At 43.3% G+C, this 288358-nt stretch overlaps 3 protein-coding genes across 6 annotated transcripts; 1 reads left to right on the forward strand and 2 right to left on the reverse strand.

The window, feature by feature from the left end:
• Positions 1-3721: 3721 nt before the first annotated feature.
• Positions 3722-16245, reverse strand: PHAX (phosphorylated adaptor for RNA export). Of its 2 annotated transcripts, XM_035100133.2 has the most exons (5): positions 16075-16243; positions 9560-10185; positions 7411-7531; positions 7134-7217; positions 3722-5697 (listed from the first exon to the last, which is right to left on the reverse strand). In XM_035100133.2, the coding sequence occupies exons 1-5, from the start codon at positions 16162-16164 to the stop codon at positions 5428-5430; spliced, it is 1191 nt and encodes a 396-aa protein (XP_034956024.1). In that variant the 5' UTR covers positions 16165-16243; the 3' UTR covers positions 3722-5427. The 2 variants fall into 2 exon arrangements, with proteins under 2 accessions (XP_034956024.1, XP_060136112.1); XM_060280129.1 differs by lacking the exon at positions 7134-7217 and having other exon boundaries at positions 16075-16245.
• Positions 16246-21246: 5001 nt separating this feature from the next.
• Positions 21247-49851, forward strand: ALDH7A1 (aldehyde dehydrogenase 7 family member A1). The gene is made up of 18 exons (XM_035099986.2): positions 21247-21450; positions 24421-24474; positions 24945-25010; positions 26276-26356; positions 26767-26890; positions 28603-28735; positions 30320-30364; positions 30865-30942; positions 32614-32711; positions 33261-33302; positions 34933-35027; positions 38534-38618; positions 39661-39767; positions 42401-42517; positions 45000-45097; positions 45257-45330; positions 47024-47099; positions 48726-49851. Exons 1-18 carry the CDS (start codon positions 21250-21252, stop codon positions 48778-48780), a joined length of 1629 nt encoding a protein of 542 aa, XP_034955877.2. The 5' UTR covers positions 21247-21249; the 3' UTR covers positions 48781-49851.
• Positions 49852-63525: 13674 nt separating this feature from the next.
• On the reverse strand, positions 63526-127236 carry GRAMD2B (GRAM domain containing 2B). 3 transcript variants are annotated; one of them, XM_035099658.2, is made up of 14 exons: positions 105550-111481; positions 83940-84062; positions 82443-82530; positions 81623-81689; positions 81095-81198; positions 80120-80215; positions 79033-79104; positions 78864-78944; positions 77319-77430; positions 75841-75963; positions 74641-74731; positions 73632-73736; positions 73116-73209; positions 63526-71193 (listed from the first exon to the last, which is right to left on the reverse strand). In XM_035099658.2, exons 1-14 carry the CDS (start codon positions 105774-105776, stop codon positions 71152-71154), a joined length of 1425 nt encoding a protein of 474 aa, XP_034955549.1. In that variant the 5' UTR covers positions 105777-111481; the 3' UTR covers positions 63526-71151. The 3 variants fall into 3 exon arrangements, with proteins under 3 accessions (XP_034955549.1, XP_034955551.1, XP_034955550.1); XM_035099660.2 differs by lacking the exon at positions 105550-111481 and adding an exon at positions 105240-105475 and having other exon boundaries at positions 63527-71193; XM_035099659.2 differs by lacking the exon at positions 105550-111481 and adding an exon at positions 127000-127236 and having other exon boundaries at positions 63528-71193.
• Between the last annotated feature and the right edge of the window lie 161122 nt (positions 127237-288358).

Genomic DNA, 288358 nt, shown 5'->3' on the forward strand with positions numbered 1-288358 from the left:
GCTAGACCAACTGTGAAAGTGCATCTAGTTTTTATTCAGAGGAATGGTTTAAACGAAAGTAATCATGTTGGGGCAAAGCAGAGAATCAATCTTCTCCCCATCGGAGGCGCCAGCTTGAGAGGGTGATGGCAGGGGGCAACCACACACCCCGGAGGAGCTGAGAGCAGAGCCATGCTCAGCTCCAGGCTTTGCCTCTGCGCTTTGGGGACATTGGCGGGGGGGGGGGGGGGCGCTGCCCCTATCCCGAAAATATAGGGAGGGCAAAAGGGCTCGGCCCCCAGGAGCTCGCACTCCTGCTCCCCAGCATGAACAGACAATGCTTTCCCAGTCCTGTGTCATGTGATCAGGTTCCAGGTCCTGCAAGGAGTGGCTGCGATGTGCCGATATGCCCCAAAAGGTTCCAAGGTGGTTAATAAAAACCCCATGCAATACCACCTAAACAGCACCAAATCCAAGTGGAAGTTGCAAAGGAAGCTCCTCTGCCTTGGGTGCGGTTTGACCACGCCGCGGCCACGTCCCGGCAGATAGACTCAAGAATTCCTGCTTGCTGTTTCGCAACCCCTCTTCTTCAAAGCATGCTTTCCGTAAGCCGGGAAAGGGGCCTAGGTAAAGCTATGACAGTAAAGGAATGATCTTAAGGTTTATGTTTCTCACCCTCGACATCATGGCTGGTTCCCCACCCCTGCTGGATGTCAGGGCTGGGGTCCTCGACCAAGCAATTACTCACCCGAGGCCGGTGAAGTATGTGGGATGTGATCCATGAGAGGCAGTCAAGAACAACATTCCTTGTAATGCTAGAGAACACATGCAAGGGAATGTTTGGTCAAGCCAGTTGAAACTTCCTGTTCCTCCTGGCTTGAGCATCCTTCCTTTTGCATGTGATAGGTGGGCGTGACCTTACCTGTCCAGGTAATAACAGGATAAGTCACACAGCAAACCCCCCTCTTTTTTCACCTCTTTGTCTGACCAGCTTTTAGCTAGGACTGCTCTGCTAGCTCTCAGCTAGGAGCACTGGGATTATTCCCCCATATGGGGTAGATCCACATGTACGTATTTGTAACTAAGTCTGCTTTCAGGAATCCAGCTGTGAACTGATGTGAGTAAACTTCTTTTATCATCTTTGAATAAGACTGTGGAGTCTTTATTTTTTTGTGTGGAGTCTTAATTTTTTAAAAGAGGGATTCAAGGGGACTTACCACAAACGCACAATTCAATCTGGGACAATTCAGTGCTTGCTACACCCAGCATCTGAGACAGATTGAATTGTGTAATAGTGAGAGGCTCACACGAGCTTGCAACCAGTTATCTGCTGTGCGTGAGAAGGGGAATGTAAACTCTGCTAAGTACAGGAACTTGCTAGCACAAGTTAGGAAGGATATTAAGAAACAATATATCCTCTCCTGCCACCCTGAACATTTCCACAAAGTTAACTCTTCCTTCAAGCAAACCACAGCTCAGGCCTAGCGGCCTCAGCAACTCTTTCAAGGAGTGTCTTTGCACAGCCACCCTCTGCTCAGCCCGTTTCATTTCTCTGCGTGTTCCAGGAGACCAGCGGAGACGGGAGCTGGTCACAACAGAAGGGGGAGACTCCCTGGATTCTTCAGCAGCCTGCCTCCACTCTGCCTCTTGGGTCTCCCTCTGCTCCAGCCTCAGAGTCTGAACTGCTCTCTGCACAGCCTCTTCCTGCTCACTAAACCCCATTGCCTCTTCTGCTGCTGACACCTCTTCCCAGTCTGCTCCGACAGCTCACCGTCATCCCACCACCAATCCCCTGGCTCTGACCCTCTTCTTCCCTAGGGGTTTCCCCAGCTGGTTCCTTCTCTGCATCTAGTCTGTGACACTGGACTAGACAGACCTTTGGTCTGATCCAGCAGTGCTCGTTGCGAGTACCCGCATGCTCTTTTTCTACAATGCATTTGAATCATCAGATGCAAACCTATTCAAATGCATGGTCTGGTGCTGGTAAAGGAATCTGAGTTATCTGGGTAGCTGAGTTATGAAGAGAAAAACCTGGGCGATATAAGCTTGTTCCCCTCTGGTCCCTACACCATTTCCTGCATGAACTGGATGCAATGGTGATCGCATGAGTGACCCAAATACACTTGCTTTTTCTTTACTAAATATGTATGAGGAATTGTCCCCCCTGTGCTCCTGTGCTCCAGACCACGGCCAAGAGCTGCTCTTTGCTTAAGGAAAAAACACACAATGGCCAACCATGTGATTCAAGTCACATCTAGCTTGCCCTTAGAAGTCTGGCAAAGCTGCCAGTACAGGCTCCTTAGGTATTTTTATATCCGTAGCCTTAATCAACTGTATCTTCTGTAGCAGTGGCTAAAAATATGTTATTTTTATCCTGCTCACTGTATAAAATGCCATGAGACATTCTCGCCTGAAGGGCTCATGCTCCAGAAACTAAGTAGATAAAATGTGCGTGCTAAACTCGAGCAAATGACAAGACAATATTGATCTGTTCCACAGACAGAGGCCTCCAGCCATCACCTATTTTATCAACTTTTCTTCCCCCTTTTGATCCCCGCAGCAATAGCTTAAAGAAGGATTAAAAGAATTCCAAGGCAATATGGTTCCCTTTTAAGTGCAATGGGAGTTTGTATTGTTAGTTTCCCCGAGTACACCTGTCATGTCAAAAGGACTGCAAGGCAATAAAGGGAGACTACAGGAGTTTGGGAAAATACAATATTGCCAAAGGCAGTTAAGTGATCAAATACTTTTTGACACAACGGGGGAATGAAACGTGTGCTCAGTGCCATCTTCTCCTGCAATAACATTTCTTATAGTACAGTAATTCATTGTGCAGGTCTGAGCTAAGTAGCCAGGTACTCATAGAAGCCGCATTGGAAGTGAAGCATCCATACATTTGAGAATGAGCACACAATGCTGATTTTTCTTCACTCGATAACCCCAACGCTGTACTGTTTCACTTCCTAGACTGTTTTTTTAAGCCTCTTTCAACCTCTGGGGGTGGGGGGTGGTAGTGGTTAGAAATTAAACATTTGGTACACACCTAGTTTTATTTAAAAAATCAAACTCTCTTTTAATTCCTACAACTGAACATTAAACCATACATGAGAAACTCTGCTTTTGTCCTCTCAGTCTTTACAAATGAGATATCTGCATGCCTATCAAAATGGTTCAGGCAAATGTGTTGCTAGATTTTAACTGTTAAATCCCATTACCTTAAAGGAAATTATCTTAAACTGTGATGGAAAAATTGAGGATTTATAGGCAGCCCTTATGTTTGGTCTCAGTTAAATGTTAACATATTAAATAAAGCAAAAATAAAATGCTCTCGGCAACTGCAGATGGCAAAACAGTTTTACTCCAATTAAGTGGTCTTAATTAAGAAACAGGCTGTGGGGTGATTCTTTTAGACTTGCTACACCCATCATAAGGTTGCTAAGGATGCAGCCTATTAAGAGCCTTGGCAAAGAACCCTACTTTACCATCACTGTAATGCTGTTTAGAGCAGCATTTCAGATAGTTTTCTAGCTAACAGCCTGCTTTCAGAAGTTCCTAGAACAGCAGAGGATTGTAGTTCCTAGGATGTTTAAGGACTAGCGTTGCAGAATACTGATTAATCAATAAATGGAAAATTACCAAGACCACTGCAAAAAGGATGTCCAACTTGAAGTATACACAATTGTTATATTTTAAGTACAGTACAACCATCTTATAGGTGAAGTTTGAATTCTCTACAATACGGTTTGAGAGAGCAATCCTTTATTAGCTGGCATTAACATATCATTGTTTCCACATCCGGAACAGCAGTTTTAACTTAACATTTTTGGAATGAAAACACAAAAATAAATTGGGGTTCTTTCACATAATACTCTATATCAGGCATCCCCAAACTGCGGCCCTCCAGATGTTTTCGCCTACAACTCCCATAATCCCTAGCTAACAGGACCAGTGGTCAGGGATGATGGGAATTGTAGTCCAAAACATCTGGAGGGCTGAAGTTTGGGGATGCCTACTCTATATGCATCTTGGATACCAGATACTAAGGAAAGAACATTTCTATCCTAAGAAATTTAGTTACTATGGACATCTTTAGCCTTGTTGATCTTAAATTATCTACTGATAATTGGTATACTTGTTATTTGAGCAGCAAATCACAAAACAATTAAGTCAGTGTAGTCAAGATTTAAGACAATTTAGTGCCATGAATTTTCAGCATTAAGTGATACGCAGCAGACTGTTAGACCCTCTGAAGGCTATCAGGGGACCACAGCCGTAGCCTCAACAACCCTTTTGTGAAATTGTTGGGCATTAACACAAAAATACAGAGGCAAATGAGCCAAAAGGTCAGCCTGGAAAAGTTCAGATGGGCTTTTTTTCACCCGACAAACTGTACTGTGTACAACTGCCGTGTACAATTCAACACTTGTATGTAGCTAAAGTATGCAACTCAGATCTCCCCCCCCTCCCCCGAGATATTGAAGCAAACAAAAATATGCATTTAGAAAGAGAACTATAATCCTAAATGGTAACCAAGAATCTTGAGCCTGGACTATTGGGGCTGCAATTCTGTAACCAGTTACATTGTGTTCAACACCCAACAGATTTCAGTGGTACGGTACTTAAGTACATGTAATTTGACACAATATCACACCATTAGCACAAAACTCATCAGCATAACTAAAAGTGTGGTGCAGTAAGTCCATTTGTCCTACTGCACAATATTCAAAAGTGGGGTAAGAGTTCTGCAAATTTTTGCATCTACCGCTTCAGATAGAAGAGAGGGGAAAAAGCCCAGGTACTTTGTCATTAAAACAGAACATAAATCTGAACATTCCTTACAATCTTCTAGAGAAAACACTCTCGTGGATAGTAATGCACATTCAGACAAAGGACATCTAATCCCTCTGCACTGCATTCCTTCCTATTATTAATGCTGCATCTAAAGAGACATTTTCAGTAATTTGCAAGCATTTGGAATACCGTATTAGAAAATTGTTCCCAAACTCTGCAACCACGAACACCATGCTTATTATAAATGCTTCCATGGCAGAGTAAATGTCCAAGTGTGGCATGTCAGTTTGTTGCATGTTACCTTTAGTTAAATAATACAGAAAACATTTCTATGCAGTTAGCAGGTGCCAGACATGAGTCTTACTCTGGAATGAGAATATTCAGTTTTGCTCTTACCTAGAAACTATCCCAGATTTTTTTTGGGGGGGGGGCATAGCCTAACTAGGTGCTGAGTTACATACCAAAGGAGACAGCGGATCAAAGTCTTTTCATGATCTAAAGGAAAACGGAAAACTCAAGTATGTACATTAAGTTAGAAAACAAAGGCCCTCTTCTATATACAACTAATCGCCACTTGAAAACAAGACGTAGTCTTAATATAAAAACTGCAATTTAATATATCTCACAAAAAGTATGGTCTCTCAAGTACCCGATGCATTAAAAGAGGTCTACATCGTGAGTGTGATCAATTTCAATAGCATCTTCGGGATCCAGTTTCATTTCTCCATGTCCTTCCTGCAAGTCATCCAGTGAAGCCAATGCCTCATTTGTATCACTAGCAAAAGTCTCTCGAGAAGCATCATCATATTCTTGAAGGTTGAGCCCTTTAATAGCTTTCTTCATCTTTTTCCCCAGGACCTGAATTCTCCTCTTCTTTGCTGCTTTCTTGTTCTCATACTCCTTCTGGTTTTCAACATAGAAGATTTCCTTCAAAGAGAATGTTAACACTCCATGAAGTGCCAAGGAATAATAGGCAATGTCACCTTTCAGAAACCACCACTTTCCTTTGCTAACCTTTAAACTAGTGATGAAAGCTAACTGTATGACAAAAGAACAAAAATCTCTTTTCAAGAAAGCCATATCCTTTCAAATGCTGCTACATAATATTTGAAAATTAAGACTTCAGCTCCCTAAAGTGAGAGAGATGCTCTATTTTCAACAGCTGCAAGTCTGTCTGCCCAAAATACAGAAAGGGGTATTTCTGAAGCCCATCACCACTACAGTCATTTGTTACATATTTTGAAGTTAGAAGGAAGATTTCAATTTTATGATTTCACTGATTTACTAATAGATTAGAAAAAACACAGGGAAATATGATGACTTTTTGGATTATGAAAAATGTTAAGGGATTTTTTTTTTACTGTAATGTTCTTTGAAGAGCAACCCTTCAGAGATACAGGTGTAAGCTACAAATGCTGAGACTGCTAAAAAGCCCTGAGACCATCTTGTCCCGTTCCCTACCCTTGCAGATTTTTTTGTACCTAACCTGGGAAAGTGGGGCCCAGACTGCCTCCAGCTACAAAAGCTAAGGCTGCTGAACAGACTCTTGGGCTGGGGGGTTGTTTAAGAGGGGTGTTTTTCGGTGGGAGGGAATGGTTGTTACTCTTCTTGTATCTAAATAATGATGAAAATAATGATGATAATGATAACAACAAATTATTATTATTATTATTATTATTATTATTATTATTATCCCCCCAACCACTCTGGGCGGCTTCCAACACATATAAAAACAATATAACATCAAACATTAAAAACTTCCCCATACAAGTCTGCTTTCAGGTCTCTCCTAAATGTCAATTAGTTGTTTATTTTCTTGACATCTTGAAGGGAGGGCATTCCACAGGGCCAGTGCCACTACTGAGAAGGCCCTCTGCCTGGTTCCCTGTAACCTCACCTCTCGCAACGAGGGAACCAGCAGAAGACCCTTAGAGCTGGACCTCGGTATCCGGGATGAACAATGATGGTGGAGGCTGTTTAGGGCTTTAAAGGTCAGCACCAACACTTTGAACTGTGCTCAGAAAGCATACTTTTAATAAGAATATTAAAAATTGGATCTTTAAAGAACAGCTGGTTTAACAGGATGTCAATTTTCTACTTTAGATGATGTATAAATTGAAATCAGAAGTCAGCAAGAAGAGATATACTTTAAACCAGGCACCCCCAAACTTCAGCCCTCCAGATGTTTTGGACTACAATTCCCATCATCCCTGACCACTGGTCCATGGGAGTTGTAGGCCAAAACATCTGGAGGGCCGCAGTTTGGGGATGCCTGCTTTAAACATCCTCATTTAACATTTGCTTTTCAAAGTAATCTAAAAATGTGCTGTTTTTAAATGGTTTACATATATTATGTTATTTACCTTGATTTGTTCTCCAGTTACACTAGGTGTGTTTTTCAGCAAGTTTAAATAAACTCCTCCCGGTGTTCTCCTTCTAGTGCCATTCTGCATAATGGAAAAAGAAAACTTTTTAAAGCTTTCTATAGACATAACACCTGCAATCCTATACCCTGTTCAACTCAATAGAACTTGCTGCTATAAATATGCTGTTCCTCAAAAACTCAAAATATTTTTTTAACAGGGCTCTATATTTGTTAAAAGATTAAGTATGTAGGCTGAAAAAGCAATTATTTCCTACCACTATGAAAAGGCCTCCGTTTTGTTCCACTTCAGCCGTTTCCATCAGTAGTTCAATAGATTTTTTCTTCCCAATGATTTTCACAACCCGTACGATCAGATCCTTCTTTGGCTCACAAAGCCTAAAAGGAGAAAGGAAATTCTATGAAAACTGGAAACCCTTGCATTTTGTAACCTGCTTGAATGACAAAACATAATTATGAACAAATGTACCCACTGTTACAAGTTTAGCACTATCTGACACTCGCCTAGCATTGCTGTAGTGAAGGCTCACTGTGCTGAGTTTTGGGAGGAAGGGTGGAATATATCTGAATTGGTAATACTTTTAAAAACTGAATTGTCAGCTTGTACTTTCTACATTTAATTTCCCTTGACCTTACTGCTTACCATCACTTACTCCCCCAATTTTACACGCCCCCCCCTAAGGATAACCTTCCAGGAAGGTGGGACTGCAACCCAAAATTATCTTTAGTCCTTTGAATATGGTTTAAGAATGTTTTCAGTTATTGAGAATTACAGACAGACACCTATTTTAACTGAGTATTACCAGCTATCAAATTATGAGGGTAAAGAATGGTCCAAGGATATTTTTATATTGTCTAGTCTAGTGCATGGGTAGGCAAACTAAGGCCCAGGGCTGGATCCAGCCCAATCACCTTCTAAATCCAGCCTGCGGATGGTCCGGGAACCAGCGTGTTTTTACATGAGTAGAATGTGTCCTTTTATTTAAAATGCATATCTGGGTTATTTGTGGGGCATAGGAATTCATTCATTTTTTCCCTTCAAAATATAGTCCCCCCCCAAAAAAGTCTGAGGGACAGTGGACCGCCCCCCTGCTGAAAAAGTTTGTTGACCCCTGGTCTAGTGGAACTTTTTGCCTTAAAACTTTCATTTTATAAAGTCTCATTCTCTGGAGACTAAAAGCATAGGATGCACAATGGCTAATTTGCTCCAAATTCCACATGGGACAGCTGTGCCATCTGCAACAACTGCAAACCAGGCAAACAGAAAAACTGCATTGTCCATGTTGGCCTCATAAGTATCTTCTTCGGGGGGGGGGGGGCGGAAACCTTCATGTTCTCTTCCTGACAAAGTACAAAACCGCAAAATTTTACAACTGTATCATCCCAAGGCCACAGTGGGAAACCAGAAGCACACAGCTGATAAACCAGAATTAAAAGATAATGCCATGAAAATGTTTACACATGCACAGACCCAATAATCACGACTGTAATTCTGTTTGTTCACATTACTTTTGGTTCCTATTGATATAACTTCATGCTTTTCTCCAGTGAACCACCACCCTGGTAATTTCACAAACCCCACGCAATTGTCTAGGACACAGATTTGGTTTAAAGAGGAGAAAACAAGATAGTACCAAAATGGGTTCAACGTGCATTCCTAACTTCTCACAGTGATTTTTTTAGTTGAGTCTATGTAAATCAAAATATATTTCAAGCATATTCTATGGCTGTGCAGAGGACAGTGCCACACAATTCATGTGAATAGCACACATTCTCAGTCTAAACAGCTGAATTTTATCAGCGTCCCGAGGTTTCTGTATAGTGCAGTGGGGGTTGTACTGAGTAATTCTTGGATGGCTATATAAACCTGTAATATTTTGACTGGATATCTGGGCAACTAGGAGACTTCATGCAAATAAACATTATGAAATGGGGTTCTGGTTTGGGGAAGGGCTATAGAATCTGCTTCGTATGTAGAGGCTCCCAGGTTCAACTTTACTCACAAGATCAAATTATTCAGTCAGTTTTAAGTAGAAGCCAAAGCATTCGTCTGTCCAGTCTCCATGAATTGAAACAGAAGTCTCAGAACTCTGGTTTCATGCAATGACTAAAAACGCTGGCAGGTGGGAGCAGCCAGACTGGCTCAGTTCACAGAAACTGCTTCCAAGGGTACCTGCACATTTTGCTAAAGGCTTGGTTTCTTTTTAAACGGAATCTCAATAATCTGAGCCAATGAAAGCATGGCAGTGGCGGGTGCCAGGTTGGTGACCCCTGTAATAGCTTTTCTTTAGTACCGTTATTTAAAAAAGAAAAAATAAACACCCAATGTCCTGCAAGTTTTGTTTTTGTGTAAGGTGGCATTTATTGAAAATCTGATGAAGGAGTTTTAAAAGATCAAAATCTTACCGGTAGGCAATTTCATCTGCCACTTTTTCCTCAGGATCATCTTCAGTAATTTCATACCTCCCTTTGTAATTCATTTCTTGTCTTTCACCCAATCTGTCCTTAACAGGCCGTTTCCGTTTCAAGAGGCCTTGTCCAATTTCCTCCTCCTCTTCCTCCTTTGGCAATGTCTTTTTGTCATCCTGCATATATTCATCTAACTCTTTGTCTAACACTTCACCCACTTCTGGCTCAGATTCTTTCATCAGCTTTTTAGCCAACAGGTAATTGTAAGTCTCTGATGCCCGGCTTCTATCAATGCTTCCCTCCATCCCTAGAATCCCAAGTTCTGAGGCCACTGCATCTTGGTTCTGCTCCTGAAGCACTGCACCCCAGATGTTGTTGATCTTTTTACCCCCTACAGTAATCTGTTTCTGAGGGATCGGGCCAAAATTGAAAGGCTCTGGTTTAGCAGGAGGAAGATTGGAACATTTCTGTCGCTTTCGCTTCCACAGACAGCTGTCTTCGTCTGAATCCGAGAAGCTCTCATCACTGGAGTCCAAACTTTTGGTTGTGCGGTAAGGGACAGTTGGTGCACAGGGGGAAATGGCAGTTGGAAAAGATCTGGCTGAGCTGATATCATGCTCTTTCTGAAATGTAAAAAGAAAGCAAGAAAGGTGTTTGCTGTCATTGTTAAAAAGAAACATTTTATTGTGCACTAATTTGCCACCCTACTGGGGATTTTTTGTGTGCAAAACTTCCCAAGGCAAAATAGAGTGTACTTAGCCTCCTCCCTCATCATTTTACTTTTAACACTCACATGCTGCTCAATAGCATGTTTCTCTGGGAAGCTTACAATAAATTAAGTAAAATAAGTTCAAAACAAAACAAAAAGCTACATAAATGCAAACACAAAATGCACTGCACCCCCAAAATCAAAACAAAGATTTAATACCATATTATCCACAAGAAGAAGACAGGAACTAGAGTAGGAAAGGCTTCAGGTCCTCAAACAGGATACACACACAGTCTTTCACGAGAGTAAAAAAAGGGGAGAACACCCATCTGTCCAGGTCCCTACTGACATAGGATCTGAGCCCATCTCTCTCCTCTCAGTCTGACCACAGGCAAATCGGAAGCAGGGCGATGCCAAGATCCAATTTAGAGCCTCTGACACTCCGCTTCTTGCTCATTTTCTCCAAGCTCCTCATGTGTAACAGTATGCCAAATAAGAATGAATCGCTAGAAAATTGTGATCAAGACTCTAGGTAAAGCTCACTTCCAGTTCTCTCTCTCACACACAGCCCCTTTAACCTTTAAGCGACGGTACTCCAATTTGAACTGAACAGGTATTGAATTTCAAAGTGACTTACAGTATTGAATAGATAATCAGCTTTCACTCCCTCCTATCCAACTGGTCAGTTAAAGCGTTATAAACTTCTGAGTACCATTCCGAGTGCACAAGAACAATTCTGCTAGATCAGGCCAGTGGCCCATCTAATCCAGCCTCCTGTTCTCAGATAGAAGCTCGTGAGAAACTGGCAATCGGGACCTGGGCACAAGAGCACTCTACCGGACTGCAGTTTCCTGGTGTTCAGGCACAATACTACCTCCAACAGTAGAGCAAGAACACAACCATCCTGTTTAGTGGTCATTGCTAGTCTTCTCCTCCATGAATTTTGTCTTTTAAAACTTTCTAAGCTGATGGCTGGACGCGGGTGGCGCTGTGGGTTAAACCACTGAGCCTAGGGCTTGCCAATCTGAAGGTTGGCAGTTCAAATCCCCGCGACGGGGTGAGCTCCCGTTGCTCGGTCCCTGCTCCTGCCAACCTAGCAGTTCGGCAGGAAGGTAAACAGTGTTTCCGTGCGCTGCTCTGGTTTGCCAGAAGCAGCTTAGTCATGCTGGCCACATGACCCGGAAGCTGTATGCCTGCTCCCTCGGCCAGTAAAGCGAGATGAGCGCTGCAACCCCAGAGTTGTCTGCGACTGGACCTAATGGTCATGGGTCCCTTTACCTTTACCTTTAAGCTGATGGCACTGGAACCCCGTGGGAGCAATTTCCATAGCTCAAATATGCCCTGAAGAATTACTTTATTTCACCTGATTCTTCTTGCATTCAGCTACATTGGATGACCATGAGTTCTAATACTATGAAGGAGAGAAATGTTTATCCACTTTCTCAGTCCAGCAACATCTGAGGACCCAAGGCTCCCGCACACTGGGTTAGAACATTTTTGCTGCTGTCGCAAGAAATGAGTTTCAGCATTTTGCACAGTATCTAAACTACAGTACTAGTTTTCAACATGGAGATCATATCTCCACTCAGTGAAGACCATACTTCTAGGCACTTTTATTTGGAAGGAATCCTCCTCTGAATCACTAGAACTTTCATTCAAAGAAATATGTTCATGACTGCCCTGTAATTGGCTTTGGCAATCTAACCTTTTTCATGACATAGCTTTAAGGTTAAAATACCACACTGATTTGCACCATTCTCTTCGAAACTCAAATAAATTCGCCCACCACCAAGCTTCCAAGTACCTAAGGAGGCTGAAAACCACAGTGGATTGGTTTAAATCATCAAGGGGGAAATGGGCCAATTGAAAAAAAAATGATTTAAAATGGGAAATAAATGTATTTCCAGGGAAAGTGTGTATATCACGTGGTTGCTGCAATGATTAGAACAAATTGGCTGGAAACTATTTAGAGTCTTACAAAACCCAGAAGCATAATGCGAACCTTACCCTCTGCATGAATTGCAGGATCTTATGTGCTTAACGAGAAACAAATTTCCGTTTAGCTCTCTGACTACACATGCAAGGAAACAAAGTGTAATCACTTTCTTGAATGTTTAACTTTCTATTCCACAAACTATTATTTGCAACTAGGTTCAAATTAGTAAGACTTAACAAGAAGCCTGCTTGTGGCCAGATAAAAGGCACGACCCTAGCCATAGAATATGGCGCCGAAAGCATTATTCCTATGCTGTAGGCACACTTATCACCCAATCACATAGCATTGGTATGCACAGCTGCTTTCTTGAGAACTCTTATTTCTCTTTGTGACAGCTTGCACAAAAGTACAGGATTTGTGTAGCGCCACGGGGGGGGGGGGGAGAATACTGGGGTCAATGAGGTTCCTGACCCCTCTTACTGGCTTTGCCTCTGCCCAGTGCTGTTATGTGGGTCCCAGCTATTTTCCTCTTGGTGAAATGCTGCTCTCAACTTCTGTTTTTATTTTATCAAATTTCAAATGCTTAATAATTTCACTTTTATGTTAAAAAAACCACACTTGTTCTGATGCATCCTATTAAAAATTCACAGCCCAGATTCCTTAATGACAACACAGAGTTACATAAAGAATGTACGATTTGTTTCTTTTTGACACCTGGAGAAGCTTCAGAAACATAGCTATTGCCATGTATCATCTGGAAGATTTACATATAAACACAGCATATATATTTTTCCCCTATTAGATATATTATGAGAATTTAGACATACTGTATATTGCACATTTGCTATTTATTTGGTTCACTTCAGCAACAGAAGGCTGCTTTCAGACTATCTTGGTCACATAATGAAATATTTAACTATGTTGTGTTTGAAGGATATCTGATAGTGTTACCAGTACATTTCAGCAGAGCCTAAATTCTTGAGTTCTATTACTACTCAAGGCCTCAGTGTCACAGTCAGATTTTAGGGGAAATGTTGAAAGCTCAAACAAGAAAAGCAGCCCATTTTTGTCATCACAGAGCATTACCCTGTGTTGTTTTACAAAAACCTAGCATAGATACATGCATGGAGACTAAAGAGACAAATATAAAAAGCAAGCAAAGTGAGCACATATTAGTTTTAAACAATTAGGTGGGGAACCTGTGGCCCTCCAGATGTTGTCAGACTACAACTCCCATCAACCTGATCATTCACGGTAATAACTGGGGCTGATGGGAGTTGCAGTCCAACAATGTTACTGCGAGCTTTCTAACAAGGAGGAGTGCAGAATGAAAGACTAGGAGAGGTAGAATAATACACCACTGACTCCACTTTAGCCACCAGCCCCCAAACTATCAGTGTTATGATCAGCTTACAGCAAGTTGCCCTTGCAAAGTGTAAACATGCAAGTGGCTATTTGAAAGGCCCACACTGACCTGACTTTCTAAGCGGAACAATTTTTAGTTTAGCTACTGTAGTCAAGGTTTGCTTTGCATTAACAGTCCTCAGCAAGTCTAGCATCACATTTCCACTGGGCTAGCTCTGCCTACAGCAAAATTTTGGTGGGAGAAAGGAAAATTGCTAACACTCACAAAAAGTTCAAATAATAGGTCTTTCAAGTGCAGCCAATTGAGCTTTGATGGGCTTGGGCACAGCCCTCTAGGTCAGGCATCCCCAAACTTCGGCCCTCCAGATGTTTTAAACTACAATTCCCATCATCCCTGACCACCAGTCCTGTTAGCTAGGGATCATGGGAGTTGTAGGCCAAAACATCTGGAGGGCCATCATTCAACAAAGCCCAGCAGCAGGTGGTTTCCACAGATGGGTGTGGGAAGAAATGGCCATGGGTCCAAAAATTTCACAGCAATACATTGTCTAAATTTGAGTGCATAGATGTTCTAAGTCCTCCTCCAGTCCATCCCCAGTTACCACTTCCCATAGCCAGAAATGTAGAAATACTATGCTCAGACTTATAAGCACCATCTCCCACATGTGTGGCATAAAGGGTACATCCATAAGTAGACACGCCTACAATCCTTCCACCCCTTTCTGAGGCTGAAAACATGTAAAAACTGAGGACATGCCTACGGAATATCAAATGTATCTCACTGATTTCTACTGGATGCATAACATTTCTATGCTGAGCTTTGAAACAGCGTGGATCTTCACAAAAAATAACATTATCTTGTTAGTTTTGATACAGGTAATTTTATGTAAAATATGTAAAGAGTTCTACCACATTTTTTACTTAGCCATACCAGAAGTGAAGGTAATATAATGATGAATATCATTTGCTCTACAGAAACTAGCTGAAAAGTCCACAAGCTTGGAAAATGAATGATGCAGATTTGTATTTATTTTAGTTCCAAACACACGTAAGCTGACCAATTTGGCATAGGCTTAAAGCTTTGGTTGAATACCTTTCAGGAAAATGAGTCTCCTCTACTTCGTGACACCATTATGTATTCTCTTTTCCAATCTAATGATAAGACAAAAGCAGCACAGTCCTAAACATACAAGCCAAAATTTGATACAGGGGTAGTTTGAACACACCATTTGAAATCTCTTTTGGACTGTATTCAGCACCCCACATCTCTACTAGCACAAGGAGAATTTGGTGGCAATCTTGTTAAGAGCAGTTGATGCAGGCAAACACTAATTATAATAGTTTCTTTAAAGTTAGAAAGCCAAACATTATTTAGTTAGAAAGCCAGGTCAATGTGGCCCTCGAAACAGCTACACGCGGAGTTGCTCCTTTCAAGTACAAACTGCTGTAAGCAAATCAAGGAGGCTTGGTCGGGGGGGGGGGGGGGAGATTAAGACCATGTCTGCGTCCATACACTGTTAGAGAGCCATCACTATCTAGTGCCAAGTGTCCCCAAAACCGAAGTCCATACATGTGTCCCACAGGTTCCCCTGCTTCTGCTGAAGCTTGAAAGAAACATTATATTGTTGCCAACAGAATAGGATGCAGAGTGTCCTTGGTTGCAGGAGATTTGTGTGGCGGCAGCCCATGACAGTTTCTCTGATTTACAAATGTTCACGCAGGCCCCCAAAGTTTGGAGACTCCTGGTCTAGTAGAGACAACTAGATATGGATCAAGGAGAAATGAGCCCAAGGTGTCTGCCCGGCTTGGAGAGGGAGGCACGAGGCTCAGATGAATCCAAGATCCGTCCTGCCACCTTCCCAATGCCATCCGAGTATCCCATCGGAGCCCTGGCACCTCCTTCCCAAAGCCCAGGAAACTCCTGACCGGCTTAGGGATGGAGCCGTGAGGCTCACGCACACATCAGGATGTCACACGCATGATGTTGCCCCCCCCCCCACAACCTGGCGCCTCTGGCCCTCAACTGCTCCTCCACGAAAAAATTTCACCGCACACGTTGTTGCGCGCTCAGTTTAAGGTGCCGTTTGCCCCCCGCCCCCTAGCTCCCGTTTCTAGGCGTGGCTCATGCATGGGGAAACGAGCTGGACCCCAGGATCTCCCCAGCGGGCACCACCAGACAGGTGACGTTAGGCTCCATCCCGCCAGCGGCCCGGGGGGGGGGGCAAAATGCGCCTGGCGAATTTCGAAGGCAGCCAACGGGGCTCCGGCGAACGTTTGTGGAGAACAGCATCTCCTGTTCTTGGCGGCCGCCGCGAAGGCAAAAGCGAAACGCAGGGGGGGGGGAGGCCGCAAGCCGGGGCCGCCCCCTCGCTCGCTTCGCCGCGGCTTTTTCCTCAGGAAAGGGAGCGCGGAGCTGCTCTCGGCCTCCGCCGACCAGGCGGGCCCCCAGACGGGCCCGAGCCGCCGGGGAAAGAAGCGGTCGCCGCCGGGCAGCGGCCTCACCTGCGGGGGGCTCCTGGCGGAGGTGGGCATTTCGCAGTCGGAGCCCGAGATCTCCCCTTCCTCTTCCATCCCGCGAGCCTCCAGCGCCATCTTTCCCGGCTCCTCAGCCAGCGCGGGAGGAGCGCGCGGGAAAGGGCCCGGCCTTAGCCGAGCCAGGACTACGGCGCCCACAATCCTTTGCGCCCGGAGGGGCGGCGGACGGCGGGACCACCCTTCCGAGAGGCATGCCGGGACTTGTAGTCCGGGCTTGCCGCTTTTGTCGCTGTGGGAAAGGCTACGCCACCTGAGTGGCGGGGCGGGGGAGAGAGAGAAATGGAGACTATGCGCGTACTTTCTTAAAGCAAGGAAATGTTTAATAAAAATTATATTATTCAAAACAAAAACCAGGCACACACGAACGACGGTCTCAGCGTGACACGCTCCATATTTCATTCACAAAGATGTCAGGGCTAAATGCAGCTCTAGGCATCGATCCATCCAGGAACAAAGACAATGGAAGAAGAGAAATGCCTCCAGAGAGAGAGATGTTAAAAAAAGAATGTGTCCAGTTGGATCTAACTATACAGCATACCCTCCAACATTTCTCCGATGAAAATAGGGACGTCACCTATTCTATTATTATTGTTACTGTTAGTTTTTTTTTTAATCATTATAAAATAACCGTGGCTGGGTTGCCCCAGCCATTCTGGGAGGCTTCCAACATATATAAAAACATAATAAACATTTAAAAAACTTCCTTATCCAAGGCTGAGTTCAGATGTCTTCTAAAGGTTGTCTAGTTACTTATCTCCTTGGGTCAGGGGTCACATAACTTCACACCCTCCAATATTTCTCTGATAAAAATATGGACTCCCTATACAGTATTATTATTATTATTATTATTATTATTATTATTATTATTATTATTATTATTATATTCCGCACATCTGGCTGGGTTGCCCCAGCCACTCTGGGCAGCTTCCAACATATATAAAAACACAATAAAACGTTAAATGTTAAACTTCCCTATACTGTACAGGCTGCCTTCAGGTATCTTCTAAAGCAGGCACAGGCAACCTTGGCTCTTCAGATGTTTTGGAACTACAACTCCCATGATCCCTGACCACTGGCCCTGTTAGCTAGGGATCATGGGAGTTGTAGTTCCAAAACATCTGGAGCGCCAAGGTTGCCCCTATGCCTGTTCTAAAGGTTGTCTAGTTACCAGTACTTGTCTCCTTGGTTCGGGGGTTGCTGTTGCATAACTCCATAGCCTCCAACATTCCTCCCATAAAAACAGGGCTGTCCTATTCTGTTGTTGCTGTTGCTGTTGCTGTTGCTGTTGTTGTTGTTGTTACACTCTGCACATCTGACTGGCTTCCAACAATATAAAATATAATAAAACATCCAACATTTCCCCAATGAAAATAGAGACGCCCTATTCTATTGGGGAAAAAGGAGGAATTTGAGAAGGAACTGCTGAAAAGATTTTCAGCAGATCCAAGGAAACGTGCTTAAGATAAAAAGGCATGTTCTTTGTGATTTTGTAAAATATACCTGTTAACAGCATGAAAGGTACTGGTACTCCCTGGTGTTAATTTTTTATTTTCTGTAACTTCCTGGTTTTCAAATGACTGAAGGTTTTTACAGATTTTCCTGAGCGCTTGGGGTCAAAAGAAAGCAATTTTAAACAGCCGTTGTATTAAACGTATTGCCTAAAACAGTGGATTCAGAGATAGAAGGCTTGTCTAATATTGTAGTTTTGCTGGAGCACTGAGGCTTGTTCTCTTTTCCCAATCGGAAAAATGTAAGGACTTGATACATTTTTGGCATGTGACTATCACAGCTCAAGGCCTAGATAGAAGGAAGGTTGTGCATGCTTATGTAAATCGTCCGTGTACTTTTCATTTTCTCATTTATCTCTGTCTTTTCATTCATGTTATTGTTAGAAGCTTAACTGAGTAGGATTTCTTGCCCCACAGTTACATGGTGTAGAACAGTGGTTCCCAACAGGTGGTCCGGGGACCCCCAGGGGTCCGCGAGCTATGCCAGAGGGGTCCGCAAGATGCTATTAGAATAAAAAATATATTAAATATATTTCGTATGATAACAGATTTTTGTTTTGGCCGCTTCCTGCATGAGCAGAGTCTAGCGCAAGACTAGAATTAGATAGAGGCAGTAGTTCTGCTGTATGCCGTTAGGGGTGCTTTACAAACACTACTGTTTTGCAAAGAGGCAGCGCGCACATTCTACTAACGCTCACCTCCCCAAGATGCTTTGCGCGCATCGGCTTCATTTGTGCGCTACTGCGCAGGTACCCCGTCTTCTCCATTCCCCTCCCTCCTCCCCGGCGCGTGCTGCCTCTTTGCAAAACAGTAGTGTTTGTAAACAAAGCAAGCATTTTCTTCCATGGGTTTCATGAAAAACAAATATAGGAATCGGCTCGACATGCGGTCGGATTTCAGAGTGAAAGTTGCAAGTTTGGAACCTAATATTTCAGAAATAATGGACTCAAAGGACAGATTTAACTCATCTCATTAAGAACTGAAAATTAAAACTAACTGTATACTGATGGAGTACTCTGTTGTAACTGTAAAAAACGTATAAATATAAAATATAAAAAGACTCTTAATTTGGCTCACACTTTTTAATTTTAGGATTAGGAATTAATGGGGGTCCTTGTCACAATAGCGGCTTGATGAGGGGTCCTCAAGAAAATTTTGTTGGGAACCCCTGGTGTAGAAAAATTACTGATCAGTTCAATTTGTTGAATGATTTGCCTATGCAGTGATTTAAATCCCGGTCCATAAACAGCCTTAAAAATATACATGTCTATGAGCTCCAGAACATAGGCAGACCACATTTCCCAAATGAATGAGCAACCATTTCCGTGATTCCCCGCCCCCATTCCACCTGCATTACACGTCAAGATCAGGACCAAGGTATGTAGCACTGAGCAAAGGGGAAAGTGGCGTCTTTTTAGCTGAAAAACCAGATACCTCAGGGCACCTCTCAGACTTCATTGCCTCTTTGCCAGATGTCAGAGTCAGAACTTGTGAACAAAATCTCTGTGAAGTAGGGTCACCCGAGTTCATAATCTCTGCGAGGCTTCTAGTCAATTTCAAAGGCTTGTGCCTGGGCTGCTCGCCTTTCTAGGGGCTCATTGTGACAATGAATGGTATACCATGGCAGTTATGGTCACATAAAACCTTTTAATTAAGTGAAATTGGAAGCTGCTCTTTAAGTATATGTCCTTGCTTGATCTACCTCTGGAGCAGCTGAAGTTCCAACTGCATCAGAAACTGCGTAACTTACAGCCAGCTGGAGCCTACTGATGTTAGGAACTAAATTAACCTTTTAGGAATAAGACATGGTCTAAGGGTCACTAGAACTAAGTTCAAGAGATACAGTGCAGAATGAATATCTGAATGTAACAGATTTAAAATCTTTAAATTATTTAACATACAGGATAACAGGGTTGTTGGTTTTTTTAAATTTTGGCTAGCAGATTTCATGTCTATCCATTTTCAGAGCAGAGTAAGCCGTGGCTTATGGCTGTAGAAACTAGTTAGTGTGTGATTTCTCCAGTTTAGATATTGTTATGAGTTAGTGGGTGCCCTGATGCCCTTAAATTCCTGGGTGCCAGATCCTTCCCTAAATTCCTGGGTTTAGTGGGTGTTGGAGTTTGATCAATGTCTGGAGTATTAAAACCCAACCTGATGGACGGGGTACTATCATCATCATCATCATCATCATCATCATCATCATCATCATTAAAATGAGTTGCCAGATGCTGGATTTAGCAAAGTGTTAAAGCATATTGACTTTCTGCTATATTGCTTCAATTTATGACCACCAGAGACTTTCAGAGACTTAATAGATTTCTGCTTTATTGTTCATGTTTCGAAGAGAATCATCTAAGAGTTGGTTACATTGTTCATACATGTTAAGTTTTATGTTCTGTTTAGACATCATAAAGAGTTGATATTATACATTGCATGTTTGTATATGGTCGTGTGTTGCTTTGGTTTTGATTCACGCCCATTGGTTGGACAGCCATCTGCAAGGATGCTTTAGTTGAGATTCGTGCATTGCAGGGGGTTGGACTAGATGACTCTCAGGGGTCCCTTCCAACTTTACCACTCTATGCACAGAAAGCATTACATGTCGGTTTGTGCCAAGCAGCAGCAGCAACTAAACCACACAGAGCAAGGCTGCAGACATGCGCTTAGTAAGCGGGCATAGCTGCAGCTGACTTAGCCAGAGTCCCCATGGGACATATTTCAGTTGCCATATTTCAAACAATGAATATCTAGACAGATAAGCTAATTTTTGGCATAGTTGTTGAGCTTTTTTGCAAAATAAAAATAGAAAAAAGAGTTTTGCCATATGTCTGGATTTTTCTGGACATTTAAGCGATTTCCACCCAGATGCTGTTTGCTATGGCAGAATGCCCCCTATGCCCGGGAATTTCCGGATGTATATATGTCAACCCTAAGTAATGGGAACAGAACCGGATAAATTGCATGAAAATGACAGTAGTGGATTGGAAACAGGCAAAAAAGGAGGGTTTCCGTGTTTCAAAAATTAAAATTCCTGACTCAGATCTGTTTGAGCTTTTTTTTTAGGAAGCCCACAAAATTGTTGAGCGGTTTTTTATAATAGAAACCCACCAAAATGGTTGAGCTTTCTTTTGCGAACAATCCCAAATGGTTGGACTTTTCTAGAGGGGAGAACTTCCCTCCAAAATAGTGATCTTCCAATTGGGGAGCTGTTTCCGCCTCTTTCCCCATCGCGTTGCCATACCTCCTGTTTTCCCGGCCCAAAATCCTCCCCTGATCTTCAGAAAACAGGGATTTTCCTGAGTGACTCGTGGCAAGCCTGCTTTTGGAGTTCTTTCCCTGAGAAATCGGCTTGCCGCGCACCCGGATTTCCCTGGACCCCTGCCACTAGAGACAGCTGTGACAGTCCGGGACATCCCGGACGCGTGGCAACGGCCGGCGAGAGGGGCGTCGCTTTCCCCAGCGTCACCTGAGGGGGGGGGCGAGGAAAGCTCTGCGCTCGCCTCGCCGCCGATTGGACGCGCCTCCGCCTGGTCCGTGGGCGGGGTGCCCTGCCGCCCAATCCTCGCCGTCGGAATGGGTTTCGGGGGGCGTGGCGGAGCCTCTCCCCCTCCGCAGCCTCCTGGCAGGCGCGCATATGGCTCTGGGCGGCGCGATGCTGAGGTCGGCGCTCCGCCTTTGCGCTCTGTCGGGACGCGTTCGCTTGGCCTCCGCCGCTTCCACCGCCTCCATGTCGACGCTGCTGATCAGCCAAGGCCGCTACTCGTGGCTCCAGGAGCTGGGGCTTCGCGAGGAGAACGAGGGCGTCTACAATGGCTCCTGGGGAGGCCGAGGAGAGGTAGGCAGCCACGGGCAGGAGCAAGCCTGAAAGTCACCGCAGCCAAATTTGGAGCGAGCTACGAAGTCCAATCCGGATTTGGAAATCTGCATGTGCTCCTGAGCATAGACATCTGACTTTAGCAGAGTTTCCAGAAACAGCTTTATTACTATTATTACTACTATTTTCATTGTACTATATACATTGTAACCAGCGCCGGATTTACGTATAAGCTAAACAAGCTATAGCTTAGGGCCCCACTCTCTTGCCCCCCCCCAAAAAAATTAACGTTAATATTAATATAAGTAAAGGTACCCCTGACCATTAGGTCCAGTCGCAGACGACTCTGGGATTGTGGCGCTCATCTCGCTTTATTGGCCGAGGGAGCTGGCATACAGCTTCCGGGTCATGTGGCCAGCATGACTAAGCCGCTTCTGGTGAAACCAGAGCAGCGCACGTAAACACCATTTTCCTTCCTGCCAGAGCGGTACCTATTTATCTACTTGCACTTTGATGTGCTTTCGAACTGCTAGTTTGGCAGGAGCTGGGACTGAACAACGGGAGCTCACCCCATCGTGGGGATTCGAACCGCTGACCTCCTGATTGGCAAGCCCTAGGCTCTGTGGTTTAGACCACAGCGCCACCCTCGTCCCTCTAATATTAATATACTTCTTCTTAATTGCAATTCAGTTCCACAATTACTTTAATCCTCTCTTCTAGGACAGAATCTGCTTTTTTCTGGGGGGGGATGGGGATGCAGGGGTATGCATCCCCCTAAATAAATTTAAGGAACCCCAGAAAGGGGGGGAAGGAAGTCAAGTTTTGATATGTTAAAATGATTGTAAAATTATTGAAATGTATAAAATTGAAAATCATGAATTAAAAATCCTCTCTTTTCATATCTAATACATGTTTTCCAAACTGCACGCTTTTACGATGACCCTGCCAACGTCTTGATCTGTTTTCAGCTTATTATTTAAACTTTTTTATATTTTTCATTTGTATACATTGCAACAATTATTTAGCCATAATTGTAACATTTTTACTTTCAGCTCCCTTCCCCTTCTTCCTGCAGTCCCTTGCATTTATTTCCATCCTTTCCTGCATGCTCCAAATTGTCTTATTCTTTTAATGCTCTCTTCTCATATCTATCTTACATGTTTTCAAAGGTGCAAGTTTTTATGATAATCCTGCCAATGTCTTCCCACCATCCCTAACCTCTGGTCCTACTATCTTGGCATGATGGGAGTTGTAGTCCTCAAAAAGCAGCTGACTTTGGGAAACCCCCCACTTTAGAGGAAGGCTAAAAAGTCAGCAAAGATTATCTGAAAGCAAAATACAGTGATATATTGTGGTTAATTAACACCAAAGCGTTGGTAGCAAGTTAGCCCTTGCTGGGGCATGTCTAACACCCCCAAGTGGAGCGATTTTTATTTGAAAAAGCCATCTTCCCAAGCAGCACAAGGGTGGCACAATTGCATTTCCCGAGAAACTGCAATTTCTGAAGTTCTGCAATGGCCAAGTACAGCTACCGCCATGTTGCTTTCGGAAGTCGAAATGTCCTCAGGTTTATGATGTGAGATTTGTGCCCGTTCATATTCTTTTGCATGGAGAATGGCCGGTCCTAGATAAGGAAATGCCTTTCAGATGGTGCTTTGAAAAAGGAGCCTGCCTTTTAATGTGTAACCTTTCGGTGGTTTTGAAACACAATTGATTTTGTCTATCTTTTAACAAATATGTTGCCCTTTACCAGTTGCCACAGTCTGTTTCCTGGCCGGAATCAGCAGGAGAAAGGGACACATCAATCATTAATATTGTTGGGCTGATAAAATGTTTTTCCTTTGGCTATGCTCCTACGTTTGGACCTCTTTCCAGAGATGCTTGGATACCCTGCTTGGAGGGCTCCCAAAGGCGTCTAGCCGGCCACTGTAGGTGGATGCTGGTCGAGAGGGAGGGATTCCAGACCCAGTAGTAGTTATTTATCATGCATATGTATAGCCTGCTCTTTAATAAGATCAAAATACTGTAATATCCAGAATATCAAACCATAAGAATATGGAAACATGCTACTTATGGCTCTTGCAGTGCATGCCTCTGTATCTGCCTGGTCACTTTGGCAGAGAAGGAACTACTTCTGGATCACCAAGCAAGACAAAAATATATAATTGGCTGCTAACTCTTGTGTACACCAGAAGAATAATAATTATTTATACCCCGCCCATCTGGCTGGGTTTCCCCAGCCACTCTGGGCAGCTCCCAACAAAATACCAAAAATACAATAAAAAAATCAAACATTAAAAACTTCCCTAAACAGGGCTGCCTTCAGAAAGTGAGATAGTAGTTTATTTCCTTGACATCTGATGGGAAGGCATTCCACAGGGCGGGTGCCACTACCGAGAAGGCCCTCTGCCTGATTCCCTGTAACCTAACTTCTTGCAGTTAGGGAACCACCAGAAGATGCTCAGAGCTGGACCTCAGTGTCAGGGCTGAATGATGGGGATGGAGACGCTCCTTCAGGTATACTGGGCTGAGGTCAGGCTGCTATATGCGATGGGCAGAACAGCCCTATGCATATACTTAATAATCTGCTTAGAAGTGAATCCCATTGACTTCGGCCTTAAATGCACTCGGGAGAAGAAATATAATTGCCTCAATCCAGGGATGGGCAGCGGAAGCCTGCCTGTTTTGTGCGATGGTCCCATCTCTTCCCAGAGCAAGGCGGCTTCATAGGAATCCAAACTCAGAATCTGTGCATCATGTTATGGGTTTTCCCCATGACACTACTGCCCATTGTGCCCATGCATGTGGCCCAAGCCTGCTTTGGTGTGCAGATTGTGGTTCTCATTCGGGTGCAGATCAGTGTGAGTGTATTCAGACTGAGATATAGGACCATCCATACTATGTCCTTTCCCAATGTATAAGTGACTCTTGAACCTTAAGAAGCTATGTTCTTGTTATCTAAAGGGGCTTGGCACATCTTTCTCTCTTTAGGTCATGACGACATATTGCCCTGCAAACAATCAGCCAATTGCCAGAGTTCGTCAGGTAAGGTTCTGTCTTTCTTTCTTTGATCAAGTCTATAGATAAATGCTACACTGGAAAGTTTTGCAATACTCTTTGAATAGCCAAAGGCTAGGTTTGGAATGTCAATAAAGCTAATTGGGGAGGGGATGTGGAAAAGTAGCTGAGAGCAGTGGAAGATGGAAATTTTATGTTTGTACGCTCCCTCTGCTGGATTTAAATCACATGTGTTGAAATGGTGGTTGCGTCACAGAAATGGGTTCGTGGTATATTTCCTCTTTTATTCTACCACTTCAGGCAAACTATTTCCAAAGGTCCCAAAGCTTTTTTTATGTCCAAATAGCACCACCTTCTTCCATAAAATTAGGATTTGCTGGTTGGGTACATACTTTTTCCATTTGTTTTCTACATTCTTTGTACATTTGTTTTCTACAAGGGTCAAAAAATTACAAACGTTGTGACTGTTGTTTATTTAAAAAAATATATCCTTACAGGCTAGTATGGAAGACTATGAAGAAACACTAAAGAAAGCTAAAGAAGCCTGGAAAGTATGGGCAGAGGTAAGTTTGAATTCCTTAATATTTTTCTGAAATACAGGCAGCCTCCCGTTTACACAGGGATTCTGTTCAGAAGCACCTTTCAGGTCGGTGAAATTGCATGTAATTGAAAAAAGCATGCAAACTCCAACCCCCCGTTCTGCCCCTTTAGTGACATTTCAGTGTCATCTTAATAATAATAATGCTAATAATAATAATAATCATAATAAAATTTATACCCCGTCCACTTGGCTGGGTTTCCCCAGCCACTCTGGGGGGCTCCCAACAGAATATTAAAAACAGGATAAAACATCAAACATTAAACACTTCTCTAAGCAGGGCTGCCTTCAGATGTCTTCTAAAAGTCAGATAGTTGTTTATTTCCTTGACATCTGATGGGAGGGTGTTCCACAGGGCTGGTGCCACCACTGAGAAGGCCCTCTGCCTGGTTTCCTGGTGTTTCCAAGTCACTTCTGAGTTCGGCACAATGCGCTTACACAGAGTCGTGTGCGCATTGAATGCGCATAAACAGGGGACATGCTTTGATGAGCCACAGACTTGTTAAACTCATTTTTATTAAGCAATGCCATTAGATTCTGATCCTTTTTCCTTCATTTGTGTGAGTCCTCTTTCTGATGCTTTACGCCAGGCATCCCCAAACTTTGGCCCTCCAGATGTTTTGGACCACAATTCCCATAATCCCTGACCACTGGTCCTCTTAGCTAGGGATCATAGGAGTTGTAGGCCAAAACATCTGCTTTACGCCTTGTGCTACCACTGTAAACAGTTGCTATTAGAGTTGTGCTTTACAGATGACAGTTTGTATGGTAGATCTGTGACTTCGTTAGTACTAGAAGATTAAATGGCAACCCCAAGATTTCAAAGATGTGGGTCATAGAAAGGGAAGCCACAACTTTGGCACACTTGCATTTTTGAAAATCATCTGCATCTCTAGACAGATTTATTTCAAGCTGCTTGTCTTATGCATTCTCACAGATATATATTGCACACACAAACACAATGGGAAGTGTTCAGAAGCATCTGCATTTTTTGAAATACCAAATAAATTTTTCATCAGATTTCCCTGGAATTCAGACAAGTTGTGTCACTCAAGAAATCATCCATGGCATTTTATTTTTTTTACCTGATAGGATAAGTTACCTTGATACTTTAAATGATGTTAATAGAGATTGCCTCATCTGGATGCATGTTATTTAAGCGTACTGTTTGGGACAAAGTCCACAGTGTTTTGTAAGACTGGGCTTAAATGCGTTTCTCTCTTTGTCTAGGTTCCTGCACCCAAACGAGGAGAAATTGTGAGACAGATTGGTCATGCCCTGAGACAGAAAATCAACCTTTTGGGAAATCTGGTACGGTTTGCTGCTGCGACAGTAATCACTCTGGCTGAAAGTTTTGGAACCATGTCTAAAACACAGCCACGTCTGTAAAATAAGAAATGATACAGTTTCGCTTGTGTGAATACCATGGGGTTGCAAACCCCGACAATCGGCAACTGAGCAATAAGTGCTTGCAAAGTGCAGAGCTCTGCTTTGCCCTCGCAATTCGATTCCAAACTGCGTGGGCAAAAATGGACCACCGGTGCCATTTTGACAGCAGGCGATTGACTGCCAGCCTGTCAGACTTGACACATGGGAATGGGGGGGCGGGGATCCAGCCCACTGGTTGGTGCAATTCCTTGCCTCTGATTTATATAGTGCTTAGTAGAATATTTCCTATTCGGCGACTGAACAGGACCAACACATTTCCTTAATACCGCCAGGTTTCTTTGGAGATGGGGAAGATCTCCGCCGAGAGTGTTGGCGAAGTCCAAGAATATGTGGATGTCTGCGACTATGCCGTTGGCTTGTCCCGGATGATTGGTGGACCTGTCTTGCCTTCGGAAAGTAAGCATGTATCTTTCCCTTTTTCTCTCTGAATACATACTGGGTGCTATTAAGTAACCCAGGGCAGGAAAATCTCAGTGCTGTTAACTGTGTGGCTGCATTTCACAGCTGTTGTCTTGAGCATGTTGGCACAGTGAAGAAAATTTGTATTTTCCTCCAAGGAGCAGGTTGAGTGATGCCTTCATTGGTTCCAGCGGAATAAATTATCATCCCTGTGGATCACCTCGTATAACTCCTCAAAATGCACAAATAAATGGGATGCAACCCAGAGAGATTCTCCTTGCCAAACCTTGCTTCCCACTCAGAATTCAAAACTAGGATTGCAGCCTTGAGATAACAACAGATATAGCTTTCATTGTACGGAGCGCTCCAATTTTCAGTGAGCAGAGGTGGGAGGTTTAACCCTTCCCTTGCAGTGAGAGAATGAAGGATCGCACCTCCACTTCCCCATGTACTGTGATCCTAGTGAATATCCATGCACCTGGCATTATGATGTTTTCAGGCAGCACAGGTAAATAGGTTAAAATGGATGTATTGAATAGTATGTGTGAAATATGCGGCATTTAAGTGTAAATATGGAAACCATGGAAAGGAAGTCAACGGGTGAAGAAATTTATGGGGTTTTTGGTTTTGTGAAAAATCAATAAATAAGATTGACAAAAAATATGATTTTTTTTCAAGCAGGTAGCGGTATACAGTTAAAGTAGTTTTGTATCTTAAAAACGATATCTTGTTTCAGATTATATAAAAGCTGCCCGTGAGCACTTTTTGTCTCAAAAATTAATGAAACCGTACAGTAACTGGTGACCTGTTAGGTGTTGCACCGTTTGAGTATATTTCTTTTCTTTTTTTTTATAAATAATTTTTATTGGATTTTTATACAAACAAGACAAACAAGACATACAGTATATTTCTCTAATTAATTATGGCGTGTTTTCTAATCCAGTTCCAAATCTTATCCTTATAATATTGACTTAATCCTCCTCCTTCTTCATGCTGCCCCCCCACAAGTCCCCTCCTGCCACAAGAGGAACCTGCGAGGCGCAGCACTTCAAAGGTTCCATTTTTGTGTCTGGGCTTCCCTCCACCCCCCCCTCTCCTCCCCAGAGCACCCCCGTTTGAGTATATTTCATGGCTGTTGGAAAGCTTCACCATGCTTGTGAAGACCACTAAATTGGGAGCAACCATTGAATTAGGCTCCCGTCATGCTGGTTTGCACTCAGTACTGAAACCTGGTTTAATGCGCTCAAACCATGGTTTCTCGGGCTGGCTTGTTAAGCTAAGCAGAGTCTGTGTTGAACCGGCGCCTATGTTTTGAACACAGCAATAAGCTCAAGATTATTTTAAAAGCGGAACTTTACCGAGTCAAAGCCGTCCTCCCAAATTCTTGTGCCCCAAAGTATGCCGGAGGAAAGAGGGAGGGAGCCTGACTCTTTACTCAAGCTGGTTTTGGGCTTATCCGCTTGTAGAGCTCATCCTATGCAAACAGAGCCATTTTCTGCTTTGATGCGAAGGGCTCTGCCATTCGATTATTGACTAAAATAAGCTTGGTGCCTAAATATCACAATAAGCTTTACTACACAGTGTGCTTGTGGGGGTGGAATTTGGCTAATTCTTGTGTACACTGAGTTCCTTGGATAATGAGAAGGATAAATAGAATAAATCAAATTCTATGCTCATCAAACGTCTTCTACATGGCTTTTTATTTGCAGGGCCTGGGCATGCCTTAATAGAACAATGGAATCCTGTGGGATTAGTAGGAATAATCACAGCTTTCAACTTTCCTGTAGCAGTTTATGGCTGGAACAATGCAATTGCAATGGTCTGTGGCAACGTCTGCCTCTGGTAAGTTGATCTGTCCTACTTTATGGTGACGATTTTAACTGGTGGCCTCTAATTTAACAACGGGCACTGCACCGTTTGAGTATATTTCCTGGTTGTTGGAAAGCTGTGCACCACAGATGCAGAAACTGGACGTTGATGGATTCCAACTCCCATGAGCTCAGTTAGCACAGCCAAAGGTCGGGGATGATGGGAGTTGTAGTCTAGCAACATCTGAATGTCCACAGGTTCCCCGACCCTTCCATATCCTAAGTATTTATTTGTCTACGCAGCAGTTCTCTGGAATGTGCTTAAAGCAGCGACTGTTTCCATTTCTTTATTGAATCTCTGTTCAGCAGCCAAGATAGTTGCCTAGAACTGCCCAGTCATATTTTTACAATTGAAAGATTCTGATGCTTATTTGCTTAGGTACCCTGGCTATCGGCCACTTGTGACCAAGTGAAGATGCCGGACATCTCCACCCTCTGGAGGCGTATGCCTGGGGATCATTAGATCTGGACTGTTTTCACACACTAGCAACACATTCTGTAGAACTCTATCTGTTATATTTTATCAGCACAATCAGAATGAATTTCAGGAACCGAAATGCTTTTTCTGTGCAGTCTGAGTAGGAGCGGTGAATGAGATTATAGTTAGTTGTTGTATCTTATTTTAATTTATCCCACCCCCACTGCTGTGCTCACAGTTGGGAAAGAATTTTCTTGCCTTATGAATGGTCCCCGTCACCGCTAAGAAAGAGGTTGGAACAGGCCAATATATAGTTGGACTGCCTCTGGATCAAGTGACTTTTTTCTTTTAAGTACTCGAAGTTCTTAAACTAGCTGAAGGTTGACATCTGAACTAGTCAGATGCTTAACTGAGAATCACAGTCAGTCCATCTACTAGGGCCAGGGCCTTTTCAGTATTGGCCCCAACTTGGTGGAATGCTCTTTCACAGGAGACCAGGGCCCTGCGGGATTTGTCATCTTTCCGCAGGGCCTGCAAGACAGAGCTGTTCCGCCTGGCCTTTGGGTTGGACTTAGTCTGACCCCTGTGTTTTCCTACCTCATGGCTTGGATTTTTGGACTACTTAAAATGAGGCTGCATTTTAAATTTTAATATTGTATTTTAATCTGTATTTTAATTAATTGCTTTTTATGTTTGATTGTAATTTTATTGGTGTTAGCCGCCCTGAGCCCAGCTTTGACTGGGGAGGGTGGGGTATAAATAAAAATTATTATTATTATTATTAGAAAAATAAGACTTTAGAGTTGTCTTGCCCTGAAATGGCAACTAGACATTCCATTTTGGTGACTTGGTTTAAGGAGCCTTTTGGCACGTAGCTTATACATCTTTAGTTTCTAACACTGTACTCAAGCCTTAAGTCACCAAACATTGGTGGCCTGTTACTTCAAAGTTGCATGTGGTTCAGAGTTCTCTATGATTTTAGAACCAGGTTAAAATGAAAAGAAAAGATGAAAAGCTGGTGATCTACTTTAGGTAATTTTAGGTGTCCTAATGTAGCAGTTTCTTAAAATATCGCGCAGTGTTCATTTTAAAATAAGCAGTTGGGAAGAATAATCTTTCCTGGTTTGTTTCCTTCCAAAGGAAAGGTGCCCCTACAACATCCCTCGTTAGTGTCGCCGTTACAAAGTGAGTTTTCACTTACCTCTATCGCTAGAACCTCTGTGCTTCCTTTCTGTCTCTTGTTCATTCTTCTGCATTGTTTTAAGAAGCTGGCTGAGTGCCAATTCGCTACAATTTGCATCCCGGGCTTCTCTGGTAACGTCTGAAATGAGAGGTCTACGGCAACGTCCCTACTTTGGTTGCATTAGGGGGGGATGCTGGCACGGAAAGGTCATGTGTGAGCTGCCTCTTCTCCACATTGTTCCACACCTCAATTTTGGGGGTTTCTACAAACCCTCCAGAACAGATTTAGGGGGTGAATGTGGGAGAAGGAGGGGGACAGTCCTGTTGACCAAGCCGAAGTTGTTCTGTGCATGCTTCCACCTAGCTCTCAGTTGAATACGACCTTTTTGTGTGTGCGTTTGGCAAGGTGATGAAAAGAAAAGTCTCACTATGTCCTGCACGTGTAATCCTTTCGCCAAGGAACCATCAGGACATCTAATGAATCTTCTTTCTTTGTTTCCTAGAATACTTGCCCAGGTTCTGGAGGATAACAAACTGCCTGGTGCCATCTGCTCTCTGGTCTGCGGTGGGGCAGATATTGGGTAGGCGCAACGTTTGGTCTTTTTATGCACAGTTCGGGAATATAGTCTGGTGAATCTTGTTAAATTTCCGTTAACCTCTTAACGGTACTTTTAATCTACAGCTGCAAATGTTCCATACGCTATTGACTCGTTGCGTCAGAACAAGAAGAACGAGCTTTCACTTAAACTATGATCTCCTTACTAAAGGAAAACCCACCCCCTCAGTAGGCCTAGATTTGACATGACAACGCCGTCCCCTGCATATCTGCTCCGTTGGGTATGGCGGGGCTCTCTCCAGATAAAGGATTGCATTGTGCTCCCACTACCACAAATATGATGGCTAGAAATGTCAGCTTAACTAGGAGGTTGAATTTACAGTAAGAAAGCACACCTATCGCTGATAAGTCATTCTAACAGCCATTCTGAACCTTCCTCAAGGTTCAGTTTTGCACACTTAAAAGGAATAGCTGTCCTGTGGCAACTTTGGTGTGCTCTCCCTCCAAATACATAAACTTTCAAATATATATGCTCCGTAATCTCTGAGTGGCAGAGCGGAACGCTAAAGCGCTGGTTTTCAAATTTCCCCCCTTGGGCCACTTGAAAATCACTGGTGGTCTTGGTGGACCACTTAATGATCTTTCTTGGTGGACCACTTTATGATCTTTTCTGCAGTTGCGATAACTTTGGGCTAGATGCGGCATGAATTTTAATTGCGTTTTACGGCTGATATTTCTTTCGCTTTGTTGTTATTGCCGTTTGCATTCCGTAGACTTCCGATTGCGATGCAATCGAATGCAGTGTAGGAAACAAAAGAAGCAATGGATTTGGGGAAATGAATGCAAACATGGCATGAGATGGCAGAAGGAAGCTTGTTCAGGCTGTTAAAAATACTACTTGCCTTTAGACCAGTGGTTCCCAACAGGTGGTCCGTGGACCCCCAGGGGTCCGCGAGCTATGCCAGAGGGGTCCGCAAGATGCTATTAGAATAAAAAATATATTAAATATATTTCGTATGATAACAGATTTTTTGTTTTGGCCGCTTCCTGCATGAGCAGTCTAGCGCAAAACTAGAATTAGATAGAGGCAGTAGTTCTGCTGTATGCCGTTAGGTGGCGCTTTACAAACACTACTGTTTTGCAAAGAGGCAGCGCGCGCATTCTACTAACGCTCACCTCCCCAAGATGCTTTGCGCGCGTCGGCTTCATTTGTGCACTACTGCGCAGGTACCCTGTCTTCTCCATTCCCCTCCCTCCTCCCTGGAACCTAATATTTCAGAAATAATGGACTCAAAGGACAGATTTAACTCATCTCATTAAGAACTGAAAATTAAAACTAACTGTATACTGATGGAGTACTCTGTTGTAACTGTAAAAAACGTATAAATATAAAATATAAAAAGACTCTTAATTTGGCTCTCTCACTTTTTAATTTTAGGATTAGGAATTAATGGGGGTCCTTGTCACAATAGCGGCTCGATGAGGGGTCCTCGAGAAAATTTTGTTGGGAACCCCTGCTTTAGACAAATAGTGAAGTTGATGGCTGAGGAGTGTCGCAGGAATTAAATTTTTGATTGGCACAAATGCAATGTGTTTTGAGAGTGAAGGGCACTGCTCCACTTTCCTCCCACCCTAACATACTTTCTAATTCTACCTGTTTTGTCACTGACTAAGAATCTTCCTTTGACCTCTGTAGGAAAGCGATGGCAAAGGATGAAAGAGTGGATCTCTTGTCCTTCACTGGCAGCACAAATGTGGGCAAGCAAGTAGCGATGGTGGTTCAGGAGAGATTTGGTAAGTGGAGTATCGTGATCCAGTATCTCTTCTGAATTCAAGGAGTCTTACCATTTTCCATGTTGTCAACTGCCCCATGTTCTTCAGGTAAAGGGCAATACACAAATTCAATTAATAATAATAATTAACTGCAAGTGGAAAGAGTGCTGGCTTTGGTCCAGCAGAACTCCTTCCTATGTTCTTACAAGAAACATCATGCACAAGCCCTTTGCATGCACAGAGAGGAATCTTGAATTGTGATCTGAATCAAGGTTTTTCCCCCCAGCTTACAGAAGAAGCTGCTTCAAAAAAAAAAAAAACACCAAAAACTTTGACTCCCTTCTTTTGTGATCCTCTTTACTTACTTACTTTAGTCCATAAATTTTATACACTGTTTGGTTTATATATATATATATATATATATATATATATATATATATATATATATATATATATAAAACCCGCTCAAAGCGGCAAAGTCATTATGAGAACCGGGCATGAGGAGGGCATATTCCTAGCTAGGAATTGTGGGTAATGTTCACATGGCTTACTGCTTTTTTATTTCAATAGGACGGTCTCTGTTGGAGCTTGGTGGAAACAACGCTATTATCGGTAATTAATATTTTCTTTAAACTTTAAAGCTGATCTCTGGCTGAGTGAATGCGCTTGGACAATGGTTTTGCTGCATGTACTAAGGATTTTCCTGGAAATTTGAGTCCACGTGAATGGTTGACTGAAACCCAGGCCCTGCTTTCGTCATGAACTGCTGGTGTTTGCGTTTAAGAGGGTGCTCAAAATCTGTTGTGAAGCGGCGCTTAATATCCTTTCCTTTCAACTTCACTCCACCAAGGAAAGTCTTTTGCTTCATTTGGTCCTTGCCACATTCCTGCCCAAAATTCCGCAGAGTCCTCTTTGGCCTCCTAATGCCAGTGAATACGAATCCAGAGAAAAAACTGGGACACCCTTGTTTTTCTTGACCATAAAATCGGGGGCCAGGTGGCACCTCCATTTTGCTCTGCGGCGTTTGATACAGTTCCAGATCAACGGTGGTAGCAGATTAGTTGCAGAGCTGTTATGTGTGAATCAAAGTTGCAGCTCAGCAAAATCGAGAGGGCCAGAAGTTCCCTACAGAAGACGTTTCTGCTTTATCTTTTTTGTGCAGTGTGTGTTTTGCACTACCCAGTTATACTTCACTGTGTACCTGTCTCACCAGATCTGCGGGGAACTGGGCGATTCTCCTCGATTAAAAACAAAAGGGGATTTTCAGCTGTTACTCGGAGTAAAAAATAATAAGACTGTTGAAATCAGTGGATTGAATTTAGTTATGTTTGGTGATTTTAACTATTAATTTTTAATAGATTATTTTATTTCATTTTTCTGTTGGAAGCCGCCCAGATTGTCTGGGGAAACCCAGCCAGATGGGCGGGGTATTATTAATAATAATAATAATAATAATAACAATAACAATAAATTATTATTATTATTATTATTATTATTATTATTATTATTATTATTATTATTATATTACTACCCACAAGGTTTTTTTTAATATGTTTTGCTGTTGGTTGGCAATTTTGTACTCTGAGGCCTTTCCGGTTTTTTGCTGCTGCCTATAAAGGCCATTGAATGCTTTCCGAATCAAAACCTGCTTCTCTCTTCCCCAATGCGTCTTTAAAATAAAATAAAATATTGGTTTTACAAATACAGTGGTACCTCTAATTACGAACTTAATTCGTTTCGGAGGTCCATTCTTAACCTGAAACTGTTCTTAACGAGAGGCATGCTTTCATAATGGGGCCTCTTGCCAACACATGATTTCCATTCTCATCCTGGGGCAAAGTTCTCAACTCAAGGTAACTCTTCCAGGTTAGCGGAGTTTGTAACCTGAAGCGTTTGTAACCTGGGGCTTTTGTAACTCGAGGTACCACTGTACAAAGTTATAAAAATCCAAATATATATCCATATACAGAGATTCCTCAAATCTCGGGACTTCCCCCTACGCCCTCCATGGGGTCCCATTTTGAACATTTACAACTGCATATTCTTCCATACTCTAAATCCATATTGTCCATGGTATTTGTTACACTTCAAGTGAAATCAAAATCTTGCCAATGTTTCCATCTGCTTACAGTGGTCTCCTAAACAACTTAACATTTCCCCCCATTCTTTTATAAAGTTTTTGTCCTTTTGGGTTCTGAGTTTTCCAGTCAGTTTTGCCATCTCTCCTCTCAACCCCTTGCAGTCTTCGACGATGCCGACCTTCACCTGGTCATTCCGTCTGCCCTCTTTGCGGCTGTGGGGACAGCAGGCCAGAGATGCACAACTGCCAGGAGGCTGGTAAGAAGCGCTGGGATTTCCGTGTCTTCTCCAAACGCCTGTTTGGATGGTAGCCGGACGCCTGCAGTGGCGTTAGGAACAGTGCTGGCTTGGATAAATTTAGGTTTGATGAGGCCCTAAGCTACTGACGGTAATGGGGCCCTTTATATGTCTAGCTGTCCTTTGTCAACAACAAATTGTTGCTGTTTTTTGTGTTGAATATACAGTGGTGCCTCGCTAGATGAATTTAATTCATTTCACGGGTCTTTTCTTATAACGAAAAATTCGTCTAGCGAATCCCATAGGAATGTATTGAATTTTTTGCAATTTTTTTTTGCCCATAGGAACGCATTAATTGAATTTCAATGCATTCCTATGGGAAACCGTGATTCATTAGATGAATTTTTCGTAAAACGAATTCGTCTAGCGAGGCAATTTCGTAAAGCAGGGCATTCGTTAAGCGAGGCACCACTGTATGCTATATGGTAATTTATGGACCTAATAGGTATCTAAAGCCATTTGCACATAACAAAATACAGTGGTACCTCTGGTTACGAACTTAATTCGTTCCGGAGGTCTGTTCTTAACCTGAAACCATTCTTAACCAGAGGTACCACTTTAGCTAATGGGGCCTCCCGCTGCCGCCGCCGCACCACCACACGATTTCTGTTCTCATCCTGAGGTAAAGTCCTTAACCCAAGGTACTACTTCCGGGTTAGCGGAGTCTGTAACCCGAGGTGTTTGTAACCTGAGGTACCACTATATGTATTTTAATATTAGATAACAGGTACAACAGCTTGACCTACATTCAACTGTGCTAGTCTGCAGCTGCATGCCACATGTTGCCATGCAGCCAGTCCATGCAGATTGTAGACACCCTATATATAGAAATGAGCAAACCAGTGATATTTTAGGGAGCAGGCTAGCAGGCAGGGCCCATTACATATATCATAGGAGCCTACACAACACTGTTGCTGTATGTAGGTTTGATTTTATTTGTTATCTTATATTTTGGAAATTTACATCCAGGGTTTTTTTCCTTTAATTTTTTTGGGGCCCCCAAGAGAGTGGGGCCCTAAGCTATAGCTTGTTTAGCTTATATGTAAATATGGCACTGTTTGTGTCGGGGCTGGTAGGATGGCAGGCCATCGGCTTGGTGGAGCTAGACCCCAACGATAGACAGACCCAAGTAGTTATCGCTTTGACCCCATCTTGGCCGTCCTCCTTGCTGAAACTGTGCAAAGGGTGACACTGCCACTAAGGAAAAAGAAGCGAGTAAAATCTGGCGGAGGACGAACTGAGCTTGGTTTGTCCTAAGGCAGGCATAGGGGCAACCTTGGCGCTCCAGATGTTTTGGGACTACAACTCCCATCATCCCTAGCTAACAGGACCAGTGGTCAGGGATGATGGGAGTTGTAGTCCCAAAATTATGTGGAGGGCAGAGTTTGCCTTTGCCTATCCTAAGGGACTAGCCTCCACCGATTAGGAGCAGCTCTGACTGCCCATAGAAACTTTTCAACGAATCACTACATAACTATTAGGTATGTTCCTGTTGCATTATTACGTAATTTATGTGAAAATACTCCACATCATAATGATGGAATGCTCTGTTCGTTGTCGTTCGTGTATGCTAGGCATCCCCAAACTTCGGCCCTCCAGATGTTTTGGACTACAATTCCCATCTTCCCTGACCACTGGTCCTGTTAGCTAGGGATCATGGGAGCTGTAGGCCAATACATCTGGAGGGCCGCAGTTTGGGGATGCCTGGTGTATGCCTTCCATCATCATTAACATAATAATAATAACAATTTATTCATTTATATATACCCTGCCCACCTGGCTGGGTTTCCCCCGCCACTCTGGGCAGCTCCCAACAGAATATTAAAAACACGATAAAACATCAAACATTAAAAACTTCCCTAAACAGGGCTGTCTTCAGATGTCTTCTAAAAGTCAGATAGCTGTTTATTTCCTTGACATCTGATGGGAGGGCGTTCCACAGGGCTGGTGCCACTACCAAGAAGGCCTGTTAGCAAAGAATGGAAGCAGAAGAACTCTGGTTAATTCCGAAGTGATTACCTTTTTTAAAAAAATGTCTCCAGCACAGTTTGGATTGGTGTGGTTCTGTAAAAATGTTTTTTTTTCCAATCTTTCAAACATTGGATAAATTCTGTTTGCCAAATGAGCCATGCTTAGCCAACAGATCACAGGCTTCAAAGAAGCCTGGGAAAAATCCCAAATGATCTTTTAATATTCTTTTTTATTATTATTCCGAAACCATTCGTTCTAAACTCATAGGGGGATATCTAGTGAGGCATGCCTGATTGTAGAACAAGATTTCCCCTCCTTTCCCCCTGACCTGCCTTCCAAATCTCCTATGGAGGGTCCTCAAGCTTTTCAAGGCGTATTTTGGGATATTGGGGCTGCAGGAGGAGAAGGGAAAGACCCGCTGTGTTAATGGATGTCTGCTTGTGCGTGATGTTTGATGTCTCCCATTATTACTGCTTGCTTTTGAAATAAGGTTATTTAAATTCTGATCAGATCTCCCTAGTTCGCAATGAATAGGAAAATATAGTTATGAATTGCTGGCTTATGCAAATGAATAAAACCCAATAGGTGAAGAGGAAATGTTGGCAACATCTCATTTAAAACAGCAGTTACTTAAAACCTCATGGGTTTCAGAGAGATTTAGGAGAAGTACCTAGTTTTCTCCTGATTGTGCACAGTGAAATAATTCAATGTTTTTACTTTAAAGACCAAAATGTGCACTGTATTCTAAGTCTTTGATTAAATGTTTTAACTCAAAGTGCTATTATTTGGCATTAGGCAGACTGAAGATCTTCAAATTCTGTTTTATGGTTTGCCAGACCTATTGCTGTGCAAAAAAGGGCCCTTTGTATGCAAAAGTAACCGGGTTCTAGAGCCTTTTGCTGCTGCTGTTTGAATATGTTGGGCTTTGTTAATTTCCGCTTTAAACGTCTTGTCAATTTTACCCAGAGATGGTGGCAGCATTTGCCAGCTCTCAAAAATGCACTATATGCCATTTGGTTGAGAAATAGAATGTGCATTTCTCAGTACATACCTGGGGAGAAAGGGGAACTTGCCATAACTTAGTTTGATATCGAGGACAGCATAAAAATGGAAGTGCTTCACAGTCATATCTTGGTTTTCGAACAGCTTAGTTCTCTAACGTTTTGGCTCCCGAACACCACAAACCGAGAAGTGAGTGTTCTGGTTTGCAAACTTTTTTTTGGAAGCTGAACATCCGACAGAGCTTCCACGGCTTCTGATTGGCTGCAGAAGCTTCCTGCAGCCAATCAGAAGCCACACTTTGGTTTTTGAAATTTTTGGAAGTCAAACGGACTTCTGGAATGGATTCCGTTCGACTTTGAAGGTACGGCCATATTCGCATTTTCAACGTTCGGAACAAACTTTTAGCAGCCCCGCTGCTCTCTGCAGGACCTTAGAAGTTAGCACCGCTGTTGCCAATCTTAAACATATTTTTCTTCTTCTAATGTTCTGCTTAGTTTTTGCATGAAAGCATCCATGATGAAGTGGTGGAGAAACTTGTAAAGGCGTACGCACAAGTCCGTATTGGAGATCCTTGGGACGGTAAGAGCTCCTCTCTACTCTGGGAAGCATTGCATGGTGGTTCTTAGTTGGCATTGCAGTTTGGGAGAACTGAACAGTTGCCCACTTCCCAAGCTTCCATTTCATAGATCTGCCTCCACCTTATGGGATTACCCATGAGGTGTCTGAGAAGAAACTCTGCGCACACGTGTGGGGGTTTTGAACCACCCAAAGGCCTTGCCCAAACAGCTGCTTCTCTTGCTTAGGAAGGAAAAGCTGCATTTTGGTGCAAGAAAATTGTTTCAAGCAGCTCCAACTTGGGCCAAGCGTAGGTGTCCCAGCCTTTCACCGTAACCGCTGAACCGCATTGCAACAAATTTGGGCCCATCGGGGAGGGATCTAGCATAAAAAAACCACACCTTTCACACCTAAAATAATGATTACATGCAAAAAAGGTGGTGCGCAAATTAGACATCACCAGCAGAAGCTCTGAAGACTCCAGTAGCATCCTGCTTGCTTTTCTGTTTTATCATATCATTAGTGCATAGTATGTTATAGTCAAACACCTGGTATTATGAAAGGGGGGGGGGAATAACATAAACATAAGATTATTTAAATAATAGTACCATGACTATATATCTCTAATAATAGTAGCATATATTGTCCCTCCAATTTAATTCACTCTTATAAGCCTTAATTTTAACTCCCCTTCCACTCTTTCTCTGGTTTCCTATCTGTTGTCTTTTTGACTACATTTTCTTACTTTTCTAAATTATGTTCATTAGCTTTGTCACGTCTACGGCTGAGTATTTCTTTCTTCCGGTCTGTTACATTCATTTTCTTGTTATAATATTTCCCCCATATATTCTTTATATCACGTCCGGCCATCTTTTTAAATTCTAGATTGACTTTATTTCGAGAGAAGAAAGGCACCTTAGAATGCTGGAATATATAGAACTTGGCATGACAAGTAGATGAAGAAATGCTGTGTAGTTCTCAAGACGAGATAGTGGTAGGCATTGTGGTAAATGTTAGCTGTGGGCCCTGCTCAGATATACACTTTTTTCCCTTTTCTTTTTTGCAGCAAGCACCCTCTATGGCCCTCTGCACACCGAGCAAGCGGTGAAGTTGTATGTTGATGCCGTGGCACAGGCCAAACAGCAAGGTGGCTCTGTGGTCTATGGTGGGAAGGTGATTAATCTCATAAATACTCGTATATCTCTATATATTTTCCCTACGATTACAAAAAAAGTTGAAGCTGTCATCTTGAACGTGTTTCTCCCAACAATGGTGCACTTTTTTTTTCCCCTTGGAGGATAAAAGCTGCTTGCAGGATGGGTCATTGATTAGTTTTATTTCTGATCAGGGTTTTCTGGATGACGGATAATTTTAAAACAAAACCCCACCGTAAAGCCTAAAAGGTGAAATTCCTTGGTAGTTATACAGTTGTACCTCTACTTTACGTATCCCTCTGGATACGGAATCTTCGAGTTACGGCCACGGCAAACCCGGGTTTCGCTGTGCACGCATGCGCAGAAGCTCTCAATCGCACCGTGTGCATGCGCAGGAGCACACCTCTCTGTTATTTTCCCTCTGGATAAGGAATCTTCGAGTTACGGCCACGGCAAACCCGGAAGTGTATACTTCCGGGTTTCGCTGTGCATGCATGCGCAGAAGCTCTCAATCGCACTGTGTGCATGCGCAGGAGCACACCTCTCTGTTATTTTCGGGGGGCGCGAATGGACCCCCGGAATGAATTAAGTTTGTATCCAGAGGGTCCCCTGTACTCTGAATTCACCAACTAATATCCATGGGCATTTCAAAGTTGACGGGGAATCTGCTGTCTTTGTGAGGTTATGAGTTCTGCTGAAAGCAGGCCATTTTAGTGAAATTAGACATTTTAGTGAAAGTTCCGTCCTGTTCGGTTCTGCAGGTTGTTGGAAAGGTTTGGCTGTGTTATGACTGTTCTATTGTGCCTGTGATGGTGCATAAAACACAAGAAGGGTTCAAGTGCAAATGGAAGAGTTGATGTAAACCTAATGGTTGGTTGGTCGGCTGGCTTCAACGTTGACGTTAATTGGTTAGAGTAGGGGTCCCCAGACTACGGACCGCGGGCCAGATGCGGCCCAATTGGCCTCCCAATCCGGCCCGCGACGACCCCCGCTGCCTGCTCTTGCGGCGCGCTGCGCGGCGGCGCCATTCCAGATCTGAAAAAATTGCTGAAAATCATTTCTGTGCATGCGTATGGGCCTCTCCCGACCCAGAAGAGGTCATTTCCGGTGCACTTCCGGGTCGGGGGAGGTGCACTTCCGGGTCGGGGGAGGCCCATACGCATGTGCACAAACAATTTTCGGCGATTTTTTTCAGCCTGGAAGCGCGCCATCGCACCAGTAAATGGGTGTGCGCATGCGCACTGGCGCGCACTCCCCCGCCCTCCAGCCCGCCGCGCGATCGGCGCGGCGGGCACTGGCCCAAAGGCGGGTAAGTCTGGGGACCCCTGGGTTAGAGTGTGATGCTGGTGACGCCAAGGTTGCAGGCTCAATCCCCGTTAGGGACAGCTGCATAGTTAGACCAGAACAGGGACGTCCAACTCCCAAGAGACTGCGATCTACTCCCCCCCCCCAAAAAAATCTGGCAGTGATCTACCCATTTGGGAGGGGGGAGTTCAGAGTTATTTTTTGAGGGAGGGCAGGCCTTTTTTAAGGGGGGCAGTTGTTGTCCATTGACCTTATTTTAGGGGGGGGCTTCCCAGAGTTGTTAAGCATTTTTAGGGGGGCTTACCTAAGTTGTTGAGCTTTTTTCAAAGTAAGTGTACAGAATGGCAATAAATCGCTCACCAACAACTCAGCCGCTCACAGACGAACGCAGCACTACAGCAGACAACAAAGGAACGCCCACTAAACATGACACAGGGGAAGACCAAAGGGAGAGGGGACTTCTAAACAACATGAGTGATGAGGATAGAGTGATCGACCTGTCGGACACCCCTGGACTAGAAGATCCTGGGGCTTTCTTCCAACACTGATTCTTTTCACCAGCCAGATGTGGAAGACTTTGTCCGGCCTGCAAAGAAGCAAAGTGTGATCAAGAGTCAAATATTCTGCTAGAGCAGACCTGGCTGATGCCGTGCCCTCCAGGTGGGCTCCCATCAGCCCCGGCCAGCATGCCCGGTGGTCAGGAATGATGGGCATTTTAGTCCAGCGACACCAGGAGGGCCAACAGTTAGTCATCCATGGGTGGAAGGAAGCAACTTTTCCTCTAGACTAAAATTACTTATGCCGCTCAGAATGTGACTTAAAGCAGGGCATCTCTTGATAGGCCCGAATGTGTCTGCTTTGTTTGGCATAACGTATTTAAAAAACAGAAAGCTCTTCCTCACATCTATCTGCCCCACTGATTCCCCCCCTGGAAAACCTGCTGTTCAGCGCTGAATTGGAAGAAGCGTCAATCTGTCTTTCCGCAGACGGACATTTGTTCCAGTTCAGCGGTAAACAACTGGTTTTCCTGGGGAAAGCGGCCTGAGAAATGAAAAACTGCCTGGAAAGTGTGGACGAGCCCAAAATCCCCTCCTTGAGACCAAGAATAAACTAAAAAGATGACTCTTCAGGCCAGCCAGTTCACAAAAACATGTTTGTGGCATGATCGGTGACTTTCGAACACGTCTAGAGCTGCAATTTTTCAGCTTTCCCTGACCCTGCGTTCTGCGCCATGGACACACCAACCAGAGAGAGTTTTATGAAGTGATCAGCTTATTTTCTGACAGCTACCTCCTCGCAATTGGAGAAGCAATTATGCCCTTTTCTTCTTCACCTTTTCCATTCCAGGTTATGGATCGTCCCGGAAACTATGTCGAGCCGACCATTGTGACTGGCCTTCCACATAATGCGCCGATTGTGCAGACGGAGACGTTTGTCCCTATTTTGTACGTGATAAAATTTAAGGTAAGCAAACGGGTCTGGTTTGGGTGTTAAAGACTCCTTTTTTTTTTTACACGTTCAAAGGTGGTGGCATCATGAAGAAGGGAGGGGAAATTATTGGCCCATAAAAATGGTGCTGAATTGCACGAGTCAGCCTCCAGGTATTGGAAACCTTCAAGGATTCAACTTAAATTCCTTTCAAGTTTTGATTGACAGTTGGCAACAGAACATTGAGGTGCTGTATTTTTAAGATGACATTTATCCAGGGACATTTGTCACCAAATGGTGTTAATTATGTTGGCCATAGCATGGGTTGTGTCAGGCAATATATATATATATATATTGTAATAATTTTTATTAGATTTTCTGTTTTACAATTTCAGATAAACATTTTACAGACTGTAAAATATCCAATGACTTCCCTTCTCATCTTTTCATGGTTCATTTTACATATCATACATCCCTGCATATTTTACTATATCCATTCAAATTAGTTTTCCACTTCTACATCCATCAAAAATTATTTACTCTGTTGAATTTATCTTAATGCTGCCATATATGGAAGCATATATTTTCCATATATTCAATAAAGGTTTTCCAGTCTTCTTTAAACGTGTGTCCTTCTTGCTCTCTTCTTCTATATGCTAAATCAGCAAGTTCTGCATATTTTGTCACTTAAATTGCCAATCTTCTTTAGTTGGGACCTTACTTACTTTCCAATTTGGGGCTAACAAAACAAAGGCTGCAGTTTTCACATACATAAATAACCTTTTCTGACACCTGGGAATTTCAGTCTGGGTTATCCCCAACAAAAAGGACTCTGGGTTTTTTTTTTGGAAAGTACTTTCAAACATTTTTTTTCAATTCATTATGGATCATTTCCCAATACCCTTTCACCTTTTTACATGTCCACCACATGTGGAAGAATGTTCCCTCCACTTCTTTACACTTCCAACACTTACCTGATTCTGTTTTATAAACCTTAGCTTACCTGCTCAGAGTTAAGTACCACCTATGAATCCTTTTCAAATAATTCTCTTTCAATGAACAACTGCAGTAAATTTCAGGTCACTTTTCCAGAGTTTCTCCCAGAGGTTCAGATCTATATTGTGTCCTATATCTATTGCCCAGTGTGTCATAGAAGCTTTAACAAGCTCGTCTTTTGTTTCCCATTCTAGTCGAAAATTATACATTTTAGACAAAAGTTTATCCTTATTTTGCAGGAGTTTTTTTTTCTTCAAATTGTGAGCTTTGGTACAAAAAGCCTTTCTTTTTATCTAATTTAAACATATTGTGTAACTGGTGGTGTTGCAACCAATTTGTAACTTGGCTCCTTAGGTTTTTCCCTGGGTTGTATCAGGCAATTTTCCTCTCTGGAAAACCAGAGCTCGGGGAGAAAACTCCTGAGCTCCTACATACCAGCAAGAGGACTATGGAAAAGGAACAGCTGTGGGTTTTTTTTTTTGTGGAGGGTGGAGCAGGGAGGAATTGGAATGGTATTACTCTCGCAATAAAACACAACAGGAGCATTCAAAAAGGAATAAAATAAATGATAATTTGGAAAGGAAGGGTGGGCTTGAAAGAACAGGAAGCTGAGAAACAAGGGAAATGAAGAAAATACTTTGGTCCGTGTCAGGGGACCTTCCTACAGTGAACCTCCCCCCATCCTGTTGACCAGCTCTTCACCCAGTGAGAGCAGCAACAGTGGGTCAGGTGGGGGAAATGAGGAAGTTAGCGGTATGGAGGTGGAAAGGCTCAGTGATGTTGGAGAGCCTTTACGCCGCCTTGACCAAGAGGTGGTGGGGAACAGGCAGCTCCTTCCAGCGCCTGAATTAAGGCGTGCCACTAAACATAAGGTCGGGAGGAGGCGTTTCGGGGTGCCCAAACTCTTATGCTGGTCACGCAACAGGAAATGTCCACTCCCGGATTCTGCAAGTGACTAGGAGGTCATGTTTTCTGCTATCTCTGCACTGTAAATACTATGCGCAATAAAACCTTTAAAGACAAGCACAGACTTGGGCGTCCTTACTTGAGAGTAGCCACAACAACACCATTACAGTCCAGGAGAACCCTTAAATGTTCAGTCCTCCAAGTCAGAGACAGAATTTGAAAAACCGCAAAGAGGCACATGAGACAAGGCTATATTCCTCCCCCAAGGAAGAGGGCTTGGAGAGTCTGGAAAATCCTTCCCTTCCCTCATTTATATGGAGACGTTAGTTTCATCTCGAACAACTGCAGTGCCATGTGCATTTTTAATAATAATAATAATAATTTATACCCTGCCCATCTGGTTGGGTTTCCACTCTGGGCAGCTCCCAACAGAATATTGAAAAAGCGATGAAACATCAAACCTTAAAAACTTCCCTAATTCAGATGTCTTTTAAAAGTTGTTTCCTTGACATCTGATGTGAGGGTGTTCCACAGGGCAGGCGCCACCACCGAGAAGGCCCTCTGTCTGCTTCCCTGTAACCTCGACTCATTTAACAATGCACGCTTTTATTTCCAGACGGAAGAAGAAGCCTTTGCATGGAACAACGAAGTAAAACAAGGTCTCTCCAGCAGCATCTTTACCAAAGATTTGGGGAGGATATTCCGGTGGCTTGGGTAAGGCTCTCCCCTTTTCTGTAGACCGGGTATTTACATCTGCTTCAAACATTGCCTAGAAGATGAAATTTCCAACTCCAGCTTTGTTGTTGGAGATTGGTCCTTCTGGACAATTGATACTGACATCTGCTTTGGTAATCGATTTTCCTTTCTTTCCAGGCCAAAGGGATCAGACTGTGGCATTGTAAACGTCAATATTCCAACTAGTGGGGCTGAAATTGGAGGTGCCTTTGGTATGTATGCCCCCCCCCAAAAAAAAATTGTAGAATGCTATTGGACTTACAGAAAGTTTCTAAATTTCCATGCAGGCCCATAGATGGGGGTGGTCATAGTTCACAGATGACCTACACAATTGTGTCTGCTTTGGGACCATTCCAGTCTCCCAACTTTAGTCCAGGGTATTGGGTGTGTATTTTGATGCACGGATTGATCCTATCTGCCCCACCCCACGGTCGGGCTCTAATAAACTGGGCACCATCCAGAACAGTGATGGCCAAACTCGGCCCTCCAGCTGTTTTGGGACTACAACTCCCATCATCCCTAGCCAACAGGACCAGTGCTCAGGGATGATGGGAATTGTAGTCCCAAAACAGCTGGAGGGCCAAGTTTGGCCATCACTGGTCTAGAAGGAAGAGCTTCAGAGTTAGACATACATCAAACGCAAATGTTCCTATTTATTCAGGGCTAGTCAAGAAGATGCCTTATTCCAAGTTTTGCAGTAATTGTGTGTTGGAGTATTTGGAGTGCTTGAACAGCTTGGCTCCCGAACAAATTGGCTTCTGAATGGCGCAAACCAGGAAGTGAGTGTTCTGGTTTGCGAACGTTTTTCGGAAGCCGAACATCCAACGCAGCTTCCTATTGGCTGCAGGAAGCTCCTTCAGCCAATCGGAAGCCGCACCTTGGTTTTCAAGGCGTTTTGGGAGTCGAACGGACTCCAGGAACTGATTCAGTTTGAGAACCAAGCTACAGTGGTACCTTGGGTTACAGACGCTTCAGGTTACAGACTCTGCTAACCCAGAAATAGTACCTCGGGTTAAGAACTTTGCTTCAGGATGAGAACAGAAATCGTGCAGCGGCGGGGCAGCAAGAGCAGGAGGCCCCATTAGCTAAAGTGGTACCTCAGGTTAAGAACAGTTTCAGGTTAAGAACGGACCTCCGGAACGAATCAACTTCTTAACCTGAGGTACCACTACCACTGTACAGTGGAACCTCGGTTTTCGAGTGTCTCGGAAGCCAAACGCTGAAAACCCGGAAGTGACTGCTTCCATTTTCGGACACGCTTCAGAAGTCGAACGGCTTCTGAGGCATGCTTCTCCATTTTTCTCAGTGGAATTTGCTGACCGCCCATTGCACCTTGGTTGTTGAACGTGTCGGAAGTTGAACAGTCTTCCGAAACAGATTACGTTGGACAACCACTGTACAGTAATACCTCCGTGAACGTCCGCCTCGTCTAGCGTCTATTCTGGCGAACGGCCGCAGCAAGCTTGTGGAAGTACTGGAATGGGTTACTTCCGGGTTTGCCACCCGCGCATGCGCAGAAGCACAAACTAGCGGCCGGGGCTCCGGAACGGATCCCGGTTGCAAATCAAGGTACGACTGTATCTGTAGAAAAAATATGCAGCCTAGCCTCCTGCTCTTCAATGCAATTTCTGTATTAGGTTTTCGTTCTCTAGTTGGAAGAATGTACTGAATATTGCTGGGTTCACAATGGAATCCCTGCTATCATGAGAGCTGTGAATTTGAGACGACTTGGGCATTTTCAGGAAGATAGAGGATGCTGAGATTGTTTAGCCTTTAGTGAGGAGAGGAAAGAGGCCGAATGGTTCTATATATAGTCTGTCTAGATAAGAGCTTCTTTGAGAAGTGCAAAGCGGCATTCCTTGGTTTTTCAACCTGTAACATCTCTTGCCACCCCCTTCTCCCTAGGCGGTAATAAACACACAGGAGGCGGAAGAGAATCTGGCAGCGATTCGTGGAAGCAATATATGAGACGAGCCACTTGGTAAGAGCTCAGGGGTTATGGCCGTGTAAATATTATCTGAGTTGCCCTTTGGGGGAAAGCCAAATAAGCAAAGCAAACCACGATTTACCCTTAACCGTAAGTCTAAAGATGTTAAGGGGGAAAGAATGCGAAAACATAATTTAATTAACCGAGTCTAGATCCAAAATCAAATGTCAACGTTCACCACTGCCTTCCTCCCGGCAGCTGTTGTTTTAAAAATAACAAGCAAGGCATGCAAAACGCATGCAAAACTTGACCCTAATTTACCGAGAATTGGGTTATAATTTTGCGTCGTTTCATTTCTTTTCTTTAATGTTACATTCTTGGTTGAAAATAAAAAGTAGAAAATCACAAGTGCAAAGGTGAGGTAAGACACACACACACAAAAGGAGGACAAGCAGGAAATAGTTACCATAGAAAACCAAACAGAAAAAAAGATATTGCGTAAAACAAAAAGGGGGGAAATTCTTATTGTAGTTAACCAGGCCTTAATTTAAGAGTGTTCTTTCAATTAAGAAACCCCTATGCCTATATGCCAGAGTGTGGTTTGCGGTATGACTTGTTCCATTAGTGTGATAGCACAGCACTAGAGGGAGCTGTTAATGTATAGCTTAATGTATATGCATAACTGAATTAATTATATCTACATTATTCAGGCCAGGAGTAAGTCTTGTTTATTTCCATCTTATGTGTGTCCACATGTCCTTGTTATCCTGGCAACTTCAGAGCAAAGATGTTTATTGGCAGGAACTTTTCTGGCAGAAACTCTCAATGCTTCCCCCCCAAAACTGTGACATTAGTTTGAAGTTGCTTGAGGTTAATCCGCATTCTCCTTATCTCTGTGAGAGTGTTTTTAGATCCACTTGGCTGCTGTGGGGAACAGGATTGTGGGTAAATAAATAAAACAGTCGTACCCTGGTTTTCGAACAGCCTAGTTCTCGAACATTTTGGATCCCGAACAATCGAAACCCGGAAGTGACTGTTCTGGTTTGCGAACGTTCTTTTGGAATCAGAATGTCCGATGGGCTTCCGCAGCTTCTAATTGGCTACAGGAGCTTCCTGCAGCCAATCGGAAGCCACGCTTTAGTTTTCAAAGGCTTTGGAAGTCGAACGGACTTCCAGAACAGATTCTGTTCGACTTCCAAGGTACGACTGTAATAATAAAAATAAGTTGTTGTTGTTGTTGTTGTTGTTGTTGTTGTTGTTGTTGTTGCTGTTGTTGTTGTTAACAGAAGAACAGCAACTTGCATCCCATTCAATTCAGGGATTTGGGGAACTTGTGGCTTTCCAAATGTCGGGCCTCCCAATTCCCATCAGTCCCAGCCAGAATGACCAGTGGTCAGGGATGATGGGAACTGTAGTCCAACAAGATCTGGAGAGCTGCAGCTTCTCCATCACTGTGCCAAACAGATCCAGAGTGGTGTGCGAGATAATCCTGAAGCCATGTGATATGTTGAATAAAAATGCAAATACAGTAACTGGTTTCTAAACGCAATAATGGAATGCAGAATGGCAAAAGATGTTCTACATTAAAAATAGCAGTAGAAAAACTAATGTTATACATTTTATTTCTTATTTATTTATTTATTTCAGTGACCAAATCTGCTTTATCTGTTTATCTTTCAGCACCATCAATTACAGCAAGGATTTGCCTTTGGCTCAAGGAATCAAGTTTCAATAGCATCCTTGCAAATGTGCTACCCTGGCTGAACTTTGCATTGAAGAATCAGGTCCCTGTTGATTTGAAATGTTGGACGGAACTCCTAAAATCATGTGGCGTTGAGGAGACTTGACTGCTGCAGTGTCCCCGGAGACATACCGAGGGTCCCTCGCGGCCCCTGGGCCCAAATCCCTTTGCTGCAATAGCCGCATTAAAAAGGACTGCATTTTACGGAACCCAAGTACTCGTACGGTCTCGAGAGGAGGAAGGCTGAAAGAAGCTATCTTTGTGCTGCACTGTGAGGAGGACGGGAACATTCTCCTGTGTCTGATCTCTCAGTGCATTGCCACACAAATATACAGGCATACCTCGTTTTATTGCGCTTCAGTTCATGGCCCTTTGCATATATTTCTCCTGGCCACTTCCAGGGTAAAGAAGCCCCACCACCACCACAAATACTGCCCCTCTTTTGGCCACAGAAGTGGAGTTGAAGCTGTCCCCCCCCCTCCTGCCCCCGCAGTCAGGCGAGCCTGCTTAATAGGCTATAGTACTGTGCAAACATAACTTTTATACACACTGGGAAATCCCTAAAAACGGTGTGACTTGCTTTATCTTGCAAATTCGGCTCATCGCAATATCTCCAAGGTATGCCTGTACATCTTGCATTCGGTAATCGTCTGCCTTCATACTGCCTTGCCATTGTTCTTCCTGCTCAGCTCCCAATCTTACACAGATGACTGGAAACAGATTTTTTGGGGGGGGGGTGTTTTTTGCTTCCACCTTGGCTCCCCCCCCCCCCGGGCCAATTTTGTCAACCCCTAGGTATGTCCCTGAGAGTTCCTTTCCAGAAATCCCAGTTAGGCAGAATATTGCACACACATTCTAATAATGTATCCAGGACTCTGGCCCTGTACTTGAGTTCCAGCGAAGCGCCAGTACCTCTTTGAATCTTAGAACATGACCCACAAAATTCTCAAACGCCGCCTGTGCCTGCTGCATTGGTCGCGCACGACGAAACTGTGCCAAAGTGTATTGGAAAGGATTCCTATGTAGTCGGCTGCAATGCAGAAATAAAACTTCTACATCCCTTGCTATCCTGATCGACCTGCTTATTTATTTACTTCGGATCTCCAGTGTGCTGAAAAGTAATAATAATAATAAATACTCTGGGATTAGGCAGAATTTTTGTGCTCATAGTGTACTGCTTGCGGTGAGATGAAATTCCTTTTTCTTAAACAAAAAAAAGTAAAAATGGCTATTGAAGGCCTGTGATATTTCTATGCAGTGCTTCTTTTCTAGAAAAAGAGGTGCTGGAACTCATCATGAACAGAGAGGGACCAGAATTGAGTTAAAGTGTCAATGTAAAAGTCTATGTAAAAGAGTTCTATGTAAAAGTGTCTTCTTTGGCAATCACTTGCAGCCAAGTAAGATTGTCTTCCATGAACACGGTCTTAACAGTGAGTCCATAAGTGACTGGAGGCCAATTCTGGATCCACACGGCCTTCCACAGTGGGGACATAGGTTTCCGGGCAGGAGCTGGTCACGGTGAAGGTTTGTCAAGTGTGCCTTCCGCTTAGCATGTTTCTCCCTTGCGTCCTGAGTTCGAGTGTCTTCAAAGCTCATGACACTTTTGGTCAAGGCTGTTCTCCAATTGGAGCACTCGCAGGCCAGTGTTTCCCAGTTGTCGGTGTTTATACTACATTTTGTACAAAGCAGGGGTCAGCAAACTTTTTCAGCAGGGGGCCAGTCCACTGTCCCTCAGACCTTGGGGGGGCAGACTATATTTTTTTGGGGGGGGGGGATGAACGAATTCCTATGCCCCACAAATAACCCAGAGATGCATTTTAAATAAAAGCACACATTTCTACTCGTGTAAAAACACGCTGGTTCCCGGACCGTCCATAGGCCAGATTTAGAAGGTGATTGGGATGGATCCGGTCCCCGGGCCTTAGTTTGCCTACCCATGCATAAGACCAATGACTGTTCACAGCAGTAGTAACCTCTTCCCAGTTTTTAATACCCCAGAGGAAAATAAATCCTTGGGTAACATACAGCTAAAGATCCATTTAGAGATGGAGATTATTATTGAACATGCGGTTGGGAGCAGGGCAGAGGAAGGAGATGCTTTGCCCCCTCCCAACCACATGTTTAATCAGGAACAAAACATCAGATCGGGTGGTGAGAGGGGCAAGGATGTGTTGCTGCTGCTTCCTCAACCCATTCCCAGCACAGACCCTGCAGAAACTGCCTGCTTCTTTCCTCTCCCTGCTCCCTGACCACCCTGGGTCTCTCCAGGTGGGCTTCCTCAACCTGCTCCGTCCCAAGCCTGGAGCTAAACCCAATTTGGTTGGGAATGTGGGCTTCAATCAGATCAGATGCACAGCTCTAGGAAGGGGCAGTCTTGCATACCCTCCAAGTGTCCCTCTTTTTCAGGGATGGTCCTGGATTTACAGAAGCTGTTCCAGATTCTTAATTGACCCCAGAATGTCTCGCTTTTCCTTAAGGTAAAGGTAAAGGTGCCCCTGACCATCAGGTCCAGTCATGTCCGACTCTGGGGTTGCGGCGCTCATCTCACTCTATAGGCCAAGGGAGCTGGCGTTTGTCCGCAGACAGCTTCCGGGTCATGTGGCCAGCATGACAACGTTGTTTCTGGCGAACCAGATCAGTGCACGGAAACGCCGTTTACCTTCCCGCCGGAGCGGTCCCTATTTATCTACTTGCACTTTGATGTGCTTTCGAACTGCTAGATGGGCAGGAGCTGGGACCGAACAACAGGAGCTCACCCCGTTGCAGGGATTCGAACCGCTGACCTTCTGATCAGCAAGCCCTAGACTCTGTGGTTTAATGCACCTATTTTATCGGAGAATGGTTGGGGGCATGGTAGGGCGTTCCTATTTTCATCAGAGAAATGTTGGAGGGTATGGAGCTATGCAACCATACAGATGTTTTTAAATGCTTAATTGTGTGTGTGTGTGTGTGTGTGTGTGTGTGTGTGTGTGTGTGTGTGTGTGTGTGTTTGTGTGTGTGTGTGTGTGTGTGTGTCCCAGAGTGACTGGGGCAACCCAGTCGGATGGACGGGTTAAAAACAATAAAATGATGATGATGGAATAGGATGCCCCTATTTTCATCTGAGAAATGTTTGAGGGTATCGTCTTGTTTGCAGAAAGTTTGGTTACCAGGCCTTTGGGAGGGGAGCTTATTTCTGCGTGCAGAGGAAGGTGTCTAAAAAGCATTGCTGAAGAAATGCTCTAAGCTCCACATGCATCCAAAACTGCAATTTGCTTGTCTTTGGCCTTCTGGTTCTCACTATTGTACCTTTATCTATGCTTGAATGAATGCCTAGCAACTAGGTGAAGCCCCAGGAGCTCTGCCGCCATCAGTTTTTACAGTTCCCGCAGGCAATTCTGAACATCCTACAGTATCTGCAATTCTGTTTAGGGATATCCAATCCTTCTGACCAAAGGACTGTATTTTTGCAGCTAGGTAAAGGTAAAGGGACCCCTGACCAGTCGTGACCGACTCTGGGGTTGCGCGCTCATCTCGCATTATTGGCCGAGGGAGCCGGCGTATAGCTTCCAGGTCATGTGGCCAGCATGACAAAGCCGCTTCTAGCAAACCAGAGCAGCACATGGAAACGCCGTTTACCTTCCCGCTATAGTGGTTCCTATTTATCTACTTGCATTTTGATGTGCTTTCGAACTGCTAGGTAGGCAGGAATTTTTGCAGCTACATGTAAGCAAATTAGGCAGATGTTGGGAATTTTATTATTATTATTATTCTGATTCAGCACATGTGCTCAAAATTCATTCGGATGGCTTTTTAGCACTACAACTCCCATCATCCATTAGACCGTTTGCCATCCTGGCTGGGGCCAATGGGAGTCGTCATCCGAAAAAATCTAGCAGGCACTAGGATAGGGAAGGCGAATTCTACCTCTTGGCTTTACAGTGTCCTCAGAGAATAACAGCACTTTGGTTTGCTAGATAGCTTTTGCAACCATTCCAGTGGGAAGAGCCCTTTCAAAAGGGGCCTTCAGCAAATATTCTTGGCATGGATTCCAGCGTTACAGATAAGCTTTTTTTTTTTAGAAGAGCAGTATTTATGAGGCGCTAATGAAACAAAGACAAGTTTAGAGATACTGTAAACAAGTTGATGATCCTTAATTTCTGGTTTAATTATCAGAGGCTATTGAGTAGATTATAAATTGCAGTTGCTGCTAGTTGATCATTGTTCCCCGAGGAACATTGTTTGAGTAGTTGTAAAATATGTCCTAGAGCTGCGACCGTATTATGCGTTGGAAGGAGCTGCTTACCATTTCGCGCAGCTGCTGTTTGCTTCTTCTGCTGTTGCTCAATTGCCATTGAGCACATAACATCAGTGAATCCAGAGTGTTGAATTACACAGACGATCAATAATTCACCGGCCGGCACTGTATTTGCTTTCCGACAGGATGACCTTGAAGGAAATGTTCTCTTTCCCTGGCATCTTTTAGAGCTTGGTCAACGAAATAGACTCTCCACCATGTGTGACATTCTGAAAGAGGTGGTTTTGCACCAAGGAAAACTCTTGCAAGAGACCATTTGCCGGCTCAGTTACCTGCTAACATTTTGTACATATTAATGCCATTATTGATAGGATGCTGTAAGCCACAAGTCCGAAAGAACCAAGTGCCATGATCCCTCCTTGGACATGGGATCAGCTGAAAAAATGTCAACGTGACCTGTTTTGAGCTGGATCTACTCTGAATTCTCGGAATCCTGATTTATTCCTTTGACCCTTATGTGAATTGTTTTGAACGTGGCTCGAGTTTCCGTGTAGGAAAGCTGGAGGGACATCAACCATGCGACCATTGTTTGTGACTGTCCTTTATGGGCTCACCAGTCCAGCACAGGCTTTTTAAAGAATGACGTGGTCCACTGAATCGTAAAGTTGGAAGGGACCCCGAAGATAATCTAGTCCAACCCCATGCAATGAAGGAATAAGCAGTTGTCCCATATGGGGATCGAACCTGAGACCTTGGTGTTATCAGCACCATGCCCTGACCAACTGCACTATCCAGATACTGTAGAGTGTTTAAGCATGCTGGGTTATTTAGGGAGTTGTTGCGTGTTGTGATTCTTGCATCAATTTGTTCCAGTGTGTTTTGTCCCATATTTTGCTTTATATCTGTTTGCGTCCCACAAAAGCCACATGCAGACATTACCCTTCATGCCATCATAATCGCACGGAGGGAGAGAGTGAGGCTTCGCCTGCCTTTTTGCAAATACAGTAGAACTTCGGTTTCCGAGTGTCTCGGATGCTGAACATTTCAGTTTTCGAACACCGAAAACCCGCAAGTAATTGCTTCCATTTTCATACGTGCCTTGGAAGTCAAACGGCTTCCAAGGTGTGTCCCTCAATTTTCTCAATTGATTTTGCTGGCAGCCCATTGCGCCTCGGTTGTCAAACGTTTCGGAAGTCGAACAGTCTTCCGGAATGGATTACGTTCAACAACCGAGGTTCCGCTGTAGTTAACTTTCTTTTGGCTTCTTGTATTAGCAAAACGCCTTTAGCAGTGGCAAAGATTTGCTGTTGCAGCTTCCAAAAGATTGAGCCATTTTTATTTTACTTTGTGATAAAATTTTATTGTTGTTGTAAGCATATATATATATATATTTGGCTAATGATCATTAATTATTATTATTTATTTCCTCTGGTTGACCTGTGGTTGATACAATAAGATGACTAAATGCTTTGCATCTCTTCCCCAACTCCCCTCACACTAGACAGTTAACTTCACATAATTTCAAACCCAGCATCATCAGACTTCCAAACTGGAAAACCTTCTCCCAACTTTGACCTTTACAGACATCCCTCTAGTGTTTCTCAAACTTGAGTCCCCAGCTGTCATAGGCGCCAACTCCTAGATGCCAAGGCCCCTTTGCCCCCCAACAAAATATTTGAGGGGCTCCCCCCCACAAGTTGATGGCCATTGCTATCCAAATGGTGTTCATGCACCATGTCATGTTATCAATGTGGTCTAGGGATGGGACAAATCTGTCTTCTCTCCTTCTAATTTTTCCAGCTTTAAAATTCAGTTTGCCGCATTTTCACATCCGTTTCTGAGTTTTTAAAAAAATAATTTAGTGTGTATTTCTCTTAATATACACATTTTGCGAGCATTTATCCCTAATAATGCCCCCCCCTATTATTTCCATCGAGATACACATTCACACACACTTCCCCCTAACACAGATACCCCCTTAGTTCCCATTTTTGGTTGGAGAACTGCTTTGCAAAATTAAGAGAAGTGCGCATTTCGGAGGGAAGCTTCATTTTGCTTTGCATGTTTCAGAAAGTGTGAATTTAATTCCCATTAAAGTGCAAACCACTCTGACTTTCTCCCCCATCCCTAGCATAGTCAGTAGGAGGCTGGTCCTTCAACATTGTTAAAGGTAAAGGGGCCCCTGACCATCAGGTCCAGTCGTGTCTGACTCTGGGGTTGCGGCGCTCATCTCGCTCTATAGGCCGAGGGAGCCGGCGTTTGTCCGCAGACAGCTTCCGGGTCATGTGGCCAGCATGACAAAGTTGCTTCTGGCGAACCAGAGCAGCGCACGGAAACACCGTTTACCTTCCCGCCGGAGCGGTCCCTATTTATCTACTTGCACTTTGATGTACTTTTGAACTGCTAGGTTCGCAGGAGCTGGGACCGAGCAACGGGAGCTCACCCCGTTGCAGGGATTCGAACCGCCGACCTTCTGATCAGCAAGCCCTAGACTCTGTGGTTGAACCCACAGCGCCAACATTGTTACAGACCAATAAGTCCTGCTTTCTTCCTCCATGAAATTATAATTGTGCTAAGGGTAGTTCCTCTCAGTTTTGAGACTATATATACACATTACAGGTAGGCTGCAAATTATCCCCCCCCCCAAATAGCTGCCACATCCTGAACGAAGCTATTGTTTTCGTTTCCCTCTGATGCGGAGAGCCCAGGACTAATTATTATTATTTTTTACAATCCTTTCTTAAGGTAGCAGCCATGTGCTTCAGTTCTAACCAAATCATTGGGCTGAATACATTTGTGGCTTGGAAGTCAATTTACATTGTCTCGATGCTGCAGCTGGTATGAAATTGCTGATCTAGAATGCACCGGCAAATTTAATTCTATTTAATTTGGGCTTAGTTGGTGCCATGGGTATCTTTCATACCGTGGATGTTGAGTTAGCATTGCTAGAAAGGTAGCATTATAGCCAAGACTGGTTACTGAGGTTATGAATTGGCCACTTATCTGAGCCTGTGCATTGTTGTATCTTATAGTTGTGGGTTTGGCGGGTGTCGCTGCTTACATTTCCAGAGTGAGCATGTGCATTTGAAAGAGAGGGAGAATATAACTTGCTAAATAACTGTCTTTACTCCAGGAAAATACATGCTGTAAAAACATAACCCTCCAATGAAAATAGGGACATCCTATTCCATACCCTGGGACACGGGCGGCGCTGTGGTCTAAACCACTGAGCCTCTTGGGCTTGCTGATCAGAAGGTTGGCGGTTCGAATCCCCGCGGTGGGGTGAGTTCCTGTTGCTCGGTCCCTGCTCCTGCCAACCTAGCATTTCGAAAGCACACCAAAAAAGTGCAGGTAGATAAATAGGTACTGCTCCGGAGGGAAGGTAAATGGAGTTCCCATGTGCTGCTCTGGTTTCGGTGTTCCGTTGTGCCAGAAGCAGCTTAGTCATGCTGGCCACATGACCCAGAAAAACTGCGAACAAACACCGGCTCCCTCGGCCTGTAAAGCGAGATGAGCACCGCAAACCCAGAGTCGTTCGCGACTGGACTTAACTGTCAGGGATGCTTTACCTTTATGTTTTATTCCATACCCTTCAACATTTCTCCAAAGAAAAGAAAGATGTTTCCGATGAAAATAGGGAAGTCCCAAGGAAAAGCGGGACATTCCAGGATCAAATCAGAAAACGGGATGACTTCTGTAAATCCAGGACACTTGGAGGGTCTGCAATAATAATTTCGTCTGCATGCACACGAAAGCTCATACCTATGACAAACTTAGTTGGTCTCTAAGGTGCTACTGGAAGGAATATTATTATTATTATGTTTTGCAATAAATTTGTTACTCCTTAAGGTGCTACGAGAATCTCCCTCCTCCACCTCCAAAATAGGCTAAAAGAACTATCACTCTAGAATAAAATAGGAAGTAGCTGCAACAATATTGTGCTGTTTCCCATTCATTCCTTTGCACAAGGTGTTAGCGGACAACTTCCAGGTCATTCCACTAACGTTTGAATGAGGACAGAAATGGGTGGGTGGGGTGGGTTATATCCATAGATAGATGAAAACTCAAGCTTAGAGGAAGAGGAAACACCAGTCCTGCAACATGCTAGGAGTTTCTTCTATTATTATTTTGTAGCCTTTAGGTGTCACTGTTGGTCAGTGGGAAAAATATACTTGGTCCGTAGCAGAAGGAATGTTAGTTTTCTCAGTTCTCTCTTTTTCTTCTCATGAGGTCACAATGGATCAGCCTCTGCATTCATTAAGGCAGATGTGTGAAATGCAAGCCTCTACTTTTATGAGCTCTTCTACGTTCCAGCACAGCTGGGGACATTGGTTTGTGTTTTTTTTAGTTGATAATTACATCTACTTCAGTCAGCTTTAAGTCTCAGTTGATTAATATCATTCTGCACATACCCGCAGCTCCAACAAGTAAGATGAAAATAGCCTTTTTTAGGTTTAACTGCAATCTAGCAGCCGTTTTCCGCCGTGAACCGCACACCATATTGTTTTGGCAAATATACACAGGTGTGTTTGCTTACTTCCATGTAACAGGCAATCTGCCGGATTGTACTGGTGCTAATGCTATTGCCGTTTGTTCAGCAAAAGTCACCAGGCCTATCTTTGTTCTGTTTCTGAGTTCTTTTAGAACACCAATTAATCTGACACCTTTCTTTCTTCTTCTTCTTTTCAAAAGCGACACACATTTGCTTGACTGAGGTTAGAAAAATGAACAAATACATTGAGGTAGGTGAGAGCTTTGCTTCTTTGCAATCCTTTGCCTACCGTAGTTTCCTGCTTAGAAACTACCGACTGGGTTGGTGAACTGGGCAAGCATGTATTGTGCCTGCCTTTGCTATTGAAGAATGGATATGTTTCTGCAACATGGTGCTTTTCCGTACTGCTGTGACAAATGATCAAACCACTCCGATAGCATACCTGCCAAGTTGCTGTCCTAGAAATAAGGGACCGGGCCGGAAGTAGCAGACTGGAAGTAGCACTGCTGCCATTTTGGAACTGGGCGGAGCATGCTCAGAAGTGACTTTTGATGCTGCTTTGCCCAGTTCCAAAATGGCCACTGCGCCAGAAGTCGCACTGCAGCCATTTTGGAACTGGGCAGAGCAGCATCAAGAGTCGCTTCTGAACATGCTCCGCCCAGTTCCAAAATGGCCGCCGCGCCAGAATAAACCGGGGAAAAACAAAAAAATCCGTTTTTTCAGCTAAGAACAGCTGGAAAAACAGGGATTTCCCGGAGAATGCAGGAGACTTGGCAGCTATGTCCGACAGTCTCTGTGGAGCTATTGGCAGTGAGTAGGAATATCGGAGAATTCTGATGGAAATGGGAGCGGACTTTGTGTACTAAGTCCAGAACGGAAATCAGCCCAGTGAATACAATTGGTATTTGCTGTTTTCAGTCTGCAAACAGTGTGTAATAAATTGATGACTCCCCACTGCCCCATTTAGATGGCGCGGTCTAAACCACCGAGCCTCTTGTACTTGCCGATTGGAAGGTTGGTGGTTTGAATCCCCACGACGGGGTGTTTTCCCATTGCTCTGTCCCAGCTTCTGCCAACCTAGCAGTTCGAAAGTATATCAGTGTGAGTTGATAAATAGGTACCGCTGTGGCGGGAAGCTAAACGGTGTTTCCATGCGCTCTGGTTTTTGTCACAGTGTCCTGTTGTGCCAGAAGCGGTTTAGTCATGCTGGGCACATGACCCGGGAAGCTGTCTGTGGACAAACGCCGGCTCCCTCGGCCTGAAAGCGAGATGAGCACTGCAACTCCATAGTTGCCTTTGACTGGACTTAACCATCCAGGGGTCCTTCACCTTTGCCTACCTTTGCATCAAAATGAAGGCTGTGGAATAATGTAACAGCTATGTAAAATTCTCCCACCATGGCCAGCGAGACAAATGGCATAGTTTTTGTTAGAAGCCGAACTGCAGCACAGGAGAGACAGCGCTGCATGCAATGAACATTGGTGAGAATGGAAATTGGTGCCTTCTTACATTGGTTGCAGGGAACATCTCATGGGTGGGGAGCAGGGGAAAAGTTCTGTTGTTCAATGTGTGTCTGCAGGTTAGGTCCAAGTGCGAGGTGGAGCTAGTGGGTTATACAAGGGGTGCAGGGGTCATGTTTTTGTTTGCCCTCTTGTCCTGGGCAAGAAGACTCACCTGAATCATTTCCATCCGGTTTCCTTCTCTGCCGAGGTGGCGCTGTGGGTTAAACCACTGAGCCTATGACTTGCCGATCAGAAGGTTGGTGGTTCGAATCCCTGCAACAGGGTGAGCTCCCGTTGCTCGGCCCCAGCTCCTGCCAACCTAGCAGTTCGAAAGCACGTCAAAGCACGCTCCAGGCGGGAAGGTAAACGGCGTTTCCATGTGCTGCTCTGGTTTTGCCAGAAGTGGCATAGTCATGCTGGCCACATGACCTGGAAGCTGTACACTGGCTCCCTCAGCCAGTAAAGTGAGATGAGCGCCGCAACCCCAGAGTCATCTGCGATTGGACCTAATGGTCAGGGGTCCCTTTACCTTTACCTGGTCCATCCATGTATTGTGCTCTGCCTCTCTTTATTACCTGTTTTGGTTGCAGATAAATCTTAAAACATTGTGGCATAAACCAAAGACTGCCGCTCCTTATTAATCGGCTCTCTGAGGAAGAGAGGCAAGAGACGTCTCCTTTACCATTGTAACTAGCTCCAAAACCCATGACATGGTAGAGTTCTGCAATATGGAAAAAGCAGCAAGGACAGACGTCTCCGCACCCTAGTTTTTGGCTTGCAGTGTGCATTCCGCATTCAAATTTCCTGAAATGGTGGACCAAAAGCAAATTGAAGGATTACAAAGGATTTACTGACTGTATTTGTACAGGAGTGGCAGCTAGCGAGAATTCTGTATATGAATGAGCCAAATGCCCTCCTTAGCCTTGCTGAAGCAAATTGAAGCTTTCAAACTGCTTTGGAAACATAAAGGTAACTCTTGATTAAAAGCTCCCATATTTATAGCAAGCAATGGCATCAAACATAGATAGAGAAAGTATAAGGTACAAATATTAAGTGGCTTGTCCGTTGTCAGCACAATCCTATGCCTGATAGCAGAAATCCCGCAGAATTGCTGCCTGCACCTCGGTTGCACCGATTCAAAGTCCTAGATTTTAATAAATAATAAATATATCAACCATGTTTATGGCACTCATAAATGTAGGGAAACATAAGTAGCCAGAAAGAGGAAATGTGAAACATTATCGAAGGATTAAGGCGTTATCTTAATTTCCCTAAATAATTACAGTTGTACCTTGGTTGACGAACGCCTTGTGACTTGAATGTTTTGGCTCCCAAATGCCGCAAACCTGTGAGTGTTCCGGTTTGTGAATGTTCTTTGGAACCCAAACATCCGACGCAGCTTCTGATTGGCTGCAGGAGCTTCCGTTCGACTTCCGAGGTATGACTGTAAAGTGGTACCTCGCTAAACGAATGCCCTGCTAGATGAATTTTTCGCTAAACGAATGGGTTTTGCGATCGGAGGTTGCCTCGCAAGATGAATTCGTTTTGTGAAAAATCCGTCTAGTGAATCACAGTTTCCCATAGGAATGCATTGAAATTCAATTAATGCGTTCATATGGGCAAAAAAATAAAAAAATAAATTCAACGCATTCCTATGGGATTCACAAGATGAATTTTTCGCAAAACGAATTGACTCACATAATGAATTAAATTCGTCTTGCGAGGCACCACTGTACTAGGTAAAACCCCTCAAATAGAGCCTTCCCAGGATGATGTTATTTCTGTGTCAAAACATATTTAAATATCTGGTCATTTTATTTACAGGTAGGTAGTCGTGTTGGTCTGACGTAGTCGAAACAAAATAAAAAAAATTCCTTCCAGCAGCACCTTAGAGACCAACTAAGTTTGTCATTGGTATGAGCTTTCATGTGCATGCACACTTCTTCAGATACTTTATCACACTTTTGCCTCGGTGATTGTATAATTTTTTTTTATGACATATTATCTCAAGACAGCAGTGTTTGAAGTCAACGTTCAAAGTTTCCGAGTAGACTGATTTCAGCCGGTTTGAAGCGGTACATCTATCTTTACGCCTTTTGTAATATGTAGCTAGGTAAGTGCATAAGGAAAAGTCCCGCTGAATCAGGCAAATGGCCCATCTTGTCCAGCATCCTGTTCTCACAGTGGCCAAGCAGATGCCTCTTTTGATAAACCCATAAGCAGGATCCGATCCCCCCCTCCACTTTCTTTTCCCGTGGCTTCCGGCAACGGGCATTCAGAAGCATCAAAGGGATAGACACCAAAAGTGTGTTTGTCTCCCTTCCTTTTTTGCTGACTTTTGACCATGGAAGGGTCAAGTTGCCAAGGGTTTTATTGTGTTACTAGTATCATGAAGCCCGTTAAAATAACGGGTGCTAGAGCAGACCTGCTGCTCTAGCAACCTCGGGGACATGCGCAGAGCTGATGAAGCGGCGGGTCTGCGCTCCAAGTCCCAACGGATAGAACTGACCCGATGGGGTGGGAGTTAGGAGAAGGCCTCGCTTTCTTTCCTCCTCCACCGAGGCCAGCAAGCAGCCCTACGAATTCCCTTCCTAGACCTCCTACCTCAGCCCGGCTCGAGCGCTGCAGTGGCCTGCCCGCCTCATTCTCTCTCCCGCCAGCGTCGCTCCTCGCGCGGATGAGCCGCCGCACCGCGCCCTGAGGAGGCCGGGCCCGCCTCTCCCGTCAGGGCCTACAAAGAAGCAGCAGCAGCAGCGCCCGGCGAAGGGGAATGGGCGGTCCTCGTGCCCACCTCGCCGCCTCAGCCTGGCTCGTCTCCCTGCCGGGCCGAGCGGACACCAAGCTCCCCTCTCCGAAGTGTCTCTGAGCTCCAAGTCCCAACGGCTGTCGGTGGGGCACATGCGCAGTAGCGCAATCCCACGGACAGGACGCAGAGACACTTGCATATTATTATATAGGATTATGCATTCTAGTATCAATGAGTAATAAACACGAACAATCGACCAGAGTGCAAACTATTCCCTTCTCTATATTCTCTATCCGTTGTGCCACATTGGTATTCAGTTTCTTTATTGTGACACACAGATGAATCTTGGAAAAACTAAGTTGCGAAATAATTCACCTCCCTTATAGCATACCAATCCGTCTTTTGTACTAATATAACATTGTGGCCTGAGACATTATGCTGGCAAGGCAAGGGTTATATCTAATTCTACACATTTATTTCAGGCTAACGTTTGGCTTAGGTTGCAGCCTCCAGTACTTTTGCTTTTATATTGGAAAGACCCATTTTCTACATATCTGTGACTACCACAAAGGAGAGAGTTAATTTTTAATTTTTCACTTGGCAGCACATTCAAATTATTGCCTTCCAATCTCCTGCTAAGCATTGGCAAGATGCCTTCTCAATGGAAAATTACCTCATCAAATCCTATTATTTAAGAGTACAGGAACTGGCAATTGCCTTAACATTCTTGACCTGCATCTGGTCTATCTATCCTGTCAAAGCTCAACACAGTTGTTTAGGGAGAGTGGATTTAGTCCCCTGCTGAAATAAACTTGCTTAAGCGAGGTAGCATTTCGCTCCTTGCTTATCCTACTTTTTTTATTAAAAAACAATCAAGCCTGGTAATATAAATAATAAACCCATGCAACAAGCTTAAGGCAAAAAAAAGGAGTTATAAACAGAACAGACTAGCAGACAAATGTTTTATAATGATAGCAGTAGTACCCTAAAAATACCAATTGGGAAATAAAAATGGTTGTGGCCCACGAAAAAGCAAACAGAGGATGAAGTGTGGGGTGGATCTTTCTGGGGAGAGCATCATGCTAAATGGTTAGGGATGAATTCTGTGGTCACTGTGAGGATGGCTGAAGGACCCAAGGATGCTGCAGAAGAGCTGCTAAATAATAATAATAATAATAATAATAATAATAATAATAATTTATTATTTATACCCCGCCCATCTGGCTGGGTTTCCCCAGCCACTCTGGGCAGCTTCCAACAAAAGATTAAAAATACATTAAAACATCAGCCATTTAACAACTTCCCTAAATGGAAAGAGAACTCTCTGCTGTCAGGATTGTCCATCTATTTTATTTATTTTTATTTTATGTATTAGATTTATATCCAGTTCCTCTCGGAAGTAATAAGAAATAGAAGCCCACATGCTCTGGATAAAACATAGTGATCACCTTCAAAACCTTTCCCTGTATTTCTCTTTTGCTTTTGAAAATGCTTTTGTGGGTCTTTGGACCGAAATAAAGAATGCATTTATGTACACCAAAAGATCTCAGGGTAGTCCACAAGATAAAAACACAACAAAAAAGCACAAGGAAGGAGTTAAAACAAAAACAGCAAAACAATAACCTTCTGATTAAACATCAGAAAAAACTTTCAGAAAGTAAGAACTGTTTGACAGTTGGGAGGTGTTGGCCTCTCCTTCCTCGGAGGTTTTCAAGCAGAGTTTGGATGGCCATCTGTCATGGATGTTTTAGTGGAGATTCCTGCATCGCAGGGGGTTGAACTAGATGACCCTTGGGTCCCTTCCAACTCTCTGACTCCCCTCCCACAAACACCTTTTTTAAACTGAGAAATGGACCAATTTTATTACAAAGCTTTTTCTTCAAAGAAATGAAAATAAGTTTTTTTTATAAAAAATACAATAATAATAATAATAATTTATTATTTATACCCGAGCCGCTCTGGGCAGCTCCCAACAGAATATTAAAAACACAATAAAACATCAAACATTAAAAACTTCCCTAAACATAGATAACTACAGTAGATAGATCTTTTTGCCCCGTCCCCAAAAGACACAAATAAAGTGTAATAGAACCTATTGATAAATCAAATTATAAAGAGAACAAAATGCAACAAACCACAAGACTGCAATGTTTGGTATTAAATTTAAACCATACGGAAGTGAAGGTGGGGTGGAGGGAAGCAGTGGTGATGGGCAGTCACGGGGGTGGGTACGATCCTTGTTTGTGTAAATAGCAGTTTATTTTTTGTATGTGTTCCTGTGTTTTCTATTTTACTTTTTTCACCTTTTGTATTTATAAAACTCAATAATTTTTTTTAAAAAAGACACAAATACAAGGATCAGATTGAAAATATGAGATTACACTTCTGACCACTTCCCCCCCAATTGCCTGCCTGAAAGATCATCTCGCACCAATCAATCATTGTGCTCTTCAGGTACTATCTTATCAGGTCTATTCTGTGCAATATATAGGAATTGGGACTTTACTGTTGCAGTACCTGCCCTTTGTAGCAGCTCCCGAAGACCTTCCCCTTCCAACAAGCCTTTCAGTAGAGCTCTTTCCCAGTCTGCATCTCTATTGGAATTGCTTTCAGATGCTGCAGAGCTACTGAAGCTCAGCATCAGACCCATTTCCGAAATCCAAGTCATGGCTCATGTAACTCGCTTCCATCTCTAGGTCCTACCTAATTGGTCCATGTTTACCTGAGCAAATGATGCCGACAGCTGTTACCTGCTAGTGCCAGTACGTAAGCAGTAAAAATATGTGATACCAATTAATTATTTCTGTGGGTGCGGCAGCAGGGTATAATTTTTTAAGCTTGGCAGCCAAACCCAGTATTGGAATCTGAGTTTCGTTAGGAGCGTTGTCATGTTACAAATGGCAGAAAAGAGACTGGGGTCAAAATGCTGGACTGCAACAAAGTTTTAGAACACCTCAGTTTCCAAGTTGTGCTGCCCAATTAGTGCCAAATGGAGAGCATCAACAATGGGGTACTTCTGCAAATAGCCCTAGATATTTCAGTTTAGCCCCAGCATTTTCAGACTGCTGATACTGAATTTTTATTTTTGTTGTTCTGGCTGCTGCTACTGTTGAGATGATGTGACTGTTTGGATGTTTTAACTTGTTACTTATTGATTTTTGCATACTGTGAACCGCTTTGAGACTTTTAAGCAAATAATGGCAATAAAGAAATAGAGATCTACATAAAAACAACAGCAAATGCCAGAAAAGGCAGATCTTACTGGTCATGAACGGGAAGAAAAAGCAGGACAGAATGCAGTCATAGGTAGTTGGTAGATAATATGGCGGCGCAGATTAAGCAAATTATTTTCATTTTGGAAGGTTTCAAGGAGAGTAACAAACCCAGCACAACTACCACAAGTCACATGTATTTAGTGCGGCTGCTGCAAGTAATCTGCCATCAGATGCATCCACTTCCAGCTACAAAGGTTGTTGTTGTTGTTTAGTCGTTTAGTCGTGTCCGACTCTTCGTGACCCCATGGACCATAGCACGCCAGGCACTCCTGTCTTCCACTGCCTCCCGCAGTTTGGTCAAACTCATGTTCGTGGCTTCGAGAACACTGTCCAACCATCTCGTCCTCTGTCGTCCCCTTCTCCTTGTGCCCTCCATCTTTCCCAACACCAGGGTCTTTTCCAGGGAGTCTTCTCTTCTCATGAGGTGGCCAAAGTATTGGAGCCTCAGCTTCACGATCTGTCCTTCCAGTGAGCACTCAGGGCTGATTTCCTTCAGAATGGATAGGTTTGATCTTCTTGCAGTCCATGGGACTCTCAAGGGTCTCCTCCAGCACCATAATTCAAAAGCATCAATTCTTCGGCGATCAGCCTTCTTCATGGTCCAGCTCTCACTTCCATACATCACTACAAAGGTGGTCCACAGTAAACCGTATCAACAAAACCTCATTCTTATGAGACTGCCCTCCAAGATATGGCCCAGGAAAAAAAATATTGGTTTATGAAATGTATTGCGAGGTGGGCTTCAGGAGGCATGTTCTGTTTGCAGAAGAGAACATGGGTAGGGTTCTATTGTCTTCCCCAGCTTCCAACGCAGTGGGTTGCTGCTGCTTACCAAGAGAGAGAAGGGCCAGGCATTGGGAACTCAGTAAAATCCATCATGGCAGGAGCATTAGGTTGGCACCACTGCCATACACCACAGCTCCCTCCCTGTGCCCTGCTTATCCTCTCCACTAAGCAGCAGGGACCTCACTCGCCACGGCATTTGGTCTAAAGGCCAAACTACCTAGGATCCTAGAATTGTAGTTGGAAAGGACCCCAAGGGTCATCTCAGTAGTGGCACCTACCCTGTGGAATGCCCTTCCATCAGATGTCAAGGAGATAAAGAACTACAGTAGATAAAGAACTTTTAGAAGACATCTGAAGGTGGCCCTGTATAGGGAAGTTTTTCTTTTTAATGTTTAATGTCTTGTGTTTTTATTGAGGATAGAAGCCACCCACAGTCGCTGGGGCAACCCAGTCAGATGGGCAGGGTACAAATAAAAAAATTGTTATCGTTATTTAGTCCAACCCCCTGCAATGCAGGAATCTCTGCTAAAGCATCCATGACAGATGGCCATCCAACCTCTGCTTAAAAACCTCCGAGGAAGGTGAGTCCACCACCTCCCAAGGGAGTCTGTTCCACTGCTGAACAGTTCTTCCTGATGTTTAGTCTGAATCTCCTTTCTTGCAACTTGAAACCATTGGTTGGTCTTACCCTCCAAAGCAGGAGAAAACAAGCTTGCTCCCTCCTCCATATGACAGCCCTTGAGATATTTGAAGATGGCTATCATATCTTCTCTCAGTCCCCTTTTCCAGGCTCAAAAAACCCAGCTCCTTCAACCGTTCCTCATAAGGCTTAGTTTTCAGACCCTTGATCATCTTGGTTGCCCTCCTCTGCACACGTTCCAGCTTGTCAACATCCTTAAATTGTGCTGCCCAGAACCAGTATTCCAGGTGTGGGATTCTATGAGTGGAATTGTCAATGCCCTTTATACAAGGAAATTGAGAGATATAGAGTTGTGTTTAAATAGGGTGGTAGCAAGTCAACACGCTATTACCTTGCCTTTTGTCTGCTTCTGCTGGGGCTCATGCAGTTTGTTTAAAGTGCAACACACCTGCAAGCTTAAATACATAACGATTAAGTCAGTGTCCAGATCTTGCCATTGCACAATATCCTTACCTAACATGTTTGCTCCAGTCTGGACTTACCTTTGCTGGAATGTTGCCATGTAGGACAAAGGCCACTTTCTACACCCTGCCCTGGTTTGCTCAACAGCAGCAAAATGACACCTTGGAAATCCACGATGTGACTTGCATGTGACTTGCATCAGGATGGTAAAACCCAGTCAGGTGCAAGGCATCTTGGGTTTCAAGGATGGGAAGGCAATAGCATGAAAAGAATCATGGCTCACAGGCAAACTCTCCTCCACCTGCAGCCTTTGTATGACTCAACCTATTTTTTTAAAAAAATTAAGACTTAAAAATTATGTCCCAAGAGGAGCCAAATTCTACAGCTCTGCATAGTTGCCCCCCATTAAGCTGATTTGCATGTCTTTTGCATTACTCATGGCCATGGAAGGGGAAACTAGCGAGACTATTGAGTCAGCAGGCATCAGAAAGCCTGTTTAAACTTCATAGTCCAAAACTCTTGTTATTTTACCAGGTGATGCCAGCACACTCTCAAGCCTGTCCTGGCAAGGTTTTAAAAAATGAGAGAGCAGGGATCTTTAGAAGTCTGAATTTTTCTCCCAATGCCACATTCCACACCTTTGCTGCAATTGCACAGAATCCCAGTGTACTCACAGCTGCTTGTGAGCAGAAATCCTAGAATTGGAAGGAACCACGAGGGTCATCTAGTCCAACCCCTGGCAATGCAGTAATCTTGTGCCCAAAGTGGGCTTCAAACCCACAGTCCTGAGATTAAAAGTCTTATGCTCTACTGACTGAGCTATCCCAGTAGTCCAGTAACAGTATTTGCAATATTTGCCTTCGGAAACAATTTATCTAACTCTGGTTACATAAAATTGCCTGGCATCCATAGATGACTTTATTTGCATGTAGAATATTACCCAAGGCCTCTATTACACTTCATATCTCCGTATGACCCAATGCTACAATTGAAGAATGGGGTGTGGGTGTCTTATAATTTATTATTTGTACTCCACCCATCCTGCTGGGTTTCCCCAGCCACTCTGGGTGGTTTTCAACAAAGATTAAAATACATTAAAATGTCACACATTGAAAAACTTCCCTAAACAGGGCTGCCTTCAGATGTTTTCTAAATGTCAGGTAGTTGTTTATCTTTGACATCTGATGGGAGGACATTCCACAGGGAGGGCACCACTACCGAGAAGGCCCTCTACCTGGTTCCCTGTAGCTTTGCTTCTCGCAGTAACCGCCAGAAGGCCCTTGGTGCTGGACCTCAGTGTCTGGGCTGAACAATGAGGCTGGAGACGCTCCTTCAGGTATACTGGGCCAAGGCCGTTTAGGGCTTTAAAGGTCAGCACCAACACTTTGAATTGTGCACTTTGAATTGGGTCTTGTCCAACTCCCTGCTCAATACAGGAAATTCAGAATTCAAGCATCCCTAGATGACTCTTCATCCTCTACTCAACACTTTGCTGTGAGGGAAATCTCATCACCTCCCTAGGTGACTGGACCCATTGATGAACTGCTCTTATCGTGAAGAAGTTTCTCCTAAGCTTCAGTAGAAATCCATCCTCCTGTAACTTAAGCCTCTTACTGGTAGATCTAGTCCTGTCCTTGGGGGCAGCAGACGGCAAGTCTTTGCCCTCTTCTATGTGACAGCCCTTTAGGTTTTTGGAGAGTGCTGCTAACATATTCCCACTCTCTTCTCCAAGCTAAGCCTTCTCTGTGCCTTCAACATTTTCCATAGTGCTGACCACCCTCGGAGCCCTCCTCTGAACCCATTCCTATTTGTCAATATGCTTCTTAAAGTACGGCAGCCAGAACTGGACACAGTACTTCAGATGGCATGAGCAGAATTAAGTGGAACAGGTTATACCCCTTCCTTGGAAACTATGGTTCTCTTAAAGCAGTTTATGATCCTGTTGGCCGCTTTTTTTGTTTTGCAGCCATTATCACCCTTCTGTCTCATATTCAGATTGTGATCAGCTAACCACGTGCAGAATTAGCTTCCAGGTCAGACACACTTGAATACATACTCACACACACACTGCAGTTTTAGAAAGTTTATTTTAAAAATGAATAAGTTACATTTCACAGAAATGATAAGGTAGTCTCTCTACTATGTAAACAAAACTCTGTATTTTATAGATCAGAGTTATTTTAAATAATATTAATATGAACCAACTCATCTGGCCAAAACTAATGAATTACCAGGTTTCTGACTGGTAAGGCACCGTGAAGACAGTGGTATGCAGAATATGGGCTATGGATATTCTAGTGGCAAAAAGTGTTGCTGTGTTGCTATCTGTCCTTCAGTTTCTCAAAAATTTGTTTCCTCTGTAAAAGAAGCTTCCGTTTTTCTGTCCTATTCTTAGGGTACTTGAAAATTTCTATAGAATTTCAGTCAATACAGGGTTTTGAGCTAATTTTAAAGGTGGTGCATGTAGAAATTTTTTTCATTCCCAGGGAACATTTCTTCATCACTCTGCAGCTTCCCTCCCTGGCTGCCTGAACTTATTGATCTGAAAAAGTCCCATGAGAGGACTTACTTTGTGTCTTATCGTGGGCTTTAATTGAAGCGCAGGCACCCAGGAAGGCTGCAGAAGTGCAAACTAGTGTTGAGATGGTTTGCGGACTGAAAGACACTTGCAAACACCTTGAAAGTAAGGTAAGCACATCCAAAGCCCTGCACCCTTCCCAAGAGTAGTTCACCAAAATTTATTTCATCCATTTGGAAATGTCCTAATGCAATTCCTTTTCACATTGATGGGAAATGGTTGGAATAAATGCAGAAGAAATTGCCAACATAGCACTAAAAATAATGGTTCCATTGTAAATTAAAATACCATGGAGTTACCATTATTATTATTAATAATAATAATTGAATTTATACACCATCACATCATCTTTGAGAATTTGTAATCACTAGCTAGCCATTCTTCCAATAGAGTGAATGAAAGCAACACAATTAAATGACAGATTGCAATCCCCAAACCTAGTATAACACATGTACCTAGAGTCAATATGATTCTTTTATTAAAAAACAACAACACCCCTTCATTTGGGACTAAACTGAAATCCAAGTCGGCCAATTTACAGTACAATCTTAACCATGCCTACTCAGGAGTCCTTTTAAATTACTGGTGCTTACTCAAAAGTTAGTACTGCAGCTTTAGCCAGTTTATAAATTATTCCACCTGGGGGCAATCCAGACACCATTGTGTCTATAAGGGCAAAGGGTTTGACATCCCACTTATATGATATGATATGCTATTAATTGAACTGCATCAGTTTTGGAGTACTTCAAGTGCATTTTCAAAAATAAATACGGTAATTAGATGTCAGATATCCTAATATAGAAATTAAGAACATGAAAGCAATTATTAATTTAGGTATCTGCAGACCAGTTAACTGGGCTAAACTCTGCTGGTATATTTCTGCTCCAGTAAAATTTATGGGCTAGTTTAACGCACCCATCCATCATCTGGACCAACCCTATGCAACTAGGGTTGTCAGCTTTTCAATTAGCCTTGCTAATGAGCCTTCAAGAACATTCTGACTTGGGGGGTGGCCCATTAACAAAGGACGCTCTTCCAGAAAAACTTTACTCATTGCTACATTTCTTTGACAGCAGAATTACATGCAGAATAGGGCCATTTGCCAAGTCTGCACGCAATGTGTCATCTCCTACCAGTGAAGAACATGAGCAAAGTGGTGTTTTGCTCAGCACCTCACAGAATGAAGCCCATTGGGTCCTGCTTAACACGTCGGTCAAGTGCCCAATTTCTGTTTCGGCAAAAAAAGAAAAGTGAAACAAGCTGGGCATTACATGCATGTGAAAGACACATAACTTGCCAGACATGATTGTACAGCAAATGATACATCTGCACCAAGCATTACTCTTAGTCACACAATATTAAGTCTGAAAGTCACACAATGAAAATAGAATTACTGTGGATTTAAGTAATATAACAAAGCACCAAGATCAGTCTTCCCAGTTATTCACAACGTTATAGGTAATAGAAAGGCATCATCCTCTGAATAGAGACACTTTATTGCACAGATTCAAACTTCCACGGTCAAGTAGAGAGTGAAGTTTTTGGAGTCAGTTGAAGGACATAACACCCTGGCCTGCAGAGTCTGATGTCACATTTAGAGTTGCTTATCAGGAAGAAAACGAAGTACGAATGAAGGTACCTGGCAATTCATTCGCCATCTTCAAGTAGCTTTTGTAAATTGCTTTGGATCTTTAATAAGGAAAGAAAAATACAAATGAAAAGGATTTGGATAAAACTTGCAGCCACTTGTACAACAGATGAACAGCCCAGTGTCATATATGAAGATTCTTCTCATCTTTGTGTGATGAGTATTTGTTGATGGGGAACAGAAATACCTTAGGACAGATATCACCAAACTTCGGCCCTCCAGATGTTTTGGACTACAATTCCCATCATCTCTGACCACTGGTCCCGTTAGCTAGGGATCATGGGAGTTGTAGGCCAAAACATCTGGAGGGCCACAGTTTGAAGATGCCTGCCTTAGGAGGTTTCAGTTGTCTGTTTCAGGGGTGACAAACCTGTGGCCTTTGAGATGCTGCAACTCACCACTAGTCCTGCTGGCTTGGGCTGATGGAAGCAGAGTCAGCAACATCTCAAGGGCCACAGCCTCCCCATCTCTGGTCTATTGCCTCTATACTAGCAAACACATTGCAGAAAAGCAGGAACAAATAGACATGTTCTGTGCTTTCTGAACCACGTCATCACCCAACTTTTTGAATTTTGGATGTGGAACTATTCTTGGGGAAGTACAATACCAAATAGAAAAGTACTCAGGGAAAAACCCTCTTGGTCTGAATTAACTTGATTGTACAGAGATTTGTACAGTGCAGTGTGAAGGGGCCTCCGTACCTAGTTTTAGGCTCCGTTCAATCTCCCTGGTAGAGGTTAGCAAGTTCATTTGTTTTGACTGTTAGCAAATGAACCTGAATGGGTACCATCTGCAAATGAACCTGAATGGGTACCATCTGCAAATGAACCTGAATGGGTACCATCTGCAGGGAGCAGGAAACTAGATAAGCAAATCTCCTAATAACAAATGGCAGAAATCAAGCCCCTGTCCATTGGAAATACATTGTTTGGGAAACAGAGTGACTGATTAAGGCTTTTCTTTTAAGTAGAAAGGCAGGCTTTGCAGTTTGTCATATAAATATGAAGGGTTCATTTGCACATTGCAAAAGGGCTTAACATGTTCTGTTCCAGCTGTCCACAAGGGCAAAATTTCTGTCCTCCATAGAAGCCTTAGTGCCATGATAATGATTAGAAGCTCTGTGGAAGTCTTATGTTGCGTTTTGCTAATGCAAAATCATTCCCACAAAGAACCCTTTTATAGTGAGCCATAAGAAATTATGAAAATTATTTGTAAATAAAACTCCTGTGAGCTGTTGGAGCTAGGGCAGGTGTGTGACAGGTAAGGATGCAAATCTAGCCATCTTAAAGTGCACCTGAGATTGTTCCTTGTCAAGCAGGGCTTGTATCTGCCACAGTTTAAAGTTGGCACCAAATGCAAGCTCCACTGGGATTAGTGCCACTCGGAGCTGCTATGTGCAGCCAATTCTGGGAAAAAGTGAGACTTGCAACCCCGGATTCCTTTGCACAATTCAGTTTCATATTCCCTTTGACCACCATGGTTTGAAATCAAGACATATAAGCAAAGGAAACGCTTTGCCTGTCATGGTGAGATCAGGCGCCTGACACGTAGGCAGCCCTACCACCTGTCAAAGTAGCCTGCGGATCCAGTTCCCCTAACCTTCAGGTAGGAATTTCCCCCACTACTTTGCCAAAAGGGCTGGCACAAAAGCAGTGCTAAGAGTTTGGGAATGGTTGTTAAGCACCATGCCACCCTTATAAACATTAACTTCACTTTCCATGCTCATACATACCAGCAGCTGTTTTCTTAGGATAGGAATGGGGAACCATTTGCCCACCAGATGTTGGATAACAGCTCCCATCATCATCCCCAATTGTTAGCCACGCTGCCTGGGGCTGATGGAAGTTGGAGTCCAACATCACAGGTTCCCCATCCCTCTTCTAGGACTTGGAAGGTATGGCTACCTTGAGATTTTTTTTTAAAAAAACAGCAATTCTTAGTTACACAGTTCTCTATTAGTCACCTTTTCCAGTTTGATAAGATTAGCTGTTAGCTCCTCAGAGAGACCAACAATGTTAAGAGGCAGTTGAGATCCTAGACCTTCTTTTATTGGATATCTGAAATGGAGAGTAAATGTGGGGAAAGGGAAGCAGAAGACAATTTAAAAATGCACAAAGGAGATGTCTGGAGTTTTGTGAGATAGTGAGGTAAGCAACTAGAATGAGAATGTACAGAAATAAAGCACTGGATTAAATTTTAGTTTTACCTCATGTCAGTTAAGGACCAAAACGCCGAAATAGTGTGCACTATGCACATGCAATCCTATACATGTCTACTCAGGAAAAACTCCTATTAAATGTAATGGGAATTACTCTCATGAAAGACTTCAGATTTAAAATGACTGTTTGAAGAACAGAATGAAAACTTAACTCCAGGGGAGAAACTATGGGATAGATGATGATGAAGCTAGGTCTAGCAGGACTATAATAGTAAAAAAATGGAAAGATAAAGAAGATTCAAACAACAAAATCATTCTTACGCATGGGTATGTGAATCCACAAAGGAAGCCATGGTGCCAAGCTGCTCTTCCAGAATGTAGATTTTATATCTCATGTAGAAAGTCGAGCAAATGAGTACACAAACACTGTAGGAGAGGTGGATTGAGGACAAAAAAACCACACTTGATCACCACACACCGAATTGCTGTTACATTCATTTAGCCATGTAACATTATTAGGAATTTAACAGTTAAATTTTCACCCCATTAAGCTGATGTGCCTCAGACAGCAAAGGTCAATTGTGCAAAAAGACTTTCAGAGTGACATTGCAGGTATTTCTCCTCATTTGGTAATATATACTCATCCAGATCTTCACCCTTTACAACCGAGGTTGCTAATGTGGGGTCCTTCAAACTATAATGTTGGACTAGAACTCCCATCAGCTCTAGCGAGCACAGTCAATGGTCAAGAATGATGGGAGTCGTAGTCCAGTGACACCAGGAGGGTAGCAAGGTGGCTATGCCTTATTTAAAAGATCCAGTGGTGCTTAACTCTCCATTGCTTGCTGCAGCCAGGGAACCAGCTGATATCACCCCAGAATACAGCAGAATGTATACAGTGAAGTTCTACTGCTGTCTACTCCACCAACCTACATATATGCAACCTAGTTTGCAATGTTGTTGGCCGTTTCAATTCACCCATGGTCTTTTAAAATATCTCTCAGTCTTCTTTCAGTTAGCCTCCAGGAGTCTGGCAAAATGCTTTTAGAAAAAACGCATAAGCCTATTATCCCTATAACACAATTCTGAGCAATTTATAAAGGTCACACATTTTTTGCTTCCATTTTCCCCATTGGAAATTTGTACTGTGGAACATATTCAGGTTCTTTACTGGTGTGGAGCTAATAAGGGGGGGAAAGAATGTCCAAGCCGTTTATTTAGCCACAGGAAGCCCAGCATTCTGAAAGCACCCCAGATTTATGTCAGCAAAGTTTCCCAGAGTCTTGATTTTGCAACCTTGCAGTTTGGGGAATGGGTTATATATACTTACAGAATTGCATAGAGAATAAGTATGTGGTTCACAGTCAAAAACTTCTGGTAATTCACTCTGTAAAGGACTCCAAGGATTCTAGGAGGAGGAACTATGAGAAGAATAAAATATTTATTGAAGAATCTGAAAACGATACGACCAGACACACTCCATAAGACAACAACTGCCAAATGACTATAGGGTGCAAGTTGTTGTTCCTTCCTCACTAATTAAAAATATTACAATACGTTAATTCAGGTTATGCTCTGAGGCCACTTAATGAAGGGTAACTGGCTTGGTCTATTATGCAATATGATTATGCTCTAAATCAACTGAGCACATTGTTTAGAGTTAAACCATCAGCACTGGGCACCACTATACCTAAGGAAGCCTTGATTAAAATATACAGCTTAAATATGTGGCTAATAGACTGATGAGCTAATGTTCTCAGCCATATATAAGAGAGCATTTCAAATTGTAAGTTGACCTGAATGGGATATTATTCAGAATAGTGGGGCAAAGAGAGGAATTCTAGAACTATGCAAGGCTATGATTGTGCTACATGGAGCAGAACCTGCAGAGCAAGATCTGGTGTCATAAGTAGACTCCAGCTGTAAACCAAAGGAACACATAGCTGGGAGAAGTTTCCAATTATGGGTGCAGTCTTGGCCCATGCCTTCCTCACTTCCTACCCACAACAGGCATTCTCCCTAACGAAATGCTGATTTTCACCTTTCTGCTTCATATGCCACATTCTACCAGGAGGTTTGCATATGTGATCATCTCCTGCATCTTTCCAGAATTTTGCCTCAAAAATTAAGATCAAATAAAACTGTGAAAGTCTGTATACATATTTTCTTTTGCCACTGTGAGCAGAAGAGAAGCAGCTGCTAGCTTTGTTTGACAAATACTTTCATATGAGTTAGTGCTATCAGAGGTAGATTCTGTAGCAGTTCTCTGGCTTCTGCTTGGGCAAGAGGTTGCATAAGTTATTGCACAAGTAGAAGAATACCTGCAGAAGTAATTTCACTTTTCACTCCCAGTGTTCTGCACAATGTGTAATATAGGGAGCCTCTCTGTGAGCAGAAGATACTTTCCACATATAGAAGGCCATTTCTGGATTCAACCCACGGTCATTTTTAATTGCTGGAATCCAACCCTGCCTGGATCTATCAGCCTAGCCCGCAACACCAGCTTGAAATGGGGATTTGCTCTATTTACCATTTCTTGGAAGATTCCTGATTTTATCATCACACAAACATTTAGCCTTAACATCTGTATGGACAGCCTTTGACTCCACTCTGGAGGTTTTCAGATGAGTCTGGGTCTCAACAACATGGTAATCTGTTGAAGAACAAGCATTTCAAACTAAAAACAAATGCATGCAGTATTGGGATATCCAATGCGGTGTACTCCAGATGTTATCAGATGACAATTCCCATCATTCCCAGCCAGCATGGCCAATTATCAGGCATAAAGAGAGTTGTAGTCCGACAACACTATGAACAACTTAAGGCATTGCATAACACCACAAAGTGCAATGCAGGTGCATAAACATTATTGTGAAGTTAGCCTCATTTCAGTAGGATGTGTCTTACATCCATGATTTTTGTGATTGTTAGAACAATGGAGCAGATGCTTAACAGCCAGATTGATTAAGATTTTAGAGTAGTCTGATTAATACTTTATCACAGGATTCCAAGAGGCAAAAATGGTTTGCCTGGATTCTGCATGTTTGTGGCGGGTGGGAAGAGAGGAGATGTCCGATGGTGGTGGCTTCAAAAAGTATGAAGGTGTTTGATCAAAACACTGACAAGAAGTGGACTGTAACTCAGTATAGTGTACATGTTTTGTATGGTCCCAAGTTCAATCCCTGGTGTCTCCAAGCAGGGTTGGGAAAGGACCTGGCAGAAATCTGGAGATCTACTTAGTTGGTCTCCAAGGTGCTACTGGAAGGAATCTTTTTTATTTTGTTTCGACTACGGCAGACCAACATGGCTACCTACCTGTAACTGGAGATCTACTGCTAGTCATTATGCAGACAAGAACCAATGGTTTGACATGGTATAAAGAAACTTCCAGTGTTCCTGATCAGCATGAATATGTTGAGAAGGCATTGATTTGGCCTAAGTGCCCGAAAAATGAATTTGCAACCTCAAGATGAGGCTTCACACAATTATGTTCCTTTGGTGCTACTGAATAGCTAATACTTCATCCACAGTGTGATTTTACACAAAACATGTTGGGACTAACCTATTAATTCTCTTGGACAAGTGCCAATATGTGTCAAACTGTGCCTGACCCCTTCCCTCCATACAATAAAAACCAGGCATTATATGGACAGGTCTTACATATGTCTTGAAACCACTACAAAGAATTTAAAGCTTTTTGCACATTAAAACGTACAACATAAGCAACAACCACATTTCCCCCTCTTTGGCTGCATGCACACCATACTTTTAAAGTATATTTAAAGCACATGGCATTTCCAAAAGGAACCTGGGAAATGCAGTTTACCCGTCACAGAGCTATAATTTCAAGCACTCTTAATAAAGCACAGTTCCCAGGACTCTTTGGAGGAAGTAATGAGCTATAAATGTACAGAGTGTATGTAGCCTCTGGGAAAGTGCTTTAAATTCCTAGATAAAAGGCTGCAGTTTCTGCTTCTGGATAGTACAGAAACGGTTTATTATTCAAACCTTGGAAGGGTTCCAGTTCTGGAGTTTGAGAACCAGTGCTGCTGGATTCTTCCATCTCTTGTCTGCGCTGTTGGATGATGCCATCCAGTTCAGAAAAATCTTCATTGAAATCCTGAAGAAAAGATACACCAGAAATGTTAGTTAAGAATTAACAGTCTGTTCAATATTCTGCCACCCCCCCAACTGTCACTTTCAGTAATATGGATCAATGACATCACAATAGTAACAAATATTAAGCGTATCTAATGTGGCACAGTAGAAAATAGAAAACTTTGGTTGCAGTTCCACAAAGATTTTGATCTGTCAAGTCAAGTTCTCTCAATCTAATCTAGTTTTCAAATAACTTAATTCACCTGAAACTCTTGGAATACAGTTGGACAGGATTCCAGAGCTTGAACAGATTTATTTAACCTCTTAGTACAAATGTACCAGAAGTTACACTTCTCTTACAATTGGCTTAGCTTGTTGCCTAAACCAGGGCTTTTTGGTTAAGCTCTCTTTTCACCAACCACAAGCCTGGGTTCAGACGACCCATTAAGCCACACCTGGGCTTATTTCAGGGCACCACAGAAGTAAAACAAGGACTGGGGAGGGGGAAAGTGGCTGCAAGCTTTTCTCCAGGAATCCACATTTTTGTGTGGTCCTGGAAACCTATGTCTTGAGAAGCAGGCCATGGTGAGAGATCTATGATAGCTTTCTACTCAATTTATATGGAGACTGAAAATTCTGAGTAATTATTGCTTTGACATCTGAAGATATTGATGTAAACCTCAAGCTTAAAACCTGTTTGCCTGGGAAAAGAGCAGAACTAGCTCTTAAAAAGTGTGATCCACCTTACTGAAATATATAAAACACTGATTAGCTCATTTAAGGGGAAAATGCATCTACATTTGATACGCCACATTGAATTCATGAATAAGGGTGTATCTTTGATGTCCACATGCTGACAATGACATCTGAAAGGGGAAGTCTCTCTGTGAGCATCTACTTGTCTGTGCAATCAAGACTGTGGACTGGTATCAATCATATGGAAGCCTATGCATGAACAGCTGTTCTTTTCAAATCTCTGTACAAGTTACTCATGATGAATGTTGGAATAGAGCTCTAGTGACTTGCCAGAGGTTGACCAGGGAGCTTTACAAGTAAGCAATTGGTGAAGCATTTGATTGCAGTGAGCTTTCAGTAATCATAATGACATCAAGTCTTCAACAATCTTAATAACATCAAGTTCAGCATGTACATGCGGGTGTGCATCATGCATGAAATTAATGCCTTTGTCAGCTCACTGCCCTCCAGATGTTTCTGACTACAATTCCCATCAGCCCCAGCCAGATTGTTCTGGCTGGGATTGATGAGAGTTGTAGTTTGAAATGTCTGAAGAACAGCAGGTTGGCAAAGGCTGGTCCATGCCAGAATTGGAGCAAGGAATTTCTTACAAAGCTTCCAATACTATCTCAAAACAATAATCTTATTACTGAAAATTATATTGGCTCATATCCATTCCATATTGTTCCTCATCAGTTTTATTAAAAAAACAAAACTTACCAGTGGTAAAGTTGTCGGGCGATTTGCCCGGAAGCTATTTTCTGGAGAAGGAAGACTGGGACTGTTGCCAACACTATCATCCTGAAAACACATTTTAAAATGATACCATTTGATCAACTACCAATACTGAGAACACACACAGACACACCTGAAAAAGGTTTTCACTCACCTCTAGATGTTGACAAACTGATTTTAATAGTTTGTAAGCGGTGTCTCTGGACAGAAAGGACACAAAAATGTACTGAAAAGAAAACCACCAAAATTATTATTCAGCATTTGGGGAGACTGCCATAGCTTGCTTTAGCTAAGAACAAAGGCACATAAAAGGCATTGTGTGTCATCCAACATGACAAGCTACTTTTTAATCATCTGCCTTGATCATGTGTATCCAAGATTGATGCTGTCAGTATTGAGTTCCCCCTACAAGCTGACCACTACTAGCATATCACACTCAGATAAGCCTGCCCAACAGCTAGTTTTCCTAGACATACTTGGAGGGGCAAAATAGGCCTGTATATCTATTACCACTGATTAAGTTGACATGCTTGCATTCCTGAGGGCCCCAGCCACCACCATACCACATAGACCGAAAACTATGTATCTTCGTTAGACAACAGCAGAGAACGGCTCTTGGGTGGCTGGATTTTGCCGAGGGACCACCTGTTGTAAATCTCTGCATTACAGGGGGAGTGTTACTCTTCCCACAACATTGGTTCAGGGTCTTTTAAATTTTATTATTTATTAAATCTGTACACTGTCCTATACCCGTAGATCTCACAACATAGTCACAATATAAAAAACAGAAAATACATAATAAAAACAACCCAATTAACCCCCCCCACAACACAATTTAAAAGGGTAACAGATGTCAATCAGCTGAAGGCCTAGTGAAAGAGGAACATTTTTGCTTGGTGAAAACACTTCTTTTGTGTTAAGAGTTCCAGATATTCTCTTGGCAACTGCTCCCTGATGTTTCCAGTAATGGGCTAAGGATGGGTAAAAACATGAGGGGATGAAGAGCAAGCCGTGTGTTTATTTTATTTTGTTTTAGTCCAAGTTAGATCTTGCTGTTCTTTTCTGTATAAATGCAGCGATAATAATAAAAAATAAGTAAAAATCTAACCTTCAATAAAAACCAGGACAGCCAATTAACAAGATCAACAGCTAATGGAGAAGAACAGGGAAAAGGGAGGAAAAACAAAACAAAATGGGGAATTAAAAGGTGCTAAGAAGCTTCTTCCAAAATGTGCACTTACCCTATCAGAGACTGTTGTTATGACCAGGGCATTTGGCACTAGAAGGGCGGTCTTAGTTTTCTTTATCAGTGTCACAGACAACACAGGTATACTAATCTGAAATGAGATCATATCAGTTATTAGAGTATAAAGATGGTAACTTGGATCCTGTAGTTTTCAGTTACTGAGAAATAACCCATTGCGAGAAAGCTGGTTCTTGCATACACGTGTCACAAAGCAGCTGACATCTGCTTCCTGAGATACTTGAGATATACAACTAAACATGCAAGTCACAACCTGCTCCATCTCCAATTAAACCCTTGCTTAGAAGGGAAGCAGTTTGCTGATTCATTAACTCAGCTTCTCCAGAGAGACACATCTTGAACTGAGAAGACTAGTCAAATTACATTACCACCAGCAGCTGATTTGAGGTTTTTTGTAGACCTAATGCTGTGGTCTACAAACCACAGAGCCTAGGTTGGCGGTTCAAATCCCCGCAATGGGGTGAGCTCCTGTTGCTCAGTCCCAGCTCCTGCCCACCTAGCAGTTCGAAAGCACATCAAAGTGCAAGTAGATAAATAGGTACCGCTCAGGCGGGAAGGTAAACAGTGTTTCCGTGCGTTGCTCTGGTTCGCCAGAAGCGGCTTAGTCATGCTGGCCACATGACCCGGAAGCTGTACGCCGGCTCCCTCAGCCAATAAAGCGAGATGAGCGCCGCAACCCCAGAGTTGTTCGCGACTGGACCTAACGGTCAGGGGTCCCTTTACCTTTACCTAATGCTGCATTAACAATTGGTATAGTCACTTCTATTAATAAATTCAACATTATTTTACCCAGGGTTGTGGGTTGAAACCACCAGATCCTTTTTAATTTTCTAATTCTACAAGTGTCCCATTGTTTCCATTAACATTTATACCATCACCCCCAACCATATTAAAAAAAGAATTAAGCAAGAATCATTGAGTCCAATGCATCATAACACTTGACTTCGTTTACCTTAGTGTCTTTGCCGAAGACCTTAGAATGGAAGCAAATCCAGTTCTCCGATATGAATAGCTTCCCTTGGTACAATATTTCTTTTTGTAATGCACAGGTGAAATCTGAAAGGGTCACAAGTACTATGTTATCTAACAGCTGCACTTGTGCAATGCTGTAAGCAATGTATTAAATACTGTCTATGAAATGTAAATGCTGTTATTCATGGAGGGGGAATCACTCTGAAAAAGTCAAATAGCCTTAGATCATATCCTAAATCTCTTGTAGCTGAACTCTGATATTAAGAGAAAGCTACTCAATACAAGATAGTTGTTGAATTATATTTGGAAAAGCAAACATCTTGGCTATGAACTAGAAGAGACTACCAAAAACTAAATATCAAAAATCACGTGTCAATGGCCAGAAATCTCTCACTAATATTTTAGCTAGTAATAGAAGTCCTTGCAAAAACTTTGAGGCATGCCAAAGGGTTAGTGTGACAGAAAATTCAATGTAACAAAACAGGAAAAAATATGGCATTCAACTTACTTTTTCTCAAGGGTTCATCAATTGGGACATCCAGAAACAGCTTGTGAAAGTGAGCATTTGCCTTAAACTAAAGTTGAGGAAACAAATGGATACATTTTGGTTATTGCTACATTAACATTACTATATATACCAGCTGATGTCTATCTTTGCATTAAGCAACTGTTAAGTCCCTTTTCTGCAGAAGATGTAGGAACTGGGGTTATATTATGCTATTCAGGAACAGAGGTACAGATTGAGGCCCTAATATTATTGGAAGGGACCGAAGTCCCAGGCAATGGATAACAGTGGCAGTGGAAACCGATTGGGTCAGAGGTCCAAAATGCCACTGGTATGTCTGAGGGAGAATTATTTTGATACTTTGCCCAAGGTCCAAAAATACTTGAGGTCATCATTGTAGTTTGGCACAATAATACAGCCAACATAAACATGCAATACACTTTGCCTAAAGTGGATATTTATTAAAAATAAAAATAAATTAATACTGCTCTTCATCAGAAGATCACAGGGCAGTTCACAACAAAATAAAATGGGAATACAAAATACATTGTAAAATAAAAACAAACCAAGCCCCCAAACACATTTAAAAGCCCATACAAGAATGTTTAATCAGCCAAAGGTTAGGTTATAGGGAAACACTTTCGCCTGGAGATTAAAGATATGTAATGATGGTGCCAGGCGAACCTCCTTGAGGAGAGCATTCCACAAACGGGGCCACCACAGAAAAGACCCACTCTTGTGTTGTCAACCTCCGGACCTCTTGTGGAGGCACATGAAGAAAGGCCTCAGATGATGACCGCAGGGTTTGGATTCTCCCCAGTACCTGATTTGAGGCACTCTTCTTCCTTTCGGGCTTTGAGATGTTCTTGCCATCTGTTGCCAAGAAGGTATTATCCACAATTGTCTTTGACCTAGAGCAAGGCAACATCCCATGCATTTAACACAGTTTTTAAAATGAGGGTTTTCTTTTTTTTAAAAGCTCACAGGCAGCATTTCTGCTGCAGGGATAGGGAGCCTGTTACCATTCTTGACCAATGACCATGCTGGCTGGAGCTGATGAGAACTGGAGTCCAACAACACCTTACCCTTGCCTTAAGGGTCTCAGGGAGAGTTCTTTTACATAATCAGCTCACTTTTGATACTCGTGTTCACCACACTTTAAAAATAAATAAATCCAGAGAAATAGTAGGTAGATCTGGAGCCAATATGCTTATTTTGAAGTTTTCAAATGACTACTACTGGAAGCTTTGCAAACACCTGCTCAGTCACAAGAACCATGCATGTAAATGACACATTTTAAGGAATCCACCACTGAAGTACAATGTGGCCTATGGTGTGCTGGGGAGACTGGACACCAGGTCATGCCAAGCCTATGACTGAAGACTCTTCCTTTACACAGGCAACATTCATCATATGAGTTCAAATGAATTCAAACCCAGAGCCCTCATTAACTGATAATGGTCCCTTATTGCCATTAATGATGCACAGGAATAGGTTTAGGTTTAGTTCTGCCCTGGTATTTATCTCATCTGGAGGGGAAGAAAGTTAGTTGCTCCATCCATAATGGAGGTTCTTCCATCAGGGAGCAGATTGAGGATGAGTGTAGCTGCACGTAGAGAAGGAAGGAAATAGAAATTGGGCAGGGAGGAACGCATTTACAAAAACTATGCTGATGACCATGTTGTGAAATGATATCCAAAATGGATATACAGAAAGATAATTATGGTAATGGCACACATATATTATTACATAGGTGCAGTATGGAATTTTGGCCCAGCTTATGATAGGACAAACTGAAGAGCTATCATCCACTGAGATCTTATGTTAAGAACCCAGAACATGAATATCTCTCACCAACTGGCAAAATGCTAAATCCTATTTCCAGATTTGTATGGCATTATTACCCTTGTTTCTAATTACTAAGCTACGACTTTGCAGAATTAAGTGAGAAGCTGAAGATTATTTATAGATTGAGACTCACTGGTTACTCATATTATATCAATTTCAGGTTTGTTTATGTGTTCAAGAGAATTAAAACCAGATGTTTAATAACTGAGAGGAAGGGGGGTGTCTGTGGTTAGTTAGGGACCCTCCACTCATCTCTATTTACCACAGTTTGCAGCAGGGACAGGTAACCAGTGGCCAGAGTCTGGATCTGGTAGCCATCTGGACCAGCCTTTCAACCTCTCCTAAGCCCCACACCGCATTGGCAGTGGTCGAAATGAGACTTCAAAAGCAACATTCTCTGGAACTGTGTGTTTAACAGCTTTCTCTGGAAGTTACACTATTGTAAAGTTTGTATATTTGGATTCTTTATTACCGTGAAGTTATAACCTTCTTCTGGTCTTCAAAACATTCAAGATCACTTGGTGATGTCTGTGACAGCCCAGGATATGCTTTCCCGCTCTTCTTTTTTTCTTCTGCCCCATTTTCACTTTCTGAACTGCAGGAAAATGACATTTATCATCAGTGCCACTGCATAATTCCTTAAATTCCAAGCCTTCTACATTTTAAAAGCAAACTTTAAAAAACAAAGCAAATCCCGACCCATCACCCTAAAATCTAATACTGAAATTGTGCACCTGCCTGCCTGTTTATCTAGTTAGGATTTTGCACCATGCTTTCATAACAAATGTAACATTTTTATACCAACTGCAGTATGTACACATCAGCTAGTTCAGTTCTCTTGTTGCTAGCTGGAACTTTGCACTGCTACTTATCACTGTGGAGATTTGCTCCTGCCACCTTTGATCTACTCTGGTTCTATGATCCGAAGCACTTTTAAATATTTATATAATCTAAAATATCAATGTTATCTAATGCTGCAGACCTAATCATATTTTAGTTGGGCATAACCCAGTTGAAATCAACGGGATGTTCAAAAAGAAACGTGGAATGGGGCCATCATTGTGAAATATAAATATGCTTATTGGGAAGCATGCAGTAGGATTTTTTTGTCTGCTGCTGCACTGAAGACAACAGTTATTCTTGGATGTAAGACAAAAAAACAGGGACAAGGCCAGCCCAATACATTTTGCTGCCTGAAGCAGAAACTAAATAGTGCCCCCTCCTGCTGCAGAACTCAAGACACCAATCCCTGCTTTCATCTATCACCCCCCCCCCCATGGTGCCACCTTGGCAGGGCAAGTGCTAGAACAATAGCCTTAGAAGTCACAGTATGCTATCATAGCAGAAAGACCACTGTCTGTATATCTGTAAAGAAAACATTCTGGAGTTTGTTGTGTGTGAATATTGCCAGTACAAGCAGGATGGAAGGTAAAATGACTTGTGGAAAGACAAATAAAGCAAGGTACTGGGTGTGTTGAAATAAGACGACTTTGTTTTGCTAGTGTAGTGAACAAATATTGTATCTGTCCCAAGCAACATGAGCTGCCGGTTGCAATTCCCAGCAAAGATCAGAGAAGAGATAGCCGCCTCACTAAGTCTGCAGCATATAATCAGTTTACTAATTTGAAGGATGGAAGGAGCAGATCCAGACTGAAGCGCACTTAAGGCAGCAAAAAGCTTGGGATATGCACTATGCTCAGTGCTAATGCATTTATTTACACGGAAGCAAGCCTCATTGCTTTTAGTGGAGCCTACTTCCAAAAAGCATGCTCAGGAATGCATCCTTAAGTACAGCCTTCTTCAACTTTGGGTCCTCAAATGTTAGAACTATAACTCCCATCATCTCTGATCACTGGCTAAACTGGCTGGGGATGATGGAAACTGCAGTTCAACAATATCTGGGGACCAAGCTTGAATAATTCTGCTTTAAAGGTAAAGGGACCCCTGACCATTAGGTCCAGTCATGACCAACTCTAGGGTTGCGGTGCTCATCTCACGTTATTGGCCGAGGGAGCCGGTGTACAGCTTCCAGGTCATGTGGCCAGCATGACAAAGCTGCTTCTGGCGAAGCAGAGCAGCACACGGAAACACCGTTTACCTTCCCGCTGTAGGGGTTCCTATTTATCTACTTGCATTTTGACGTGCTTTAGTGACTGGTAAAGAGACATGCTAAAATGGAGCATGTTACATTTTTCTGAGTTATGATTAAATGAACTTTGGCAGGTTCTGCTCACTTACGGCTTTCAAATGGTCACTCTTTTCACAGTCAGGGTGGTCAATTCAACCAACAGGGACAAAAAACCAACCAACCCATGCGTCTCTGCCTCCCTAACATTTTCATTTAGGTACACTGAGTCAAGTTCCCTTCAACAAAAGAGCTGAAGCTCAATAATTCATCATACTTGCACTCAACGACAATGAAAAATGATAGAGTGCTGTCCTCTGTAACTTGACAGCTCGCATCCTTTTTTACCAATAGAAATTGATTCAGTGTTTCTCATTCTCTAGGAATAAAACAACCAACAGTTGAGAATGAGAACTGTCACTGAAAAGCAGCTTCTTTACATTTTCTCTTTCCCCTTTCTGATCTCTTGAGATAGAAAAGCTTTAACAGTTTCACTGGCAGACTGTCTTTCAGCTGTGGGATTCGTAACCCAAGTTCCAAATGGTACAAAGTCAAAGCTGAATATTTTCATTCTCACTAGACAATATGATTGCCATTGCTTCAGACAGTATGTTTTCTAAGGTGAATAAAATTAGTCTTCTTACTCATTCAAAAGCAAGCCCCATATTGAATTTAATGGGGTTAATCCAGGCATTCCCAAATGGCCCTCCAGATGTTTTGGACTACAATTCCCATCTTCCCCGACCACTGGTCCTGTTAGCTAGGGATCATGGGAGTTGTAGGCCAAAACATCTGGAGGGCCGCAGTTTGGGGATGCCTGGGTTAATCTGTAACTGCACAAAGGATTGCACCAAGAGTCAATCATAGCAGTGGCATGTTTGTTGTGTTGTTAGGTTTGGGTTGTGGTGTTTTTTAAAAAAAAAATCTTGAGATTTATATTTTTATTGCAAGCTGCCTTCAATTTGATTTTATAACTGGAAAACAGGATAAAAATGTCTTAAAACATGATAGCCCCAATCACATCCAATTTGTTTGTGCTTTTTAGAGACCTTCCGAATGGGTTGGAGCTAGACTTACATTATACTGAAGTCATTAAAAAAAAGTTTATTTTATTTTGAAGGGCTGCAGAGTAGCTTCTTCTTCAGGGACTTCAACTGAACTTTGTGACAATAATTTTCATTAGCATTATGAGAAAGCAGAACTGAGATTTTGATTTTTGCTTAATGCTTGTAATGCAACAGAAGGGAACAAAAAAATCATAGGAAACATACTGTAATTTTAAGATATGCACCGTGAAAAAGAATGCTTCAACTTTAAGAGAATGCTTCAATTTCAATAATGACTGTTTTTTAAAAATATTTTATGTATTAAGAAGTTTTCATTTGTTTCCCATATGATAGAAGTTCATATTTAGGAATTATTGTTGCAGCTTCAGGATGATTAGGTGATATAAGGCTGTAAATGTACCACTTTTTGGAATTAGTAACTAAAAAGTCTGGAGACAAGTAGTTACCAAGGCTAGGGTGTTGGCTCCTATTTTTAAAGAATCTGCTTGGTCCACTTCACATTTGGAAGAAATGACATGATAGAAGGGACAAAGGAAGTTATGACTTCTGGTAAAACAACCAGAATTACATTGAAAATGCTTTGCCTTCCACACCTCTCTTTGAACTGGCTTGAGAGTGCTGCAGGCTATTACCCACCTTTGACCTATCTCTAAACTTTTTCTGCTGATGCATAGTGATGCAGAAGCAATGAAGTCACTGAATAGAATTTATTGGATGTCATAGCGCAAAGCCTAGGATGTTGCTGCTTAAGGGCTTGTGTACACTTGCTGGAATCCACATTTTCTCCCTTTGAATTTGACCTCATTAGTCAAATTGAAGTTGAAGATCAAACCTGCTTGATCCTGTCCAGACCAGTAGCTATTCCCTTTTGTCTTCGTCTGCCCCTTACAATCTGTTGGTTTGAATGTGTTAATTTTGCACAACCAGGGCATGAACATAAGAATTAGCTGAAAAATTGTGTCTGCCCAGGAATGGCACAGTAACACACATCCAGGAATTCCCAATCCAATACTAGCTTCTACGCATACACTATGTTAAATTCTGAAATGACAGGTATTTCCCATTCCAAAACAGGAAGATGCCTGTGGGAGAAATCAATATCCTATATAATAATGTGCAAGTTGTCCCTGCGTCCAAGCTGTCCCGTGTGTCCCTGGGGTACTGCGCATGTGCCCCAGGGATACAGGGATTGGACAGCAGAGACTGCGCGCGCGCACTCTCCCCCTCCTCTGCCTCCTCCAACCGCCGCTCCCGCCGGACACCGCCTCACTGCAGGGCACGTCAGCGAGGGTGGAGGCTGGCGAAGGCCTCCTCACAACCCTCCCTGGCCGTGAGGAGCGGCGGTTGGAGGCAGGGGGGGGGAGAGTGCTCGCGTCCTTCCTGTCGGCGGCTGGGGGAGAGGAACGGAGGAGGAGAACGCAGCGCTTTCTCCTCCTCCGTTCCTGTCCCCCTGCCGCCGACAGCAAGGACAGGTCCCAGGGTTCGGAGAAGCGCTGCGCAAGCGCTTCTCCGAACCCTGGGATGTCTTCTTCCTGTCGGCGGCTGCGGGAGAGGAACGGAGGAGGAGAACACAGCGCTTTCTCCTCCTCCGTTCCTGTCCCCCTGCCGCCGACAGCAAGGACAGGTCCCAGGGTTCGGAGAAGCGCTGTGCAAGCGCTTCTCCGAACCCTGGGATGTCTTCTTCCTGTCAGCGGCTGCGGGAGAGGAACGGAGGAGGAGAACGCAGCGCTTTCTCCTCCTCCGTTCCTGTCCCCCTGCCGCCGACAGCAAGGACAGGTCCCAGGGTTCGGAGAAGCGCTGCACAAGCGCTTCTCCGAACCCCAGGATGTTCTAGCGCCCGTTATTAAACGGGCTGAAATACACTAGTAGTAATATACAGTTAAATCGATTAAAAAAGCAGGGAGATCTCAAGAAAGCACCGTTTTCCAGTTTTCCTCTAATGCACAAATCTAACTGCTTTAATCCTGCACTCCCATGGCAGACCTTGCAAGAAATAGGTACCACTGCCGGAACTCAGTTGGCATTGGGGTGTGTGTGTAGGGAGCGTGGGAATGAAACTAGCAAAAACAGATTGTTGATCCACCCCCAAGGGGGAAAATCAAGGCAATGCATCCACTGTCGATGAAGCAGTTTGGAAATATTTTTCAAAATGTATTGGATTACCCCTGGAATGGAGAAACCTGAATTTACAGGGGGGAACCAATGGGACAGGGGCTCTTTGAGGGCGATGTCATGTGGATGACGCTACTTAAATGGGAATGCAAGCAGCTTAAAGTGCATATTAAAAGGAGCTCTATTCCCTTCTTAGAGCCACATTCACATGGTGGGTGGTACAAGAAAGAAAGGGGTGGAGCAATGAATTTAAATTTTACCCCTGTGTAGTGGACTAGTTTCTACACACACCTCTCTATCCTCTGTCCAGGGAAGCAAGAGTCATTATCAGAGTGCAATGATGCATTCCAGCCCAGGAGGGTGTGAAGCAAGACCAGTGAGGCCTGTGGCTTGGGGTGAGAGGTTCTCCATCCCTGCTCCTTTGTAGCAGCCTAAAGTTTCTCAGGGGAAGGGATGGAGTAAAGAGCAAGCAATGAAGGGAAAGGGATGAGCAAGGTTGAGGGCAGAATCTTGAAGGGGAAGGCCCTTCCTCCCACCCATGGATTCTCCCCATGAAATTTCCTTGACCTTCTGCTAGCAGCTAGCTAACACCTAATCAGTCAATATCAGGATTAAGAAATTTTTTAAAGCACATCTTTGTACAGTCTAGTCAACAATACTGGAAGTAGCCAGGGCTTTTTTTCAGTAGGAACTCACCGGAACTCAGTTCCAATACCTCTCAGGTGGGCGCCATTGCCATAAGACAACAAGGGAGGCATTCATGGTGCTTCTGGCACCTTTTTTCTACAAAAATTGCAGTGGAAGCAGCATATCATAACTTACAGATGGGGACAGGCAGGTGTACCCCTGTGCAAGAATTAAGATCCATTGGAAAAGATACAGACATGTAACCCTTAATTTGTTATTCAAACCTGCAGTGCAAATCCCAGCAATTCTCATTGAAAAGAGACAAGAAAATTTGCATTTGCATCCTGTCCTTGATTCCATTAAGTCAAAACAGCTTGATTTAGACCTAGTTGACCTTCTCCACAAAGAGGCATGCTGTTTTTCACAGTGGAACCTAGCCGATAATGTGTGGATTGTAAAACATGCTGGATTAATCATGCAGAAAATCATGCAGAAGAGGAGGATGACACACACCACTCCACCCCCTGGTTTATGCACATGTACGCTGAAGGCTCTTTAGCTTGTTGAAATCTCTCTTTTCTGCCTTTTGTACTATAAACTGGAAATCCATGCCTGACATGGCATTTAAATTGGTAAATAAAATAGGGGGTGTCCTTTAAAATACTAAAATAAGTTGGAAATTGTGCCTACTGAAACTTTGGACTGCTCTTACATTAGGTGTTTCAGAAATCAATTCCTGAAACCCTGATAGCTCAAAGAATGCTCCTGCTTCATGAAATGTAATCTTCATCCAAAATTGGGGGTAAACAAAATACACTAATGTTTTGTTTTTAAATATAACCCCTGTATAAATTAATCTTATTGATCTGCATATGAGGTAAGTTGCTCTTAACCTTCATTAAATACATTGTAGGATAGGCACCTATTTGTCCAGCAGCTGTATGTGTGAAGCTGCACATATTAACTCAAAAAATAAAAAAAATTCCTTCAATAGCACCTTAAAGACCAACTAAGTTTTTTATTTTGGTATAAGCTTTCATGTGCATGCACACTTCGTCAGATACACTGAAACAGAATCCAGCAGACCCTTATGTATATTATGTATCTGACGAAGTGTGCATGCACACGAAAGCTTATACCAAAATAAAAAACTTAGTTGGTCTTTAAGGTGCTACTGAAGGAATTTTTTTATTTTGTTTCGACTCAGACCAACACGCCTACCTACCTGTAATATTAACTCACAGATAGCTATCATAATTTAAAATGATGACTGAATAATTAGCTCATCCAAGAATGGGAAGACATTTCTTCACTTATAGAGTAACATTAATGCCAGGATTACAAAAAGCTTTTGCAACAGCAATCTATGTGAGCAATTAAGAAAACACCCCACAAAATTATCTAAACAGGAAGTGAAATTTAAAACTCATACAAAATAATAAAGTATTTTGTAAAAAGAGGAAATTGATTTATCATGGGTAAAGCTTGCTCTAGGATATAACTGTCAACTATTTCCAAAGACTTACATGCCATTGTTGACAGCCAATCTATAATGAAACACTAGCCTTTCACATCGTAATACAATACGTATGTTGCAGATATACTACCGTAGTTCAGGCATACCCAAACTGTGGCACTTCAGATGTTTTGGCCTACAACTCCCATGATCCCTAGCTAACAAGGCCAGTGGTCAGGGAAGATGGGAATTGTAGTCCAAAACATCTGGAGGGCCGAATTTTGTGGATGCCTGTACTAGTTGGTGGAAAGACCTCTCCTCCTTCCAGAGGGGAGGAGTTGTGAGCAGGAGCTGGTTCTGTGTCGGCAGGGGCTTCCACTGGTTGTTAACCCTCAAATGACTCCCCGCTGAGCGAGGTGGAGTCATGAATAGATTGTTTGATCCAATGCCTAAGCCAATACCACTCACATGCTGTAACCAATAAACTTGTGGCCTTATTTATTTAGCCCATTAAGCTAAAATACATGTGTCCTTGTGTCTTATTTATCTCTATGCGGGTGGCAGGTCCTCGACTCACAACATGCCTACAATGAACACACGTTCACTAAAAGTTACCAGTTTTTTTAAACTAAGGATATGAAAATAACAACTCACTAACTCTTTAATTTTAGAAAAGCATCAAGAACTATAAAATCTCTTTTATATTAAGACGCCTGAAAAGCATACTAATAATCTGATGTGTGAATAAAAGGAGGGCTATTCAAAAAAGGACATCCATATACATCAGGGGTCCCCAAACTACGGCCCCCGGGCCGGTTGCGGCCCAATTGGCCTCCCAATCCGGCCCGCGACGACCCCCGCCGCCCGCTGCCGGCGCCCGCTCTTGCGGCGCGGCGACGATCTTGAAAATCGGCAAAAAATCGCCGAAAATCCTTTGTGCGCATGCGTATGGGCCTCTCCCGACCCAGAAGAGGTCATTTCCGATGCACTTCCGGGTCGGGGGAGGCCCATACGCATGCGCACAAGCGATTTTCGGCGATTTCCCCCGACCGTGTGCGTGTGCGCATGCGCACGAGCGTGCACTCCCCCGCCCTCCCCCGCCCTCCGGCCCGCTGCGCGCGCACTCCCCTGCCCTCCGGCCCGCCGCGCGGTCGGCGCGGCGGGCACCGGCCCGCCGCGCGGTAAGTCTGGGGACCCCTGATATACATTTACAGGAGGCAACAAACTACAAAGTGTAAAGCTTTCTTAAAAGTTAAGATTGCAGTGAAATTTGCCCACAATCCAAAATTAACGGAATTTTAAAAATAGTTGTCCAGACTATAATGAAGTAGCCTCATGGTTCAGGTAGCAAATGAGAAGACCGGCAGGCTGCACCCCCATCCAACACAGATGGGGCTGCCTGTCACTGCCACCATCACTGTAGTTGGCTGCCTCCCCACTGGGGCTACTATAGCCACTGTCACCTACAAGGAAGTGCTATCACCAGCACTCTAACAGGGCTCTCCTGAACCACCACTCCTCACTATGAGGAACTCGTCCTTTCCCAGAGCAAAGCATTGTGGGGATAGTGGCTGTGAAGATTCCTGGTTCCACTTCTACATTGTGAGGTTGGCAAATCTTGGTTCAAATTTAAATTTGAAGATGCATTTGCCAATGTCATGGGAAACTAGTGGTGGCAGATGTGATTTCCATGGCCGCTTCACCAATAATGCCTCACTCTGAGGAAGGACCCCATCTTCAGAGTGAGGCAGTCATTCATTCATTCGAGGCCCTCCTCAAACCTGTTGTCTTCTCTTCTTTTCCTTAGGGAAGATCTAATGTAAAATCCATGCCATTGTCAGTGTATCATTTTGGGTTCCTGGTACAGATTTGCAACACAAGCAATGATGTTTTGCTTTCCCCAGTCTCCAACCCTGGCAATCAGAAATCACTATGTGGTCGCAACTGGACCTGTGCCAGTCACAAAATAAGCCTGGCACCTGGCTAATTTCTAATGCTGATCCAATCCCATTCAATATTACAAATCTTGAAATAATTTTTTCCTTGTGAATCGTGATTCTTAAATGTTATTTCCCACATTTCTGGTATTATACCATGGCTCACAATAGGTCTGACTATATCCCTTTTTCAGGCATTCAGACTGAAAAGTGCTAAGGGGCCAGTGGGAATTTAAGCAACGAGTCCCACCCCTTTGCTGTTGCTGCATCAGCTGGGCTCATTCCCCAACCAATACATGATCGGTGTTAGTCTGCAGGGAGCTGTCTTACTTGCATATAGGGCTTTCAACATGGGGATAGGAACCCCAACCGTCATAGGGAAATCCACACCTTCTGCTGCACACAGAAGTCCTTTGTTGTTTGTTGTTTAGTCGTTTAGTCGTGTCCGACTCTTCGTGACCCCATGGACCATAGCACGCCAGGCACTCCTGTCTTGCACTGCCTCCCGCAGTTTGGTCAAACTCATGTTCGTAGCTTCGAGAACACTGTCCAACCATCTTGTCCTCTGTCGTCCCCTTCTCCTAGTGCCCTCAATCTTTCCCAACATCAGGGTCTTTTCCAAGGATTCTTCTCTTCTCATGAGGTGGCCAAAGTATCGGAGCCTCAGCTTCACGATCTGTCCTTCCAGGGAGCACTCAGGGCTGATTTCCTTAAGAATGGATAGGTTTGATCTTCTAGCAGTCCATGGGACTCTCAAGAGTCTCCTCCAGCACCATAATTCAAAAGCATCAATTCTTCGGCGATCAGCCTTCTTTATGGTCCAGCTCTCACTTCCATACATCACTACTGGGAAAACCATAGCTTTAACTATACGGACCTTTGTCGGCAAGGTGATGTCTCTGCTGTTTAAGATGCTGTCTAGGTTTGTCATTGCTTTTCTCCCAAGAAGCAGGCGTCTTTTAATTTCGTGACTGCTGTCACCATCTGCAGTGATCAAGGAGCCCAAGAAAATAAAATCTCTCACTGCCTCCATTTCTTCCCCTTCTATTTGCCAGGAGGTGATGGGACCAGTGGCCATGATCTTGGTTTTTTTGATGTTGAGCTTCAGACCATATTTTGCGCTCTCCTCTTTCACCCTCATTAAAAGGTTCTTTAATTCCTCCTCGCTTTCTGCCATCAAGGTTGTGTCATCTGCATATCTAAGGTTGTTGATATTTCTTCCGGCAATCTTAATTCCGGCTTGGGATTCATCTAGTCCAGCCTTTCGCATGATGAATTCTGCATATAAATTAAATAAGCAGGGAGACAATATACAACCTTGTCGTACTCCTTTCCCAATTTTGAACCAATCAGTTGTTCCATATCCAGTTCTAACTGTAGCTTCTTGTCCCACATAGAGATTTCTCAGGAGACAGATGAGGTGATCAGGCACTCCCATTTCTTTAAGAACTTGCCATAGTTTGCTGTGGTCGACACAGTCAAAGGCTTTTGCATAGTCAATGAAGCAGAAGTTTTTCTGGAACTCTCTAGCTTTCTCCATAATCCAGCGCATGTTTGCTATTTGGTCTCTGGTTCCTCTGCCCTTTCGAAATCCAGCTTGCACTTCTGGGAGTTCTCGATCCACATACTGCCTAAGCCTGCCTTGTAGAATTTTAAGCATAACCTTGCTAGCGTGTGAAATGAGCGCAATTGTGCGGTAGTTGGAGCATTCTTTGGCACTGCCCTTCTTTGGAATTGGGATGTAGACTGATCTTCTCCAATCCTCTGGCCATTGCTGAGTTTTCCAAACTTGCTGGCATATTGGGTGTAGCACCTTAACAGCATCATCTTTTAAAATTTTAAATAGTTCAGCTGGAATATCATCACTTCCACTGGCCTTGTTATTAGCAGTGCTTTCTAAGGCCCATTTGACTTCACTCTCCAAGATGTCTGGCTCAAGGTCAGCAACCACACTACCTGGGGTGTACGAGACCTCCATATCTTTCTGGTATAATTCCTCTGTGTATTCTTGCCACCTCTTCTTGATGTCTTCTGCTTCTGTTAGGTCCTTACCACTTTTGTCCTTGATTATGGTAATCTTTGTACGAAATGTTCCTTTCATATCTCCAATTTTCTTGAACAGATCTCTGGTTTTCCCCATTCTATTGTTTTCCTCTATTTCTTTGCATTGCTCATTTAAGAAGACCCTCTTGTCTCTCCTTGCTGTTTTTTGGAAATCTGCATTCAGTTTCCTGTATCTTTCCCTATCTCCCTTGCATTTTGCTTGCCTCCTCTCCTCCGCTATTTGTAAGGCCTCGTTGGACAGCCATTTTGCTTTCTTGCATTTCCTTTTCCTTGGGATGGTTTTCGTTGCTGCCTCCTGTATAATGTTACGAGCCTCCATCCATAGTTCTTCAGGCACTCTGTCCACCAAATCTAAATCCTTAAACCTGTTCCTCACTTCCACTGTGTATTCATAAGGGATTTGATTCAGATTGTATCTTACTGGCCCAGTGGTTTTTCCTACTTTCTTCAGTTTAAGCTGGAATTTTGCTATAAGAAGCTGATGATCTGAGTTACAGTCAGCTCCAGGTCTTGTTTTTGCTGACTGTATAGAGCTTCTCCATCTTTGGCTGCAGAGAATATAATCAATCTGATTTCGATGCTGCCCATTTGGTGATATCCATGTGTAGAGTCGTCTCTTGTGTTGTTGGAAGAGAGTGTTTGTGATGACCAGCTTGTTCTCTTGACAGAACTCTATTAGCCTTTGCCCTGCTTCATTTTGAACTCCAAGGCCAAACTTGCCAGTTGTTCCTTTTATCTCTTGATTCCCTACTTTAGAATTCCAATCCCCTGTAATGAGAAGAACATCCTTCTTTGGTGTCATTTCTAGAAGTTGTTGTAGGTCTTCATAGAATTGGTCAATTTCACTTTCTTCAGCACCGGTAGTTGGTGCATAAACTTGGATTACTGTGATGTTAAAAGGTCTGCCTTGGATTCGTATCGAGATCATTCTGTCATTTTTGAGATTGCATCCCATTACAGCTTTTGCCACTCTTTTGTTGACTATGAGGGCCACTCCATTTCTTCTACAGGATTCTTGCCCACCGTAGTAGATATGATAGTCACCCGAACTGAATTCGCCCATTCCCTTCCATTTTAGTTCACTGATGCCCAGGATGTCGATATTTATTCTTGTCATCTCATTTTTGACCACATCCACCTTACCTCCACTCATGGTTCTTACATTCCAGGTTCCTATGCAATATTTTTCTTTACAGCATCGGACTTTCCTTTCGCTTCCAGGCATATCCGCAACTGAGCGTCCTTTCGGCTTTGGCGCAGCCGCTTCATCAGCTCTGAATCTACTTGTACTTGTCCTCCGCTCTTCCTCAGTAGCATGTTGGACGCCTTCCGACCTGAGGGGCTCATCTTCCAGCGTCATAACTTTTATATGCCTGTTGTCTTTGTCCATGGAGTTTTCTTGGCAGGGATACTGGAGTGGCTTGCCAGTTCCTTCTCCAGGTGGATCACGTTTAGTCAAAACTCTCCACTATGACCTGTCCATCTTGGGTGGCCCTGCATGGCATAGCTCATAGCCTCTCTGAGTTATTCAAGCCCCTTCACCACGACAAGGCATTGATCCATGAAGGGGACACAAAAGTCCTACACGTAAGTAAATGCATGACTAGGGACATGTATCCAAATGCAGGTATGAATAAACATGCATCCAAATGCAGATATAAATAAACAACTCATTTAAAAGAACACAAATCAAACTAACAGTACAATCCTGTGTGTGTACATTCAGAAGTAAGTTCCATTATGTTTAGGACTGCAGCCTAATAGTTCATGTTTGCTGGGATTCTCCAAACTGAATGGATCAAGGCAGTAGGTAATCTGCTTGAGTGATATATGCAAAAACAAACAAAAACAACACCCCAACAACATTTTTGAAACCAGAGACTCACCAAAAAATGTCAGAGCCAATGTGGCATAGCAGTTAGTGTCTGTCTAGAACCTTGGAGATCAGGGTTCAAATCCTCACTTGGCTGTGAGGCTCACTGGCATGACCTTGGGCTAGGCACCAACTCTCAGCGTAACCTACTTCGCAGGGTCGCTGTGGGAATTAAATAAGGATGGGTGAACTCTGTATGCTACCTTGACCTCCTTGGAGAAAGAAGTGGGATATAAAGGCAACAAACAAGATAAAGTGGTACCACATTTTAAGAACAGTCCTGTTTACGAACAATTCGGTTTACGAACTCTGCAAGAGTTCCCGTTTTGCAATAGTGTCCCGTTTTGCAAACCTTACCTCGGTCTAAGAATGGAATCCAAAGGGTAGAAGGGCACCGATGGCGGGAAGCCTTATTAGGGAAAGCGTGCCTTGGTTTAAGAATGGTTTTGGTTTAAGAACGGACTTCTGGAACAGATTACGTTTGTAAACCGAGGTACCACTGTACTGGTTTCTGTGTAAAACCAACATACCAGACAGACCGTGATATACACAAAAACAACAACTTTTCTGTCTCGAAACAATGAAGTGTGCCTCTTTAACACATAATTAGCAAAAGCTGAGTAGTGTGCCTGTGAGTAATGGGTCAATGGAATCTCATCTGCTCAGCTGACTAATGTGTTCCCATGATCTGCAGGAAATGCAGCAGAATAAAGCTCTGATATTCACAGCAGTGCTCTCACACCTGCTCCTGTGACCTGAATGCTAAGGTGGTCCTACTCCAGGGATGTGGAATCCGTGGTCCTCCAGATATTTTCACAATTCCTGGTCATTGTCCATGCTGACTAGGTGGAAGTGGGAGTCCAGAACCATTGGGAAGACCCCAGGTTTCCCATACCTGCTGACTGTTCTAGCAAGAATGGCAGACCAAAATGAGCATAGGCATCAGATCCAATCATGCAGGCAGATGTTGGAGCGCCAAATAAAATACAATGCTCATATGACCTGATTATTTTTTAACATGGCAATTATTTAATATAGTCAATGTATCACTATAGATATTTATGGAATATTTACAGTAAACATTGATATAGCAGTGCAGTCAAGTGATTTAACAGAATTAAGAGTGAATGGTTTAAAGAAATTCTAACAACGACCCTTATGTGTGGAAGCATTAACCCCATGAGCTAAGTTTCCACTTGCTGTTGTTTGACTTTATAAATGGAATTTCTCTGTGTATCTGTGGTGGGGTTTGTTTTTTCACAGTTGTTTACTTTTGCTCATATGACAAGAACAGAGCCTGATTCAAAACACTGTTAGTAGGGTAGCAGATTGCATAAACGGCAGAATTTTCCTGCTTCAAATGTTGCTGGACACACGGGGCAGAGGGAAGAGGTTGGCAAGCACTCTTAAGATCATTTGTGCATAAACCAATCCACACGCTACTAGGTTTGTGGAAATATTTGAGGTGCAAATATGTATCCTAGCTACACTCATGTCTTCCTCTCCCTGTTGTTGTTTTTGCTCCTTTCCCTTCCTCAACTTCTAATGTCTTTTTCACTATCAACTTTTGAAGTCCTTGAGACAGTGACTTCATATGTTACTTGTTAAATTTTCATGTATATTAATGGCACCTGATACATAATAACATGAACATGGGGACTATTGTTTGATTTATATGGCAAATTAATTGTGATGTTTCTGTCCTGGTCTTTTTGGGTGGTGGTTTGGTTTCTATATTGGAAAGCGGACTAGCTCAAATACCAAACATATCATTAACTTATTTCAGTAACAGTGTCTTCTATAGTGACAAATATTCAGCAAGGACTGTTTGTGGTTTCTTCATAAGTGGTGCCCCTAAATTCAGATCAATATTCAAAACTCCCATTGTTCTAGGCACATTTTGCAACAGGGAATTTCATTAGTGCAAGCAGTTTCTGAGCTTCGAATGCATTACTGTGCCTAAGATTTGAGATTAAAACTGCAGAGTGGAAGGAAAGGAGGAGCTTTTTCTGCTTCCCCACTTCCAGCTACTTTCTGAAGACCAGAGAAGAGAGTATCTTAAGAATATTAGGGAGGTGGGCAGGGGAAGGACCAGACCATGTGAAAAACGAACATAACATTTTAGCTGCAGTTCATTCATTTTCAGCTTTGTATTCTTGTTATTAAAAAAGTGCACCTAAACATTCTGCTGTTGCGCCAATAACCTCGTGATCCTGAAGATACTGCGGGACTACAGTTTGCATCAATCACAGACAGCATGTTTAATGGCCAGGGATAATGGGAGTTGTGATTCAACTATGTGGTGAGCCATAGGTTCCCTAACCCTGATCTAGATTATCCTAGAAATTTGCAGGATAAAAATAAGTAAACAGCCTGAGCACGAACCTCTGATTATGGGGATGCATCCAGTTACTTTCACATCTACAGCAAAATGATTCCTGATTGCAAGTATGACAAGTTAAAAGGTGTTAAGAGACAATGTAGACTACTTACACTGGATATTTCATATTCAATATAATTTGCCTGCTAATTTTGGCCTCTGTTCAGTTTGGAAAATTTACTTTCAATTTTATCAAGTATTTTTCAGTTCCTTAGAGCAGGTGTAGTCAATGTGGTGCCCTCCATTTGCTGCTGGATTGCCACCCCTGATCATTCACCATGTTTTCTGGGGCTTATGAGAGCTGGAGTCCAATACCACGTGGAAGGTATCAAATTGGCTACTAATGCACATGTTGTCTAACAATGCAATCCTGTATGCAGCTACTTAGAAGTTAAGCCGCACTGAATTCAATAGGATTTCCTCCCAGTTAGGGATCAGGGAGAACTTCAAATCAGTTCACCTTTAAAGCTGAATTTATCAAATTCCCACTTTCCAAAGCAATACAAGAACTAAAACATAGCCATCTTTCAAAATTTGCACTTATCTAAATTTTGCAGTCCAGTTCTCCATCCTCCCCCAAATGCAATATTAGGAGAAAGTGTGCATAGAAATGAATATATTAATCAAAATAGCATACATTTGGAGAAACTGATGGCAAAAATGTGTACATTAGTCAAAACTGCATACAAAAATGTGTTTATTGGGATAAATTCACACTAAAAACCTGAAGAATTTGCATGAGGATTTTTAAAAAGAAAGTTCGCAAATGGCTGCAGAAATGTACAGAACTGAATTTAAGGTTGGAAAAACCTCACTCCTAGTCTCAGCTACCGTGTTTCTCACATTTTAAGACACTGTCTTATATTTATTTCACTCAAGAAAACAAGCCTATGGCTTATTTTCGGGGGGTGTCTTATTCGGGGGGCTGGATCATAACAGGGAAATGATTTTTTATATGAATTTTACAGATGCTGTACAATTGGCTGTGTTTATTTCTCTATTTAGAAATCACGTTTCTCTCTCTCAGGACTGATTAGCCAGATGCTGCCTGAGATCACAATTGGCTTTACCAAATAGCTGTTAAGTACTTTCCTTTGATGCCCACATCTCATGGCTACCATAAGGTTTCTACCTTTCAGGACAAAGGCAAGGTGATAATAGGAAGTTGTCTTTATCTATCTCCTTAATCTCCTCTTCATATGCATAACCTTTGAAGCCTAGGAATGCAAGTTGTCTGGGTCTCTCGGCAAAACGAGAAGGGAGGGGATGTCAGTTTTTAAAAAACCGCCCGCGTGTCTGCGAGAGCTCTGCACTTTCCTACCGGGTAGCTGCAGTTTTAATTTCAGTTTGCCTGCCTCACTCTCTGTCTTGGCCATCAAGAGGAAATCAACATGGCTGGGCACATAGAATGGAAGGGGGGAAAGGTGGGGGGAAGCGAGAGGTGGGCCGTGTGTGTGTGTGTGTGTGTGTGAGAGAGAGAGAGAGAGATGGAGGTCATTCACGAGGCAGCATCTTTAATCGCCCCTCTTTTCATCTTCATGCCTTCCTCTCCTCCCCACCGCAAATGCCACTTTTTGTCCTTTAGCTTGGCTAAAAATATATTTTTGAATCCTTTTATTTTTTAAAAAAATGCTCTCCGAAATGGGGAGGGGAATTCACGAGACTTCGGCAGCTAGCAGCTACGGCTCTTCAGTGCATTTTTACAAGCTTTTCTGTGGAGCGACAGCAAAATGGGGGGAGATTTTTAAGGGGTGGAGTTGGCTGGCGGGGGGGGGGGATTATGGATTATTGCTACCGGTAGTGGATGAAGGGTCTTTCACTATGTCTTATTTTCGGGGTATGACTTACATCGCGCAATTGCCTAGAAATCCTGCTATGGCTTATATTATGGCTACGTCTTAAAATGTGAGAAACACGGTAACTGTGCCTAGGATTGCAGCCTAAGTGGGCCATCACTACAGAATGTGCCAAGTGCTGATCAAACTACAAATTGACAACAGTATGTTTAATTTATTATTATTATTATTTTGCTCCAAGGCGACATAAAAGCTTAGTTGTGTATGCAGTTCTCCGCACAACCTGCCAGGAAAAATATAGGAGGAACACAGCCTGCAAGTAAACACCTGCCACTTTAGATGACACCTGAAATTAAACTGGTGATCTCTAGCGTGAGGCATGATTTGCTGTATTTAGAGTTTAAATGCCTACCTCTCTCCACCTGAGGCTGTAACCTCATCTGGACTGGGCACAGAGGTGGAAGCCTAACATGATTGACCATACGTTACAACAACAACAACAGCAGGGCAAGCCACTAAATTTACAAGAAGCTTTGAACTTCTTCACATTCGCAGGGAGAAATTGACCTTCAAGTGACAGGTTTTTTACATGGTTAAGTTTCCTGAGACAAATATGTTAGGCATTCATACTCTTTAAGAGCTTTTTTCAGACAAGTGGAAGTCTTCTACATGACAGGTTTTATCCGGATAGAGGAAGAAATGACAAGAGCTAGATAAAAGAAGATAAAAGGCAGAGCAGTAAGCTATGAACCTTCTGGCTCTTTCACCATTGCCACAAATCTTGTGCATGCTTGAATAACAGAGTAAACTGGGGACAGAAATTGACAGATGTGATCCTCTACCAAACTCCATTTTGAAGTTATCTTCTTAGAAAACCTGTAAGTGCTGATGCTCCACTTGATGTCTAGAAAGGTATAGGGATGCACAATTTGGCCCCACCTACATCCAAGGGCCCCATATCTCCCCGGCCTGCAATGATCCTTCTACCATGTCTCCCTTTGTAAGAAGGACAATCTGGTCTCCAGATCTACACTGCTTCACTTATTTTGGCTGCCTATCAAGATCCACTAATGTTCAGGGCTTGAATTACAGGGGAGCTCTTACATTTTGTGGTCGCTCCTTTATATGCTGCTTATAGCCTGCGTTCACATAGGGCATTCATGCATATGCGAGCCACTGTTTCCATCTGCGCATACATTTGTGCACCTTTTCTTCTACACACAAGCACTTTAAATTTCGTGTCTCTGAAATCTATTTCAGTGGCTCCCATCTAGTGCTTGATGAGATATATTTGTGCTGTGCTTATTAGTATCTTAATACACTGGCACTACTAAGCCCATCAACTGACCCTGATGCTAATAATAATAATAATAGAAATTTATTATGCATATCCCACCCATCTGGCTTGGTTTCCCTGGCCACTCTGGGCAGTTTCCAGCAAAATTATAAAAACATAATAAAACACTAAACATTACAGGGCTGCCTTCATAGAATCATAGAGTTGGAAGAGACCCCAAGGGCCATCCAGTCCAACCCCGCCAAGCAGGAAACACCATCAAAGCATTCTTGACATATGTCTGTCAAGCCTCAGATGTCTTCTAAAAGTTGTGTACAGTGGTACCTCGCAAGACGAAAATAATTAGTTCCACGGGTCGTGCCGTCTTATGAAAATTTTCATCTTGCAGAAACAAATGGCAGACGGCAAAAAAAGCGGCAAAAAATGTCTTGCGAGACACGGCCATAGAAAGCTTCGTCTTGTGAGGCAACAAAGAATTGCTAGACGCTTTCGTCTAGTGAGTTTTTAGTTGAGCGAGGCATTCGTCTTGTGAGGTACCACTGTAGTTCTTTATCTCATTGACATCTGATAGGAGGACAAGGTGGGTGCCACTGCCGAGAAGGCCCTTTGCCTGGTTCCCTATAACTTCAGTTCTTGCAGTAAGGGAACTGCCAGAAGACCTTCGGAGGTAGACCTCAATGTCTGGACTGAATGATGGGGGTGGAGACCCCCCCCAAAAAACAGTCAATTATATTGATTATTTCACCATTTCAATTTGTGTGTGCGCGTGCATACAGGATACAAAAATTGACCTATTAATCTGAACTACCTCCATTAAAACATTCTAGTAGAAATGACACATGGTAGTTCTATGGAAAACACAATCCAAGATCCTGCTGCAAACAGCACTGGATGCAGTGGGGGTGTTTTGACCCGTTGTCCCTGCATCAGTAGCTGGTCTCTCCCCCTGAATTACTCTTCAGCACTCTTGCAGGATGCCCACTACAACATCACATGCAATACTCAAAGGCTTTCTCAAGGCAGGTTTCCACCAGTCCCTCCAATCCTATCCTAAGGGTTGCCAGACAAGCGTTTGACCTAAGCCTTGCATACTAAGGTGCCAACCATGAGTTGTACCAAAGAGACTTTTCCTTGGGTTGCCTGGCAAATGGAATGGAAGTGTGCAGGTCTATTTTATTTGCCTCTTCTAGATACAAGCCTCTGCCGCCAGACATGTGTTTGGGGCTATCTAAAACAAGAGCACACGTGCTGCTGTTTTTAATGGCAGAACTTAGCCAGGAAATGGCAAATTTATCAAATGCCTCTACTGAACATGCCAAGTAGAGGACTAGCTACCAAGGCAGAAGGCACAGATTCCAGGCAATCCTGAATCCCAGCCAGTGCCATATCTCAAATTAAGCTGTTGATGATTTAGAAAATTACATCTTACAACTGGGTAAAAACACTACAGAGAATGCAAGATTTAATTCATAATTAATAACTGTATAGCTGAATTAGCCATTGACATGAACGTCACCTATCTAGGACATGTCTACACACGTATTTCCTTTGCTGTCACACAGTTTTAAATCAGTGTCCAAATAAACGAGGCATCCTGTTGCATCGATTCAAGCTGTGATACTTACTACCTACCTACCCAAAACTTTGTATGGTTTAGCTTTCTTACGTTGTGTTCACCTATATGTCCGAATATTAAACAAATCCCTACGATGCCACCCAACCCAACCCAAGCCTCAGTTCTCTATGTGAGAAACAGACCAAGGAACTGCACATTTGTGCCTATTTATTACTAAGTGTTAAGTGGCGACTGGCAAACGTGTGAGATGGATCATAAATCAAACCCCAGTCAGCATACGTATCACCTGGTAAATATGTACAGTGCTTATGATGGAGCCAATTTGCAAGGAAGAACTATCCAGTGAAAAGTAACTGATTTATGTCCATAACATGTGGCAACAGACTGAACCAAACTTAGCATAATGGACTTTTACATGCCATCCCATTACAAACTTGGAGCACCACTGTTAGTCATCAAACCACCTAAACCATCTTGTTGCACCTCTTTGGGGGAGAGCACCACATCCCATTTCATTGCTCTGAGAAATCAAAACCACTCTGTACTAACCTTTCTGGGCAACCTTTTGAACTACACAAATAGCCAGACAGGGCTGTGGCCCCCAAACAAGTTAAATATAAACACTAACAAAAATTCCCACGACAACCAATTCCCACAAACACTGGCAAAACCAGCATGAGAGTGCTGTGGCTTAGTTCTGAGAAGTTACCATACTTCTGTACAAAGAACACAAACGTCAAGTCAGACAAGCGGCAGAGTAGTCTGCAGAAAATCCATTTGCACAACATCTGAAGAGCTATTAGAATTGCACAAAAACGGGAGCAGCATTTGAAATATCAGCAACAGTAGAGGCATTAAGGCTAATAACTCAGGATGTGTGTGAGTGTGTGTGTATATGTATATGTGTGTGTGTATACATACACAGAGAGAAACATGTACACACACCCATGTGTTAAAATACACAGCATTAAAGGATAAACATAGATAGAAAAGTTGGCAAATTGTTGAGCTTTCTCTTTTCTTGGTTTTGCCCAGAGTCATTTGGGGGGTGGGAGACAGAGTTGTTGAGTTCTTTTTACTTAAGTTTTGCGCAAAGTTGTTGCAAAATTGCAAACAGAGAGAGAGAGAGAGAGCTACGCAACATACACCACCATGTGATGTGTGTGTGTTTACTGGTTGACCATGATTCATCAAAGCTATTGCTAATGGCAAAGTATTTGCATATGGTTTTTTTTTAAAAAAACTTTTCCATAAAGCCCCAGGTTCCCCCCCAAAGAAAGCGCACATCCCATTGTGACAGGGTGGCCATGTGTGTCCCCCCCCCCGACATGTCTCCCTTCCCCCCCCCAGGGGTCCAACTTGGAGAGACTTATTTGAGCGGCCGTCCTCTGGAAAAAGATGGCCAGCCTGGCGACGGCAACAGGTGGCTGCAACTACGCGGTGGTGGGGAAAGGCTACTTACTGGGTCAAGGCAGCTTTTTCCTTTTTAGCGGCGGCCCCGTCGTGCTGGAGGTCAGTCATGAGGAGGAGCGCCATTCGGAAAGGGGAAGCTGACTCCCGTCCCGTCCCGTACCCCCGCTTTCCCCTCACGGCCAACCCACTCCTGGCGGGGCTAGAAACTTTCGCCCCCTTCACCTCCTCCCTGCTTCCTGTCACCTCACGACGCTTCGCATCCTCCGAGAAAGAATGAAAGAGAGAGGAGGAGGAGAAGTCTCGCTGCCGCCGCCCCGCCCCCCCCCCCACCGCCCCGCGCGCGCCTCAGTCTCGCTAACCTGAGCGAGTTTGGACCGGTCTCCGTTCGCGACCGAGGAGGAGAAAGGGAGGGAAAGCCCCGGCGAAGGCCCGTCCCATTCTCAACCCGCACAGCGAGTCCCGGCGAGGCTGGAGGGAAGGAGGAGGAGGAGGAGGAAGAAGAAAGGGAAACCGGCCCGACGAGCTCTTCTGAGAGGGAGCCGGTGGCCCAAAACGTGGCCGGGAAGAGCGCGGCAGCGCGGGGCATGCCGGGTATTCTCCGCGCGAGAACATTCCAGAAGGCGGCGGGTTGTGGTGGTGGGGGGCGGCGGGGCGAGCTCTCTCCGTTGGCCTTGTGAGGGGAAGGGCCTTCGTCCGGATTTTCATAGAATCATAGAGTTGGAAACACCATCAAAGCATTCTTGACACATGGCTGTCAAGCCTCTGCTTAAAGACCTCCAAAGGAGGAGACTCCACCACACTCCATAGCTGCCAAGTTCATAGCTGCCAAGTTTTCCCTTTTCTCGCGAGGAAGCCTATTCAGCACAAGGGAATTTCCCTTTAAAAAAGGGAGAACTTGGCAGCTATGCAAGTTTTCCCTTTTCCCGTGAGGAAGCCTATTCAGCATAAGGGAAAATCCCTTTAAAAAAGGGATAACTTGGCAGCTATGCCACACTCCTTGGTAGCAAATTCCACTGCCGAACAGCTCTTACTGTCAGGAAGTTCTTCCTAATGTTTAGGTGGAATCTTCTTTCTTGTAGTTTGAATCCATTGCTCCGTGTCCGTTTCTCTGGAGCAGCAGAAAACAACCTTTCTCCCTACTCTATATGACATCCTTTTATATATTTCAACATGACTATCATATCACCCCTTAACCTTCTCTTCTCCAGGCTAAACATACCCAGCTCTCTAAGCCGTTCCTCATAAGGCATCGTTTCCAGGCCTTTGACCATTTTGGTTGCCCTCTGGACACGTTCCAGCTTGTCAGTATCCTTCTTGAACTGTGGTGCCCAGAACTGGACACAGTACTCCAGGCATAGCTGCCAAGTTATCCCTTTTTTAAAGGGATTTTCCCTTATGCTGAATAGGCTTCCTCGCGAGAAAAGGGAAAACTTGGCAGCTATGACTCCAGGTGAGGTCTGACCAGAGCAGAATACAGTGGTACTATTACTTCCCTAGATCTAGATGCTATACTCCTATTGATGCAGCCCAGAATTGCATTGGCTTTTTTAGCTGCTGCATCACACTGTTGACTCATGTCAAGTTTGTGGTCTACCAAGACTCCTAGATCCTTTTCACATGTACTGCTCTCAAGCCAGGTGTCTTCCCGCCTTTTTTTATTTATTTTAGGAGTGGGATGGCGCTTTTGAGGGGGAAAGCAAATAAAAATGCTCAACAGCTTTTTGGGGGTGGGTCTAAAAAAATAATAATCTCAGAAGCTTTCGGGGGTTTCCTAGAAAGAAAGTAAAGCACAACCATTTTGGGCGTTTCCAGGAAAAACAACAACAACTCAACCATGTTGGGGGTGGGGTCTTCCCAAAAAGAAGGCTCAACAACTTTTGGGGTGTCCTGGTTTTTACTTTTTGAAATACGGCAACCGTAGCTGCTCATTTCTTTCGGTTTAGGGTTGCCGTGCAGTCATACCTCGGTTTACGAACCGCTCGGGTTGCGAACAGTTCGGGTTACGAACTCCGCACCCCCGGAAGTGTTATCGGCGTGCGTGTGTCCCGCGCATGCGCAGAAGCGGCGTGCGTGCTTTGCGCATGCGCAAAGCGTGAAAAACGCGCTTTGCGCATGCACAGAAGCAGCGCTCGGTTTGCGACCTTTTCGGGTTACGAAATGCGATCCGGAACGGATCGCGTTCGTAACCTGAGGTACTACTGTATTTCAAAAAGTAAAGTTCCAGACACCTGCAAAGCTTCCTTTTTTAAGGGTGCCGACAAAGTTGATGAGGTTTGATGAGGTTTTTTTTAAGGAAAGCACCAAAATTGGGTACAAACCCAAACCTCCCAAAATGGTGATTTGCAACTTCTTGGCTCCCCCCCCCCACGCCATGTTTGCACACGGAAACCAGGAATTAGCTGACATATGGCAAGCCTAGTTCCGTTTGTGGATTGCTTCCGATTGCATTTCCACAATACAGTACAAGCATGGGGACATACCCTTTACCAAAACCCACAAACAGACAGGCATTTAAAAACATGGTACGCCATGGGAAGATGTTCCAAAATGTAGGCTCAGTTTCTCCATTCTACAGAGTTGACCTTTTGATAAGATGCTATCTTCAGGAGACCGTCTCCTGCAGAGTAGAGTAACTCCTTGGGTATATAAGGCGTAAGATGATCTTTTAGATATCCTTGTCCAAAGCTGTATAGGGCTTTGTATACCACCAGCACCTTGAACTTAGCTAAACTGGTAGACAGTGCTCACTTCCAACTTGGCTTGAATGACACAATGTCAACAGAAGCATGTGTACTGATGTTGCTCTCAGGCTAAGTGTCATTAGCCTGGTTTCATTATAAGTTCATTTCTCCCCTGCCCGTGCATTTTGCCTCTAACAGCTGCTGGGGAACCAAACACTTTTTAAACAGGTGAATTTCTCCTTTTTAAAACTATCTCTATACCAGAAAAAGCTTGACTCACTAACTGCTTGTGCACCAGGAGGCTGTTAAGAGCCCTACCAGAAATCAAAATAGGGGCCCTTGTGTCTTTTCTTAAGGAATCCACAAGGTTGCATTTTCTTGTCCCCAGCCCCACTCCACTCCTTGATGAATCTCATATCTGATCATGCTACTGTTTCCTGGATTACGTTACCTTCAGTTGCTTCAATAACACCAGGGTGGATAGCTTCCACAACACCATTAAAAATTTCCTTCCAGCAGCACCTTAGAGACCAACTAAGTTTGTCATTGGTATGAGCTTTCATGTGCATGCACACTTCTTCTTCCACAACACCAGTTTGAGGATGCTTGAGGAATTCACATATTGCAAATTGAACTGACCCAGTCCCTAACCCCCTCAGCTAATGTACTTTTCCTGAATACAGGTGACTCTCGACTTATGCTGGGGTTATGTTCCAGGGATAGTGCCTAAAGCCAAAACCAGGTATTGTCAAAACACATTGGGGACAATGGTGGGTGGGATCGCTAAAGTCTTTTTCCCTTTTTTATTTTCTTCCCTTCCCCCCCCCCAGCCTGCAAAGCTGAATGTGCCCAAGTTAAATGTGCTTAAGTTGTGGGTTACTTCTACTGTAATAGTTCTTCGCCCAAAAATTATGAAAACAACTTTTTAAATGTTTATTTTGGGATAAAATATATTCTGAAATATGTAAAAACTTGTTTGGAGAGGCATATTTGATATATATTTAATACAAATTATTGCTTATATTTTATTTATTTAAAAATTTATAGACCACTATTTCATAAAAAGGGATGTGGGTGGCTCTGTGGTCTAAACCACTGAGCCTCTTGGGCTTGTCGATCGGAAGCTCAGCGGTTCGAATCCCTGCGACGGGGTGAGCTCCCATTGCTCCGTCCCAGCTCCTGCCAACCTAGCAGTTTAAAAGCACATCCAAAGTGCAAGTAGATTAATAGGTACCGCTTTGGCGGCAACAAGGATAGTTAAAACCATATTGCAAAACCATATTAAAAATTAAAAACAGACATTGTGGTGATAATTATTCTTTATTGCCTGGATAAGCTTGGCGGAATAGAAAAGTTTTCAGCGGGTGTTTAAAAGCTAAAGCAATTAATTTGCAGACGAAAGTGGGCATAGAATGGAATGGACTTATGGCTGAACACATGTGAAAGTGTGAGTAATCACGACAAAATTATGCTCTACAACATGTGCATTGAATGAGACGTGCTGCTAGGAAGGTGACTATAGGACTGCAGCCTTAGACACTGTTATTGTATTAATCTTGGGTAAAACCTGGAAAATCATTTCACTCTTGAGATTGTGCCAGTAGCGAAAAACAGGAAGCAGAATCCCCAGTACTGTATTTGCATTATTGTATCATCAAGTTAACTGACTTTGTTCACTGAATTAATGAAGAATTGACATATGCTGAAAAGAATTTTTCAGCAATTTCCAGCAATTTCTCCTCATCCCATACTATGGTGGATTTACATACAGGGGAATAAACACTATAAATAAATCAGAAATTAAATTGTTATGACAAAAGAAAAAAAACACACTATGTAAAATTGCAAAGAAACATTATTTGCTCTCCGATGCCATCTAGTTTTGTATGTTTATAATGTATTCAAAGCGCTGGTTTTTTGTTTTGTTTTTTACTAATGTAGCTGAGTCCCTAGTCTGTTTTATTCCAGATTAAAGAATTTGGGAACGCTCTCACATCCAAAAATAAGGCTTAAGAGGATTCCCAACTTTTCAACAATATTTCATTTATTTATTTCTAAAACTGGCATCTTGCTGACTAACTCAAGAGGTTCCCATGGTGTATTAACATACAGTATTAAAATGGTATTGAATCAATGTAAAAATAAAAATATAATCCAGTCTTTTAAAGGAACCAGCGCCCAAATCCAACTGGCAGGTGAATATGCTGTTGCTTGTGAATGACTCATTAAACACTTCCTTAAAACACTTCTGTAACTTCATTGAATCCATTGCAGAGTCACGCATATCCTAATGTGCAATTTCCTGTGGCTCGTTTTTCTTGTTCTCCTTGTATGTGGCTTATTCTTTTAACGTGTCAGAACATACTCTTACATATTCCTGTTACATTTATTTATATATTTATCTTTAGGCCTCGTCTTCCAATAAAATTATTTTCCCTATATACTGTACATTCAACATCTACAGTATAATAACGGTATTTCACTTAGCATGCATAAGTCTCTAAAATACTTTTTTTATGCTATGGTTGCAATGGACAGGGAAAGTGTCCCATTTTTCTCCACCATCCGGCCTTTCGGATTGTGATGTCACATTGTTATTCTCCCCCCTCCTCCTTCACAAATTGTTCCTTGATGACAATAAAATGAGAGGCATCTCTGGTGAGGATATGGTCTCCTTGTTCTGTAATAATAGATTCCTCAAGTCCTGCTGCTCTCAGCTGGGTTTACGCTGAAGGACTTAAAACAACTTTGCTTCATTCTGCTTTGCTCTATTCTGCTTCGCTGTATAGTTGCAATCCTATACACTTGGGGGTGTTAATGTTTTTCGTTTGATTATGTATTTTGTGGTTTTATATTTTGATTTTGTTCTGTGAACTGTCCTGAGACCTCTGGATATAGGGCGGTTTATAAATAATAATAATAATAATAATAATACACTTTGCTCTTAAACACTCCTCGGACATTGAGCCGAATGTGTGAAAAGGCAAGTGGGAACCATCAGGATGAGCCCTTCACCCTCAGTGATGCTCTTGAATGCCCTTCCCAGCTGACGCTAATAGGTGCATAGAGTTTCCAACATGGGAATGGGAACCTTCATCAATGAGGAAACCCTGTGTGCAGTAGCGCTGGTTTTTAACATTGTGGCATAGCACCTACCCACCCTAATTTGCAATATGGGCCAGGTAAAAAATTATGAAACTGGTATCACAATATGGATTTCGAACCAGTTTGGGATGATATATCGCCCAGCCTAACACACATCATGATTTGCAATATATTGCCAGGTCAGAAATTATGAATACTATTATCATGATATGGACTTTGAACCTGTTTGGGATGATATATCGATATATTGCCCAGCCCTAATGTGCAGGTGAAGCAGCTCCCTTCATTCTAAAGTTGATTGTGCATTGGTCTGGGGTGTGCCTGGTGCATAGCATCACTGAGGGGGAGAGTTTACCCTGTGCATTTCCCCTTTCCCCTTTGCACATTCAGACTGAGTACCAATAGAGTCAGGGCTGTCTTAAGCACCTCTGGCGCTGTGGTGCGACGGATCCCTCTGCCGCCCCGTTTTCCAGCGTGGCGGGCGGGCGGGCGGGTGGCCGGGCTCAGCGCGCAGTGCGGCTGCCGACGGCGCTGCTGCACGACGGGCGGGCTGGCTTAGCGCACAGCGTTCCTGCCGCCGGCGCTGCTGCGCGGCCGGCGCCCCCCCTAGCGGGCCGGCGCCGTGGCGCCCTGCACCACCCAGCCTGGCCGTAGGGCCGGCCATGAATAGAGTTTCGCTTGGAAACCCCTTTGAGCTTCATAGGAGAACTGGGAAGCCAAGCCATTCCATATCCAGGAAAGAAACCCAATTGAGCTCTTCCTTTCCCATGGGGTCAGCTGACTGGATATTCAGGAAGGCAGCTACTGAAACCTAGATGGCCTCTTGAAGACAACATCTTGAAGACAACATTCAGCTTGCAATGCTTCCAGTCAGAAGACAGTGCTGGTGACACAGAAGACAACGTTTTGGTGCCTAAACAAAATAAAAAATTCCTTCCAGTAGCACCTTAGAGACCAACTAAGTTTGTCATTGGTATGAGCTTTCATGTGCATGCACACTTCTTCAGATACAGTGGTACCTCTACTTATGAATAACTACTTACGAATGGAGCTCCGTCCGCCATCTTGGATGCTGTTTAGATAGGATTTTTTCTACTTACGAATTTTTAGATAGGGTTGCTTCTACTTACGAATATTTCCTCCCAATGCATTCCTATGGGATTCGACTTACAAATTTTTCAAATTACAAATGTGTGTTCGGAACACATTAAATTCGTAAGTAGAGGTACCACTGTACACTGAAACAGAAGTCAGATACACTGTAAAAGAAGTCACCAGACCCTTATATTCTTTCTTCTCTCTTCTTCTTTGGTGATCACTCGTAGCCAAGTAAGATTGTCTTCCATAAACACGATTTTAACAATGGATCTGTAAGTGACTGTGGAGGCCAATTCTGGATCCACACGTCCTTCCACAGTGGGGACATAGGTTTCCAGGTGGGAGTTGATCACAGTGTGGATTTGCCAAGCGTGCCTTCCTCTTAGCACGTTTCTCCCTTGCGTCCTGAGATCTTATATACAGTGTATCTGAAGAAGTGTGCATGCACACGAAAGCTCATACCAATGACAAACTTAATTGGTCTCTAAGGTGCTACTGGAAGGAATTTTTTTTATTTTGTTTCGACTACGTCAGACCAACACGGCTACCTACCTGTAACTAGTTCTGGTGTCTGACTGCTAGGAGCCCTGGGCAAGATGCTCCCACTCCCAGCACATTGCATTGGCAAAATTGTCCTAATGATAGGAAAAAACCTTAACTTTGCACACGGGCTCAGACCTGGTACCTTATGATTCCAAGTCAATAAACCAGAACACAGATGCATAAGAGAGTCTCTGCCCTGGGCCTATCAGAATAGTTTAATTCTTAGTATATTTGCTTTGTCCGCTTTGGTCCTGCAAAGAACTTTGAAACTTAATAGTCTGCACAATTGTACTATTGGTCCAATAAAACAGATTAGCGAACCCTGCTTTATCTCCATTGTGTATGCATATGGATTCACTGAACTCACATGAAGTCCATCCAAATGCCTCTCTTCCTTTAGGAAGCTAAGCATTGCAAGTAATATATTAACAGTCTTTGCAGCACTCTCAGACAAACAGAGGCTGCAGGCAGCTATTGTGTAGTATATTATACAGCAGGAGTAGCCACCATGGCCTACTCCAACATTTCTCTGATGAAAATAGGGACATCCAATTCCAGAATAATAATGACAATAATTTTATTATTTATACCTCACCCCTCTGACTGGGTTGCCCCAGTCACTCTGCGTGGCTTCCAACATACAGTATATAAAAACATTAAACGTTAAAAAAAGCTTCCGTATACAGGGCTGCCTTCAGATGTCTTCTAAAAGTTGTGTAGTTATCTCCTCGGATCGAGGGTCGCATAACTCCATTCCCTCCAACATTTCTCCAATGAAAACAGGGACATCCTACCATATCCTCCAACATTTCTCTGATGAAAATAGGAACGCTCTGAGGAAAAGCAGGATGTTCCAGGATCAAATCAGAAACTGGGACGGCTTCTGTAAAGCTGGGACTCTCCCTGGAAAGCAGGGACACTTGGAGGGTCTGGCATAGTGCTGTGCAGATGTTGTTGGATTCCAGTTCCATCAGGCTCAGTCGGTCTGGCCAAGAGTCAACGCATAATTTAACTTGGTCTTTGGTGGTCGGTAATATGCAAAGACTAAATCCCTATGAATGACAAAAGTAGGTCGTGCAGATTTCAAAGTGGCTACCAGTCCTTAGAGAGACCCTTCTCAATTGCTCTTCAGGTATCCGTACTCAGCGTAGCATGGAAGATTCTTGGCTTATTTAGATATTACTGCAGGCCCAATCAATTTTGGACTGCTTCCCATTCATTAATCAGAGGCTGTTGCTCAGGAATGGGCTATGGAATGGGCATGCTTGCTGGTGCTGATATGGTTTGTATCCCACAATGTCCGGAGGGCATCAGGACATGTGCTTTACTCCTGCACGAATTATGTGCTTCCACTACAGACGACAAAAGGTGTGCAGGGAGAGTCTAAGCCCAACATGGGGGTTAAAACCACAACCCAGAGATTAAGAGTCTGGTGCTCTACCAACTGAGCTAATCCAGCTGGGGTAGAATTTAGCTGCTTTTTGGAGTATGAAGGGAAGATGCCAGGCCAGTGAAAAATACAGGCTGAACCAGTTCTCCTGTTCAGGAGATTGCTGATAGCGACGCCCTTATGAAAAACACAAGGAAAACATAAGTACCGGGCCATTAAGAACGATTGATCATGCAGGTGCTGTCCTTCCTGCAGCTGAGAAGTGGACAGAAACAGAAGAATTGAGAGGGGCAGGTTGTCAGGGTCACAAGGGGCATGATGTAACCACAGGCAAAGAGGTTTGGGGAGCAGGGATTTTCTGGGAAGAAGCAGCAGGAAGAACTCCATGAGGAGACTGAAGGACGGCCGAAATGCTGGCTGGTTGGAGCAGGCTGTTACAGAGCGATACGGCAGTGGCGCTTAGGATGCCTCTCGATCCAATGTTGCCCTGTTGGGAAGGACAAGCCCCTCTGGAGATGTAAATGTTGTGAACTCTCTGTGTGTCAAGATTCAGGTTCTAAATATTGTAAAATAAACCATATTTCACAAAGACAAGAGTCTCCACTGTGCCTCATTTTCCACAAGAAACACAAGCCCTGGTTAAGTGCCAAGACCCCTAGAATCCTGCTACTGCCCAGCAGCAATTGGGGTGGCCAGTAACACTATGGATGCTGGATAGGACATTGATGTCCCTGTTGGTGTTAATAGTGGATTAGGGCTAATCAGATCTCTAAATGAACTGAGTACAGTAGTTGAAAAGACTTCAAAGGAGAGTGAGAAACAAGAATGCAATCCCACAACCTGTTCTCTGTTTCCCATCCAGAGTTATGGATGCGAAGCATTTCCATTTGCACTGCTCCTCTGCGGGAACTGCAAAACAGGCACAAGACATGCAGAATCAAATTGAAAACTGCCAGGCCCAGATCCCGAGGGTAATTCTTTAAGAGACAATTCAGTCAGGTGCAGATTTCCTGGCTCCTGTGGCAACAAAGAGAGAAGCCAGACTTGGTGACATTCTCCCTTCGCTCTCTGCAACTCGTAAAGACACAGAAGTCCTCTTAGAGGCTGAACCTGGCAACTTTATACATAATGCCACCACTTGGAGAATCCATGGATTGGAACCTGTGCAAATTTGGACAAGATGGATTCTTACACGGGGCTCCAGATTTTTGAGGAGTGAAGTCAATGAACTATTCCCCATTCAACTGCCATTAAAAAATTAATGTTTTAAAGGGGCCTTAAGTTTCAAACCCGCAGAGTCTTATAAAAGATAAATAGGAAACTGAGCAGTTGCCAATGCAGATGGAAAATCTTCTCAAACTGTGAGCTTTTATTCTGCGGCAAGATCTTGTTACGCAACTACGCAGCTCAATAGTAGCTGTATTATTATGTAGTCTTAATAGCCTATGTATTATGGATGCGGAGAAAACATCTCTGTGAAAAGCAAACGCAGCACAATTGCAAGCCACTATTCAGTCAAGCAATCCACACCCTAAACGGCCCATCTAGATGATTAACAAAATTGCATCTCGCCCACTTAGCATGACATTGTAGCCATGATTTAGATTAGAATATAGCAATGCTACATGTAGGGCTGAGCAGTACCCGCTTGAACAAATCTACCATTGTTACATTTATTTATTTTTACTTGTTGAACTGAGATCCGTTCTTCATATTTTTCATGGCCATTCTGAAATCCTGCATAATTCCGGATCTTGAGGCCTTAACCCATCTGCTCTGAACTTTGGAGAATGTTAGATTGGCACAAAGTCCTGATTCTCCCCGAAGCCTTCCAACGTTCGCAGAGAGTTAGCAACAGGAATTTCTATCATTCGCACAGCACTTTGGAGAATGCTAAGAAGCAGAGGCTCCCACTCTTTCTTATCTTTGTGAAACTGCCTTCAAATCTGCTTCTTCCCTAAGTGCTTTGTGCATACCAGAGGGAGGGAACTGGTGGTGAGGCCACACAGTGGAAAGCCAATATTTATAGGGTGTTATGTACATGGATAAATTGGCATTTTATATTCAAATCAGACAAGGCAGAATTATCAAGTCAGTCTTTGATAGATGGTTTGTGCCTTAAGGAATAACAAGGGCTTTTGCAAGGATGTTTTGGGGAGGGGGACATTAAAAACAAAACAAAAGGGGAAACAGGCTAATTTCTCAAAAATAATGAGAAGAAGAAATGAGTACGTTTTGTCTCATCTCAGGTTTTTCAAATGTTAGAAATCTATTGTTTTTAAAATGTGAAATCTAGGGGTTATGGTTCATCAAGGGAGGGACTATCTCCACTGTGGACATCTATGAGGAATATATTAAGGCAAGTTACAGGACTATAAAATGCCATGTATCATTTCTGTAAATTTGTAGCTAATTTTGTAGTGCGTTTCTTCTTCCTCCTGCTGTGGATATGTTCTAACAAACTTTCTGAAGTCAGTTACAGGTAGGTAGCTACTGAAGGAATTTTTTTATTTTTCTGAAGTCAAAACTGCAGCATACAGTGCAGGAGAAATGTGATTTTGCTGCACTGCAAGTGGTACCTCCAGGAATGGCGTTTATCCCATGCTGCATTTGAAAAACCACTGCACAATGAATGAACAAAAAAAGGGCATCATCTTGAAAGGTCTTGATGAGTTTAATTGGGGTCCTGTCTCTTTGCCAGGATCCAAAAGAGCTGCTTTAGGCACATCAAGGGCTCGGGACACATCTGGTGAGATTTTCCGTCCTTTTTTCATTGAACAGCAGATTCCTGTGCTGCATCACACAGACAACCTTTGAAAGTTGCAGCTGTGAAAGTGATTTTCTGTGCTGCATGGGGTATAGAATGTTCCAGAAACACAAGCCGAGCCACCACCACCTCTGGCAGGCTGAACACTTTGGTTCTCGGGCATGGTTTTCAAATGGATCTAAAATAAAAATTCTGCCGTGCATTTCTAACTTCAAGTGCACATGTTTTCAAATAGACACACACAAATAGGACATTGCAATGTTTGGTCACAGAACCTAGGTTTGTCTCTTATTCTGTATATCACCTTCCTGTTCTGTTTATATTCCTGGAGCCCAAGGGAAATATAACACAGCTGCTGGTGATAAATTCTGACTTTAACATTTCACTGTTGTTATTAGTTAATTACAAATTGTTTCTAGGAACTAAGAAGCAAGCCATAATAGCCAGCCGCAACCCCAAAGACTGTTTAGGGGGATGCCAACTGGTTCCATAGGAAGACCTCTCCACATTTGTTTTCCCCCTATATGGCAATGCCATTCATGGTTCTCCTTCACCTACCATAGCTATTCTTCTATCTTCCATCTATATGAGATTTATTATCATGTGTTTCTCCAACCTGAGATAGAACTCCTGATCCAGGTGGCCTGAATGACCTAGCCCAGGGATGGAGAACCTTTCTTCCAGCCTGAGGGCCAAAGCCCTTCTCAGCAACAACCTTCAAAGGGTCAAATGCAAAAGCAGGTGGAGCAACAAATGGAAACTCTGCCTTTGATCAGCAGGCTAGTTTCCACACAAACTCCATCCTTCATCCAGGCAAATAAAAGCCATTATCAAAATTCAAGGGCACATTCCAACCAGGCAAAAGGAGGGCGCAAAACAGTGCCAGTAAGGGGAATAGCCTGGGTAGAGATGATGTGGCTTGGGAAGAGGTATGGCGTTGGAGGTTCCTGAGGGCCAGATACAGAAGCGTGGAAGATTGTATTTGGCCCCCAGGCCTGAGGTTACCCACCCCTGATCTAGCCCTAGTGGAACCTTCCGATGGACAGCCTTCATACCAGGAAGCCATCAGCAGGAAAATCCTATGTCTTGTGATGGAGCCCATTCCCATTTGTTTGCCGGGTCCCATCACGTTGATCGCGAGTTCACTGAATTCTGTCCTAGACTATCATACCCCTCAAGAGCCCCAATTAAATCGGGCCATCCCATTTTGGGGTTTCATGCTCATGTGTCACAGCACTGCGCCCCCAAAACATGTGTTTTGGGGCTCCATACTCTCATGTGGATCATGTGACTTGAGTGGGGGTGCAACCCGGAAGAGGCGAGTCCTAGTTGTTGGCCTGGATACGTTGAAGGGTATGTTGACATTGTACACACTCAAGTGTTTGCATTCTTCTCTCCTGACCTCTTTAGTAGTGTTGTTTTTTTTTGGCATTCTGGCCTCCTTTGGAAAGACAAGACACAGAGTGTTTGTGCACCCATTTGTTAAATGCTTCTTTAAAGGCCCTGGCAACCTGAGGTCCCCTGGATTAGGCTCAGGTCTGCTTTGGAGTTAGTCCTTAGTTCTTATCCAATTGATATGGAAAGGCTTTGAACCTCTGTCTACAGTACCTGCGACCTTTGTCTCCTTTCTCTCAAGTTAGTGTTGTCCATACCTAACACCTTTCCCAGGAAGGCATGTGACCTATGCTTCAGACTCTCTTACTCACCATAGCGCTGCATCTACCAGGGGAAAGCGTTTTGACATGTAGTTCACTGTTCCTAAAATCATCTCTATTTTTCATTTAGTCTTCTCCTTCCAGTTTTCCTGCCTGGTTCTAATAAGCAACGTGCTCTCCAGGCCCTAGGCTCTGGGCCTTATGACAGGATGGAACCGTTCCAAAGACGGGGGGGGGGGGGGAGAGGGGAAAACCCTTGTGATTTGTTATGGTGAAGCCATAAAACGTTCGTTGCATTTCTCCTGAATGACTTCTCCTTGGTGACTTCCCTCCCACTGGATTGTTTCCACTATCACATGCTGTGAGTTGGCAGAAGAATCTCTCCTTGCCTTGTAGGAGGACATTCCATTAACAACCATGAAACATTTACTTTACCTTCTCCAGAACGGTCCTAGTCATGGAGCTCTGGAGGAAGGCTGCATGATCAAATCTATCTAAATCTGTAAAACATCGTGCATTGGACTCAAACACATAGACAAATGCTCTTCTTGACAGAGCTGTCATTCATAAACTGCTCTGCTCCTTAGGCATGCCAGATCTCCCAGTTTTGCTTGCCCAGAAAAATGAACAAGGTGGGGGGGACAGTTTGCTTACATGTAATTTATGTTCTTTATACTGTCATCTGTGCGGTCCCCTCACCCTCCTTTCCTGTCTCCTTTCCTTCTGTGGGATACTCACATGGTAATGATAATGGAACTGGGTGGAAGAATGCTCACCCTATTCTTTCAAGCAGACTTTCTCTACCTGGTGCCCTCCAGATGTTGTTGGACTACAATGCTCATCACCCTAACCACTGGCCATGCTGGCAGAGGTCGATGGGAGTTGTAGTGCAAAATAGCATGAATGCACCAGGTTGGGGGGATTATTATTATTATTTATTTATTATTTATACCCCGCCCATCTGGGTGGGTTTCCCCTGCCACTCTGGGCGGCTTCCAACAAATACTAAAATATATTAAAATATCACAGATTAAAAACATCCCTAAACAGGGCTGCCTTTAGGTGTTTTCTAAATGTCAGGTAGTTGTTTATCTCCTTGACCTCGGATGGAAGGGCGTTCCACAGGGTGGGCGCCACTACCGAGAAGGCCCTCTGCCTGGTTCCCTGTAGCTTTGCTTCTCACAGTGAGGGAACCGCCAGAAGGCCCTCGGCGCTGGATCTCAGAGTCCGGGCTGAACAATGGGGGTGGAGATGCTCCTTCAGGTACCGGTATATAGGACCGAGGCTGTTTAGAGCTTTAAAGGTCAGCACCAACACTTTGAATTGTGCTCGGAAACGTACTGGGAGCCAATGTAGGTCTCCTAGGACCGGTGTTATGTGGTCTCGGTGGCCGCTCCCAGTCACCAGTCTAGCTGCCGCATTCTGGATTAATTGCAGTTTCCGGGTCACCTTCAAAGGTAGCCCCACGTAGAGCGCATTGCAGTAGTCCAAGTGGGAGATAACAAGAGCATGCACCCCTCTGGAGAGACAGTCTGCGGGCAGGTAGAGTCTCAGCCTGCGTACCAGATAGAGCTGGTAGACAGCCGCCCTGGACACAGAATTAACCTGTGCCTCCATGGACAGCTGTGAGTCCAGAATGACTCCCAGGCTGCGCACTTGGTCCTTCAAGGGCACACTTATCCCATTCAGGACCAGGGAGTCCCCCACACCCGCCCGCCCCCTGTCCCCCCAAAACAGTACTTCTGTCTTGTCAGGATTCAACCTCAAGCTACTTAAAGGCATGCACAAAGGGAGAAGAATGTTCCCTTTGGAAGTAGGAGCAAGGCTTGAGATGTCAGCATCTCTAGGCTTTTGGTCTAGAAAATGCACAGGCATTACTCATGGATTCTGGAGAAGAGGAACTGATACGTATGACTGAGGAGACATTAGTTAGATATATGCGGTATTTGAAAACCAAGAATACTACAGGAGGAGAGCTGGAGGAGTCTTAACCTTATTCACCATCACCACTCATATCTCTTCAGCAGCACTAATCAAATATATATGAGAAATGAATACCTTTCTCTTCCCACATTGGCTCCTGATTGTCAGTTTTCAGCTGTTTATCTAATTACTGCCCCGGATCATTTGCCTGTCGCATAGCTGACAATGGTATGGATTTTGGCCAGCCTGAAATCCTCTCATTAAATTACTTAGAAGATCAAAGATTTGCGAATACAGTTGTGAGAAGTAACTAGCTGCATAGCAAGAAGGATATAATACTATTTTTTTAGCAGTGCTTCTGAGTAACTGAGAAAACCCGAACTCTTAATCAGCTACACTTCAAAGAATGGATGTGACTGCCCACAGGTAATATAAAAATAAGAGGAAAGAGCACCACACCTGAACTAAAACTAAAACTAAAAAAACCCTGTAGTTTCAGCAGAATGCATTGAACATTTAGGGTGTGCCTGTTCATGCACTTAATGCCACAGATGGATATGGGCATTTTTTTCTCTGTACTGTAAGATCCTGAGAAAATCCATGACTGGCTCTGGTTTCCTGCAGCATGAGTAGTTGGCATACATGTAGCAAGATGAATTTATGAAACAGCATCACATGCTATATATTGGCAGATCATGTTGTTATTCATTCACTTACTCCGTTTATAGCCCATCTTTCCTTGAAGGAGTTCAAGGCAACAGCCTCCCATGTTACGGTCACAATAACTCCCATGACGTACAAGTGGCTGAGAGAGAATGACTGGCTCAAGGTCACCCCATGATTTTCGTCACTGAATGGGGGTTGGGACCTAGGTCTGAGAATCAAATCCCCCCCACATGTTGTAAGGATGTCCAAGGGGGTTGTGGGGTCACATCACGTAGCCTTGCCTGCTGCAGCCAATCCATGCACTAAATAAATTCCAGCAACTAGAGCTTCTCCTGCCGTGGAGACAAACCAACCGTTTCAGGAAGCACATAGAAATCTACAAAAACCGTCTTTTGCACAGCATTCTAAAACAGGATTGTGAACCGGACGGGGTTGTCTCCGTCTTTTCAAAAGTATTTTTAGAAGGGATTTATTTATTTAAAGGAATCTGCCTATGTTAGAAAACAAATAAAACCAAGCGGGATAACATACTTGATACAGAGCGATGAGGACACTACTTCGGATGACTTTACCAGCAAGAGGATCTGAAGAGGTTTTCAAAATATGCTGCAGGGATTTTGCTTTTTGAGGAATTTTATTGTTTTGTATTGTAGTTTCCCCCCGATTAATTGATGTTTGTGTGTATGCACATGTATAATAAATATACAGTATGTATATACAGTACACACACACAGAGAGAGAATTCATTATTTTTGTAAACCGCTTAGAGGCTATTTCAGTATTGAGCCGTATATAAATAAACGTATGAAGCAAATAGATCAGAATGGTTGGCTGTTTGCTGCAACGCCAGCCAATATGATTAGCCCCCTTGAAATGAGATCAGAGTGCAGCAGAATCGATTTTTGCACAGTAAGTCTCATTATTTGGGACACAGGTCAGCTGGGCACGATCCAGACAAATATTGCTTGCTACACCACAGTCATTTTAGATTGATTCCGTCTCCATCCCCGAGTCACAGATACTTCATCATTGTGGAGACATGTCAAGAAGTGCACTTGTATAAATGATAGCGCCCTTGCTAGAAACATCTTTTGGGTGAGGCCAAAACAGCAACGTAAACTCTGCTAGATGTTGAAGGTAAAAATACAATCCAGGAACCAAACCTGATGGCCTCTTTTTATTTCTATCTTTCTCAGGTCACAATCATTATGATTCCCAAGGGTATCTGTCTGGTGGCACTGTGTGGATAGCTTTCAAATATTATCTGTACAGTGGAACCTCGGTTTATGAACACCTCGGTTTATGACTTTTCGGTTTACAAACGCCGCGGACTCATTTGGAACGGATTAATTCACTTTCCATTACTTTCAATGGGAAAGTTCGCTTCAGTTTATGAACGCTTCAGTTTATGAGTAGACTTCCGGAACCAATTACACCCATGCTTCGGGTTATGTACGCTTCCGGTTGAGTATTCCGTGGACCCGTCTGGAACGGATTAATCTACTTTCCATTACTTTCAATGGGAAAGTTCGCTTCAGTTTATGAACTTTTCAGTTTAAGTACTCCGCAGACCGTCTGGAACAGATTCATCCACTTTCCATTACTTTCAATGGGAAAGTTTGCTTCAGTTTATGAACGCTTCAGTTTATGAACAGACTTCCAGAACCAATTGTGTTCATAAACCGAGGCACCACTGTATAGTTAAACACTGTACAGGGGTCAGCAAACTTTTTCAGCAGGGGGCCAGTCCACTGCCCCTCAGACCTTGTGGGGGGCCGGACTATATTTTTAAAAATATATATGAATGAATTCCTATGCCCCACAAATAATCCAGAGATGCATTTTAAATAAAAGGACACACTCTACTCATGTAAAAACATCAGGCAGGCCCCACAAATAACCCAGAGATGCATTTTAAATAAAATAAAACATACTACTCATGTAAAAACATGCTGATTCCCGGACCGTCCATGGGCCAGTTTTAGAAGGCGCTTGGGCCGCATCCAGCCCCCGGGCCTTAATTTGGGGTCCCTGTTCTAGAGCTATCTCTGTCTATCCCAGGGGTTGGCAAAGTTTTTGTGGCTTGGGCCAGTTCACAGTCCTGCAGACGCCGTGATGGGCCGGAGAGTGTGTGCGCACGCATACATACATGCGCAAACGCTATTTCCAGCGCTCCTTCCTGGCACAGAGGAGGCTTGTGCAGCTTCCCATTGGCTGCAGGAGCTTCCTGCAGCCAATGGGAAGCCAGCCAGCGTCATGGGAAGCCGGCCAGCGCTTGTGGCCCATGGGCCTTAGGTTGCTGACCCCTGCTCTATCCGTTATAGGAGGGATTTTTTTCAGCCAAAACTTGCCGGAACTCAATTCTGGCACCTCTCAAGTAGGTGCCATCCCAAGAGAACGAGGGAGGTGTTCATGGTGAGTTCCGACACCTCTTTCTCTAGAAAAAGAGCATTGATTATAGGATCCAGAGCAGGTCAGGCATTTGCTGTAACGAAACAGGATTGTTGGGCTATAGCAAATAACAACAAATTAGTGTGCATCTCTGTGTGGGTGTGGGTGTGTACATGTATGCCTGCATTCAGAGAAATCCAAGTCTTTTCATGAAAAAGTATAGGATAAAAATGCTATAGATTGATTAACAGGGGAAAAGGAGAGCCAAACACACTGTTTTGATTGGCTGTTACTCAACTCTAATAGGATTGGTTTTCTTTCCCAAGGTGGGATTGCAAACGGGGTTCTGAGAGTCCTTTGAGCAGCTGGAAGTTGGGGAAGGAAGAAAAAGGGTGACCGTGTGGAAGAGTTCACCCTTAACTAATATGTGGGGTCCGCGTCTTGTAGTTTAGGGGGGAAAGCAACATAACAAAGATATCTACCATGAATCAGAGGACAGGGTTTTTCTATTTTATTTTGATTACCTGCTCGGCTTGGCTGTCTGTGTGCAGAATTAAAGTTGGTACTGCTAGAGAATGAAATACATGGCTGAACGTGCTTATCTAGTGCGGTTTGGACAAATTCAATTCCCCTTTTCAAGGTTAACAGCTTTCACGGCAACAGCCAGGTTACCTTTTTTATACTTGAGGGTGGAGGGTAACAGAAGGAAATTCATTAAGTGGTGGAGGCGGACTGGTATATATCTCATTCCTTTCAGGATGAGATGTGATAGTTCCAAGACCTGCAGAAGGCCCAAACAACGCTGCGTTGCAAACTTTACACAATCCACTTCCACAAGTACCTTGAGAACACTGACTGTCCATAGGTACAGAGAATGCGCCATACAATACTTTAAATAAACCACAAGCAGATCAGAGTCTAAGGCTGTGTACGCACTAACCCATCTGTAGCACAAAAATGCGGGTTTTTTAAATCAATCCAGAATTATTCATGCTCATCCTCAACAAATGCCCCAGGTGATGCCAAGGAAAATGAGACAGGAATGGCAGGATCTGCCCAAGGACGAGGAAGATTCTTAGGTGAGGGTGGAGATAGCTCAGGTGCAGCGGTGGAGCTTCATGCTCCACCAACGGGGGTGGAGAGCAGGTGCGCTGCCCCCAGTGATGTGGCACATGTTCTGGGGGTGGGGCGGGCATTTTGGGGGTGGGACGTGCCGTGTTTTGGGGCGGCGGTAGGGGTGCGCCGTTTGGGGGCTGGCAGCGGCAATGGCGCCCATGGGATCGCGTTGCTCAGGGCGTTGCGCCCCCACCGCCCCTATCTTCCTACGCCCCTGGTCAGGTGGTGACTGGGAGAAGCATTTTAAGACAAGGGGGAGGGGTTTGCCGGTGCTTTTTTCGCCCCCAAAAGTGTTTCAGGGTACTCTCATTTTGACTCAAGAAAACCACCATTTTATAGTTCAAATTGGGGGAAATGAATACAGTAAATGGACAAAAGTACAAATGGCCACATGACCCGGAAGCTGTCTGCAGACAAACGTCATACATTGGGGTTCTTTTGCTCAAGCTGAAGCTTAGCTACCTATCCTATTCTCTGCCAAGGTATCTTTTGAGCCTTCGACTTGTAACCTGAGCTGATGTGCTAACTTCCTTGATACAACTTTCAGGATTTCCTGAACAGTGAGTCCAAGTCTTTTGTTTGAGTGTAGGAATCAGGACGTTCTAGATTCTGCTGTCCACAAGGTGTGGTTACTTGATACGGATTTGGAAACCCTTCCCATGATTAGGTCATCCATGCCTTTTCCTCCTTACACATGACACAAGTGAAGAAAGGAAGTGGTGATTGTGATCTTGGTATATTCCCACCTACAGCATCAATGGGCAGGTGTGCCCATTTCAAAGGGACACACCATGGGGTAAAGCAATGAGCTTTTATTTTCACAGCGAAACTAGTTTTTTAAGAAACACTTTTCAGGAGCAAAAATACGCAATCGATCTAGATTTTGTGCGGACTATGATATAAAAAAGCAAGCACTCAGTTTCTATTGATTCTAGAATAAAATGTTGTGTGGCTGCAGCCTCCATCAAGATATCTGGTGCCCATTTTATTCAGCCCAACTTAATTGTCTGCTGCTGATTCAACCCAAAGCACACAGAAATGATAACATTTCTCAGCGTTATTGGCAGTTGTTGATATTCAATAGCTGATTCAAACGAGACATCTAATTTGGGAGGGAATATTTGCTTCTGTACATTTTCTCACATTTGCTACATCAGCAATATCAAAGTGCTTCATCAACCGTTTGAGAGCATTATGTAAGGATGCCAAAGTTTTTGCTTATGGAAGCTTCACACTCCAACCGTGAAACTAATTCCTGCTACCTGTGGAGTAGGCTTAGATCTCATCACAAAGTTGATTTAAAGTGCACTAGAAAGGGCCAGCTCCAGCATTTTTAGGGGGTGAGGAGAGGGGCTTGTGTCTCGTAACCTGGGATATCCAAATCAAAAATTCTTTCGGTCCACATCTCACCTTTTGGGTGCTATGGCAGTACTGTGGGTTGGGGAGCTAGATCACATTAGCTCTAGAGATGGGATAATTTGCCTATTTCCAACCCACTACTGTCATTTTCATGTATTTTACCCAGTTCTGTTCCATGGGTGCATTACTTAGGGTTGCCATACGTCTCGGACATAGCTGGTATTCGGCCTCCACAAACAGTGTCTGGGAGAAAAATGGTTAAATGTCCGGGAAAATCCAGACATATGGCCACCCACGTTGGGAATGTGGAGTCTGGTGAATTTAATAATAAAAAAAGCTCAATAACTCAAAAAGTTCAACAACCTTTGTGTCTGGATTTTCACTTTTTGAAATATGGCAACCCAATATTTTATTGTAATTTATATTTGGTCTTATCCACCCTGAGCCCGGCCCTGGCCGGGGAGGGTGGGATAATAATAATAATAATAATAATAATAATAATAATAATAATAAAATGTACATTATACATTTTTTAAAAAAAATAAACTAGAATGCACATATAAATGCATACTATTTATATATTTAAAGTGCCAAGAACTGTGTTAGAACATCCAGAAAATGACAAAATCTAGTTGAAAGCGTGATTCCCACCTGCACATGAGTCTGAGAGGTGTGGGTCGGCTCATTTCATGTAGGAACAAATAAAGATCAAATTCTCCATGCACCCCTATTTCTGTCATATGAACTATGGGAGTGAAAATGAAGCTTGTGTGAATCCACTTTGCGTCTCATAACTGAGACTGAACTCTCTAAAACTGCAGATTAGATTAAATAGGGTGTGCCAGAAATGCTTGCCTCTATTCGGTTATCCCAAAAGTGACCCTAAACATGTTAATTATGGGGTCTGCCTTTAGAGAATCCGAGGTTGGCCAGACCTGATCCTTGATGCAAAACTGAAACTTCATTAACGTCTCAGGAGAAATGTATCACCTACACTGAGTGACCCATTTAGAAGCAGTAGATAATAATCCATTGTGTCATTGGTAAGGTCATAATTATAAACCATTAGGTCAAAATACTCATGGAACGATTGGAAAGAATTTTTTTTAACATACCTGATGAACACCGAGCCAGTACTCTCAGTACGACTGAGGGGAGGAGGGTCATCGCTTGACTTGCGGCTGCGAGACCGTCGCTTTAAATGAAAATCCGAGTCTTGGAGATTATGCATTTTCTTAACCATTTAAACAAAATTAAATTGCCGTTGGAAAAAGAATAAATGCTTCTCATCTGTCCCCAAACATATCCTTCTGCAGCACAGGTGACTGCTGATATTTGACGTCGATTTTTATGCTGAACCTAGCTCAGGAAGGAGTTTTCTTTATGAGTTAATAAGTTACTTATTTGAACAATGTCACATGCCCCTTGTGTTCCTGTCTGAAGGCAGCCTTATTTACTTAGCACTAAGACCTGGGTATTAGTAATACTAATATACCGCTAAGGTGGCAAAGAAATCAAGCTAGTTAAACATATATTCCTTTGGTAATTGAACCAGTATTTGAAAGCTGTACCCTCACAACACGGCTCATTAACCCGCTTTTATACCGAGCGGCATTGCTAAACACAGTTTGCCAAATCTGTGCAATAAACTGAGTCTGGGTATTGGAAATGCGTTAAGTTTCTAAGCACTGGTAAATCCTGCCTCCCATTGAACCCTGCTAAATCCGCTGTTTTTGGTGAGATCAAGGCTAAGTAGCAAAGTACATGTTGGCAAACCCCTACCAAAGAATTTGAGGAGCTTTCAGAACTCATGGTCAGACTCAATAAGATACAGGAGATGCACAATTGGATTCCTCTTTGCTTTCTATTTTTTCTTAAGAGCAGCCCTGAATTGGAGCAGGGCTGCAGGGAGAGAAGTTTTTTTTTATTTAAAAAAAACCCCTTCCTTGTTTGCCATTTCCCAAATTCCAACCTTGGGTCCCTAGATGTTGTTGGACTACAACTCCCATCATTCCTAGCCAGTGGTCAGGGGTGATGGGAAATGAAGAATACCTGGGACCCATGTTTAAGAAAGTCAGTCAGTCACAGCGGCGGAGCAAGCCGATCGGGTGCCTGGGGCGGCGCATGTGCCCAGTACCGAGGGCCAGGGCCAGATGGGGCAGGACACTCCATGGGGCCTCCGAGGAGTCTGCCTGCCTCCTCTTACTCAGCTGCCGTACAGCTGAGGGGGAGACAGCGGGCGAACCGTTTGGGGCAGCGCGCAGCCTGCAGGCACCCAACCCACCGCATCACTCCCAGGAGAGACATGTGGCTCGAGTGAGTGCCCCCCCGGCATTTTGTCACCCCCCTCAGTGGTGACACCTGGGGTGAACCGCCCCCGCCCCCTTTCCTCCGCCCCGGTCAGTCACTCAGCCTGTCTTTATTTATTTAATTTGCATACCACCCTATAACCATAGATCTCAGGTCAGTTCACAACATATTAAAAACAAACAAACAGAAAATACATAATAAAAACAAAAACAAGCCAATAATTCCCTCTTCCACAACACATTTTAAAAGGGCACGGCCTGGTTAAAGAGGAACGTTTTCGCCTGGTGCCTGAAGGTGTTTAATGAAGGCGCCAACCAAACCACATTGGGGAGAGCATTTCACAAATGGGGAGCCACTGCAGAAAAGGCCCTGCTCTCATGTTGCCAATCTCCGGATCTCTCATGGAGGAGGCACACGAAGAAGGTGTCTAGAAGTTGAGCAGAGGCTTTCTTAGACCTACCCATCAATGCCTCAATACTAGATGGAGTGGACAGGAGCCCGCCTTGAGGACTGGCTTCCGTATGTGGAGAAGGGAGGGAATGACATCTTGTCCTTTACCTCTGGCAGAAAACTGTTTCGGGGGCTCGCCCTGGAGTCAGAACGCAAGGCAACTATGCTTCAAGTTGTTGCCTTTTGTCAAATTGTACAAAGCTTTATGTGACGCGGAGATATGAGTTTTGACTTGGCTGGTATATCTCACAACAAAGCTTGCATGAAGGTATCTTCAAGTAAAGCAGGTGTGGTGAACCTGCTGTGCCCCCCCCCCCCCGGGTCTGGGAGGAGAGGAGCCATCGCCTAGCATCATCTTTTTTTTTTTGGAAATAATATTTATTCATTTTATAAACTGAAAAAAATACATAATACAAAAACATAAAACACAAAAATACACCTATTACAAAAACATAACACACAAAAATATAAAATACTAAGAAAAAGAAAAGCAAAAAAGAAAAAGAAATTCACATTATTCATTCTTATATCTTAACATTTTTTACTTCCTTGTTTATTTCTATATCATAATTCCAATCATCTTATTTTATCTTGACATTCATTTCATTTCTTATTTTACACTTATACCTAAATCCTAATATAGTATAATACCTTGACATATCCTTCCTCTACAACCTCTGTGTACTTCCAAATCTATATTAAACACTTCCAATATTACAATTGTTCCCTATATACACTTTAAATTTCTTCCAGTCTTCTTCCACTGACTCTCCTCCCTGATCACGGGGTCTCCCGGTCAGCTCAGACAGTTCCATAAATTCAATCATCTTCATTTGCCATTCACCCACTGTTGGTAGTTCTTCTCTCTTCCAATTTTTAGCTAATAAAATTATTGCTGCTGTTGTGGCATACAGAAAAAACGTAATTCCTTTTTTAGGGATTTCCTCTCTGACTATTCCAAGTAAAAAGGCTTCTGGTTTTTTTTAAATAAAAGCGTTTTTCAACACTTTTTTCATTTCATTATAAATCTTTTCCCAGAAGTCCTTTACTTGGGGGCAAGTCCACTACATATGGTAAAAGGTTCCTTCTACTTTCTTACATTTCCAGCATTTATTACCTTGTTTGTGATAAATCTTAGCTAGTTTTACGGGTGTTAAATACCATCTATACATCATTTTCATCATGTTTTCTCTTAAAGCATTGCACGCGGTAAACTTCATATTCTTCTTCCACAACCTTTCCCAATCCTCCATCATGATATTATGGCCCACATCTTTCACCCAATCAGTCATTACAGATTTCACTTGTTCATCTTTTGTATGCCATTCCAACATGCCTAGCATCATCTAGAAGACCACAGATTCCTCACACCTGAGGTAAGGAGACATGATTTTTAGTCCTGACTTCACGCCCCTTCGAGATAGAGAGAACTTCCATTAAGGAAGGTACAGAGTATAGAGAAACGTTTTTTCTGGGGCCGATATACAAGCACAAGACAGCAGCAATAAAACAATGTCTGTCCATTAAGATGAATCATGTGTGCAGCTGTGTCTGTGTTCATGGTTGTTCTCTCTCTTTCTCTCCCTCTCTCTCTCTCTCTCACACACACATTGAGGAATTGGATAGCTGCATCACCTTCAGTGATCAATATCAACACAGTCTGAAAGAGCCAGAGGTTTGATTGCATTTATTCCGTGAGGCTGGTAGCATTTCTGAGCATTTAAGCTGGCTAGGAAGTTTCCACATGTGGAATGCTTTTCCACACAAAGCATCCCTTGCTATTTGCTTGTTTCGTTCCTTCATCAGTTTTGTCTCAGAAATGATTCAAATGAAGATCAAATGAAACAAAACACCGTGCACACAGAGTATCATAAACCAAATGGCATTTAAAAAAATTATTAGTATTCACAATGCTTTGACAAAATAAGTCCAGCTAGTTGCATTCTACTTTTCAAGCATGAGACCTGCTCTCTTTCAACACTATAAGAACTCTGGGCTGGATCTACATTGATCCTCTAAAGGTTATTAAATATAATGTTCTATAACGTTTAATCACAAGTGGTTCCCAGGATGTCTCTAGTCCAGGCACTGATGAGACCCAGACCTGCTTAGGTTAGCAAAGTGGTGGCTTCATAGAATCATAGAATTGTAGAGTTGGAAGGGACCCCAAGGGCCATCTAGTTTGAAGTCCAACCCCCTGCAATGCAGAAATCTCAGCCAAAGCATCCATGAGAAGATGGCCATCCAGCCTCTGCTTAAACCTCTCCAATGAAGGAGAGTCTACAACCTTGCTGTTGTCCATAAATTCATTGATTGATTGTTTTGATTGTTCTGATGCTGTTGGCTGCCTTGATTTTTTATATCTAGAAAGGTGGAATACAGATACTTTCAGTACATAAGCATAGCTTGACAATCTATGTTGCACAGAGACAAAGACTTATGTTTACTTTGGAGGGCAAATCACAAGTTCTACCAAATGGTAGAATTCATGTCTCTCCTGGAACTGAGATACTTAAAGAGAAAACGTACCAAACAGTTGCAGGATCAAAGAAACACCCAACAAGAGGGCAAGGTCTTGTGTCAAAACTGTGAAGGAGTGATTTGAAAAGCCTGCTGGTATCAATCTATCTAGACAAACTGCACACTGTTGAAAAGAAGCTGACATATAGCAGAGTATTTATCCATCAAATCTGATGGTTATGACATCCTGCGGTTTATCAAGCACTGTTTGGAGATGGATATGTCCTAGGGAAAATAATAAAGGGGATTTTCAAAGGATTGGACAAAAATAATACCCAATGACTTACACAAAACTTAATCTTCTATTTATCTGGAAGAGTGGTGGGAAGATTTCTTTTTAAAATAATAATAATAATAATCCCATTTCTTCTGTAGGAAAGGTGAGTCCTAGTTGTCAGCTGAGTTATATGCCTTCTGAAACAAATCTTTCATGTTATGGAGGTGTGTTTGTGTGCTCACCACCTCTGTAAGCAGTGACTCATACAAAAGCCTCAAAGTGTTGCATAGTATGACTGATTCATCAACACATCTGATGATCGTGAATGGAGTTATTTATAATGAATTGTGATAACAATCTCTAAGGCTTAGCTGATGGAAAGCTTATGCTCGATCACAGTTTCCTGTCGGTGATAATGTACTAATGATGGATTTGCTTCGAGTTAGGAAGGAATCCAATGCATTAGGAATTGTGCACAATATAATGCAGTTATCTAACACACTTGATTGTACTTTGTCCACAATGTGCATTTTCAAAAATAATTCTAAAGAGATGCAAGCCTAGACCACCAAGGAACAAGAAGAGGAGAAACAAATAGGTGCTTTTGACATGTTTTATGCACTTGAGAACTTGGCTGAAGAGGCAAGCCAGGTTTTAAAGTGGCTTGTCTCTTCTGCTGAGTAGTTAGCTGCAGTAGAAACTTCTCAAAGCTGTTTGGCTCACCATGTTAATCTCCTTTTCATGTGAATTGTCAGTCTTGCATTATGCCACAGGGAGCACGGTTACACCTGGAGCTCCAGAGTTTCCACTGATGCTGGCATGGGATGAACTATTGAAATTTGGGGTAATTAAATGAGCAATAATGACAAGAAAGCAATACAGTCATACCTCGGTTTAAGTACGCCTCGGTTTGAGTATTTTCAGTTTAAGTACTCCGTGGACCTGTCTGGACCGGATTAATCCACTTTCCATTACTTTCAATGGGAAATTTTGCTTCAGGTTAAGTACGCTTTAGGTTAAGTACAGACTGCCGGAACCAATTACACTCATACCTCGGGTTAAGTATGCTTCAGGTTGAGTACTCCGTGGACCCATCTGGAACGGATTAATCCACTTTCCATTACTTTCAATGGGAAAGTTCGCTTCAGGTTAAGTTCGCTTCAGGTTAAGTACAGACTTCCGGAACCAATTGTGTTTGTAAACCGAGGTACCTCTGTACACACATACTCATGTACAAAGAATGCTTATATAGCTGGAATCCACATTAACATGTATTAAGATGAGCTTTAAATTAAGGATAGAAGGATGTGCTGTCAATATAATGATGATATAATGGATTCATAATAACTCAGCACTCAAATGCTAACATTTTGTTCCAACTTTCAAAAACGAATTGCATTAAATATTTGTTTATGTAAAACCCTGAGATTTTTCTTTTATTCTTTTTTTAAAAAGGAAAATAGTTCCGTGCTCTATATTGTGTACATAAGCTGTTTTGTTGGGAGTAGGATACAGTGCTTATGAAAAGAACTATAGCCATTTAAAACAATACCAATCTTTAGGCAATTTATCAATAATGAACCATAAGGCATTTAAATGGCCGTTAATCCAAACATGTAGTACATATTTTTTTAGAAATAGCATCAGGTTTGGATAGGCCTTTGACCTACTGCCATCATCATTCTTGTCCCCGCCACCCGCCAGTACTGTTGTCCTGGAGGTGCTGAAAAACCCTGCTCCAGCTGTTGGTAGCAATACTCATGCAGTTGCTGCCAACATTGTTTTCTTCCTTCTCCTCCTTGGCTATTAACCCAAGTATTTCAGATTCTCCAAGTATCCCTATTTTCCAGAGACAGTCCCGGATTTACAGAAGCTGTCCCAGTTTCCGATTTGCTTCCACAATGTCCCGCTTTTCCTTAGGACGTCCCTATTTTCATTGGAGAAATGTTGGAGGGTATGGAGTTATGTGACCCCCCGAGCCAAGGAGATAAGTAACTATACACCATTCAGAAGACATCTGTATAGGAAGTTCTTAATGTTTTATAACATTTTCATATATGTTGGAAGCAGCTCAGCGTGGCTGGGGCAACCCAGTTAGATGGGTGGGGCATTATTATTATTATTATTATTGAATAGGATGTCCCTATTTTCATTGGGACACGGGTGGCGCTGTGGTCTAAACCACTGAGCCTTGGGCTTGCTGATCAAAAGGTCGGCTGTTCAAATCCCTGCAGTGGGGTGAGCTCCCGTTGCTTGGTTCCAGCTCCTAGCAGTTCAAAAGCACGCCAAAAAGTGCAAGTAGATTAATAGGTACTGCTCCGTTGGGAAGGTAAACGGCGTTTCTGTGCACTGCTCTGGTGTCGGTGTTCTGTTGCACCAGAAATGGCCACATGACGCCTGCTCCCGAGGCCTGTAAAGCGAGGTGAGCGCCGCAGCCCCAGAGTCGTTCGCGACTGGACTTAACTGTCAGGGGTCCCTTTACCTTTCCCTTTATTTTCACTTGAAGAAGAAGAAGAAGAGTTTGGATTTGATACCTCCCTTCATCACTACCCAAAGGAGTCTCAAAGCGGCTAACATTCTCCTTTCCCTTCCTCCCCCACAACAAACACTCTGTGAGGTGAGTGGGGCTGAGAGACTTCAAAGAAGTGTGACTAGCCCAAGGTCACCCAGCAGCTGCATGTGGAGGAGCGGAGACGCGAACCCGGTTCACCAGATTACGAGTCTACCTCTCTTAACCACTACCGTGTTTCTCCTAAAATAAGCCATACCCCGAAAATAAGCCATACCCCGAAAATAAGCCATACCCCGAAAAGAAGCCATAGGGATAGGCAGTTTAACCTTGTAGGTTAAACTGTACCATACTTAATAAAAAAAATAAGACATCCCCTGAAAATAAGCCACTGTGTGTGTGTGTGTGTGTGTTTTTTTGGAGGAAAAATAAATATAAGACGGTGGGTTATTTTTGGAGAAACATGGCACACCACACTGGCTCTCATTTCTTGAGATATGTTGGAGGGTATGGTATTTGATTTGGTAATTTGTATGCCTGGTTTTATTCTCAGTGACTTGCCCAGGGTCTGTATGGTTCAATGAAAAGGAAAATAGTATTGCAAACAGTCCTGATAAACTGGTTAAACTCCTATTGATTTCAATGAAAGAGTTAAGTCCATGCTCAGTTCTCTCCTATGAGAATCAAGCGGACTTGAAAGTGGTTAGCTGTGACTGGATTATTATTATTCCTATTGAGAACAAGAAACAGTGCAAAAGCTTCCCTCAACAACACAGTGTAGTTATGCCATCTACTGTTCTCTTCAAGTATCACATTTAATTTGGCTTGGCACAATTGTGTGGTGAGTCCGTTTATTTGAATGGTGACGAATTTGGATTTGAGAGGCAAATTTCACATCCCGAACCAAAGATGCAAAAAGCAGCTTAGGTGGGGCAACGACTCAGTAATACCAAAGAAGTCCAACTCGGCGAAACAAAAACAGTTCTGGCTAATGTGTTGAAAACTAGCATAAATCTGTATCGAAATGTGCCAGTTGATGGAAACAAAAGGCCAATTTGTAACTGAAATGTCAACGCATCAATTGTTAAAGTCAAATTGACAAGGAGCCAAAGTTTAGTACATGGGTAGGCAAACTAAGGCCCAGGGGCTGGATCCGGCCCAATCGCCTTCTAAATCCGGCCTGTGGACAGTCCAGGAATCAGCATGTTTTTACATGAGTAGATTGTGTCCTTTTATTTAAAATGCATCTCTGGGTTATTTGTGGGGCATAGGAATTCATTCATCCCCCCCCCAATATAGTCTGGCCCCCCACAAGGTCTCAGGGACAGTGGGCGGCCCTCTGCTGAAAAGATTTGGTGACCCCAGGTCTAGTACTATAGACCACTTCAGTCTGTACATTATTGCAGTGAAAGAGTCTGTACTTGCAAACAATTAATCTCAGATTTTGCTAGTATAGCAGTGGTCTGCTGTACGTGTTATGTGTTGGGACGCGGGTGGTGCTGTGGATTAAACCACTGAGCCTAGGGCTTGCTGATCAGAAGGTAGGCGGTTCAAATCCCCAAGATGGGGTGAGCTCCCATTGCTCAGTCCCAGCTCCTGCCAACCTATCAGTTCGAAAGCACGTCAAAGTGCAAGTAGATAAATAGGTACTGCTCCGGAGGGAAGGTAAACGGCGTTTCCGTGCTCTGCTCTGGTTTGCCAGAAGCGGCTTAGTCATGCTGGCCACATGACCTGGAAGCTGTACGCCGGCTCCCTCTGCCAGTAAAGCGAGATGAGCGCTGCTACTCCAGAGTCGTTCGTGCCTGGACCTAATGGTCAGGGGTCCCTTTACCTTTACTGTATGTGTTACTATTGTAAGCCATGTTGGAGTGCTGATCATCCAGTGGCCAGCTCTCCCTTGATCTGAATCAGGCACGCCAATTCTAGGGGGTAGAGGTGTCACCAGCCCCCTCAATATTCCTTATCAGGGGGCTCAGCAGGATTTGTGGGGATTACACGAGGAAATGGTGCTGGCATGTGTGGGAATGACTGAGATCTGGTGCTGGCAAGCCACTCCTATCTTTGAGAGTGTGGGCATTAGCATGGCAAACCGGCTAATGTCAGAATGGGAAACATGTGAAGAAGGACAGGTCAGAGGCTCAGGTCAGCAGGGCAACAGGTCACAACAGAGCTAGAAGGATCTAGGAGGATCTGGAGGGAACTGGATGAATCAGGACAAACCAGATGGGTCAAGCCAAGGAGGGCAACACAATGGGAATGAGGAGGGGGTGTTTACAGAGTGACATGTGCTTGGAGCATGGACAGAGGGCATGGCAAAACAACACGTGGGCTATGGAGGATGTTTTAGGGAGTGACCGGTTGTGAAACATGACCTTGTATGGGACTGCACTGCTGTAATTGGCTAGAAGTTACACTGTCGTTGTAATGATTAACTGTCATCCTGAGCTTTCAAGAAAAGGAAGCGCTCGAGCTCTGCTCTTGGTCGCCTTCCCATTGAGTTCAACCTGCCTTGAGTCGTGTCGTCTTTGCCATTACAACAAGGATTGGCACAGTCTAGCAGAAGACTGCAGTAGCTTGAGTGCCATCTCCCGACACCACAGAGGCTGGGGCAGCTGTCCGCTAGGAGGCACCAGTTTGGCCAGCGCAGCATTGGAAGACGCTGATCTTGGGGGCCAACTGGTGCCTCCCCTCTGAGTGATGCTCAGTCTACCTCCTTGTCTCAACAAAGATATCTCCAACTCCTTGAAAGGCTCCATCAAGGGATTCTCTGTAATTTTACACAGCACTTGGGAAAACAGGCGAACTAATGCCAGTGTACTGGAAGAAGCAAAGATCACCAGTGTCGAAGCAATGATTCTTCAACATCAACTTCGTTGGACTGGTCATGTTGTGCGGATGCCTTATGATCGTCTTCCAAAGCATCTACTCTATCCGAACTTAAAAATGGAAAGCGTTTAAAGAGGTTTAAAGACTCTCTCAAGGCAAATCTAAAATGGGAAACACTGGCTTGTGAGCGCTACAGTTGGAGAACAGCCTTTACCAAAGGTGTCATGGGCTCTGAGGTCGCTTGAACTCAGGACAAAAGGGGAGGAAGGCATGTGCTAAGAGGAAGGCACGATTGGCAAGCCCTCACTGTGACCAACTCCCTCCCAGAAACTTATGTCCCCACTGTGGAAGGACGTGTGGGTCCAGAATTGGCCTCCACGGTCATGGACCCACTGTTAAAACTGTGTTTATGGAAGACAATCTTACTCGGCCTCCTTGTCTCAACAAAGTTATAGTCCCCTCTCCTTTTCTACTGTAATATTCACTGCACAATTTTTTAAAAAATCCAGTATATTAAACAGATTTTTTTTAAGTACAAGGAGGCTGGTGTAAATCTATGTGATTTATTCTAATCATACACTGACTATAGGGCTCTCAGTGATAAAAAAAACCCCAGCTTTGGAAAGCACAGTTAGAGATCTTTCCATTGTATTTCGGAGGAGTTATAAGAAGTGATGGCAGGATAGCATGCAATTCCCACTGCTTACATTTAGCTTTGGTTATAGCTTCAAATGTCCTCATACCTCACACGACAGAAAACGAATGCAGAAAACAGAAAGCAGCGACAACTGCCGATAGCTTTTATGAACCGGATGGCACCTCCATGTGACTGTAAAAGGATAGGCTGCAATAAAGACTTCCAGTGAATAGGGCATAACTATGTAATAGCAACAGAAAAGAGGCAAATTGTTGAGCATGTGAAGGTGTTTTTCGGGTTGATTTACTTTTCTCGCTCTCTTTAGCTCTCCACTGCCTTTTCTTGCCTACTGAAATTCAGAGGTTTTATTGTATTTCCATTGACTGCCAGGAAACCTGCTAATGAGGGCAGAAGCGAAACGAAGCGGACTTGATTCAACCGAACATATCCAATAAGCTCTTAGTGGCTTCAGCAGATGATGCGTTTGCATTTAGACAAATGGGACACAATGGGTTTTTCTATTAAGAGCTACAGCCAGCCTGAAAAAGATGCCAAGTAGCTTCTGAGCATCAGGCGCACAAAATTCATGAGCTACAGGAGAGGATTATTATTATTATTATTATCCAAATGAGATCTAACAGCATTCATTGCTGAACAAAATGATTTCCACCATCTTTTTTTATCAAGGAAAACACTCTGATCTGGGCAAGACTTGCTCCGAATATGTTAGGAGTCAAAACAATGACTCCATGAATCAGCAGTGTACTCAAAGACACGGACAGGGTTGGGTTGGGGTTCAGGTTGCCCATTAGTGGCCATATACCACCTGAGGGAAGAGGGGAAGCTATAGAAAGTGACCTTTAGTGTGTATGGCCTGTCCCTTAAAAAAAAACCCACCATGTCTGGTTTATCATAGCTACTCATACCCTCCAACATTTCTCCAATGAAAATGTCTTCTTCTTCTTCTTCTTCTTCTTCTTCTTCTTCTTCTTCTTCTTCTTCTTCTTCTTCTTCTTCTTCTTCTTCTTCTTCTTCTTCCTCCTATTATTATTATTATTATTATTATTATTATTATTATTATTATTATTATTCCCTGCCCATCTTACTGGGATGCTTCCAACAAATATAAAAACATAATAAAACATTAAACATTTAAAAAACTTCCATACACAGGGCTGCCTTTAGATGGCTCATGGGTCGGATAACTCCATACCCTCCAACGTTTCTCTGATGAAAATAGAGACGTCCTAAGGAAAAGCACACCGTTCCATGACCAAATCAGAAACCTGGGTGGCTTCTAGTTACAGGTAGGTAGCCATGTTGGTCTGAGTCGAAACAAAATAAAAAAAATTCCTTCAGTGAGGGTTTATACATAAGGGTCTGGTTTCTTCTGTTTCAGTGTATCTGATGAAGTGTGCATGCACACGAAAGCTCATACCAAAATTAAAACTTAGTTGGTCTTTAAGGTGCTACTGAAGGAATTTTTTTACTGGGTGGCTTCTGTGAATCCGAGACTGTGCCTGGAAAATAGGGACACTCAGAGGGTCTGGGAAAACTCCACGTCTCGTTGGGTAAGATTCCCTCTGTAGTTGAGTAGAAATGAGTTGGACACTTAGCCTTCCCTGTCTAGCAAAGTCCTAGATGCTTTGCTGAGCCACTGATTTGCTTTTTAAGGTACATACGACCACTGAAGTTGACCTGACTCCTGCTTCTTCTTAGTTATTAGAAGGGCACCGCGTTGTAATATTTCCTCACTCAGGGAATACCCTTCTCAAACCTTCAGGATGCTACCCAACCACCCAACCGCCATATTTCTTCTCTACCCCATGTTTCTTTCTTTTATTTTTATTGAAAGACCAGCTCAAAGATTTGGCAATGGGAGGGAATTGTTTCCAGGCAGCTGAACACAATTAGACACTAGCGCTGTTAATGTTCACTTTGAGCAAATCGAATGCTGCTGGACAAGTCCAATGAATAAGGCAACATCCCTCCCCTCTGCTCTGGGATGCTTTTATTTATGGTGCCCTTAATTGGTTCTGTGATGCTGAGAGAGTGCTTTGGCAGCCAACAGGACGGTTCCAAGCAGATTGAATTGTAAATAACCAGATGTTAGTGGGATTTCAGACAGAGGTCACTGTAGGAAAACACAAAAGCCGCTGCCTTTTAACTCCACTGTAACACACTCGGCTGTGTGATGTCGATGCCTTGTCTAATTGATGTGCAAAGACCAAGACGCTAATTTAGTGTTGCCTTGCAATCAAGCAAAGGAAGGAGGGGGGCTTTGCAGATTTGTGCGAGGCAAATGGATTCCCTCTCTGCGGGTGCTTTTACTTTTTATCTGAATCACAGAGGCAGGCTTTCCACGGTTTACAAGGAAATGTAGCGCTAGACGGCGTGATTTAGAGCTCAAATGAAATTTGAACTGGACATTGTCAAAAGCCAACAGACACCCCAAAGCAGCCGTGACGTTAAAACTTCAAAATGTGATGAAATTTGAATGCTTTTGGACTGCAAAGGCTGTTTCCTTGGCTGAATCTTTGTCACCTGGCTTCAAGAGATGCTTTTTTTATTTGTTTCCTGACCTCATTTTTCCATTCCTCCATTGCCCGTCCAACAAAGACAGTGGGCCCCCTGAGCAAAATATAGCTCAACTACTATTGTGCATGCAGTGCCTAGAAGACTATTGGCAAACAATGAATATTATTCAACAAGTGGATGCTTACTGCAAGAGCTTGTCCATACAAAATAATTCCTCTGTGATTTCCAGGCATGGTCTACACCAGGGGTGGCCAACTCCCAAGAGACCGTGATCTACTCACAGAGTTAAAAACTGGCGGTGATCTACCCTGTTTTTTTTGGGGGGGGGTTCAGGTCAAAGTTGTAGAGCTTTTTAGGGGGGAGGAAAGCCCCATTTCTTTGGGGTGCGGGGCAAAAATGTTGAGCTTTTTTTAGGGGAGCCAAAGTTGTTGAGCTTCTTTGGGGGGAATCCAATTTTGGGTACAATATACAGTTTGCAGCATGGAGAGAGGATTTGAAATTTACAGCATGTTACACATTGAAAGAAAATTATATGAAAATGATGCATCGCTGGTATTTAACCCCTAGTAAATTAGTGAAAATGTATAGGACATGTTCAAATGTCTGTTGGAAATGGAAGGAAAAGGAGGGGAACCTTTTACCATATGTGGTGGAATTGTAAAGTGATAAAGGAATTCTGGGAAATGATATATAATGAATTGAAAAAAAATGTTTAAAGTAATCTTTGTTTAAAAACCGGAAGCCGATACTTGTACTTCCAGTTTACTTGGTAACCCCCCTCCCCGGGAAAAGCTAATGTTTGGTTAAGGAACAACATTGGGCAGACGCCATGATTTGATTTTATCTGGACTGTGTGTCGATATAGCAGTTACCTGCAGTGGAAGGCTCCTGGACTGAGGATGTGAATTTACAGGCTCCTGGAAGAGAGGATGTGAATTTACAGAGGGGAATCTTGGTCTACAGATTTGGACTTTAAGGAAGAAGAATAAAGACATAAAATCCACACAGAAACATTTTATTTGGACTTAAACTCACTTGCAGAATGAATGCAGAGGCTGTTGAAAATAATGAAGGATTAACAACTGAATTTATTAAGGGAATTATTGTAATATTTTGAAATGCAGTAGAAATATGAGATGATTAGGGTTCCCTCCGACCTCGAAGCATGGGAAGTCAGCTAAAAAATAACAATAATTTATAATTAGGCATAACATTGGGATTTGTTTGATTATTGGATAATTTGTATAATTTGGAATATATAATTTGGTTTGATTGGAAATTCTTATTAAATCTTATTTTTTATAAAAAACAAAACCAGAAACCTTTTTGTTAGGAATTGTAGGCGCAGAGAAACTGAAGGATCTGAAAAGACTGTATATGTACATTACAACAGCTGCAAGGATGCTATTAGCCCAGAGCTGGAAGGATGACAAGAGACCTACGAGGGCAGACCGGCAGATGAAATTTTTGGATTATGCAGAGATGGCGAAATCAGGAGGATCAAAACTTCAGCAGAGAATGGGACGAATATAGATTGTCTTTAAAAGACCACTGTAAACACTTGAACTCTTTGGCAGACTTTAAATACAGTGGTACCTCTGGTTACGCATGCTTTGGGTTACGAGCTCCGTTAACCCAGAAGTAGTTGCTCCCGGTTGTGAACTTTGCCCTGGGATGTGAGCGGAAGTCGTGCGCCAGCAGCGCGGCAGCAGCGGGAGGTGCCCTTAGCAAAAGCGCGCCTCATGTTCAGAATGGTTTTGGGTTACAAATGGACCTCCGGAACGAATTAAGTTTGTGACCAGAGGTACCACTGTAACTCTTACAATGATACAAAGACTTTGGATATAATGGAGAACTGTAAACAGGATGGACTTAAAATATGCAGTGGAAAAAGTTACTTGAAGAACCCATGGAGCGGAGGAGGGAAGTCCTAAGATTCGGACTTGTGTAAAATTCTAGTATTTTCAAGAATATTATTGGTGTGAATGAATTTAAAATAAAATAAAATAAAATAAAATAAAATGAATGCCTCATTGAGTTCAGTGAGCCGTATTCCTGAATAAGGGTGGAGGAGGAGAAGTCTGGATTTGATATCCCGCTTTATCACTACCCGAAGGAGTCTCAAAGCGGCTAACAATCTCCTTTCCCTTCTTCCTCCACAACAAACACCCTGTGAGGTGAGTGGGGCTGAGAGACTTCAGAGAAGTGTGACTAGCCCAAGGTCACCCAGCAGCTGCATGTGGAGGAGCGGAGACGCGAACCCAGTTCACCAGATTAGGAGTCTCCCGCTCTTAACCACTACACCACACTGTCTCTCACTGGGTGTACTGTATAGGATCTCAGCCAAGCGGCATTTTGTTTCCCAGGATTATTTCACTGTTCAGGTTGGTTCACAATTTAATGCACATGAAATTTGTGTTTACAAAATAGGCACAGTCCTGGGATCAAGTTTGGATGGAGGGTTGGGAGTAAGGGTGGAATGCCCTTCTTTCTCACACTTTGCCTGTAACGTTGGATATAAAAAGAACGGGTTGGTTTGAATATTGTAAGGAGCAGAAAAAATCCACCTCTTTCTTGCTGTTTCATGGTCAAGGTTGTGAGTCACAATAATGACAAGAAAGCAATACAGTCATACCTCGGTTTAAGTACGCCTCGGTTTGAGTATTTTCAGTTTAAGTACTCCGTGGACCTGTCTGGACCGGATTAATCCACTTTCCATTACTTTCAATGGGAAATTTCGCTTCAGGTTAAGTACGCTTTAGGTTAAGTACAGACTGCCGGAACCAATTACACTCATACCTCGGGTTAAGTATGCTTCAGGTTGAGTACTCCGTGGACCCATCTGGAACGGATTAATCCACTTTCCATTACTTTCAATGGGAAAGTTCGCTTCAGGTTAAGTTCGCTTCAGGTTAAGTACAGACTTCCGGAACCAATTGTGTTTGTAAACCGAGGTACCTCTGTACACACATACTCATGTACAAAGAATGCTTATATAGCTGGAATCCACATTAACATGTATTAAGATGAGCTTTAAATTAAGGATAGAAGGATGTGCTGTCAATATAATGATGATATAATGGATTCATAATAACTCAGCACTCAAATGCTAACATTTTGTTCCAACTTTCAAAAACGAATTGCATTAAATATTTGTTTATGTAAAACCCTGAGATTTTTCTTTTATTCTTTTTTTTAAAAAGGAAAATAGTTCCGTGCTCTATATTGTGTACATAAGCTGTTTTGTTGGGAGTAGGATACAGTGCTTATGAAAAGAACTATAGCCATTTAAAACAATACCAATATTTAGGCAATTTATCAATAATAAACCATTAGGCATTTAAATGGCCGTTAATCCAAACATGTAGTACATATTTTTTTAGAAATAGCATCAGGTTTGGATAGGCCTTTGACCTACTGCCATCATCAGTCTTGTCCCCGCCACCCGCCAGTACTGTTGTCCTGGAGGTGCTGAAAAACCCTGCTCCAGCTGTTGGTAGCAATACTCATGCAGTTGCTGCCAACATTGTTTTCTTCCTTCTCCTCCTTGGCTATTAACCCAAGTATTTCAGATTCTCCAAGTATCCCTATTTTCCAGGGACTGTCCCGGATTTACAGAAGCTGCCCCAGTTTCCGATTTGCTTCCACAATGTCCCGCTTTTCCTTAGGACGTCCCTATTTTCATTGGAGAAATGTTGGAGGGTATGGAGTTATGTGACCCCCCGAGCCAAGGAGATAAGTAACTATACACCATTCAGAAGACATCTGTATAGGAAGTTCTTAATGTTTTATAACATTTTCATATATGTTGGAAGCAGCCCAGCGTGGCTGGGGCAACCCAGTTAGCTGGGTGGGGCATTATTATTATTATTATTATTGAATAGGATGTCCCTATTTTCATTGGGACACGGGTGGCGCTGTGGTCTAAACCACTGAGCCTTGGGCTTGCCGATCAAAAAGTCGGCTGTTCAAATCCCTGCAGCGGGGCGAGCTCCCGTTGCTTGGTTCTAGCTCCTGCCAACCTAGCAGTTCAAAAGCACGCCAAAAAGTGCAAGTAGATTAATAGGTTCTGCTCCGTTGGGAAGGTAAACAGCGTTTCTGTGCACTGCTCTGGTGTCGGTGTTCTGTTGCACCAGAAATGGCCACATGACGTCTGCTCCCGAGGCCTGTAAAGCGAGGTGAGCGCCGCCACCCCAGAGTCGTTCGCGACTGGACTTAACTGTCAGGGGTCCCTTTACCTTTATTTTCACTTGAAGAAGAAGAAGAAGAAAAGTTTGGATTTGATACCCCCCTTCATCACTACCCAAAGGAGTCTCAAAGCGGCTAACATTCTCCTTTCCCTTCCTCCCCCACAACAAACACTCTGTGAGGTGAGTGGGGCCGAGAGACTTCAAAGAAGTGTGACTAGCCCAAGGTCACCCAACCCAAGCATGTGGAGGAGTGGAAACGCAAACCCGGTTCACCAGATTACGAGTCTAGCTCTCTTAACCACTACCGTGTTTCTCCTAAAATAAGCCATACCCTGAAAATAAGCCATAGTGATAGGCAGTTTAACCTTGTAGGTTAAACTGTACCATACTTAATATATATATATATATATAAAAGACATCCCCTGAAAATAAGCCAACGTGTGTTTTTTTGAGGAAAAATAAATATAAGACGGTGTCTTTGGAGAAACACGGTACACCACACTGGCTCTCATTTCTTGAGATATGTTGGAGGGTATGATATTTGATGTGGTAATCTGTATGCCTGGTTTTATTCTCAGTGACTTGCCCAGGGTCTGTATGGTTCAATGAAAAGGAAAATAGTATTGCAAACAGTCCTGATAAACTGGTTTATCAGGATTGATTTCAATGGGAGCTCGGTTCTCTCCTATGAGAATCAAGGGGACTTGAAAGTGGTTAGCTGTGACGGGATTATTATTCTTCCTATTGAGAACAAGAAACAGTGCAAAAGCTTCCCTCAACATCACAGTGTAGTTATGCCATCTACTGTTCTCTTCAAGTATCACATTTAATTTGGCTTGGCACAATTGTGTGGTGAGTCCGTTTATTTGAATGGTGACGAATTTGGATTTGAGAGGCAAATTTCACATCCTGAACCAAAGATGCAAAAAGCAGCTTAGGTGGGGCAACGGCACAATAATACCAAAGAAGTCCAACTCGGCGAAACAAAAACAGTTCTGGCTGATGTGTTGAAAACGAGCATAAATCTGTATCGAAATGTGCCAGTTGATGGTAACAAAAGGCCAATTTGTAACTGAAGTGTCAACGCATCAATTGTTAAAGTCAAATTGACAAGGAGCCAAAGTTTAGTACATGGGTAGGCAAACTAAGGCCCAGGGGCTGGATCCGGCCCAATCGCCTTCTAAATCCGGCCTGTGGACAGTCCAGGAATCAGCATGTTTTTACATGAGTAGATTGTGTCCTTTTATTTAAAATGCATCTCTGGGTTATTTGTGGGGCATAGGAATTCATTCATTCCCCCCCCCCAATATAGTCTGGCCCCCCACAAGGTCTGAGGGACAGTGGGCGGCCCTCTGCTGAAAAAAATTGGTGACCCCAGGTCTAGTACTATAGACCACTTCAGTCTGTACATTATTGCAGTGAAAGAGTCTGTACTTGCAAAAAATTAATCTCAGATTTTGCTAGTATAGCAGTGGTCTGCTGTACATGTTATGTGCTGGGACGTGGGTGGCACTGTGGATTAAACCACTGAGCCTAGGGCTTGCTGATCAGAAGGTAGGCGGTTCAAATCCCCACGATGGGGTGAGCTCCCATTGCTCAGTCCCAGTTCCTGCCAACCTATCAGTTCGAAAGCACATCAAAGTGCAAGTAGATAAATAGGTACCGCTCCAGGCGGGAAGGTAAACGGCGTTTCCGTGCTCTGCTCTGGTTTGCCAGAAGCGGCTTAGTCATGCTGGCCACATGACCTGGAAGCTGTACGCCGGCTCCCTCCGCCAGTAAAGCGAGATGAGCGCTGCTACTCCAGAGTCGTTCGTGCCTGGACCTAATGGTCAGGGGTCCCTTTACCTTTACTGTATGTGTTACTATTGTAAGCCATGTTGGAGTGCTGATCATCCAGTGGCCAGCTCTCCCTTGCTCTGAATCAGGCACACCAATTCTAGGGGGTAGAGGTGTCACCAGCCCCCTCAATATTCCTTATCAGGGGGCTCAGCAGGATTTGTGGTTGTGGTCAAGGTTGTGAGTCACCGATATGATGCCAGCAGGTGTACATTCTCCCTTCCCTGATACCTGCCAAATCTTCTCCGCCACCCATTAGGTAAAGGTAAAGGGACCCCTGACCATTACAGGGATTCGAACCACCGACCTTCTGATCAGCAAGCCCTAGGCTCAGTGGTTTAACCCACAGCGCCACCTGCGTCCCCCGCCAGCCATTACTCTGCTGAAATTAGACTTGGGGGAAGTATTCTCTCGTCGCCAATTTATTTATTTGATTTATTCAAATATGTATACTTCGGAGTTTCGTAAAGTAGGTCAAGGCGGCTTACAATAGTCAACATTTAATAAAATCAATTCCTACATATCCACAAAACACAATTTAAAAAGATCAAGCGTAAACATCTGTGGCGTTCATTGGTTTAAATGTTGTTAGGATGCAGTGCATGGCTTAGCTGCTGAGTGTTAATCTCTGTGGTGGACACCACAATTTCTCCGCTTTGCAAATGTGCTCATGGGCCCTGTGTCGTCGGCAGTCCTCAGACCAGGCTCTTGAAACTGCGTGGACTGCGATTCATAAGCTTTTTTCACATGTCACATTCCTGGTGCAAATGGGGAGGCTGGGAACATCTGTGTGAGCAAAAAGTGGCTCTGTGTGATATCGGAAGTGGACTTCAGAGCAGTGCTTTGCATCACTGGAAGAGCTCTGGCCATAATACGGCATCAGTTCAATATTACAATGCAAAAACAATAATGGCTTGAGACTAGCTGATATACCAATTTATCAGGTAGCTAAAGTGGAAGAACCGCTTATGTACCCGAAGCAGAAGGTGAAATTCAGGGGGCAGAACTGTGTGTCTGTTTTCTAACAGCTCTTACGAGCTTCTGACCTGTATTCCCCAACCCGATATGCAAAGCCGTATTCCTAGATGTTAACTCCTGCCTTTGCAAATCACAGCAGGATCTGCATGGATATTAGGAATAAAAAGCTTGAGTATGTAAACCTGGTGTTATTTTATTCTAAACTTATTTGATCACTGCAGATTATTACCAGTCAATTTGTACTCTGTCTAAAACAGCCTGATGACCTGTAATGACTAGGATTTGAGTCCCGTAATCTGAATTTACTTAACAAGATAATTAAATATTTAAAGTCAGTTCATTTACAGGCTGGAAGGGATTACCCCTCAGCACACGTAGATTTCTGTCCTTCCATTAGTATTCACGGCTGCACTCCCCCAATTTTTGTTACAGCTTGTCTTTCACATCTCATATCTCTGTCTTTGGCATAGCAATTAGGGCCGTAAAAAGCTTTCCGTTGTCCTAGGAACGAAAGCAGGAAAGGGGTGAAATGCTGAATAAGGCAAAATGGATCCAGCCTGCAACACGGTGGAGAAAAGCACTCAGAAAAGTTAATTAAGCCCGGGAAACAGGCAGCCAGATAATTAAAACGAGGCTTAATTTTATACGGTATGCATTCTGGGCTGGTTCCCCTCCCCACCCCAAAGACTGAAAGGATGTCACAGAGAGTGAAAAACTCCATGCCTTTGATCAAATTCTCAGAAAATCGTTATGCCTGATGTTAAGCAGTTGGACGTATGAATGTGGCAAGATAAGTGCTTCTTTACATTTCTCAACAATGTTGCCATGGCTGTCAACAAACAGGAGCGTGTAATTGGCTGCTGCGGGCAAAGAAATGTTTAAGCTGACTCTTCGCTAAAATAAATGTTTTTAAGAGGCGCCGTGGTTAAAACGTGACACGCCAGACACGAATCTGTGCTACAGGCTGCGGAGTTCTAGGAAGGGATTTGAGTGAAATGAATTAGATGGGACCAGGGCAGTGGCGGACCCTGGGGTATTAAATGTCAGGGGCACCCTGTGCAACCCCCCCCCAATTCAGCGCCCCCCATCACTCTCACTGCATTCTGCAACAGGTAGGTAGCCGTGTTGGTCTGAGTCGAAGCAAAATAAAAAAAATCCTTCAGTAGCACCTTAAAGACCAACTAAGCTTTTATTTTGGTATGAGCTTTCGTGTGCATGCACACTTCTTCAGATACACTTGAAACAGAAGAGTCAGACCCTTATGTATATACAGAGGGGGGGAATGGGTGATGGGCTGATGGGAGTGGTAAACCTGCACATGGCTGTTAATGACTGCTGATGACTGCAATTGGTCCTGCGGGGGGAAAAGCAAGGGCTGAGGCGCTAAAGAAAGCTTGATCATGCATAATGAGATAAGAATCCAATGTCTTTGTTCATGGAGCCACCTGGGATGAACAAAGACATTGGATTCTTATCTCATTATGCATGATCAAGCTTTCTTTAGCGCCTCAGCCCTTGCTTCCCCCCCCACAGGACCAATTGCAGTCACCATCAGTCGTTAACAGCCATCTACAGGTTTACCACTCCCATCAGCCCATCACCCATCCCCCCCCCCTGTATATACATAAGGGTCTGACTCTTCTGTTTCAAGTGTATCTGAAGAAGTGTGCATGCACACGAAAGCTCATACCAAAATAAAAACTTTGTTGGTCTTTAAGGTGCTACTGAATGATTTTTTTTATTTTGCATTCTGCAAGTTAGCCCCCCTTACAATAATGTTGCTCTGATGCAGAAACTGGGAATCGCTGCCCCAGGGCCCTTTCAAGCATTTCTGTCTGGCCCTTGCGACTCTTCCCAGGCCACCCTTTCCTTAACTACCTGCAACCTTTGCAGGCCACACCAGCCCCCTTCCTAACTTTCTGGAGTATTTTTGCCTGGGTGGAATGTGTCCTCATATATTTATTACATTTACGTAGTACCCTTTTCATTTTTATTTTCAAATAAAATTTCCAAAATACAAACAGAAAAAAGAAAGAAGACAAGAAAAAGAGAGAGAAAGATTATAGTTGACTTCTATTCTATCCTTCCATGGGTTCCTTAAATTAACAGTTGTTGCTCTGCATTTTTCCCTACTCAATCTTACATCTATATTTTCCTCCATACAATGATTAACTGCTGAGCTTACTCCAAACTGACTCATTTTTTTTAAAAAAAACATTTTTACAAAGATTTTTCAAACAATCTACGTAATAATAGTTTCCAATCCTCTTTAAACGCTGTCTTTTCTTGGTATCTAATTTTACTTGCTAGGTTTGCTCATTCTACACCCTTCATCCAAAGATCACATAAAAACGCAAAATGCATAAAATAATAATAATAATCAGTAAACCTATCCCCTTCCCCTTGAACTATAATATGACGATACCTCCTACTTGCTTGGACGTAGTATAGAGAGCTACTGAAGTACTGCAACAAAGGTAAATTTACATTTGCTGCTTCACCTTCTTTGGCCCCCAGCCTTGCCCACCACTGCTATGTGGCCCTCAGAAGCTTTCCCAGATGGGAATGTGGCCCTTGGTCTCATAAAGTTTCCCCACCCCTGCTGTAGCTTGTAGCTGTTCTGCAATGCATGGCAATGCTCCCGGTTCATTAAACCTACATGTTTCCATTATAGTTTTTCTCCTGGATACCTAGCGCCGTTCGGGGCAAGGCCACAGATTAATGGCAAACGAAGAGCATGTTACGAGAGGAGTCTTGCCAACGACATTACATTGGGTTCCCTGTGTTGTTGTTGCTGGTAAAAAGATCTCGTTCTCTTCTCAGGTGCACTTGCTGCACCTTGGCTGCAAATTAAAAGAGCAGCTTCTGCCTTCGATTTTGCTGTTGCTCTTCTAGCTGATTACATCTTTTGAGAGCAATGTAGCCCGTCCAGCCTTATTTCCTGTGAAGGAAGAGCAGATATGCAAATTAAATCAGAAATTCATTCGTTGCAGGGTAGGGGAAGATGATGAATACCTACGGTTCATAGTGCATTGCGACAGGTTATTAATTTGTAAGATGAAATATAAGGTTGCACAAGAAGCCACCTCTGTTAGATGTGAATTATTATGCTAGGGACAAGAAGCTCATATGCTTGCCTCTGAGAGGAAGGATGGTCACGGCCAGGTCTTTGGTCTGCCAAGTTTCATATTGTACAATGACTGGTGGTGGCTCTCAGACTAAACGGCCTCGGCCCAGTAGACCTGAAAGAGCATCTCCACCCCATTGTTCATCCCGGACACTGAGGTCCAGCTCCGAGGGCCTTCTGGCGGTTCCCTCACTGTGAGAAGTGAGGTTGCAGGGAACCAGGCAGAGGGCCTTCTTGGTAGTGGTGCCTGCCCTGTGGAATGCCCTCCCATCAGACGTCAAGGAAATAAACAACTATCTGACTTTTAGAAGACATCTGAAAGCAGCCCTATATAGGGAAGTTTTTAATGTTTGATCCTTTCTCGTGTTTTTAATATTCTGTTGGGAGCCGCCCAGAGTGGCTGGGGAAAGCCAGCCAAATGGTCGGGGTATAAATAAATAATAATAATAATAATTACTTTAGGAATCTTTCTCAGATGGCCTGGAGCTGCCAGGGATATAAAGGACTTTCTATGAACAAAACAAAGGCTCTACCATTTAGCTATGACCCAGTGGATAAGTTTTCTCAGCAGTAATATCCATAATTTTTATTTGGGGTGGTGTTGGGGATAATTAGTGCTGTCAAAACAGATTTTTTTCTATGGAAAGGTTTGTGGACCTCATGACCTCTGGATCAGGGGTAACATACAACCCTGAACGTACGAGATGTCAGATGGCTGGATGAGGACAGTTCCCATCATCCCTGACCACTGGTCCCATTAGCTAGGGATGAGGGGAGTTGTAGTCCCCAAAGAGCTGGAGGGCCAAGTTTGGCCATCACTGGCTTAGAGCCCGCAAGCCCCCCACACTCCCAGAACAAACTATTGCATGTCACCGAGCAGAGAGCCAGGCAGAAACAGAGAGGATCCTGCAAAGTCTCTGTATGTTCTCTGTTCTGCTTCCTTAATAAAGAAACTAACTGCAAGTTAGCTGGTTCTTCCCTGTCTTTCTCTGATCTGTGAGCAACCTGTTCTCCTTGTCTCCCTTGTTCTCCCTGACACCAGCCACGGATAAAGTACCGTAAATGTCTATTCTGCCTCCCCTCCCCAAGATTCAACAGGAAAACCACCCCAACACATGTTTAAAAAATGATAGCTCCATTTATTTAAGGGCCCCTTAACTCTCCATTGGGACGCAGGTGGCGCTGTGGGTTAAACCGCAGAGCCTAGAGCCTGCCGATCAGAAGGTCGGCAGTTCGAATCCCTGCGACGGGGTGAGCTCCTGTTGCTTGGTCCCAGCTCCTGCCAACCTAGCAGTTTGAAAGCACGTCAAAGTGCAAGTAGATAAATAGGTACCGCTACAGCGGGAAGGTAAACGGCGTTTCCGTGTGCTGCTCTGGTTCGCCAGAAGCGGCTTTGTCATGCTGGCCACATGACCTGGAAGCTGTACGCTGGCTCCCTCGCCCAATAATGCGAGATGAGCACCGCAACCCCAGAGTTGGTCACGACTGGACCTAATGGTCAGGGGTCCCTTTACCCTTTACCTTTTAACTCTCCATTATCTGAGCCTTTGAACAGAGTGATGTTTTTCGTTTCTAGTTTTTGGCTGTAATCATAAAGGCTAGAAATTAATAATAACAAAAAGCAATTTCTGCTATTGTAACTTGGGGCATTGCACACGCATCTCTGCTCTTTAAAAAAAATAAAGAAAGAAAAGGCAGGATCTCGGTGCTCTAACGGAAAGAACAAGAAAGGTAATCTTTATGCGCTGATGAAGTGACATTGATTTAGCAGCGATACATGAGCAGATACTAAGTTTAATCAGGTTTTATGTAAATCAACCCCCTGGTGTATCATTTTAATGATAACTGAAAATAACTCACTCTCCTCAAGCAACACTCATTTCCATGTGCAACACTCCCTCGTCAAGAGAGCCTCGGTTTTGCACCAGACAAAAGGGAAACTGTCGGGGAGATCACTGAATTGTGCCGCCTACTAAGACATCACTTCTCTCTCCCACTACATTCAGTTAAGCAGCAGGCACTGTGATTTTCCATTTTAATGAATACAGCATTTTCTGCCGAAAGGAAAGCTGTTGGGGTGGTGGGTGGGTGTGGGGTGGGCAAACCCCCAAGCATTAAGAACAACTGCAGGGCAGGATGGCAAAAAAACCCCAAACAAACCACATATATCTTTTAAGTCATTGGTGTAAGCAATGAAAAACGAATGCCTTTGTTATGGTTCCGTTTCCTTGGAATGAAGGTCATTGGGGACTGTGGTGTCATTAGGATTTTTGGTTTTATTTACACACATATACAACCTCAGCATAGGATTTGGGGGTGGGTGTCACAGCATTAACCCTCTAGCAGATTCCACCCCCAATTAAGTTCCCAGGGAGACCCCCCCCCAAGCCACAGCTTAGGGGTCTGCACAGAGCGAGAGAAGTCTCTGTGCCTCCACTTTCCGGGATCAGCCCAAACTTGCACACTCTCACCCACCCCCTTGGCCTATTGTTTCCCATCCTAGGGTGATGTGGCCTCCAACCTGGTGAGGAGAATGGAGGAAATGCCTACAATGTTCCTAGAGTCCCATCACTTAGCTGTCGCTATGGCAACTAGTTGAGTGGAGTTTTTGAGATGCTGATGGGAGCACTTAACTGGCCAGCTAAGGCCATTACCTGACAAAGGGACTAGTCTGAGTAGTTCAGAGGGTTTCATTTCATTCATTCTAATGTCACACAGATCACCATCTAAACTTGCTCTGTCCACGCCCCCTGCTATAACAGTATTAAGGCTGTCAAATATCAAACTGCATACATTTTCACAGCCACATTCCCAGCTTCTCCAGAGGTCCAAATTCTACCGTGGCAAATATAGCCACACCCACAATTGTTGTTGTTGTTGTTTAGTCGTTCCGTCGTGTCCGACTCTTCATGACCCCATGGACCATAGCACGCCAGGTACTCCTGTCTTCCACTGCCTCCCGCAGTTTGGTCAAACTCATGTTCGTAGCTTCGAGAACACTGTCCAACCATCTCGTCCTCTGTCGTCCCCTTCTCCTTGTGCCCTCCATCTTTCCCAACACCAGGGTCTTTTCCAGGGAGTCGTCTCTTCTCATGAGGTGGCCAAAGTATTGGAGCCTCAGCTTCACGATCTATCCTTCCAGTGAGCACCCACACTTAGAGGGGTATATATAACCCCACATTCCACAGATATTAAGATAATGTCCTTTAAATAGTGTAACTTGGTGAAACCATGGCCACTTCACTATTGCATCCACCATTTCATAACACGGCAAATCTTGCAGCGTGTTGAGAAGGTTTCTTTTAAGAAGCTCAAAGTGGCATACAAAAGTCCTCTCCTTCCCCCTGTTATCTTCACGAGAACCCTGTGAGGTAGGCTAGTCTGAGAGATAGTGGTCATGGTCTCCCAGGTCTTAGGCTAACACTCTTAACACCTGTACCACACCGGCTCTTCAGATAATTTAGGTAACTTTTAGTTTATTTTGCATTAAAATCAATCCCAGATCAGGCTACAATGTAATAATATTGAACAAATTTCGCACACACGCACACTGCTTTTTTCTGGGGGGACGAAGGGGGATGCATACCCCTAAACATTTTGTGAATCTTTGTACTTTTGTCCATTTACTGTAGTTATTTTTCCTGATTTGAACTATAAAATGGTGATTTTATGAGTCAAAATGAGGGTACAACCATAGTCATAGAAGCATAGAATTGGAAGGGCCTCTGAGGATCATCTAGTCCAACCCCCTGCAATGCAGGAATAGGCAGATGTCCCATACAGGGATCGAACCTGCAACTTTGGCATTATCAGCACCACTAAACATTTTTTTAAGAAAAAAGCTCTCTTTCTCTTTGTATGTGTGTGTGTGTGTGTGTGTGTGTGTGTGTGTGTGTGTGTGTGTATAGGGACCCCTGACAGTAAAGACCAGTTGCGAGCGACCCTGGGGTTGGGGCGCTCATCTCGCTTTACAGGCTGAGGGAGCCTATGTTTGTATGCTCCGCAGACAGTTTTTCTGGGTCATGTGGCCAGCATGACTAAGCCCCTTCTGGCGCAACAGAACACAGACACCAGAGCAGTGCATGTAAATGCCGTTTACCTTCCCGCCGGAGCAGTACCTATGAATCTACTTGCACTTTTTGGCGTGATTTCGAGCTGCTAGGTTGGCAGGAGCTGGGACTGAGCATCGGGAACTCACCCCGTCGCGGGGATTCGAACCGCTGACCTTTTGATTGGCAAGCCCAAGGCTCAGCGCTTTGGACCCCACCTGCGTCCCACCGTCACCCACTTCCCACGTGTGTGTGTGTGTGTGTGTGTGTGTGTGTGTGTGTGTGTGTAATATTATATAACAGCATCCTGAGATTTTGTACCTTAGAAGTTTTCAGGTGTGATGCTTTGAAAACCTGTTTGGCCAGAGATGACAGGAAGGCAAAAGGAGCAGGTGTCCACACCATGGGAAACCAAGGTTTTTATCAAACCACTTTCAAAGCTTTTAAGAACCATGGCCTATTCCAGTTTTAGAAGCATAGATCAGTTCTCCACATGGCCATTGGTAGCACCACACCATTTATCCTTGACGGGAGAGATCTTATCACCCATCACAATTAGAGGTTATGCAAAGCGTTTTGCACTCATGCTTAATGGTCAGAAAACATTTGCACGACACCCTGTAAGATAACCATTAAAAGGCAGCGCAAGACAACTTCTAACATGTCAACAAAAGCATGCGGAACCTAATGAAAGCTCCGGCTCTCACAGGATAAATCAGGAACAATTCCCATGAATTCACCCATTGCCAATTTGCAAATCCACAAAAGAAAGGAATTCAGTCTGCATTTAGGAGAAGATATGAGACGCGTTAGCCAATATATTCTGCTATGACATTTATGGCCCCAGTGAACCATCTCAGTGCACTGCAGTAATTAAAAACTCATTTCATAGGAGCGTATTATTCCTTGATTCACAATTACTGTGTCTTTCAAGAGCCTCCAGGACCCAGGCGTTATGAAAACATGACGCTTCCTTTACTTGCGCGATTCCTAACAAATCTTCAAAGGAGCTGTAAAACCTTTCTGAAGCATGCTGATAAGAATCATGAATTTTTAAAAAAGAGGATGATACGAGCATTTTAAGTGAAAATAATTAGGCCACAGTGGATGCTTTCAAAGATAGAAGAGTATGAAAGAAACTACCCCCCCCCCCCCATGAACTAATGTGCCAAGGAGCCATGGAAGTCGGGCAAAAACATTGCATTCATTCCGGCACCAAAATATTAGATCTGCAAAGATTGCATCGGGCCCTCTCCCCCTTATATGATCCATTTTTGAAACATGAACAGGCAAGTGGACCTGGTGATTCTGGAGCAATTGCCTGCAGTACGATGTCTCTAGTGTGCAGTATTACATTGTTTGATTGATTCTGTTCCTTTGCCGCTTTTTATTCAAATAAATCCCAAAGCGGCTTGCAAACAAAACATCATAATGGAACATCACGAATACAGCGTAAATCGTATAGAATACTTAACAAATAATCAGTAAAACAATCACAAATAAAACAATTACCGTCTATGTAACACTGTTAACAAAACAACTAAACTATGTACCATAACAGTCTGTTCCCTACCCCTTTTAAATGATCGTGGCTACTACTATGCCATAGATCCACTATCTATTCTTGGTACATCATATATGCACTTGCACTACTGATGAAGCCCAGGACGGCGAAACAAGGTTGATATTCTGGAAATCCTTGTCTTAGACTTTGTGAAAGGATTCTGCGGAACAATAACAACTCTTCTTGAGGATTGTGTGGACCTGATGAACAGACGCAGGTGGAATAGACACATGGCCTCGGTCCAGTATACCTGAAGGAGCGTCTCCACCCCCATCATTCTGCCCGGACACTGAGGTCCAGCGCCGAGGGCCTTTGGCAGTTCCCTCGCTATGAGAAGCCAAGTTACAGGGAACCAGGCAGAGGGCCTTCTCAGTAGTGGCACCCATCCTGTGGAATGCCCTCCCACCAGAGGTCAAAGAAAACAATTACCAGACCTTTAGAAGGCATCTCAAGGCAGCCCTGTTTAGGGAAGCTTTTAATGTTTGATTTCTGTATTTTAATGTTTTGTTGGAAGCCACCCAGAGTGGCTGGGGGAACCAGGCCAGATGGGCGGGGTATAAAAAATTATTATTATTATTATTATTATTATTATTATTATTATTATTAGCATATGTTTGGACCTGATCCATGAACTGATTAGAGTGTGTACTGATCTACTGACTCTTCTGCTTTTTCCGTTGTATTTTATGACCTATTTCTGTTGAAATCTATAATATGATACAGTGAATAATATACTTTATTTATACAAGAGTACAGCTGGTTATGTCTCGTGTGGGTATTGAGCATGTTTTATGTAACCAAAGGTTTGGTGTTGTTTTGCGCACCCACATCTAGTCACATGCAGAGGAAGTTTGTCCCATTTTAGGAATGTTGTACTTGACTGCTATGTGTTTCACATCCCACAATAGTTTGCCTACAAAGTCCTTTGGCTAAGTAGCCAGATGTATAAAACAGCAGAAAAAGGAGTTAGATCTTCCCTCACCCCAGTTGCACAATGCTGGCTAAGGCTGGCCATACTGAAGTAATTGCCTCTGTCAGCTGTTTTGGGGTGTCGTGAAAGGGAAGTACATTGTTAGGCATTTGATTCATTCCTACTGTGTTTTGACTGCCAGGGAAGAGGAGAGGTGCTTGTTGAATCATCTAATTCAGGTGCCCAAATAACTTGGCTAGGCCTTGGGTACTTGTCACTTGGCTTGGGAGAGAGTGCATTTCTCTGCTTCCCCTCAGGTAGCAAAATGTTTTAGGACCATAGAAAGCCTTTCACCAGTGCTTCTCAATACAGTCATACCTCGGGTTAAGTACGCTTCAGGTTGAGTACTTTCAGATTAAGTACTCCTCGGACCTTGAAGTGTTTACTTCTGGGTTCCGCCACATGCGCATTTGCAGAAGCATTCTGCACGCTTCGCGCATGTGCAGAAGCATTCTATCAGCGCTTCGCACAAGCATGCTATCGCCACTTGGGTTAAGTACTTTTCGGGGTGCAAATCGCACCCCAGAACCAATTAAGTACTTATCCCGAGGTACCACTGTAAATGTAATTTTTTTTTTCATCTACAATACTGTCTTATTTATTTTATAGTACAGTACGTTGATTATTGCCTTCATTTTATGGCACAATGGTCTCGTTAGACAGGAAAATTCGTGTTAAATTCCTGTTTTAGGGGGTGTTTTTCATCGTCTGGAACAGATTAATCTACTTTCCATTACTTTCAATTGGAAAGTTCGCTTCATTTTAAGTATGCTTCAGGTTAAGTACAGACTTCCAGAACCAATTAAGTACTTAACTTGAGGTACCACTGTACATTGTCTGATACTATTCCTCCTATGTTTCAAGCAGAAAATCTTTCCTATCATAGCCCTACTTGGAGATGCTGGGGATGGAACCTGAGATCTGAAAGTGAGATGAGTGCTGCAAGCCCATAGTCACCTTTGAATGGACTTAACCGTCCAGGGGGGCTTCACCTTTTACCTTACATGCAGAGAAGGTTCTCTCCCACTGAGCTACAGCCCCTTCTTAGGCCATCTCTGAAGCCTCTGGCTGGAACAAAAAGATGATGACATTATGAGTCCCCCCCCCGATAAACACATTCCAATTAGGGGAACCTCAAAATGTCAGCCAGAAACCAGAAATGAACCCCTATTATAAGAAGGCCTTGAAATGGATGTTTTCAGAAATTACTCAGCTTTAATATATAGTGGATGTCCTTCAAGCCATTTGAGTTCACTTCAGCTTCATTAAAGGTGTGCATGAAATAAACTACCACTAACTACACTGTTTAAATATTGATTTAGCCATTTGAATTAATGTAATTTTCAGTTTTCCCTCCTTACTTAATGCACTGCAGGACTTTGCTGACCCAGTCAATAAGATCAATAGTCCTCAAATGAAACAGCAGTTGCTTACCTTTGCCCTTCTGCCTTCTTATTTCAGCAGGGGGCCAGAGATAGCTCTAAAATAATCTGAGCCACCTATGAAAGGTTTGGAGAGAGCCCAATGCTTGAATGGATGTTTTCAAATTGGTACTGAAATGTCCCCCCCCCCCAACCAGGAATATACAGGACTCTACTCGCCAGTATTTAGCATGAATATATTGTTACAAAAGTTGTGTGCCACCCCGACTCTCTGCAAGATTCCAGGGGGTTCCAGGCACTCGCCCAGCCTGTGTTCCTTTGAGGAATTGAAACACGGTGAAGACAGTCATAGCTTTAAGAAATACGCTTTAGCCACCTCTTCACACCTTCAGTCTGCATGGAGGGAGTCCAGTTCTTACAGCATGGTCTTTTCAAGACAAGCAGTGCAGCCATGGAGTCCGAGGCATCTCTCCTAGGCAGCCTTCAGCCAACCTGCCCAAGATGAATCCCAGTCTTTTTTCTCTGCCCTCCGCCTTCCCAGCGCAACTTGCTAAATATTCTCTTTTCCTGTCACCTCACACCCAGTTACCCTGGCAATCTTCCAAACCCCCAATCTCTGTTTAGATAAATTCAATGGCGACTAGGCAGGTGTCAGGGGCTGGCCTGAGGAGGAATGGTGGGAGCTGCCCACCCTTCTCCTGAACCTCCCCAAGGTCAGGAGGACAGTATTGATTTAGAAGAGTGGTTTGTAGAGGGGCATAACCCAGAGGGGAAAAGCTGGAAAATACTGAGTTAGAAACAGGTAGAAGAGGGAACATCAGGAGAGAGACAGCTGGCAGATTCAGTGTCCTTGGACAGCATTCTTGACCCCCCCCCTTCACCCAAGACTAGATGGGCATGGAAAGTGATAGAACAAGAAAGTGCAGAGGCAACAAGCTCAGATTACCCAACATAGGAGTGACGTAGATTAATGGGGACAGAGGGGGTAAACCTTTTCTGGGAGCAACACCATTTTTAGAGAGATATGCATTCTTTTGTCTCTTCCTGTGATTATTAAAGAAACTATCTGGTAAGAATACTCCTTTTGTTGATCTGCTTAATTACTGCCACTGGGGGAGGGATCCGATCCCCCAAAGCTTGATGGCTTTGTTCCTCCTCCACTGCTGGAGGTGGCGTGCCTCTGGACCGGAGGTGCCAGGTTGCCCCCCCCCCGATTAAGGGCGCCCGACCTGCGGGGTGTGTGTGTGTGTGTGTGTGTGTGTGAAGCCATGACAATGTTGTGTCACCTGGAGGAGCAGGCCATTGAAGCTGTGACATGTGACACGCATGATGTCACATGGGCACAACGCATGCCAGTCTCCTTCAGCAAATATCGATGGGACCAAAAACCCCTCGGCCCCCTAGAGTTGGCACACCTGCTCTGAATGCAAGTTGCTGGGAATTACAAGTGGGGAGTGTGTTGTTGCACTCAGGTCTTCTTTGAGGTAAGCCTCCCATAGGCATCTGGTTGGCCAGAGTGAGGACAGTATGTCGGATTAGATGGGGCGTTAGTCAGATCTAGCAAGACTCTTACTATGTTCTCAGATCTTTGGCGTTCTTTGTGTGTGTGTGTTGCTTGGGACCCTTGTACAGTGCCTGCATTTCCAGTGTCAGCCTCATCTACAGAAGATTAGGTGGGTATTTGGCCACTGAGGTGGGTTTCTTCTCTCTTCTTGGACCTAAGTTAGCCAACAGTTGCACAGACATTTCAGATGACCCCAAAGGGAAAACAATAACGTGTGCTGAATATTTGAAGTACGCTGCTTTTCTTATAGGTCTGCACAGGGCAGAGATACACACCCAGACCTCCTAAGCAGGGTTGCTTTCTTGGATATTATGGGAACACTGTAGCATACACCGCTTGAATTAGAACTCTCTCGTGCTTGGCTCATGCAGTGATTACAGAAAGCGGCAGAGATAACCCAGGAACCACCTTCCCATGTTTGATGTATCCAGTCCAATTGTAGAAGGGGAGCCGCATTTTTGCGGCTGGATTGAAGACTTATACAAACTCTCAACATACTGTATGAACAACTTGCATATCTTCTTCTTTGGCAATCACTCGTAGCCGAGTAAGATTGTCTTCCATAAACACGGTCTTAACAGCGAGTCCGTAAGTGACTATGGAGGCCAATTCTGGATCCACACATCCTTCCCGCAGTGGGGACATAGGTTTCCGGGCAGGAGCTGATCATGGTGAGGGTTTGCCAAACATGCCTTCCTCTTAGCACGTTTCTTCCTTTTGTCCTGAGTTCGAGCATCTTCAAAGCCAATGACACCTTTGGTAAAGGCTGTTCTCCAATTGGAGCGCTTGAAGGCCAGTGTTTCCCAGTTGTTGGTGTTTATATTAGAATTGCCTTGAGAGAGTCTTTAAACCTCTTTTATAAACACAGACTTGCCATGGACAAATTCAATGATGTTTGCAATCCATTCTTACAAATACTGTAATAGGTTAAGTTCTGGTCAAGTACAATAACAGTTTTGTAAAGTATATAGTTTTGGGTTTCCCCTTCCCCCCTTTACTTTCCCTTCTACACAGGTGCTGTTTCTCTCTCTCTCTCTCTTATTTACGTCTCATCATGTTTATTGAACATTATGTACTTTTAAACTTTCAAATAAGATGTCTGGGGTTTTTTTTTTTTTGATGTTTGATGTATGCAGACCACGCTTCCCACCCCCGCTCTCTGTACCGCATAGTGGCCGTGATTAGAAAACAATGGCTTAAACTGGGTAAGAAGAATTAAATTAACCGGAACAAAACAGCAAAGTGGAACCAGGCCTCCTGTCCTAGATCCAGATTACACAATGGAGCACGGCGATCAATAATGCAAGCCTCATGCTTTTCCCGCTGTGCCTTCCCACCTCTGAGAATGAATTCAGATAACAACACCTTGGTTATTTTATTCACTTCACGCAAGCCTCTTCGGAGCTGATATCACATCTCGGGTAGGTAACACGAAATCGCATTGCCACCAAGCGATGCAAAGGAGATCAGCGAGCATCATCATTAAACAGTTTGGCTGTATGTAAGGTGTGTGTGTGTGTGTGTGTGTGTGTGTGTGCAGAAAATCATAACACTAACATCTCATTTATCATCCGGACAACTTACCAACGGGTTACAAAGGCTGCCAGAGTAATCTTGATCGCTGATTGGTTATAGAGCTGTGGAAGGGCGAGGGAAGGGGAGATAATGCAATTCCAGTTTGCAAATGCGTTCTTATGTAAAGCTAATCTAAATTTGCTTTTGTGCTTAAATAAACAGCCTACTCTCCAGATAGGGATAGACGGGCTTCCTTTGTCTTCCCTGGCTATATTTTCATTCACTTTGTAACCTTCTCTATTGTATGGGAGTGTAACAGATTAAAAACAGCTCCAGGGAACCTTCTTTCCAAACTGCCGATTTCCTTGTTTGTTTTGAAAAGGCCTTCTCATCAATGAGGGAAGGAAGCACGTTGGTCTCATGAATATTCCCCCTTTCCACATCCTCTGCTCCCCCTCCTCCTCCTCCCAGCACTTGGCTCCTCTCTCTCCCCTTCCATTGTTTCGCAGGCACACACTGAAAAGATAAAGTGACGATTAAAAATGCTCATCATGACCATCTGTGTGTGTGCCCTGTACATTGTCAGTCCGCTGTTGGGTATCAAAGCTGTATCATCAATGTTCTTTGAAGACTAAGCAGGTTGGACATGCAATTTAGATGAAAAACAATTACGCCGTGTTAGCTTGCTTTTGGCAAGAGTAGTGGGGCTCATCTCAGAGACGGGAAACAAAAGCAGCACTTCATCTTCATGAATTTCAGATGAGGGGGGAAAGAGAGAAAGCGGGACAGAGAGCGTTGCCTGCCAGGAGTCATTCCGTATAACCTTCGCCTAACTAGCTCCTTTCTCAGAAGAATATGCATTGCTTCTGCCACCGACTTCAGGGAAAGGGAGCATTTATTTCATCTCCCCAGCCCCCAGCCCCGCTTCCTGAAGACAGATAATGCTAATCATTCCACTGCGAGGATATCTTTGTAGTCACCTTTTGTCTGAGTATTTACATTTTAAAAGGCAACCACAACTGGGACTAAATTCATCGCTGGAAAGCAAAAGGAGCCATTCAACTTTAAACAGCATGGATGTTATTATAAAGACACAGAGGCTGGTTTTGGGTGACCTCACTGGGGGGGGGGGAGCGCGCGCACACACACACACACACGTGAAAAAAAACTTTCCTGCGGGCACAAGTGGTTGTTGTTTCTACCTTTAAATCAGCACCTTCACCTTTGAGAATCATTTGTTCTCAATCAGCCGAGTAGATAGACAGTCAGCGGTGGCTGGCAGGCATATTCAGTCTCTAGTATTTTCAAACACTTGTCTATAGCTGGTGGGCTGTGACCAGGGCCGTCTTTACCCCAGGGTGCAAGGGGTGCGGGGCACCTGGGCGCCAAATTCTGGGGGGGTGCCAGGCGCCCACTGCTGAAGCTGCCTAAGGTCTTAACTATCTACCTGTTATGAAATAATAAATAACTCTGATCAAGCTAGAAAAACAAAATACATATATACTTATGTATTACTGAAATGTATACCTACTGTTTCACTAAAGATGCCCCTCGCCAGTGGCGTCGCTTGTCATTCATGGTGGAGCTTGTCAGACTCAACGATGGCACTTGTCATTCACAACGGCGCCGTGCACGCGAAATTAACTCTTACATTAAAATATTATGTTACATATTTTATTGAGCTGCTATGCGGCAGCGGGGTCAGCGGCACCTTTGACACTACTGATGTTTCTCCTAAGTAGGTGCCTAAACAATACTTATAAGTTTAAGTATGGTGGTGTTGTATACGTAAGTATAAGTGTATTGTAAATAAATGAGCAAATAAAAAAATTGTTTCTTTTTCCTCCCTACTTTCGTAAACAAGAGATAAGGCGTAAGTGTGGTGTCTGACATAAGCATAATAAAAGTTAATTTGGGGATTCTGGGCGGATCTTTGCATATGCTAAAGAGAGCGCAGGCTGAGACCACTAGTGGATCACAGCCTGATCCGAAGTAGGTTGCAATGAGAGCATGAACACCATGCAAATATAGGGTAAACAATTAAGAAATGGGTTCCTGAATGAATATTTGGGTTAAAAGTGGGTCCTGGATCTGAAAAGCTTGAAAGTACCCATTTAAACGTATTTCCTAACGTCAAACCATTTTGCATATAACCACTTGCAACATTTGTACCCTGAATGGCATAGAAAGCTGAACGTAAGGCCATGTAAGGTTTAGGCTGGTGAAGGCTGCACAGGGAGCTGGGTCAAGGGGGCCCAACACCAGGAAGATCCATTTTGGGGCACCAGATTTTGGCCTCGCACAGAGTGCAAAATTACGAAAGATTTCCCAAGTCCACCCCTGAATAAGGAATCCCTCTTGGTCCTTAAGGTATAAAGTCAGGGCCTCATCAGGGTATAGATCAGGCATCCCCAAACTGCGGCCCTCCAGATGTTTTGGCCTACAACTCCCACGATCCCTAGCTAACAGGACCAGTGGTCGGGGAAGATGGAAATTGTAGTCCAAAACATCTGGAGGGCCAAAGTCTGGGGGTGCCTGGTATAGATGGACCTTTCATTCTCTTTTTTAGATGGACGTCCTTGATGCTTTTAGAAACCCAGATTTCATACTGTCCAACTTTTTAATTTCAAAAACTGGGACTTGCATCTTCCAGGACACACCCCTGGGCAAGTCATGTGACTCATGCCATGATCTTGCTGTGAAAATGCATTTTTTTCGGGGAGAGAGGACGGCATGCAAAAGTGTAGCGTAGGTGACAGCAGCACCCAAAATGGCCACTGTGTTCCTGCATGCAAAAAAATGGGATGTCCCATATTTTCCAGGACACTTGGCAGGTATGAGATTTCTGTTATGTATTCTGTTGATTTCAACAATTCCGCCCCCTTTTCTTCTTTTAAAACCCCTTTTAATTTTTGCGCAGAGAGATATATTTGCATTTGACAGGCACCCAGAAAGCATTTCCCCCTGTTTATCGCTGAAGACAACCACAATGCTTCCTGTACTGAAACTTATATGTGTACATTTTTATTCCACAGCTGTGGTTTTATAAATACTTCTAGTAATAGCCAGATACTGTTTTATGTTTGACAGCTTGTAACTGTGTTTTTTTCCCTGGCTCTTAAGAATTTCTGTAAATTTACTTTTGACTGTTTCCCATGGGAGTGCAATGCCATAAAAATTCCAAATGGTATTAAAGACTCTTCTTTTTAAGAGCACCGTAAAACTGGTCGGCGAGTATGCACAGACTAATGGAGTGGGGGTGGAATTTAAATGTTCAAATATTTACTAATTCCTTCCTCCACCCTCACCTTTTAAGATTCTTTCCCTAGGAATAAAGGAGCAAAACAGTTCATATGAATATGTAAACATACAGATTTTCATATAAATGAACCGAACTCTAAGAGAAATGATGTGCTATCATTTCTTCTATTTTTGAATTTCAGGAGTGACTTCTGATCCTTCTGTAAGCCAAAAATATTTCATATAAGGGCAAGAGGGAACTACTGGCAGGCTAGGGGAAAACCCTAGGTCCTCCCTCAAAAGAACAACTTTAGGAGGGGGAATCAAGAGGCCAATTCTTCAAAAACAGCCCATTGAGGAATCATCACAGAGGGGGTAAATTCTATCTCTGTATCTTTTCTTCCATTGTCCCTTGTTCCATTTCTCTCCTTCTCTTTGTCCTCCGAAGGAAATGAGGAGAAGAGAATGGAGGAAGAGAAAGTATAGAGGGAACTATCTCCTTGTACGGCTAGCTCAATTATTGGTTCACACAGTGAATATATTTTTTTAAGTGAGAAAGAAAGGTGTTCCTAGAAACCAACAGATAATCCAATATGTTAATGTAGCTGGGACTGAGCACTCTTTCCCAACCACTTTATGACTCGACAATGCTTGTTGTACCAAGAGTGTCTCTTGTTGCCCCTCTCATAGCTTCAGCATGCTTGGCTCCAAGGCAGCAGTTAATCATGGTTCCTGGTCTCTTAGTGCAGCCTTTACTAGGAAGCACAAAGATGATTCTGATCTCTAGCCTCTTTGCCTGCTCCTTCAGGTATACAGGGCCAAAGACATTTATGTGGGAATGTTCAGGGAGACAGGAAAGGATATATTGTTTATTAATATCCTTCCTAACTTGCGCTAGCAAGCACTTTTACTTAGCAGAGTTTTACATTCCCCTTTTAAACGCACAGTGGATAGCTGGTTGCAGGCTTGTGTAAGCCTCTCACTACAGTCATACCTCGGTTTAAGTACGCCTCGGTTTGAGTATTTTCAGTTTAAGTACTCCACGGACCTGTCTGGAATGGATCAATCCACTTTCCATTACTTTCAATGGGAAAGTTCACTTCAGGTTAAGTACGCTTCAGGTTAAGTACAGACTTCCGGAACCAATTGTGTTTGTAAACCGAGGTACCACTGTATTAGGTTCCTGGTAAGTTCCCTTATACCCCTCTTAAAAGAATAAACACGCCACAATCTTGTTTAAAGTATATAAAAGAAGTTTACTCACATCAGTTCACAGTGGGATCCCTGAAGGCAGACTTAGTTACAGATATATGCATGTGGATGTATCTGATATGGGGACAATCCCAGTGTCCTCTGTTGGATGAAAGCCAACAGAACATTTCTAGTTTAATAGCTGGTCCGACGATGGAGGAAGTAAAAAAGAGAGAGAGAATGTGCTGCATCTCTTGTCCTTTTGTTACCTGGACAGGTAAGGTCACGCTCACATTCAGTCACATGCAAAGGAAGGATGTTCCAGCCAGGATGAAACAGGAAGTTTTCAACTGGTGGACCAAACATTTTCCCACATGTCCACTCTAGGAAAACAAGGAATGTTGTACTTGACTGCTTCTTATGTATCACATCCCACAATTTAGGGCTTTAAAAGTCAGCACTAACACCTGGAATTGTGTTTGGAAATTTACCGGGAGCCAATGTAGATCTTTTAGGACTGGTAGCAATATAGATCTTTTAGGACTGGTGTTATATGGTCCTGGCGGCCACTCCCAGTCAGCGGTCTGGCAGCCGCATTCTGGATTACTTGTAGTTTCCTTCAAAGGTAGCCCCATGTAGAGTGCATTGCAGTAGTCCAAGTGGGAGACAACCAGAGCATGTACCACTCTGGCAAAACAGTGACTGGGTAGGTAGTGTCTTAGCCGGTATACCAGATGGAGCTTGTAGACAGCTGCCCCGGAAGTAGAACTCACCTTGCCTCCAGGGACAGCTGTGAGTCCAATATGACTCCCAAGTTGTGCGCCTGGTCCTTTGGGGGCACAGTTAGCCCATTCAGAGCACAGTTATGGTACCCCATTCAGGACCAGAGAATCCTTCACACCTGCTCGCAACCCCTGTCCCCCAGAAACGGTACTTCTGTCTTGACGGGATTCAACCTCAACTCAATTTCACTCTACATTGCAGCTCATATAGGCATAAACTTAAATATGGACTTGTTGTTGTTGTTTAGTCATTTAGTCATGTCCTACTCTTCATGACCCCATGGACCAGAGCACTCCAGGCATTCTTGTCTTCTACTGCCTCCCAGAGTTTGGTTAGACTCATGTTGGTGGCTTCAAGAACACTGTCCAACCATCTCGTCCTCTGTCGTCCCCTTCTCCTTGTGCCCTCAATCTTCCCCAATATCAGGGTCTTATATCTGAGGTTGTTGATGTTTCTTCCGGCAATCTTAATTCCGGCTTGGGATTCATCGCATGATGAATTCTGCATATAAGTTAAATAAGCAGGGAGACAATATACAACCTTGTTGTACTCCTTTCCCAATTTTGAACCAATCAGTTGTTCCATATCCAGTTCTAACTGTAGCTTCTTGTCCCACATAGAGATTTCTCAGGAGACAGATGAGGTGATCAGGGACTCCCATTTCTTTAAGAACTTGCCATATGGACTTATGAATAAGCAAAACCTGCCACTCATTCTGCCTCTTATTTCTGCCTTTTTCCTTCTTTTGTGCTAAGATCAGGCTTTGCCAACTTGCTGCCCTCGAGATGTCTTGGAGTGCAGCTCCCATCAGCTCGACATCTTGAGGGCACCAGGTTCATATAGTCGTAGATCAATCTTAAGCCAGTGGATACTGTACTAAGATACTATACTGAGGGTACAAAAATCATTTGAAGCAGCTGGGACCATTTTTTTTTAAAAGGATACACAAGATGGAGCGGGGTAAAATGAAAAATGGGATCGCTTTGCTCTCCTTCTTGCCACTTCAAGTGAAAGGTCCTTTCACTTGGTTAGGACGCTAACCCTAGCATTTGCTTCAGTCTTTGTTAACTGGAACTTCTTTCAAAATCCTTTGATAGAAACGACCTTTTCCCTGACCTTTATCTAGAATTGTTTACTTGAGTCTCATTGGAGAGAAACATTCGACTTACAAAAAAACACAATAGATGCATTACAGCTTAAATTATCTCGAGACTTTCTGTTTGGCAATCCAATTTAGCATGTGCATTGCGTGTGCATGTGCATATATTATCTTAGAACTCGCAAATTGCCAAATTAATTTCCTTTTTTTTAAAAAATTCTGTTTTACTTCACCCATTCGCTCCTCCGTCACTTCATTGTGTCTGTTCACAAGGTGTGCATTAACCAAGCCAGAGACTATAAGATGGTTAAACTCAAACTAAGGAATATCAGAAATTTGTTGAGTTATAAAGTAAAAAAACCAAAACTACGCTGTAGTGTAGGGCTACCTTGCTCACTTTGCTTTGAGGTGGAAAACCAAGACTAACACCCTCCCCCAAATAAAATTGTTTATATTTTAGGAACATCAATATACAAAACAGGGAACTACTTCTAAATCCAAATCAATTCTGGCCAGATGTTTCATTTAGGATAATGCCATAACATGACATATATAATAAGTAACCCTTCTTTTTTTTTTGCAATCCATGGTGGAAATAAATTTTGAGGAAACTGCCACTTCCAAATCTCCCTTCTCCCCTCTGACCATAGTGGCATTTCTTTGTAGATGTGCTGTCTGCAGATTTTCACAAACATCCAAATCTCCAAATTGCATTGGTGGTCCCTGCTTTGGTTAGGGGCCATTCCTGGAGAACCTACTTCAACTCAGACAAGAATCTGCCCAAAGCCGTCTGTTTTAATTCAGAATTTGTCTGAATCCTATGCACTAATTTCCAAATCAGTTAAAAAAAAAAAAAAGATCTGCAGGAAAATTCATAGAGTATTTATTTGTGTGCTTTGCTCCTAACACAGTATATACATTTCCCCATGTGAGTTCCACTAATGTATGTTGGAATATTATTTTCACAAATGTGTGAATTTGGTGCACACCTTCCCCTGATGCATGCCTTGCTTGCTTGGGGAACGGCACTGCAAAATACGCAGGAGGGTAAGTTTTGAAGGGAAGCTGCCTTTCGTTTCACATATTGGTATGGGAAATGTGAAATCTGTAGTTTTGCATGAAAATGCAAACTGAATCCTTTTCTCTCCCATCCTGAAGCTCATGGGGGGCTGTGGGGTAAGGAGAGGAAACAGAAATATAGTTGTCTACTGAGCATGAAGCATCATACATGGTCTGATCCCCCAACCCATATTTAGAATTTGTCTTGGGTTTGTTTGTCACACACTGCCTTGTAGGTTACATTGCTATCTGTCCTGCACTAGATTGATTTCTCTGTGCTCTGTGACCAAGCACTAGCCAATTTTCTTAATTGCTTATCAATACAAGATCGGATTCCTGGCAGGAAAAGTGATTCTGGCTTTGGCACCTGTCAAGGTAGCACTGCCATTGGTTAAAGCCTGCCATTTTATTCCTTATTTCCGTCATTCTTTCTTGGCAGCCCTTTTATTCCTTTGCAAGAAGAGCCTGAATAAACAAAGCAGCAACAGTTTGTAAACTCACAAGCAAAATCATAACTGTTATGTACTAGAACAATAGGCAGGTAGGATCCTAGAATGCAACAACTGATTGCCCTGCAGGAGAAGACCAATCAGGCTCCAGGAGGGAAGCAGAATCAGCCAATCAGACGGGATTCATTGTGTAAATAATGTATATAAAAGCCTGAGGTTTGGGGGGGGGGACTGAATCACTGTTTTACAAGCTGCAATAAAGAGCATGAAATCACTGCAGGACACCAAGTATATTTCAATAACGCAGGGATCTTGCTGTAAATTCCACCCCCGCCCCCCAAAATGCATCTTTTCATGTCATTTAAAAAATGCTCTTTGGTAACAGTCCTGTCCCCCCGAATCGTTTGTGAAGTGGAAATGTTGGAGTTTGCAATTTAAAATGAAATGCCATTCTTAATATAATGAGCAGACTGTTTCTCTGTTGCTCTTTACTTCCGGTGGATCTTTAGCATTAAGCAAGTACACAAATCTATTTCGTGACTCCCAAAAATGGACCAGGAGAATTATGTCTCATAGCCGATGTGGAGGCAAGGTGGGTTTTTTTTAAAAGGTTTTTTTTTAAAAGGCTAGGCCTGCCTTCTGCTGTTCAGCACGAGCAACCACACAGTCACCCCAAATTTATTTTCAGAGCATTTTAGTGACCTTGAGCACAAAATGGAATCACAATACCGTTTCTCTGAGGAGATGCGCTTACGATGTGCTGGTTCTTGAAAGCTCTATCCTTGGAATTCCTCCAGGGGCTCACCTTCATCATTCTTTCAAATATAAAATAAAAGCTTTGTATTTGCAGAAACACCGTCTCACAGGCTTCCCCTCTCGAGTGCTCTCCTCCATTTCTAGCTTTGAAGTCCCACAGCCCAAACAAGATAAGGGACACTGACTTTTTACAGCTCCGGGAGCAAGTTTCATCTCCTCCATGTATTTTAGATGAGCATGCACACGGGGCTTTTAAACAGGGCTCTGTGCATTTTTTACTCTCTTGATGCAAACCCAGCATCTTCCAATGTTTATTTAGTTATTTGTCAAATTTATATTCTGCTTTTCCACCCAAGGATGATGATGATGATGAAACTTGATCTCAGGACCCAAGGGAGAAACATGCTAAGAGGAAGGCATGCTTGGCAAATCCACACCGTGATCAACTCCCGCCTGGAAACCAATGTCCCCACTGTGGAAGGACGTGTGGATCCAGAATTGGCCTCCACAGTCACTTACGGACCCATTGTTAAAATCGTGTTTATGGAAGACAATCTTACTCAGCTACGAGCGATCGCCAAAGAAGAAGAAGAAGAAGAAGATGATGATTGAAAAAGGCAAACCTCATGCAAGGGATCATTAGGAAAGGGGCCGAAAAGCAAACTGTCTGCAATTTCCTGTGGGAGATCTGGCCAAAATCTTGCAAGAAAGCTCACAGAGCACAAGAGCTCTCTCTCTCTCTCTCTTTAAAAAATGATTTTTATTGTACGAGAATTGTTACATACATTATATTCTCTCCTTCCAATTTTTAATTTCCCGTACCATTTTTCCTTTCCCTTCCCACCCCTCCCCCACCCATAATCCATTGGAAGGGTTCAAACAGTTGTCCTCAGCCACAGGCACAATGTCTTTAATTTCCACTGAATGTCTTCTGGTCCAGTAGTTGTTATCCATTGAAGATAGGGGTTCCATCTGGTCCTTATCACAGTAGATTAGTCCAGACCTCTACTGTCCATTTTTCTCTATCTTTCCAACCTAAAGCTATTGTTGCCTTTCCTGCTAGTATCATTGCTTTGAAGGTGTGCTGGTCACCTTTCTCTATGGCCGTGTTTCGTAGTATACCCATTGTCATAAGATTGAAGTCTATAGGTAGCTTCACTTTAAAAACTTCATTAATAACCTTAAGGATTTTATTCCCAAATCCCCCTACCTCTGGGCATTCCCAATACATATGGGGGAACCATCCCTTGGCTTGTTCACAGTGCCAGCAGTTAGGGTTCAATTCTGGTATCATATTAGCTAGCTGGGCCAGAGTTCTATACCATTTTAGAAAGAATTTTAGTTCGAGCTCCCTAAATTTGCTTACTTTAATCTCATCTATTCCTTTCATTATCCTTTCAACCTTTGATTCGCTAATTTGTTCTTCCTTGCTCCGTATCTTTTGAATAAGTTGGGTTGTCAGTTCTTTATTTGTAATCATCCTCTTATAGAGAGCACAAGAGCTCTCATGAGATTTTGGTGAGGTCTCCTGTGGGAGATTGGTTCCCACGCTGGCGCTGCCTCTCTACCAGTGGCGGAGGCAGTGAGGTGGCCATGAAGGTGGTGGGAAGTGTGGGGTGGCAGACCAGGGTGGCTGAGCAGGTTGCCATTGTCCGTTTCACCTCAGGCAGTGAAATGGGACGTACTATTCCTGTGATGAAAACAGGACAGAATGGAAGTTGCTGGCTTCTTACATCCCTAACCACCACTATGAATCGTGGCTCAAAGTAAACAGGCATCCATTGTTCTTTACAAATGGGTGAGGTGCCCAAAGACAGTGGACCCAGACCCCAGGGGGCGGATCTACTATGAAACTAATGAAGCTTAAGCTTCAGGGCCCCTAATCCTGGAGGGGCCCCAGAAGAAATTTTAGTCTACATTGCTTTTAAAAAACGGGTCTAGTAAAGGTAAAAGGTAAAGGACCCCTGGACGGTTAAGTACCTTCAAAGACGACTTAGGGGGTATGGCGCTGATCTCGCTTTCAGGCCGAGGGAGCTGGCGTTTTCCCACAGACAGGTTTCTGGGTCATGTGGCCAGCATGACTAAACCACTTCTGGCACAACGGGACACCATGATGGAAACCAGAGCGCATGGAAACGCCGTTTACCTTCATGTCGCTGTGGTAACTATTTATCTACTTGCGCTGGTGTGCTTTCGAACTGCTAGGCTGGCAGGAGCTGGGACAGAGCAACGGGAGCTCACCCCGTCGCGTGGATTCGAACCGCCAACCTTCCAATTGGCAAGCCCAATAGACTCAGTGGTTTAGACCACAGCGCCATGCACCATTTGAGTTGCCCAACTCAAATTGACTGATGTTTCATTGTATATATTTCAACAATCCCAAAGTCAGTAGCACAGATGTTGTAAAGGTGTGATGATCCATCGTGGAACAACCCCATTGAAGAAGGTAACAGTGGTTACCCAAACCTCATTGCTGGTTGAAAAGGGGGCCTCATAACAGTTCCCGCTTCAGGGCTCCCAAAATGTAGGTCCAGACCATTCAGATCTTTACTGGTAATGTAATGAGCACCTGCTGTCAATACCCCAAGCCAGATAACAATTGGCCAGCCGTGCTCTGAAGCAACGTCAAATGAGTGCAGGATGACTTCCTCTGGCAGGGGGAAAGATGTATTGCCAAATGCAAGGTGGTTCTTTTAAATGAGATTCAGAAGTAGTACAAAACACAAGCGAGTGAGAAGATTAAAGATTTTATTCTAAACAGCAAGCAATATATACATACCAAGCAAGCACCTCAATCTGCCAATTGGAAGCCCTCAAGAAGTGGCAAAGTGACTCCCCCAGGTAGCCTCAATTTGCACGGCCCCGTGGCCACCAGTCCGTGCACGAGCTTCTTAGACTCTGCCCAAAACCATCTGATTTATAGATACCATAGCTAGCCTGTTAGCCTGCCTGGGCTGCTCAACTGGCTACATGCAGATTGTCCATTAGCCACCTCTCCCAATGCCTCACATTCTCCAAACAATGTCTAATATCAAAGAAGGTGAAGGTACCCAGCACTATCACTTCCTTCTACAGTTTATTAGGGCATTAAAGGCTGTTCTCAGCCATCAAAGAGCTGGACAAGAGATAGAGAGGGGGAAGCAAACAGAGGCAGGAAGGGAAACCAGGTTAGATCACAAACTCCTCAAATTACAAATATCTTCAGGATAGATTGCCCATACAAAAGGGCAGGAATTGGATTACTAAGGCAGCCAGTTCTCAGGTTAAATAATGGTTTCATTGAGAACATGGACAATAATTGTAAATGGTGAGCACAATCCAGCTAGCACAAGGGAACCTTAACTTCCATGGCTTTCAACTGGAGAATAGCACATGTGCCTAATGGTCCCCCTTTGAACTCAATGGGACCTTAAGGTTTTTCGCTTTGATTGGGTCATCATGCCCATTCGAAGTAATGAATCTGCTTGTTCACTAGGTGACAGTGTGGCATATCAATAACTTTGGTTCCTTTCCCGTCAGAAAGAAGAAGCCAGGATGCCAAAGAATTTCTTCAAGAAGTTGCAATGTAGGTCATAGCAAAGAACTTTCTCATTTGCAAGAGTACAAAAGAAGACTGGAAAAGGAATCCACTGCCAAAGTAAAGATTAAAGATACCTTTCTTAAAGGAATATGGCCACAGATCTTTTCATTTTCCTTTTTTAAAAATTATAAAAAAACCTTCTGTAACATAATTAACTCCCACATACATTTCCAAGGTTACCTTAACTGTGCGCAAGAATTCTCTGTACTGCAGTTCCCAGAAAAGAAACTGTGGGAGAACACTTTTTATTTCAACGATTAGCGGGGTTTCAAAATACAAGAAAGGACATTTTTAATTTCAAGGTGTCATATGATTGCCTCTGTTATGACATGCCTTGCCTTGTTCCCCAAGTGAAAAACTTTTGAATGCTGATGGGAGGGTATTTTCTGAGTCTTCTTTAAAGTACAGTGGTACCTAGGTTCTTGAACTTAATCCATTCCAGGAGTCTGTTCGACTCCCGAAACCATTCGAAAACCAAGGCGCGGCTTCTGATTGGTTCCAGGAGCTTTCTGCACTCAAGCAGAAGCCACATCGGACGTATTAGTAGAGGATGGGGGTGAATTAAAATTAAGAAATTATAATGAATTAAAACATCTTTTAAGTAGTTGGCTACAATACTTTCAATTAAATCAAAGGTTCCAAAAAGATAGAAAGATAGGATTTAATAAAGAAATTTCTAAATTTGATAAAATCTTAACAATTGGCAAGAGTAAATATATAAAAAATTTATATAGTCTATTATTGGAATGGGAGACAAAAGCAGAATTAACAAAAACATCAATGATCCGCTGGGGACAAGATATGGGAAAATCAATCATGATAGAAAGTTGGGAGAAATTATGGAACAGGGATATGAATTATACGCCAAGTTACGATCTTAAAGAAAATTTAATAAAGATGCAATATAGATGGCATCTAACCCCGCAAAAGCTAGCCAAAATGTACAAAGGATCCGATGAGAAGTGCTGGAGATGTGAAAATGAGATAGGGAGTTATTTTCATGTATGGTGGAGATGCAATGAAATCAAGCCCTATTGGGATATGATATATAAGGAAATGAAAAAAATACTTAAGTATTCCTTTAGAAAGAACCCTGAATTATTTCTCCTTGGTATGCTCCATGATGAAATTCGGCCAAAGGATAGAATCATTGTAATGTATGCAACAACAGCAGCCAGGATTTTAATTGGATTAAATTGGAAAAGCAATAAGATACCGAGCAAAGAGGATTGGCAGCATAAAATGTTAATATATTATAACTCAGCAACAAAAATTGCTGAAGTGAAAGGGATCAATGAGGAAGCAAGAGATAAAGATTGGGGGAAATTCAGAACTTATTTAGCTACAATGGTGGAAAATCCCTCACTTGCAGAAGCCATATGAGGACTCAGAGACAAAAGGTTTCTATTTGATTAAAAACACAAAATAGGTATACAGACGACGGATGGAGAAAGAGAGGCGCAGAACAAAATACGGCTGGAAGTACTAAATCACTTATGGTGGGTGGTGGGAAAGGTGGAGGGATTTTGAAAATATGATAAGAAAGGGAAAAAAGTGATTATTATGTTTTGCCTTGTTTTGTTTTGTTTAGTGTTATTTCCTTTGTTGGTATTCATATGTTTTGTGTAATTTATATAATTTATTTTATATATGTATTTTGCATATATGATTTCTCCTTATATTAATTTTGAATTCTGAATTTTGTATGATTTGTATCATTTACACTTATTGATCAATGTTTTAAAATTTATTTATTTATTTACTTTTTTGATCTTTTTTTCTTTTTTTCCTTTTTCTTTTTGCGTTTGTATGATTTGTAATGCTAAAATAGAAAATAAAGGTTTTTGACACTGGAAAAAAAGCCACGTCGGACGTTCGGCTTCCGAAAAACATCCTCTTTTGCGGTGTTTGGGAGCAGATTTGTTTAACAACTAAGCTGTCCGAGAACCAAGGTACCACTGTATAGAAATGGTTGCAAGTATTCTCACAGTTGCAATGCCTGACTTTGGTAGATGGCCTGGTTTGCACATCATATTAACCATGGTTACTGTCAGGTTTAGTGCTTCTCCCACACAAGACATGGAACGCTGGTAGTTTAGTAGTAAGTAGCTTTAGTAGTTTAGTAGTAAGTAGCTGAGGCTTATTTCTCAATAACAGGTTTACAGCAGTCCAAGCTTCCACAACTCATCCTTCGCTGTCGGAGTCAGTTGACTCTACTGGCTTCTGACCCCTCCCAAGGCCAGATATACGCCACGTACTTCCCCGCCTCCTGCTGGCCCGCCTCTGCTCTAATTGCTTGCTCCGCCTCCTACTTCTTGGTGACTCAGGTGCAGCCAATTCCTCCTCCTCTGGAGATTCCTCTCTGCTGGGCGTGTCCCTGACAGTTACATACAAACTATGGTTTAATGTGAACACACAGCATGTTGGAGCACACCGCTGAAAGGTTGTCACTCCATTCCTACCCTGCTCCTCCTATACAGTCATACCTCGGTTTAAGTATGCTTCGGTTTGTGTACTTTCAGTTTAAGTACTCCACAGACCCATCTGGAACGGATTAATCCACTTTCCATTACTTTCAATGGGAAAGTTCGCTTCAGGTTAAGTACGCTTCAGGTTAAGTACGGACTTCCGGAACCAATTACACTCATACTTCGGGTTAAGTACTTTCAGTTTAAGTACTCCGCGGACCCGTCTGGAACGGATTAATCCACTTTCCATTACTTTCAATGGGAAAGTTCGCTTCAGGTTAAGTACGCTTCAGGTTAAGTACAGACTTTCGGAACCAACTGAGTACCGTACTTAAACCGAGGTACCACTTTACTGCCAGGAAACAAGCCAGGGTGGGGTTTGTCATGATGTCTGAGCCCAAGCTCACAGTTGGTTTCTCTTCAGACAAATCACACCTAGCCCTGACTTGGTGCGAGCCATAGCATCCCTTGAGGATGAATCAGACAGGCTGAGCACCTTGAGTAGCTGTCAACAATATTTGTGTGTGTGTGTGGTACTGGGAAGACAAACAGACACATGCAGATAAATTGACACCAGTAGCACAACTACTTTTCAATGCAACAGCAATGGGTTACATTCAAGGACCCAAACAAAACTTTGAGAGAACTCAGACAAACACAATCAAGATTAGAACAGTTTGGCACAGAGTGTTTTATGTGTAGGGGAAATACATGTTCATTGAAGGTATGAGTTCCTTTTATTTGAAAGGGAAAGAAAAATACCAACCAGGATATTATTTTATTCCTGTTTCTAACGTACTGGGAGACAGTAGCACAATGAAAGAAGGGAAACTGTGGGGGGAAACATTAAGAATGGCTTCACCGACCTTTGGAAACAAAGGCTCTCTTTTGTATTGAACCTTCCAGGCTTGCTGAGAAACATCTGAGAAAGACTTGAGTACCAGTCTTTTCCCCTTGGCTTATTGGAGAACCATTCCATATTCTCTTTGAGAATAAAGCAGGGTGAGAAATTCTTTCTAGGGTACTAAGGTGATTCCGTCTTTAAAATTTGGATGAGGGCGGGGGGAAGACTTTTTCTTTCAAGTTTGGAGGTGTCCACTGATAGACGCGGACCACAAGTATTTTACATTCGTTAATGCAAGGCCATTCCCTATTCTCTTTCAAAACCGAGCGGACTACTCCTCATTGCATTTCTTACAAGCTGGTGCAATGTTTTTAGAAACGGGAAGAAAAGCCAATGTTTGAAGACATCTCTTGCCCATCAATGGCGGTTGCTTCACGCAAATGATTCAAGAAAACAGAATAAAGGAAATCAACTTGTGAATGACCAAAGACAGCAGACATAAATGAGAAAATTGGTGATTGGCTGAGCAGGCTGGAGCTTTGAAGTAACTTTAAAGAAAGCAAAGAAAGTTGCCGAATGTTATCAAAATGATCTGGGTGTGAGAATTTGACCTGGAATCACAAGTCCAGAAATGCTCAGAAAGCTCAAAGTGCTCAACTCAAGTAACATACTCAAGTAAGTCCCACTGAATTCAATGAGGCTTACTCATGGGTAACTGTGGTAAGGATTGCAGCCTCAACCTGCTTCTTACTGTGAATTTTAAAAACCAATGGAATGCAACCTTCCTTCTTGTGATTTTCATATGGAAAGAAGTGATCACTTTTGTTACCTGTGCAGTACATACTTTATCTAGAATCCTCATTTAAAACCTGAGACTCTTCGTGAAAGGGTAGCTGAGACAAAGCTATGCAACGTGAATTTATTTTTACTAGTTCATGTTGTATATCTGTATGATGCATACTGTCTTGATGGTTTTGTTTTGTTTTGTTTTGTTGTTGTTATGGTGTGGTTTCTAAACATGTAAATAAAGTGGGGCAAACCATCTGGAACTGGAATTTTAGATGATCCATTCATGCCCTAAATATTAGTTTTGTTTTTGTTTTTTTGTTTTATGAGTGCTCTTGCCTCACTCGGCGCTCACAGCCAAATCCCAGCTGAATTTTAAAACTGATGTAACACAACATTCATCATTGCTCTTTTTCACATGGTATGAATACTTTGGCACACAAAACTATTACAAGATGTCAAACGCAAAATTATGTTTACCACAAACAATTAAAACATAAATTAGCTTGAGCATGGTGTTTCAGCAGACACATACACACAACCATTTTCTGTATAAAATATTCATTTTATGAAATAAAATGTTGCAATAAGAAATGACATAGGTGATTAATTGAAGGAGAGAGGCTTCAATCCTAACTCTGGTTCTAAGCCCTATTGCATTTGTTGGGACTTACTTCTGAGTAGACACGGTCAGAATTGCAGCCATAGATGGCTTTGTGATGGGCCACTACATTAACTTTTTCTTTAAGAGGCCACAAGATTCTTCCTTATTTTTGCTCCAGAGCACTAAGTAAAATACACTACCAGATGAAAGTGTAAATGAATATTTGAATGGATCAAGGTATATTTGTACGTCCCTAACAGGATGAGGCCCCCAATCTTCCTGGGAGCTGTTGAATTGGGAGACTCACTTTAGTCTCTGATTCAGCACTTGATCATATAAACATATAAGAGACTGAGGTTCAAGACGGCATAGGGTTGTATCCAACGTTGTGCGAGAAGAAGGCCAGGCTTCCTCAACCTCAGCCCTCCAAATGTTTTTGGCCTACAACTCCCATGATCCCTAGCTAGCAGGACCAATGGTCAGGGATGATGGGAATTGTAGTCTCAAAAAATCTGGAGGGCCGAGGTTGAGGAAGCCTGAAGAAGGCAGATACACACAATAGAACAGGCCCCAAATATCTGAAAGACTGCCACCTTTCCTACAGACCCTGTTGGGTGCTGAGATCAGCAGAGGATTGCGTAGTTACCTCCTTGGCTTGGGAATTGCATAACTCCATACCCTCCAACTTTTCTCCGATGAAAATAGGGACGTCCTAAGGAAAAGCGGGACTTTCCGGGATCAAATCATAAACCAAGATAGCTTCTGTTAATCTGGGGCTGTTCCTGGAAAATAGAGACAAAGGAGGGTCTGAGCTGCATTGTCTTTTTTTATAATAATTTTTATTAGTTTTATAGACAAAGGAATAACAAAAACATACAAAAAACACTTTACAACATCAAAAAAGAAAAAGAAGAAAAAAAGAAAAAAAGAAAAAAGAGAAAAAAAATCCATATACAACTCCAAATTCTTTTAACGTTGTATATATAGGGACCTCCTTGGGTTCCGTCAATCTGTGTTTCATTTCATTTTAATCTTTAGCAATTTCTTATAATTTTTTATATAAATTTCATATTATTTCAAATCTTTCATCCCTCTTATTACTTCACTTATTCTCTAAATCCACAGCGTCTATAGAATTCTAAATCTAATCTTAATATACAATTTTAACATATTTTTTCAAATATATTTTGAAATCTTTCCAATCTTCTTCAGTCGCTTCTTCTCCCCGGTCATGGATTCTCCCAGTCATCTCAGCCATCTCCATATACTCCATCATCTTCATTTGCCAATCATCGACTGTTGGTAGTTCATGAGACTTCCAGTTCTTGGCTAGTAATACTCTTGCCGCTGTTGTGGCATACATAATTTTTTTTACATTTTTCTTAGGGATCTCTTTTCCGACTATACCCAATAGGAAGGATTCTGGTTTCTTGATAAATGTGTTTTTCAACACTCTCTTCAGCTCATTATAAGGTTTTTTCCCCCTGCCATATAAATTTCGAGAGCGCCTTTTGCCATTCCTTGAAACATTCCATCTTATCAATTATTGGCAATGAGCTGCATTGTCAGGGGCTACAGTGGGAAGGGGGAATTATCTGCAATTGGGCCAGCGGTGGAGCTTCATGCTCCGCCTCTGGGGGCGGAGAGCAGGCGTGCTGCCCCCAGGGACATGGTGCGCTTTCTGGGGGCGGGGTGCGCATTCTGGGGGCGGGGCGGGCAGCCGCGATGTCGCCCCTGGGATCGCGCCGCTCGGGGTGGCCTGCCCCCACTGCCCCTATCTTCCTACACCCTTGAATTGGGCAAAAGTATATTTTCTCCACCAGTTCATGCAATGTTGGCTACCACCCATATTATGTAATTAAGCCCCAAACCTGGAAATCTTACATATCAGTCTCTGACAATATTTACATCTGTAGAGTAGCTCAGAATGAGAAAGATGGATGACAGCTTCACAGCCCACAGACTTCCAGACTCCTTCTTTTCTTGTCTTCCTATTATACTCGGGGAATTATCCCTCCATTTGGCAGTGCTTTCCAGAAGACTTTAGGCTTCTTCCTTTTTTAAAAAACCCTGTAATATTCAATATCCATAAATTGCAGTTCTCAACTGGTGTTTTAAATCCGTACTATGCTGCTACCCTGACATGAACTGGTCAAATGACTAGTGAAAACGACATAATTGCAGCCCTAGCAAATGCCAAGCTTTTGAAAAGCTTTTTTTTCTTAGAGTTGTAATGACTTAACCTTTTACTTAGTCAAAGAATCTGAGAAGAGAAGAGGAAATGATCTTAACAGGGGAACTCTATCCATAATACAACATATGATAAGGCACATGCTTGCTGCAAACGAGAGCTGTGCTAAAAATTTCATGGCTCAAGGCTTTCATTGCGAAAAGGGGGCTTCCACTGTCCTTGAAATATGCTCACATAGTCTGAGAAAAAAATATTTTTGCTCCATTGTGCTTCAAAGTGTGCTCCAGTGTCGATTTTAGCAGCCGCTTCTGAATCAACCCCACTTTCAGCAGGGGTTCTTCTTGCTAACATGATTTGGGAATTATGTAGCCACTACAATGATGCTATGGTGCCAAAAATAATGCCACCAACCTCTCATAGTGTGGGCAAGCCTATTCCCTCTGAATAGGCTTTCTGACCATATCTGCAGCCAATCAGAAATGACTATGTAAATATGTAACCAAGCCAAACAAGAGTGAAGGTGATTTCCTCTACACTATAATAATAATAATAATAATAATAATAATAATAATAATAATAATAATAATAATATATTATTATTATTTATATCCCGCCCATCTGGCTGGGTTTCCCCAGCCACTCTGGGTGGCTTACAACAGAAAAATGAAATAAAACAATTAAACATTAAAAGCCTCCCTAAACAGGGCTGCCTTCAGATGTCTTTTAAAAATCTGGTAGCTGTTTTTCTCTTTGACATCTGATGGGAGGGCGTTCCACAGGACAGGCGCCACCACCGAGAAGGCCCTCTGCCTGGTTCCCTGCAACTTGGCTTCTCGCAACGAGGGAACCGTCAGAAGGCCCTCGGTACTGGACCTCAGTGTCCGAGCGGAACGATGGGGGGAACATGTTTTTTCTTTTTGCAGCCCTTCCTCTTTAATAATGGCTGAAATGTGCATGACGGAGTTGATTTCCCCCTTTTTAGGTAAAACACATCCGTAATTTTGGCTCAGCTCTGCTACAAACAACCCCATGTCCTAGATAAACAAACACCAGCAACAAATAAAATCTGAATATCTTTACAGCCAATACAGTGGTACCTCTACTTACAAATAACTCTGCTTACGAATTTTTCTACTTACAAATGGAGCTCCGTCCGCCATCTTGGATGCGGTTTAGATAGGATTTTTTCTACCTACGAATTTTTAGATAGGGTTGCTTCGACTTACAATTTTTTTCTCCCAATGCATTCCTATGGGATTCGACTTACAAATTTTTTGACTTACAAATGTGTGTTCGGAACGCATTGAATTCGTAAGTAGAGGTACCACTGTAATTTATATTCAATAAAATAAAGATACGATCTAGCTAAAATAAAGCATGGCAAATCTCATTGATTTCATCTAGGAAATCTAATAAGCATGCACTCAATGCTCTAATTGAAATCAATGGGACTTTAAAGTTCTGGATGTATCATGTCCTGGATGGATCTCTACCAATGAGGATACTGTAGGAACAGGTTTATACAGTGCTTTTATTTCAAAAATAAAAATAAAAATGTTTAGGGGTACTTTCATTTTGGCTCAAGAAAACCACCATTTTATAGTTCAAATTCACAAAAATACATACAGTAAATGGGCAAAAGTACAAAGATTCACAAAATGTTTAGGGGTATGCCCCCAGAAACAAAGCACTGGGTTTATATAAAAAGGTAAAGGGACCCCTGACCATTAGGTCCAGTCGTGACCGACTCTGGGGTTGCGCGCTCATCTCGCATTATTGGCCGAGGGAGCCGGCGTACAGCTTCCAGGTCATGTGGCCAGCATGACAAAGCCGCTTCTGGTGAACCAGAGCAGCACACGGAAACGCCGTTTACCTTCCCTATTTATCTACTTGCACTTTGATGTGCTTTCGAACTGCTAGGTTGGCAGGAGCTGGTACCAAACAACGGGAGCTCACCCCGTCGCAGGGATTCGAACCGCCGACCTTCTGATCAGCAAGCCCTAGGCTCTATGGTTTAACCCACAGCGCCACCTGCGTCCCCTTTGCCACCTGCGTCCCCTTTGCCACCTGCGTCCCCTTATATAGTCTGATGTTTATATAGTCCCCTTTATATAGTCTGATGTTATTTAGTGTTCAGCTACTGTAGACAAGCAGGCACCTTTGCAAGGTAAATACACCCTAGCTTTTTACACCCTGTTATCAACTTTTTGGTTTGTATTCTGCTAGAATCACTTTTTGCAAGATAAATGGCTTTTTTTGGGGGGGAGGGTGTTACTTTTAACTTTGTTGTAATATGCACTGCCTTCCTTGTGAGAGATTGTCTCAGTGCCCTTAAATCAGATAATTAAGGTCAGTGGTTTGAATCCCCGTGACGGGGTGAGCTCCCATTGCTCTGTCCAAACTCCTGCCAACCTAGCAGTTCAATAGCACATCAAAGTGCAAGTAGATAAATAGGTACCGCTCTGGTGGGAAGGTAAACAGTGTTTCCGTGTGATGCTCTGGTTTCGCCAGAAGTGGCTTCGTCATACTGGCCACATGACCCGGAAAAACTTTCTGCGGACAAACGGCTCCCTTGGCCAGTAAAGCGAGATGAGCGCCACAACCCCAGAGTGGTTTTTGCGACTGGACTTAACTGTCAGGGGTCCTTTACCTTCTTTTTAATCACCAAAGAAGAAGAAGAAGAAGAAGAGGAGGAGGAGGAGGAGGAGGAGGAGTTTGGACTTGATATCCCGCCTTTCACTCCCCTTAAGGAGTCTCAAAGCGGCTAACATTCTCCTTTCCCTTCCTCCCCCACAACAAACACTCTGTGAGGTGAGTGAGGCTGAGAGACTTCAGAGAAGTGTGACTAGCCCAAGGTCGCCCAGCAGCTGCATGTGGAGGAGAGGGGAAGCGAACCCGGTTCACCAGATTAAGAGTCCACCGTTCTTAACCACTACACCACGGTGGCTTTACACCACCACACAAGACATAATTATCATTTATCTAATCCAGAGAATATTCCACCATTTTAAAAACCCTGCTTTTTGTGTATCTCACATAAATCCCAGTTCATACGCATGCTTAAAGACTCTCCTCTTGGGTACCAATTTTAGTCCATCCATCTCTAGCTTTGTGTTCACAGGAATGGTTTGTTTTCTCTGCTCAGAATGGGGCGTGATTATTTTGTTCTCTTAGAACATCCATTTCCTCAGAATTGGCGGAGTTTAGTACCAATGAAATGACCACATTCTAATGAACGTGGCTCGGAATTAGATGTGATTTAAATCACCACGACTTTTTGCGTCTTTAGACACTCAGTTGGCACTCCACTGTTAATATTAACTGAAGCACATAATTCGTTCACTGCTCATTCATGGATCTTTTTCAACAGAAATTCAATATCCACAGCTGTTCTAGTGATAGAAGTTACTATGGGGATCTGAGATGTGGGCTCTCAGAGTCCGAGGCTGTGTACACATTGACAGCTTAAGACATTTTTTTCTCAGTTTGGATTGAAGCTGATTTGGGGATCAACATATCAGTGTACAGTATTTCGCAAGAAATGACCGAATCCAGGACAGGTATGGATTGTGGCTAACTTTGTGCATATGATGCTCCCCAAACCAGTGGTTTGGAAGCACACTAGATACAAAGCAAGCAGGAGGGTGAACACAACCAAAGTCTGATGCCACGGCCAAAATGGGGCAAGCAAGGTTTCCAGGCTGGCTCTTGATTGCATTTGTGAGCTGGACATTCTCAGTCAACTCTGATTTGGCTTACGGTGTTGTGCGAGCCACATCAGTGTCTGGAACGAGGAGTTGGCCAGATAACTGGTTTTGAGGAAGAACTAAGTGTGGTCTGAAATATTGCTTCTTTCTTCTTTGGCAAAGTCCCTTCTGCCGTAGGAGGAGGGGTGATTGTGGGCACCGCGAGCCCTCACACGTGCTGGGGGGGATGGCTGCCATCCTCCCAGCCCATTGGCTGGCTCCCGGACGCGGCGCTCCCTTGGCGCGTCCAATCCGGACGCTCCAGGGGTGTGTGGCTTGCTGATTTAAGCAAGCGCGCAGACGGGATTCAGCCTCTCTTACCTGACCCACAGCCGCGCATTGGATTATTTCTGAAAGGTTACAGGTGGTGGTGGTGGTGGTGGTGGTGGGAGGTTGCTGCCATCACCTCCCCCAAAATGCCGAAGGGTACTCCCTTAAGGAGTCCGGGGGCGTGGCCATGTCCGAAGCCATGGTAGGTGAGGGCCTAAGGCACGCCCCCTAGCGGTGGCCCCAGGGTGAGTTCCTAGTTGATCTGCATCGCAGGGCTCACCCAAAGGTGGTTAACCCTTCACAGACTGCCAGCAGAGCGGGCTGGAGTCGGATATAGACCGTCAGATCCAATGCCTAAACCAATACCTCTCTACATCCGTAATCAATAAAGTTGTGGCCTTTTACACCCATTAACCTTATGCAATGTGTCCTGTGTCTTATTTACTCTGTGAGGGATCGGGGTATTGCCACACAATCACTCATAGCCAAGTAAAATTGTCTTCCATAAACATGGTTTTGTCTGTAAGTCACTGTGGAGGCCAATTCTGGACCCAGATGTCCTTCCACAGTGGGGACATAGGTTTTCGGGTGGGAGTTGATCAGTGTGAGGGTTTGCCAAGCGTGCCTTCCTCTTAGCACGTTTCGCCTTTTCATCCGGAGTTCAAGCATCTTCAAAGCCCATGACACCTTTGCTAAAGGCTGTTCTCCTATTACAGCGCTCGCAGGCCGGTGTTTCCCGGTTGTCGGTGTTTATACAATTTTTTTAAAGATTTGCCTTGAGAGAGTTTTTAAACCTCTTTTGTTGACCACCAGCATTTTGCTTTCCATTTTTAAGTTCGGAATAGAGTAGTTGCTTTGGAAGACGATCATCAGGCATCCGCACAACATGACCAGTCCAACAAAGTTGATGTTGAAGAATTATTGCTTCAATACTGGTGATCTTCGCTTCTTCCAGTACACTGGCATTAGTTCGCCTATCTTCAGTGGCGGAGGAAGCCGTTTGGGCACCCGGAGCGGCAAACATGACATGCACCCGGCAGCGGGGCATCGCTATGTAGCATGCATGCGCGGCATTGCTATGTACGACGTGTGCGTCGTACGTAGTCTCGCCGCACATGCGCGCTACATAGCGGTTTGCCGGCGCCACTGCTCCAGTGCCTTACAGACGGAGCCGGGATCCTCTGCTCATGGCTGTAGCTGCGAATAGAGGATCCTCTGCATGCGGCTGTGGCGGCGTGATGCCTGCTTGCGCCGCTGCGGTGGGGCACCGCCTTTTCACCCCCAGAGACGTGGCACCGGGAGCACACCACCCCCCCACCCCCTGTTGCTACGCCACTGCCTGTCTTCCCAAGTGATGAGTACATTTTTTCCAGAAATATTAAGATGGGGCATGACACCCCCATTCCTTCCCTAAAGAAGTGTTCCTGCTTACTCATTATTTAGAAACTTTTGCACTGACCTCAGCAAGCGTCTTTTTCAAAGCCTCGCTGCCATCTAACCTCAGACTGTGGATAAGATCAGTAGCGAGTTGTCTACATTATTTATGACATGCATTGTGCCATTTTTGAAGAATGGTACCTTTTGTTTAGCCACTCTTTCCAAATTAAAATATTTGCTACTGAGTAAATGTGTAGCTAATGGCATCTACTGCCTGAATATCTGGGGGGGGGGGAACCCCCTAGGGAACATTTTGTAAAAGTTAATGCTGTTCTAAATATCTTGCGATTAAGTACCAGATTATTATGTAAAGATGGTTCAGATTGTAAATGGTTTTGTTGGTTTATGTATAGGTCAGATTCTAATTTATGTTTAAGTACAGAAATGACCAAGGATTAAATACACAAACAACCTTGGCTCATACCTCCTTGTTCTGCTTCATATGTTTGCATTTCTTACTGCATCTTGGCATCTTTACATACTGTCAAATTGGGAATTGCTTGCTGAATTGCACTTACTGACAGAATGCACTGGCAAAATGGAGGGGGGAGGATTGCACAATTGACAAAGACGTGTTATTGGTTGTAGGATCTGTGGCACAGCATCTTGTCATTTGTACATCCTGAGTTCTCTTTTTCAGCTGACACAAGAGCGTTTAGAGGTCTGAATATGCACTTGAGCCTGTTTTTATTAGAGCAATGTATACATTTTTTATTATTGAAAGCCCTAATTACAGCTGTCCCTTGCAATCACCAGCTAATGATATCCCTTCCTCATATATTTAAAGAAACAGATAAGGAGAGATAGCATCTTAGTAGTGCTATCAATTCTGAAGGAAGTAGTCCTATCCATTCTGAAGGAAATCAGCCCTGAGTGCTCACTGGAAGGACAGATCCTGAAGCTGAGGCTCCAATACTTTGGCCACCTCATGAGAAGAGAAGACTCCCTGGAAAAGACCCTGATGTTGGCAGGGCCGTCTTAAGCATGTCGGGCGCCCTGGCGCGATGATCGCTACGGCGCCCCCCCAGCCCCGTTTCTCACCGCGGTGGGCGGGCACAGCCGCGCGGCACCCCCTGCTGGTCCAGCGCCCTGGCGCCCTGCGCCACCCAGGCTTGCCTTAGAGCCGGCCCTGGATGTTGGGAAAGATGGAGGGCACAAGGAGAAGGGGACGATAGAGGATGAGATGGTTGGACAGTGTTCTCGAAGCTACGAACATGAGTCTGACCAAACTGCAGGAGGCAGTGGAAGACAAGAGTGCCTGGCATGCTCTGGTCCATGGGGTCACGAAGAGTTGGACACGACTAAACAACAACAAGTGTTATCCATTATGGGCTGTACCTTTGCTTCTCTAAGCAAGTTCTAGTGAGCATGCTGTGAGGTCACAGTATTGGAAACATTTTTTCTTCTAGTCGCTACGCTTACGCACACAGTAACTAAGGCACCAATTGTACGCACACTTATTTCAGAGACCACTGAACTCAGTGGGATTTATTGTCAAGTAAACAGGCCGGGAAACATGCAGGGCCAAGCCAACAGCGAATAAACATGTCATCTGTCTAATATTATTAGGGAATGAAATCTTGGCAGCATCCCTGAGATCCTTTAGCAGGAAATCCCACTAAGAGATGCAATCACACTGTAACACAATATTATTATACATTACTTTTGAGGAACTGGTAATACATTAACAGACAAAGATGTTGAATGATAATGTTTGCTGCACATAGAATAAATCCATAAATTTACTGTCTAACTAGGGGTGAATGTTGGCTACAAGCTTCTAATGGGGGGAAAAAACATCAGTTGACTGAAATAATGGAAATTTTTTGAGTCACACTTTTCACTGGGAGATATGGGGGTAGAAGCTTAGTCTATGCTCTCTTCTATGACCTTGGAATAAGAGAGCATTGTCTAAACTGTTTGGTGCTGACTCCTCAAGCAGCAAATTCCCCCAGTCCTACCTGAAGATGTGGGGACTGAACCTGGGACCCTCAGTGGGCAAGGCATGTTCTCTGCCATGTGTTGTGTAAGCGCAAATAAATTCTTCATCCTGTGTGTGTGCAGCCTAACAGATGACCACCACGGCCAGCTTTTGTGAGTGCTGGTTGCCCTTACAGGTAGGCTCAGGGAAAAAAGAGAGCCCAGCTCCTCCATTTTCCAGACACTCAACAGCACGGTGTAATAGTTCGACCTGGCACTATTACAGGCATCAATAATACTCATTCTGTACTTGTAAGAAATCAGCTTTTAAGTGTGGCGTCACCTCAACTCTGGAACTCCCTACCTATTTGTTAAGTATAGTAATTTAATTCACTGAAATTGTAAAGGCTTGTATGCATTACGATGTATTTAGATTTGACTGTTTGGTAAATGAATAGTTCTCATGTGACTGGCTAACCTTGGACACATAGAAAGTAACCAGTGATTGTGTTTTAGAATCCACTGTGAACACTGCTAAGTTGAGTAGGGTGTCGCAGTGCTTCTTCTCTCCTTGAAAGAGAGAGAGCAAAGCTGCAGGAGAAGGAAAAAGTGGAAATCTCTCATAGGAGTTGCAAGGCATGGCCTAATTGAGATACAGAAGGCCGAAAGTGTTGATCTCTGGAAAGAGAGGAAAATATAGTTGTTTGGAAGTTAGAAGAAGAGACTCTAAGCCCATGCCTGGATGAGCATGTGGCTGTAAATATGTTTCAATTCATCTCTAACTCTAAGTTTCTGCACGTAAAGTTTTTGAATGTTAAAGTCTGGACACTGGTTTAATTTCCAAAGAAGGGGGTCATCATATATATACCGTGTTTCTCATATTATAAGACACGTCTTATATTTATTTTTTCCTCAAAAAAACACACTATGGCTTATTTTCAAGGGATGTCTTATTTTTTTCCTCCTCCTCCTGCCGCGGCCGGCATTGCTGCTGCGCCTATCACTATGTCTTATTTTCGGGGTATGGCTTATATTCCTTGAATGCTTAAAAATCCTGCTATGGCTTATTTTATGGGGATGCCTTAAAATATGAGAAACAGGGTATATATGATTTGAGCTTCTCAGCTGCAATTTCACTACTCTTACTTCAACACTTTTGACACTGGGCTGTATTCTTTTTGGCACCTGCTTAAAACGTTTTTGCTCAGGCAAGCTTATCTATACATGTAGTATGCTATAATAATAATAATAATAATAATAATAATAATAATACCCTGCCCACCTGATGGGTTGCCCTAGTCCCCTGATGGCGAACCTATGACACGCGTCAGTAGCTCAGTGTGTGTGTGTGTGTGTGTGTGTGGGTAATTATTATTTTAAAAAAATTATTCTTATTATTATTTTTAAAAATAAGTTAAATAATTAGTTTTTGGTTTATTAAATACAGTTATAGATTACAATTATACATTTTTGTTATTTTAAATTCTAAATATCGTGAAATTGTGTTTTTTTCCCCTCAAATTGACACACCACCCGAGTTATGCTCAGTTTTTTGGCAAATTTTGACACACCAAGCTCAAAAGGTTGCCCATCACTGCCCTAGTCACTCTGGGCAGCTTCCAACAAAATATAAAAACACAGTAAGACATACACCAAACAGAAAAAATTGCCTTCAGATTTCTTTTAAAAGTTGTGTAGTTGTCTATGTCTTTGACATTTGTTCTCACAATGAGGGAACCGCCAGAAGATCCTTGAAGCTGGACCTCACTGTCTGTGCTGAACGATGGTGGAGATGCTCCTTTAGTTAAATAAGTATTTTACTGTCTTTTATTGATAATTTTAATTTTAACACACTTGCTCCCACCTTCAGGGTTCTGGCCACTGCTTGCAATGGTGGTGGGGTAACCGTCAAGCATTAGATATGTATTTTTAAGTTTTACCATATTTAATTTACATTTATTAATATTAGGTAGATGTATCTACATTGTACATTGTACGCAGGTGGTGTTGCAGGTTAAACCACAGAGCTTAGGGCTTGCCGATCAGAAGGTCGGCGGTTCGAATCCCGTTGCTCGGTCCCAGCTCCTGCCAACCTAGCAGTTCGAAAGCACATCAAAGTGCAAGTAGATAAACAGCTACAGCGGGAAGGTAAACAGCGTTTCTGTGTGCTGCTCTGGTTTCGCCAGAAGTGGCTTTGTCACGCTGGCCACATCCCCTGGAAGCTGTACGCCGGCTCCCTCAGCCAATAACGCGAGATGAGCGCCGCAACCCCAGAGTCGGTCACGACTGGACCCAATGGTCAGGGGTCCCTTTACCTTTTATCTACATTGTGGCTTATTCTACCACCCTTGTTTTTGCTTGTGAGCCTGCTGTTAACTCTGATAACTTCTAAAGTTGTGAGGCAAACAAAAGGACTCAGATGTTAGGCAGCGGGTGCACAACCTTCTGATGAGGTCCTGGTTCCATGGATTAAGCCAGAGAGTTCAGAAGTTCCTTCCAATAATCCTAAACCACTCATGGATTCCAGGGGGGTGGGAATCCAATGGGATAGACACGACCAGGATTTGACCACAAATAAATCTGAAAACAAGCAGAAGTTCAGCATAATTTCCCTCATACCTTTCCACCTTTATAAGCGAGAGAATGAAAGTTACATTTGCCAGCCTGCCATTGGATGTTTCAGTTTGCAATGGTTGGATTCTCATCAGGAGGCTCAAAACGGCACAGCTACCCTTTGATCCGTCCTTCCAAAAATCTATCCTTCCCAAACGCACAAAAGAATAAAAAATTAATGGAGGTGAGAACATTCAGGGAATGGCTAAGCATTTCAGATCAGCTCTGTGGCTTTCTGCTTCAAGCGTTTGCCTGTGACTTGAAGCGCATATGAGCAGCAGCAGAAAAAAAAAGTACGTCAAAACAGGCCTGCACAGCAGAAGGCCCAGGGGCCAGTTGCATACCTGCCAAGTGTCCCAGAAAAAAGGGGTATCCTCTTTTCTTGTGTGAGATAAGCGGCAGCCATTTTGGGTGCCGCAATCTCGCACCAAAGGAAACACTTTTTCTGGGTGAGTTCGTGGAAGGGCTCACGGGACTCTCCTGGGAGCACACCCCATTTGCAGCTCCTTGCAGGGCTTGCGCTTCTCAATACGGAGGGTTTGTGTTCCCGTGTCAACATTTTTGGAAAGGCATCTGATGTCCAGAATAGATGGGACATGGGAGGTCTGTTGCTTAAGCTTTCGGCCCCTTTCTGTTTCTCAAAACATCTCTTTCTCTACGTGATTTAGATTGGGGCCGCTGTGCAGGGAAAGAGGGGGACTGCCCCTCACCTGCTATTAAAGGTAAAGGTAAAGGGACCCCTGACCATTAGGTCCAGTCGTAACCGACTCTGGGGCTGCGCGCTCATCTCGCATTATTGGCCAAGGGAGCCGGCGTACAGCTTCCAGGTCATGTGGCCAGCATGACAAAGCTGCTTCTGGCGAACCACAGCAGCACACGGAAATGCCATTTACCTTCCCCTGTAGCAGTACCTACTGTATTTATCTACTTGCACTTTGACGTGCTTTCGAACTGCTAGGTTGGCAGGAGCTAGGACCGAGCAATGGGAGCTCACCCCATCACAGGGATTCGAACCACTGACCTTCTGATCAGCAAGCCCTAGGCACAGTGGTTTAACCCACAGCGCCACCTGGGTCCTCACCTGCTATTAATGCATAGCTAAAAGCAGTTGGGAGGAGGGTGATTTGAACCGGAGGCACCCCTGGGAGCTTTAGTTTAAGCTTTGTGGTGTCTACGTGGCAGGGGTTTGGACTAGATGACCCCCGTGATCCCTTCCAATTCTACAGTTCTATGATTCTACTTCAGAGAGAGTGTTCTCACTTTGCTTGTGGATAGTTGCATACAAAAATACACATGCACCACTGTTTCCAATATTTTCCTTATAGATCTAACTGGGGATTGTCCATCTGCCCGTCCATCCATTCCTCCCGCTGCAGCAGAGGTTTCATGTTTATCCCTCCACAAAAACGGCCATTCAGCAGCCTTTGTGCCTGTCATCTCGACTTTAAAAACAGAATTTATTGCCTTGTTTTCCTCTTAGTCGTTGGCGTTGTCCATGTGCAGCTGGCTTTGCAGATGTTTTCCGAGCAAAGGCAGTCAGTGACTTTTTAAGACCTTGCAAATGTCGGCAGAATTACAACCTCGTACGTTCCTGCTGCTTTGGAAGGCTGCAACACATGAGATGCTTCTGTCCTCCTAGACGGCTAGCTCATTCCCTGGCTCGCTGGACACAATTCAGAGAGGGAGAGTGCAGAAGACAGTGCTTCCCCGACACTAAACATAACACAGATGTCCCATTAATATATGTAGACATATGTATAGGCCACACGTGCACTTGGTTTACAGAACTTAAATGCCAGAGTTGCATATCATGGACTATATTGCCATGTGGAAGACTCTGGCTTCTTAGGGAAGCCTTTTCCAACTCTTGGCCCTCTGGGTGTTGTTGAATTACACCTCCTATCATTCCTGACTGTTGGCCACGCTGAATGGGGCTGGCGGGAGTTGGGAGTCCGACAATATTTGCTATTGTTTTGCCGTGCTGTTGTGCAGGGGCACCATTGAGTGGGGGGTGAGGGCCCCCCAATTTTCAAGGGGAGGACCGTGTCCTCAATATTCTTTGGCCTGTGGTGGGTCCTGTTGGGCCTTCACACAGCTACAATGGGCCCTGTTGGGCCTTTTCTGTGGCTGCACCGGGCCCTGCCGGGCGTAAAAGGGGGCGGGGTGCCCCAGGTGTCACCACAGAGGGGGGTGACAAATGGAAAAAAATTATTTAAAAAATAAACTTATTGAAGCTCCTCTCCGAGAGGTGGACAGAGCTTCCCGGGTCCTGGATGCCACCTTCCTTGTCTTGGGACCTTCGTCCTGCCCCCAACCCAACTGCCCAATTGGCTGTTGCATGGGGTGGGGCGAAGGCAAGGCAAGGCAAGGGCTGATGTTGCCAAGGCCGACTACAGCCTTGCCGAGGAAGCAGCCACCCACAGAGGGCGAGGTGGCCGCCAACAGCGCTTGGGCTCCAGGACGCGTGGACACTGCAGATGGCACCCTGGGCTGCTAAACCAAAAGTGCTTATGCTCAAAATGTTCAGTAAATAAACCAGAAAATAACACTTGTGATTGTATCTTATTTCTCCTTCTAATAATTTCATTGTGTGTGGTGTGTGTGTGTGTGTGTGACAAGAAATTTTCCGCACCGGGTACCACCTGACCTTGCTACGCCTCTGCCATGTGACATCATGCGTATGCGCTGGGCACTCCAGGTTGGGCAGAACCCAGTGCCTTTGTTATTGTGAAATGGTTTTGAAGTGGCTGTTTGAGTTGCATTCCTGTTCTCTTTGCTGTAAGCCACTTTGAGCATGATTTATGTCTCTGTGTTGAAAAGTGCCATACAAATTGTCAGGGGCTGGGCAGAGGAGGAAGAATGGTGGAGACCACCTCCCCATCCTGACCCTTCCAGGGAGGAGGAAGAGGAAGACAGTATCGATTTACAACAGGGGTTTGTGGGAGGTCACAGCTCAGAGGCAGATGAGGGGGGGAAGTTGGGAAATAATGGGAGAGGAGGAGCAGGCAGAGCTGGAGCAGCAGCCGGCTGACCCCTTGTCACTAGAAAGCATCCCAGACCCTCCACCTCCCGGAACCCGGCGAGCCTTAAAAGTAGGAGACCAAAGAACTCAAAGACAGAGGGTGCTTAGTGGCGCACATAGAGGAGATGATGACGGCAATGAATGAAGAAGTCTGAGGTGTGTGTGTGTGTGTGTGTGTGTGTGTGTGTGTGTGTGTAGATTCACTCAGGACGATGCCATTATCCAAGATGCTGGGGGCTCTGTAAAGTTTGAAATAAAAAAGGACAAAAGGACTGTAAGAAACTTTTTATTGTCTTTATACTTTCCTGGCCAACCAGCCGGGAGCTGCTGACAGCATCCTGACACAAATAAACCGAATGAATGAGCATCTTTAGGGCACTAGATTGAGGAAGGCCTGTCTTAGCTCCATCATTAAGCACAGAGGTATTTAGGTATTAAGTGTGTTTCAGACAGAGAGGAATCCAGGGATACTCTCCAAGGAGCAGAGGTGAATTGTTGGGAGGAGACAAAACACAGAGCCCAGCATGGTGGGGCTTCAGTGGCTTGCAGCTTCTCCTCTCTTGTGACCAGGAGGAGCCTGCACTGAGCTCAGTCCTGTGGTCGGCCTCCTCTGCCCCCCTCAATGCTGAGAGGGGGGCAGCCCACTGCCACAGATATTGAGGCGGCCCAAAACACCTTAGCCCTTGGCACATCTGCACAGGAGAGGTAGAGGGGCTGGATGTTCAGGTTACCTCAGTGACTAGGAGGGCCTTTTGCATCAGCCTTGGTGCATCAGCTGTAGAGATGTTGCAGAATTCTGTCAAAACAGGAAACGATTCTGGAAATTGTGTCAGTTGGCGTGCTCTTCTGCAATCAGGAATGGAAATCAGATAGGCAAATGGTGTCGGTATTCACTGTTACCCCTTCCCATTCAGTCCACAATCCGCTGCCATTTCCCCCCAGTTATATCACTGATGACATTCCTTTCCTCCCTCAAAATTATTATTATTATTATTATTATTATTATTATTATTATTATTATTATTAATACACTGCCCATCTAGCTGGGTTTCCCCAGCCACTCTGGGCAGCTCCCAACAGAATATTAAAAATAGAATCAAACATTAAAAAACTTCCCTAAACAGGGTGGAGTCACGTAACAATAGCGCAATGACATACATTGTTAAATTTGGCCATAGCAAACAGTGGGCCAAATAACGTGTTTTCTTTTCATTTTTTAAGAACCAGAACTGCAGCAGCAAAGAAACGGTGCTGTTTGTGACATACAGAGCAGAATGGGAAATTATAATTTTTTACATCCCTAGTCACCTGTGGCCATTCCAAGTTCAGAATCGTTTGGCTATAGTGGTTTAATCATTATTAACCTCGAGGACAGACTATTATAATGTCTTTTATGTTAGGCTACCCTTGAGGCTGGTTCAGAAACTGCAGCTGGAGCAGAATTTGGCAGCCCAGATGCTATTATACACGAGCTGCTGACAGCATATTACACCTGTGTTGAGGGAGCTGCACTAGTTGCAAATAGCCTACTGAGCAATCTGCAAGGTTCTTGCTATTGAATATAAATCTTTAAACAACTGGGGCCAGTGTGGTCATCTTATTCACCATACCCCTGCCAGATCTTTGTGATCTGCTACTGAGACATTTCTGGCATTGTCTGACCATCATCGATTTTTTTAAAAAAGTGGATATAGTTACGGAAATTTCTACCTAATAGAATCAAGCTGGCACTGCCTCTAATGAGTTCTAGGCACCGTCCTTAGACTTGGTTAGTTCAGCAAGCCTTATGAAAATGATTTACTGATTTTAACTCATTTTTTCCAGGCTCCCTCCCCAAACACACACAAACAGAGGATCTTCCCTGAACGTAAGAGATCATTCTTCAGGTAAGTACGGCTACAGGCTCTGCAGCAGATGTGTGCTCAGGAGTCATCGTTCTGGAGTTAGGTAGCAGGGCCTGATGTTTGGAACTGGGCAGAATGACAAAGATGTCCCAACAAATTTCCCCTCCTTGCAAGGTTTTAAAGACATGACATGGTGCGCTCACTTGCGAGATTCAATGCTGAGCTTGCAATAGTGTGCTCTGTCGGCGCAGGTGAAGGTGGTGCCTGGTTCTAGGTGACACAGCACCAGCCTCTCCCCCTCCACACCCATTCTCCAACATCCACTACTACCGGTAGCTGCCCAAGGGAGGAGGACAATAAAACAATGAACAGGGTAGCGATACAATGACCAAAGGTGTCATGGGCTTTGAAGACGCTCAAACTCAGAACGAAAGGGAGAAACGTGCTAAGAGGAAGGCATGTTTGGCAAACCCTCACCGTGATCAACTCCCACCCAGAAACCAATGTCCCCACTGTGGAAGGGCGTGTGGATCCAGAATTGGCCTCCACAGTCCCTTACAGTCTCACTGTTAAAATTGTGTTTATGGAAGACAATCTTACTCAGCTACGAGTAAAAGAAGACAATGACTACTGCAATCGACACAAGATAATATCACCAAGGGCTTCCGGTTGACCACGCCATCTTGCTCAGACGGGGGTCCGCACAGCGGAGCGGACCTCGGCGCTTCAGAGGTGGAGGGAATCGTTCCAGCGAAACGAAACCTCCTTAAAAGCCCCAAATCGTGCTTTTTGGGGACAGATTTTGCCTGGCGGCGCCAAAAGCGGGCTCTCTCCTCCCCGGATCGGCTTTGTTTAAGCCCCCGAGAGCGAGGAGGTGAACCGCGGCGGACAGGCTGACATTGCTGCTCTGAGAGTGCGAAGCTGCGAGTCTGGGAAGTGGAGGTGGCCAATTCTTCAAAGAACATTCAGCAAATGAATAGACTGTGAGTAATTTGGATTCTTTGGAATGTAAATTAAGGCAACAATTTGGACCTGGGAGAGAGGGGAAAAGAGGAAGCCACCCCCCCCCCACGGTAACATAAGAGACAGTAAACAGAAACCCGAAGCCGTAAACAGAAGATTTTAACTTAAAAGGATTCCTCAAAGGCATCAAAGAGAATCTCCCCTAAATGCAGGGTAAAAGGGGAGAGAGACTGTTGTGATTGCCCTGCAGAATGAAGTTAAGACTAAGAAAGACCTTTCTTTTTCTCGGGAGCCGGCAGCCCAGAAAACCCAGTGAGCTGACCAGGATTTATAGTTAAATTTTATTTCTATCTTTATCTCTGGACTTTTTGGGAATTTTTTTTTGGTTTATATGCTTTTGAAATGTGAGTTCGAACTTTATTTTTAAGAATGCAGCCAGCTTGTTAAAATGGAGTCGAGAAAATAGACTGCGATCATATTCCACCCCATGTGACAAGTTTTGACCTTGACAGGACTGAACTATGTCAACAAAAAGGTACCCGCCTGAGTTTCAGCGGACTGTTTTGACCTTAATGTGGGAAACAAGAATAGAACTATGTCAAGAGGAGACACAACGGCTAGTGTTACAGCAACAATTCCAGATTGTGATGACAGAATATGATTTCCTAGAAGATGAAGCTTTTGAAACTGAAGAAGATGAATGTGAGAATGACAATGATGACGACTGTGATGATTTAACACAAAATGAAGCCCATCACGAAAAAAATGATGATTTTACTCTACAAAAAGTTGGATGGAGTGCCTCCCCTTTGAGGGGGGCACGACTGGATTTACTGGAACTCCAGAATGACCACAGGGAAGAAGGAAAAATTAAGCAGAGAAGAGAAGAAGCTCAGGGGTCTGATATGGAGGCCTGGATGGCAAAAGACTGCAAACAGGGGGTGGGGTGAAGGGAAAGTGAAGTGGTGATTGTAAGGATGGGTTAATAGGACTATAACTGGACTGCTGACTATGGAACTTGCTGGATTGGAGGGGTGGAGCAGGTACTCGGGGGGAGTAAGGTTAGTTTGGGAATAGTTATAGGTTTAAAAAGTGAATTGATTCTGGAAAAAGGTGAAAATATGGAGGCCTATAGAGGGGTAAAAATTAGGCACGGGAAGAAAAAATGGGAGTTTGATTTCTCAGTGATTGGACAATAGGCGAAAATGATAATAGTTTAAAAGTGGTATAAGATATAAAGGTGTATGTTATAAAATATGAACTATGAAACTGTTGAAGATGATAAATAAGGGAGGAAAACCGGGGAAGGGTGGGAGGGTGGGGAAGCCCACAAAATATGGTTTAACAATTATGAATTTAACAATTATGATGAATTTTTTTTTTGTCTTTTTTCCTTTTTGTCTTTTTTTTTCCTCTTCTCTTTTTTCTCTTTTTCTCTTTTTGTATTTTCTTTTTTTTTTGGTATGACAATAGATGGTTGGATGGATGAACTCCTGCGTACTGCCCTGGTTCACTGGAGCTCCCTGGTGGCAGGGGGGGGCTTGGGGGGCAGGGGAGGGGGAGGAGGACAGAAACCCAATCATAAAATGGACCACTTCTGACTGATCACCTGCGTGGGATACTTCTGTGGCAGGGGAGGACCCATGGAGGGGGGTGGGAAGAAGGTGGAAAAGGTGTTTATGTATGTACCATCTTTTGTAATTTGTAAAAACCAATAAAAATTATGTTAAAAAAAAAAAAAAAGATAATATCACCAAGGCAACTATTTGTAAACAAACAATAAACGTCCATGAAAATGACAAAAGTAGTTTCTTTCCCAAATAAGTTTTATCTTAAACAATAGCAAATGTAGTGGCAGGAAACAGGGTGGGGAAAACAGGGACATTCAGGAATCAAATCAGAAGCCAGGACAGCTTTCATAATTCTTTTGGTATTATAATTTTTATTAAATTTTCAAGTTTTACATTTCAAATTAAACATCTTTCCTTATACCAAACGTTCATTGACCTCCCTCTCTCCCCCTCCAAGGTTCGTTTAATTCATCCAGCATTTCTGCAAAGTTTAATAAATCCAGCTAATTCAATTTACCTTTCTTACAACACTTCACAATATGTTATACTGTTGAATTACTTTTATATTGCCAGCATTTTTAACTGTGCACAATTATTTTCAATATACTCAACAAAGATTTTCCACTCCTCTTTAAATACCTGTTCTTCTTGTTCTCTTATACTGCTTGTTAGACCTGCTAGCTCTGCAGATTCTATCATCTGAAGCTGCCAATCCTCCTTACTAGGGACCTCTCTCACTTTCCATTTTTGGGCTAACAAAACTGGAGCCACTGTTTTTGCATACATAAATAATTTTTTATGACTCCTGGAAACCTCGGTCTGAACAATTCCTAACGAAAATGCCTCTGGTTTTTTTCTTTTTTTTAGGAGGGGGAGTTATTTTAAACATTTTTTTCATCTCATTATATATCATTTCCCAAGGCTTTCATAATTTTGGGTCTATCCCTTGGTACATTTGGGCGGTATTTCCTGTTCCCTATAACTATAGTATCTGCATATCACTGACTACTTGTTCTATTTCTTTGGTTCTAAAAGCATAAGTGGCTGGCACTGGGCACAATCCACCAGGGAATTCTTCTGAGTAAGCACCGTTGTGATGATTCACGTAGAAGATGATAGTACCCATTTTTTGTAATAAGACTTGAGAAGGACACTATTCCAGTGGATCGGGGCCCGTGAGAATATTTCACTTGTTTTCCCTGGCCTGTAAAAGAGTTCTATGTCACTCAAACCCTTGCTTTTCATAGTACAGTCGTACCTCAGAAGTCAGATGGAATCCGTTCTGGAAGTCTGTTCGACTTCCAAAATGTTCAGAAATCAAAGCACAGCTTCTGATTGGCTGCAGGAAGCTCCTGCGGCCAACCAGAAGTCACGGAAGCCGCGCTGGACGTTTGGCTTCCAAAAATAGTTTGCAAACTGGAACACTCACTTCTGGGTTTGCGGTGTTCGGGAGCCAAACCATTTGAGAACTAAGCTCTTCAAAAACCAAGGTATGACTGTATTAAAATTAGCTAGCCTAAAAAACCATCATCTCACTTACTTCAGGCTTTTTGAGAGTGCTTTTACCCCACTGAAAGACTGTACTGGGTCTATATTTATTAGCATTTGTGCAGGATTATGCTATCTGAGGCATCAGCAATAATGTTTAAAGTATTTTGTCATTGCCAGCATGTGGATAACAAATCCTGAAATTGCTCTGTTAGCCTTTGTCATGCTCTTGCATACAACATTCATCCGTTTTATTTGGATTTTGTCATTTGCGAAAGGGACGTTTTGAATTAATTCCTCCTTGCTAGACGCAGGCATTCAAAGAGTTTGCTACCACTAGTCTTGGATTTGATGTGCCGAAAATATATTTAATGCAAAACAAAACACAACACACACACACACACACACACACACACACACACACACACAACTTGCACTGAAAGCGCATTGTGACTGTGTTCAAGCAAAGTGAATTGCGTTTTTAGACCTTTAAACCTCCCCCCTTAAATAAATTCAAACAAGATTCAAATTTTGATTTTGTTTTTGGCAGAATTTAGGCCACAACTTTATTGATTACATCAGGTGAGTGGTTGCATAGGCTCTGGTTCGACTAGCTCCCTGCACCATTGCAGGTAGCGCTGATCCAGGGCTCTACCATAGGTCAGCCTAGGGTGAACACCTGGAATGGCGGAAAGCCAGGACATGCTATGTCACCCAGATGTCCCCCTGGACTCAGACATGGGCACAACCCCTCTCAGTGTTGACCAAACCATTGAGTCCCTGGATTCCTTTAATGGAATACCCTTCACATAGGGATGGCGAGAGCATTCTCCCATCCCTATCACCTGAACCAGAGCCTATCCGCAACCTTACAAGTTGTGATGATTTGTTACACGGCAGGCGAAATCCAAGTGGCACCAGCCAATCAGCCAAGTGGGGGAAATTCCTGCCGTGCCCCTGTCTCCAACGGCAGAAAACACATGATGGCATTGCAAAGTCAAGCGCAAAAAAGCCCTAAAAGTAGGGAGAGGTGGGTGGGTGTTCCGATGCACTGGCCAAAAGAGGAATCTCTGGGTCACGTGCACTGGCATATATAGGTCCCTTGATCGGTTTCGCTAGCGTCCCATTGGCCTGATTCAACCCAGCATCAAGGGACCTACCAATAGGGTGTTGTGGCTATCCAATCGTACCCACCCAAAACAAAAGGGTTTGGTTGCCAGGTCTCACCGCAACATGTGCCCTCTTTAAAGGAGGACACGATTTATATTAATAGCTTGCTATTGTTAAAATGTCAAGAATCTTCCCCCACCCCACATTTTGAAGGATCATTTCTCTGCTCAGGGTATTTGGCTTTGCTTATCGCTTCTGACGTGGAAAAAAGATAAATGTAATCTTACATGAAATATTCACCTTCTCCTCCACCTCTCCACCTCTTTCTCTTAGATGAAAAGGAATAGTTACATCGCCGACACATGGAATGTAGCTATGAACTAAAGGAGAATTCCTTCAGTTCACCAAAACCCACATTCCTTAATTAAAGTCACAGGCAGTTCAAGTCATTTTAGGCCTGTATCTGCTCTGCTGTTTATCAGCCTAGTACATAATGGCCAGGGATAACATAAACTCTAAGAGAGTTGGCTGAAGAAGTGTGTGCATATGAGTTAAAGATCATTCATGCTTTTGAACAATCTGCATAAACACTTGATAAAGGAATGAGTTGCACAACTTGAGGTCATACCTTCCAAGTTCCTCTCTGAAAAATAAGGGACCGGACCGAAAGTAGCATACCGGAAGTAGCACGACGGCCATTTTGGAACTGGGCGGAGCATGCTCAGAAGTGACTTTTGATGCTGCTGTGCCCAGTTCCAAAATGGCCGCCGCGCCGGAATAAACCGGGAAAAAACAAAAAAATCTGTTTTTTTCGGCTGGGGACAGCTGGAAAAACGGGGGTTTCCCGGGGAAAACGGGAGACTTGGCAGCTATGCTGGAGGTTAATGCAAATCAGGAACATGCTAGGGCCAAATTAGAAGCGAGGCTAACTGCACAATTGGATTTAACAAAGAACCACCACAATATGTCTCTATGCGCAGCCACACAAAACAAGCCTGGGCTTAATCCTTTCCTCCCTGCCACAGTCCTGATTCAATTAGTTCTCCCCCAAATTTGCTATTTTGCTAGGAGAGAAGTTTCTATTTATGCCAAAGGCAGCCCTCAATAAGGGTGTTTTTTTTTTTTGTGGAGAGGGAAATTCATTGGGATCATGGGTTGGGAAGCTAGGGGTTAGCAGCCGTATTTTAGATGATCATAAACTAGGCGCAGAAAGTATTCCTCTACTTTTCACTACTTTTCACTTTCTTTAATTGCCCCAAACTTCCTCAAAGAAAGAAGAAATGCGAGCCATTGTTTTAGTATGCTAGCCAGGGACGCAGCAGCGATTCATTCTAATGGTTTTGCTCCAGCAAGCCAAATCAAATTCAAAGTGATGTTTTCATCTGAAAGTCTATTTGGATCCAAGATGGATGAAATGTTTTATTTTAATTAAAGCCATTCCTTGCAGCTCCATAAATAAATATACTACTTGGTATTCCATCAGCGAGGAAATTCTGGCTGCAAGCTTGGCAAGAGCAGCAAAGCTTGCTCTCCTTTTTTCAAGAGGGAGAAGAAAGGAAGGCTCAGCTGGTTCAGATCAAGAATGTTTCTTTATATTCTCTCTGCATTTCCGCAACGTTTCTTTATTATCCATTATTACTATTGCCCGATAGTGAGTGACGCTCAGTTTTGCAGGATTTGCATATGCATATTAACCCCCTTTTCAAATAGTAAATGCACCCATTCACATTTCTTAATATGCCTGATCAGGTTCCAATAAAGGGATCAGTTTCTTTGGGCTTTCCAGTGGCATCTTATCGCCACCTGACCATAAATATTGGCAAATGTTGGATGTGCACAACACTTTGTGGGATATGCTAATATCTGTACAGCAGATCCAGCAAGTGTCCCTATTTTCCAGGATTCACAGATCTGATCCTTAGAATGTCCAGCTTTTCCTTATGACGTCCCTATTTTCACTGGAGAAATGTTGGAGGGTATGGAGTTATGTGACCCCCCAAGCCAAGGGGATAAGTAACGACACAACCTCTAGAAGACATCTGAAGGCAGCCCTGGGGAGGGAAGTTTTGTTTTTTAAAAAATGTTTAATGTTTGATTCGGTTTTTGTATAATGTTGGAAGCCACCCAGATTGGCTAGGGCAGGGGTTCCCCAAACTTACTCGGCTTCGGGCCGGAGGGCGGGGGAGTGCGCGCCCATGCGCATGCACACACACTCTTACTGGCGTGGCGGCGCACTTCCGGGTTGGAAAAAAGCGCTGAAAATCGTTTGTGCGCATGCGCATGGGCCTCCCCCCCGACCCGGAAGTGCACCGGAAATGACGTTTGCACCGATAAAAGCAGGCGGCGTCAGCGGGCGGCGGGGGTCGTCATGGTCGTCGCGGGCCGGATAAAAGAGGCCTTCGGGCTGTATGCGGCCCGCGGGCCTTAGTCTGGGGACCCCTGGGCTAGGGCAACCCAGTCAGATGGGTTTAAATAATAAAATTGTTATTACTATTTTTTATGGAATAGAGCATCCCTCTTTTCATCAGAGAAATGTTGGAGGATATGCGTACAGGAGAAATAAAAATTATTTGGATACAATGCAAATGCAGGTTCGAACCCATCCAGAATCCTGCCTTAGGATTTTGAGAGAACAGATCTTGAGTGGAGACATTTGGCAACGTTTGCCATTGTCTTATAGAAAAGGTGGTGCAGATTTTGGAAGCTGTTGTTTGCCCTCGTATGACAGCTATATTTTAAATTCAAGTCTCCTTTGCAAGAGTCTGAAGTCCAAGAACCTTCTGTTCCTAAAGGGGGGGGGGAGCAACTAGGTATACCTATTCTGGACAGCTTTTACTGATGACTGAAAGCCGTGTTCAGCAGTATCTTGCTGGTTCTTAAATTATAGAGTAGAAATCAATTATTCTTCATTGCAATGAGCTGGAATACGAAGCATATGGAAACAGAATCTATTTCCCATCATGTCGTCTTGCAACTGGGGGCAAAATACCTTCTCTTAGCTATGAGCTATTTTAATGTGACAAATTGCTCTCATTCTCCCTTCTTTCCCCCAAGAGCCCTTCCATTAACCGGTCAAGAGTTTATTAAGGATATATTTATTTATATTACTGCCCTGCTTAAGCCTTATTTATCATCCTCCGTTTTGCAGTTAAGGGTTGTTTCCCTCATAATCAGAGCTTCAGCTAACGTAAATATAGCATAGCATGTAGTTTCTCCCTGTGGAGGGGCGGGGGGCGGGAAGGAAAGGAAAAAAAAAGGAAGGAACAGCAGTAGAAGTTGCATTTATTGGACTTCTTAAAAGAGAGCATGAAATAGTGCTATATTCCAAATGGCTGCTTTTTAGACAAGCATTATTTTTACAATCATGCAATAAAAAGAAAGCACATATTTAGAAGCCAGAGGGGTATTTTTCCTTCTGAAGGAAAAGAAAGAAAGGGGGGAGGGGGAGAGAGAAAGCACCAGAAAAGTAAAATTCTTCTGCAGCCTATAACTACAGGAGCCAAACTGTCAAGCTGTTGTTGTTGGCATATGTCTGTCTCGAGAGACAGTGGAGTGCCCTGTCCAAAATATTCGTCTGTGTTTAATGAAAGCAATTTAAAAATACATGCACTCTAAATGCCACAACCCTACGCAGAATTACGTCTACTTAATTTCATTTTCACCTGGGCCGTGATGACAAAAGAAACCCAGAGTTCTGTGCTCTAAGCTATGCCCTTTCTACTGTAGGCATCTAGGTCATAGCAGCTGGAAGAGAAGAGGGCCGCAGAGGTCAGATAAAGGAGGGGGTGTACTATTTGCCATCCTTTGTGTACCCCCTAGGAAACTTCTCTAGCCTGGAACCAGGCACAGGGGGAGCAGCTGAACGAGGAAGCTCCACCAAAACGTGGGTGCTGCCCATATTCTAAGCAAGCGTAGAATATGGACAAGAATGATGCCAGCAAGTTCCAAGAAGCCTCTTCGTTATGAGATTTTTTGGGGGAGAGGGGTTGATCCTTGCATTTGTTTGGGCCCTTGGTGAGAGCCAAGGTCCTTGGGTGGAGTCCTAGGTAAAAGAGAGGTTGAGGAGAGTGTTGGAAAGAGAAGAAAACATTATCTGTACAACCTTGGTTGTCAGACTTAATCCATTCTGGGAGTCCGTTCGACTCCCAGAACGGTTAAAAAACCAATGCGCAGCTTCCGATTGGCTGCAGGAGCTTCCTGCACTCAATCGGAAGCCACAGAAGCTGCGTCGAACGTTCCAAAAAATGTTCGCAAACTGGAGCACTCACTTCCGGGTTTGTGGTGTTCAGGAGCCAGAATGTCCAAGGACCAAGGCGTTCTACAACCAAGGTACGACTGTATATAGGTAAAGGTAAAGGTACCCCTGACCGTTAGGTCCAGTCGTGGACGACTCTGGGGTTGCACGCTCATCTTACTCTATAGGCCGAGGAAGCCGTCATTTGTCCGCAGACAAGCTTCTGGGTCATGTTGCCAGCATGACTAAGCCACTTCTGGCGAACCAGAGCAGTGCACAGAAACACTGTTTACCTTCCCGCTGGAGCAGTACCTATTTATCTACTTGCACTTTGTTGTGCTTTCGAACTGCTAGGTGGGCAGGAGCTGGGACTGAGCAACCGGAGATCACCCTGTCACGGGGATTCAAACCACCGACCTTCTGATCGGCAAGCCCTCGGCTCTGTGGTTTCGACCACAGCTCCACCTGCATATACTTGTTAGCATATTTGTGCTCATGTTCTTTTGTGTGCGTATTTTTTTGTATTTTTGTTGTTGTTTACGTTTTCTGCATGCCATATTTTGTATGTGACAAAATGCAGAAGTGGTCTAAATATGTAAATTAACAGGCCACAAGCCACAGATGTCACCAGCCGCTCATGTCGCTGAAGGAGGGCGAATTTGTACCACCATTGTTTTCACGTTCATGCACTGTTATCAAGTGCTAGCCAGTTGGCCCGAAACTTCTATCACACATTGGTACTCTCCCCGAGAGCCTCTTCAACCTAAGCAAGCTGTAACTGTCAATGGAAAGTCAACTTGACCACGACAGATTAATTATCACATGAATGTGCAACTCTAGCCGAAAAATATGCCCTAGATTCTACCCCAGCCACCCAGAGACTAGAGATTTCCCCTACTTTGGTTGCATTGTAATTAACAGGTTTCTGCTTATAGTGTTTTGTTTTGCACTTTTTAAAAACATGTCATCTATTCATAATAGGTTTTGATATAGCAAATTATCTTTTCTGCAAGTTGTTTCCCTTTGTGTTTGCCAGAATCTGCTGTTCTCTCCGTTTTCCAGTAAATGATTGTTTTCTCTGTATTGCTTTACGTGTTGTAATTGCTTTGTTATCTATTTATATAAAAAAAGGTAGGTTCAGTTTACTCCTTTCATCACTGACAGAGCCTCGGTGAATGGGATTGCCACTCTCCTCATTACCATAGCTTTCTTCTGCTTAGTTTTTAATGATAATTGTCCTTGTCAGCTCTGTGTAACACTAGCTGCAAAAATCTTGTGGTTAAAACATAGGCGTGCACACACACACACACACACACACACACACACACAAGCACTATCACACAACACAAAGACAAAGGAAGCTAGCAAGAGATTAATTAGGCAGGATATTTTGTTGATAAAAGAAATGTTTGCCTTTCATATCATGGAACAGCTGGGTTGGAATTCTCCAAGTAAACATGACAAAAGAAATGGAAGATGACAAAATAAAAATAAAAAGCCGTGATAGAACTTGTGTAAGCAGGACCCACGTTGGGTCCAAATGACACTTTTGTCATGCCAAAGCGATGTGAAGGTTTTTTTGGGGGGTTTTTTGGGTGGTTTTGCAGGATATGCACTTTAGTTCTCAAAGATAAAGTTTCTTCAATTTTCTCTCATTTGCTCAGAGTACCACACACAATTCACAACGCAAGCTACTGAGTGCTTACAAATTGTATAGGGAGGATTAAGGTCCTTGGAGAAAAATGGAAAGACTTGAGTCTTCAATTAAGCCAATTCACATATGATGGGTTTCTATACGGAGATATTTTGCTGTGTAGCAAAAATGGACTGCATTATCACATATCTATGAACACTGTGGGCTGCAGATATAATACATACAGCAGCTCCATATCCTTGCTCCAAATATGTGCTTATCTTATTTAGGAGATCCCACATAAAATAAATTCTGTAGGCAGGGTACAAAGAAGGCTGTGCTGCAATAAAGCCACAATGATCTTAAGAGACCAGGGCCGTCTTTACCCAGGGGTGCAAGGGGTGCGGGGCACCTGGGCACTGAATTTTGGTGGGCGCCAGGTGCACGCCACTGAAGCCGCCTAAGCTTTTAACTATCTACCTGTTATGAAATAACAAATACTGTATTTTTCCGGGTATTATTTAGATGACCTTTTTTAACCCAAAAATTAAGTCTAAAATGGTGTGTGTGTGTCATTTTACACATGGGATGTGCCTCATTGGGATGGGTGTTACCGTGAGCAGGATAGTGTCAGAGGCAATTGGGCGAGCGATTGGTGACTGCGGCAATGTCCACTGTGTATTGGCTGCAGCTGCATCAATCGTGAGTGACAGGTGGCTGCTTCCGCTGATCGGGCAGGTGATAGGTGGCAATTGCCAGGCAACTGCTGGGCAATAATGTCTAATCTGGGGGCTAAACTATATTTGGGGGTGCTGGGCGGATCTTTGCAGCCCGGCAGTGCATATTCTAAAGACGGCCCTGTAAGAGACGATCAGCATAAGAACCTGAATTAAAAACTAACAGAATACAACATACAGCAGAAAAAAAAACCAAAACAGTTATCAAATGCTTGCATTAAAGCTACCAACTGCACCACAGAGATCTGAAAAGGTTTGGGAAGACAGAAGACTCTTAGTCTCACTCTGAAAAGACAGCAATGTGGATGCTAAATGGTCTTCCATCCTTAGGCAGAACTTTCCGTAGCTGGGGAGGGGGACATGTCAGAAAAGCACCTCTCTTCATAGCACAGGAAGAATCTGTGTCATTGTGCCAGCCCCACAAGGCAACTTAAGATGGCACATGGGACCAAACTATCTCCTTGTGTCCTCACTGTCTCATACCCTCAAGTGTCCTGATTTTCCTGGGACATCCCGGAATTACAGATGCCACCCCAGCTTTTGATTTGATCCTGGAATGTCCATTTCCCCCCGCCGCTGCTGCCACTGTGGCTGAGCTCAGGGTGGAGGATGATCCAGTGCTTGCAATGGTGCCATGCCCTCGCACAAGTCAGCTGGCAAGAGCGCAATGCCAAAAGACACATGCCCTGATTTTCATCAGCAGAATCTTGGCGGGTATGCTGTCCTCCTCTCCCTGGTTTGATGTGAGAAGTTTCAGAATTCCAGTCATAGGGTAGAGGCAACGTCTGTGGCTGTCAACGAAGGATAGGGTACCTGTGTCCCTCCAGATGTACGGTCAATGGTAAGCGATGATGGGGGTTGCAGTCCAACAACGTTTGGAGGGCCATTGGTTCCCCATACTTGCTCTAAGCATTCCCCTTCTGCCACCCATTATCCCAAGCTTTAATCAGCCATGGAAATTCCTTTGGCAGCTGGAGCAGGAGAAAAGGTAAACCAGCCTAGGCATTCGAGGCCTTGCATAGGCATGAGAACATTCACTCCTGAGCCTATGAACTTGGTTTTCACAAAACCGCTCATCGTACTGGGCAGTTATACACTCAGTTTCATAATTCTGCAGACGCTGTTTTACCTTCTGTCTGGTGAAATGCTTTTTAGAGGTAATTGCAAGTTGAAAGAAACACTTTAGAGCAGGCTTTCAATTTTTTTTAAAAAAATAGTGCTTCTAAGCAACAGCTTTCGGTACGAAACCCTCTAAAGTGTAATGGTGCCCAAGAAAACCACTTTAGCTAGTTTTTAATTATAAGGAAAGGTGAAGGAAGAGTTCGCCAACAAAGCAACGCAACCCCTAACAATTTGTTCCAACTCAGTGAGGCCAAATGAGCCTTGAAAGAGAGATGAAAACATATCTCAGAGTGATCCTCAGTTTTCTTCTTTAAAGGTGCAGCATAACAACACGTATAGGCGTTTTATATTATATTTATTTATCTATTACATTCCCATACCACTTAATACAGCAAAAAAGCAATAAAAAACCCCCCAACATTCAGTAAACTAGATAAAAAATTAAGTATGACTGTATGTCACAAATAAGACTTAACAGTGGAGGGAGGCGAATGGGGGGGGGGGTCGAGTAGCATCAGTTGATGGGGAGTGAGAAAACTTCCTATTTTCATCTCAGGAATGTTGGAGGGTATGGAAGTTTTTATATGCCTGTTGTCTTTGTCCATGGAGTTTTCTTGGCAGGGATACTGGAGTGACTTGCCAGTTCCTTCTCCAGGTGGAACACATTTAGTCAAAACTCTCCACTATGACCTGTCCATCTTGGGTGGCCCTGCATGGCATAGCTCATAGCTTCTCTGAGTTATTCAAGCCCCTTCGCCACGACAAGGCATTGATCCATGAAGGGTCAATACAGGCACCCCCAAACTTCGGCCCTCCAGATGTTTTGGACTACAATTCCCATCTTCCCCGACCACTGGTCCTGTTAGCTAGGGATCATGGGAGTTGTAGGCCAAAACATCTGGAGGGCCGCAGTTTGGGGATGCCTGTCATAGAACATTGTTCAATTTGGTTGTATGCTTTTTGATGTTTTGTTTATTGTTTATGACGACCTTTGCTATGTTTCTAGCTATGTAATTTTTTATATGTTGTATGCTGTCTTGAGCATGGTTTTCACTCTAGAAAGGCAGCATACAAATAAAATGATTGATGATTGATTGATTAAAATTCATTCAAAACAGAGTAAGGAGACTCCCTGCAATCTTGTGTTGTTCAAAGGGGAAGGGGAGAAACGGCATGTATGTTTCTATTGATCCACCTTATTTTTATGGTTTTATGTTGTTTTTAATTGTTTTTAATATTGTGTTTGAATGCTGTAACCCACCCAGGGTCCTTAGGGTAAAGGATGGGAAATAAATAAATAAATAAAATAGTTTAAATTAGAGGGTGAAGGTTGCGGAGACACCTCTGTGGAGAGGGAATGGCACAATTAGACCAGGGCCAGATTTAGGTTTGATGAGGCCCAGCTGTCCTTTGTCAACAACAAATTATCAAAGTTTTTTGTGTTGAATATATGCTATATGGTAACTTATGGACCTAATAGGTATCTAAAGCCATTTGCACATAACAAAATATGTATTTAATTGTTGAACTGAAATACAATTAAGAAGAAGTATATTAATAGTGAATTGGGGGGCAAATGAATTGGGGGGCAAATGATGATATTGCCAAAAATTTTGTTTTTTGTTTCAGATGTTGCCAATTATCGGGAAATTTGAGATCTTTAATAATTGGAAGAGAATTTTAAGTAGATTTATCTGGGGTAAAAAGAAACCTAGAATACAGTTCAAATTATTAACGGATAGCAAAGAGAGGGGAGGTTGGGGTGTACCGGATTTAAAATTATATTATGCAGCGGCAAATTTGTGCTGGTTAAAAGAGTGGATCGTGTTAGACAATAGGGAAATTTTAGATCTGGAGGGATTTAGAAACTCTCTTGGGTGGCATGCATACCTTCTGCAAGAAAATGAAAAGATATATAAGGAATTCACTGACCACGTAATTAAAAACTCAATATTCAGGGTATGGTTGGAATTTAGGAAATTATTAGAACCAAAGACGCCGTGGTGGGCATCACCCTTTGAAATAACGGCCCTGGGGGGGGGGGGAAGAAATAAGGAAAAGTGGCTAACGTACCAGGACCTGATAAAGGAGGTAGACAAGCAGTATACATTGACACCATATGAGGAGGTGAAAAATCACTGTGCAAGCTGGTTACAATATACTCAAATACAGAGTTTATTTAGGAAACATAGGGAAGTCGGTTTTCAGAAAACTAAATCAAAATTACAAGAATTGTTAATTGAAAATGAGGGAAAACAATTGGCAGTAATATATAAATTTTTGTTGGAGTGGAATCTAAAGGATGAATTAGTCAAAGATGTCATGGTAAAATGGGCACAAGACTTCGGTAGGACTATTGAGTGTACAAAATGGGAGAATTTGTGGATAGAAAGTATAAGATTTACAGCTTGCACAGCAATTAAGGAGAACACAATGAAGATGGTATATAGGTGGCACCTGACACCAGAGAAATTAAGGAAGATATATAAAGAAGGTTCAAATAAGTGTTGGAAATGCCACGAACAAATTGGAACGTATATGCACTGTTGGTGGCAGTGTAAAAAAATACAAAGGTTCTGGAACATAATTTATGAGAAGTTAAAGAGGATGCTAAAGTGTACATTTGGAAAATCACCAGAGCTGTTTTTACTAAGTATGGTCCCCAAAGACATACCCAAGGATAGGAGGAATATTTTACTATACGCGGTGGTAGCAGCAAGGACCCTCATTGCACAGAGATGGAAAAGGGAGGAGACACTGACGGTATGTGAGTGGCAAAATAAAGTAATAGAGTATATGAACTTAGCAAAGATGACAGCGTATATAAGAAACACCCCGAAACAAAAAATCCAAAGCGAGTGGAAACTATTAGAGGACTATTTAATAAAAGAGGGCTTAAATTCGGAGTTGGTGATATGTTTAAATTAAGATCCGTACAAAGAGATAATATATGCGAGGTTAAAGTAAGGAAAAATCATCCGGAAATAGCCGGAAAGGAAAGTGGGAATGTAACAAGTAAGAGGAAGAGCATACTGTAAGACAACAGTGGACAGACAATCGGAAGTACTCTTGTATTTTTCTTTTTTCTTTTTCTTTTTTTCATCTTTATTTTTATCTGTACTTTTATCTTTTGTATCTTCATTTTTGTTGGCATTCCTTATTACTATTTTTTCGTTTTGTGTTTATGTCTTATAAATTGTGTTGAATAATTGTTGCATGAACTAGGTGGTGAATGTCTGGAATTTTGATTTAATATATATATATGCATACAGGTACATACCGTGTTTCTCCTAAAATAAGACACGTCTTATATTCATTTTTCCTCCCAAAAAAACACACCACGGCTTATTTTCAGGGGATGTCTTATTTTGCACAGCAAGCAAGCTGCTTTTTGGGGCGCAGCTATGGTGTCTGCTGAAGACAACTCTTGACTCGGCCCAAGGAAAGGCCGGCCCAGCCTCAGCAGCGACCTTCCCTCCAGCTACCATACTGACAGGGTGAGGGTGGAAGCAGCTCGCTCCACCTTTTGCCATGAACCTGCCCTGCTGCCGGTGCCTGGAAGCCCCGAGCTCGTCTGACCCTGCTGCCCTGACCCGGGACGCTTCGCCCTCTGTCGCATTCCGGAGGCCAGAGCTTGGGAACCAGGCAGAGTGAGAGCGGAACGGGCGTGCCGAGGGGAAGGCAGGGGCCACAGGCTCCCGCGGCGGCTCTGGTTCCTTTCAGAGAGAGAGAGCCTCTCATCGGGCGCAGAACCTGCCTCGCAGCAGCACGTCCAGAGTGGACTATGTCCACAGAAAGGCATTCGCGAACCAATTTAGGGCACAAGAAGGAGGAAAGTGGTTGTGCCCGATTAAGGTTGGGCTAGACCGAGGGAGCGGCGCAGGGACCGCTTGAGCAGGCAAAGCAGGGCGTGAGAGGGCCGGCCACACCTCGGCGCGTTTTTCTCCTCGACGCCTCAGCGAGAGGTGACCGTTCATGCGCGCACCAACGCCGCTGACCGGAGCAACTCCACCGCCGCGCGCTCTCCCCATTGCCGCCTGCTTTGTGGCGCTCGCCTCCTCCACTCATCCCGTCGCGCTGCTTCTCCCCTTTCGCTTCGCCTGGCGCTCACACGGCAGGCAGCGGCGGCGGTGCCTGAGGGAAAAGTGCCGCCTGCCGCATGAGCGCTGGGCGAAGCGAAAGGGGAGAAGCAGCGCGACGGGGTGAGTGGAGGAGGAGAGCGCCACAAAGCAGGCGGCAATGGGGCGAGCGCACGGTGGTGGGGCTGCTCCGGTCGGTGGCGCTGGTGTGCGCATGCACGGTCACCTCTCGCTGAGGTGTCGAGGAGAAAAACGCGCCGAGGTGTGGCCGGCCCTCTCACGCCCTGCTTCACCTGCTCAAGCGGGCTGATCGGGCGCCTCTTCACTACCGCCGCAGCGCTCAGGGTGCTCGTCCCCAGTCGCCCACGCAGATCCCGGGCTTCACCTGCAGCCGCAGCTGCCTCTCACCAGGCTCTTCGTGCTGCGCTGCGCTCCCCGAAGCGGCTCCCACCCCCGGCTTATTTTCGGGGGATGTCTTATATTTATTCTACTAATGAGAAGCCTGACATGGCTTATTTTTGAGGACCGTCTTATTTTAGGAGAAACACGGTGTATATATATATATATATATATATATATATATATATATATATATCTTTTGTTATTATGATTTGATTAGTATTTTTTGTATGTGTGGAAGTATCAGCTCTGTACGCATGATTAGAACAAGATATGATTTATGTAAATTTGAGAAGGAGGGATTGTTTTTTTCTTTTTTCATTTTGTGATTTTCTGTTGGGAGTTGTAGGCCAAAACATCTGGAGGGCCGCAGTTTGGGGATGCCTGGGTCAATACTTAAGCTGAGGCTCCAATACTTTGGCCACCTTATGAGAAGAGAAGAATCCTTGGAAAAGACCCTGATGTTGGGAAAGATTGAGGGCACTAGGAGAAGGGGACGACAGAGGACGAGATGGTTGGACAGTGTTCTCAAAGCTACGAACATGAGTCTGACCAAACTGCGGGAGGCAGTGGAAGACAGGAGTGCCTGGCGTGCTCTGGTCCATGGGGTCACGAAGAGTTGGACACGACTAAACGACTAAACAACAACAACAATGGAAGTTTTTAGGATACAGGAAGTGGTTGGCCTCAGGAGAATGCTCAGCTCTTTGGTTTATACATGAGCCACTTATTTCTGGTTTCGCAGTGCTTTGGCAGCAGGCTTTTCTGTTAAGTGTGTTGCTCCAAATACACCCACCAGTATCTGAAGTGGGTTCTGCATGTGTGCAGCTGCTCTCTATTCTCTCAGTTCCTTATCTTCCAGTTCCATACCTTTTGGGTACCGCATTTCCTGGTTTCTTCATTATATATCAGGGCTGGTGATGTATAGATAACAGAACGCAATGGATCGCTTCCAGCATCTAAAAATAGCCATGCCTGCATGAGGGGAGTGTGACAAACCTATCTTCCGGGAGAACAAAACAAGTGCTTTGTTGCATGTAGCCAGGCCATCTCACAGGGAATATTTCCAACATGACAAATCTGACATCTGTACACTACTATAGTTATACTATATTGAGCAAAAATAATATTTAGCACACGGCATGAAAACCTATTGTATATTTTTGGCTTGGGAGGCAGAGGAAAGATACCGAATTTATTCGAGTCTAACACACCATTGAATCTAATGTGCACCTCAATTTTCAGAACTTGAAACAAACAAACAAACAAAAAAGCATTTGCCGGCAAATGTAAATGTGCCATTGAATGTAATGCACACCTGAATTTTCGCAATGTAATTTGGCCAAAAAAGGTGAGCGTTAGATTCGAGTAAATATGGTAATTGTTTAAGATTGCCATGTCATATTATTTCATCATTTTATATATATATTCAAATTTTATCTCTCTCCATTTTGTCCATAATATTTTCTACATTACAAGTGTTACTGTAATCCTGCTAATGTTTTCATCTGCTTACAGTGGTCTCTCAGGTAAATTGTAAAATTTCCCCATTCTTTATTGAAGTTTTGGCCTTCTTGGTTCCTGAGCTTTCTGGTCAGTTTTGCCATTTCGGCATAATCCAATAGCTTAGTTTGCCATTCTTCTCTGGTATGTCTTCTTTCCATCTCTGGGCTAGTAACATCCGTGTGGCTGTCGTTGCATACATACAAAGTCTTCTGGTTTCTTTATAAAAGTTATTTTAAACATTTTTTTCAATTCATTATATATCATTTCCCAGAATGCTTTTATTACCTTCCATGTCCACCACATTTGATAAAAGGTACCTCCTTTTTCTTTACATTTCCAACAGATATTTGTACTTGTCTTATACATTTCTGGCAACTTACCGGTACTAGGAGTCAAATACCACCGGTATGTCATTTTCATATAATTTTCTTTCAGCGTACAACATGCTGAGAATTTCAAATCAGTTTTCCATAACCTTTCCCAATCTGAAAGCTGAATATCATACCCCAGATCCCTTGCCCAATGTATCAATGAAAGATAGAGTTTCTAACCATGATATCTATGTTCTGCCTTCACTGTTGGAGGCAGCAGTGAATGGTTCTGAATTTCAGTTGCTGGAAACTGCAGGTGAGCAGAGGCTTGTTGTGCTCGGGTCCTGTTTGCAGGCATCTGGTTGGCTTCTGTGAGAAAAGGATGCTAGACTACATGAGCCAATGACCTGATCCATCAGGCTCTTACATTCTTACAGGATTCTCTATCCAGATCCATTTTCTCAGGCCTTGTCTACCACAAGGGGTCTTCCTTTAAAGAGGAAAGTGCATAAAAGTTGTAAAAATCGGATAAACGGGTCATTTAGTGTTAATGTGTGAGATGTTTGATACAGGGAAACTATAAGCAACACTTGTCTTTAAAATTTAGGATATCACTTACTGGGAGAAACAATTGTCCAGGGAGAATAGTGGACAGATGTGATAAAACATTCTTCTATGATTCTTCATCCTGGTGAAACCTCCAGATGGGAAATGTTCTTCTGAGCATCTGTGCTTTTTTCCCCATCAGGAATTTCTTGACAAGCAGATGTGGAAATGTGAGTCAAAAACAACAGCGCAGAAGCATTTTCTAATTTTGTACACGCAACACAGGCACCTCTAGTACTTTAGTCACTCGGTTTATTTTATCTTTCAGTGTATGTCAACTTCATGAAAGTCATGGTTGCTTGAGGGCGAGTTTGTAAGAGGGACTGGAGACGTGAAGCATCTCAGAGGGGATGTGAGTTGCAAGAAGAATGCTGCCATTCTGAGCCACATCTGCTCTACAGAGGTCAAAGGAATAATTCTTGTGCTGCAATTCAAAGTCTATTTACTTGAGAAAAAGCTCCCATTGGGATCTGTGGGGCTTTCCTCTTAGTAAACAAGCAGAGGCTCAGGCTTCGATGCTAGTGATTTGCATACTGCATCCAAAGCTCGTATACAAGGATTGACGACACATCTGGCATGTTAAGGGCAAAGCAAATAGCTGTCGTTATTGTAGTTGCTTGTAGAATTGATTCTATGGGAATGGACAGGGCAAATGTGAGGGTGAGGAAATGGTTCTGGGTCAGACCGAAAGGCCGCATATACATTCACTGAGTAAATAAATGAATGAGAACCGCCTTGTAAGGCAAATCGTCATTATAGTCTCCATATTGCAAGAGGCTGCTTGAGCTGTGGAAGCTGTCCTGAAAGCATACCTGCCAAGTTGCTGTCGGAGAAATAAGGGACCAGCTGGAAAAACGGGGATTTCCCGGGGAATACGGGAGACTTGGCAGTTATGCCTGAAAGGTTAAAGAGAGGCAGGAGTGAACAGAAACAGCAAAACAGAACAGAAAAGGGAAGGCAAGCCTTAAACCGGTGCTTGAAAATGGTGTTTTGTAAAACATTAGCAAAAAGTACCCAGTGTTACCCAGAATTATAAGGCACTAAAATATACTGAGTTTTATAAATTGATTTAGTTAGTTTCTTAAAGGGGGAAAAAAAAGTATTTTTGAGGGATGTGTATGCCTGCCATTCAGATCTGAGGTCTGATTGAGTGCTCTTGCTCAGTCATGACCCAGGCCCATCCCAACTAAGATCCAGCCCCAAATCAGTTTGGGGGCCAAACCATCATGCCCAATTCCATGATGATATATTCAGAGGTGTCTGAGTGCATAGACAGAGAAGCAAATTTCTCAAATACTTTCCACCTGAAAATGCACTGTGACCTACTAGTACAGACCCTCCAAATGTCCCTATTTTCCAAGGACAGTCCCAGATTTACAGAAGCCATCACGGTTTCTGACTTGATCCTGGAATGTCCCACTTTTCCTTAGGACGCCCCTATTTTCATCGGAGAAATGTTGGATGGTATGGAGTTATGCAATCTCCAAGCCAAGGAGATAAGTGTACAAGAGATACAACCTTTAGAAGACATCTGAAGGCATTCAATTTTTGCACATAAGTTCTGCTCTCACTGGTTTTATACACGTTTTAACTTATTTTAGCTTATGGTGGCTTTAAATGTTGTTGTTCTTTGGCCATTGTGATTTTTAAAAATAATTAGTTTTAGTGTTTTATGGTGCTTGGGTTGCATTTGTATATTTTAACGTCTCCGCAAACCCATAGCTGCCAAGTCTCCCGTATTCCCCAGGAAATCCCCGTTTTTCCAGCTGTTCCTAGCTGAAAAAATGGATTTTTTTTGTTTCCCCCCGGTTTATTCTGGCGTGACGGCCATTTTGGAACTGGGCGGAACATGCTCAGAAGCGACTTTTGATGCTGCTCTGCCCAGTTCCAAAATGGCTGCAGTGGGACTTCTGGTGTGATGGCCATTTTGGAACTGGGCAAAGCAGCATCAAAAGTCACTTCTGAGCATGCTCCGCCCAGTTCCAAAATGGCAGCAGTGCTACTTCCGGCCTGCTACTTCCGCACGGTCCCATATTTCTCCGACAGCAACTTGGCAGGTATGCGTAAACCATCTAGGGAACTACAAGCTTCCACCAAGTGATTATGCAAAGTGCCGACAATCCATATCTAGCAATAGGTGGTAATTTATATCAGGGATCAATGTGCTATAGAGAGACAATCATTTGTTGCAAGCTTCTATGGACCAACAAATTTCAGGAACAGAATAGCACTTGGAATAACAACAAAGGTGAATACAACTCGGATGGGAAACTCTGAGGGCCATGTAACTCAGAATATTACTTAAACAACAAGCAGCATCGCACAGCAAAAATAATAAGGGAGCTTCACCTCCTTCCTTGAGGTTGCTCACAGTCCCTCTCCTACAGCAGTTTCTTATGACATACCCTCCAACATTTCTCTGATGAAAACAGGGATGTCCTATTCCACACCCTCCAACATTTCTCCAATGAAAATAGGGGAAGTAGAACATAAGGAAAAATGGGACATTCTAGGATCAAATCAGAAAGCTTCTCTAAATTCAGGACTGTCCCTAGAAAATAGTGACACTTGGAGGGTCTGTAAGAAGGCTTCCAAGAGCAAAAGGAGAACTGGCAATACTCTTCCCATGACGTTACTCCGTGACATATCATGCTGGGTTTCTAAACCATGATATAACAAAAATGTGGGAAAGGATTTGGTATAGAACTGGACAAATTTGCCTGGTTGATTTGCCAGTAGTGGGTTAATCATATGTTGTCAGGCCTGCTTGACAACAGGGCAGGATAATGTGCTTCATGAATTCTACTTCCTGGTTAGTACAGAGACATAGTCTTGCAAAGTAAGGGACACCAGAATAGCTACTTGGGAGCATTTCTGAGGAAAACACATTAAATCTGGCCTTACTAAAAAAAAAAAGGAAAGAAAAGGCTACGGTAATTGGGAACTGTCAAACCCCTTAAATATTCAGTTTGAGAAATGACCCGACATACTGTATACTGTTGGTGAGCATGAACAGGCCTGCAAATCACAGAAGGCAATATCCCACAATCTTTGTTTTACTGAATTAAGGGCAGTGTCATAGCCCATATGTAGGAGAAGAGCTGAGGACAAACCAACTGAAAGAGCTTTTTGAGAAATGAGGTGAATCAATTGCATTTGCAAATGTGCACTGATTTCCATGAGTCATGTGGACATCTGGATTCAGAAGGCACATCTTCCTGCCATGTCAATGTCTGCCAAGAACATTACATGTTCTGAGTCATAAACTGGAATGCGCAAATGTAGGAACACGATAGATCCAATAATATTTTGCTTCAGGCTGATTTAAATAGCATTTAACGAAAAGCAGGCATGCTTTCCTGCTATTTCAGAACATCTATAATATTTCCGAGGTCTTATTATTAGATGACATTCCACAACAAAAGGGAACCTGCAAGAGTTCTTTATAATATGTTGTCTGGAGCCTACCACCCAGATATTTATTCCCTGACTATGTATACCAGAGAAAAGGACACAGAGAGGGATCTATATCTATGTCTTCTTCTTCTTCTTCTTCTTCTTCTTCTTCTTCTTCTTCTTCTTCTTCTTCTTCTTCTTCTTCTTCTTCTTCTTCTCACTCATAGCTGAGTAAGATTGTCTTCCATGAACACGGTCTTAACAGTGACTGTGGAGGCCAATTCTGGATCCACATGTCCTTCCACAGTGGGGACATAGGTTTCTGGGTGGGAGTAACATGACCAGTCCAACAAAGTTGATGTTGAAGAATCATTGCTTTGACACTGGTGATCTTTGCTTCTTCTAGTACACTGTCATTAGTTTGCCTGTCTTCCCAAGTGATGTGTAAATTTTTTTGGGAGATATCTGTATCTGTATCTATCTGTACAGTAGTACCTCTACTTACAAACGCAATCCATTTTGGGGTGCCGTTCACACCCTGAAAAGTCTGTAAGTAGAGGGCCGCTACTGTGCGTGTGCGAAGCGCGCAGATCGCTTCTGCGCGTGCCTGCAGCGAACCCGGAAGTAAACACTTCCAGGTTTCCTGTGTTCATAACCTGAAAAGCCGCAATGTGAAGCAAACGTAACACGAGGTATGGCTATATCTGTTTCCTGTATCCTGTATCTGTAGCTATCTCCTGTGAGTTCTTCTTCTTCTCCTTCTTCTTTGGCGATCACTCGTAGCCGAGTAAGATTGTCTTCCATAAACATGGTTTTAACAATGGGTCCGTAAGTGACTGTGGAGGCCAATTCTGGATCCACACGTCTTTCCACAGTGGGGACATTGGTTTCCAGGCGGGAATTGATCACGGTGTGGATTTGCCAAGCGTGCCTTCCTCTTAGCATGTTTCTCCCTTGCGTCCTGAGATCGAGTTTCTTCAAAGCCCATGACCCCTTTGGTAAAGGCTGTTCTCTAATAGGATTGTGAAATCCTGTAAGCATTGTGTATACAGTCAAACCTTGGTTTACGCCTACCTCTGTTTGCGACCGCTTCGGCGAGCGACCGCCGCGGACCCAGAAGTGTTTACACCCGGGTTCCGTGGCGTCAGATGCGCAGATGCGTGTGCTCGCAGAAGCGCTCTATTGGTGCTTCGCGCACATGCAGAAGCGTGCCTTCGGGGAGCAACTGCTTTGGTGAGCGACCGCCTCCGTGGAACGGATTGCGGTCACAAACCGATGTACCACTGTAGTAGCCTTTTCTGGCTGTTGTTCTCCAATGCCTGGTATTAAGAGCTATTTGCAGCCAATTCTGATAGATTTATATTCCATGAACTTGTTTAATCCCGTTTTGAAGCCATCTAAATTGGTGGCCATCACTTCATCTTGTGGTAGCAAATTCCATCTGCGACACTATGCACTGGCCTAATCCAAGCCCTGCCTGCTCTGGCGCATTGCATCGACCCAGTTCAGAACCCTGCATCAGTCTGAGGCTGAAATGGGGAGCCACCTCTCTCCAGAGAGCTACCCTGCGTGATCGAAATCCCTGGTCGTTCAAGACTTCATTTTGTCTGCCTCGAATCTTCGTTCAGTTTCCCTTTCAGCATTTCCATTTTAGGCAGCTCTCTGTTTGCTTCCGTGTAACATGTCAAATGACCTTAATGTTGTCTTCTCCATTTTTCAATTATATGGAAAATACATCTCCCCCCACCCCAGCGATACAGAAAACTGCTGCTTGCTACTTGCTCTCATCAAATGTTGGGGTTGGTTTTTCTTTGAAAAGAAAAAGAAAAATGCTTTGCACATGACACTGCAAGAGCCACTCTTCTGAGATAAGACCCAACATATTTCCCAAGCAGTTATTTTCAGAGGCCTGTTTCGGCAGGCCCTATGAATGAGCATGAACTGCTGACAATGAGGGAATATCTGCTCTGCTGAGGATGCTCAATCACAGAATAGTCAGGCAGTCTCGGAAAGGGATGCATTATAAAACGGTTGGATATTTTAGGCTGCTTGTAGTTAGTCACTAAAGCTGGCCTTCGATAGTCTCATAAGGCTTGGTGACAGACAGTAATCTAATCTGTCCTCCCATTTGTTCTTTGTTCTTATCTACTAAAAGCAACTCCATCTTCTAGTTGGCTGAGCTGTGTGCTATTTAAAAGATGAACACAGCATTCCATCTTGTTGACACCAGGAAAGTGGAAGTGTTTATAATCGCCATTGTGTAGAGGCAGACAAACACTGCCAATGATATCTTCAGATTTTCCCCATCCCTTATCCCTTATTTTTTGGGTGATGGTGGGTTTTGTTTTGCTTTTTTTTTGGACTAAAGAACATCTGGTAGGTGGAATGCTTTAAACAAACGAAGAAAGAAATATTCTCTGAAACACAAACTCACAGGAAATATCTGGGTGGTAGACTTGCCACCATTCTCCTTATTATAAAGAATATCATTCATACAGGTTGCAATTGTTCAGGGGCATTCTGCAACAACCAGTAGGAGTTTCTAATACAGGGTATTTAGCAAGTCTACTGCCCACCCCTTTTCTGACTATGTATTTTGGATAATGACTTGGATAATGAAAAAGGTACCTGACCTGAACAAAAAAGAAAAAGAAAAGACATCTGATAAAGCAGGTTGTTGCCTATTTTTTAAATCTATTTCAATTTTATCTGGGAATGAAAATGATTCCTTGGGTTAAGCTGAGAGAGGATGTCTGAATTGAGTTTCCCTAGTAAGCTTCATGGTTAAATTAAGATTTTAATCATGGACTCTTTAGCCCTAGCCTGATACTACCAATAAACCACTTCGGCTCATGTCAAAATAAATTTGTTTGTAGTTTTTTTAAAAATGTGCCATAGGTTTGTTTGCAGCACATACAAATAGAACTCTGTATAACTGATCCCACATTAGTGGTGTTATCAAATTGTGTGTTATAAGGGGTGGTGGGCAGGACTTTGGACAAATTGACAAATGACAAATGGACGTTCTCACCAATTTAGCGCTAAAGAATGGGTTTTTGTGGAGAAAGATCCAGGGCAAAAAAAGAGAGAGGCATAGGCTTGGACGTGGCAGTGGCATAGCGTGGGGGGCAAAAGGGGAGGTTGCTCCGGGCACAAAATTGTTAGGGGCACAAAATTTCAACACGCGGTGCTGTGTGCTTCTGTTGAAAGCGACTTCTCCATGCGAACCAGGAAGTGACCTTGCCAAACAATGGAACAAATCTTCTATAGTATCTGTGGCTGCAATCTCCTGGGTTAAACAGGCGCCGTTAGGCAGTTGAATGTGCATGCGTACTCCATCCATTTTCCGCCGTTGCACCCACCCCTCTACACGGCCCCGGGCACCGGCAACCCCAACTACACCACTGGGACATGGAGCTTTTAAGTATGGACCTGTGCCCGAAAAGAGTGGGCCAAAAGTAGGGTTGCCAGACCCAATAGAGGACAGGACTTCTGTGCCTTTAACTGCCCTGCTCTCTTTTGAGTCTGGAAACCTTAAAGAGAAACCAGCAGACCCTTTGCTTGGAAATTAAACAAAGGGTCTGCTGGTTTCTCTTTAAGGTTTCCAGACTGAAAAGAGAGCAGGGCAATTAAAGGCACAGAAGTCCTGTCCTCTATTGAGTCTGGCAACCCTAGCCAAAAGCTTAGTGTGGTATACCTGGAGTGATAACAAAACCAGCTTTATCACTTTATACCATCTTTATGCAGTCTCACAGTTTTCAATGGTGGTTCGTATGCATGCTGCCTCCATCTCCATCCATCGAGGCTGGGGGTTAATGCAACATTTAAAAAGAGGTTCATATTAGCTGAATCTAGGTTTTTGAATGCCTCAAATATGCCTCTGGCACAAATTCCTCTGACTTGGTAAGATATTCACAGTTAACTGGGGGGTTTCTGTCTTAGAGAAAAACAAATGAACCTGTCCTTGCCTTAACCTCCAACACCTATTCAGGTGCATAAATTCTCCTCTTCAAACTGTCTCGCCCTTTACTCCCGAGGGAAAAATAAATGTCACTCAAACTCAGTGAGTCGTGCCTTTAACACCCAGATGTTTGCTGATGTCCAGCAGAGTTCTGCCTTAAGTAAATGCCACAATCTAAGATGAAATATGGATGTGGTTGATTCTTTTCACTGCTTTTTTAAATAAAATAAAATCAATAAAAATGTCAGCAACCGGTGTGTGTGTGTGTGTGTGTGCATTTGATTGGAGTGAGGTGTTCTTTTTAAACTGTTAAAGATGCTAATGGCCCATTGTAACATTCTGTCTTTTTTCGAGGGCTGAAAAGATATTCTAAGCCAACACAGCTGGTCTGGCTTCGTGCTCGCCATTGTAAACCTCTTTGAGGAATGCTTATATTTTGTCTCTGATTTGATGTGTTCGTGCATGACTGCCAGAAGGTGAATGAGTCTTCAGAAATGGACAAGTGAAAACCGAGGCGGGAGGAATCTGTATTCTGTTTCCTTTTGCAGATTAGTGGTATGCTTTTTGTCTACTTAAATCATTGTCCACTGCATTGTTGCTGTAAAAGCTCCTCGCCACACTTATGAAAATCAGCTGTTGTAAACCCCCAATGGAAAAAAAAGGTTCTTTTTTGTGTCTTGGATAACTGAGTTGGAAAGCTAGCTGAAAAAACTACTTCATCTCTGGACAAAACACCATCAAGAATTGAAATCTGTTGAAATGGAATAGGGCTTGGAAAATGAATCATGATTAAGAAGTGAGAAAAATGTTTTCTTATGGCCTTAGCAGATGTTTCTTTTTTTAAAAAAAAAATCCCACAAAAATTCTTAAAGGAGCACTAGCCCTTATCCAGAACCAACATTGGGATTCGCTCCCTGTAAATAATGTGTTTGGGGCAATAGCTAGCGTTGCCATACACCTGGAATTTACCGGACACATACGGAATACTGCTGTCTCTAGCAGTGTCCAGGTGGAAATCAGTTAAATGTCTTGGAAAATGTGGACGTATAACAGCCCATGTTGGCAGTGCCATTTTTGCCAATTTCCCATAAAAATAGCTCAAAAATGGCATGGGGGGGTTGCTAATAGACGCTCAACAAATTTGCCCCCCCCAAAAACCCTCAACAATTTTTCTGTTTGGATGTTCACTGTTTGAAATATCACAATGAGGTACAGTGGAACCTTGGTTTTTGAGTGTCTCAGAAGTCGAACATTTTGGCTTTTGAATGCTGAAAACCCAGAAGTAACTGCTTTTCGAACACCTTTTGGAAGCCGAATATGCCACACGGCTTCCGTACGGAGTTTTGCGGATGCAAATGCTTTTGGAAATGCAGGCTTTGGTTTTTGAATGTTTCGGAAGTTGAACGGTATTCCGCAATGGATTAAGCTCAAAAACCGAGGTTCCATTGTATCACAATTGGTGAAACTTCAGAGGAATTGCAAGGAAAGCAAAATAAATTTAGATTAAAAACAGAGCAATTTCCTTGGGTACAATCCTGCAATACAAGAATGGTTATGAAATGTTGGAGCAGCTAACCAACTCTTGGAAAGATTTAAGGGCTCAATCAATACTTCCCCCTCCATACTACAGCAGTCATAAATGCAATGGGTTGTGTGTGTCCAATTAAGCCATACTCAGAATAGATCAACTGAAATCAATAGACAAGTGGACTAACTTAAATAAATTGATTTCAGTGGTCTACATGGAGTGTAACTGACTCAGATGTGACAGTTTTCTAGGTAATCAGTTTATCTGCTGAATCCTGGAAAATGGACGTTTTTTGAAAACAGAGTTTCTCCAGTGAGCTAGTAGTGGAAACCAGGAAGGGACTAGAGTCAGACCAAAAGAATGTCAAACTGGAAAAATGTAATAAAATCAAAGCATGGGAGATGTGTCTTTCAGTTATTGCTAAAAATAAAATGAATGAATGAAATACATAAGACACCATTCTGTTAAGATCAGTAAGAGAAATCTAAAAGTAGCAACAACAGGAGTAATGGGCTAAAAAAAAAAGCAATCAGCATTAGGTACTTTGGAGAGTGACAGATTCTTGAACCTCAACAAGGTTCAGGGAAACTCATGAGGGTCGCTCAGAGCTACTAGCAATAAATCTCGTGTCTTCTTCACATTTGATATATGATCTCAGTTTGACTAAAGTAGCAATATAATACGTAGTACATATAATACATAGCAAAATACAAAAATAATCATAACGACAGCCCCCACCCAACATTTAACACGCCATAGATAATTTAATGCCCAAAAGCCGGGGTAGAGAGGAATGTTTTTGCCTGACACCTGAAGACATGGAATGATGGCGCCAGGTGAACCTCTCTGGGGAGCCACCACAGAAAAGGTCTCTTCTCATGTTGTCACCCTCCAACCTCTTGTGAAAGGGGGAGATGGACGCGGATGGTGCTGTGGTCTAAACCATTGAGCCTCTTGGACTTGCCGATTGGAAGGTTGGCGGTTCAAATCGCTGTGATGAGGTGAGCTCCCATTGCTCTGTCCCACCTCCTGCCAACCTAGCAGTTTTGAAAGCATGCCAGCGCAAGTAGACAAATAGGTACCACTGTGGCGGGAAGGTTAATGGCATTTCCGTGCGCTGTGGCTTCCGTTACGGTGTCCCATTGTGCCAGAAGCAGTTTAGTCATGCTGGCCACAAGACCTGGAAAGCTGTCTGAGGACAAACGCTGGCTCCCTCGGCCTGAAAGCAAGATGAGCGCTGCAACCCCGTAGTTGCCTTTGACTGGACTTAACCGTCCAGGGGTCCTTTTACTTAGCTGGTGTACACATAACTTTAAAGCACATTTGAAGCATATTTCCTCCTCAAATAATTCTAGGCACGGTTGTTTACCCCTCATAGAGTTGCAGTTTCCAGAAAGCCTCAATTAACTACAGTGCCCATGATTTTCTGACAGGGGAAATGTCATTTAAATATTGTAGCCTGCACATAGATTTATTCAGCTTTTTAGATCATGCATTCTCTTCATTTAATTGGCCGATTTCCGAATTTGTCATCTTACTACCAGTCTAGCACAGGCAAATCTGATTTGAAAATGTGGTTTAAAAATACCGTTCAGCCAAAAGGGTAACATAAAATATCACTGCCGTTTTACGAGCTGAAATTACATATAAGAAAACATGATTTCTTCTCTTCATGTACAAATGTTGAAAGGTTAGTCTGGATTAGTTCTGCATTTTTTAACTTCATCACTCGAGACTACTCAGAATTGTAATTCAACCATTTGTCAGGCTGGATGTTATATCAAACAATAAAGCTTTATCAAAGACACATGCTGAAAACAAACATGCTCAAGTTTTTTTTAAAAGAAAAAAGAGTGGAGAAACGGAATGAATGGTTTTCATAATTTTTCCTATGAAGTCAAATAAAACTTGTATGAGATGTTTCTATTAAGCAACATGAGAGAAAAGACTGCAATAACAAATTGTGAATCAGTTAAAACCAGACTTCGGACAGCACATATTTCATTAATTATACTTCATTGCTTGCAGTTCTTTTTGCTGGATTAAATGTTGAAAGGGCACAAAACAGCCCAAACAACCCAAGTCAGGCAAGTTATGTAGTACTAGAAACTACGACCAACCATAGCAGTACCTCTTTTGCACTGAGTATATAACACTTGGCCTCCTTCTTCCCTGAAGGGGAAACAAAACGCCATGTGGGGGTTATGAAAGAAAGGAAAGAAAGCTGAGATTCTCAGGAAACCAAATCCAGTGCCTGAGTGTTGTTTGTGTGCTGTTCATGGGGAGTGTACTGGAGGAAGTTCAGAGCTTTGGTACATTCGTATCACATCCTCTGATCTGTGGGATGGAACACTGGGGCAGACAAGTCACAACAGTTCCTAGAGTGTCCACTAACAGGAACTCACCTGGAGGCACACCTGACTACAGGTCAGTTCCTGTTCCCTCAGACATGCAAATGAGTTGGATTAGACAAGAGCCCTAGCCTGCAATCACTCTCTCTCTTAGCTACTTCCTCCCTCGATGAGGACACATCTCCAGAGAATTTCTAGTTAGCATGGTTCTCACTCTAGGCCTGCAGCCAAGAGTGAGACCAAATGGAGTCTTACTTTACTAAGTAGTCTCTAGATATATATGTACTTGTAACTTTTCTAAGCAAGCCTGCCTTTCTGAGATTATGCTGTAACTCAGGATGAAACTGTAAGTAAACTCTATCTTATTTTATAAACACTGTGTTGTGTATTTCTTTTAAGAGGGACAAAGGGGACCTTTGCCAGGAAGTGTAATATTGAACTATAAAGTGTAATATTGTTATAGAGATTCTAGCGAATCTAACGCACATGCTTTGCTGCGCACAAAAGGGGAATGTCACTCTGCTGATATTGGAAGCTTGCTAACACAAGCTTGGATAGGATCTATCTAATAATATATCCTAATCCACATCCCTAACATTCCCATAAAGGGTTATTACGGCCCAGGACTGCGTATTTTTGTGTATTTTTGAAGGATTGCTTTGGATTGTGATTTTGAACTGAGTAGGATTTTTTCAGTTAGAACTTCCTGGTAAGCACATGGTCTATTGTTATCCAGTGTGCCTAGGGGATTAGCTACCCCTCCCCTCCCTCAGAGTTTACAGCACTGAGAACTCAGAGGCAGTGAAGATTATTTTGCATTTTGAGATATTTTTAGAGACTTTGCTTTTGGAATTTTTGGCAAATTTTTGAATTTTGAGAAATTTTTAGAATTTTGAGATTCCAAGATGGCTTTTGCAGATTTTGATAGTGGAGTTAAGCCAGGATTCATGGCTCTAGATGATGACAATTATGTATTTTGGAAACAACGCCTGATAGCATTTTTAGATGCAAGGAATGTTTTGGATGCCATTGAAAATCCTATGCCTACTGGCGAAACAGAAGAGGATTTAGCAAAGATAGCAACTTGGAAACGCATGAACAGCGAGGCCAGACACATAATTTTGAGTGGACTTCGCAACAGGCATCTAACATCAGTTAATAGCAAAGATGATGCAGCTAAAATCTTAAAAGATATTGAGCGCAGGTATGGAGCATCTACTAAGAACTCCTACAGGAATTTGATGAGCAAATTAACTGCGCTGAGGATGAATTCAAGAGAAGAATTCACTGACCATATCAGCAAATTTAGTGAAATTGTTCAGAGGATTGATCTTACTCCTAAAGCCCTTGATGAAGAAACAAAGGTTTCATTTTTGATAGCATCTCTAGGACCAAGCTTCAGTTCATTCAAGAGTTGCATGGATCACAAAAAGGACCTGACTTTTGAAGAACTGATTGATCATTTGAGAGAGGAATGCAGAGATTACCTTGATTCTTTAGAAAGGAATACAGGGAGAAAGGACACTAATTATGCTTCCAAGCATTTTCAAAGGTCCAGACAAACGCCAAAGGAAATAATTTGCTTTAACTGCAATTTAAAAGGGCACATGGCGAAGGAATGCCGGGCACCTAGGAATAAATCCCGCCCCTTTCCACCAAAAGGCGAAAAGAAGGGGGGTCATGGGCGTGCAATGATATTGCAAGAAAGAAATGTAGCTTTCCAGAGCTGTGAAGGAAAGCGCAATAAGTGGCTTCTGGACAGTGCAGCAAGCAGCCACTTCTGTTATAAAAGGGAATATTTCAATGAAATAGACAATAATAAACAGTCTGAGATTGAAATTGCTGATGGAAATGTTATAAAGTCAATAGGTGCAGGATCTTTGAACTTGAATTTCAAAGTGAACAATGAGTCTTTTGATACTACAGTGAGTAATGTTAAGTATGCACCAAAGCTGAACTGTAATCTAATAAGTGTGTCTAGCTTGGACAAGAAAGGTTTTGAAATTATATTTAAAAATGGACAATGCAATGTGATAAAAGATGGTGAAGTGTTTATTCAAGCCAAACTAATCAATGATGTGTATGAGATTGATATTTCAGAGAATGAGTCTGCAAGGGTTGCACAACCCAGCAGAAAGGATCAACCAGATCTGGAACTCTGGCACAAAAGGCTTGGACACAGGGATACCAACCTTATCCTGAAAATGCAGAAGGAAAATCTGGTAAAAGGTCTACAGGTAAAGAATTGCAGTACACCAATGCCAAACTGTACAACTTGCATAACTGAAAAGGCAGTCAAGCCTTCCTTCCCACGTTGTACAGAGAAGAGAAGCACAAAAGTCATGGACACTGTTCATACTGACCTATGTGGTCCGCTGAATGTACCTTCCCTAGGAAACAATAAGTACATTCTGATATTTATAGATGACTTCTCAAGATATTGTGTTGGATATTTTCTAGAAGAAAAGAGTCAGACACCGGAATTGTTCAAACTGTACTTAAACATGGTGAAGAACAAATTCCAGAGAGCTCCTTCCACCTTAATTTCGGATAATGGTGGAGAGTTTTGCTCACGGCAGATGAAGGCCATCATGGCACAAGAAGGCATAGCACATGTAACTACAGTTGCTTACACGCCTCAACAGAACTCCATTGCTGAGAGAAAGTTTAGGTCTATTATGGAGATGACAAGGTGCATGTTAAAAGAGGCCAACTTGTCACAGAAGCTATGGGGTGAAGCGGCGAATACGGCGATTTATTTGCAAAACAGATTGCCTACAAAGGGTGCAGAACGCACACCATTTGAACTTTGGCACGGGAGAGTCCCAAGTCTGCAGCACATACGTGTGTTTGGAAGTGTCTGTTATTACCACGTGCCCAAAGAGCGCAGACACAAGCTTGACTCCAGAGCAAAAGCAGGTATCCTGGTTGGATATGCTCCTGGAGGAAAGGGATATAGAGTTCTAGATCCAAAGAGTGGCAGAGTAGACCCATACCATGTGGTTCATTTTGATGAACTAGGAAAGTTTGATACAAAGAACACTGTTATTAACTGTTCTAGAGAGTCACCAGATGAAGAGTTTATAAGTTTTCCTTTAGCACAAGGAACTAATATACCTTCTAGTGTCACAACACCCCCTACAGGCGACACCCCAGAAGACGCAGAGGTCCAGACCCCTGGCGGCACCAGAGACGAAGAGGAGGAGCTGTACGTGGACATGCCAGCGTTGGAGGAGGATGAGGATGCTGATGCGGTTGCACAACCAGAGGTCAGATGCTCATCCAGAACCAACAAGGGCGTTCCGCCACTACGACTGTCCTACTTTGCAGGGTCGGCGTCTCCACCAGAACCTTCCACTTGGGAAGAGGTAGAGCAGATGCCAGCCACCGAAGCCAGTCTCTGGAGGAAAGCCGCGCAGGAGGAGATTGACGCACTGCACAAGAACAAGACCTGGACACTCACAGAATTGCCTGCTGGTAAGAAAGCAATTGGGAGCAAATGGGTGTTCAAGGTTAAAAGGGGTTCAGAAGGGGAGGTGCAACGTTACAAAGCAAGACTAGTGGCACAAGGTTTTTCACAGCAATATGGCCACGACTATGACCAAGTCTTTGCACCGACAGTGAGATACAGTAGCGTAAGATTACTTTTAAGCATCGCAGCATCTAAAGGGATGGAGGTGAAACACATCGATATAGCTACTGCGTTTTTGCATGGGGAAATTTCTGAAGAAATTTACATGAAGCAGCCTAAAGGTTTTATAAAGCCAAATGAGGCACATTTTGTTTGCAAGCTTCAAAAGGGACTGTATGGTTTAAAACAAGCAGCCAGAGCCTGGAACTTGAAATTGCATGGAATGCTGGTGAAACTTGGGTACAAGCAAGGTGAAGCTGACAAGTGTTTGTACACTAAGCAGAGTAATGGACAATTTTCTTATATTCTTGCCTTCGTTGACGACCTTTTAATCGCAACGTCAAATGACAGGGATTATAAAAATGTAGTCCAGCACCTCAACAAGGAAGTGCAAGTGAAGGAATTAGGACCAGTTGAGTATTACCTTGGGATTCAAGTGGAAAGAGAACAGGATGGTTCATTTCTACTTAATCAGAAGCAAAAGATAATTGAACTGTTGGAGAGTATGCAATTGCAGGATGCAAAACCCGTCGACACCCCGATGGCTACAGACTTCTTAAAGAACCAAGAGGATTCGAAGCTGCTGCCAAACAACACAGAGTATCGTTCAGCAATTGGTAAACTTTTGTATTTAGTTACCACATGCAGACCTGATTTAGCCAATGCAGTAGGGATTCTCAGCAGGAAAGTGAGTAGTCCCACTGAGCATGATTGGGTTGGTGTGAAGAGGGTGGTTCGATATCTTAAGGGTACAATGGATTGTAAATTAAAGTTACCAGCTGTCAGTGACCCTAAGCTCATTGGGTACACTGATGCTGACTGGGCGGGTGATAATTCTGATTATAAATCCACAAGCGGGCATGTCTTTATGTATGGGGGCGGAGCTATCACATGGGGCAGTTATAAACAGAAATGTATAGCTTTATCGTCTACAGAATCGGAATATGTTGCGGCTACAGAAGCGTGCAGAGAGATTTCCTGGCTGGACCAACTCCTAACAGACTTTGGCGTGGAGAAAAAGGAACCTATAAGCCTGCTGGAGGACAACCAAAGCTGTCTAAAGCTGGCGCAGAATGAGAAGTTCCTAGCACGCTCAAAACACATTGGGGTCAGGTACCACTACGTTCGCCAGATGATACAAGATGGACTTGTCGAACTGTCGTACTGCTGCACATCGGAGATGACAGCAGACATCCTAACAAAACCCCTGCCAAGACAGAGTTTCCAGAACCTGCGTGTCAAGCTGGGACTCTTGGGTGGTTGAATAAAGTTGCTTATGTTTTGTTTTGTATGTAATGAATGTTGTGAATTGCCTGAGAAGGGGTTTGTGGGATGGAACACTGGGGCAGACAAGTCACAACAGTTCCTAGAGTGTCCACTAACAGGAACTCACCTGGAGGCACACCTGACTACAGGTCAGTTCCTGTTCCCTCAGACATGCAAATGAGTTGGATTAGACAAGAGCCCTAGCCTGCAATCACTCTCTCTCTTAGCTACTTCCTCCCTCGATGAGGACACATCTCCAGAGAATCTCTAGTTAGCATGGTTCTCACTCTAGGCCTGCAGCCAAGAGTGAGACCAAATGGAGTCTTACTTTACTAAGTAGTCTCTAGATATATATGTACTTGTAACTTTTCTAAGCAAGCCTGCCTTTCTGAGATTATGCTGTAACTCAGGATGAAACTGTAAGTAAACTCTATCTTATTTTATAAACACTGTGTTGTGTATTTCTTTTAAGAGGGACAAAGGGGACCTTTGCCAGGAAGTGTAATATTGAACTATAAAGTGTAATATTGTTATAGAGATTCTAGCGAATCTAACGCACATGCTTTGCTGCGCACAAAAGGGGAATGTCACTCTGCTGATATTGGAAGCTTGCTAACACAAGCTTGGATAGGATCTATCTAATAATATATCCTAATCCACATCCCTAACATTCCCATATGATCTACGTAACTAAAAATGTATTTTATCACGGCATCAGCTTCCACAAATTATAGGGCAGGCACAGCGTTGTCTTCTACTCTGTTGAAGCGGGAGGCCCTATGCCTAAAGCATCTTTGCCCAATGTCAATGTATGGGAAGATATAACAGGACGGTGGTAATCTTTCCAGATAGTTGCTACCAGCTGCCTAGAGGTGGATGCAAACAGCCTGCGGGATGCAATCCACTGGGAGCAGTCAAAACAACATTCCTTGTTTTGCTAGAGTGGGCATGCAAGGGAATGTTTGGTCCAGCCAGTCGAAACTTCCTGTTCCTCCTGGCCTGGAGCATCCTTCCTTGCATGTGACTAGTGGGTGGGCGTGACCTTTCCAGACCTGGTCAAAGGCCAAGGCATGCTGCCTCTCTTTCTCTCTCTTTTCCATCTTCTTTTTTGTCCTGCAAATTTCCTGGAATGAACTGCTGGCTCTTAAAGCACTTTTGTGCTACTTTTAAAGGGGGGGGGGGGACATATCCCAAGGCATGAGGAAAAACAACATTGGGCTTGGTTTAGCAATGCATATCTTTCTTTTGTTTTTTTAAAAAACATTAAATGTCAAGTTGACGTACATAAATTCTGTCAGCGAAGTTAACTACACATAAACTCTGCATGCACACGAAAGCTCATACCAAAATAAAAACTTAGTTGGTCTTTAAGGTGCTACTGAAGGAATTTTTTTATTTTGCTTCGACTCAGATCAACACGGCTACCTACCTGTATCAAAAAAGAAGAAAAAAGTAATTAAAAACACAAAAAAAGGAGGGGGGGAGAGAAAGGAGAGAAAACTAAAAAACCACCAGTTTAAGCTTCCTCTTGTGCTCATATTATTTTGTTTAATGGAAAAAAGTGAAACTCATAAAAATTAAGATTTTCAGACAGGCAAAATAAAAGATTAAATGATTAAGTGGCCTTGGTTTTCTTAAGCTTTCCCCCTTATAAAGCTGCTTGAACAATATGTATCATTCTGACATCAAATGCATAGGACCAAAAAAGGTAACACTCCAATTAATTCAGCTTCCCTTTCTGTTTCCTAATTTGAATACATTAACGAAACCTCTAAGTGTATTTTAAATAACACGAACAATTTTGTTTAAGTGTGCACAGAGCCTTCAAAGTTATTAGCAGATTTGCTCAAGAATTAAATTGAAAACCTGTTTTAGCCTATAGCAATGCGAGCTACTTCATTTAAAATAAACAAGCAAACTTTTAAATGCCTTTTATATTTGCTTTACCATTGTGAATGATGCAGGGATTGTTCGCTAAAGTTCGCTCACCAAAGGACCAGCTGCAAAATACAAACCATACAGTAGTAACCTATGGTAAGGATTCCCAAACTGTGGTCTGTGGCATGCCCACATTAAATAGTCGTAATGATTTTTAATTGCGCAATAATTGAACAATAATGCATTTTATTGTATTGCAATTTGAATTCATGGCACACATATTGTAATGCAGTCATACCTTGGTTGTCGAATGCCTTGGTACTCATACCTTTCAGCTCCTGAACGATCAAAACCTGGAAGTGAGTCTTCCAGTTTTCGAACGTTTTTTGGGAAGCCGAATGTCCGATGTGGCTTCTCAGGGCCTTCTTAAGCCCATCCAGCGCCCTGGCGCTAGGTCCCTCCAGCGCCCCCCTCCAGAGCCTCTCCAAGGGCCCGGGAGTGCTAAGCAGACCGCAGCAGCAGCGGGAGGCCACCTCCGAGGACTCCGCGTTGCGCCTCCTTCTCGTTTCCCCAGTGCTGCTTGGGCACTGTGCGTGCGCTGGTGGCAAAGCTCGACTGAGCGGAGTCCTCGGAGAAGGAGAGAGACGCGGTGCAGCCTCGCAGCTAGTGAAGCGCAGTCCTGGCCAGATCGCCGGAACCCTGCGCTCACTTGGCGCCCTTCCAGCGCCCTCCAGCGCCGTGGTTCTCCGCGCCACTAGCCTCTATGGCTAGGACGGGCCTGTGGCTTCTGCTATCGTTTCTGGCACGACTGCGCAATTGGAAGCCAATCGGAAGCCAATCGGCCTTGGTTTCCAAACATTGCGGAAGTCAAACGGGCTTCCGGGACACATTCTGTTAAAAAAACCAAGGTACAACTGTACAGTAAAATTTGATACACAAAATAAAACAGGCAATAAAAATGCAATTAAAATAATAAAGCATCTAGTGCAACACATAACAATTACTACAGCAGGCAGAAAAATCATGAAGGGGTCCAACAAGACCAGCAATTTTCAAGTGGTCCGGTGGGGGGGGGGGAGTTTGAGAACCACTGGTCTATGGCCATCATTTTAGGCCAGCATAAGAATAACATAGAGGCAGGGGGGTTGTCACAGTGAAACTATCTTACAGACATTTTGACTCGATTAACCTTGCTGTCTCTTTCCCTGGTGATAGGGCTGGACAAATCTGTCAAAGCTGGTTTCTCTCAGTTTATCATTTTTCCAATCTTGAGTCGCGTCAGTTGCATCAGTTTTCAGTTGTTTTAAAAACACAACAGGATTTTAGCACACTTATCACCTACTGTGTCCATTTGTGCAACCTATTTCCCCTGATATAGTGCATTTTAATGTAATTTTCACTAATACCTGAGTTTCCATGCACACTAATGTAAAAAGTGTTGTATACATTGATTGGTTGGGGAATTTTTTAAAAAAATAATAATTGTTTGATTCGTATGTCCTTGTTTCTCAATCTGATCCTTTTATGTGGCTTTGTGGTATTTTATGCATTGTGACTTGCCATTATTTTTATAGTTTGGCGATTCTTTACTGTCATTGTTAAATGTAAACTGTTTAAATATTATATGCTGATATTAAATTTTACTGGTTACTATTACATTCCAATGGGCTGTTGAATACTGATTATTTTAAAGTTATGTTTTTATTAGGAATTTTTTTTGTATTGGATCAGATTGTGATTAGGTGTGTGATTGTTGCTGTCTACAGTGGTACCTTGGTACTCGGCTTGGCTCCCGAACAAATTGGCTCCCAAACGCCGCAAACCCGGAAGTAAGTGTTTCGGTTTGTGAAAGTTTTTCGGAAGCCAAACATCCAATGCGGCTTCTGCTTGAATGCAGGAAGCTCCTGCAGCCAATCAGAAGCCACGGCTTGCTTTTCGAACAGTTTCAGGAGTCGAACAGACTCCTGGAACAGATTAAGTTCGAGAACCAAGGTACGACTGTATTGTGTTACTTCTTCAGCTTGTAAACCGCCTTGAAATGAAATGGTGTATATTGGATTGCAGCCCGGAGCATTTTTAAATACAACACCCAGGGCCGGCCCTAAGGCAAGGCTGGGTGGTGCAATGCGCCAGGTCGCCGGTCCGCTAGGGGGCACCGTGCCGCACTGCGCTCGCCAGACAGCCGCGCTGCAGCAAGGCAACAGCAGCAACAGCAGCAGCCGCCTCTCGTGCCAGCGAAGTCCCTGAGGGAGGGAAGGATGAATCCCGTCGGCACCATGGCAGCAGCACCGGAATAAAAAGCATCGTTGTTGTCGTTGTCTCCCTCCCTCCTCTCTCGCTAACTCTTCTCCCGTCGCCTCAGCGTGAGCATGCGAGGAGCAGCCCCTGGCGGCGGCCAGGAGTAGGAGAGGGTGGCAGCAGCAGCAGCAGCTCCTTGAGGCGCCTCGGGCTGAGGGGAGTCCTCCTGCCTCACCACCGGGATGTCGGCACACAGCCTGCTCAACAGCATCTTCTCCTGCTCGTCCTCGCCAGCGCGCCCGGTGCCTTTCCCTCCTGCCCGCCAAAGAACCTCTCCAAGCTGCTGCTGCTGCCGCCTCCGCCTCCCCATCCCAACTGCCATCTTCCAGCCCCCGCGGCGGCGGCGGCTTCTGTCTTCATTTCCCTCCCTCCCCAATGGCGCCCTCCGCCCCAGGCTAAATTTTGGGAAGGGAGGGGGCGCCAGAGGGACCTTTGCACCACGGCGCTGGATGTGGTTAAGACGGGCCTGACAACACCCCTATGTGTGCTTTATCCCAGTTGTGATCTTTTCTAGGCCTCACGTGGAGAGTGACTAATGCCTTAAAAGTTCCATTGGAAGCGCCCAGCTTTTCGACGTGGTAGGCTGCTACCCTTTCTAATAATTTACAGAGCTCTTTTTTAACAGTGTTGCCTCCCACACCAGTTCTGCGAGGCGGTTTGTTATCGTTCCCAGTTATGGACGAGAGACTTGGCCACATCGTGAGTCCATGGCATTCTTCTGGACCACATGGGTGCTGTTTATGAAGACAGTGTGAAGCTTAAGTTGACTTATTTGGCTGTGCTTCACAGACCACACACGGGCTTGTAAAACAAAAACAAAAACGGGTGGACTCACCATCCCTGCCTCTTCGTTCCCCTTGCCACTTTGCATTTCGTGCTGATGCTTCGCAGCCGGGCCTAACTTACTTGTGCCGCGTTTAGCAACAGGCAGCACTTCATTCCTGAATGGATGCAAACAGGCAGCAAATTGGAAATACATGCTCAAGAGATATAGGTGGATGCTATCGTGTAAACCGCACTCGGTTTTCTGAAATTACAATTAGGACATCCCTGGATGATCTCTGATCCTGCCGTATTATGATGTGACAGATGTATATTGCTGTGATTTCTCTTGTGGCGCTAGCTCTTGCTTCCTTGTCAGCTTTAATAATAAAGCAACTGGACGGACTAAATTGAAATGATTTATCTTCTCTGAATGTTATAGTCAAAGCATGCTGTCATAGTAACAGGTTCGGCTTCCTCCAATGAGGTTGTCACACACGGTGGCTGCCGCTGTTTGAAACCACATCACGTCTCATAATGTCACTTGTTACCATCTCTCTCCCCCCCCCCAAATCAAATCATATGCGGTTTATTCTTTCCACTGACACCTAGACTTCCCCTTCCAACTTCACATTAATCAAGAGAGTTACCAAACAATGATCCATAGCTTCTTTACTAGTAGAATCCTTAGGGCTAAAGGTACAAAAAGAATAAAGGAATGCTGTGTAGAAGCCTGTTCTTCCATTCCTTATTTCCTGTCCCATGAAAATAAAAAGCCTTCTATTTTTCTGTCTCACCTTCAGAGCACCAAATATTTGAAAGGCTGTCTCCAGCCTTATAGACCCTCTCGGGTGTTAAGTTCATCAGAGGGTGCCATCTTCATTCCCTCCAGAGGTTTGCGTGCTTGTGTGTGTGGTTTGTTTGTCTGGGAGAGGGCATTCTCTGTGGCAGTGTCTAATTTAGTGCCGGATTTATGTATAAGCTAAACAAGCTATAGTGACAGTGCGCGATCTGCCTTTCTATTGGATGCTGCTGGAGTCTTCAGACCTTCTGCTGGTGATGTCCAATTTGGGCACCAATTTTTGTGTTTAATCATTATTTTAGGTGTGAAAGGTGTGGTTTTTTGAAATAATTTTACGCCAGATCCCTCCCTGGTGGGCAAGGTACGCTTTGCCCTGATCTGATGCAATTCAGTTCAGCGGTTACGGTGAAAGGCTGTTACATCTGCGTGCTCAATGCCTACATTTATATATATATAGAAATCATGCTGTAAGTTGCCTTGAACACTCTGAGTGAAATGGGGGGCGGGGGCGGGAGAAGGGCTAGAAATTCTGCAAATAAAATTAACAAAGAAACAAATGCTGTGTTAACAGCAATGAATTCTACCGATTCTGTTCCTGTGACTGAAGTGGGGATAGGGTTGGGGCTGCCAATTTTCTCGTGTGGTTGTCAAATAGCGTCACACATGCCCTGTGTGAAAAGAGATACTGGTTTATGGGCTTCTTCTCCCAGGGAGAAGAATGTGTACCAAAGCTTGAGAATCAGATAACTTTTCAGGCTTCATCTAGCTCTAATTACATGCTAAGGTAATAGAAAAAGTCTTAAACTAGACAGGGAGGCAGTACAAATAATATAGCCGTGTAGCTTCATAGGATATTAACCCACAATTATGCTTCTCTGTGCGTAGCAACTGATGATTGCGCAGTAACTACGATTTAAGCTCTAAATTAGATATAAATATGAAGCAAGATAAATCTAACAGACTAGCTACCAAACTTTTTTAAAAATAAGATTTTCAACGGAAGGGAAACTTGTTCTTTTGTTTAGTCTATGGTTGCTTTCGTAAGGACACAAATTTATCCAGATTTTTTGATGTGAATATCTTAATGTGGGTTGTCGGTCTTGTTTTTAAGGAACAAAATTTAATCAGGTTGCATACCGTGTCAGACGGATGTTCAAAAGACTTTGTTTTTCACCCTGAAACAAAGAAAAGGGAATGTTTTTCATATGCTATAAAGAGTCAAACCCGAAAGCTGTGCCAATGAGAAATTCATCAATTGTTAAAGTGTCTATAAGTCTCCTCTGCACTTTTGGGAATAAAACCTAGTCTGTAGCTCCTATTAGCAGTAATAGCACTTCTTATTCATCCCCCACTGTGTTGAAAATGTGTGCTATAATGACTAATTTAAATTTTTCTCTGTTAGATTTAGTGAGTTAGAAAGTTTATATTGGAAATAGACCAGCTGGTGAATATTCATGCACTGTAGACTCATATAAATCAAGTTGCAGTTGGGTGGAAGAACTATTTTTTGCCTACTCTTAGGAAAGTGTAGGGTAGATTTTTAACCAAATCTTATAACTTCTCAAATACTCTTTGGAGGCAACGTGACCCCAATGGAGTAACTCTATGTCCCTTTGTTATAATCTGCTCCCTTTCAGAACTGTAAGCCTGAGGGCAGTATTGGATCTTGGTTTTTTTTGTTTTTTTGTTTAAAAAAACACAACTACACTATAGTGCCAAGGTTTGGAAACATTTTATAAATAATAATTACTAACAATGAATGTTGCTTGTTGTGCTTGTAAACTTTAAGGTCAAGTGTATAATTGGGGCAAGCCATGTTTTTCTACTGTTTATAGCTCCAAAGTGGATGTCTTGAACTGGCAGATAAACAGGGAGGAGGAAGAGTATCCCGGTGACTGGGGCAAGCTGGGGATGGGGAAGGAGAGGTGGGTGTAGGAAGTACTCATGGGGTCAAAGAGGATGATGAGGGGATGGGGGTTGGTGCACAGGAACCAGAGCAGCAAGACACATCACCAGAGCCAGAGGGGCCCCGTTTCCATGAACACGGCAGGCTCTGAGGCATAGGGAGTGGTGGGTGGGGTGCTCCAGGAGGCTGAGACAGACCAGGGCCCACAGCCCAGCTCACTAGCTAGCCAGGTGAGGTATGTGATTCCTTAGGGGAGTAGGCCTGAAACAGGTGTAGCAGGAGGGTAGGACAGCAAGTGGGTATAGAAATCAGAGAAGCAGATTGTAGGAGCCAAGGAACAGAAACACTGGTGAAACACTGAAATAATGACCTTGCTTTTTTGTGAGACTCGAGGTCATTTTATCCTACTTTCACTTACATTCTCAAGCTATATTTTTTTAATAGCAATTTGGGGGGCCCTTCAGACTGGTGTCTCACTGCAGGTGTATACTGAAGCTGCAATAGTGCTGGATTTCTTTTGCTTTATTTTGTTTGGCAGTGCAAACTACAAATCACTTGCTATCCAGAGAGGTTAAAGGTAAAGGGACCCCTGACCATTAGGTCCAGTCATGACCGACTCTGGGGTTGCACGCTCATCTCGCATTATTGGCCAAGGGAGCCGGCGTATAGCTTCCAGGTCATGTGGCCAGCATGACAAAGCCACTTCCATGGCTTTTTTCGACTTACGAATTTTCCAACCTATGAAGGTGCCTTCGGAACGGATTAAATTCGTAAGTCGAGGCACCACTGTATATCTGGAGGGGTCCTGGCTTAGAGTTGGTGTAAGCACCTGAAAAGTTCGGCTTTTGAGAATGCTATGTTGCTAAACACCCATTTGGGTCCCTTGTGGTCCATTTTGAGTGCAATCCAGGCTCATTCGGGCTTTGACGAGACTCAAAATAGGACTCCCTTCCTGGTCTGTGTATTTCTTCCTTCCAGTTCCTCCTCTTTCCTTCCACCAAGCAAAGGAAAGAAGAATAAAACAACAACAACAACATTCACCTTTAAAAATAAAGAAATCATATTGCATAGAATTTGTACTGATCATGCCACATTACTTCCATTTTCTTCTTTTTAATACCTGCATGTCTTTTTGAAGTTAAAGCATGTGCTACACAGAACACAAAGCTCCAGAGGCAATTGAAATGGGTGATTTCTTTTTTTAAAAAATAAAAAGCAAGCCATAAATGGTGAAGTGTGATGATCAAGCCCCTGTGAATTTTTGCTATTTTTATAAAGGAATAGCAATCACTTATCTTATGTCTGCCATAGTTCATTGAGAGACAACCCTTGAAAATATAATAGCTGGATGATCTTAGGATGCAAGAGATGCTTCAGATGTTTTCAGAGACTCGTTGAAACGTGCTTCACTCTGACAAAAGCAGGAAATGTTAATTTTCACCTCTCTTACAAACACTGAGATGATAGGTAAAGGAAATGCTATTGTCACAGCAAATGCACTCTTGAGTGATTCAGACCCAATTAGTACTTATATGATGCACTTTGAATATATTTGATGCAGCAGCGAGCAAACTGGTAAACAGCTTTTCATATTTAGCTGTCGGGTTAGGGAAGAAGCCCACCCTTTTTATTTTCAAACATAAGAGCTCACAAAGCTTTCCACTTGAATTCAGTACAATGCTACACCATCTCTTGACAGTTTACAAAAAATAACTTATCTCCTAATAATAATAATAATAATAATGGGGTAGCCTGAACCCCAGATCTTCTGTGCCTTACCCTGCACTCCTATTTCTTTCCCCCTTTTAAAAAACCTAAAAAATTATTTTAAGTTGACTTCTCACCCTCACAGCATTTTTAATCAAACCTTTTCTACTGCATTATGTCTCTTTCTATTTAAAGAAACTTTGCTATTACAATTATTTAATTATTTTTCTTGCACTGCTTTTATCTTGACACCTGCCCACAATTTCATTTGACAATTTTTTAATAGTCCATGAAAAAACCTAAAATGTGTGTGTGTGTGTGTGTGTGTGTGTGCGTGTGTGATATACCGTGGTACCTCGGAAGTCAAACGGAATCCGTTCCGGAAGTCCGTTTGACTTCCAAAATGTTCGGAAACCAAGGAACGGCTTCCGATTGGCTGCAGGAAGCTCCTGCAGCCAATCGGAAGCCACGGAAGCCCTCTCAGACGTTCAGGTTCCAAAGAACGTTTGCAAACTGGAACACTCACTTCTGGGGTTGCGGCGTTCAGGAGCCAAAACGTTCAAGTCTCAAGGCGTTCGTCAACCAAGGTACGCCTTAGAGGCCGTCACAATTTGCCCAGAGATTCTTCGTTTAGTTCTAGTATGTTCCTAAGCAGACATTCTTGGCAAGAGATTGTAGGTGGGGAGAAATGGCCAAGCCACATTCACATACCGTCCAACTTTTTCTGACCCCAAACTGGGACATGTGTCCTCTGCTTGAGTCACGGGACCAGCGCCTCACCCTTCGCCTGAAAAACACACTTCTCTCATGGCGAGAGCGCAATGTGAGAGCGTGCAAGATGGTGGCCCCCCAAAACCTGAATGTCCTGTTTTTCTGGGGCACTTGGTAGATATGCATTCAATGTATGGGCCCAGAAAATGCTGTTCAGCCTCTCATAGATCTAAGTAAGCTCCGAGAGCAAGGTTTTGCTTCCAACCCCCCACCCGCATCTCTGAAAGTCAACCTAAATTTGCATCTGTACATCTAGGGTTGTAGCCAGCACTGCTCACACAACAGGTTTGTGTGTGCACAACACAGCTTCCTCTCCCTTTCCATCTACTGGTACAGTAGTTTGGGCTACATGGATCTTTAGGCTGATCCAGCAGAGAATTCCTATGTACTCATGCATAAGTGCCATTAAACCCAGTCAACTTTGCTTCTGAGTAAACATGCCTAGAGTCAAGCTAGTTGTTTATATCCATTGAATTTAGGCAAAAGCCATCATATAGGTCTCTCCAACAGTATCAACACCCCCCTTTCCCCCTTTCCTCTTCCCCTTGACTTCTCACCCTCACAGCATTTTTAATCAAACCTTTTCTACTGCATTATGTCTCTTTCTATTTAAAGAAACTTTGCTATTACAATTATTAAATTATTTTTCTTGCACTGCTTTTATCTTGACACCTGCCCACACTGAGAGCCAGTGTGGTGTAGTGGTTAAGAGTGGTAGACTCGTAATCTGGTGAACTGGGTTCGTGTCTCCGCTCCTCCACATGCAGCTGCTGGGTGACCTTGGACTAGTCACACTTCTTTGAAGTCTCTCAGCCTCACTCACCTCACAGAGTGTTTGTTGTGGGGGAGGAAGGGAAAGGAGAATGTTAGCCACTTTGAGACTCCTTAGGGTAGTGATAAAGCGGGATATCAAATCCAAACTACTTCTTCTTCTTCTTCTTCTTCTTCTTCTTCTTCTTCTTCTTCTTCTTCTTCTTCTTCTTCTTCTTCTTCTTCTTCTTCTTCTTCTTCTTCCTCTTCCCAGTGTACTGTTATCAATTCCTGGAAAATCATTTGCAATACAGAAAAGCGCCATTTCCTTTTGCATCTCAGATGCGAAGCAATTCCTAGAGTTACGTTTCTGGCAGATTCTTCAAAGCAGTGGCCACTGACTTTTCTATATTCCAGTAGAACACAGGCCACTCTCTGCCTGCCTTCCCCCCCTATTATTACCAACATCAGCAATTTAATGGGCTCTTGGTTGGCCGAGACAGAAATAATGGGGACTTTTTATTTTAGAAAACAAACAGGGAGCGTAGAGCACAGTGGCAAGCTACTCAACAGGATTTTCTTTTTCCTCCCGACAGAACATGTTTTATTTCACAAGGGTGATCCGGGTTTTAGCTCTATTAGCTCTTGTTTGCCTGACATTACCAGGTGCTTTATTAGACTTCAGAGATTCTTGTTTTCATCAGCAGGGGAGCAGAAAGATGGTGTTCCACGGTGTCACTTGGTCTTGTAAAGCATCAACTTCCCCGTTGTGTTTCAGTCAGAGAGAAAAAATAAAGCTGCTTTCTTGCTAGAGGGTTTGGATGAATTTTGAAAAGAAAACTGCAATGAAGAGATGGCTGCTTAGGGGGAAACGTTTGTTCTCCAACTCTGTATTTTATGATATATTTTCCCTCAAACCCTATATTTTATTATATCTATGTCTATATCTATTTATGGGGGTGAGTCTCTGGATTAGGGTTGCTATATGTCCAGATTTCCTGGACATTGCTGTAATTTGGCCGCTGGAAACAGTGGGGGGAAAACCCTCAACAACTTTGCTTAAAAAAAAAAGAAAGCTCAACACTGGATTTCCACTTTTTGAAACATGGCAACCCTAGTTTCTTTGTCTCAACCATACATGACTTGGCTTGTTCCATCACACTTTATACAGGTCGGAAGGAAATAAATTAATGGATGATTCAACCAGTAAGTTTTTTATTGCAATAGCTAGAAATATCAACAATCATAGGAACCAACTCTTAGGGGCTGAGGTCCCTCTAATAAAATATTTGACAGGGCTGGGCCCCATCAAATTTGATGGACATTGCCATTCAAACGGTGTGTGCGCGTGCCGTGTCTTGTGATCGATTTTGTGGGGCGGAGCTTACCTGACCCCTCATTTTATTCAAGTTGGCACCCTTGTCAGCAATGCAACACATTTCAACATTTAGTGGGCAAAGGTAACATATTATCAGATGCTCAGTTCTCGTGGAGGATACACGTAGCTGTAATCTTATACGTTGTAACAAGGGACTTAGCCCCAGTGAAACTATGGGACTTAGTTTAGGTATTTGTAGGATCAAACTGTATAGTACCATAATGGTAAATTTATAAGTTTTCCTAGAGCGGGAAAGGATAAACTTTGTGTTACACCCCCCCCCCGACGTCGGGCAGATCCACACCGCAAATTTAAAGCACACCCAGCATGCATTTAAAACACATGGTCCCCCCCCCAAAAATCCTGGTAATTGTAGTTCCCCCAGAGCTCTAATTCCCAGTCTCACTCACTAAATATCTTTGCAGAAGCTTACACGAAAAGTGTACACGAAAAGCCTATCGCTCAACATCCAGAGTGCTGCACCAAAAAGTACAAAATAACCGCTCTGCAGCACCACAAATCCAACTCAATAGTGTAACTTTGGAAAATGTTGATCACTTCTCCTACCACTTCTTTCCACAAGGGCTGACACTGATGCCAAAATCCAGCATCGCCTGAGCTCTGTCCCCACTGTGGAAGGACGTGTGGATCCAGAATTGGCCTCCACAGTCACTTACGGACTCACTGTTAAACCGTTTATGGAAGACAATCTTACTCAGCTACGAGTGATCAAAGAAGAAGAAGAAGAAGAGGAAGAAGAAGAAGAAGAAGATTCCCAGTATCTTTAAAAAACTACAGTTCCCAGGATACCTGCTTACCTAAGAGTAAGCCTCCATAAACTTGATGGGACTTACTTGAGAACTGGCCTGTATACGGTTGTGCTGCCCATTTATTAAAACGGGATTTCCCATCATTAAAGCAAGAGGTACATAGCTTGAAATGACTGACTGCATAATTCTTAAAAACATCCCAATGTGAATGTGTGTATCTTGTCTCCTGAAAATGTATGTACCTCTTCGTTTAACATGAAAACCTTAAGAGAAACTAAAAATAATTTTCGGCATATGGGGAAGTGCTTAGAATTTTTTTTTATTTTTTTTTGGTAACCTGAATGTCTAACTAAATAGGATTGCTTTACACAAGCTGTTGCTTGTTTCACCATGTTGATTTAACGTCTGCAGGGAACTTTTTGTGTAAATAACAAACCCACATCCACATTAAAGCCTGCATAAAACACATCAATCCTTTTCATTGTGTTTTGTAAGCCATGACACATTTGATGACTTATTTTCATTGTGCATATTTCAAACCCACTTCCTTATAATTCCATTAGAGAGGAGCAAACATCTTCATGCTTTATCTCATTAGCATGTGTTTATCATGTGTTTTCTCTGTAATTACTATACTTGAATAATGCACGCAACATATTAGATCCCATCCTTCTAAAATGTGTCAAGGCAGACTCAACTGATAATGCCCCCCCTCCTATTTAGGCTCTTGTGCATTGAAATTTAGATTTCCTTTCAATAATAATAAGGATTCCTACTGTTTGGCCACTTTATCTTTAGAGAGGCTAAAGAGAACAAAGTAGGAACGCGGGTGGCGCTGTGGTCTAAACCACAGAGCCTAGGGCTTGCCGATCAGAAGGTCAGTGGATTGAATCCCCGTGACGGTGTGGGGGGCTGGACATGCAGTCTGAGTTTCCCTCCCTCCCAACCATGCAGTGATAATCACATGAGGATATTATATCCAAATAGTCTCCTTTTATGCTCTAGCAACACTATAAATGATCTAATATTGTCACCCACAATATCAGGGGTTCAGTCACCTGCTAATCTGCCAATGTGATATTCCGCCATCAATCACCAACAATGTTCTTCTGCTTTTCACCTGCAACAAATGGGCCAGCATCTATGAAAAAGAATGAATGGAAACAAATTGGACATCCGAAATAGCAATATTGACAAAGCAGGATTGAACTGACCCATTTTTTTAAAAAATTACTCTGCATGTGTTAATTGGCTTACCAATGCTACCAATGTATGTTTTATCAACAGAATGGTTCTATGTGAACGACTGTTGTTAATTGTTGTTTGTTTGTTGTTTTGTTGTTTAGTCGTGTCCAACTCTTCATGACCCCATGGACCATAGCACGCCAGGCACTCCTGTCTTCCACTGCCTCCCGCAGTTTGGTCAAACTCATGTTTGTAGCTTCGAGAACACTGTCCAACCATCTCATCCTCTGCCGTCCCCTTCTCCTAGTGCCCTCCATCTTTCCCAACATCAGGGTCTTTTCCAAGGATTCTTCTCTTCTCATGAGGTGGCCAAAGTATTGGAGCCTCAGCTTCACGATCTGTCCTTCCAGTGAGCACTCAGGGTTGATTTCCTTCAGAATGGATAGGTTTGATCTTCTTTGAGTCCATGGGACTCTCAAGAGTCTCCTCCAGCACCATAATTCCATAATAATAATGATTTATTTATTTTTTGCATTTAATTTTCTATAACTCTTAATGTATACCATTACTTCCCCATCCCTCTCTCTGTGTTTTCTTTCAATTCGGGATAACACTCTTATCTGATGCTTGAGAGCTAACACATGATAAATTGTTAGTCTTTAAAATGCCATAAGGCTTTTTGTTGTTTTTGCTTGAAGAGACAAATACTGTGACCTCTCTCAGCAGTGAATGCTTTCCTTTGTGGAGAGAAAAAACACACCACACATTTCAGGAGGGCATGTTGTCCTTCATATTCTTTGCTAAGCAAATAAAAATGACCCGAGTCTCTTGTCATTTATTTTTAATAGATTCCTGGCAGTTCCTTGCCTTGTTTTGAGAACAGCTTGGACTGCCTGTACCTTTTGGATAAGACTTGACTTGGGCCAATTTTTTAAAATCGTTAGCTAGGCTACTCTAGCTTTTTGATATGTCAGCGAGTGCTTATGAGTCAACAACATGTTCACTTTGAAGTTGAAATCCAAGCTAAAGTCTGTATTAGCTAACCTGGTAAATGTAACCCTGAACATAATACAGAACTCTGCTAGTCAGAAGACTGCGAGGAGAAACTCGTAAGTTTTGAAGGAGCTGAGAAATTTAAGGATGGTGCATGCAAATCTCATTATCCCAAAATACAACCTTGCCCCTCAAAACTGTGCCCCCCAGATCCCGTCAGCCCATTTCAATAATTTTGAAATCTCAGATCTGCTTTAGTGTGTGTGTGCACACATACACACACACACAAATACTCGCGAGTTATGTGCGCTTAATATGTGTGATTTCAACTATATGCAGTTAAAAATCACACAAATTAAATAAAGAGAAGGAAAGCTTACCAGGCTCTAGGAGGCTTGTGATATCTTGTGAGAGTCTCCCTATGCCCGATAAACAAGGTGGAGAGTTTAAAATCTCTCTGCCTTGCTTGGCGGTGGTGGTGGGTAAGACCCATTCAGTGTGCCAGCTCCAAGAAGGTAAGATTGCTCATGTGCTCCATCCCCAGAAAATAACCCCCACATATGACGTGAGCTGTGTGTGCATTTGCATGCCACCCCAATCTCTGAGTGGTGCAAGATTCCAGCTGTTCCTGGAATACCCAGGGTTCGTGTTTCCTTTGGAATGAGGAACATTGGAGACTGTGGTGTCTTTAGGATATATGGTTTATTTACACATATCTACAACCCGAGCCTACGACAGAGGGGTTCCCAAGTGAACTGATAGCCACAGTCTCGGATTCCAACAGAGATCAGGCATAGCTTTGTCTCCCAGCTGCGCAGCTTGCTAGGTTTTAGCTTCTACCTCTCTGACACCTCAACTCTCCACTTCTGGCCTTAGTCTTTCTAACTACTACAGAGTTGGAAGAGGGGGACACCCATTTCCTGTCTGGCACAGGACCACTTCCTTTGTTACCTTAATGGCCCATACTTAGAGGGCCATTGCCTCACCAGGGAGCTAGCCTGGCTATTCCAGGAATTGAATTCATGCTGTATCAAGGAATTAGAAGGGATCTCAAGTATCCAGCCTCTCTCCCAACTCACAATGATAATTGCCACTTCTTTAAAAAAACAAAACAAAACCCAGTTTTGTTGCGGCTTGCCAGAAAACACCCACATCCTAAATCATATTCTCTCTCAGCTCCAGTGTTGCTACAAATAACTTCATAAAGCATTGTGAATTCTGCAAGTGTAAATTATGCCATATCCAATCATCTGATATTCATGAATTAAACATGCATGGACCCGAGTACTAAAGCAGAATGCAAAGCAGTCATCTGCCTTTGTAAGAGGTGATGAAATTAAAACAAAAAATCAGTTCTGCATTGCATCTGTAAGTCAGAAGATGCGCCAGTTTGCAGTCCTACACACAAGCTGCTTAAATCTCCCTAATGGGATTTTAAGCAGTTCAAACTGTGTGTAGGATTGCAGCCTTAATGTTTATGTATAAATATCGATGATTAATAGTGAAATTCTTTCAACCAAGAAACAATAAAAAGCCAGCTAATTCCATGGAAAGTGTGGCGTTATTGATGATTTACACGCCAACTTGCTATTGAAATGTCCCTCCCTGTTCATCATGATTCGAAATGCTTCCCTATTCTGATTCAGGAGATTCTAAATGTTCACAGCAATAATGACTGGTGATCAACCTTGTCGGTATTGAAGAATGATTCAGTTTGTGCCATTGAAGCGGGGGTTGAATCAACACAATGAATCAGCTACTGCTGCTTGATTTGGGGGTTATTTGCAGTTTATGAGTTTTATCCCGAGCTCAGAAGACATTTAAAAGAGCACAGATAACCCAGAATGCTTAACGTCCTCTGAAGTGAAGGCTAAAAGCCAGTGTTGACTGCTGATTGAGACTGGTGGGCAGAAGGCAGGGAGGTCAACACCAGGTGGCGATAGAGCTAATGAAAGGCTATAGTTTCACATTTTTTACTTACAGTGGTACCTCGGGTTAAGTACTTAATTGGTTCCGGGGTGCCATTCGCACCCCGAAAAGTACTTAATCCGAGCGGCGATTGTGCGTGTGCGCAAAGTGCTGATAGAGCGCTTTTGCGCATGCGCGAACCACGCAGATCTCTTCTGTGCATGCACGCGCCGCAGAACCCGGAAGTAAATACTTCCGGGTCCGCAGAGTACTTAAACTGAAAGTACTCAAACTGAAGCGTACTTAACCCGAGGTATGACTGTATATGCATTTGTCACACCACATTTTCAGTCCTATAGCTGTGCTATAGTTGTTTGTTTGTTTCACTTTTCTGAACAGATGTTCCATTTTTGACATGGCATGGCCCCACAGAATCCTGGTTTTATAGTACTCCTCCTCTAGATGATTGCTATCACTGAAGTAAACCATGTAATTTGCATCTGAGAGTGATCAAAGCTTTCCCATGAAGATGCACCCAAATTTGCAGACAAAATAGTAAGTGAAATGCTCAAGTTTTTAAAGTCTACTACGAAAGAGAAGCCTGCAACTAACATGAATAAGCTTCGGTGAAAATCTGCAAACATTACAAGCTTCTTTCTGATGCAGGGATTGGAATTTTTATTTGGATCCAATGGCTTTTTATTCCGTCGCATGTCTGCTTGGAACAAACCAACAGGTTAAGCATGGAAACCTTGTGGAGAATTCCAGAAAAACAAAACATTCTAGATAAGCATTCATAATTACCAGTGTCATATATCTTCATTATGGTATGAAACAACCTTCGGCGACCTCCCATTTTAATTAACAGATGTTCTTCACACTATCTAAATCTTTCTAAATTTTGATTAAGAAATTAATATTATGGAAAAATCAGTGGAAGTTTTTTTTTTTAAAAAAAACCGTTTCTTCACCACGTGACGGGTTCTTATTACCTTTTTAACCTGTTAAAATAGAAATTATAAAATATCAATCCATTGCAATTTATGAGGTGCGTATTTATAGTCATTTAATAGAAGAACATTACAAAAATATGAATGGCCAAATATAGTCTTGAAATCTGTTGTTCCAAAATATTGTAAGTAAATAAACAAATTCCTACTAATTTGATTGCCTCCTGTTCATAATACGCCCATAATATGAAGTTGGTATCATTCTGTAACAGGAGGAGTTTTTGCCTCAAGTAGCTTCAGCGCTATATATATATATATATATATAGATATATATAGATATAGATATAGATATAGATATAGATATAGATATAGATATAGATATAGATATAGATATAGATATAGATATATAGATATAGATATATAGATATATATAGTAAATTCACAGCAAACAAGTCTCTTATCACAGAGGAGAGAGAGAGAGAGAGAGAGAGAGAGAGAGAGAGAGAGAGAGAGAGAGAGAGACTTGGGATTGGATTTGTCAACAACAACCACCTAATAAAACCAGCATAGCAAATTCATTGACATTTCCCTCATGAAAACGACAGTCTGACTGACTGTAGCTTATCTCGAAAATAACATCCATTGGCTTGCTGGATGCTTTTAAAGACCTAAATTGTGTGTTAATTATCTGTGACAGAGATTCGACTGATTAAATTTATTCCAATAAGCTTGCAACAAATAACGCGCTGAAATAGCTCTTAGCATTCTTTCCCTCCTCTCCTTTCTCCTGACAAAAGGCTGCCGCTCTCCTGTGTTGTGTTAACACTACAAGCGAACACTTAAAATTTTGAACAAGGAAGGAAAATAAAAGCTTTTCATCAGCGATAAAAAGGGGGGGGGAGAAGAAATATTGTTTTGTGTAGGCAGAGTAATTCAGGAGTGGCTCGTTTTCCATCAGCTTTTATTTCACAGCAATTGTAAAATAAACCACTCGGAGCACATGTTGTTAATCTCTAATCCCTGGAGTGTAAATGCCGTTACACAACAGAGGTCACATACTAGCTGAAGTGTGCAGTAAAAAGGTGGAAATTAATAGCGGTCGTGCTGATATTATTCAGTGGGCTATTTAAATCTTTTAACAGCATTATGCCAGTACAGTGCCAACCAGTTGCCATCATGCCACACTGCACAGAAGAAATATGTGGGCATTGCTTCTGAGTTATAAAGCAAGAATGCTTTTTATGGATGAGCACCGTACCCCATAGTCACCTTTGACTGGACTTAACCATCCAGGGGTCCTATACCACTTTACCTACACGGACCCCTGAGATAATCTTCCGAGGCTCTTCTTCATGTGCCTCCTCCCTGAGAGGTCCAGAGGGTGGCAACATGAGAACGGGCCTTTTCACATCGACATCCAGTGCCCTTTTATGGAGGAGGAGAGGGGGGTTATTGTGTTTTTGCTTTTACTATTTATTTTGTGTTTTTCTGTTGTGTTTTTACATTGTAACCACCCTGAGACCTGAGGGTATATGGCAGTATACCAATTTAAATGATGATAATGATATAATTGGGGACCCAGGTGGCGCTGTGGGTTAAACCACTGAGCCTAGGGCTTGCTGATCAGAAGGTCAGCGGTTCGAATCCCTGTGACGGGGTGAGCTCCTGTTGCTTGGTCCCAGCTCCTGCCAACCTAGCAGTTCGAAAGCACGTCAAAATGCAAGTAGATAAATAGGAACCGCTACAGCGGGAAGGTAAACGTTGTTTCCATGTGCTGCTCTGGTTTGCCAGAAGTGGCTTTGTCATGCTGGCCACATGACCTGGAAGCTGTACGCCAACTCCCTCAGCCAATAATGCAAGATGAGCGCTCAACCCCAGAGTCGTTCACGACTGGACCCAATGGTCAGGGGTCCCTTTACCTTTACCTTTTAATGATATAATTAATAAATATTTTGCAGTTTGGAGTGAGTGAAAAGCCTAAGAACTGGCTCTGTCTGGAATAAATAATTGTCCAGACCCTATAAAAATTATCTTCGGACTTTACTTGCAGAACTCTCAAAAACAGAGCAGAAGCATCAAAGATACATCTAAAATATCCATACCATGTATTGATCTGTCCAGCACAGGTTCAGCATCTCAGTAGAAATAAAAAAAATGACTCCAAACATCCAAACCGGGTCTCTCCCCCATTGCAGCCTTCCTTAGCCTGCCTAAGGCTATGAACCTTCTCGGAGAGCTTCATTTACACCATTTCTTTCTCTGTGATGTTCCGAGAAAGACTGAAGCTACCAGACTTTCAAAATGATGATTTGCAGTTCAGTACCTTTGTCACTTGATCTAAGGTTACAACACTCACATGTTAGCTAGCGGAAAACAACAGTTCCTTAATTGTCAACCCAGCAAGAGCCCAGACTGCTCTTCTTGGTTTTCAGTGGAATCTCCTCATGTTGAACCTTCATTAATACACAGGCAATTTCCATTTCTGTGTCAATTAAACCAATGATACTTCACAGCTGCTTCCTGGCTCCTCCTCCTCCTAAGCCTCCAGCCATTCCTTTCTGTCGAAGGACAGGGCTCTGTTTGCAGTGGAGGGCATTATTTCGCCACCAGAAACTTTCAGTCGCCTGTCCATTTGGACGCGGGTGGCACTGTGGTCTAAACCACTGAGCCTCTTGGGCTTGGCGATTGGAAGGTCGGCAGTTCGAATCCACGTGACGGGGTGAGCTCCCATTGCTCTGTCCCAGTTCCTGACAACCTAGCAGTTTGAAAGCACACCAGTGCAAGTAGATAAATAGGTACCGCTGTGATGGGAAGGTAAACGGCATTTCCGTGTGCTCTCGTTTCCATCACAGTGTCCCGTTGTGCCAAAAGTGGTTTAGTCATGCTGGCCACACCACCCAAAAAGCTATCTGCGGACAAACACCAGCTCTCCTGGCCTGAAGCTGCAACCCCATTCTCACCTTTGACGGGACTTAACCGTCCAGGGGTCCTTTACCTTTTACCTTTGCCTTGCAAAGGATGGGGATCATTTTGCCATTTGCCTCTGGCAGCAAAACATATTGGGCCGACCCTGGGCAAACGCCCTACTACTTAGCAACTGAAGGTAAATAAACTGTGTCAGTCTCTTCCCCTTTGTAATCCAAGAAGGAATATTCAAGTCATCTAGACAAAGTTTGATTATGGAGAAAGGTAGCACACAAGACCATTCCTCATACACCTGTGTCAGCAAATGTCAGGTTTAGATGGTGAAACCTTAAAACCAACCAACTAACCAAACCTCAAAGAAACACAATCCAGGCCTGCTTGTTTGTAATAAAACATGAAAGTGACTTCCAAGAGATACCAACATTATCAATGAAAGCAGTTTTAAACAAGTAATTAAAAACATGTAAAAGATAGCTGAAATCAACAGTAGGCTAACAAGAGATTAAAACATGTCAACATCTGCATTTCTGAATAGGCTTGCCTAAACAAAAATGTTTTAAGCAGATGCCAAAAAAAGAGTACAACAAAGATGTCAATAGGCAAGGACGTCAAGAGGCAAGGATGTCAATAGGCAAAGTGTGGGTTCTGCCACACTGCAAGACAAATTTATTACAAGTGTGAAGCAAATATTATGTGGCACCTGGGACCATGCCACTTCTGCAAATTGAAGCAGGCAAGTGGACAAATATGGAGCGAGAGAACCTCACAAGTAAATTCGTCTCAAGCTATAATGCCCAGATCGACTGTGTTAATTATCAGCTATGGACAATAGACAACTATGTATAATCAACTACTGTATGTGTAATATCTATGGACAACATAATAATCAACTATGTATAATGCCCAGATCAACTAGCTATTCATGTAGAGTTAGTTGCCAAATGCTACTGCACCATGCTAGTGCAATTTTTTTCTTAGTAGTTCTTGGTGATATTATAAGATCTTAGTAAGAAGTTTAATTTAGGAATGCTGGTCTCCTTGTGGCACCATGTGATAGTGATATCCACGTGGTGTTATGACATTACAAATGAATGGCTTACCATATGAACCAACCACCCCATGAAGCTATCACGATTGCCTTTAAAATGGAACAATATTGTACTTGTGAGAAGCACCACGTACTCAGGCTAAAAAAAAGGAAAAAAGGATCAAGCCCATCCAAACGGGAGAAAAGTGGCGGAAGAGTTTTGATTTTGTTTCCTGCTCAGAAAAATATTAGGTAGAGTCTTCCATGGTCTCATGAGAGTTGCCATATGTCCTCTTTTCCCAGTACACGCCCTCTTTTTCATGGGTATGCATAATGAGAGTTGTCATAGCGATCCATAGCTAAAAGTAGTTGGCAAATGTGTCCCCTTTTCTGCTCTTCAAAATATGGCAGCCTTTTTGGATATATTTCCATATTCTGGAAGTGTTTAGCTTTGTGCTGTGGTTTATTATTTGGATTAATTTTATATGACAAAGAGTCTCGCATTGGACCATATGGCAACATATGGGAGAGATTTGGTTTTTATTAGCAAGCTCACTTTTGCCCTTGTTTTTTATTGCTGGTAAAAGCTTCAGTCTCTTTAATAACATGCAGCTCTTTGTTTCTTGTTCAACTTGTTTTAACATATCATATCACTATATCTTTTTGGGGGGCGGCTTGCATGCAGGTGTAAAAAGTAGGGCTTAGCCTGAATTTTCCAGTGTTTTGTTTTGGATTTGAGGTTTCAGGGGGGGGGGGAATGCATTTGAAGGAGCAGGATTATTTTACTGCCTCACTGAGAAACTTTGCTTCTTTGTTCAAAAAATGTGCTTATTCCTCTTATTACGGAAATCAGCCCTGAGTGCTCACTGGAAGGACAGATCCTGAAGCTGAGGCTCCAATACTTTGGCCACCTCATGAGAAGAGAAGACTCCCTAGAAAAGACCCTGGTGTTGGGAAAGATTGAGGGTACAAGGAGAAGGGGACGACAGAGGATGAGATGGTTGGACAGTGTTCTCCAAGCTACGAACATGAGTTTGACCAAACTGTGGGAGGCAGAGGAAGACAGGAGTGCCTGGCATGCTCTGGCCCATGGGGTCACGAAGAGTCGGACACGACTAAACGACAACAACAAAATGTTTTTCACTATGGATACACAACCTCCTTTTCAAGCATGATTCATGTGTAGGACTATCACAGAATGGAACCACCCAGACAGCTTCATTTTCAATGTTGCACCCCTCTCTGAGCCTGTCCTTTTTGCCATGTGTTCAGCATGTAACATCTTAGGAAGAGAGCTAAGTATGGACTCCCTTTATCTAAGTTCTCTTGGTGATCCCATCTTCTTAAAGTATTTTTTTAAAATCCTAGGGATAAAATTTCCCCCCATGTTCCCTGTACAACACTACCAGACATTTCCTTGTTGGCCACATGGCCCATAAAACTGTCTCTGGACAAACACCAGCTCCCTCGGCCTGAAAGCGAGGTGAGCACCACACCCCTTCGTCACCCTTGACTGGACTTAACTGCCCAGGGTTCCTTTACTATTACCTTTAAAAAAAAAAAGCAGACATTTTCTTGTTGAACTTTGTGGTTTGTGATCTTCTGAACTGGGGTGCTTCCTGTCCTTGTGGAAGCTACCTGTGGGTTTTAGACACCTGGAAAATCTGGATTCTAAAATGTGCATGGAGTCTCTTAAACTGCAGGAGGCTTTCTACTTCAAAAGACCACCTGGCACATCGTAGAGGAGGTTAGAGGATCAGTGAGGGAGCAGAGCTGATGCTTCATGAATGTGTGATCCCAAAATTTCAGATACAACCCAAACTGATGCCACCTACCTGCCCGCAAAATGTCTCGCTAGCTTACCTTCCAGGTCCTGGACTGCAGAATCCGGGACCGGCAGCTATGTGACAATGGAAGTTGCATCGACGTAACTTCCGGTGTCGCTTTGCCCTTCTATGGGCACCAAAAATGGTCGTCGCCGGCTTCAAAAGTAGCTTCTACGCATGACCGGAAGTGCGTAGACGTGACTTCCGGTGTCAGCGGTGGCCATTTTGGTGCCCATAGAAGGGCAAAGCGACACCGGAAGTTACGTCGACGCAGGAGAAAATAACGGAGAAAAACGGGAGACGAAGTGATACAGGGGGCCACCGGGAAAAGGTAAGTAAAAACGGGGGTTTCCCGGGGGAAATGGGGTACTTGGCAGCTATGCTCGCCAGAGTGGTGCATGCTGCAGTTATCTCCCACTTGGACTACTGCAATATGCTCTACATGGGGCTACCTTTGAAGGTGACCCAGAAACTGCAACTAATCCAGAATGCGGCAGCTAGACTGGTGACTGGGAGTGGGCGCCAAGACCACATAACACCGGTCTTGAAAGACCTACATTGGCTCCCAGTACGTTTCTGAGCACAATTCAAAGTGCTGGTGCTGACCTTCTAAAGCCCTAAACGGCTTCAGCCCAGGATACCTGAAGGAGCATCTCCACCCCCATCGTCCAGCCTAGACACTGAGGACCAGCTCCGAGGGCCTTCTGGCGGTTCCCTCCCTGCGAGAAGTGAGGTTACAGGGAACCAGGCAGAGGGCCTTCTCGGTAGTGGTGCCCACCCTGTGGAACACCCTCCCACCAGATGTCAAGGAAATAAACAACTATCTGACTTTTAGAAGACATCTGAAGGCAGCCCTGTTTAGGGAAGTTTTTAATGTTTGATCTTTTATTGTGTTTTTAGTATTCTGTTGGTAGCCACCCAGAGTGGCTGGGGGAACCCAGCTAGATGGGTGGGGTATTATTATTATTATTAATCCTGATTTGCTGTGTCAATTACTCATTTTGGGGCGTGGCACAAAACGTGGTGTTCACATCACAAACTTTGCATCAGTTTGAGCGGGGGATCTGAAATTTCCGGGTCACACCTTAATGGAGCTTTCACAGCCCTTCTTCCTCCTGTGTTGACTTAACCCAATGAAAGGATGCAGAAAGAAGGCTAAAGATTGCCATTTGTTTTGCTGATGTGATGTCCATATTGCCATGTGAAGGCGCCTAAACTATCCTAAAGGAGAAACGGCTTTGTCTTCTTTTAGAGGATACATCTGATAAGAGTGTCCCTTTCCACATCTCAGGCTCTCAGGTTATTGAGTTACAGTTGGATGCTGGTTTTATAGACTCTATAAAAACAACATGGAAGAGTTCAAAGGGCTGCTCTTCCCCCTTTAATGCTATTCAGTGCACATGTCATGTATCTCCGGTTTTCTAAATGAGCAACAGTTTTTAAGAGATCAATTGTGGCAAAAACAACATCCGTCCTTTCTTGCTGCATTTTGTATTTCTTAGCTGCAGAACATTAAACGTGACTAGATTTTACAATTTTATCCCTGTTTGTTTAAATGAAAAACTGGCTGTGCCAGCTGAAATATGACTTACAGGATATGAAGAATGGAAATCCAGAACTCAGCTGGGATTAGTTTCGAGGCAGCAGGCGGGGTGGGCTGGGGGTGGGGAGGAAACGGCAATAAAAAATACCCAAGCTAAATTCCTAACATTCTTAACAGATTGTTTGTCTTAGCATATGCTTCTATTAATTAGGAGTTGCACTTGTACATTTGCCTCATTATAAAATTTCATGAAAGAACACTTGTGCTTTTGATCTGTAGATGCTACTTTCATGATGAACATATATTCCCTGTGTCTCTTGGCTCCTTCTTTAAAATACCAGACATTAGGATTTCCTAGAAATTCTGCTTAGCTATAGCTTGAGTGCACATCCTTGTCCTTTGAGTTTACCTGTGCCTTTGGTTAAGAGCAATTGGGAGTGTAGAGGAATGTCACCTTTGCAAATTCCTTTACAAATCAAGCTGATCCAGACTCCTCTTGCAGATGAATGTGGGGATCAGATTTCAGCTCTCCATTGGCGTTTGCATTTCTCCAAAAGTTGGGATAGAGCTCACAGCTCGAAACATGCACACACTATAGCACACTTTGAGAGAAACATGTTTTAAGATTTATTTATGACATTTCTAAGCCACCATTCAAAACATAATGTCTTCCCAACTCGGTTTACAAAATGCAAAAACCCAACATATAGACATACCTGCCAAGTTCCTCTCTGAAAAATAAGGGACCGGACTGAAAGTAGCATACCGGAAGTAGCGCGGTGGCCATTTTGGAACTGGGCGGAGCATGCTCAGAAGTGACTTTTGATGCTGCTGTGCCCAGTTCCAAAATGGCTGCCGCACCAGAAGTCATGCTGCAGCCATTTTGGAACTGGGCAGAGCAGCATCAAAAGTTGCTTCTGAGCATGCTCCGCCCAGTTCCAAAATGGCCGCCACGCCAAAATAAACCGGGGGAAAACAAAAAAAATCTGTTTTTTTGGCTGAGGACAGCCGGAAAAACAGGGGTTTCCCAGGGAAAATGGGAGACTTGGCAGCTATGCATATAGAAAGGCCATATAACATGTCAAATGACTATAATAAGAATAATAACAGTAAACTAGGGTTACCAGATGCCCTCGTTTCCCCGGGACAGTCCCTGGATTTGCGAAAAAGTCCCCAGACAAATTCCACCCCTGGAATTTCCCCAGATTTCATCTAATGTCCCCGGGAAATGCAGCAGTGGCAGTCTCAGCAGCCCAGAGCAGTTGCCTCTGGCTGGCTTCAGGAGCTGCTTGGAACTCACCCTATGATGGTGGTGCAGGGGCTCTAAGATGCAGCTTCCGGGCTGCCTCCACCTTCCCTGACCCCAACAACTAAGCTGTGAAGCTTCATGCTGCCTATTGGAACAGCCTCCCAACTCCTACTTGCCTGCAAGCAGGAGCGGGGTGGGGATCTCTCAGCTGGGAAGGGAGGCTTCACGCTTGCGTGCAAGCAGGAGGGGGCAAGGATCTCTCAGTTAGGCAACGGGAAGCCTCCCTTCCCAGCTGAGGGATCCCCACCCCCTCCTGCTTGCACGCAAATAGGAATGGGATTGGGGCTGCTCCAATGGGAAGGCAGGCATTGCGCTGCCTGACCCTCACCGCCGCTCTTGGCCCTCCTTCTCCACCTTCCATGCCTGACCCACTGCGCACCACTTCACCACCACCACCACCGAAGAACCAACAACTCAGGGGCTTCCCAGGCTCATGGAGAAAGGAGATAGAAGCCTAGGAGGAAGGGGAAACATGGCGGTTGAGGTCAAGCTGGCGGCCGCCCCTCTGCCACCGCCATCGCTGCAGCATCAACGTCCCGAACATGTAATTAGTGTCCCTGGATTCATTGAAAAAAATCTGGTAACCTTACAGTAAATCATTTTACTTCTAATCAATGCAATTCTACTTCATTTTACTTCTAAGCCAATGCAATTCTGGGCTGCATCAATAGGAGTATAGCATCTAGATCAAGGGAAGTAATAGTACCACTGCATGCTGCTCTGGTCAGACCTCACCTGGAGTACTGTGTCCAGTTCTGGGCACCACAGTTCAAGAAGGATACTGACAAGCTGGAACGTGTCCAGAAGAGGGCAACCAAAATGGTCAAAGGCCTGGAAACGATGCCTTATGAGGAACGGTTTAGGGAGCTGGGTATGTTTAGCCTGGAGAAGAGAAGGTTAAGGGGTGATATGATAGCCATGTTCAAATATATGAAAGGATGTCATATGGAGGAGGGAGAAAGATTGTTTTCTGCTGCTCCAGAGAAGCGGACACGGAGCAATGGATTCAAACTTCAAGAAAGAAGATTCCACCTAAACATTAGGAAGAACTTCCTGACAGTAAGAGCTGTTCGGCAGTGGAATTTGCTACCAAGGAGTGTGGTGGAGTCTCTTTCTTTGGAGGTCTTTAAGCAGAGGCTTGACAGCCATATGTCAAGAATGCTTTGATGGTGTTTCCTGCTTGGCAGGGGGTTGGACTGGATGGCCCTTGTGGTCTCTTCCAACTCTATGATTCTATGATTCTATAATCCAATTCAGCCAACAGGATAGTAAGAAAGGGGCAGATCATATTTCTTGGTGTTAGGAGTTTCTCAGCCATGGAGCCAGCACAGAAAAAGCCCTATTTCCATGCTCACTAGTCTAACCTCTCTCCTGATCAGACATTTGAGCAGAAGGACTTGGTACAAATTTCAATGTGGATTTATTTTATTATTTATTATTTTCAATTTTACACATTTCAGTAATTTTACAATCGTTTTAACATTTCAAAACTCGACTTCCTTCTCCTTCTTTCTGCGGTTCCTTAGTTTTTTTTTAAAAAAAATATTTTCTGCATATTACAAATTAACTTAACTTACTCACCTAACCATCTAATTTAAATATATATTGTTATAATACTGCAGGTTATTACAATAATCCTGCCAATGTTCTTATCTGTTTACAGTTTATTTGCAAATATTCCTTAAACCATTTATTATCTTGATTTCTTATTTTTCTGGTAAGTTTCGCCATTTCTGCATATGCCATCAATTTTTGTACCCATTCTTCTTTTGCTGGGACTTCTTTCCATTTTTTGGCAGGTAACATTCTTGCCGCTGTAGTTGCATATATGACTAAATTTCTACACAGTTGGGGTAGTTCTGTCCCTACAATTCCCAAAAGGAAAGCTTCTGGGTTTTTTTTAAAAAAACAAATGTTATTTTAAACATCTTTTCCAATTTCTTATAAATCATTTCTAATGCTTTGATGGTGTTTCCTGCTTGGCAGGGGGTTGGGCTGACGGCCCTTGTGGTCTCTTCCAACTCTATGATTCTATGATATCCCATTATATAAAGGTAATGGTAAAGGGACCCCTGACCATAGGTCCAGTCGTGACCAACTCTGGGGTTGCGCGCTCATCTCGCATTATTGGCCGAGGGAGCCGGCGTATAGCTTCCAGGTCATGTGGCCAGCATCACAAAGCCACTTCTGGCAACCAGAGCAGCACATGGAAACGCCGTTTACCTTTCCGCTGTAGCGGTTCCTATTTATCTACTTGCATTTTGATGTGCTTTTGAACTGCTAGGTTGGCAGGAGCTGGGACCGAGCAACGGGAGCTCAACCCGTCACAGGGATTCGAACCGCCGACTTTATGATCAGCAAGCCCTAGGCTCAGTGGTTTAACCACAGCGCCACCTGGGTCCCATCCCATTATATATCATTTCATTAAATGATGGATTCATTTATTTTTAATTGCAGGTTAATGTGGGAATTGGAAAGCATGGATGAAGTGACCCATATCTCTGTAGCAGCAAATCGTATTTATGTTGGGTGTTTTTTTTGCATTTTTGAGGCAAGGCATCTCATTCTGAGAACCACTCCCTCTCAGAAAGGAGATCTGTATTTTCACGAGTCCCTCAATGAGCCAGATGTGGATGTGTCACATCTCTGCAACACTTACCTGAGCACAAACAGATCCAGGTGCGAGCCTTGGGTCTGCAAAACTTGACGGAAGGGGGAAAGCCCTATCTGTTCAAGGAATCTTCAATTCAGATGTCTTATTTTGGCCTAAAAAGGGGGTTTTCATTCTCAAACCTTTTGTGATTATTTCTTTGTATGCACTGCTAGCCGAACACGAGGCCCTATCTAGGCAGGTGTGGATTGGCTTCCTCATTACTGAGATAATGTATATGAAGCACTCTGGGAACTTTCTAAATATTAAGTACACTTATTGTATTTCTCCTGGGAGCTTGCCTAGCCATCTGTAGGGTTATCCTCACTGGGCATAGCAACTACCGTATTGGCCTGAATATAAGCTGCACTCGCAAATAAGCCGCACCTTTAAAATTTAAGGGAGGGGGGAGAAAAAAGACAAGACCCAGGCTGCTTCCTGGTGCCGGGGGGGGGGGGGAGCCTCGTTGCTTTGCTGGTGGCCTCCCCCCCATCCTCCTTCTTTCCTGCAGCTCAGGGGAGGCTTGGGAGTGGGGGGTGGGCTGCAGGCCATTGCCCCCACTCCTCGGCTGCTTGGGCAGTGGGGGGGGGGGAGCCAGGGCGCTTTGCCAGCAGTGTAAGGTCTGAATATAAGCTGCCCTTTAATTTTTCACTGTCAGAATTGGGGGGGGGGGAGTGTGGCTTATGTTTGAGCCAATACGGTACTGTATTCTTTTTGTTACCTACGGTAGCCGGGCTTAGTTTATTTTGCTTTCTGCTTCACCTGTATTCTTCATTAGTCATATGCCAAGATGGAAATTGTGGGATGTGAGTTGTAGAGACTATGGGTGACATACCAGGAAATACATTGAGAAGCACATGGGAATGATTCAGGGGCCTATCTCCCTGCTTAGGATGTGGAAGATGTGCTCTTTACATGAGGGATGGAAGAGTTTAGAACAAGCTCTCTTGGGCACTAGGCAGAAGAAATGTCCACAACAAATCTCTCACTTCAACTAGCTTAGGACCTGGTTTCTAGAGCTCCTGAGCCTTGTGTAAAACCCAGACCGGAACTGCTCCAAAATCTTGTGAACTAGAGCACGTAAAAGACTGCCTGTTTCCCCTTAACATTGCAGTAGGGTCTGTTTTCTAGAAAATATCTATTTCTCCATTAGCCTCTGATTTAGATTCTTTTCCCCTGGACTCTAGTCTCATCACATTAGCATCTTCCATAGCAGTCTTTCTTAACCTTCGCCACCCTGGGCTCTATTGGGAGAAGGGATGGGATATAAATTTAATAAATGTTAAAATAAATAAAACCTGGTGTTCTCCAGGTGTTTTGAACTCCAACTCCCCTCATCCCTGATCATTGACCATGCTGGCTTGGGCTGTTGAGAGCCGTAGTCTAAAACGTCTAGAACAAAACCATGATAAGGAAGCTTTTCTGTAGTACAGTATTGCACTAAACAAATGTTTAATAATAGTACTAGGATTTCCTTCTTTTTTTTTAATGGACAGGTGGAAAACTGACAGAAACCAACAGGGGCAGCTTCCACCATCACTGTATCTCCATGCCAGGAAAATATCCAGCTGTTATTTTCTGTCCCTTATGCAGCTGCTAAAGCCGTGGGCTTTCCAGACCATATAACGGTGCAAGAAAACATAATGGTTGCTTGAAAGGAAAAGGGAACTAACTTAATCTGCGATCTTATAAATTTTAAGCGCGACTTAATGAAATGATGCACCAGCCGAAATGCGCCTGTCGGCGCAGGCGACTCCACAAAAAAATGCTAACTGATTTTGCACGTCAGCGTTTTCAAAGATTGATGTGTCAGGGCAATAACTGAACCTGCCTGAAGCCTTGATGATTGTTTCTACATTCATGAATTTAAAGGAAAGAAGAGAAAGAAGTGACAGACTATAAATAATGCAGCTTGTATAAACTTCAGAGACATCACCCTTCCAAATTGTCATGTCATCTGAACACATCTGACACAAATGTTTTTCAAGTGTTAAGGAATCTGACTTGGATTATTAAACCTTCCCCCCCCCCTCTCTGCCAACTCCCTTAAACAAAAAGCGGCTGTTTCCAAATATCTTTGAAATTGGTGGTATCACATGCTAACACAAGTAGTGCCTAAGAACATCAGATGGAAAATCCAAGCATATTAATTACATCATTAAAGTAACGTTTGGTACACCACTGAGATAAATTACAATAACAATAACCTTCATGTATAATAAAATACAAAGTCGGCAGTAGGAGTCTACAACCAAGAGATTCCATGATTGTTTCCTGGAGTGACTGAATAGAGTCAGGAACCAACCCCAATGTTCTGTTCCAAGTAAAAATGGCATTAAAATTCTATTTATTAGGATGAGTTATGTGTATAGATCTATTTTTTCTGTATATAATGGATTGGCTAAGCACGAGAAAAACAAACGAAGATGTAACAACTGTGGAGGGTAGGGAATGAGGGAACAATCTGAAAGCCGACTCAGCTGGTCTGGAAAAGGCAGCGCCAATAGTATGGGAACTCACGGCGGCTTAGAAATTGCCACAACTGAGGTATAGCCAGGTATAAATGTCACAACTGACTAACAAAGGAAACATTTGGGTTTCTCCGGACTGTGCGGAGCTCTGTTTGTGTGGTAAAACCATGCAAAACATCTGGAGGCAGCCCTGTTTAGGGAAGCTTTTAATGTTTGACAAACTATTGTATTTTAATATTCTGTTGGAAGATGCCCAGAGTGGCTGGGGAAGCCCAGCCAGATGGGTGGGGTATAAATAATATTGCAAAAACAAAACAAATGCAACAACAACAACAAATTTATTATTTATACCCCGCCCATCTGGCTGGGTTTCCCCAGTCACTCTGGGTGGCTTCCAACAAAATATTAAAAATACAATAAAACATCAGACATTAAAAACTTCCCTGAAAGTCAGATAGTTGTTTATTTCCTTGACATCTGATGGGAGGGTGTTCCACAAAAAGTTTGTCTCCAAAGAGTGTCTGCGGAGCTTAGGACTGTTAAACAGTATCTATATTATTTAGCCAGAAGAATGGTTAAACTTTAATAACTTTCTGTTGCAAGAAGCTTGGGGTGTATTGTGGTGGGGAGGTGTTATTTTATGACGTCATCCTTCCCCCCTTCCTGGATTTATTTGTTCTTTAATCTTGTTTTCAATTCATGAAATTGTTGTTGGCATCCATCTGTCTTGAGAGACAACAGAGCGTGCCTTCAGGGGCAAAGTCAATCTCCTGTATCACCAGCACCCAAGTAGCCTCCCCAGGGTGCACCAAGCCTGGGCAGTGTGTTTGGAGGTTCAGGGCTGCCTGGACAAGAAGACTCCCTCTCGATCTCACTGATGTGGTCCAAAGGAAAGCAGGGCAATACGTTTGCCACCACTTGGTTGCCGGAGTTGCCGGAAGTAGGAGTAAAAGTCACCAACCAAGCATCTTAGGGTCTCCACTCTGAATTTGTGTAGGGTTTACTCCTTATCCTTTTCTTCTCCAGGAAATATCCCACAAGGCAGCAGAGGTGTGGGATCAGAGGTTTCCTTCTCCTAGCTGGGCTATCTTCCCAGGCTGACGAGCCCCATTCATCACTTTTGGAAAATTTTGTGCATTGAGATGCTTGGTGCCATTTGGAGTGTTGTGGGAAGAGAGAAGCACCTGAGAATCATAGGGAGGTTTTTTTTCCAGGTTTAGAAGTGGGCGATTGCTTCTGATTCATATTAATGCACTTCGTCATTTACATTTTTTACCCTGGCTTCCAAATAAGGATTTTCAAGGTACCCCTTCAATATAGGTTTTTTTAAAAATATACATTACAGCACCTGTGCACAGGACCTCTCAAACTCCAGTGATCAGCTGAGCCCTACCTTTGCCTGGATGGCTCAATTTCAAGAGACAAAAACAGATCACCTGACAACACTGTGGCATCAGGTGATTAACAGGTGGGCATCTGTCAAATTTGGCAGTGATGGGCAGGAGATACAATAATGTGGCTCTCTGGCCAGATCCACTTTACTGCCCATGATTTAAAGTTTTGGGGACCATGCATAGCTGCTAAGTCTCCCGTATTCCCCGGGAAACCCCCGTTTTCCCAGCCGTTTCCCACTGGCAGCCTGGATTAAAAAAAACAACCCGTAAATCCCCCGGATTATTACTGGCCCGGGGAGGCTCCTTCTGCGCATGTCTGGAATCTCTGGACATGCGCAGAAGCGATTTCTGGCACTGCAGCCATTTTGGAAATGGGCAGAGCATGTGTAGAAGCAACTGCTGGTGCTGCTCTGCCCAGTTCCAAAATGGCCGCAGCTCGACTTCCGGTGCCGATCCCGGATTTTTCAATCTGGGAGTTGGCACCTATGCATGCACCTTGTGTTATGTAAAATAGAGGTTGATGGGGGAGGGGAATCAACCACTGATTGATTTTTGATATGCGTTGAAATATGCATATTAAAATTTTAATGGCCTTCTTTCTACTCAGTTGTGTGTGCTATCATGTGATCATTGAAAAATCCAATATGCGGAATATAAAATACTATGTATTTAATGGACAAAGGTCCAGAACAGAGCAGGGCGTCATGGAGTTCTTTAAGCTGATTCTCATCCAAAAGTTAGGTGGTAGATTCTCTCAACTAGCTGGCCCTGTTCCATTTCAATAGGCCTATGATGGAAACAAGAGCTGCAGGAAAGTCTTTGTCTGCTGCCCTCTGCCCAATGATTTGTTCGGCTGAAAAACACTCTTTCTAAGTATAAGCCATTAATAACAGATAAGAAAGTATTTGGTACCGTGTGGTGATATATTTCTCTTTCTGCTTTCCTTTTGAACTCCATCTTCCTCGTCTGAAAAGGAAACAACAACAACAAAAAGGAAGTGGAAAGAACGAACAAAGCCAGATGAAAAAGAAGATAGCAATTCAGCTAACCCATATCTGTTTGGAGGTCACCTGAAGGAGCGACTCTCGGAAAAGTTGTCAGACACCACAGATTACTCTAGCAAAAAGGAGAGCAGAGGCAACCACAGAAGAGGCATATATTCTCAATACAAAAGGAATCAGGCTTTCAGCGCATTTTGTTCTGTTGCCTCTTAGGTTGAACCTGACAGGATAATTTGACTCGGTGTATTTACTAGCGCTGTGTTGAAATGGGCCCTCCAATTTCTTGAAAGTTTTCTTCCCCTACAAAAGAGGCCTGCCTCTTTCTGCCTTTTTCTCAGGGTACTTCAGACTTCCATTATAATTCCGGTGGACGTGGGGCTCCATTTACCTTATCATAGTGACAGCTAAAAAAGTGTGGCCATTGGTTTGGTTCTCAGGGAAGTCTTTCCTTATACCTTAGACATATCTCCAAGGGTTTCTTTAAGCAGCACCCTATTCTTACAGGAAAGAGCAGCAGCAGAAGTCATGGGGTTTTCAGGAAATGTGTGCAGCCGGGACGACCACCAAATGCAGAGTAGATATGCTCACAAACACCTTTTAGCCACTTTGGAAGGAGGGTGAGCGCAACAAAAACCCTACAGTCCTATCTCACATTCCTTAATTTTCAAATGCAATTATTTTTCTCATAAATGAAGGAGATTGGTCAAGGAAAACACACCAACCAGACAGTGCTAGGAGGACCAGTGAAGGGCAAACAGGAGCAAACTCTTCTCTGGGAGCTAGCAGTTTTGCGCTGTGGGTTAAACCACAGAGCCTAGGGCTTGCTGATCAGAAGGTCGGTGGTTCGAATCCCTGCGACGGGATGAGCTCCCATTGCTCGGTCCCAGCTCCTGCCCACCTAGCAGTTCAAAAGCATGTCAAAGTGCAAGTAGATAAATAGGTACTGCTCCAAGCAGGAAGGTAAACAGCGTTTCCGTGCGCTGCTCTGGTTCGCCAGAAGCGGCTTTGTCATGCTGGCCGCATGACCCAGAAGCTGTACGCCGGCTCCCTCGGCCAATAACGCGAGATGAGCGCCGCAACCCCAGAGTCGGTCACGACTGGACCTAATGGTCAGGGGTCCCTTTACATAGTTAATAAACATAGTTTGGCTTCTTGTGACATGCAAAGTAGGCCAATTGGTTGATTTGAAATATTTCTTGCTCATTGTTTAATCCATAAGTATAACACGCGTTTGCAATCAGCAAAATATGCAAACAATAAAGCAGGCTTATCATAACCATAACATTAATGCTATATCTTCATTAGCATGGGCAGAATTATTGACTGAAAAATAATGACGTACAAAAGTCAACATTGATCACTTGTTCTAGTCATCTTACACAGCTATGCATTGCTTTCTGTTTAAAGAGATCAAAGTGTAGTAGAAATGACCATTTTACCATTTAGAAGACTTGCGTGGAATCTAAGTAACTGGCTAATAAATGAATTTGCTGAAGATTGAAGATCCAGATTGCAGCAGAATATATAATGCCACTCTTTCCCACCCCATTCTGTCTCCTACACACACACACACACACACACACACACACACACAATAAAAAAATATACGTAACTATTCTGAATAATAATTATTTAGTTTTGGCCATATAACAGTAATTAGGTATGCAGTTGAACTAGTATAAATATACAGTGGACCCTTGGGTTACGTTACTTTATGTTAATTACCTTTGAAGAATGTAACTTTTGGGTTGTGAACACAGCAAACCCGGAAGTGTAGACTTCCAGGTTTCGCCACACATGCATGCGCAGAAGCGCTTTATCGCGGCGCACATGTGCGCAGAAGTAGTGCCTCATGTTGTGAACTTTTCGGGCTACGTAAGGACCCCCGGAATGAATTAAGTTTGTAGCCGGAGGGTCCACTGTAGTTGATAGATGTTTTATTTAACATTAAGGATGTGGGTGGCGCTGTGGTCTAAACCACTGAGCCTCTTGGGCTTGCTGATCAGAAGGTCGGCGGTTGGAATCCCCGTAATGGAGTGAGCTCCCATTGCTCTGTCCCAGCTCCTGCCGAACTAGCAGTTCGAAAGCACACCAGTGCAAGTAGATAAATAGGTACTGCTGCGGTGAGAAGGTAAACAGCGTTTCTGTGCACTCTGGCACTCATCATGGTCCTTTGTGCACCAGTAGCGGTTTAGTCATGCTGGCCACATGACCCAGAAAACTGTATATGAACAAATGCCAGCTCCCTCGGCCTGAAAGTGAGATGAGCGCCACAACTCCATACCCGCCTTTGACTGGACTTAACCGTCTAGGGGGTCCTTTACCTTTTACGTTTATTTAACATTATTCCACAGATATGCTGTTTCTTTTTATCTTCATAGAAACTTATAACCTACCGTTGTTTTCAGGAAAGCCAGAATTAAAATGTCCTGTGCCTTGCACACACTTTACATGATATTTGGTGGGTTTTTTTTTTAAAAAAACAAACCTGTACTTAATTACCATTTTACAGAATGCTGTAGCTAAAACATTCTTTAGTATGTTGAGGGAAAATCTAAGAGCTGTTGAAAACGATCTATTGTAAAATTAAAACCATATGTGCTGAAGAGTGCTTTAATACAAGAAACAGAGGACTAATTTAATACATTTTGGGCTGCCTCTAAGAAACACTAAGGAGTAAGCTCCATGGAATATAATTGGACTTTATTCTGAGTTGACATGGTTAAAACTGCGCTGTATGTGGGATTCAAAGGACGACATGCAATGCTGTGTCTTCCATGTTTACTCCAAGCCTTTCTGACCCTCTCTTCCTACCATAGCCCTTTTGCACCGCAAAAAGCTGCTCCTGAGGACTGTAAAAGGGGTTTCTGAAACAGGATTCAATGTGGAAAGAAAGGCTGGCGTTGCTAAGCAAAGCAGCTTCTCTCACACCTGTAAATGGGGGCACTTTCTACGTTCATGTGGCCTGTCTGGAGTTCGGTTTAATGTTGCTTCATTCATATAAACTACAGTACATATAAACTTCATTCATATAAACTACATTTTCTTGTCTTAAGCAGTAAGGAATAGAATTCATTGAATTCGCATGGGTGGTGCCCAATATACTCATTCCATTAGAGCAAGGACTTCTGTTTGAGCAATGGAATCCCTTTCCCTTTCTGCCCTGCACTTCCCCCAAATCCATCACCCACAAGAAAAACTGGGATATCCTTTTTTTTCTCACGAGATGACATTGGCCATTTGGGGGCACCATCATCTCCCACAATTTTGCACTGCGATTTCCCCCAGAAGAAGTACTTTTGGGGCCACCAGCTGTTTTTGGTCTACAGTTCCCATCATCCCTGACCACTGGTCCTGCTAGCTAGGGGTGATGGGAGTTGTAGTCCAAAAAACAGTTAGTGCCCAAGTTTGGGAAACCCTGGAATTGACAACGCTGGACTAGATAAATAGCAGCTTCATATGCTTACAAACAAAGCCTTGTTTCTTTGCTGCGGATATTCTCCTGGGTTTCTGCTGTAGAATATTGCATTTATTTGGGTATTTGTTTTTGTATCAAACGAAACGGCCCATAAGCACACCATAAACATAACATAATCACAGTTTTATTTGCTCCATTATAAAATATATGACAATATTGTGTTTATGGTTAAATATAGCCACGAGGATCTTGTAGCAGTGCCAGACAAGGAAGTTGTTTTCAATTAAGTACACCGAGTCAGGACTTGGTAAATATACAAGATTATTTATGTATGAGCACGGCTTGATGTTTTCAGAAAATGGGCAATAGGCGCATTTGCTCCGCTTTTATTTGGGCTTAAATATCTGAAATTTAGAGAGCAATAAAAAATATTGTGTCTGCAATATGAGTCTTCTTGAGCAGCGTTGAGTTAGCTGGTTCCTTCCTTCCTCCTAATATATGGCGATTTCTAACGATCCTTCCAGAGCTTAAATAACAGAATTCAGCACAAATGCATTTGTTGCGAGCAGCAGAAACATAATTTCTCTGGAACTGCAGCTGCTGTAGTTGAAGATTAGGCTCTTACTATCCATTAGGGAGATTACCGTCTCTGCCAGCTGACTTAGTTTTTATACAGCCAGCGATTTATTAGATTGCTTTGCTCTTAAGTGTGATAATAGGCCTTATGCTTAGCAAGGTTTAGAGACTTCCAGTACATTAATAGTTTATGGCAATGACAGTCAAGACACATTTTGTTTACCTAACAAGACAAGCCAAGCTAGAGCTGATGTGTGTTAAAGATTAGCACTTAACTCATGCAGGAACCTGGCCAATGCAGTGCTTTATTGCTTTGCAATGGCCTTTTTGGAATTGCAGTCTAATCATTTACATATTTGGTGCATTAATGCTGTATGCAAACACTGTGTATGACTGCAGTTCTGCAGGAGGCATTAGGAATCGAAAACTTCGTGCCTACCATTTATGCCTATCAGCTCGCAGGCACACCCATTCTGTGATCTTGCTATGTCAGGCAACTGTGACTCCAGGGGCTTATACTAGCTAGTAAATCTTAGGTGCTTCCAGCAGTAGAGCTGGGCAATATTTGGTTTTCAACATCGTGATATATATCCCCAGCTAAACATTGCAACATTTAAAGCCCTAAACAAGCTCGGCCCAGTATACCTGAAAGACCACCTCCCTGCCCCCATCATTCAGCTAGGACACTGAGGTCCAGCTCCAAGGGCCTTCTGGTGGTTCCCTTACTGTGAGAAGCGAGGCTACAGGGAACCACGCAGAGGGCCTTCTTGGAAGTAGCACCTGTGGAACGCCCTCCCATCAGATGTCAAGGAAATAAACAACTATCTGACTTTTAGAAGACAGCTGAAGGCAACTCTGTTTAGGGAAGTTTTTAATGTTTGATGTTTTATCGTGTTTTTAATATTCTGTTGGAAGCCGCCCAGTCAGATGGATGGGAAATAAAAAAATAAAAATCACATCACGATGTCTGAAATAAGGATGGAACTTTGTAGAGGTGGATGGTAGGGCTGGGCAATAGCCGGTTTTCAACTTTATGATATACCACCAGCTAAACATCTCTCCCCCCACTCCCTCTCGTATGAAATAAGGATGGAGCAATGTAGAGAGATATTGGCTGACTTCACGGTTTTCCCCACATTGTGATTTTTGTATACCACACACACGCATCCATGATTCGCGATATATTGCCAAGCCAAAAACTATGAAACCGATATCATGAAGTTATGAATTAATGCATTGTGGATTTCAAGCTGGTTTGCAATGATATATCGATATATCACCCAGCACTATCCAGCAGCAAGGTCAACAGCGCCACAATTTCCTTAGACACAAACGGCAACACAGCCATGCATATGGCCTTTCCACAGTGTTCCTGGCAACTCTGCTGTTGCCCATGAATCATTCTGGTTGATGGCAAACAACTCTTTCCCCTGGTTACAGGTAGGTAGCCGTGTTGGTCTGGGTCGAAGTAAAATAATTACAACTTATCACCAAGCTCAAAACCATGGAGGGACCTTGTTTGAACAGAGACATAGGATTCTTATCTCATTATACATGATAAAGCGATCTTCAGCCATCTCAACCCTTGCTTTTTCATGCAAAACCATTTGCAGTCGTTTTCAGTCATCAATAGCTATCAGTCAGTCAATCACCCACTTCCACCCCACCCCTTCTCCACATAAGCGCCTGGGGACTCCCATTTCAGTGTATCTGAAGAAGTGTGCATGCACACGAAAGCTCATACGAAAATAAAAACTTAGTTGGTCTTTAAGGTGCTACTGAAGGAATTTTTTTATTTAACTCTTCCCCCTGATACTCATGTATGGAATCAACCGATTGACACATGGTGGCAGGAATGGCGTGGCAACACCACCCCACTGAATGTGCATACATTCCATCCATAGAAAAGGAAGAAGCACGTCCCCAGAAATGGGTGACAACACATCCCCTATCAGAAGTGGGGTTTGCGCGTAGAGCCCAGATTTACTAGGAGAAGGGTTCACATATCATGGAGGCAGTGGGGGACCTAAATGGGCAATGCCTCTTCCTAGGGACTTTGGCCGCTTGGCTAGGTGTCTTGTTTGGCTAGAGAACGCCAACATCCAGCAATTCTGTAGAAGGAAATGTGTATTGCCATACTGACTTGTTGCTACCTGTGACCATTGGTCCACCACCCTTTGTGTATAACAGGTGATGGAGAACAGGTTCTGGCCAGCCGGTAGGATCCCGAGCTCCTCTACAGGCCACTTTGACAGGGGGGGTTGGGCCACCACTTGTCAATCACCCGATGTCACTGTGATGTCAGTGAGGTGCTCAGGTCCTGCTTATGGGCTTTTCGCAGAAATCTTGTTGGCTACTGTGGAAAGATGGGCTATTGGCCAGATCCAGCAGGCTCTAATTATTCATGAGCTCAAGCCAGGCTGCAAAGGGACATCCCTGCCAAAAATAGGCTTTGCAAATCACCTGATTGGCAGTGCCAGTGGCAGTGCAAATCACCCGATTGGCAGTGCTAGTAACCTCCACTTTGGCAGGAATCAGCTCCCCTCCATATTACGGTTTTCAGTGTGCATGCAAGTGAATCAGTGTATAAGGTTCTGGGGGCATCGCTCTTACTCCGATATATATTCTTTGGCGATCACTCGTAGCTGAGTAAGATTGTTTTCCATAAACACGGTCTTAACAGTGAGTCCTTAAGTGACTGTGGAGGCCAATTCTGGATCCACACATCCTTCCACAGTCGGGACATAAGTTTCTGGGTGGGAGTTGATTATGGTGAGGGTTTGCCAAGCATGCCTTCCCCTTAACACGTTTCTCCCTTTCGTCCTGAGTTCGAGCATCCTCAAAGACCATAACATCTTTGGTAAAGGCTGTTCTGCAATTGGAGCACTCGCAGGCCAGTCTTTCCCAGTTGTCAGTGTTTATACTACTTTTTTTAAAGATTTGCCTTAAGAGAATCTTTAAACCTCTTTTGTTGACCACCAGCATTACGCTTTCCATTTTTAAGTTCAGAATAGTGTAGTTATTTTGGAAGACGATAATCAGGCATCCGCACAACATGACCAGTCCAACCATGCACACTGGGTGTGCTAATTTTGGGGAAGGAGATGGGTTCTCAAGTAACTTCTAGTAACTCAAATTTTCTTGAAAATATTGGACAGTGTATGCTGCATTCCCAAATCAGATTATATTACAGCCTTTCTGAATAAGACTGGACCGAAATAGCAAAAAAGACAGAACCATAATCAATGGATGCCAAATCTAACTTTTGCATTAATTGACAACAAGAGTGTTGCCTTATCTATTTTGTATGAGATACTGGGACCAGCAAGGCAACTTTCTTTTTCATCGCTTGGCATCCTGCATGGCGGGTGGCGCATAAGGAGAGCTGCATGATGCTAACGAGCTCTGTCAGTTACCCAGCGCAACCTGATTAGCCAAACTGCAGAACTTCAAAAGCAAGAAGGATTCTGCTCCTGACCTGCATGAAGTTACACACTCTCCATGGTTTGTTGGGGGTGGGGTGGGGAGAGAGGGAGGGATACCCAACACCACTGCAGAAGGGAAAGTATAAAAGGGAAAGTTTATTTAAAAAGCTGGGGTTAGGGGAAGATGGCAACGTCAGTGCCAAACTCCGTCAAAAGGGCAAGTGTAAGGTCGTCTGATAGAATGCATTCAATTGCTATTTACAAATACTTCCTTCCACCGAAGCTGCAAATGAAGACAAAAATCAATGAGTTCTCTCTGGGGTAAGGTTACCGGATTTTTTTCAATGAATCCGGGGAAACTTTAAAGAAAATAAATAAATAAACACTACGTTCGGGGTGTTGATGCTGCAGCGATGGCGGTGGCAGAGGGGCGGCCGCCGCTTTCAAGAGCCCGGGCAGCCCCTGACTTGTGGGTTCTTCGGTGGTGGTGGGGAAGCGGTGTGTGGCGGGTCAGGCATGGAAGGCGGAGAAGGAGGGCCGAAAGCGGCGGCAGCGGCAAGGCTCGGGCAGCGTGATGCCTCCCTTCCTATCGGAGCAGCCACAATCCCATTCCTATTTGCGTGTGAGCAGGAGGGGCCAGGGATCCCTCAGCTGGGAAGGGAGGCTTCCCGTTGCCTAACTGAGAGATCCCCGCCCCGCTCCTGCTTGCACGCAAGTAGGAGATGGGAGGCTGCTCCGATAGGCAGCATGAAGCTTCCCTTCACAGCTTAGTTGCTGGGCTCAGGGAAGGTGGAGGCAGCCCGGAAGCTGCATCTTAGAGCCCCTGCACCACCATCATATGGGGAGTTCCAAGCAGCTCCTGAAGCCAGCCAGAGCCAACTGCTCCAGGCTGCTGAGACTGCATTTCCTGGGGACATTAGATGGAATCTGGAGACATTCCCGGGATGGAATTTGTCTGCGGACTTAATTGCAAATCCAGGGACTGTCCCCGGGAAACAGGGACATCTGGTAACCCTACTCTGGGGTCCACAACTGAAAAGGGGAGACGCATGGGGAGATGTTGCTTTGATGGTGGTAGCTAATCTGTACATTATTTCTCGATGCATGGGCTTCTGATATTTTCCAGGAACATTATGTGTGGACCATGCATATGATCAGCAGCAACTTCTATCGCCGCAGTGGCACTTCTTCCAGCTGCTGCCTTCATGGAGCAATTGCTGCCATGGATATCCTTTTTTTTTAGTTTTAAAAATATACTTTATTGATCTTTTAAAATTTTTACAAATCCTTAAATCATGTGTCTCATACATATCAAATCCATTCACACAAAACATAAAAATTAACTAAATTAAATAAATCATATAACTCATACATATCTAATCCATTCATTCAAACATAAAGATTCATTAACTCAAAATAAATCTTATAAATCATATCCAACATTGTGTAGAAATTCAAACAAAAGGAACAAAACAGCAAATCCACAACATAAGAATAAAAAGGTAAGTGAAAAAGCAGATAAAAAGAAAAAAGAAGGAAAAAAAAGGAAAAAAAGAAAAAAGAAGATTTCTTCCTACTTTTTACAACACGCTTCCCTTTATCTGATCACTTTTCCTGCTATTTCTCTTTCTTTCCTTTATTAGTTTTTCTACTGTCTGGTCATTTTCCCTCTCCTTTTATATCCCTATTCTAGACATGTTACTATATTATTTTCTATATTCTCTTTTTCCAGATAATTTTGTACATATTTCCATTCTTCTATTATTTTGCGCTTAGGTGTATCTCTTACTATCGCCGTTAGTTTCGCCAATTTTAGATACTCTATTAATTTTTCTTGCCATTCTTGGACTGTCGGTACCTTTTCTTCTTTCCAATTTGAAGCAATCAGTATCCTCGCTGCCGCACAGGCGTATAGTAAAATGTTTATTCTATCTTTTGGTATATCTACCGGAACCATACTTAAAAGGAATAGTTCTGGTTTTTTTTTTCAAATGTATGTTTTATCATCTTCTTTAATTTTTCATATACTTCATTCCAGAATTTTGCCACCTTGGGGCATGTCCACCAGCAATGGTAATAGGACCCCGTCTTTTCCCTACACTTCCAACATTTGCTATCCCCTGATCTATCAAATTTAGCAATCCTCTCCGGGGTTATATGCCATCTGTAAAACATTTTAAAAATGTTTTCTTTAATTGTTGCACAGGCTGTAAATTTTGTGTCTAATTTCCATAATTTGTCCCACTGATTTACTAAGATTGGTCTTCCAATGTCTGTAGCCCAATTTATCATTACCTTTTTAGTTAATTCATCTTTTAATTCCCAATCTAATAGAAATTTGTACATTTTTCCCAATAATTTCTTATCATTATTTATTATTATTTCTTGCAATTTAGATTCCTTTTTGGGGAAGCCAATTTTCATATGTGTTTTAAATAAACTTTGTATCTGATTATAATGCAACCAGCTTGAGCAATATGTCTTTATTTCTTCATATGATTTCAAATTCAGACTATCCCCTTCCTTTATTGTCAGATCTTTATAGGTGGGCCATTTACCCTCTCTCCTGATGTTACCCATTACCGTCATTTCCACAGGGGATGCCCACCAAGGGCTTTGTGGCTCTACTAAATTTTTGAATTCTTGCCAAATTTGATACAAAGATTTTTTAATTACATGATCTGAAAATTCTCTTGGGTTCCCCTTTTGCTCCATCAGTAAATATGAGTGCCAGCCTTTGATATTGCGGAATCCTTCTACATCTAAGAGTTCTTCATTCTCTAGCGTGAGCCAATCCTTAATCCAACAAAACCCCGCTGCAGCATAATACAATCTCAAATCTGATTTGCCATGGATATCCTTAAGCACCCAGTTTGCACAATATATTTGGAAATAACAGATGGGTGAAAATGGACCCATCTCTCCAGCAGGCAAGCCACATTGATAACCTAGAGCAAAATTTCAGCAGGCAAGCTGGTAAAGGAGGGGAGCCTGGAGACCAAGGCCTACAGTTCAAAGGGCTGGGCTTCACCTGAACTGGGATGGAACCAGACTGCTGGTGCTTAGGTTCAAAAGGGTGGTAGAGCATCCTATAATGTGATTATGGGGTGGGTGAAGAGAAGCCACCAGGGTAGGATGTGAACCAATGGCTTCAAGATACAAGGCAGGAGATTCCAACTCAGCATCAGGAAGAACTTTCTGATGGTAAGAGCTGTTTGGCAGAGGAATGGACCCTCTCTGTAGGTGGTACACTTTCCTTTATTATAGGTTTTTAGGCAGAGGTTGGATGGCCATCAGTCATGATTGCTTTAGTTGAGATTCTTGCATTGCATGGGGTTGGACTAGATGACTCTTGGGTCCCTTCCAACTCTACAATTCTAGGATTCAACTGTGTTAACAAGGACAAAACAACTCAATAATAAAAAAGGCTGAATAAAGATGACCGTTTCCTGAAGTCAGCTAAAGTTTATGAACACATAAGGTTGAAACTATGCAATTATTACGAGCAGATTCAATGCAGATTCTTAAATATTTATTTATTTATTTATTTATTTAATGAAAATCATTATAATCCATACTTTTGGAAAGTAATGAGCATGATAATGAGCTTCCAGTCTAGGTTTGACCTCTCTGGACCCCCAGGCACATGGAAAGTGTCTCCATTTCTCTCTGCCCCCTACGTGGACCCCACTTACACCGAACCTGTCACCCTTGTTGCAATAAAATAAAATAAAAAGCAGAGCAGTCAAATGAAGAGTTCTCCTTCCCCCCAGCGTTAAATGTTTTAAGAATTGTCACCATATCATTCACTCAACTTAATCCGATTTTTGGTGGTTCAAAAATAATGATTTCCAATCAGCAATGCAAGCAGAAGCAAATGTCATGATTATGTCCTTGCATTTCTATTTCAAGATAAAACAACTATATGTAAATGCATATGCCAATTAGGCATAAGCCTGAGGGCCTGGCAGGTGTCTAGTGTGGCCCCCGTGGAGGAATATGTGGATAGCCTTGTTGCAAGGGATGTGAAACTAGTTAGCTTGCAAAGCTTGAGGGCAGAATGGAGATTATATATATATATATATATATAGAGAGAGAGAGAGAGAGGGAGGGAGATGGGGGTGAGAGGGAGAGGGAGAGAGAGAGCTGACAGAGCACAAGAAACTGATTGAAAACATCCTGATATTTAACCCACATTTCAGTCTGCTTTTGAGATAAGTCAGGCATGTCAAACCTGCGGCCCTCCAGATGTTTTGGACTACAATTCCCATCTTCCCCAACCCCTGGTCCTGCTAGCTAGGGATCATGGGAGTTGTAGGCCAAAACATCTGGAGGGCTGCAGGTTTGACATGCCTGAGATAAGTCTATACGTTTTGTCAAACGTTGGTTTGGTATCAATCTGCAAGCCTGGGCAACTTCCTTCCACTTACTCCAGCTATGGGAAATTGGAAGCCAGGTGGGGAATAGGATTGGCCCAGACATCTTGCTCCCAAGGGCAAAGGACAAGATGGCGCCCACCTCTATCCCATGTGCAGAAGCTGACGAGACTGGCTGTTGACTCTTACTTGAACTGGTGTTGGCAATGGCATAGCATCTTCCAGTACAGCCTGAGGGCGGTGGCCTAGTCTAGAGCATGTATTCTTGTGCCATGCATAGCTCCGATCTCCGGCTGGTGGACTTGGGAGATGAGACCAAGTGGCAGGGGCACACAGTGCTGCCTCCTGGTATCTGCTGCCTGAGGTCACTGCCTCATCTTGTGTAATTATACCCAAAGGAGCGTCTCCACCCCCATCGTTCAGCCCAGATACTGAGGTCCAGCACTAAGAGTCTTCTGGTGATTCCCTCCCTGCAAGAAGTGAGGTTACAGGGAACCAGGCAGAGGGCCTTCTCAGTAGTGGCACCCGCCCTGTCAAGGAAATAAACAACAATCTGACTTTTAGAAGACATCTGAAGGCAACCCTGTTTAGGGAGGTTTTTAATGTTTGATGTTTTATTCTGTTTTTAGTGTTGTTGGGAGCCGCCCAGAGTGTCTGGGGAAACCCAGCCAGATGGGTGGGGTATGAATAATAAATTAATAATTATGCTCTAGTTATCTCCTGCTTGGACTACTGCAATGCGCTCTACGTGGGGCTACCTTTGAAGGTGACTCGGAAACTACAACTAATCCAGAATGCGGCAGCTAGACTGGTGACTGGGAGCGGCCGCTGAGACCATATAACACCGGTCTTGAAAGATCTACATTGGCTCCCAGTACGTTTCCGAGCACAATTCAAAGTGTTGGTGCTGACCTTTAAAGCCCTAAATGGCCTCGGTCCAGTATACCTGAAGGAGCGTCTCCACCTCCATCACTGAGGTCCAGCACCGAGGGCCTTCTGGTGGTTCCCTCGTTGCGAGAAGCCAAGTTGCAGGGAACCAGGCAGAGGGCCTTCTCGGTGGTGGCGCCTGCCCTGTGGAACGCCCTCCAAACAGATGTCAAAGAGGAAAACAACTACCAGACTTTTAGAAGACATCTGAAGGCAACCCTGTTCAGGGAGGCTTTTAATGTTTAATAGATTATTGTGTTTTATTTTTCAGAGGAAGCCGCCCAGAGTGGCTGGGGAAACCCAGCCAGATGGGTGGGGTATAAATAATAAATTAATAATATTATTAATATTGAATTTATATAAGAGTAAGAGTAGGACCAGTTCTAGTGGGCAAGGCAAGGGACAGGAGGCAACCCCAAATCTAGATCCTACACATTAAAATCCAATAGCTGCACATTACTACCTTTACTGGAGAAGGTATCTGAATTTTAAAATCTATATTATTAAAGGAATTGTTGATGTTGTGAGCATGCCATTGTACCATGTGATACTAATAACAAATGGCATTTGAATAACTGGATGAAAAATATAGTTGTCTTGGAGTTATTTTAATTTTAACACAGCAGGATGCTACCCCACCATATGACTCTATGTTTAATTTCAAAGTAAGATTAAGCTCTGTTTCTGTAACACCTGTCCAGCTGTTCCATTAGGATAAGCACCACACAAAATTATATTATTTGAAAATATTCTGTTTAAAGGGGCGTGCATGTTCTGTATTGAAAACAGTGTTGATTTACAATAGTTTTGGAGTACCTCTTGTTTATTTTTGATTAAATCCAAACACCTGTACAAATAGAATGGAGGTAATGTGAGAATTGAATTATGTTTTAGATTTTGATTTTGCGGTTGAAATACATCTGTGTGCTTTCCCCTGCCAAAATCTTCTAACTAATTAGTCTGAATGTGTGCGACCTGTAACAGAAAACATGCGGGGAATTAAGTAGAACTGGAGAGTCGCAAGGGACCTGTCTGCAGGACCAGAAAGATTGTATATGGAATGGGGAAAAAATGTGTAAATTTTGCTCATGAACAGTGGCCCCTTTATTCATGGAAATTCCACAACCTAGAGCACAGAAAGTTTCTGCTGAGGTTTTATGATGAGGATTATGCATTCTTGTCACAGGAACCAGAATATGCCAGATCTTCCCCATTGACTTCTTTTCCAAATAGAATAGGTCATTGTCCAGATGTTGGTGGTCCAATCAACAGGACCAATGGTCAATGAATCTTCAATGACATTCCAAGTCCGACAACATCCAAAGGGAACACTTCTCGGCAATTGGCTCCTGATTAGTGATCTTTTATTGATTCACTGTTTTGGGGACTTGGATGGCTGTCGTTCACTGTTTTCGCTGAGAGTCATCAGGAGAACTTTGCCAAAAAGTGAGCTTCAAATCCAAATAATAAACAAGCACGTGAGCCCTTCAGAAAAAGACCCGTATTGGATATATAGAGAAGCAGAAGAAGACACAGATGTCCATCTTTGTGTAATCTACAGTACAGATCTCATTTTCATAGAATCATAGAGTTGGAAGAGACCACAAGGGCCATTCAGTCCAACCCCCTGCCAAGCAGGAAACACCATCAAAGCATTCTTGACATATGCCTGTCAAGCCTCTGCTTAAAGACCTCCAAAGAAGGAGACTCCACCACACTCCTTGGTAGCAAATTCCACTGGCAAACAGCTCTTACTGTCAGGAAGTTCTTCCTAATGTTTAGGTGGAATCTTCTTTCTTGTAGTTTGAATCCATTGCTCCGTGTCCGCTTCTCTGGAGCAGCAGAAAACAACCTTTCTCTCTCCTCTATATGGCATCCTTTTATATATTTGAACATGGCTATCATATCACCCCTTAACCTTCTCTTCTCCAGGCTAAACATACCCAGCTCCCTAAGCCGTTCCTTATAAGGCATCGTTTCCAGGCCATTGACCATTTTGGTTGCCCTCTTCTGGACACGTTCCAGCTTGTCAGTATCCTTCTTGAACTGTGGTGCCCAGAACTGGACACAGTACTCCAGGTGAGGTCTGACCAGAGCAGAATGCAGTGATACTATTACTTCCCTTGATCTAGATGCTATACTCCTATTGATGCAGCCCAGAATTGCATTGGCTTTTTTAGCTGCTGCATCACACTGTTGACTCATGTCAAGTTTGTGGTCTACCAAGACTCCTAGATCCTTTTCACATGTACTGCTCTCAAGCCAGGTGTCTCCCATCCTGCATTTGTGCCTTTCATTTTTTTTGCCCAAGTGTAGTACTTTACATTTCTCCTTGTTAAAATTTTCTAACTTTCTCTCACTCACTGCATCACAAAACTGTTTAAGGGGGGGAAATTGTGGAACGTTGACAACATTTTCTAGAATGAGAAATTCCTACAGACAACTAAAAATGAAGCCAGTTATTCATATATCATATATTCTCATTCATATATATATATATATATATATATATATATATATATATATATGGAGAGAGAGAGAGAGAGAGAGAGTTTAGATGGATATATGGATCTTTGAGAAAGAACTTCAAAAGACTGTATAACCGAAGTATGAAATGTACCATAGAATTTTTTAATACATGACAAGAAAAACAAAAAGTCATGTCAGGAAAATGTTTTCAAATTTGTAGCACCTCTTTATTTCTCAGGAAAATTTCCAAAGTATACAATGTAAGAGGTAAAACCTTCCTCGGAGTAGTTTGGTTTATTGAGTTCTCTGTGCCTTGAAATCCCAGGAGAGTCCTATAAAGATGTATTACATCATAAAGAAAATGAAGGATAGTAACCCATGTTATTAAACTGTCAACATACATTATATGACAATTTGTCCACAATCCAGTTCAACTTAAAGCTTTAGCATTGGCTGTAACTTTAAAGAGCAAGACTATTCAGTAATCAACAAAAGCCTAAGGTACTTGGAGGAGGAGGGAATGTTGTAATAATTGCCCTACTGTTCCATCGCATTATGTGTGAATTTCATTGATTCCTGTACTGCAAAGGCTCATCCAATACATGGGAGATTTCAGAGGGATTGCTGCTTTAAAGGCTTTTATTAGCTGCACAGTAGATTTCTCATTTCATACCATATTAATAATGGTTTATAGCAATAGTACTAATGAAAAATAAACATTAAAGTCTCATGCTTTTATAACTTCCACATGGATATTTAAGAAGAAACCTGGGGAGAAAGTGCTGCTTTTTTGGGGGGGGGACACCCACACATTTAATTTCAGGAACCAACTCGCAATTCTGAAATGAAGCTGGCCCTAAGGATGCGGCTGGCATTGTGGTCTAAACCACTGAGCCTAGGGCTTGCTGATCAGAAGGTCGGCGGTTCGAATCCCTGCGACGGGGTGAGCTCCCATTGCTCGGTCCCAGCTCCTGCCAATCTAGCAGTTCGAAAGCACATCAAAGTGCAAGTAGATAAATAGGTACCGCTCTGGCGGGAAGGTAAATGGCATTTTCGTGCGCTGCTCTGTTTTCACCAGAAGTGGCTTAGTCATGCTGGCCACATGACCCGTAAAAACTGTCTGCAGACAAACGTCGGCTCCCTCAGCTAATAAAGCGAGATGAGGGCCGCAACCCCAGAGTTGTTCGCGACTGGACTTAACTGTCAGGGGTCTTTTACCTTTACCTTTAAAAATGGCCCAAGAATATTTACAATTGAGATCTCTGCTTAAACAAGGGACAAGAGAGTCTCTTTTTTTACGAGAGGCTGGTATACAGAGCTTTGGGTTCAGGGATCCACAGCCAATTCTATGCCAGCCTTGAAGTTTAATGGGGATTTATGCGAGCCGATGGGTGATTATTTTCTCCTTGTGATCTCTCTTGTGCACGGGCTCACATGGTTAAGCAAGGCATCTATGAATGTGGACTTAACGGGAGCCAGCGTGTATTTTCACGATGATGGCAGCTGGAAAATTTGCCCCGAAAACAGGCTGTTGGCCACGGCAGGTGTTAAATGTGCCCATCCCATTTCACAAGTGTGTCTGGAGCAGTGCAATTGTGTTTGCGGCAAAGATTGCACGGAGAAAGTATGTGACGGCAGCTCATGCTGAACCGGGTCCTTGTGGTTCTGGGTCCATTACTATGTCTCAGCCTCCATCAAAGGAATGATTGTGGTAAGTAAGAGATGTGTTGTCGTCAGTTAATCAGCTGATAACAGAGATTATGACCGGGCATAAGAAAGAAGGCAATCCTAGGGATATGTCTTTGCTTCTCCCAAGTCGTGACCGACTCTGGGGTTGCGGCGCTCATCTCTCTCTTTTTTTTATTTGATTTTTATTAATTTTGTTTTTAAACCACATACATAATTATACACATAGATATTGTTACATTTTTGTATATCATGTAATCCTTTATATAATATGTCAAAATATACGTAATAAAATGCGACTACTAAATAAAGAAAAAGCACCCTTTATTACCTCGTCCTTTATTTTAATCTATCCTAAGTTCGGCTTCCTTCCTCTTTCATGTTCGGTTTTCTGTATTCATTTCTTTTCACTGCTCTTTTTCTTTTATTTCTGTATATTTTTCTCTTTTATGTAATTTCCGTCATTCCATATCTTTTCCTTTAAACTCCGTAGGGTATTATGTCAAGCCAATAAGTGTTATTGCTGGTTTACAGTATGTTCCTAGATATTCTCTAAATTTGCTCCATTCTTTCTGAGATTTCTGGTCCTTTTGGTCTCTCACTCGCCCAGTTAGTCTAGCCAATTCTAGATACTCTATCATTTTTGCCCTCCATTCTTCTACAGTTGGGATCTCTACCTTTTTCCATTTCTGGGCCAATAACACTCTAGCCGCAGTGATTGCATACATGAATATTCTATGGTCTTCTATGTCGCTTCTATGGCGCTCATCTCACGTTATTGGCCGAGGAAGCTGGCGTATAGCTTCCGCTTCTGGTGAACCAGAGCAGCACACGGAAACGCCGTTTACCTTCCTGCTGTAGCGGTCCCTATTTATCTACTTGCACTTTGATGTGCTTTTGAACTGCTAGGTTGGCAGGAGCAGGGACTGAGCAATGGGAGCTCGCCCCGTCATGGGGATTCGAACTGCTGACCTTCTGATCGGCAAGCCCTAGGCTCTGTGGTTTAACCCACAGCGCCACCCGCGTCCCAGGAAACATGGGTAGGGCTCACAAATTTAAAGACATAGTGGCGCAAAGTCCACAAACACAGCTGCATGTGACCCTACTAACAGGATCACCAGACTTATTTAACAGGTTGTTCGGAATGGTTAGCCAGATTGTAGTGCAGTATGGTGTACGAATGCTAACAAAATCCCCGTTCTATCTCTCTGGCCCAACACCACAAATAGTCCCTCAAACTCAGACACTGGTAAGAGAGATGATTTTTCATTTTATTTTATGGATGATTGCTACCTGCCCCTCAGACCTGGAATGGTGGTGTGCCAAGTACCAAGGCAGACACACGTAAGGTAACATATCTTATACTTGGGGGCATATTTTTTCCCCTCCAGCAGTGCTCACAGCAAGAAGCTTACGAGCCATGTATGAAAATAATAAATGGCTAAGGAGCAAAACCCTTTATTTACAATTTTCTTGAGTTGGTCTGTGGCTTAACGTCTGTCACCAATGAGAAATTACGGCATGCAGTGCTCCCCTGCCAAGGGAAGTGTCTATAAAGGCATATAAAGTATATTTAAAATCTAATATTTTTGGAAAATCCAAACTTCTGGCTGGTTTTTACTTACATAACATCCCAGGAGGGCCCAACACTTCACTCAAGGAAATGGCAGCTATTCTGGTGGAAAGGGATGGAAGAGGAGACTTCTGAGGCGCTTGTGGAAAGTTATTTTTCTTAGCGCTTGGATTGTGAATCACAATATTTTGTTCTGTTCAGATGAATATCTAACAATGGTCACTGAAATATCATGGCATTCACATACGATATACAATGCAAATGCAATATAGTATCTATAGCTTCAATTTATTATTTAGGCAGATATTTCATACAATGCTTTTGTGTGGCCCTTTTGTGCTCTGTGAGGCATTGCTGTGCTTATCAGCTTTGGTATATGTGGCCAACCACTTTTTGCAAATAAGTTGTACTGCTCATGCAATTAATTAGATACACCCCTGAATGTTTGCATCTTCCTGAAGATATCAAACTTGGAACAATCGAGAACAGGGAAATATTGCCCCAGTGTCACATTACCTAGAGGAAAATGGGAAGTTAAAAAAACCCGAGAAATTTCTATCTAGTGCATTAACCGTTGGACCACAGTTCTTTGACGTCTTGAGAGCCAAAATTGCTAAATTGTCTTTACACAACATTTTTGATGAAAATTCAGCTGAATTAAAATATGTATTTCTCCTTGCCCCTCCCCCCTTTGCTGGGAATCATTATAGGTACAGTGGTACCTCGCAAGACGAATGCCCTGCAAGACTAATTTTTCGCAAGACGAATGCGTCTTGCGATCTGATGGTGACTCGCAAGACGAATTTGTTTTGTGAAAAATTCGTCTTGTGAATCGCGGTTTCCCATAGGAATGCATTGAAATTTAATTAATGCAGCCGTGTTCAGGGAGGCTTTTACTGTAATGTTTAATAGATTCTTGTGTTTTATTTTTCTGTTGGAAGCCGCACAGAGTGGCTGGGGAAACCCAGCCAGACGGGCGGGGTATAAATAAAAAAATATTATTATTATTATTATTATTATTATTATTATTATTATTATTATGCGTTCCTATGGGCAACAAAAGAAATTTCAATGCATTCCTATGGGAAACCGCGTTTCGCAAGACGAATTTTTCGCAAAATGAATTGACTCACAGAATGAATTAAATTCATCTTGCGAGGCACCACTGTATGTGGAAACAAAAGGTTGTGTTATTTTGTAGAGGAGCTGGAAAGAAGCAATGGATTGTTTGGGCTGCCCCTCTTTCCAAGAAATGCTCTGACTCACATCACTAGGTTGCATCTAGGTTTTGTTTTTATAAATGCAGTATGCTAAATTGCAGGCCAGAGACAGAAAATTGGCACTGATGTAATAATGGGGGTGACGTGGGGAGCTAGGGAAAGCTATGCAACGGTCCGTCGTTGAAGTGTTGCCAAATGTTGCTCACAGCAGTGAGCGTATGGAATGGAACTTCTCTGCAGAACAATTAATCAATTGGGGGACTGGAGGGAACCACCGAGGCACTGTTGTTATGCTTGAGATATTTAAGAGAACGAGAACCTATGATCAATCTAGAGACACACATATTGCTGGCGGGCGTAGTTGTCTGGGAAAAGTGCTCTGGAGTAGCCTGCCAGCTACTCAGCAAGATCTCTCTCTGCAAATTCCTCGAGAGTGTGTTTGGAGGAGATCTCATCTGGCTGTGGGATGGAAAAACCTCACCTTGATGTGAAATCCTACATGCCGCAACATCTTGCTTCTGGATGACAGCTCTGGGAGTAAATGGTGTGTGTGCAGGATTTCAGGAATAACCGTTCTCTTTTTAATCAGGTTGAAGGAAGGATTGACAGAGACAAAGATTAAGGCCTGCGCTTCTCTCTTATCCTTCCTGAAAACAGCAGGACTACTCCTGAGAAAGTGGCTTGCAGAAATCAGGCTAACAGCTGGCAGCCCTATTGAACTGAACTCCTCAGATTTAAGTTGACGGAGGCCAGTTAACTGGTTGTGATACTGTCTCATTCAGTCTATGAGGCAAAAGCATATGTTAAGCCTTCCTTCCCCTTGAGGCAAAATAGAATAATAGAATTCCATTGGAGAGGTCCAAAATTGTTTTTATGAAACAATTTTTGGGAAGCTTTATGTTTACTTATATTCACAGCACAGGATAATTTAAACTGAAAAAAGACTGCAAGGTCAAAACTACCCAATGATGAAGAGGACATTTCAACTTGCACCAAACTGTGGCCAGTTTCCAAGAGGTGTGCAAACTTCAGGTGTACAAATAAGTGTTTCTTTCTGATCGGATGATATCAAAGTGGCATGGGACCCAACTTGGCAAAAGCAGGTCCCATGCCAACATATGAACGGACATATTCACAATAAAAAAATTCCTTCAGTAGCTCCTTAAAGACCAACTAAGTTTTTATTTTGGTATGAGCTTTCGTGTGCATACACACTTCTTCGGAATTTTTTATTTTGCTTCGACTCAGACCAACACGGCTACCTACCTGTAACTAGGACATATTCATGTTGTTAAAAAAGTTGGGTGTCTCCCCCTCTCTGCCCAGTGGTGGCAAGAGCCCAGGGGGTTTGAGGCACTCACCCAGGGTCTGTGGTCCTTTGGAGAACCAAGACATGGAGGAGACTGTCGTAGCTTTAAGAAATATGGCTTATTCACCCATTTGCACCCTTGCTAAAGGCTCTCTTCCTATCATCTCGCAACCAGTTACCATGGCAACCTTCCAAACCCCTGTCTCTGCTCACAGCTCAGGGCATGAGAGGACGATTCTCTTGCATTGCCAGTGGCCCTCAGTGGCCCTGTATTGTTTCTTAATGGCCCTAGCTTGGCCAGGTTGTTTTGCATAGGCCAGCCCAGGAATTTCTCTGCAGCTTGTGTTTCTCCCTTCACAACCCAAACAATCAAAATCCTACCATTTATTAATTATAGGTTTTTTGGGGTGTGTGTGTTCCCCTTCTCAAATCTATAACAATATTTCGGAAGGCAAGCAAAAGTGTCATGTCACTGTGGAGAGCAGGGGTAGTCTGCATCAGGCATCCCCAAACTGCGGCCCTCCAGATGTTTTGGCCTACAACTCCCATGATCCCTAGCTAACAGGACCAGTGGTCGGGGAAGATGGGAATTGTAGTCCAAAACATCTGGAGGGCCGAAGTTTGGGGATGCCTGGTCTACATGATGTCATATCAGATGTTGTTTGTCTCTTAAGTCCCGTCATTCCCGACCAATGATCATGGGGGCTGGTGCTGGTGGAAGTTTTCACCCAATAATAGAGCAGATTGTGTTGGCTGCTTTATGTTTACAGATTCTGTATAACCAAGAGTAGCTCAATCGCTTTTCTGAGGGCATTCTGTGAAAATGCCAGTCTCTCTCTTATCTTAGTCAAAATATTTGCTTGTTCCTTCCAGGCACACCATAAACTCTGGGTAAATATTCAAGTTGAACTGCCGGTTAACCTAGCAGAGAGAAAAAGAACACAATTCCTTTGCTAGGCATGCTTGCCGCTTTCTTCATGTCCACGAACTCTCCGTGTAAAACCCCCTGCGGAATGCAGTGCTTTTGTCTTCCCGGAATGTGAAATGCTGTTTTCCAGGTCCCCCGTTTCGACTCACAGCTTCGTGGGTAAGATTCGCACACACCCCGTCACCGAGACAGCTGGAAATGCTGTTAAATGTATATCAATAATGCTGAAAATAACAGTATTTATGTACTGAGGTCATTTGCAGCTGCTGGGCTACAAATGTGTATCCCTGCAGGAAAAAGCAACAATTGCAGAACCTCCTGGCTCTCTTTCCTTTTGCTTCACCCCTTGGCGATGGCTAGGACATGCTAGACTGATTAGCTTCACTAGTGCTTTTCTGGGGACTCCATTGGAACAAATGAAATGGAATTGTATTATTTCTGCTTCAAGTATTTGCTGCTATTTGGGTGGCTCAAATGCATTTCAGTGGTGTAAGCTCCTCTGCCCCCCCTTTTTTATTTGTTTACTGTTTGTATATAATAATTTTTATTAAATTTTATGTTTGACAATTTAAAATACTCATTTTTACATCCTTAAGATATCAATGACTTTCCATCTTCTCTTTCCATTGTTCATTTTACATATCATAAATCCCTGCATATTTTACAAAAACTACACCATTCCATATTCCATTATTACATCCATCAAAACTTATTTACACTGTTGAATTTATCTTAATGCTGCCAGCGTTTTCAGCTGTACACAATTATTTCCCATATATTCAATAAACCTTTTCCAATCTTCTTTAAACATACGTTCTTCCTGTTTTCTTATTCTATATGTTAAGTCTGCAAGCTGCACATATTCTGTCAACTGTAGTTGCCATTCTTCTTTGGTTGGGATCTTGCTCGTTTTTCCATTTTTGGGCTAACAAAACACAGGCCGCAGTAGTGGCATACATAAATAACCTTTTCCTTTTTTTGACACCTGGGAATTTCAGTCTGAATTATCCCCAACAAAAAGGACTCACTGCTTTGTTGTTGTTTTGGAAAAGTACTTTTAAACATTTTTTTTCAATTCATTATGGATCATTTGCGCAGTCAGGCGGAGTCTCCCAAAGCCCCCAGGCAGCCCCCGAGTGGAATGATGACACAAGACCACATTCTATGGGATTAAAATTGGCCACAACTTTATTAAGAATTCGGATGTAGGGAGACCTTGGCTCAGGCATTGGGCGTATATCCTTCCCAGCCCCCATTCGGGGATCTGGGTAATTTCAGGGTTATCCAGCATGTGTGTGGGGGTGGGGTGGGGTGGGCTAGCTCTGGAGAACATATGTTCAAGCAGATAGCCCGCCCCCTTCGACCGCAGCCGCTGGAGAGGGAGGGC

This window comes from Zootoca vivipara, chromosome 11 (genome assembly GCF_963506605.1).
Source record: "Zootoca vivipara chromosome 11, rZooViv1.1, whole genome shotgun sequence".
In the NCBI taxonomy this organism is placed as follows: domain Eukaryota; kingdom Metazoa; phylum Chordata; class Lepidosauria; order Squamata; family Lacertidae; genus Zootoca; species Zootoca vivipara.

Coding starts and splice junctions, on each gene's coding strand:
- PHAX (XM_035100133.2), bottom strand. CDS start 16,164: ATGGCGCTGGAGGCTCGCGGGATGGAAGAGGAAGGGGAGATCTCGGGC. Junction 7,218..7,410: donor ACGGAGGCCTTTTCATAGTG/GTAGGAAATAAT, acceptor TCCATTATGCAG/AATGGCACTAGAAGGAGAAC. Junction 5,698..7,133: donor TAACTGGAGAACAAATCAAG/GTAAATAACATA, acceptor TTCTCTTTGAAG/GAAATCTTCTATGTTGAAAA.
- GRAMD2B (XM_035099658.2), bottom strand. CDS start 105,776: ATGCCCCGCGCTGCCGCGCTCTTCCCGGCCACGTTTTGGGCCACCGGC. Junction 81,690..82,442: donor AGAAGAGTGCCTCAAATCAG/GTACTGGGGAGA, acceptor CCTCAACTTTAG/TTTAAGGCAAATGCTCACTT. Junction 71,194..73,115: donor ATCTTATCAAACTGGAAAAG/GTGACTAATAGA, acceptor TCCTTATTAAAG/ATCCAAAGCAATTTACAAAA.
- ALDH7A1 (XM_035099986.2), top strand. CDS start 21,250: ATGGCTCTGGGCGGCGCGATGCTGAGGTCGGCGCTCCGCCTTTGCGCT. Junction 26,891..28,602: donor ACCTGTCTTGCCTTCGGAAA/GTAAGCATGTAT, acceptor TTTTATTTGCAG/GGCCTGGGCATGCCTTAATA. Junction 30,365..30,864: donor GTTAGTGTCGCCGTTACAAA/GTGAGTTTTCAC, acceptor TTTGTTTCCTAG/AATACTTGCCCAGGTTCTGG.